This window comes from Copadichromis virginalis, linkage group LG15 (genome assembly GCF_057382275.1).
Source record: "Copadichromis virginalis isolate Kocher_CV1m ecotype Utaka linkage group LG15, C_Virginalis_male_GT1.1, whole genome shotgun sequence".
NCBI classification, from domain to species: Eukaryota; Metazoa; Chordata; class Actinopteri; order Cichliformes; family Cichlidae; genus Copadichromis; species Copadichromis virginalis.
The window spans coordinates 10,267,916-10,555,406 of NC_140632.1; the positions used below are offsets into that span (position 1 = coordinate 10,267,916).

At 39.9% G+C, this 287,491-nt stretch overlaps 12 protein-coding genes and 3 long non-coding RNA genes across 27 annotated transcripts in view; 10 read left to right on the forward strand and 5 right to left on the reverse strand.

Annotated features, from left to right (window-relative positions):
• Nucleotides 1-705: 705 nt before the first annotated feature.
• LOC146691842 (protein EFR3 homolog B) lies at nucleotides 706-30,924 on the reverse strand. Of its 2 annotated transcripts, none has more exons than XM_085431833.1 (23): nucleotides 30,483-30,924; nucleotides 20,729-20,805; nucleotides 17,701-17,828; nucleotides 16,891-17,041; nucleotides 13,577-13,698; nucleotides 13,068-13,217; nucleotides 10,136-10,270; nucleotides 9,031-9,109; nucleotides 8,427-8,562; nucleotides 8,175-8,336; nucleotides 6,954-7,065; nucleotides 6,823-6,874; nucleotides 6,318-6,490; nucleotides 6,131-6,203; nucleotides 5,783-5,944; nucleotides 5,369-5,500; nucleotides 5,219-5,286; nucleotides 4,990-5,117; nucleotides 4,280-4,371; nucleotides 4,139-4,187; nucleotides 3,829-3,935; nucleotides 3,640-3,689; nucleotides 706-3,508 (listed from the first exon to the last, which is right to left on the reverse strand). In XM_085431833.1, exons 1-23 carry the CDS (start codon nucleotides 30,565-30,567, stop codon nucleotides 3,403-3,405), a joined length of 2,529 nt encoding a protein of 842 aa, XP_085287959.1. In that variant the 5' UTR covers nucleotides 30,568-30,924; the 3' UTR covers nucleotides 706-3,402. The 2 variants fall into 2 exon arrangements, with proteins under 2 accessions (XP_085287959.1, XP_085287958.1); XM_085431832.1 differs by having other exon boundaries at nucleotides 6,131-6,206; nucleotides 30,483-30,923.
• A 5,640-nt stretch (nucleotides 30,925-36,564) lies between these two features.
• On the forward strand, nucleotides 36,565-47,731 carry LOC146691843 (adenylate cyclase type 8). Its single transcript, XM_085433547.1, has 21 exons — nucleotides 36,565-36,616; nucleotides 37,694-37,905; nucleotides 39,009-39,737; nucleotides 40,085-40,234; nucleotides 40,355-40,485; nucleotides 40,665-40,776; nucleotides 40,860-40,987; nucleotides 41,440-41,598; nucleotides 41,857-42,091; nucleotides 42,245-42,415; nucleotides 42,507-42,607; nucleotides 42,972-43,173; nucleotides 43,665-43,757; nucleotides 43,933-44,093; nucleotides 44,378-44,459; nucleotides 44,620-44,778; nucleotides 45,584-45,730; nucleotides 45,946-46,038; nucleotides 46,163-46,277; nucleotides 46,379-46,581; nucleotides 47,041-47,731. The coding sequence occupies exons 1-21, from the start codon at nucleotides 36,565-36,567 to the stop codon at nucleotides 47,254-47,256; spliced, it is 3,651 nt and encodes a 1,216-aa protein (XP_085289673.1). The 3' UTR covers nucleotides 47,257-47,731.
• A 4,066-nt stretch (nucleotides 47,732-51,797) lies between these two features.
• Nucleotides 51,798-64,661, forward strand: parp1 (poly (ADP-ribose) polymerase 1). Its single transcript, XM_085431836.1, has 23 exons — nucleotides 51,798-52,055; nucleotides 53,151-53,313; nucleotides 53,865-53,980; nucleotides 54,094-54,308; nucleotides 56,112-56,202; nucleotides 56,300-56,416; nucleotides 56,568-56,744; nucleotides 57,212-57,374; nucleotides 57,515-57,655; nucleotides 57,748-57,987; nucleotides 58,093-58,158; nucleotides 58,248-58,380; nucleotides 58,510-58,705; nucleotides 58,792-58,920; nucleotides 59,586-59,669; nucleotides 61,539-61,661; nucleotides 61,773-61,901; nucleotides 62,045-62,143; nucleotides 62,291-62,443; nucleotides 62,584-62,711; nucleotides 62,810-62,871; nucleotides 63,142-63,256; nucleotides 63,825-64,661. Exons 1-23 carry the CDS (start codon nucleotides 51,933-51,935, stop codon nucleotides 63,904-63,906), a joined length of 3,045 nt encoding a protein of 1,014 aa, XP_085287962.1. The 5' UTR covers nucleotides 51,798-51,932; the 3' UTR covers nucleotides 63,907-64,661.
• adorb1a (adenosine receptor B1a) lies at nucleotides 54,364-55,567 on the reverse strand. The gene is made up of 2 exons (XM_085431839.1): nucleotides 55,548-55,567; nucleotides 54,364-55,474 (listed from the first exon to the last, which is right to left on the reverse strand). Exons 1-2 carry the CDS (start codon nucleotides 55,565-55,567, stop codon nucleotides 54,364-54,366), a joined length of 1,131 nt encoding a protein of 376 aa, XP_085287965.1.
• A 501-nt stretch (nucleotides 64,662-65,162) lies between the features above and the next one.
• On the forward strand, nucleotides 65,163-74,955 carry lin9 (lin-9 DREAM MuvB core complex component). Of its 2 annotated transcripts, none has more exons than XM_085431837.1 (15): nucleotides 65,163-65,480; nucleotides 66,616-66,648; nucleotides 66,928-67,019; nucleotides 68,005-68,118; nucleotides 69,135-69,265; nucleotides 69,440-69,565; nucleotides 69,674-69,831; nucleotides 71,026-71,159; nucleotides 71,306-71,434; nucleotides 71,797-71,898; nucleotides 71,989-72,069; nucleotides 72,167-72,292; nucleotides 72,451-72,636; nucleotides 72,900-72,997; nucleotides 73,971-74,955. In XM_085431837.1, exons 1-15 carry the CDS (start codon nucleotides 65,450-65,452, stop codon nucleotides 74,074-74,076), a joined length of 1,647 nt encoding a protein of 548 aa, XP_085287963.1. In that variant the 5' UTR covers nucleotides 65,163-65,449; the 3' UTR covers nucleotides 74,077-74,955. The 2 variants fall into 2 exon arrangements, with proteins under 2 accessions (XP_085287963.1, XP_085287964.1); XM_085431838.1 differs by lacking the exon at nucleotides 65,163-65,480 and adding an exon at nucleotides 66,165-66,231.
• A 132-nt stretch (nucleotides 74,956-75,087) lies between these two features.
• mixl1 (Mix paired-like homeobox) lies at nucleotides 75,088-76,604 on the reverse strand. Its single transcript, XM_085433548.1, has 4 exons — nucleotides 76,479-76,604; nucleotides 76,137-76,357; nucleotides 75,838-75,964; nucleotides 75,088-75,668 (listed from the first exon to the last, which is right to left on the reverse strand). Exons 1-4 carry the CDS (start codon nucleotides 76,573-76,575, stop codon nucleotides 75,088-75,090), a joined length of 1,026 nt encoding a protein of 341 aa, XP_085289674.1. The 5' UTR covers nucleotides 76,576-76,604.
• Nucleotides 76,605-80,010: 3,406 nt separating this feature from the next.
• acbd3 (acyl-Coenzyme A binding domain containing 3) lies at nucleotides 80,011-89,516 on the forward strand. 2 transcript variants are annotated; one of them, XM_085431840.1, is made up of 8 exons: nucleotides 80,011-80,414; nucleotides 81,799-81,940; nucleotides 82,162-82,302; nucleotides 82,563-82,721; nucleotides 82,969-83,143; nucleotides 83,883-84,126; nucleotides 84,698-84,985; nucleotides 87,033-89,516. In XM_085431840.1, exons 1-8 carry the CDS (start codon nucleotides 80,147-80,149, stop codon nucleotides 87,245-87,247), a joined length of 1,632 nt encoding a protein of 543 aa, XP_085287966.1. In that variant the 5' UTR covers nucleotides 80,011-80,146; the 3' UTR covers nucleotides 87,248-89,516. The 2 variants fall into 2 exon arrangements, with proteins under 2 accessions (XP_085287966.1, XP_085287967.1); XM_085431841.1 differs by having other exon boundaries at nucleotides 84,701-84,985.
• A 1,623-nt stretch (nucleotides 89,517-91,139) lies between these two features.
• Nucleotides 91,140-192,562, forward strand: nhsl1b (NHS-like 1b). Of its 5 annotated transcripts, none has more exons than XM_085431842.1 (9): nucleotides 91,140-91,795; nucleotides 172,469-172,621; nucleotides 176,373-176,500; nucleotides 178,768-178,972; nucleotides 181,466-181,597; nucleotides 183,309-186,611; nucleotides 187,631-187,763; nucleotides 189,225-189,254; nucleotides 190,084-192,562. In XM_085431842.1, exons 1-9 carry the CDS (start codon nucleotides 91,474-91,476, stop codon nucleotides 190,757-190,759), a joined length of 5,082 nt encoding a protein of 1,693 aa, XP_085287968.1. In that variant the 5' UTR covers nucleotides 91,140-91,473; the 3' UTR covers nucleotides 190,760-192,562. The 5 variants fall into 5 exon arrangements, with proteins under 5 accessions (XP_085287968.1, XP_085287969.1, XP_085287972.1 ...); XM_085431844.1 differs by lacking the exon at nucleotides 91,140-91,795 and adding an exon at nucleotides 168,386-168,612; XM_085431843.1 differs by lacking the exon at nucleotides 189,225-189,254.
• A 2,016-nt stretch (nucleotides 192,563-194,578) lies between these two features.
• On the reverse strand, nucleotides 194,579-198,809 carry hebp2 (heme binding protein 2). Of its 2 annotated transcripts, none has more exons than XM_085431849.1 (5): nucleotides 198,692-198,809; nucleotides 198,377-198,513; nucleotides 197,634-197,763; nucleotides 196,847-197,027; nucleotides 194,579-196,692 (listed from the first exon to the last, which is right to left on the reverse strand). In XM_085431849.1, the coding sequence occupies exons 1-5, from the start codon at nucleotides 198,792-198,794 to the stop codon at nucleotides 196,506-196,508; spliced, it is 738 nt and encodes a 245-aa protein (XP_085287975.1). In that variant the 5' UTR covers nucleotides 198,795-198,809; the 3' UTR covers nucleotides 194,579-196,505. The 2 variants fall into 2 exon arrangements, with proteins under 2 accessions (XP_085287975.1, XP_085287973.1); XM_085431847.1 differs by having other exon boundaries at nucleotides 197,634-197,769.
• Nucleotides 198,810-198,951: 142 nt separating this feature from the next.
• Nucleotides 198,952-200,572, forward strand: LOC146691851 (uncharacterized). 2 transcript variants are annotated; one of them, XR_014915098.1, is made up of 4 exons: nucleotides 198,952-199,144; nucleotides 199,792-199,817; nucleotides 200,120-200,386; nucleotides 200,483-200,572. It is a non-coding gene; the product is annotated as an uncharacterized LOC146691851 (long non-coding RNA). The 2 variants fall into 2 exon arrangements; XR_014915097.1 differs by lacking the exons at nucleotides 198,952-199,144; nucleotides 199,792-199,817 and having other exon boundaries at nucleotides 199,824-200,386.
• A 1,160-nt stretch (nucleotides 200,573-201,732) lies between these two features.
• LOC146691852 (uncharacterized) lies at nucleotides 201,733-203,929 on the forward strand. Its single transcript, XM_085431850.1, has 6 exons — nucleotides 201,733-201,829; nucleotides 201,909-201,961; nucleotides 202,070-202,148; nucleotides 202,370-202,842; nucleotides 203,042-203,235; nucleotides 203,344-203,929. Exons 3-6 carry the CDS (start codon nucleotides 202,103-202,105, stop codon nucleotides 203,486-203,488), a joined length of 858 nt encoding a protein of 285 aa, XP_085287976.1. The 5' UTR covers nucleotides 201,733-201,829; nucleotides 201,909-201,961; nucleotides 202,070-202,102; the 3' UTR covers nucleotides 203,489-203,929.
• Nucleotides 203,930-214,882: 10,953 nt separating this feature from the next.
• LOC146691853 (uncharacterized) lies at nucleotides 214,883-216,846 on the reverse strand. Its single transcript, XR_014915099.1, has 2 exons — nucleotides 216,338-216,846; nucleotides 214,883-215,449 (listed from the first exon to the last, which is right to left on the reverse strand). It is a non-coding gene; the product is annotated as an uncharacterized LOC146691853 (long non-coding RNA).
• Nucleotides 216,847-270,742: 53,896 nt separating this feature from the next.
• LOC146691854 (uncharacterized) lies at nucleotides 270,743-278,997 on the forward strand. The gene is made up of 6 exons (XR_014915100.1): nucleotides 270,743-271,007; nucleotides 272,611-272,641; nucleotides 273,590-273,621; nucleotides 274,747-274,773; nucleotides 277,770-278,691; nucleotides 278,912-278,997. It is a non-coding gene; the product is annotated as an uncharacterized LOC146691854 (long non-coding RNA).
• A 2,173-nt stretch (nucleotides 278,998-281,170) lies between these two features.
• On the forward strand, nucleotides 281,171-286,074 carry LOC146691855 (uncharacterized). 4 transcript variants are annotated; one of them, XM_085431853.1, is made up of 3 exons: nucleotides 281,171-285,635; nucleotides 285,796-285,926; nucleotides 286,019-286,074. In XM_085431853.1, exons 1-2 carry the CDS (start codon nucleotides 281,301-281,303, stop codon nucleotides 285,904-285,906), a joined length of 4,446 nt encoding a protein of 1,481 aa, XP_085287979.1. In that variant the 5' UTR covers nucleotides 281,171-281,300; the 3' UTR covers nucleotides 285,907-285,926; nucleotides 286,019-286,074. The 4 variants fall into 4 exon arrangements, with proteins under 4 accessions (XP_085287979.1, XP_085287980.1, XP_085287977.1 ...); XM_085431854.1 differs by having other exon boundaries at nucleotides 285,796-285,882; nucleotides 285,970-286,031; XM_085431851.1 differs by having other exon boundaries at nucleotides 281,171-285,926.
• A 1,359-nt stretch (nucleotides 286,075-287,433) lies between these two features.
• Nucleotides 287,434-287,491, forward strand: part of LOC146691856 (uncharacterized) — a 3,720-nt gene continuing 3,662 nt past the window's right edge. The window contains exon 1 of the mRNA XM_085433156.1: nucleotides 287,434-287,491. This exon is cut by the window's right edge and continues 67 nt beyond it. Coding sequence (XP_085289282.1) covers nucleotides 287,434-287,491 — 58 coding nt within the window.

Here is a 287,491-nt window from a genome sequence, read left to right on the forward strand (position 1 = left end):
AAGAAAAAGGATTTAAACGTTTTTAACAACAAGGTGAGTTTGAGTTTCTTTTAAACTTGTGGGTATGGTGGAGTATCCTTTATTCAGAGGTAATGATTTGAGTATCTTTTACTGGACAGCAGTGGAGCACCTTCTCTACCAGACTCATTCAGCTCCACTGTCACCAGTATGGATGCATGAAATCCTTCATACCATTTTCATTAAACCATTATAATAGAATGAGATAAATAATTTCTTATTTTTTTAGGACTTACAGAGTCCATGAATGATTGTGCATAAGTTTAATGAAAATGCAGCCAGACTTAGACTGCCACCCACTGGACCTGAAGCATAACCACAGAAAATCAGCACTACTCTGAGCTTCAGCTGCTTAATTAATTCTTAATTCTCAGATTGTTTAATTTCATAGCCGACTGTGACACCAGGCTCAGAATACATAATAGTGTGACGTGAATTTGAGCTTGTGAGTTCAGATCCTTGAAAATGCTACACTATAGGAAAAATGTGCTACTCATGTGCTGGGAGATGGATCACGTACTCAGATGACCTCAACAGGAGGTAATTGAATTAAACATTACTTTGAACACTGCGACTACCGAACAGTGGTGCCGGATTTAATGAGTCGACGTGGTTTTTACCAAACGATGATCCCCTTCTTCGTCTCAGAGAGTTTCCATTAGCAGGCAAATTAAAACGAAGACAGACTTTTCATGGTTAGAGATAAATTTATTCTACAACACGGTAACATCCACTAGCATGCAAAGTCAGGTATGACACGCATAAGGCATTTTCTCCATGTAAAAGCTGCCTTTCTCACTAGGTATTCCAGTTTTTAAAGTGCAAAGTTCACAGAACAGATTTGACCTACAGCACTAAATTGTAAAACAGAGCTATTAACCAGACATGTAATGACAAAAAGTAAGTTTGGATTACCGTCAGTTAATATTACATTACGTGATGCAATGACGACACGCGGACTGATAGATTTACAGGTCTTCACTGCCAAGTTCAAGATGCTGAAAACACAATTTTACAAGGTGTAACTGGAAGGTTTAGACAGCTGCACACGGCTCTTAAGTAGCTTTTTCTGCATTAACGTGGTGGAAAGAGTCACTGGACAGAACTGTAAACTACGTCTGGAGAGCTTGGTCTTCGGTAATGATGACACAGACACGCACACACCTGTACGAGCATTAGCACAGACACATAAATACGCTCACTCGCGCACTGATCAAAAAGAGGTAAACGTGAACAGACGATCACATACACTGGCATGTGCTGACACGGATATACACAGGACATGACATTCAAAAACAGAAAAAACAAAAGAAGAGCCAGTGGAAATGCTCATGACAGGGATGAACTAGACACCGTCTTCTGTTCTGAACAAGATGGTTGCAAAACGGCTGGAACGGGTGCGGTTCACTCACAGAAGCAGCACAGAGGGAGAGAGAGTGAGGGGTGGTCTCTTAAAAATGTCACAAAACTGAACCATCACAGCACCACAACAACAGCAGGCACAATTTAGAAACGCACAAACATGATCTGCTACCTACAGTTGGACCGTGTTAGCCAGACTCTTGACAAATTATTGCCATCATACTTGTTGTTATACCTGTGTGTGTGTTTGTGCACACACTGGGCTTTTAGATGTTTTTGAATCTTGCTGAGACATGCAGCTGATAAAGCTGCGGTATAGTAAAAAAATCATAGTGCAAACTCATTCCAGCAGGACTGAGAATGTAAATGGAAACAATGCAGGTCAGGGTTATGGTAATGAAACCTGTTTGAGTAAAGCTGAAAATGATCTTTTTCCAGCATTGCCTCGGTAACCCTTTATTAGTCGCTGTGACATACTGGCCTTGAGATGATGCAAATTTCTCCTGTGGGCTGCTCAGATGTTAGGATTTCATGTGCTGCTGGTTACTTATTGGAGATTTTAACATTGTCTATCTGAATACTAAGTGGATTTCTCTTTTATCTATGAACACAACCAGTGCAGAGGCAGTCTAAAATTAGAATATACAGTATATATACACACGCACATTAACATCCTTATGCTGTACATCAGCTTAAAGATTTATATATTCCTCTGTATGTACACATTTATATGGAAAGGGGAGAAAAATAAATGGTTTTTTAGCATTTGATCTGGTAAACATTGCTGTAAATCCTTTAGTGTGGTCATGACTGGTGCAATGTGTTTTAACTAAATAGATTAATATTTAGGTAAAAGAAACAGAAAGAGGTGAAAAAGCACTTCTGGGTAACACTAAGAAGGCAAAACCAAGCTACAATAAAGCCTAAAAGATGGATGCTCAGCAGCTAAGTGGCATGGGAGATGAGGATAATTACCTTTATGTCTATACAACAATCAGACATACACACAAATACAATCAAGTAAATTAAAATGTTTCAGTTTCCACAAACACTCTTTCTGGTCATCAAAACAATTAAAAAAAATAAAAAATAATAATAATATTAATAAGCAGTCTAGCAATCTAATTTTGTGATCAAAGGTAGTATGGCACCCTGGAAGGGACAAACAAGTTTAAAAAAATGCACAAGAATAATAGTGCTATCAAAAAGTTTCCAGTCGCAGGCATGCGACTACTCAACTCATTCTCAAGACAATAAATAACATCCAGTCGGTCAAGTTTTCCCCTCACAGTTCTTGACAATTTCTAATTTGAAAATCCAACCAGTGGAGTTTCTACAGACATCCCAGTCCCCAGTCACACAGGCCTAGAGACTGGTTGGAGACCACCTGGAGACCATCTTGAGACCACCTGGAGACATGAATATGCCAGCAAACTGCCAGCAAGTAGTTGGTGGCAGATGCAGGAGGTTGTCTTTAGTTTGCACAGAAGACACCAGCTTATCTGCAAACACTCACCAACTACTTACTGAGCAGCTATGAAATTGTCTTCAAAGTAAAAGCTGCACCTTTTGAGACATGTTGGCTTCAGCAATTAGGCACAACTTTTATTTGAAGGTGAACTTTGCAACCAATTTCACCAGGCAAGTGCCATCAATTTCCAGCAACCACTCGCCAACTGATCGGGGATTGCATATCATTCCCAATAGGCCGCTGGCTGCCAGGGGTCCCTAACCAGTCTCTAGGGATGAGTAACTGATGCAGTAGAAGTGAGTGAAATACGTTTGTTTTCCTGCTCAATATAGACACTGGTGAGCTTGTTTTTGTTGCAATCAGAGGCTAAAATAAAATCTCAGACAGCTAAGAGGTGTTCTTTAGTTACAGCTGAGTTTGTCCCACGTGCACTGTGGCTGTTTGATTCCACGGTCAAGACGATTTTACAGTGAGGATCGGTTGCCCTTTCAAATCTTTTCTCTGTCCTTGAAGGCTCTACTGTACGCTTACGTTGCTGAAGACTTTGTGGTTTAGTAAACACATAGGTCAGGAAACTTCATCTCGTAAATGGGTACAGATCGACTCTGGCTTTGGCCGTAACCTGATGAAATGGTTCCAGATGGGCTGGGAGGGGGTCTGAACAGAAAGAGGAAGAAAATAAAGCTGTTAGTTCCAAAACATAAAAATGCAGGTATTCTCCTGTTAGTCAGAATGACTGCCATCCATATTATTATTGACTACTCCCATCCCAAAGCTCTGTCCCTTACCTGATTGTGATCTCAAAGATTTGATTTAGTTTGCTCTGCAGTTGTGTGGCCTATAAGGGACAGAAGACATCAAAAACAATACATTTAAGACCTTCTTTTAAAAAAAAAACTAAAAAACACCCCACACACACACACACACACACATAAGCAGTTTTTTTTTTATTTTTCAACAGGGTAGGGGGTCTATACCCTGGCACCACAGTGGGCAGCTATCTCCTCAAAGGGGGCCTTCTGGAACTTCTCCACCACTTGTCTCCTCCGCTCCCTCTCTTGCTCCTCCATACCCACACTGTCCACTAGAGGGAGACAAAAAGCAATATAATGTAGCGTGTGCCTCAAAGTGAAAACATCAAGACAAAGTTCACGGACACTTTATACAAAAGTAGTTTGTATTTGTTCCCTGCTGTCATGCTTTGGTAAATTACGTCAACATTTAGAACATCAATCCATCATTGTAAACTAATAAAAAGGGCTTTGCAAATGAAGAGAGTGGATTTACCAATGGCATTTTTCAGGGTTTCAAATGTGATCTCCTCTGCTGGAGTCCTCTGCAGACCAGAACAAGAATCTATGTTAAATATCTTTGTACAGGGTACATTTGAGGGTACAGGGTACAAGGTTGTGAAGTCTTTTTTTTCACCTCTTCCTTCTCTGGGCTATTTCGGGACTCAACCTCCACCTGAAGTGAGATGGTCTCACCGATGCTCTTTCTCTTGGACAGACGGTCCTCATCTGGAAGCAGAGTGCAGAAAATTTATTGAGTTTTTTCAATAACTTTTTTCACCACATGTTCATATGCCTCTGCAAACCGCCTGAGTCATGCTGTCCATACTCTGCACAGTGTTAATACAGCTTCAAGGTGGGTACAAAGGATTGATGGCACCAACTCAGACCATCTGACCAAATATGAAATATGGTAACAATCTCCCCTTTTCTTAAATAATAGAAGAGTATTATATTATAGTAAGGCTGACCTTTAGAATAAAAAATGTCACTTTTCCTACAAGACATCTTTGTGAATGTTTCTAATAATTGTTATATGAATTCATGAGTTATGGCTAAAAACCTCTTTTTGTGAGGTCACAGTGATCCTCAGGAACCACCAGAATGTATTGGGTCCATCTTCAACTCCAAGCGGATAACTTTGACAACCAAATTTTAAAGCAATTTTCTCAAGAATAGAAGGGATGAACAAATGGAAAGATAATTCATCATCAACCTGAAAACAAAATGCTCACAATCTCAGCTGCTGCTGGCACAGTGACATGAAAAAAAGAGGAAATATAAACAAAAAAACCCCCAGAGAAATTAAGACCTTTGCATCCGAACGACTAGTTTTAGACTCCTTACCAGTATACTGAGGGACATAAGGTGTGGCGAGTCTCTCTGTATTATAACCACTTCCTCCAAGGCTCTCTGTGATCTTTGACTGGAGGAACAAAACACTTCCTTCTACTTTGTCCAGTGAAGAATGCAATCTAGGAAGAAAAATAAACTGCATTCAAAAGCAGGAATTTAAAATTATTACTGTGTATCTGAATATCAAATTAAACACTTGTGGGTTGCAGCTGGTACATACTTTGGACTGTCAACAAAGACGGCCTCGGGCAAAAGGTAAGGACTCTCTTTCTGTCTCACCTCAATTACCTGAAAGGCAGAGAGTCAGGGGATAAACAAACAGTTACAGTAGCATTAAAACACAGACACGCAAAGAGGCTCAGACACACACCTCGTGAATGTGCTGGCAGAAGGCTGGGACGGTGGTGAGCTGGCAAATGAGGTTGAGGTAGGCGGCGACAAGGGCATGAACAGCACAGCGGTTATAAACAGGCAGAGCCTCGTCGGTGGACAGAGCCAGATCCTGGAAAGGAAACAGAGACACCGCACTGTGAAACACCCTACCTCAGAAGGATTTGTTCTCATCTTGTAATGTTTGGTCATTTTATTTGTTTTTGATTTTAAACCATCAGCTATGACACTGTCCCAGTGTTACAGCTGATGGTCAGTGTCATTTGTGAAATGATACATGTGAAACTGACGCTTTCTAAGCTGCGATTAGGATATTTTTCATCTTGTAGTACAAATGTAGTAGATAAATGCACCTCGGGGAATAAACAGGCTACTTAAAACTCTACATTTATACCTGCAAGGCAAGTGCGAGGCGAATCAGGTCCACCACCACCTCTTCATTGGCCAGCTCTACACTGAGAAGACCTAACAGGGCAAAGAGGGTCTCGTAGTGCTCCCGGCCACTGCTCTCCTCCTTGCAGCCCAGGTAGATGTGGCGATATAGCTGCTGGGCATGCTGTGAATGGATGAAGCGCAGGGTAAATGGAACTTGAAATGTCTAGTGCAGATACATTGGTGTAAAGATTTATTGTCAAAATTATTTTAAAATAAATATTTAATGTTTATGTGAATTTACATAATTCACAGGGATGTTGTTCAGCAGGCGGAACAGGTTGTCAACTAAATAAATTTAAAAAATTACCTTCTTCATGAATAAATTGTCCTGCCTGGAGCACTTGTCAACTTTGAGCTTCAGCACAGAGATGTCCGAGATGCTGCTACACAGAAAGAAGACCAAAGAGACACAAACTGTAACTGAAGTATGGGTTTATAAGGGAAGTATAAAAACACTTCAGCCCTTCAATCTTCCTGCAAAAACAATCACACACCTCATATTGGCAAACTTGGGCCTGTTTTCATGCCTGTCAATGAGACTGAGGAGGATTTGCAGCACCAACAGACGGACTTCTGGATCCTCGGTTAGAGAGAAGGACAGCAGGGGCTCCAAGAAAGAGCTGGGCAGCGCTGTCAGCATGTTGGTAGTCTGGAAACCTGCAGTTACCTACGAGGGGGATGATCAAATCCCACACATAGTTTACAAAACTGAACATGCACTGGAACATCAAGGTAACTGCAGTGTGGTTATAATTTCCCAAGTTAGCAATAACTTGAGAGACTCTTATGCTGCGACAGTGTCGCAAACTATCTTAGTTTAAGTGACACTTCTGAGACTTTCATTAGCAAAGATCAAGAACTTGCCCATAAAGCCTAACAAGGCCACTGATTTTACAATCATGCGGTTTGATAGGAATACGCATTTCGTGTCAGTCTTTATAAATTCATGAAGATCCACAAGTTTCTTAAAAATTAAATCATTGAGAAATGACAACTTACCTGGACCAAGGACTTGAGTAACATAACCTGAATCATCCTGGTACCCTCAGGCCTGGAATTACAAACAGCAAATAAAGACTGTGCCCTTAAGTTTACCAACATACAGGTGAATACTGTTTGAGTCAACTTACCCAGAGTCCGAGGAGGGCAAAGTAAGGTGAATTCCAGGAACAGGGATCTTTCCCATAATGAAGAGCATGACCTCTGATCTCTGGTAAGTTGGTAGAGTGTTGGCAAATGAACCTGAAAGGGACAGAACCAGACAGTTTGTACCAAATGAAATAAAATGTTCAACAAAAGAAAAAAGAAAAGAAAAAAAATCTATATTAGTAATTAGGAATCCTCCAAGGGACTCATTTACTATTTGTTTAAACAGGAGAAAAAGAACAAGACTAGTGGAGTAGCCTGGATATAGGAAAACACTCAGAAGAGATCAAAGTGAGTTTAATTAAATAGGCGACATTAAACACTGCCTACACAAATATTACGTAGGTAATTTAAACACCATTTGAAACTGTTAGTCACTCCAATAATTGAGAAGCACTCTACATGTCACTGAAATGGGTAGCCAACCAGAACAATCCATGCACACAATATCAGATTATTTGAAACTCAGTGAGCATGCATCAACCAGCCTGTTTCAGTTGCTCCTGTTTGTTCTCTTTACTTTCATTTTTTTCTTACTTATTTCTTTGTCCTTTACTTTGTACTTAAGAGTGTTCGCCTGTTTTAATAGCTTTCTTTTCAATCATGTGGATATCTTTACATACTTTTCTTAGGGATTATTAAAGTATTTTGATTGTTGATTGATTGTTTGCTAATGTCAGCAGTGCTAGGGTCAGCTTACAGATATATTTCAGGCCCCTGAAGGTTCTTATGTGTACCAGATATTTTCTACCTACCAACCAACCACCTACCAATTCTTAGCATTTATGCTCCTGTAACAACTTTTAAAAGTATTACATCATTTTTATTTTACAGCAGTAACATGTAGTTTATATCCAGAAACTATGCGTGATATATTATGACGCTATAAGGTTGCCTGGCAACCATGCAACCACAGGCTAAAATGAGCTGTGATTTTTTTGTTTTTTTGCTTTAATGCACCTACACACAACGCATTATAAAAGCATCCTATCATTTACTAACAGCAAAAACAGGCCAAACCATGCTGGAGCATGGGAACATACTAGTTGAATAATAATATAACCAACTAATATTCTGTTGCCAAATAGCATCTGCAGCAATCCACACACATATAGTCACACACATACCTAGTAATAACAATTACTACTTGCACATACATCTACTAAACACTCCCTCACTAACAAATACAAAGCACTCAGACTCACCAATGGTCCTGATTACAGCCTCCTGCAGCTGCCTCTCCTCATGAGCTTTGATGATCTTAGTGCCGATGTTGGTGCTGCCGTCATATGAGCCGGTTAGCTCGTAGTCTACACTCAGACGAAGTTGCCGCAGCAGGGTGTTGAACACCTCTAGCACTGTGGGACCTGCAAATACACAGTTTATAGTTAAAAAAAAAAACATTCACATCTCTATGTGTTTATGACTTTACATGACCTTGGAGGATTGCAACTTACCTACAGAACCACTGGCTGCAATGGCAGCTGCTTCCAGCAAGACTTCCACTATCCCAGCTCGCACCGTGGCTGAATTCTTGCTGTTCGCATCCAGGTGACCGAGAAGTTGCTGGATTACCAAGTGTGAGTGCTGGGACTGAAAGAAAAACAACAAAAAACCGAGGAAATTATTGACCTGTCTTGAAAAAAAGAAAAATACAGAAAAGAAAAAAAGAGTGAGAGAGAAAGTGACAGAAAACTGTTGTATTGAAGTAATACGCTTAATTAAATGGCAAACTAAAAACTGGATATTGGTGATAAAGTGCATTACTCCTTTTGCATTTTTCATTCAGGCCCAAAATGAACCACAGCTGTGAGCAAATAGGCTGAAGCCCAAATTGAAATCAGTGAGAACTTCATGAATATTGAAGCACATTTCTTCTTTGCACCACTAAAATGTGCAATAACCACTTGCAAAGATAAAAAAAAAAACATGGTGGTCAAAAATTCATACAAAAGTTTTCCATATTCCATTTCAACCTAGTAATGAAGTCAGCAGAGTGTGAGACAGAGAAAAGAGGCAAGGGTAAGGCTGTGAAGGATATCATGGCAGTGTATCACTCACCTGAATGGAGTACATTATGATCTTGAAGCAACGCACTGCAAAGGTCTTTCCCTCCCATAGAGAGTGGTTATCTAAGTGCCTGTGGGGTTATGAACAGAGGAAGAGAAACAGGTTGGATACACAGGATGTAATAACACAGCAGTAGGGATGATGGAGAGCAGTAAGGCATAAAGACCGCATTTAGTCCAGACAGCATACATCATGTCTGGGTTTAAGAATGAATGTAAAACTGAAAATAGGAGTTAGTAGTGCACAGATAAATACTTACTATGACATACGGTTTGCTTTACAGTAAGTAATTAAATACTTAAAAACATTCTCTCAATCTGACATTGATAGAACGTGGAAAATGTGCAATTAAGCTGAGCACACGACTGCTGAGACTAAAATTGACAGATAATTTAAAACGGATTTGCTTAACAATATAAATGTAAAATATAAGTGTGCAAGGAAAATGTGTGTAGGACATGGGAACAGAAATGAAGAAAAAGGCATTGAGGCACTACAAAGTACCTAAAACTGGGCATTTTTAAAACCCATAATGTAGTCAACATTTACCTCTATTTGCAAGGGCCTGAAATATTCATACTGTTATATCCAATCTATTAACTTATGTACCTGCCAACTAAAAGGTCAGCCACAACTTCCAAAACACCCCTGCACAGCCCCCGCACATGGGCAAATGTGGGGACAGGAAAAGGCTAAGACAGATAAAATACTTAATTTCAGGAGGAACAACCAAGATGGATAAATTCAAATACAAAAAAAAAAAAAATCAGAAATGTATTGGTAGAACAAAAAAGAAAAACTTAAATAAGATCACGTCTTGCAAAAATAAATGCAGTAATATAGAATTTAAATGTCCCATCTGCAAACCATGCAGTCACAATTCAAGAACAACTCCATAACCTTGCATTGACCTTGTCACAGCCCCACGTGCCCATTAGTGTAAAGATTAAGATGCGCCTGACATGCAGCGTTGTCTTCAAGTTTACTCACTATGTTTAAAAAAAAACAAAAAAACAAACAAACCACACGACCGCATGCAGGAACACATCACAAACAGAGGCTATTTCTTATGAATACGACTGTTTGGTTGTCTCACATCAGCACGGGCGTGACGGCATTCTTGATGTTGCCATAGGCGGCTCGTCCAAGCAGCTCCCTGAAGCAGCGCTCCGTCAGCTCCACCGGGCTTTCCTTCTCCTTCTCTGATGCCTGCAGCGGAGAGGGAGAGCGGCTGGCAGGGAGCGATGAGGGTGAGGAAGCAGAAAAGGAGAGGAGTGGGGGGGGGGGGGGGGGGGGAGGAGACGAGCAGAGAGAGGCAGAGGAAGGCAAATTGGGAGGGTGCAGACAGAGAGAGAGAGAACAGAGAACAGGCAAGGCACTGAAATTAACTTAATATAATGACATTTCAACAAATGCTCTATTTCTTACACAAACACAGTCTGTACGGCTGAATCTCTGCAGCTGTGCTTCTGAGCTGACTTTACCCTCTGCAGTTTGTCTGCAGTTTGTCTGCAGTTTGACGCATTTACGTACTGTGTCCAAATTTGTACACGCAAACGTTTCATGTCAATCGTGTGGTCTCTCGCTCTCGTGTCCAGCCCTTTTTCATTCTCATGTATAGTTAAAAACATCCGCCATAGCTCCATCTTGGTCTTGACTAGCCTCGGGTAGTCCACCAATGATGACATTATTTATTCAAAGCCTAACTCTTTCATCTTGCCTGCTGTTTCCGTGGAGCAAATGTGAGTTCCTGCCCCATCTTTTGTATTCAAAACTAAAATACGCAAAAATTAAAAAAAATTAAATAAAGTAAAACACACTAAACTAGCAAGAGCACACAAGCTGATGTCAGTGAGGTTTTTCAGTGATATTTTCTGTCAGCTGCAGAAAAAAAAATATCATGCTGTTTAAAGTTTCTTTATTTGTTCAGTGGTTACAAAGCATTGTGGCAGAAAAAGGTTGTTTCATCCCGCGCAATCTCTCTCAAGTAAACATCTGCTGTGAGGACAAATTTGCATCACCAGTATTTGAAAAAGCGAACTTAGCTATAGCTACCTGATCTCAGATGTGCTGTTTATGAGTCTATGTGAAAAATACCTCAGATGAACAACAAGCTTCTGTTTTTTTTAGGCAACTACATACATTACAAACAATCCTCATGTGTTCTTGAAGTTTAAACACAAAACAAAGTCCAGAGAGCTTCTGTCATCTGCATCAATAAACTTTCCCAGTCCCAGCTGTCAGAAGGTTGACTAAAGCTGATCTTTACGTGATTTGAAAATCCACCATCTGTAAGGTAATTAGGCTCTGTACTGATTGCTGTGGGTAATGACAAGCTAGACCCAGTGTGAGAGGAAATGAGGATGCACAGCAGGGGGATAACACACAGAGCAGAGAGAAGCTGAGAATGAAATGTGACTCCCTGTTGCAATAAATCTGTCTGTCTCCGTCTTTGAATAACTCTCCCATTTCTATCACTCTAATTTCCATTATCTATCCTTCACCAGATCTCCCAATGTTCTTTTTGCTGCCCTCCCTCTTTGCTTTCCTAACTTTCAGATCTCGGCATTGACGTCAAAGTGAATTTGAGTATGTGTAATACAGCCAAGAGAGAGAAACTCCAGACTGCTGCTGGCATCCTCTACCTCTGTGTTTGTGAGCTATAATTCTTCACCCATTGCAATATTTCTGTGCATGCTTTTTCCTCCTTTCACATTCACTCCTTTTCTCTTTGGAATCTGAACCACGTGTCTTGGTTTCCTTGTTCTTGGCTGCTCTGGGTGGGTTACCAGATGTCCAAAAGGGGAAACAGAGCTGTCGGTGATGACAGTGATGATGAATGACATGGGTGATCGCTGGCTAGACAGCCAGGACAAATATGGCCTAATGTGAGACAAACAACACCAGTTGGCTATCGTGTATCTGGATTGTGTTATCTAAGGCAGGCAGGTCAACACTAGCTGCTGTTAACTCAACAAATTTCTCTCCACACGTTAAATGGTGTGTTTAAGCTCCTTTGTGAGCAACTTAGACAGAAAAGACTTTCTCCTGGTAACCCTTGCACTGTCATAAACTTCAACATTTAAGCTTTAGGTTTTTTTGCAGATTTTCTGAGCTTGGCTGAATAAATTGGTGGGAGGTCCACTGCTGGGACGATTGGCCACTGTCCTCAATGTTTTCCACTTGTGAATAATCTTTCTCACTGTGGAAGGATGGACTTCAAATTGATTGGATATGGCCTTATTGATGGGTGGCAGCAATTACTTACCTAAGATCACTGCTAAAAACTTCCCCTCTCAGCCAAACGCTTCAGTCCTGCAGACTGCCAAAACCACTGCCTTTATAGAGGTTCTCAAATTCACTGATGAGCAAATAATCAAATTTATTAGCAGGAGCTAGTTGCTACTTACCCTCTTAACTGTTATGAAAGCAATAAGGGTGCTTTTCACACAATGCTTCTGCATTTTGGCTTAATTTGTATTAAATAAACAATAGCACACTGTAATATGTCATATATTATTGTTCATCTGAGGTTGCATATACTCAATTTTCAGAAGTGGTATGGACCAGATGATTTTTATGAAACGCTTACACTGAAGTTCACATGTCCAGTTAAGCACTATGAAAAGCCTCATCTTAGTTATTATACCACAGCATGTATTTTTAATTTCTCTTTGATATTTGGGCTGATTGTTTTTACATTCATCAGGACCCAAAGAATTACAAGATTTTTTTTTTTACCTAATTTTTGTTTCTAAGAAAAATGAGAGCCACATATTCGTTTAAAATTTTGATAGAACAATAGCAGTATAATGTCGTCGTAAGTGGATATCAGGCCCTTGTAGAGCAAAATTGAGTATTTTGGTCTAAATAACCCAAAATGTGATGTCCACATGTGTGGACGCCAGGTACTAGGAGGTTAATGGTTAATGTTTAATATAATACGTTACACTGAAAAGCTAATGGAGCACATCTACTCTGCTGCATATGTAATCCACATTTGCATTTTATTGTTTGCACTCACTCACCTCTCGGTACGCTCTCCACTCTGCAGGTTGAAAAGCAGAGAGGGGACAATCTTGTCCATGTGCTGAGGGTCCCAGATATTGGCCTGCAGTTCATCATTGACTGTCTTTCTCACCACACCCTGAAGACCCTTGATACCTGCCATGCGGATCCTTACAGCAACAATCACACACGCACACAGAAACCATCTGACTGGTTACTCGGCCTATAAATAGGTAACCATATTTAGGAAATTATATTTGCACCTAGCTTTGTTGTTTGAATTGCTGTTTTTTATTCTTTTCTTTTTTTTCCATGTCAAAGCTATATTTGATTTGTCAAACGATTTTACAGTCTATTTTCAGCAATAGAAAGCAATGACTTAACATTTCTTTTCTTTTTTTTTAAGTGTACAAAAGAAAATGTCCAAAAAAGGAATAAAAACTAAAAATAAACACTACCCATGTAGACTCAGAATAGCACTTATTTAACAACTCCATCTCTACTGCAGTCGAGCGTCTCTGTTACGTACTTGGTGCGGATGTCTGGGTCCTCATAGCCTGAATGGCACATCTCACTGAAGCGGGACACGAAAAAGTCATAACTGCGGTGGTACGATGGCGTATCTTCTTCTATGTTGGCAAATTTTACAAACTAACGACAGAAGAAGGTAAGACAGGGGAAAAAAAGACATCCAGTTTTAATAGCATACAGATACACTTCAGCCTAAAAGATTTACAATAATATGCCCATTCCTTAAAAAGCCCAAGCCCAATAACCTGAGATCTGAGTGGTGCATATCTGCTAAATTAAAGCCAAACTAGAGCTCTCTTAACACAGGATTAAAAGTGAAAAACACAGGGCAGAGGGAGGCTATCCCACTGGGCAAGAAAATGTCACCAAGTAAACAGGCTGACATTTAGCTTCACACGACTCTCCAATTAATAGATTATGAAGTGAATTTCTTTAGAATCAAGCCAGATCATGATACTATGTGAATCAAGAATTACACCATAAAAAGTCAATACAGAAAATCATAATTATGCCATGCAAAGTAACACAGAAGTGTAGAAAATTAGCATCTAATGACGTCCTTGCTGAATCATTTCCTGTGTAGAGAATGAGTGCATGGAGTGGTTTTTGAAATTTAATGAAGTATCCTTGAAGTATCCTCGCTTCAAATTAAATGAAGCGAGCCGATAACAGTTCCTGTGAAGCCGCTCAGCTGCTGCAGCAATTTACTGCCACAGTTGATTCCTGGAAGCTGCCCAGTGTTACTGGCAGTAATGATGGGCAGCTTCCAGGTATTAATGTATCAACTATGCTGAAACTCTTCTTATTGCTTTCAGTTTGTTATAGAATTTTAGCATAGTGTCCAAAACCAGAGGCAATAGAAAACAGAGAAAACCTCCATCATCTCAATCACAGATTCCAAAGAAATAAAAGCAGGCTGACACAATCAATAGGTCTGGTGCTCAGGGCTGTGTTAGAGATTTCTCAGGAGTACAAGGTTTAGTGAAGGTTTTAGTCAGAGAAACAGAGTGCAACAATATCTGGCCAAGTTTGAGTCCTGTTGTAATAACCTCTTTAATCTTCCTTTTAATTCATTTCTCTCTGACTCTGACCTGCTTCTGATGAGCTACACTGTGCACACAAAGACAGTCAGAAGCTGTATGGCAGCTGCTCATGGTTTTGGCTGGTCTTAATATTTGTGTAATTTATGTCAATTCAATGTAGTTTACAGTTTGTACACATGGTGTCACTTCTGTGTGATTCACACAGAACTAGGGCAGGAACTTTTACATGCTCGGGGCCCTCATGCTTAGTATACCATGCAGAGGTATAGCGTCATTTATGTACTGAAATATAGTCTTGAATGAACAACTGAAGATCTCAAGCAATGTCCACACTGGAGGCGTCACAGAAAGCCAAGGGCATTTGGCGACTTCAAGCAACTACAGGAAAAACAACCTCTGGAGATGCAAAGCGTGTGTGTGTGTGTGTGTGTGTGTGTGTGTGTGTGTGTGTGTGTGTGTGTGTGAGAAAAGAAGGGGGCACAGAGATAAACATTTTTATTCCCAGAGGAGTGACTGAAGCAGCTACCAATGAGTGACATATGACCTCGTAGTAAATAAATTATAGTTACCTAGGCAACCAGAACCAGGAATGTCCACAATTGACCAGCCTTTAGTCACAAAGCCTTGTGTGATGAGTGTGCACGTAGCTTTATGGCTCTATAAGAACGGTACAATACAGCCAACTAACAACAACCTGTTTCACAAGCCTGAATTTGACACCTACTGGCAGTACTGAGCACATTTAATACAACAAAATACATCCTGATGCAATAAAACTTTAATTTTGTTTTTGCACATATGTCGGGAAGTCTTACCTAGCCTAGTTCACAGGTCTGAACACCACAGCTTGACAGGTGGATAGGAAGTTTAATTAAAATAACAAAGAAAAGATCTTTGTTGCACAGTTTACCTGCACCATACAGTTTAGACTTCCCTTTCAAGCCTCATCACTTTGAGATTGCACTCAAAACATATCATGGAGGAGTTTCAAAGCACTTTTCAGTTCAGTGACTTTTTGAAGGTTCTGTTCTGTGTCTTCATGTCTTTGCTGGTGTGTGAATTCAAACATAAAATAACATTGCAAATTATATTATTTGGTAACAGAAATTGTCTCACGGTAAATTAATACACGGGCCTTTTTAAACTCAGTAAAGAGGTAAGCTACTCAGTCTCTGGCCTCACTTGAAACTGTCTTTAGATTCAATTTTCCATTTCATTAAGCATTCTATCATATGCAGCTTTTTAACTTGCGGGTGCGGAGGAGGTCTGTTTAGTTTGTCATGTGCACAAGGCTATGCAGGTCACAGCTACAACCTGGCAGCCAGATTAAATTTTAAGAAGGGCCTGATTTTGTCCCATAGGCATGTGCTCTACATACACACACACACATTATATAATTTTATTTTGTGTGTATATATAAATTTCTTCTACTTGCTGAGTGTGTCAGGCTTTGTATTTGTGTTTTGGGTTTATAAAAGTGTGCAAGACAGAATGACAGCGACAAGCTAGCATGTCTCATCAGCCTGCACAGATGACTGCAGAGCATCGGCTGTATAGTCTAAAGCGAATCTGATTTCCTTTACGTGTCCTCTCCTGACCCAGCAGACAGTGCTGATAGCTGCTTCCCACATCAGAAGATACTCATCACTTCTCTCTGCCTACCACTCCGTCCCTGAGCTCTGATCTTTCTCAACACAGTATTCTCTCAAGGTTAACATCTCTCGCCTTTTACCATCACGTCAGGAAAGTAAATGCACCCTGTCAATTTCAGATAATACCTCTAAATCCACTCAAATGGGCAGTATTTGCTGCAGCAGGAAAGCTTAGAAACTAAGACACATTAACATCCAACAGCTTGGGTGTGAGAGCATTTCTGTAAATTTATATCACTAAAACAGCTGACTTGTGTCTGAAAAGATAGAACACATTATAGCTAGGCAAGTTTTCTTGATTATTAAATTGTAAATCAACTAAAGAAGTGTCTATGTTTAAAATCCAATAATATAATCTGAATGAAAGGACTAACATCCAGCAACATTGCACCCCTTGATTTGTTTTCCATACTTTTACTATTTTATACTACAGGCACTTAATTCTGTTGTAGATATAAGACAAGTATGCAAACCTATTTTTCCACAAAGCAAAATTGACAGAGAAATGCAGCTACCAGTCTTCTTTTTTTGATTGTTTGTTTGTTTTTGGTGGTTCATTATAAACAATGGGAGTCATCAAACTGATATAATGCAATAGTGAAATCCTGGAAACTCACTGAGTTGGTTCCTAGGATCTGCAGGCTGGGTTTGTCTGACTCCAGAAGCTTGCGCACCATCTTCAGAAAGCTCTCCACAAACAGGTTGATGCTTTGGCAGTGACATGCCATCAGCAGCTGGTCCAGGGCTTCCATGGCTATGCACACATACCTGGAATGGCAAAAGAGAGAATAGAGAGTCACTTTAACCCTGAAGATAAATGTAGTCTGTGCCTGCAAGAAATCAAAATAAGATAAGCTTTCCCAGACAAACTCTGGAGACTGAGCATATTCAGCTGGACTCTGCCAAGTGTAAATATAATCTGTACAGGCTGTTTGCATTTGTGAGAATCATTGCAGGGTGCTCAGAGAAAAACAACTTCACTGGAATATAAAGTAAGTGCAGACTGAACAAACACATCACAACGCATAACCCAAACCAATCGTGTTCTTTTTTATTAAAAACAGACCCATTTTCCTCCATGTCTTGTTGGTTATATTGCGAAGATAGTGACAGTGAGTTTCGAATGTAACGAGGAAACAGGGTCAAGAACACGCACGCAGAATACAAAGAAGGATTTTTACAGCACAGTCTTAAGCGCTTTGATAAGCTCAGATCTTATGCAGAGATCAGAACAAATCTCTTTGATGAAAGGATATTACAAGCACCACTTTTCCTATTACCAACAGCCAAGCCACCTCAAAATCTTCCCAGAATTTTTATGTTACAGCTTCAGTTGTGCTAGATTTAAATAAACTGATATGTGGCAAAGAATAAACACAAAAGACGCACAAACACCAAATGTTTAAGAGACTACAGTTGAAGCTCACCCGTATCTATGCCGAGCCACATCCCTTGACAGCCTCTCAGACAGGTAGGCTCCGATACGGTCCAGCTTCTCTGGAGCTGACAAGGCGTAGAATGTCAGCTTTTCCATGTTGGCCTTGACCAGACCATCCTAGGTGGGTGACAGAGGGAGACGGCAAAAGTGGGACACTTTGCAATAATCCAAAGGATCAGTTAACCCAGAATTTAAAAAAAAAAAAAAAAAAAAAAAAAAAATTGTCCGATGGGATTTACATACATGGGTTAATGTTCACTAACAGGCTTTGGCTCGGTTTACTTTTACAGCTTTTTTTGTGTCAATGGGGATAATAATTTATAAAATTGTTGTTCCAGAAATGTTTCTCTAATGCAACTGTGTGTGTTTAGTGACAAATATAAATCTATTCAATTCTAAAAACCCCAAATCAATGAGTATAACTAGATCATCAGGTTTTAACTCCTACTTTTCCCCTTGACCTACTTTACTGCTCTTCAGTTTGGTCTGGGGGAAGAGAGAGCTAAAAACACCAACAGTCCTCTGAGATCTCACTTACATTCGGACAAGACCAAAGGAAAAAAAAAAGAAAAAGAAGAAAGGAGTGAATGAAATAAAATTTGAAGGTTTTACACATCCGGACAAGACATGAGCGGTGTGTTACAAAAAAGAAAGAGTACACCTCATATTTCTGTAGCTTTTAAAAGTCACAACTGTTTTTAGTCTCTGACAACCTTTGGCCCACTTGTCTTTATAAAAGCGCAGATCTGTTATGGTCCCATCAAAACATTTCAATCAGGTTGAGCTTTGAACTTATACTGGGCTACTGCAACACCTTGATTCTTTTCCTTTTCCTCCATTCTGCTGCAGATTTGCTGCTGTGCTTGAGAGTATTGTCCTGATGAACGACCCAGTTTTATTCAAGCTTTAGCTGTCAGACATATGGCCTCATATTCGACTCTAGAATACTTAGTTGCTATACTATAGTTCATGGTTGACTCAATGACTGCTGCAGAGGTCCTTTGGCCGCAAAACAAGCCAAAATCTTCACCCCTCCACCACTGCACTTGATAGTTGGTATGAGGTGTTTGAGCTTGATTTTGGTCTTGTCTGTCCAAAGGTCATGTCCCAGAAGTCGCATGGTTTGTTCAGATTCAGTTCCGCAAACATAAGCTGTTCTGTCATGTCCTTTTTAGAGAGGGTTACCAAGCGTTTTTCTGGTAACCCTGCCAAACAAGCCATACTTGTTCAACCTTTTACTAATTGTGCTGTCATGAACTTTAACATTTAAATTTGCTAGAGTCTGAGATGGCGGGGGGGGGTTGCAGGAGGGGTGTCTGACAGTCTGACTTTGAGATGATACGATATCCACTGCTGAGAAGTTTGGAAACCACCCTGAAAGCTTTCCACTTGCGAATAATCTTTCTTCCTGTACAATGATGAAGTTCCAACTGTTGGCAAATGGCTTCATTCTCATTACTTCTCCAAGGTAATTGCTGGTGTCTTTCTTTCTTTGCTTTGTGTTAGCAAATTTCCACAACTTAAGACAACATGATTTTTATTGTCTTGATACATAAAACCTTAGAACTGGAAGAAGGTGTAATTTGTTTTTCTCAATATTGTACCCACATTAACAGAAAAAAAAAGTTACTTTCATAGACACTGTATAAATGAAAATGGGTAACTCTCTGTAAAATGATAAATCTTGTGATGAAGACATGAGCACCAGTGGAACTACTTATACAACCCAAGCATCCTGTACATAATTGTTCCTTTTATTGTTATAAGTTATGCATATAATTTGCCATTTACACGCACAAAAAAATAGCACATCACAATATGTTCAAAACAACTCACTCATGTTAGCTGGGGATGTGTCTCTAACCAAGGGACACATTTTAGCAGGATGAACAATAACAATGCCCCTTTTAATGTAAGTGCCTAAGTGGTAATGTCACAGCATGCACAAAAACAGGATGCAGTCATTGTTTTTATATATCTGAATTCAATCTAAGAGAGCACATCTGCTGTCATACCTGCGTACGAAGAATGCGCTACCAACTACCATCTTCTTGAAATTAGTTTAATGAGCAATAACCAGTTTGACTGTTAAGTTTACCTACAAACATGGCTTCTCATCCAAACCATCAACACAATTTTTAAGAGAAGACAGAAAAAGCACCAGTGAAATTAGTAGCTTTTTTTGGTCGCTACATTTCAGAATTTTCCAGTTTCACTACCCAGCCACTGCACATTTACAAATTAAATAGGACCTCAATTCTTTTCCAAATTTATTTTTTAGCAAAGACAAGTAAAAAAGAAAACAAATACATACAAACCTAAGAATACATTGCTATATTTAACTTCTTTACCATCAAGTATTTCAATAAATGCATATATACACACATTCACATGCTCACACGATGTGACACAATTTCGAGTCAACATTATCAGACTCCTTAATTATGCCTAATCTGCTGGAGCACCATTAGTTACAGACTCAGCCACTGCAGGTTTCATTTTGGAGCACAATAAGCAGGTGCACAGAGACAAAAAGCAGGGGGGAAAAAAGAGTTAAGTATAACTATGCCGCTGTACTGCAGACCATAGATCTAAAAGGTAAAGTGGGTTACTGCAGCAGCATTGAGGCAGTAATGAAGAGCAAATCAGCTTCTTCGTCTCAGCCCAGATTAATTCCCTTTATGAGTCATCTGCATCAGATCTCAGTAAATCAGAAAAATGGTAGGAAAGATGAGCTTTGAAGAAGGCAGTTATGTAGCTCAATATAAATCCTCCTAAATATAAATTGCCATAACTATTTATATTTGCAAGCAAAGCGACCACAGATGGATCCTACCAGCTAAACCTGGCAAAGCTCAATTTTTATCCTTAACGTACAATGACCCCAGTTATTTTTTATCCACAGATACGAAAGCACCAAATGATTTCTATATGTAACTCTACACTATGTAGACGAATGGTATTTGACTTTGACAACATGAGGTATTAATAAAAAAACAGAAAGAGTCACTTCTCACCTCTGGATCTTCTGGGAAGATGTTGTCTACCAGTCTCTTGTACCGAGGCCTGAGTGCCCCGCAACAGCCACAAACCCCTGAGGAAGGAGAAAATGGAGAGGAAAAACAAAAACAAGAGAGAAGTGCTCAATTAGGCTTGTGCAGCGTGACTGATAGAAATACAATAAATCAGGTCTTTTTCCTCTTTTCTTTTTCTGGTAGTAGTATTAGTCTGCACTCTGTCAGCCAAAGTAATGAGGTAGTCTCAAATCAGCCACATTTCGGTACCGATTCAATGAACACTGCAACAAATGGGCAATAAAAAAGTCATTCCAGTTCAGCAACTAATGACTTCACATTATTGCTCTCACAACAGAAGTAATGGTTGAAAGCTGGAGAAAAATAAGTTACAGAAAATAAACATTAACTTTAACAGAAGTCATACTGACCTGTCGGCAAGAAAAAAAAAAAAAACACAACTGCAGCCAGGAAAATGGACAAAATGGATTTGTTCATATTTGTCAACTGACAATAGTCAGGCCGTAATATCATTAATTTAGCAGCATACATAAATATAAACGCATGAACTTACAAATACATATAGCCTGAGACAAATAAAAAAAAATGTGTACAGTAGAAGGTGACTTCATGTCAGCTTTTAAAGAAATTCCTATACACACAATACGCCTACTTCATGTGGTACGGGTATGACATAATCACTCAAACTTTTGTTTTTAGCGTTAAAAAGATTTATCAAACCGAAACTTTATGTCACAAAACACATGTCAAATCAAGGCGATTCTGTGGAAAGACACTTCAGGACACCAACATATGGAAGGAATGTGGTCACCAGACAATTACAGTGACAGCAATGCCACTGAGATGAAACAGGCACACACACGCACACACACACACACCTCGCTTTCTCTCAGTCAAGACAGCCTTAAAGAGAATGATGCAGCACAAAGTACGAACTGTGAACAGTGATTTTTTTCTGACTTTGCACTGAGGAGAAAGCAAGCCAGGCAGAGAGGCAGAGAGCTGACATGATTGGTTGAGGGAATTCAGCAGTGATGAGTCATAAGGGAGACCCTGTGAAAATGAAAAAGGGACACCCTCCAAAATTCCCAAATTACGCTTTTACCTTTGAAGCATACGTGCATTTTTCCCCCCATCTTACTTCCTTTAAACTCACCGTGTGAGTTTTAGAGTCATAAAGCTAGACGAAAAAAGTAGGTCATAATGCAGTCAGCATTGCAGGCAAGTAATGAATGGTTCTCTGACACAAATAGAGACAGGAGGTATTTAACGTTTATTAAAAGAAAAGAAAATCAGTGCACTAAGAAAGATTTTCATCTGCCCTTCCTTTCTCCCAACGTCATCTTCTTCCCTTTTCTTAACTTAAATTAAAAAGTGGTTTATTAATCATTATTGTTGCTGCTGTTACACAGACTGAGCAACGTCTCATGAAATGGCAGTAAAAAAAAACAAAAACATTCTGAGCACAAAGACAACATTATTAGCGGTCTATTTGCTACACCTTTGCAATAATGGCTTCCATTCCATTTATAGACCATCTCCCAACTCAACACCAAGGTAATACATTTTTTTTTAAACTACTACCAAAAAAGCTATTTTCTGTTCTTCAAACAACACCATCAACAACACTGCTCACGCTATGCCAGAACTGACAAATATGACTTGCAAAATACTTTGTGAAATCCAATAAATAAGAAAAGCCTATTTATTTGGACGTGACAACATTTCCCCTTGTTAAATAAATATAAGTGATTATAATCACCATGCCTTGGTGTTAGCAATGTATCTATTAAGACAAAGACGGGAAATGTAAAGATTTTATGCACTCTTCAATATTTGTTCATAACGAGTCATATCTGTATAATAACGTATTAAAATATTACTTGGTAAATATCAAACACTGATATCAAACCATGAGTGTGTAACACCCACGATATAACCACACAAGATATCGCAATACCATGTTGCATCAATTCTTTCCCTCATCCCTAGTGTCTTTGTTAGTACAATCATGACAGGAAATTATACCTAATTGTGTAAGCAATCATCTTCATTGGGACATGTGTTGCTGCTTGAAAAACTTCCCATCACAAGACGTTGTTGGAAGTCAAATATGTGTGAGAAGAGGTCATGCATTACCAAAGTTAATTATAAATGGACACTTTTCAAGCCTGAAATGTGAGACACCTGTACTCCCAAAGAAACAGGACTATCCAATCTAGAACTTAATTGGCACAATCAAACTGTAAAAATCAAGGAAACAAACATCAGCCAGTGCACCTGAGTCACTGATGCTATCCCTAACGCTGAGTCCCTTCTCAAGACAAAAGCAAAGCTTTGGGTGGAAAATGATTTATTCCCAAGAGATGTGCATGCATGAGGGGTTTTTTTTTTCTCAAAGCACAAACATATCAAAGTCACATAGTATAACAACAGAAAAATTAAAAACAAAATATTTTCACACACTTTGTCTTATCTTGCATTTTTGGCCAACCAACTTTTGAAAACAAACACATTTAACATTTTATATTAATTTCCAGTATTTAAAAAAAAAAAAAAAGAAAGAAAGAAAGAAAATGAGTGTTGAGACTATTTAGACTTCTGAGCACTGCTGCTATAGAGATCGTCATTTAGACCGAGCAACAAGGCTGTGTATCAACATTTAGTAGCCTTCTGCTACATTATCAGTGACCCACGCCTGGCAAGGCAGCTGCAAGAACAGATAAGATGTCCCTAATAGACCTTTTAATAAAGTTATCACTTTGAGTACTAAAAGCGCGTTTTTCAAGACTCATGTCTGCTCTCTAAGTTGTGTTGAACTCGGTAGGAGTTGTCATCCATGTGCTCATCTCAGGGAAGTGTGAGTCTACTCGTAGCACTTCTTCTCTTTCCTCTATCACTTCAAACACTAATGAGGCCTCTGCAACTCTCCCTCCCTTCCTGCACCCACCTAAACTCCATCCACCTCCTGTTCACATCCTTGCTGTATTGGCTCAGGGCATGAGTGTAGGAGTCAACACTGAATTAATAAAAAAAAATACAGTGGGTCCCTAGTCTCCAGAAGAAAGGGTACCGGACAGACAGAGAATGGGCAGGAGAATGAGAGAAAGACATATACAGAGATGGGAGTGTGATGGGGGAGGTGAAATGAGATGTGCTGAATGAGTCACAGATTAGTGCTACTTATTGCATCTGCTCTGTCCAGGACAAATCTGTCCTGTCCTCTCTGTCAGCTGCACATAAAATTTTTTGGGGAAAGTCATTTCTAAATAAACTAAATTATGTAATATATTGGCATTTTATTTCACACACCTGTGGTGCAGCATTTGGATATATTCTGCCTTTTCCCTCCTTTTTAAAAAATTGTAACCAGTTCTCTTTACTTCAGTGTTAGATAGGGCTGCCACGATTAGTCGACTAGTCACGATTATGTCGACTATTAAAATCGTCGACGACTAATTTAATAGTCGACGCATCGTTTGAAGCTTTGTAAGATCACAAAGGACGCAGGAATGAGTAGTAGGATTTAAGAGTGTAATAACGGACTGAAACAGAAGATGGCAGCACTGCATGTACAAGGATGCCAGCTGCCGTTAAACCCCGAAGAAGAAGAAGCTGTGTCCCAGAATTCATAGCGCAGCCCAGCGCAGTTGTCAACAATGGCGGCAGCTAGTTAGTTTTAACTTTAGGCAAGGCAAGGCAAGGCAAGTTTATTTGTATAGCACAATTCAACAACAAGGTGATTTACTCTTATTATTCTTTCTGGGTCACAAAATAAACGTTTAACATATTTTCAGGCAAGAATGTAGCTGTGTAAACCTCAAATATCTGCTCAGTTTATCAAGACACCACATATTTTCAAAAGCGCTCCGACGTTTTCGGAGACGTCTGTTACCCACTAGCTCGTTAGCTAGGCGGGGGCAAGGCTAACTAGAGCCGTGAGAACACCGGACTCCCGGCAAATCGTTTTCAAACCCACCGCCGTCTTTTGCTAGTCAGGTTAAACATATATATAAGTCACTTAGATAACTTAAAAATGTTATTGTTTGGCTTTCTTTAGTATTTTATTTGTTCCTGAGTAAATCGGTTTGGCTGAGATTAAAGTTATAGTTTTTGCACAGCTAAAACTGTCAAGCAGACAGCTGATTATCAGAAGTGTGAGACGCTGGAGAATATACTCCGGTGTCCTGTTATATTTTAGAAAGCAAGGAGTTTATTAAACTTCACCGAAACAATCTGCAAATTTCATTAAAAATTAATAAACTACCATCTTGTCTTTATTTTTAGTTAGCACAAACACTTCAAGCTGTAAGCTAATGATAGTTATATAAGACCAGATGCTGCTGGTGCAATAAGCTGTACGCTGTACGTCCAATGGATGATGATCTGATTAGTCGACTAATCGCAAAAATAATCGGTGACTAGTCGACTATCAAAATAATCGTTTGTGGCAGCCCTAGTGTTAGATCAACTGACAGCTGAACAGTTTTTTGTAACGACACCAAACAGCATATTTGTTTCTACAACTCAACAAACTTGATGAAAGTGGCTCAAAGGGGCCGATTACACCCACAGGTCTTTATAACATAAAATTAAACTACCGCCATTTAAAACATTTACATATTCTGCTTGCACTCTAATTGTAATGTGCAATGCCGCTTCTCTGAGGAAATTTCTCCAGCTGATTTGCTGGCACAGAAATTCCTGTGATGTTTCAAAGTTGTGTTCAGTTTCTGTTATAAGGAATGAGGGCTGTTTTGTGCTTCTGCTAATGATGGGTTAGTTAGGGAGAAAAAAAAACTTAGAAGGCAAAACAAAGTGGGTGCACAATGATTTGGTCGACAGTGGTGAAAAGCACAAAGCAGGGGGTCTCACGACATCCACCCACTCTGCGCTGCAAGGTGACAACACATTTATGGGCTGGACACCGAGCTCCTCCACACAGACTCAAATAAGGAATAAAACCTACACAGCAAACACTGTGAGCAACACACTGACGAGCTTGAAACACAGGAACAATAAATCACTTGTAGCTCTAACACTAATACAACGACAAGGTGAACATCTATCGCTACTAATTGGATGTTAAGCTACACAATCTTCCAGCATGAAGTTATGAGTGGATATATACACACATGTAAGGGTGGGGGGGTCACCATCCTTCAAATCGCCACAGGAAGAAGCCAGCCAATCACAATCTATTTTTATCCTCCTAACAATGGGCCGGTACATTAACAGATTACACTCTCCATTTCCCCCAGGATATCAGCTTAACATTTCCACATTAGGGTGAGAGAGAAATGGAGAGAAGGGAGGACAAAACTGCACGTGGAAGTAAGAAAAATAAAGGCAAGCAAAAATACATAGCTACAGAAGACATGTTTTTGCATGATAATAACAATTTTTGAAAAAAAAAAAAAAACAGAAAAAAGGAAAAAATCCTCCACCCACTTACACAAACACCATGAGGTGTTAATAACTGCACTGTGGGTTCCCACATATCAGCTGTAGACACTAGTGCTAAATAAAAAAATAAAAAAATAACAGAAATTATCTCAAAGGATGCTACAAAAACATACATGTGAATGCACAAGGTGGTGCATGACGCTTTACGCATCTTGCAGTGTCATCTGCACCTGCTGTCCCAAATCTGCTCTGTTGTGCCTGAAGTCACATGGCGGATAAGAGAGAATAAATACAGTCCTGACACCCAGCAACAACAATATTTAACACACTTAATATCTGCCTGTGTGTATGGAGGTGTGCGTATACTTGGGAAACAGAACTGCAGGTGCACATTCAGACCTCACCTTCACCTAGGGTCATGCAAAGCGGTGGTTTTGAAGGCCAACGCTGACACACAGGCATACAGTGACCTTGCTGTAAATATACATACTTCCCCAAGAAACACATCACTTCTCATGAGGGTTACAAAGCAAGCTGCCCTTCAGGGGTGTCATTACATAAGAGGGAGGGGGGAGAGAGACAAAGTCCTGCTATTTTTACATCAGCAAACATCTTCAAACGTTGTACTCACACAAAGAAATGCAAGCACACAGCAGAATCTGGCAATACGGAGAGCAAACGAGAAACGAGGAGCGCGTAAGCAAATAACAAATAATGAGCAAGCCCATTTCAACAGCTAACCAGTATGCACAGACGCTGTCACTGAGTTTGGGAATACTGTACAGCAGATGAGGAGAGGAGCAGAGTACATATCATAGAGAAGAGGGTGACAGCCTTTTGGGAAGTGTGACAGGGAATAAAAATATTTGGGGATGACATAAAAACTACTCAAATGTCCTGCTTATATATAACCATAACACTCCACCATACCTGCCCACCATATCGCTTAGGTATGTTTGAGGTACTGGAAAATATGGAATTTCATAAGGAAAACATCATATACATCAGTTTTTCAGCCAATTAAGCCAAGAGCCAGATTCACAGCACACATTCGATCAGTGTGGGTGGAAGCAAACATGGCTGGTGTAATCCGACCAACACACTGATGGCCAGACCCCGCTGCCAACAAATCTATATAACACAAGCCTGGTCCAACACACTATGAATCCCTTAAACCTGCACAGACACTATAAGCTGAGCACACTGTACAGCCTTCAGTTTGAAGCGCCTGTGTTAAAAATCCACTCCAAACCAAAACCTTACTCCATCAACAGTCTGCAATTCAAAGCAAAGCTGGCTACATTTTTAATTAACACTAATCAATTAACCATATATCAACATGCCTCAGTAACATCAGAGCCAAAATAAATGTCAAAAACCATCTGGGGGATTTCATCAAATCTAAAAATGATCTTACCAGAGCTTTTCTGTTTTTAAAGAAACATAATTTAACACATAGTATCTAAAATACTGAAGAATCATACATATATGAACACAAGGTTATAACGCAAACACCCAAAGTTAACCAGAGTTAGCAAATACTTAATACACTGACAGGGAACACACCCTGTTAACACCAACTATAACAGAAAGAAACATTATCAGTGATAGTTAGGAGTAAATAAGTGTCTATTACCAAACATAAACATCTTCAAAGCAGAGTCCCCGAGTAATCTATTACTGTAATGTAACAGTGAGTATCCTTTTAAGTGTCCAAGTTCTCATAAGGCGCTTTCAGGAGCTGCTACACTCTAGTCAGAACTGCTTTTTATCGCAAGAAAGCCGAGAAGGAAACATCTTTGTAGAATGTAGGAAAACAGGCTAAACGGCGGATGCCTGATATTACTCACATGTTTACACAGCCCAGAATGCACAGACCAATATGCAATGGAAAAAGGATTGTTAACCTTACCGTACATTAGTCGTGATGTGGAAGTCGCTCACTACGGCCGTTTATGTTTTCTTAATGCAGCTTCAGTTCCTCATGCAGACACACTGCTGTGCCTAGAGGCACTGAAAATGCACACAAACACACGCACCGCTCAGCCTGGGATAAATGCCTGCACGTGTGCTTGGAGCTAAAAGGCATATGAATGTGCACCGTGATTGGTGCAGAGGCTGGCTCGCTGCTATGAGTTACACACGCACAGTCTCCTTGCCATGCAGGCACACACACAGTCATTCACACACTTGCGCACAAAAAGGGGCTGAGAGGCAACGTCAGAGGAAAGCATGCCGTGATGACCTTGGATTTTCCCATTCTTCTGCAACAGTGCTCCTTCTTAACGGGGGCAGTGCAGATTTTGACATGCAAGCGTGCATACAAGCACACCAAACTCACTTATAATCTACCTTTCAATTACAGAGGGAAAAAAAGGCAAGGACTGACAGAATAAGAGCGAAATGTGCACCACAAAGATGAAAAGGGAGAATACCTCCTTCCCACACAACCCTCTCGTCTCCCTCTCCCCACCCCCTGCCAGCATCACTCTTGCCCTCCTCTCATCATTAATCTTCCCCTCTTTTCTGCTTTACTTAAATTCAGCTTTTCCTTCTGCACTTATGCAACCTTCTGCCACACTTCCTTACAGTAGGAAATGTGCGATTACATAACCATGTGTACTGATATTTGCATAAACAAAAGCAAATAACCATTCCTTTTAATGAAGTGACAGTTTACGTTTTCTCTTCCAGGTTTCATTTTCTAAAAAAAAAAAAAAACAGCAGATAAATTCAACAGTAGGGCTGGGCCATATCATACCATTTATGGTAATACATGCTGGGCAACGGTGAGAAAATGAAATATTGAATATGGGTAAAACACGCATGCGCAATGCCTTTGTTTTCATACGCACATGGCGGAAAAACCACGGCGGCGACAGAGAATGAGAAGGGCGAAAGCAGATCGTTGAATGAAACGGATGAACCAGAATTGGTTTGTAAAAATGCTGCAACTTCAGTGGTGTGGAACTGGTTTAGCTTTCATCCGTCAAATACACACCAAAGCACTATTTTTGGCAGAGCATGCTAGCGGGCCGTCGTTATTACCGTGTTTTTTGGAAACTGTGTGCCTTATGTATGAATTCTGGTTGTGTTTACTGACCTCAAAACAATTTTATGTGTTACACGGTGCTCGAAAATCTGTCAAATGTTTTAGTATGACTTTGCTAAGCTACGAACCTGCACCGCTTGATGGATTGTCGGAGCATTACAGCTATCGTAGGCAGGAGCCTCGTGCAGTGATGCGTACGGTGCTTTAACATAATATTACCGTATTGTGTGTGTATAACCTCTTTTTAATGTTTTGTGGATATTATACATGGTTATGCTGAGGATATGTCGGCCAATTTCCATTGGAAATGCCTTTTGATTAAACTGTCAGCAAGGAATTTGCATTTGCACTGTTACATTTTTTATATAACTTTAATGCACATAAAAAACAGCTGCTTGTTTATGTGAAAATACATAGATGGGGTTTTTTTGCACTAATAAAGTTGTGGAGTTGTAAAGTAATTTGTCTAGTGTCAATTATATCGTCAGTTATATCGTTATCGCAAATTTTCAAATGTATGTCGTGATAAATATTTTTGGTCATATCGCCCTGCTCTATGCAACAGCGCTTGCTTCCATCTCACGAATGGCAAAGCTCATCACCAGAGCAACATGAATGCGCCACAAAAGCAGAACTTTCAAATGAATCCTATCTTTTTATAACTATTACCACAAAGCCATTAAAAAGAGATACGATCATCACATTTGTTCTAATGCACAAATTTGCAGCGGTTTGATCAGAAACCTCACAATACTGCAGTGCACTCATAAAAACTCAAATGCACACTTATTATGTATTAAGTGCTCAGTCTCTCTGGTTCACAGTTTTCAGTCTTCTAAGACGATCTTATAATGAACTAAACATCTAAAATAACAACATGTTAGGTGTTTCTCTCTTATGTGAAATAGTAGCAGCTCACAGGGTTTTAGAATGCAAAGATCCATCAATCAAGCTCAGTTCTGCAATTCCCAAAAGTGCATTATTGATTGCCAATGAAATCAGCAGTTGTACAATTAATTGAGGTTGGCAATAAATTGATTGTAGTAATAAATAAAATCTGCCTTGGTAACTGGGCAACACTGTTTAGCAGCACCTTGTATTATTAACTGTGAACAATCTCAAGCAACTTTGAGAGAGGCAGACCCCAAATAATAGTTTCCATTTTCACAATGACTTATTTTTAAGTAATGTGAATTTGGGAAGTATGGTAAAAACCAGCTATTCAGTGACACTAAGCAGGGTCCCAAAGACCACAGGGGAGGTGATGTTGTCACTTACCCTTGCCAACGCGATGGTCCAGAAGGGTACGACAGTCCAGTGCCAGCCTCTGAGTGGCCGGGACATCAGGCGGAGGCAAAGGCATGGTAGGCAACAGACACACACACACACACACACACTCAGACAAACACTACTCCTTTCATAGATACAAAAACCTTTCTTCCTAAATCCAAACGTATATAATATAAACAAAACTTGGTTTCTTGTTTAACAGAACTTGGTTTCTGCACCTACACATAAAAGCTAAACTTCCATCCCAACACAAACACTCAAACCTAGAAACAAAACTTCTCCAAAAACTTTAAAATACAACTAAACTTCACCAAGACACCCCACTGAACACCAACTTGTATGTCCTTGTCACACAGCTTCCTTGTAATGTATGCCACTGCATACACAGGTTGTCCGCATTAACGAAGAGATTAGTGATTAGTCCTTCTATAGCAGCTCTGCTCCGTGTGCATCCCTCTCATTAATAAACATCTCACTGACACAATGGACCCCACTATCCAGCTGGGACTGCTCGCTGGGCGAGAGAGGGAGAAAGAAAGAGTAGGGTGGAGAGAAGCAGGGCAAAAGGGGCACTGTGGGATAGCCATTCAGTGAGTGGGCTTGAGATTCAAGGAATGCAGCCATGGATGTCAGCTAAGGATGCCAGCACAGGCAAAAGGTCTGCAGGGGATTTTTGGTGCAAGTTCACACACTTGGCTGCAGGACCAGATAGATCATCCAGCCGAGAAACAACAATGGGAAGCTTCTATAACAAAAACTTTCCTTCTATCTGATAGCAGTGGTTCATCGTGGAGTGTATGTTTATTGGTGTATGCATTTTGGGCTCCTTTTTTTGGTTCAACTTCATGTGGAGGACATGATTTATTACTCTAGGCAGTGATGGAGCAGGTGTAAAATAGCTTGCCGTTAACGCACCTGACATGCTGAATATCAGTCACAAGGAGGCGTTGCTTTTCCAGGATCCAAGAGAAGGGCAGATGGGTGGTACTTAAGTCCTGAGCTGAGTCTCCACCACTGCTTCGAAAATCAGGAAAGCTGCTGGATTGTCTTCGGCCTGCTGAAGTTGGAATGCCCAAATTAGCGGAAGCACTAATATATACTGCTAACACCGAGTATATCCGAACCGATCATTTTCCTTCATCGTTTTCCTAGCCAGTGACAAGAATATGGTGAAATTATCCTCCAGCATCTGGACAGAAATGCGAAATCAAGAGTTACCGGTTAAATAATAACACGTTAGCATTCCCATTCAACAACCATTTTCTTCTACAGCACTCCAGTACATTTCCTTGATTTCTTTTAAGTTTAGACACAAACTTGTCTCTACTAGGTGTAACAAGCCTAACTCCTACGATTCAAATGTAGGCATAGCTCCTAGCGAAGTATGCTAACGTTAACGTGGCTAACTATATCTATAGCCCCCCGTTATTTATTAATGTCGGAAAACATTTTTTGCTTACCATGAATTAAAAAACAGTTAAATCCCAAAAGTATGAGGCATGCGGACAGGTAACGGTGGACAACTTAACTAAAGTTTAGCTACGCCGGGACATCATTTACTTAGCCAGACGGCTAGCAGAGCAGTTGCTCCTGGCTAGCCGTAAATATGGTGACAGCCCACCACTCGATTGAGCCTTTAGTCATGTTAGAACATGTACAATTCACACAGGACCTGCCCCTGTCTTTGAATCACTGGATAAATACTGAGAGGGAAAAACATAAATTTAAACAAAGCTTTATTGGGTAAGATTCTGAAAACATAATAAGAAATAATACAGATTTATTGGAGTACAGAAAAAAAATACAGTACTAGGCGTAAAGTTACTTAATCTAATAACCTAATTTAATTTAGTCTAGTGGATGTTACTGATGTTGCAAAGCAGCTGGTAAGATTATAAAAGTCAAGAGGACACTGGTAGTCATTATACATGACAAATATTGGCTTTTTGTTTCCAGAGAAGATGCCAATACAAATCATCTGAATACAAATTCAAACGCCATACAGTGTTTAAATCAACTCCTCAAACGGTTTTCTATTCAGTGCTGGACTCCACTGGATGATACACTACCTTTCTTATTTCTTGTGCAATTCCCTTGTAAATTTCTGTCAATTTACAAACAGTGGGACTGATAAAGGCTCCATAATCTTACCTTTTTTCCGTTTACATATAGAAAAATCTTTTAAAGAAATGAAATGTGGATGCTATGTGTTTGATGCATTTTCCAGCTGCGGATGGGGCATCCTGCTTTCCAATAGTCTTTCATTCTACCAGTTGGTGGAAGCACTGAGTCAAGATCATTTTTTTAGACATTTTAAAGCTTGTTATCGTCCATAATCACTCTTTCACTTTAAGATTAACATTGCATGAAAAATATTAGGAAGTGAACATTTAACACATTACTTTATCTGGCACCTTGTCAAAACTTGGTGCTGCCATTCACTCCTCGGGATCTTTTAGCCCTACTGTGCCATCAGTGTTTTATGTGGTGTTAGTTTTGAATAACATTTAAATGAATTTAATTACATTTAATTATTCAAATGCTCGGCAAGATATGGCCATAGTGCAGGTTGTGAGTCCAAACAGTTTGATTAGGTGCTTGTACAGCTTTTGAAGCGAGCCTTGAGGTCTGAGCATGGAAGCCTCTGTAAACAGCATGGGAAATCGATGCAATTACTGGTGGCTTACCTGAAGCAGTGTGTGTGCTGAGGTCCTATGCTGCCTGCTGATGACAACTGTTTTCACCTTATAGGTGAAACATTCAGGTACTTGTAATAAGGAATTGGGTTCGCTATGCCATATGGGCCCTCAATCTTTGGGGGTGGGGAGATCCATTGAGAAAAGGGGCCGCCTTCTCAAAGTATTGCTAAACATCTGTTTGTTTTCAAGCTGCTGTTTGTGAGTGAGCAGTAGGTATACTTATCCTGATGCCAAAACGAAATGGGTTCATGAAGTTGCCGTTTCAGTAAGTACTTGTAACTGATAGTAATTAGTGTATTTTGATGCAAGAGTAGAGCAACATAGTTATCACATTAGTCTAATGCAGCCAGGCCTATTGGGTGAAGGATAGGTCTCAGCCTGCTGAGAAATAAAATATCTAATAAAATACTAAAACATTTGAACTTTTCACCACCATAGAAGGACTTGAGTTAAGGGCTTGGGATGATGATGCCTCAGTTTCTGGATATGAGGCGTCTTAGTTGGAGACAAACAGTACTCTGAGAAGCAGGCTACGTTCTCAACAGATTTCTGTGGTTGATGAAAATTGTAAAATGTCAGTGAAATGCTACTTTAGAGTACTCTCTGTAATGCTTTGACCCCTGCTGACCTGTACACTTCCTTACGTTAAAGAGGTTTGTACAACTGCCAGAACTTCACACACGTGTCAGAGCTACACTTCAACGGACAGAAATAGCTCAGTGTACAACATATGCGCGATCCTTGGCACAGTCAGGCTGTTAGGTCTGTTCTATTGCTGGTATGGCTTTAGTTATCTCATTAGTGTGTAGCCAGAAATGTTAGTCGTAATGCTAATTATATTCTGAGGTTTTGCCCATAGTGGACTAACTCCTAGTTAGGTGTAAACAAGTTTACAGTTCAATTCAATCAGAGTCACAAAAGAAAACCACAGACTGTCAGGTAAAGTAGATTAACAATCACAGACATTTGTATATACAGAATATCAAAAGCTGGGTCATTACAAGGTGATCTGCACTCATCTTTACTTTACTCCTTCCCCCTTGTTGTTTGTTGTGCCATTTGAGGAGTAAACATACTTAAAGGTGCCTTATTTCAAGTGTCAGAGAGCTTTGTTGAAAGCGCTATATAAATACAGGCCATTTACCATTTACCATTTGTTGATAAGGAAGCAGTTAAAGCAGTACTAATTGCCTTAGACCTGGCAGCTATTTTTAGTTGTACCGTAATCAGCAAGAAAGGTCTGAGCTACAGCGTCACAGTGGGACAGATGGAGACTCATTACATCAGTCTTAGGGGGTTTGCATATTGCCTGGAAACAATTAGCAAAGCAAGTCTGAAAAACTTTAACCAGCTTACAACAATAATGACCATAAGCCAGCTGGAGACATCAGCCCAGTAACGGATTCAATCATCGCAGATCTCGTGCTTTTCTTTGCTTCTTTAACCTATTGCACACTCAGTATTACCCTGTACAGTTTGTGTGGATGTTACCATGAAACCTGTTAAAAGCAATAAATACATCCATATTCATACGACTCTGCATTATTGTATCGACATTATAATCAATCCGGTCCTTTTGTGTTGTATATGTTGCAGTTTCTTCTGCCCTCTTGGGCATCTCTCTCTTAAAAAACACATGTTTAATGTCTTTTTAGCCAAGTAAATAAAGGATATTTACAACTGACTTTGCCAAAAACTGTTTGCAGCTTCTAATTTGCGATAGGGATGTTCTTTCTGACTCAAAATGTCTCGATATTATTCATAAGAGATACATTTGACATATGTTTGACAACTTATAAGCTAACAAGTATTTACAACAGTTTAAATACAGGCAATTTTTCAGAAATACCGGAAATTAGCTTATGACAGTTGATCACTTTTTGGCATAATGCTGACTCTGCTGAAGGTGTTTTTCCTTCCCTCTGTTGCCAAATGCTTTTTCATAGGTGGTTGTGTAATTGTTTCTTTTTTCTTTCTAATATTATAGGTTTTACAATATAAAGCACCTTGAGGCAACTGTTGCTGTGAATTGGTGCTATATAAATAAAACTGAATTGAATTGTGAAAAAACAAGTCTTTCTATTGTGTAACAATAACCAACCTCATATACTGTATGATAATATATAAGAAATCCAAGCAAAATATTATGTTGGTATTGCTCTTGGAGCAATGTGTTCATCCATCAGAATATAATTTAACAATTTACTTCATAAGAAAGAAAAACAACAGAAGATTTGCTGACTGAAGTCTTACCAGACGGAGTGTTTGTAAGAAATATTGTATTTATATAGAAGCATTGTCAGTAATTCAGGGTTAGAAGACAAACGGTAACTGGAGAGCTCTGTATTTCCAACACTGAGCTTCGGCATTAAATGTGGAAATGACTTCTCTTCACACAGACACACACATAGCAAGCAGAATTTGTGTTATCGTGGGAAACAGTATTTGATGATTTTGTATTAAAAGCTAGAACTTGTTCTTTAAGTTCAAATGGGTAACTTTGGTAATTCATAAGATAATAACATGAAATTTGTATGTTTGTGTTTTGTTATGAAAATCTGGACCTTACAAATAAAATGTTAAAAATAAAGAAGAGCCTTGAAATTTGTATTTAGACAGATGTGGAGTGACTTTGTACACCTACTCAGAAACACTTGGATTTTAAAATGTTTAGCAAAGGCAGCTTCGTTGCCTTTTGTTTGCTGAAGCACCTTGGGCTCCTGCTGCCAGGTGGGAGATGATTCAGTTTCCTTGCTCTCACATTCAACCTCGCTTTGCCTTTTAGGCATTGTTTTTGCCTGTGCACTGTATGAAAGGAATTTGTCACCCCTGTGTCTGTAATTTCACAGACAGGTAGTTTAGTAACCAGAAGCCCAAAGGCATGAGGCAGCACTGCTGTTTTATTATTATTTTTTTGCACATTACCAGAAGTAAAACAAAGAGTGTATTAAAGTGCTATGTATCAATGCATTAATGTTTCCCCTGCTTCAATAAGATTTGTTGACTTGACCAAATGAGAGCACACTGCCTTTACCTTGGTGTTATCCTGGTGCCAGTGACCTCGGTTTTACAGGCCAGTGAGAGTGGCCGCTGACTAATTAATCCTCTTTGCACTCTTCACTCCTGCAGCTCTGCTTTGTGGCAGTTCTTGACATCATTTCAAAACAGTCCAGATGGTGACCTGCAGTCCTGAAAGAACGACTCCAGGAGTCTCGCCAGGCCTGTATGTCGCTGTCCGCATCAGTGTTGGATACGGCATTGCAACGAGGGCTGCTTCAAGTTTCAGTTTTCCTTTTATAGGTTGTGTCTTAAATATCAAAGCCGATGAAATCAACAAAAATGGATTATGATGAGCTGGATGCACGTATACAATGGCAGAAACTAGGTATTGTCAGTGGATGCACTATACGGGAAACGTTACAGGTCAGTTGTGTGGTTTACAATCCTTTTGCTTCTTTTTTTTGGGGGGGGGGGGGGGGGGGGGGGGTCCTTTGACACATTGTAGGTTACGGGGAGCTTATTGTCCGCTTGGGACAGCTGAAACTGCTGAAAGAGGAATGACAAAGGGATTCTTCTACATCCGAGAAACTGTAATGTTTGTAATGTTCAAAAACAAATAAAGATGCACACTTAATACTATACCTAATTACTCATCTAATATGATGTGTTTTAGCATATCCAGTCTGTTCTGTGCAGATACATGATCTTGGTGAGAATCAGCCCGGTGGCAGTAGACTGTGAGTGGGTGGGACAACAGCATCCAGAGCCAGAAGGACCTGGAGGAGTTTAACTCTGAGCATTAACCAGCTCAGCTCTAAATCTGGCCAGATAATTCGTTGGAAAGCTGCCTTTCTTCTGGCACACACTGCGTAAACACGTGAAGCCGACCAGGTGGCCCTTTCTGGCATGGTTGAACGTGTGCAGCATAACAAATTTTATCTAAAAGAATAAGGAACTCAGACAGATTTGTTACTCAATTTATATAGTGCATAAAGACCTTTGATTATTAAATCCTTCACGCGGGGTATTCAGATGCATCAAACTGCAAAAATCCTTTATATTTAGCATTTTATGATAGTAGATGCATCAGTGGCTTTGGTACAGAAAGCCACCCAAAGTTCCTCTTTATAAAAGTCTATCAATCAAATTCCCTTTTCCTCATTTATTCAAACAAATACTCACACTGCAGGTCATTCATAATGAAATATTTCTGTAAGACAAATTCATATTAGGCAAAATTAGGTAGATGAAAGATGAAAGTTGAAATGAATTAAAGTGGGTTTACTTTACATGTTAATTACTGGCCATAATGTCCAGTTATCTCTTTGAATTTAGTATTCTACTTTGACTTGTCTGTCAAAACAGCTTCCAAATCTGTGATATAAATAAAGTTGTAATTATTATTATTATTATAAAACTTACTGATGAACTCTAATGTTTTTTTAAGCAATAACACCAAATCTGGTCCATACTGACTCCCCTTTTCCCTTCACGTTCCAGGCTCCTACCTGCTCCTGATCCAATACCAACAGCTGAGGTCAGCTGAGGTCGCCACCATGGTGACCTTCGCTAACACAACGCAGGTCTCCCCCATGGGGCTGCGTGAGCTGCCCTGTGTAACCCCCACCATGTCCCCTGGCCTGCGGCGGAAAAAGATGCTGTGGCAGAACGCAGTAAAACACATCATTATGCAGCAGGATCTCAGTACCCAGGTGATTGAGTTTTAGATTGTTGTAAATGTGTTCTGATTTTTTTTTTTGTGCACACTAGTATTGTGTACTGGAAGAGGCTGTGTCTGTCTGTGTGGAGCTCTGGCCTTATGACGCACTTTTTATACTGCATTCAAAAGTGTACCTCACTAATGGCTATCAAGCACACATGAAATTTTTGATTCTTTTCAAAATAAAGCTATTACTCTTACCATTACAATCTAATGCGCTCTTACCATTATGCATATCTAATGTGTGTTGAAATGGTTTTGGCATTTATATTTCAAAAATGATTCACATTTACAATAGACATGTGATAATAAAGCAAGCCTCACAAGATCCTTCTAGAAGCAAGTCTCAACATTCAGCATCCATAAAGGTAACCGGTAGCACACAGACTCATTCTATCCCCATGTGGCAAATAAGAGACGAAAGCAAAATAAAGAAAGTTACAAGTGAAAAGAGACAGGTGTGTAGCAGCTTTGTACACCTACTCAGAAACGATTGGATTTAGGTTTTTAGCATTTTTTGCCTTTTTTGTTTGCTGAAGCACCTCGGGGTCCTGCTGCCAGGTGGGGGATGATTCAGCTTCCTTGCTTTCAGACTCAACCTTGCTTTGCCTTTTAGGCCTTGTTTTTTTTTTTAACCTGTGCATGGTTTGAAAGGAGTGTCTCAACCCTGTGCCTCTTAATTTCACAGACAGATACTTTAGTAACCAGCGGCCCAAAGGCATGAAGCAGCACTGCTGTTTTATTATTATTTCTACATCATAATAGGGGTAAAAGTAAAAGAGTATTAGAAAGATATGCAACGATGAATTAATGTTCCTCCTGCTTCAAAAGGATTTGTTGACTTGGCTAAATAAGTGAGCGCTGCCTTTACCTTGGCATTGGCCTGATGCCAGTGACCTCGGTTTTAAAGGCCAGTAAAAGTGGCTGCTGACTAATTAATCCTCTTTGTGTGTGAATGTGGCTGTTTTTAGACTATCCATGTAAGTGTAATTGTTATTTTTGCATGCTGAATCTTGTCTACCCTGATTTGCCAAATAAGATATAATAGCCTTGTAACTTTTTTGAATGAAGGATCCTGTTTTTATCCTTTGACAGTTGGGTGTTGAACCAGCACGCAAAATCTTTGTGACAGATACCTACATAGAGGAGATCAACAGGCAAATCCGCAGCAAAGCCTCACGTGGGGTAACAAAGCGCCGTTCTTCCACGTTCAGAGTCCATCCCTTGGTTCGCGATTCCACCAGCACCGGGGGTGCTTTTAACGACTACTCCAGCGACGCTGACTTCTTCGTCCACTGGGGTCGAACTGTCTGTGGTGTCTACATACCCACGCTATTGCACACCTTCAAGTCCCACGACCTGGAGAAACTCTACCAGCAGCACTCTTCCACCCAAAGACGTAATTCTCTGGCCATCACCAATGTGATAGACGTGGTGGCCAAGCTGCACATGTTGGTTCTGTACCTGGCATTGGCGCCGGAAGCTTCCACAGACACTTTGCGTGGCTGCCTGACGGGCATGTTCATGGTGTTAGCAACAGTTCTGTGCGTCATAGTGTTAACCCACAAAGACTCCGTGTCCCCACAGTGGCTTCACTACGCCGGCCTCGCCAGCTGGTTGTCACAGACCACACAGGTGCTGGGGGGTCTGGTGTACGGACTAGAAAAAGACCCATCGTGGTACCTTTTGTTCACTTTGTTCGCAACATACACACTGCTGCCATTACCTCTGCTGTGGGCCATATGTGCGGGCACCCTGTCCTCAATGCTGCACATTCTGGTAGAGATAGTATGCTGCTACACTGATGCTTTGCTTCTGAGAAAGGTGAAAAAAAAAGTCCCCTTTGAATTTCCTTTCCTACTGTTACATTTTTTAAATGTGTATCATGCCGATAAATCAGTGATACACTGTTAAGGCTTATGGAAAGTTTGATTTCTTAGACTTTACAGCAGTGTTAGGCACAAATCTACAAAATTTGAGAAAAAAACTATTTCATTGTACTTGTTGAAAGCTCATGGGTCTCTATTGACATATTAATCAACAAATAATAAGGAATTAGAAACCCTCCCCCCAAGCTTCAGTCCAATACTCTTTCCCCAATTTCCCCTTCAAACTTTTTTTAAAGCTTTTTTTCCATGAATTAATGTAGTATTCACACTCTTTCGATGCAGGTGGTTGCCAAAGGCCTGCTGTACCTGGGGATGAACACAGCTGGCTTGTTCATCCACTACCTGACAGACCACGCTCAGCGCCAGGTTTTTCTGGAGACCCGTCGTTGCATTGAAGGACGCCTCAAATTAGAGCAAGAGAATCAAAGACAGGTACAATGAAGATGGGAGCTGTCCTGAAATTTAAAGCCAGAGAATTATCTGTGTTATGATGAAAGCTTTGGTTGCATTAACTCACTTCCATGACTCTCACATTGTTACACTTCTTCACAGGACCGCCTAGTTTTGTCGATCCTGCCTCGCTTTGTTGCCTTGGAGATGATTGCTGACATGAGTGCTATGGAAGATGATCTAAACCCTCAAGAGTTTCACAAGATCTATATCCACCAGTACAAAGATGTCAGGTATACATGCATGAGTTAGTATATTAGTAGTTAAATTTGTAACCTTGTAACCTTGACTCGTAAGATTTATAAGCCAAGTGGGTTTCACTCTGATTATCAAGTTGCAGGCCAACCTAATGCCAATAGTAAGTGTTTGCTATGTCATTTCAGACTTTTTAGTCCTTCTCTCCTTCTTGTAGCATCCTTTTTGCAGACATCAAGGGTTTCACTTTGTTGTCTATGAACCTGTCAGCCCAGGATCTGGTTCGAACCCTCAATGAGCTCTTTGGACGTTTTGACCGACTGGCAGAGGTGAGGGCCTGAGCGAGCCCTTTTTGGTTGATGTAAAACATCTTCCAGCTTCTAATGTCCTTCTTCTTCTTCTTTTATCACAGGAACACCACTGCTTGCGGATAAAGATACTGGGAGACTGTTACTACTGTGTGTCAGGGGTTCCCGAGCCCCAGCGTGCCCATGCCCGTTATTGTGTTGAGATGGGTCTGGCTATGATCAACACTATACGGTCAGTCATCATATTTAAAGACACAAACACAAGTTAATTAAAAAAAACCAAAATCACGTGGTTTTAAAATTATGTAAATATAACCTCAGCTAAGTAACAAAAGATTAACACAAAACAAAGCTGAAATGCAGAAGCACTGTGTGAAAATTTTAAGTACTCCTTTGCTGCTTCCACATGAATTAAGCAGGTAAGTAGCATCCAGATCCTGCTAATTAAGTGCACTTGATTAATTGATGATCAACAACTGTGAGCACCTAAGTAAAAGCAGAGGTCTGGGCAGTTTGCTGGTGTGCAGCATTCAGGTGTGTATCAATACATTGTGTAACACAATGCTTCTGCGTCAACCTTGAAAAAGGGTCCACCTTCTTATGGGTCTATAGGTATCCATATGAGAGTGTAAGATCCTATTTTTGTTTGTAAGACACGATCACTTTACCTCACAAAATCACCAGGTATGTACAGAAGCAGCTGAACTTCGACATGGACATGAGGATCGGCATCCACTCGGGCTCTGTCCTCTGTGGGGTATTGGGTCTGCAGAAATGGCACTTTGATGTCTGGTCCTGGGACGTGGGCATCGCCAACATGCTGGAAGCGGGGGGCATACCTGGGTGAGCACCAGCAACCATTAGAGAAACTCCTGTCAAGTATGTTACCTGACAAAGATGTGCCTGACAGGTTTCCAGGCTTTCTGTAAGATAATATTTAAGAAAAGAATAAAAAACGTGCTATTTAATTTCGTAATAGGTACATTTGGAGGGGGTATATATTTTCATCTGGTGATGCATTAATGATGACCTCTTGTCTTACATCATCCACAATATTTTTTAATTTCTTTCTGCATGAATTTTTCTTTCTCCCTGAAACAGACGCATCCACATCTCAAGGGCAACTCTCGATTGTCTAGAAGGCACTTACAAGACAGAAGAGGGCCATGGTCGTGATAGGAATGCTTTCCTACGAAAATACAATATTGACACCTTCCTCATCTGCCCTCAGCAGGACAGAGACAAAGTTAACCACATCAAGCCCCCCAAAGTTCAAAAACCAATTCAAACCTGGAGTCCGGACATACCTTTTAAGACTGTCGTTGACATGAACAGCGTAAGTGCGCAAATACCAAACAGAAAGGAAGGTGCTGAATTTGGTGCCTTTGGTCAGGTGGTGACGAATTTGAATTGAAGAATCTGAAGAGCTCGGCACATCTGAGACTCACCTGTACTCACCTAATCAGTCATTTCTATTCTTTTCTTTTAGATTCTAGCTGCTTTTACAAATGGCTCAATGCCCACCCTTTGGCAGTCCAACTCGAGAGAGATTAACAAACGCATCAAGCATGCCATCGAGCTTCGAAGTAGTGAGCGTATGCACAGAGAGCACATCACACCACTGACCCTTGTCTTCAAGGACACAAACATCGAGGACAAGGTAGACTGTGAAGAAAAGATAGAGATGCAAACTGTTTTTTAAAGACGCAGCTAAAAGTGACATTTATTTTTCTCGCTTTTGGCCCATCCAGTTCTCCCAGATGAGAGATGAAATGTTCAACTCCAATCTGGTCTGCTCCTTCATCCTGCTTCTGTTTCTCATGGCTGCCCAGGCCCTCATCCCTGCCCCCAGGTAGGAAACTCCAATATGTTACAACTGTTAATTCCACTTATTATGATTCCATTAAGTCATTTTGTACCTAAATCCAGCTTATAGCATTTTAAATAAATATCAATTCCACATCGGTATAACCAGTATTATAAAAAGAGCTCCCTGTAGTGTTTTGACCAGACTTTATTGCTACTGTGCTTAAGTTTTTGTTTTTCTTTACTTTGGTGCCACCTGCTGGTATTTAAAAGAATGCACTGACCCGTGCAGTCACACTGGACACCTGAACTTGTTTTTTTCTGTTCTACACTGTATTAATATTATTAACATTCATGACTTCACTCACTTTCTTCTTCTTCTTAACCCCCTCTTCCCTCCCCAATCGTAGACTGTTCCCTGCTGTCCTCCAGTTTTCAGTCTTTCTGCTTGCCCACGTGCTGCTGCTACTTGTTGCCCTTGCCGAAGAGTTCAAGTGGACTCCTTCATCACTGCAGCACTTCTGTTGCTGGATTCATGAAAACAACAGTGCCCGTAACCTGTTTACTCTCATAGCGATCTTCATCAACTTTGGGTTGGCCTCTACTGACATGGTGAGAGTCTGAATAACACAAGAGAAGAGTAATTTACATAAACTGCCATGTTCTTCAACACGACTTTTTCCTTTGTATGTCTGCAGTATTGCACCTGGTAACTGACCCTTGTAAACCAAATGCACATTAATTTGCATAATCCTCTCTGAAATGCATATGCAAAAAGAGGAAAGTTGCACTTCCCTGCTGATATTTATAGCACACTTGGCATGCAAACAGGACAGAGGAGTGCAAGAAGGTAAAAAATGAAGTAAGCACAGGGGTCTTTCGTGTGATGTAAAAAGCCCATTTAGATATAAGAAGGTAAAGGGGTTCTTTTGCAGTGATAAAATTATTTAGTAAACCTTCTTTTTATTAGAAAAAAGCACAAAATTAAGCAAAACCTCATTAAAGGTTTTAAATCACCAGTTTTAAGAAAGTTTGACTACCGGTTTATATTTGTTATGCTCTATGATGCAGAATCAGGTTGGAACATTTTGTGCTGTTTGCAGGTGTGGTGCATCCTCATGAACACAGGAGAGGCTGACATAACTGAGAAGACTGGCACAGGCTCACGTCCACTCACTGTCTGCTCTTACCCTGAGGCAAGCAAACAGTAGTTTAAATTTGGGACAATTATTATAGAGATTTTATGTGATTTCCTGTTGATTTATCCAAATGTCTGTCTTGTATTAAAAATACTAACAATAAATCACATTGGGTTTCAGTAAAATGAGGTTATTACTGCTTGTTTCATCTTTCCCAATTTGTTCCCTTTAGATTTTTGTGTTGAGCGGGGTGATTGCCATGGTGACGTGTGCGGTTTTTCTGCGTCTGAACTCTCTGCTGAAGCTGGCAACGCTGCTGCTAGCAGTGGCTGTCTACTCCTACCTCAGCCACCTCGCCTTTGTCTCACTCACGCGCCACGATACGCTGCACAGGTCAGTGTATGAGCAGCGAGCAGCATACAAACTGCACAGCTGCTGTAGTTTTACTACACAGTGCTATATTTAAATATTCGCCTCTATACACAATTTATGATCAAAAGTTTTGGGCCACACCAGTTAATTGAGCCAACCTCATCCTACATTAACATCAGCACAAAAACTGTGCACTGGGAGCTTCATGCCATGTGTTCCAAAGCTGAGCATCTCCTTTAAGTGTAATGTGTAGGTATATTTTTGCCCACAGAGTGTATCGATTTTCCTAATATACTTTGTTACAGGTCTCACTATGTCAGAAGAAATGGAATTTCCTTCCTTCTCATGGCCATGTTTATTGTTGCTGTCTTCTATAATGGACGTCAGGTGCTCATACACTTCATTTTCCCAGATTGAACTTATAGATGATCCTGTCACTATAGCAACACTTTCTGGTCTGTGTTATTGAAACTAAAACTGTTTTCTGTCACACAGGACTGTGTTGCAGGTAGATGATGTTCTATCTCGCTGTATCTTTTCTATCCAGTGGGAGGCTACTGCCAGACTGGACTTCCTGTGGCGTCTGCAGGCCCAGCAGGAGGTGGCAGACATGAGGGAGTTGCGGGAACACAATGAGTGTTTGCTATACAACATCCTACCAGTTCATGTAGCTCAACATTTCTTGGACCGGAGCAAGCATGACGAGGTAGCTGAAACACCCCAAAACCTTTAGCCTCACTTCTTTTGACTCATAGTCTGGTCCACAGCAGAATCAGTCTGAGTAACCATCAGTGCTTTGAAAATACTGATTGGACCAATGAATAGCAACCTCTGTCTACGGTTTAACCTATATTGAAATTGTACAATTAAAATTAACGTTATGTAGTACTTTTTAAAATCTGGCACTTTCCTTTATTTATAATCCGATCATTTTTTAAAAGATCTCCAACCCCACTGGGTGATATGCAGCCCCAAACCATGACAGAACCTCCACCATGTTTTACACATGGCTGTAGACACTCAATGTTATACTGCTTTACCTCCTCAGTACATAGCGACGGTGATTTTAACATAATTTCACATTTGGATTCACCACTTTATAAGACTCGTTGCCATGGATATTCAGTTACTTTCCTCCCTGTTTCCCTTACTTATTAATGGCTTCTTGACAGCCACCCTTCCACTGACACCATTTTTGATCAGGCTTCAGTGAACAGTAGATGGATCAACTGAGGGCCAGGTGCATCTCTCAGGTCCTGTTTCTTCTTTTGTCGTCCACTTGTCCAGTTTTAAGACACATCATGCACATGCATGCGCTCTTGGTGCAAAAATACTATTTTATGACTGTCAAACTGTGTTATACTTTGCATTTTTCATCAATTCAACTAAACAAATTGGAACAAATGATGTGGTTTTATAACGTTGGGCGGCTCAAGACTTTTGCACAGTACCTTACCTGACTCAAACAAAGAGGATTTTGAAGAAATCACCCATCATGACTCTTCTTTTAGGATCTTTACTCCCAATCCTATGATGAAGTGGGCGTCATGTTTGCCTCCATCGCTGGGTTCGATGAGTACTTCGAGGAGAAAGAGTTCAAGCATGAAGGAGTGGAATGCCTCCGGCTACTCAATGAGATAATTGCCGGCTTTGATGAGGTGAGTGTTGGACTCAAAATGATCATATGACAGTGGTTTATTTATGGATTATCCCTTTTGGTCCAATTATTTATCGGTTAAAATAAAACAGAGACAGTGTAGTTCAATCCAGGCTGTGGGTTGACACAAGTCCTGCTTTGATAAATAGGATAGCCTCTAATTGCATAAGTCAGCTGCTAAACTTGATGTGTAATTTAATCTTATCTTCTAACAAGCTGTTTGAGGAGCCGTATTTTCACCATGTGGAGAAGATTAAGACAATTGGGAGCTGCTACATGGCAGCATCAGGTTTAGCTCCAGATAAACAGGTGGGAGATTTTTCTGTATGTGGTCTTATTTCCTTTTGTCTTATTAGCTTTGCTTTGATTTGTGGTACTTGTTATGATATTATCTCCTTGCATGAAACTGTATGTTTATCTTTGTCTCCTCCAGAAATCAATGGATGAATGGAACCACCTGAGCGAGCTGGTTTTGTTTGCATTGGCGATGCAGGAGACCTTGAAAGAGATTATTAGGAACTCTACTCAACGCTTTCAGCTGCGTGTGGGTAAGAAGCTGCCCTGCCACAGCCCCACAAAAGCACACACGCACGATTTCTAGTGTTGTAGCAAATATCTGAAATTATTGTCTGGGTTTGGACTCATGCAGGCATTGCTCACGGGCCCGTGGTCGCTGGGGTGATCGGTGCCACCAAACCGCAGTACGATATCTGGGGCTCCACAGTGAACTTAGCCAGCCGCATGGACAGCACAGGTGTGAGCGGACGCATCCAAGTACCCGAAGCCACCCGAAGGATCCTGACAGATTGGGGCTTCGTCCTGGAGCTGCGTGGAGAAATATTTGTCAAAGGGGTGAGTGGAGACTGACTATGAAGAGTAGTTAAGCTTAAACAAGTGTTGTTTATTTTTAAAACGCCACAGCATTGTGGTCTATAAGGTAAGGTTCTTAAATCAATGAATGACATCTTCGGAATTAGGAACTTTATTCTGACTTCCAGAAGGGGGGGAATTATTTGATCTCCTTTGATTTTATTATGTTGCATTTTTTAAGGGTGGGAGAAACATTTTATACAAAAACCTCAGAGTTTAAGGTGATTCATAATGTGTTGCTATGGCTGGATCCTTGCTCTAGAGGTTTCTGTTCGATAAACCATCTCAGTTATCCAGCAAGCATAAAAACATCTTGCCAGCAGCAAATTTATGTTCAGAAAGTCTTCATTATCATACAAATTTTGTAGAATAACCTCTGTGTTTAGCCTAACTGTGACAATATACACATCTTCACTTTTTAATCTATGTTTTTCATTGTAGGTAAGTGAGCACCAGGGGAAAGTCCGCACCTATTTCATCAGGACCATGCGCAGTAAGATGGCCAACGATGGGACAGATGGCCGCCTGGCAGGGCAGACAGGAGGACGCATGACGCTGGCAGAGGTGGTGTTCAGTCTCGTCCAGGCCAGACACAAGGAGAAGATGAGAGAGGGCAACAGGAGGTTCAATCGGACTCCCTCCAGACTGCAGCGCTGAGGAGACTGTCAGGGTCAAATGGCTGCACGTAGGCCAGGACACACTGCAGCCATATTCCTTTAATGCTTTGCCATAACTGAATTAGCTTCACAGACAAAATACTGAGCTACCCGTGGCAGGAGCCCAAACCTGTTTAAGCCTTTATTCTTATTTCTTCCAATACTGCATCATACCCATCTTTTTTGGCATCTCAAGCAAAATGGACAAGTTAAGAGGAATTTATAGGAAATCATCCATGCTCATATTTCTTGACTTCTGGACCCAAACGTTCATCTTTGCATGACACACCGAGTGGTATGTGGTCTGAACTTTAGTTGGTTAGGAGTTAACTGTGCTATTTAATCAAAGTTCTGGCCTCTTACATTTCACAAGTATGTTGTAAGCAGTGCAAAGTGCTTTTTCATTACTATTATTGCCATATCTATACACTATAAGCACTGATTTTAAGGTTTTTTGTAAAAAAAAGAAAGAAAGAAAGAAATGGTAAATGGACTGGTTCTTATATAGCGCTTTTCTACTCATCTGAGCACTCAAAGCGCTTTACACAACTTGTGCATTCACCCATTCACACCCATTCGCACAAGCACATCTTTCTAAGTGCGCTATAGCTAACACTCACACACATTCATACTCCGATGGATGCATCGGAGAGCAATTTTGGGGTTAGTATCTTGCCCAAGGATATTTGGCATGTAGACTAGGGGAAGCCAGGAATCGAACCACCAACCTTCCGATCAGTGGATGACCTGCTCTACCACTTGAGCTACAGCCAAAGAAAGAAAGAAAGAAAGAAAGAAAGAAAGAAAGAAAGAGCCAACATGTCTTTATGTTTGCTGGGATAACACATCAGCAAGACTCCAGACCTCCAAGCAAAACACTACCTCTTAGTACAAATTCTCATAGACTACAAATGGCCAATATAGAATGTTGTTTGTTTGTTTGTTTGTATTATCTTAATTAGTACATTTATGTTGTGAAGTCAAGCATTATTTCTACTTTGTATCCAATAATTTCACATGTGTTAAAGAGATTTTGGTCAGTATATTTCACTCATGCAACATAATCCAAAAAGAAAGAAAATCCCTTTATTTATAAAGTGATTGCTGCTTGGTTTACTTTTGTAAATACTGTATTTGCATAGTTTCCACTGAGCCACTATTTCTTATTTTCTATCTTGTCAGAGTCAGTGTTGTTCTGAATTTATGAGATTCAGAAGAGGAACACTGAAACAGTTTTAATGCCAAAAACACCTCACATATCACTGTATTCCTCTTACTGTCATGGTAAAAAAGAAAGCAAAACCTCTGTCAGTACTAAGGTTCTTTGTGTTAGGACCTAAAAAAATCATTTCATCCTTACAAGATCTTAAATGCATTGAAATACAACCTCAGATGTAGAACACCACATGTAGAAGCAGTGTGTGAAAGTACACTAAGTCCACCTCCGTAACTTGTAGAACCACATTTAGCAACAATAACTTGATGTAAATGTTTTCTGTAAAACTTTATCTATGTGAAGGTCCTCAGTCATCCAGGTCATGGTAATCCAAGGGGCTGGGAAAGAAAAGCGAGTGGACTCCTCTAAGTTTCACCTGTCATCCGTGAAGCTTCTTCATTTCTAAGATCAAATGGTGGAGAGTCCCATGTTTAAGCCCTGATAAACGTTATCAGTATCTCACATCCCTGTGGAGGAATTTTGTAATATTGTTTGCAGCCAATCATTTATGAACAGCTCTCTTTCAGCATTTCAGTCAGTTAAGGTCTGGTCTTTGACCGAGCCATTGCAACTTCTTGATTCGTTTCTTTTTTCAACCATTCTGTTGCAGATTTGCTTCTGTGCTTGGGATCATTTTACTGTTCAATGAGTCAATTACAATTTTTCCCTGTCACAAAGGTGGCGGGGCGATCGTGGCTCAAGAGTTGGGAGTTCGCCTTGTAATCGGAAGGTTGCCGGTTCGAGCCCCGGCTCGGACAGTCTCGGTCGTTGTGTCCTTGGGCAAGACACTTCACCCGTTGCCTACTGGTGGTGGTCAGAGGGCCCGGTGGCGCCAGTGTCCGGCAGCCTCACCTCTGTCAGTGCGCCCCAGGGTGGCTGTGGCTACAATGTAGCTTGCCATCACCAGTGTGTGAATGTGTGTGTGAATGGGTGGATGGATGACTGGATATGTAAAGCGCTTTGGGGTCCTTAGGGACTAGTAAAAAGCGCTATATAAATACAGGCCATTTACCATACCAGGCCATTCACATGTGACTCTAGAATACTTTGGTATACAGAGGAATGACTGCAACTTCCTGTTGCTGCAAAACAAGCCCAGAGTATTACAATTCCACCACCGTGCTTGAGAGCTAGTACGAGGTGCATGTGCTGATATGATGCTGTGCATTATAGCAAAAGATATTATAATAGTGAGATATATAATATAATAGTGAGAATAAGGTTTTTCACTATAGAATGATGGACATCAAATTGTTTGGAAGTTTCTTTATAAACTTTTCCGGACTGATAGGCAGCCTTTGCTTTGCTCCTTGGCATTAACACACACCTGAATGCAGCAGACCATCAAACTGCCAAAAGTTCTACTTCTTTATAGGTGCTCATACTCACTGACAATCAATTAATTAAGTGCATTTAATTAGCAGGACCTGTCTGCTACTTCCTCTGTTAATTCCTATGGAAACAGTAAGAGTGCACTTAGTTTTTCACACTCTGCTTCTGCACTTTGGCTTAGTTTTTGTGGACGACACTGTGTAATATGTCATATGTTGATGTTATTTTGTTGTTCAGCTGAAGTTTTGGTCCTAACTAAGAACCAGAATGATTATGTCCAGATATGTAAAATGGTGTACTTTTTTTTCTTTTTTACCTTGATCATTTATTAAAATCAAAATCAAACAAAGATGCTTGGTTTCTCTTGATGTAGGAATGTTTTACATTGTAGGTCTGATTCAAACTGACACAAATTCACGCCAGTCTTTATTTTGTTTGTCTTTTAACTTTAAATATTAATGTTAAGCTCCTCTATGGGACTTTGTGCAGTTTTTAAATAGATACCAAAGACACGTTTAATTGTTGTTACAGTATAGAAATGTTCACGGCGAATAGTACGTCTGTATCAGCAAAACTTTTTACTTCATTTTTTAATATAATTTTTACAAAAACATTCAAACCAGTCCAGTTTCTATTAATAAAATCAATTGTTGCCATAAAGCTGGGTGCTTTTAATTTTTTAACTCTGTATTATTAATTGTTAATGACATGAGACTCTTATTAAACTCTTTTTTCAAGGTGTATTCTTCTTGGAGGTGTGTCTTCCTTTCTTTGATAGTCACGACGATTGCTCGTGACTCCATTAGTTTTGTCTGCAGCCAGCGCGGGTATTCTGCAGCCGGCTCACTGATGCTCTATTTTGAAAGATGGTTCACCCGGAAGGTTCACAGAAAAAAAACAAAAACATAATCTCTACAGAAGTTAGCTCATCTAGTATCTAACACTCCTTTCCTAGACATAAACAAAGGTTTCCTGACAAACATTGTAGACTGCAATCACATACTGGTTTTATTTTCCATTAAATTTTTCGATTAAGGTTCTGTAACATTATCTCACTGAATGCTGCTTCACTGTTGTCATAGGACAGAAATATATTTATTTTCACATTTTTTTCTAAAATTAATCAAATATAAATATATGGTCTATAAAAAGCCTTTATAAAAGCCTTAAGCATAACAGTAATATAATCATATAATAATAATATAATCATAATAATCATATAATAAACATAATAATACTATACATTAATCATAATAATGTTAATAGTCACAGTGTTTTTCATGTATCTGTTGGATTTTGTATAGTACTGAAGAGAATTTCTGTGTTTCTTAAGTCAAGATGCAAATTTAAGCAAAGCTGAATAGGGTTTGTTGTTGTTGTTTTTTGTTGTTGCTGTTGTTTTTTAGTTTTACACAATTCAGTTGCATATTTTAGTCATTTAATTTTTAAGGTATCTGTTAATGGATTTTGTGTCATTTTGATAAAGTTTTGAATTATTTTCCTTTAGATCTTAATTCAGTTCTGGTCTTTAGTGTAGGTAGGTACTTTATTAATGCCAAAAGGGACATTACTGCAGGATAAATGATTTAAAACATGTATGAAAACAATGAAAACATCATTGTACCACAGCACACAGGTCCGGTACCACGGGTCCGGAGTGAAGGCCTTAATGTGACACAGGGCAAACATTTTGTATGCATACACAGTGATTACAAAAATGATATAGCCTCTTTATTACCGATATTATCTGCAGCACATGTAGCACACCATGCATCACAGGCTCTACTTCAGAGGCTAAACTCCAAATTTCAATGTCTAAATCTTAAAAATCACACTTTAAGATGTATGCATGTGCAGCATACTGTCACCTTCACTCGCTCATATCTCACTCGGGAAGAATGGGATTGAGATTGCGAGTTTAGAGCTGTAGTTTTCCCAGATGAGAGAGCCGCTGGTGCGGTGGGAAACAGAGACGGAGTGAGAACTCTCCACGTGACTCTTCTCTGCAGGCACGCGGGCTTCTCTCCGCCAGTGCGTTGATTGTTGCGGTTCCTCGTCACCCGAAGAAAGTTGTTCGGCTCGTGGTGAATTTGTGTAGTTCTGTTTTATTTAAAAAAAAAAAATCAACTATGGCAGACTCACAAGAGGACAAGCTGTACAGGGTAGAATACGCCAAAAGTGGCCGCGCGTCGTGCAAAAAATGCAAAGAAAACATAGCTAAAGACTCGCTGAGGATGGCTATCATGGTGCAGGTAAGGTGGCGACGTGTGGAGGCAAAGCCGCTCCGTTAACTGGCTTGCTATCTGGGTGCTGCTATCTGAGTAAAGCATGCGGGCTGTTGTACGGGTGTAGTGGATGGGTAGGAGCAGACTGGAGAGTAGGAAAATACAGCTTATGGTGTGGTTTCAGTTGCGCCGAATCAGGCCCTCGTTAGCATTTAAATGGCTGACATTGTCTGTGCACTCCTGTCCATCACAAAGAGCCGCGGAGCCTTTTTGTCTCTGTCTGGCTATTATGCATCTTGCATTTCATGAGCTAATTTAATTTATGCTTGAAGGCTGCAGATATTCAGAGTTTGTCTACCCCAGAAGACAAATAATAGGGGGAAAAAAATCACAGCACACAGAAGCAGAAATACCACTGCGTGGTAACTGCTGCTGCCCCACAGAGAGGTAATCACTTAAAGAGTCGGAGAGCTGCTTATGTGGCTGCCTGTTTACTCATGGTTGATGGGAACAGCTCAGGATTCTCAGGTCACTCAACTTTTCTCTCTAAAGACCTGCCACATTCAGTCTGTGTAATTCATACAAATCCTCAAAGTGTAAAGTACTTTTTGTGCACTTCATGCACCTTTTTTATGAATGTAGGGGTCACACAGGGCTCTATTCTTGAGCCACTTTAGTTTACACATTGTATAAAGTATGCCTTAGTAAAATAAGAAAAATATGTTTTTGAATCTTTGTATATAAACCTTAAAAAATGTGTTATGTCCTAAATATACAATATTTATTCAATTTTCATAGCTATACATGCTAGAAAACGGCATGTTTACATCTTATTTTTTTATACTGATGTCCATAAAAATGTCTCAAAGCCATGGGCTGTTTGTCAAAATTTTGCACAACCTGGATTTAACTTAAGAGTAGTTCCAAAGTATCTTTGTGTCATGTAATAAATGGATTGAATGCCCTACACATAACATTGCATTGGTAAAGAAAAGAGATGATTAAATAAGTCTGGCAGGAAAATATTACCCTTCTGAGGCATCATATAACCATCGAGCTGGAAGAAGCAATTAGAGACGCTTTACACTGTAAAGTTAAACATCTGTGTTTTTTGTTCTCCAGTCTCCCATGTTTGATGGGAAGGTCCCCCACTGGCACCACTTTTCCTGCTTCTGGCAGCGAGCATCAGCTCAGTCCACCGCTGATATCGCTGGGTTTTCTGATCTCCGCTGGGATGACCAACAGAAGGTGAAAAAGGCCATAGAAAGCGGTGGCGCCGCAGGAGGTCAGTACTTCAGTTTTATTAGGCTGTGACCCCTCGTGGAAATGGTTGGACGACTTAATTAATGTTATCTTAAGCTTCTTTTAGTTATAATAGGCAATCGGAGGAGTAACAGTGTTACTAAGCAGCGGTTAAACATTGCTATATCAAAGAATCAATCAGTGCAACAGCAAAGACAAATCATAAAGTAATTTCACTCTTTAGTGTAAATGCCCTTATCATGAGAGGAGAACATAATTACCTGCTCAGTCACAAGGATTTATAGCAGTTGTTGACTTTGGAAAGAAAATCAAAGACTGTATTATATATTTTAAATGGTTTCCTGATGACTAGACTATAGGTGAAACTTTGGTAGGCTTATTTAGAGCTGAACACTGAGTCTGTCAGTCATTTGAATGAAAACAGACAGCTATTTCAATTGTAGTTGGTCTGACATAACTCAGATTTAACCTATACATATATCTATACATCTGTAGACTCATCATGATATGTTTTATTACTGATAACTGAACCAGCTATAAAAAGATATACATGTTCAATTTTTGATCTTGTAGGGAAAGGTGACCAGAAGGGTAGCGCTAAAGGCGAGAAGACGCTGAATGACTTTGCTGTGGAATACGCCAAGTCAAACCGCAGCACATGCAAAGGCTGTGAGCAGAAAATAGAAAAGGTTTGGGACTGCTTTTATTGTCTGAAAACTGTTGTTTAAATTTAATTATTTAATCATCTGGTGGGTTAACTTTGTCATTTTCCCATAAATATTTGATCCATTTGAACCTCCAGGATCAGATTCGTGTGTCCAAGAAAACTGTGGACCCCGAGAAGCCACAGCTGGGTCTTATTGACCGCTGGTACCACACGGCGTGTTTCGTGAGCCGCAGGGAGGAGCTGGTTTTCAAGCCCGAGTATAGCGCCGCTCAGCTGAAGGGATTCAATGCACTGCGGGCAGAGGACAAAGAAGAGCTCAAGAAGAGGCTCCCTGCTGTCAAATCTGAGGGGTGAGCCAAAATCATTTATTCGGTTTGAAGCCTGGGATTAAAGTTATGATCAGCTCTAGCGTTGATCCCTGCTGTTGGTCTCATTTAAAGCCTCTCTGTCCACCACTGTCCTGCAGCACATAAAAATAGCTTTAAATGTGTCCCTGAAAGCCGTCATGGTGTAGGCATAAAGGAAAGGGTTGACAGCAGAGTTTGCGTGTGACAAGATGATGGCTGTGAGCAGAAGCTCAAGAGGTACATAGCAGCGTGGACACAGAAGCAGGAAGCAGTTGATTATGTGAAGTGGGATCCAGCAGACCGTAAAGAGGAAAAGAACCAGAAAGAGAGAAGTAGCTGTCTTCATCTCTCGCCGCATGCTGGCCGCGGTCCTGATTTGTCCGTCACCTCTGCCGCTTTGCTCAGATGTGATGCGCCGCACTTGCTGCTTAACTGTGACAAAGATTTGGGCGTAGATGAGGAACATGATCACCAGAGGAGTGAGCACGCAAGCAAAGAAATTGAAATAGACCATGTAGGTCATGTCCACCACAAGGACGAAGAAACAGTAGCCCGTGTCAGGCGGCGTCTTGTGCCAGCCCATCAGAGGCACAAGTCCGATGAGAAACGCCAGAATCCATGTGGCGAGGATCACCAGCACAGCGTTGCGAGGCGTCATCAGGACCTGGTATCGGAAAGGCATGAAGATGGCGATGTAGCGCTCCACAGCCACTGCCAGCAAGCTGAAGATGGAGCTCTGGGTGAACATGATTAAAACGCTGAGCATGAGAAGACACAGGTAGAGATTGTGGTGCGGCATGCCAATGTCGGTCAGGATGGCACAGGGAATGGCGATTGCGCCCACACAAATGTCAGCAACTGCGAGCGAGACCAGGAAGTAGTTGGTGACGGTGCGCAATTTGCGGTTGAGGCCCACAGCGACACAGACCAGTAGATTTCCTGTAGTGGAGAAAAAGGCGATGACGAGCTCAGCCGCCATGTACGTCACGTTGGGGGAAATCACCAAGTCTTCAGGTGGAGGCGACGCTGAATAGGAGGCATTAGAAATGGAAGCAGATGAAAAGTTCTGGAAAGCTTTTAGAAAAGGGGGCAACAGATGGGAGGAGTTGCTTGTTGTTTTTTGGAAAGTGTAGAGTTGGAACAATGCTGTGGTGGCCTCCATGTTTGTCCTAAAAAGAGAAATAAGGTGCAAAACAAACTTGGAGTGGTAATAAAATGCATTAAAGAAGGAAAATTACTCACCCGTCTGCAGCAGCTCGCATCTGTTTACGATGATTTTAGCAGAGAATCTAAAAGCTTCTTCAGTATTATTCTTTCACTGGCCGTCTTCACTCAGAAAAAAAGCAAACAGACTTCTGCTGAAACGCATTACCACATTGATTTATGTGCAGCCCCACCCCCATCCTCCTCCTCCCCATAGATTCAGCTGTTGTCTGATGAGTGAGGTTTGTCTGAGACTTGGATGGTCATTAACTGAAACACGTGTGCATGTCTGGTCTCCCAGGATGCTAAAAGCATTTTCCTCGTCAGAGCAGAATGCACGATATCAACACTGACACCTGGGGCTGTGCAGACATGTACCAACTTGCGTTTGTGTGTGTCCATTAACTGATTAGGCCCAATTGGATCTGCTTAATGACTGAAGGTGTCAGAATCAGGCTTGTTGTTCCTCATCTTGACTGCTATCCTGTGATCCTCTGAGGCTCAGTTAGGAAGCTAATTTGGATGTTTTTTCACCTTCCTTTTGTCCTTGTTGAACTAACTGAAAAAAAAAGTTTTAAAGAAATGTTATGTTTGTCCTCACAGAAAGCGGAAAACTGATGATGTTGATGGAGCGTCAAAAAAACAGAAGAGAGAAGAAGACGACGAGAAGAAAAAGCTAGAAGAACAGTTAAAGGTACTTTTTAATGTTACTTCTCACGTGTTAAACTTTGATCTTTTCCGATGTTGCATTAATTTGTTTGTGCGTGTGTCTTGGCTGCACTTCTCTGCAGAATCAAAGCCAGCTTATTTGGGGAATTAAGGACAAGCTGCGAAAATATTGTTCAGCCAATGATATGAAGGAGCTGCTGATTGCAAATGGCCAGGAAGTTCCCTCTGGAGAGACCAATGTAAGAGAAGCTTGTTGTATTTTGTGTCTAACGTAGCATATTGGAAAGGAGATGATTCTATATTTACTGCTCATGAATACAGTTAAAGCTAAAATTTTCTGAGGAGTGCTGCTGTTCTTCTGTTTGATGACGAATGTTTTTGGACTTGCAGGTAGTTGACAGCCTGGCCGATGGTATGGCTTTTGGTGCTCTCGAGGCCTGTAAGGAGTGCCAGGGCCAGCTGGTGTTTAAGGGTGACGCCTATTACTGCACAGGAAACATTTCTGCCTGGACAAAGTGTGTGTTCAAAACCACAACACCCTTACGCAAAGACTGGGTCATTCCCAAGGTTGGTCACCTCATCTCACTCTAACTATATGTAGACGTCTTTTCCACAGTTGCAGAACAAGTTTGTCTTTGTTACCTTTTAACAACTAGTCCACATTCCTGTTAGCACAGCACAAGCTGGAGCAATTACTATGGCTGGATAGCTGCCCTGGACAAAATCTGTGGGCTGCATGTGTCAGTCTGTATTATATTTCTTGCAGTAGCCCCTCCCGTAGTCACTGAATCATCCTAAGTTTTCTGTGGTGGTACTGTCTTAGTTTTTTGACACCAACAACAGTCTTTCCTGGTGGAGCGTGTGAAACTTTCTAGAATACGTACTGTCACCAATGGGAAAATGAAAAGTAAATAAATGAGGTGGCCTTAGCCAATGAGCAGGACTGAGGAAGAAAAATTAAACTGCTATATAAAACTAATTTGTAGTTACCTGTTTGCTCTGTGTCTCTGAAATATTCTCTCTTTCCATTTTAGGAATTCCACGAAGTTTCTTTTCTGAAAAAATTCAAATTCAAGCGGCAGGACAGGGTTTACCCTAAAGAGGCTCCCACAAAAACCCTGACAGCGGCCAAATCAGAACCACTACCGAGTGCATCCAGCGCTCCGACCGAGCCACTGCCACAGGGAGCACCTTCAGGTGAGAAAAACTTAAAAGACTGTGTAAAACATTAAAAATCTTCCTTCCTCTTGGTACCACGGACAAAATGCAATGAAAAAATTCTTAACATTTTTCTTGTTATTAACAAAATGTTTTATTCTGTGTGTTTTGTCCCTTAGACAAGCCTCTTACTGGCATGAAGCTGCTGACTGTGGGCAAGCTGACTAAGAACAAGGATGATCTGAAAGCTGCTGTGGAAGAGCTCGGTGGAAAGATTACCGGCACAGTCAACAAGGCCTCATTGTGTATAAGCACCAAGAGTGAGTAACGATTTGTTAAAGAGAGAATTATCACAAGTACTCTCAGTAAGAAAAGGAATGATATAACATCAAACTTTGCCATGTATTGACAGAGGAGGTGGAGAAGATGAGTAAGAAGATGGAGGAAGTAAGGGACGCTGGCGTGCGTGTGGTCTCTGAGGATTTCCTCACTGACATCAAGTCATCGGGCAAAGCCCTCCAGGAGCTGGTCTCCCTGCACGCCATCTCCCCCTGGGGGGCAGAGGTTAAAGTCGAAGCTCAGGCTCCATCTGTGGCCTCCAAGTCTGGAACACAGGCTACTAAGAGCACAGGGAGGGTGAAAGAGGAGGAAGGTAAAGGGCACTTAATGTGGAAATACTGAATGAATGCATTAGAACAATTGCGGCGGTATACAATGTGACATTTAGTGCATACATTAAACAGTTGTGGCATTACAGGTGGTAGCAAATCCAAGAAGATGAAACTCACAGTCAAAGGTGGAGCTGCTGTGGATCCAGACTCAGGTAGTCATTAGTACCATGGACTGAAAATGCTTCATTTCTCTTTTTTTTTTTCCCCCCACAATTTTAATTAATTATTATTTTTTTCCCAGGTCTGGAGAACAGTGCCCATGTCTTGGAGCAGAATGGGAAGATGTACAGTGCTACACTCGGTCTTGTGGATATTGTCAGAGGAACTAACTCTTACTATAAACTGCAGCTGCTTGAGGATGATGTACAGAAACGGTAATCGGACCTCTTTGTGTTGGCTGCAGTTAGGCTTTGCCTATTGTTTACCATTTCCCCCCATTCGTGGAAATGTTATCTATCCAGACACTAACTCATGTATCTCTTCCCTCTGTGACATGCGTGTAGGTACTGGGTGTTCAGGTCATGGGGCAGAGTGGGTACAACTATCGGAGGAAACAAGTTGGACAAATTCCATGACAAGAACTCTGCTCTGGATAATTTCCTGGGTGTGTACAAGGAGAAGACGGGCAATGACTGGGGCTCGTCCAACTTCACCAAATATCCCAATAAGTTCTACCCGCTGGAGATTGACTACGGACAGGTACACATACACAGTAATAAGTCAACATCTCGTCTGACATGTTGTGGATTTTTAATTTCTTAGTGACCCCTTGTGTTTCTGTGCAGGATGAGGAGGCAGTGAAGAGGCTGACAGCCACGGCTGGCACCAAGTCAAAGCTGGCCAAACCTGTCCAGGAGCTAATCAAGATGATCTTTGATGTAGAAAGCATGAAGAAGGCCATGGTCGAGTTTGAGGTAAGACTTGCCTACCACACACTGAAATCAGGATCTTCCAGTTCTTTGGGTTATTTTTACCATTTCGCCCGATGTGGTATTTACTTCACATTTTCGCAAGTTCATTCATTCAAGTCAGATGGATAAAACATATGCAGTATACAGTAATATTTTGACTTAGAAGTACAACTTTAAGAAGTATATTAAAAAACCCAAAAAATCGTGTCTGATGCTGTAGATTGACGTCTGGATAAATGTAAATGTGCTTTAGTTTTTGACATTTTAGGCTGTTGTCACAGACATAAAAATAATTTACTGATGTTTAAGAGATTAAACAATTTAAGGAAAATACTCGTCTTCATTCACAAAGAACATTTTAAGTGCTTTTTATTTTAGCAGCAGATTAGATAACTCTTCTAATACAATAAGTTAATTTATAATGATGTAAAGTGCTCTGTGAGCATTACTACTTATTATTACCCCTCAGCTGTAAAAGGCTGACCCTGCTGGGCGTTGGGCAGCTGGCTTTGAAACGCAAGGTTGCGAATGTCATAACTTGAGAACAAGGCAACAGAGGATTTTGAAAATGATACCATACTGGAACTACTAGAATGCTGAGGGGTAGCACTGGCATCCACCAGTATTTTTGCACTTGACAGGCTGATTTATTCTTCTTCTGTCTGCAGATTGACCTCCAGAAGATGCCACTCGGTAAGCTGAGCAAGAGGCAAATCCAGAGTGCCTATGCGCTCCTCACTGAAGTACAGCAGGTCAGTGACAGTCAACAGCTCCTCTGAGAGTTGCATCGGTATTTATGTTGGATTCCTCTTTATATACCGTATTTTCACGACCATAAGACGCACTGCACTAAAAGGCGCAGTCTCAGTTATGTGTGCCATTACTGTATTTAACACACACATAAGGCGCACTGGATCATAGGGCGCATACAAGTACCGTATGCGTATTTAAAAATAAAGCGGGAGCAAACCTGAGTTCGGTACCTTACTCACATTTTTATTACCAGTAATCGTCATCATCAACAACACACAAGCATACAAGTGTGCGTATTTAAAAATAAAGCAGGAGCAAAACGAAGTTTGGTACTCACATTTTTATCATCAAACCCATCGAAGTCCTCATCCTCTGTGTCTGAACTGAACAGCTGCGCTAAATCTCCATCAAACATGCCAGGTTCACTTTCTTCACTGTCAGAGTCACTTTCCGTGCCGTGCGGCTCCTCGGAAATGATGCCGGCTTTTGCGAAAGCTCGAACAACAGTGCCAGCAGACATGTTAGCCCAAGCATCTACAATCCATTCGCAAATTGTGGCGTAACTCGCCAGGCGCTGCCTTCTACTCTTAGTGAAACTGTGGTCTCCATCGGTCATCCATCGCTCCCAGGCCGCTCGCAGCCTTACTTTGAACGGGCGGTTCACACCGATGTCCAGCGGTTGGAGTTCCTTTGTCAGGCCTCCCGGAATGACAGCAAGCTCACAGTTCATTTGTTTCACTAGTTTTTTCACATCGGCTGTGAGATGGGCACGCATAGAGTCACAGATTAAGAGCGATGGTGATGCGTGGAAAAAACCACCTGGTCTCCTTACATACACCTCCCTCAGCCACTCTTTCATCATTTCCTCATCCATCCAGCCCTTTTCATTTGCCTTAATGATGATTCCTGCTGGAAACTTCTCTTTAGGCAAAGTCTTTCTCTTAAAAATCACCATAGGCGGCAGTTTCTGTCCATTAGCATGGCAGCCAAGCACAACAGTAAAAGAAGACTTTTCGTGCCCCGTTGGGCATATCGCTACCGTGCTGGTCCCCTGCTTCTCCACAGTGTGACTCACCGGGATGTCAAAAGTGAGCGGGACCTCGTCCATGTTTGTGATGTGGCTGGGCTGGATGTTTTTGTCGCCGATGTGTTTGCTGCAGTAGGAGCGGAAGATGGCCAGCTTTTCCTTATAATCCGCTGGAAGTTGCTGCGCTACCGTAGTCCTGGTCCGGATGGAAAAATGGCACAGTTTCACAAAAAGTGAAAGTGAAACTGCTTTTAGCCGAATGGTGACCGTCGAAATGCTTCTCCCGCTCGTTCTTTGCTCGATGATCCACCGCTCGAGTCTTTCCTCCAACTCGGGCCACCTCGCCTTATGTCCACGGAAACTCAGCTGCGTTTTCTTGACCTGCCGGAGCTTGTTTTCTAGCTTCCTCCATTTGCGAACCATCGATTCGTTAATCTTAAATTCTCTCGCCGCTGCTCGATTTCCATGTTCCTCCGCGTAGCTGATGGCCTTCAGTTTAAACTGTGCTTCATAAGCGTGTCTCTTTGCCATTTTCAGGGTTGCGCCCACACTTCACCCTTTAGCGTTCTCATGGTGTTCTCTACTACGTCCTCCTTACAACACACAGGGCGCACTGCGCTATAGGGCGCGCCGTACTTTTTGAAGAAAATCTAAGACTTTTAAGTGCGCCTTATGGTCGTGAAAATACGGTAACTCTGTAATGCTTTGAAATCCATTTTAATACTATCGTTTGGAATGAATTTTGGACATAACAACTAGTCCTTCTGTACCAGTGGTTGGATGAGATCTGTGCAGCTCCTGATCATGCAACGTTTACATTTTTAACTTACTTTTGTTAAAGGCTGTGTCAGAGTGTGTGTCTGAGGCGCAGATACTGGATCTCTCCAATCGCTTTTATACCCTAATACCTCATGACTTTGGCATGAAGAAGCCTCCACTGCTCAACAACCTGGACTACATTCAAGTAAGGACTCATAAACTGCCCAATCTAGAGTTTGACCTTTCTTTGTCATGTCACCACTAAGCCTAATGCAGAGTTTAAAAAGGTTGATCTGTAAATGCATCACTGTTTTAGGCTAAAGTTCAGATGTTGGACAACCTGTTGGATATTGAAGTGGCTTACAGCTTACTGAGAGGAGGAGCCCAGGACAATGAGAAAGACCCCATCGACATAAACTATGAGAAACTCAAGACAAAGATTGAGGTAAGGAGCACAGCTCTTTAGAGAGTAAAGTTTTGTTCTTAATCATCAACGGTGGGCAAGATTTCATTTTTGCCCTGATGATCGATTTAAGTTTTGAAATGTAAAAACAAAAAAATGCATGTGACACATCTGTTGCTTTACAGGTTGTTGACAAGACCACAAGTGAAGCTGAGATCATCGTGCAATACGTTAAGAACACCCACGCTGCTACGCACAACACGTACACACTGGAAGTACAAGAGGCAAGTCTTTTTTTTTTTTTTTTTTTTTGAATTTATTGATTGATTAACTTGGTAAAAATGGGTTTAAGCAGGACAACCGCTTCATTTTAATGGCTTTAATAGATTTGGAATCTTAGTTTGTCTTCTGATTGTGTTTCTGTATTTTAGATATTTAAAATTGTCAGAGAGGGAGAGCACCAGCGATACCGTCCATTCGAGGAGCTGCACAATCGCCAGCTATTGTGGCACGGCTCTCGAACCACCAACTACGCCGGTATTCTGTCTCAGGGTCTCCGCATCGCCCCTCCAGAAGCCCCAGTGGTGAGTGTTGTTTTGAAACCAGGTTGATGATAAGATGTGAAGAATTAAAAACCTCTCCTTCTAATAAATACCCCAACTTTACCCATAGTTTCTAGTGTTTAGTCCTGCATAACATTACAGTCCTGCTTAATTTTCTCCAGACTGGTTACATGTTTGGCAAAGGTGTGTACTTTGCTGACATGGTGTCCAAGAGTGCGAACTACTGCCATACCTCCCAGTCAGATCCTGTGGGCCTCATTCTGCTCGGCGAGGTTGCTCTAGGAAACATGTAAGTGACGGTCTGAATGCAAAAAAATATATATTTCATCCTTTGAAATGTTGGCCTGACTGTGTAAATAAATGCAACCTCCTTTTTAACTAATGCAGGCATGAACTGAAGAAGGCTTCTCATATTACAAAATTACCTAAGGGCAAGCACAGTGTTAAAGGTGAGAGACATAATGGGTTGCAGCATTTTAATTGGTATTATTTTTCTAAGTGTTTGGTTCACATGGCAAACATTGTGCTTAAAGCTTTGTATTTCTGTTTAGTCTGTGTCCCTAACTGTAATTTAGATCCACGCTTTTCAGCGTAGTTCTTAACAACACGATGAAATTCATCCCAGCAGGAAATATTTACCTTTGTCTCTGTCAGTTTTTAAAACTGCGTGTATGTGCGTGCATTTAATAATATTCACTTTTGGGGGTTTTTTATTACAGGTTTGGGTAGAACAGCTCCCGATCCAAATGCCACTGTCACTTTAAATGGAGTGCAAGTGCCTCTGGGAAAAGGAGTCCACACTAATATTGATGACACAAGTCTGCTGTACAACGAGTATCCTCTAATATTAGTTTGTTTGGTTATATGTGTAATGATTTTTTTTTTTACCTGCTTGTCTGTACATAACCTGTGCAGTTAAAAAGGTGAGTAAAATTTGTTACATTTCTATCTTACAGTCACCGGCCATTTCATTAGGTGTATCTGTTCATTTGTCATTAATACAAAATCTAATGATCCAGTCACATAGCAGCAACTCGGTGCATTTACACATCAAAGATCAAAGAGAGGTTTACAATAGGGAAGGTAAGTTAAGTCACTTTCAACATGCAGTACAAGTAAGGTATAATAAATTAAAGACCAGTGAGTTCACCCATGGAAACAGTTTTATAGCTTTCTGTCTTTTAATACAGGACGACACTTTTCATTGTGTAGCTCACCCAGCTGTCATGCATAAATCGACTCATTTGCACTGCTTATAGCAGTGAAGACATGAAGATGAGACAGTTGAAGGGTTGTGTTTATGTCCTAACAGCAGTCACCACAAAATAAATTGTCAGGGTATTTGTGTTTTCAGCTTAATTTGTATCTGTACCACCTGTTTTCTTTAACCGTGCTCCCTCAGGTACATTGTGTATGATGTAGCACAGGTAAATCTGAAGTATCTTCTGAAGATCAAGTTTAACTACCAGACATCCCTGTGGTGAGAGGGGCTGCGCACGAAGCTTCTTCATAAAGAAAGAAAAAAAAGACCACTGTTGCCTCCAAAATGCTTGGGCTTCATTCTCTGCAACCGAAGATGTTTAAAAAAGGAGTGATACTAAACCGTCCTTCATGTTGGATCCTTGGAAATCTCTTGTCACTTTATTGTGTTTTCACCAGGTTTATTAAGTGGCAGGCTTCCTTAGTAATACATTAGGTACCTAAATACTGGCTTCTTCACATTGCGTACATCAGTACCTGGAGAGGTCTGGTGACAACTTCAGAAAGTGTTGGTAATCTGTCACTGCAGAAAGATCTTATTTTTCTGTAGTTCATAAGGTATAGTCCTGCAAGTTTAGGAGTGTTCAAGAGCCAGTCTGCAAACATACACAAACCAATAATTTGCTGTGAATCCACAGTAAAGTGAAGACTAAGATACTGTAAGCATTTTGACATGTATATACTTGTTTTGTTCGCATCTCTAGCTGTCTTCCTCACTAAAAAGAAAAAAAAATGTGATGAGTGTTTATGCAAGGTGCCCTGTAAAAGATAAAAAAGGCCATACTAAGTGTTTTTTTTAAATGTCTTTTTCTTGCTTCTCTCAAACCCAAATAAAACATTAGACATGAAGAAGGGTTTCTTTCAGTTTGTTGGAGAAGGCAAAAATCAAGGTCATTTGCTAAGGAGCATTCCTGGGAATGGTATAACCTTGATGAAAAATCATTGTCAAATACTTTCCTCTAGGGATCAATAAAAGTATTCTGATTCTGAAAAAGCAGGCTTTGGCTTCATTTTGGTAGGAGATTTAAGCAGTAGAAACTGTCTTGCCTCATTTCCCATTGGCACTGTAGGGTAACAAAATAAAGAGTTAATATGCAAAAAAAAAACCAGCAACAGGATTTTCTGTATTTAATGGTAACAATTTATGAGCTTACTAAAGTGAAAAAATTGGAAGAAGAAACTTACACTTTCTGTGAGATTAGAAACTCATATTTGCACAAATGATTTATTTATTTTTTTAGTTTTTCATCTGCTTTTTCCTCACAGCTAAGAAAAAAATCTCACGTATATTTGGTTATTTACTAATTAATAGATAAATGGTACCCCATATGCTGTGTTTTATGTTGCGTATAGTATAAACAAAATCTTTCTTGGTATAACTGCAGGTAAAAATAAATACATTTACTCAAGAGAGAACATTTCATTTCAAACACAACACTTTCCAAACAAAGACTAAAACGTAAAGGAGAAATGAACGATAACTGATGTGGCGTATGAAACAATGGCTGGTTGCTATGCTCCCATTCCGAGTCAAGTTTTTGATACGAAACGATTTCCCAAGGATTTAACTTCACATTTAACATGTAAAAGTTGGATGTGTAGAAAGTGGATGTATTTGTTTAGATAAACAAACTACTGGAAGCAGTTATTAAGCTACCATTTAAGCAAATTACGGGATTTTTATTTCTCAAATCGCCCTCCAGAGAGAGTCCCGACCCAGAATGCATTTTGACAAGGTCTTTGAAAAAGCGGCGCGGCTAATTCAAGATGGCGGAGATGGACCAGCTGTTAGACGAGAGTGAGTAACAACACAAATTCAAGGAGTTTTGCATTGTAAACAAGCAGCAGTCCCGCGGTGGTAAAATAAATAACTGGCCAAAACCCGATATCGCTGACCATGTAATGGCTATTATAGGTTCTGCGCGGACTTCATAAGCTCATTTTAGACGCAAACAGACACCGGGTCTAAGTCAGCTAACGCTTGTTAGCACGAGAGGCTAACCATGGCTAATGTTGGAGTTGAACAAGTTACTCTAGCCCAACTGGGTGAACAAATACCGTTAGCTTAGCCCCGAGCTAACGTCTGCTAACCTTAGATCGCGTATAGCAGGAACAAAAAGGCTGCCGCTACGCCACTAGCTGCTAACAAGCTATCTGTTTTGCTGGACTTATTTTCTATTTTATTGATTTATTTTAGTTTTCCATGACACTTTCATCATTTTTAGCGTTCCTTCACCCTGGTTATAGTTATGCGTTATGTATCATTATTGATCTTGTGAAGGGAAACTTGCCAGTTCATTTGTCTGTTTACACCTGAAACGGTCTCTGGGAACTTACCTAATGTAAATAACGTTATTTTACAGCTCATAGCTTAGCTTGTCCGGCTCATGTGTAGATACGAATTGCCCACAGCTGATGTTACACCCGTGTCTGACAGCTCCAGTTGGGGGTAAAGGCCTAACCGAGTCCGCTAGCTTTATTTTTAATTCCTGTTCACCTGCCTGGCTGCTGTCAGGGTTTAAAGCACCATCTTACTGATTCTGCGACAGGTGAAATGAGCATTTCGTAACTTAAAAAGGAGAACACTGGCAAATAATATTTATCAAAGTTGCACCGTTTTAGATTTCGTCTATGTGGTGTTGCTTTTTTATGCTTTTTAATGCTCTACAGCAGGGGTGCTCAATCCCAGTCCTCGAGAGCTACTGTCCTGCAGCTTTTAGATGCATCCCTACTCCAACACAGCTGAATCAAATGTTTGATTACCTCTTCAGCATGCCATCAAGTTTGGAAAAGGCCTGATAACAAGCCATTCATTTGATTCAGCTGTGTCGGAACAAGGATGCATCTAAAAGCTGCAGGACAGTAGCTCTCGAGGACTGGGATTGAGCACCCCTGCTCTACAGTAATGTAGCCTAAATTGTTCTCTTCCTCAGGTTCCTCAGCAGAGGCACTCGTCAGTCTTAAAGGTATGGATTCCCTTGTATTTATGCTTTTTACTGTTTACAAATATACTGGGTGCTTCTGAAACGTTGACTCGAATTCCTCACTATATCGATTAGACCTGTGTCAGATCACGTTGGTCAGAGCTCTGTAATAGTTTCTAATTGCAAGCTTACATGGCATAATGGTCCTGTTATTGTTTGCATGTGATTTTTGTCTGTTGGTATAGGGTTGTTAAGATATAATTACTGATTTAAAAACTGTTTTTGGTGTTCTTGTATATAAATATGTTGGTATTCTCACAGAGGGCAGTTTGTCCAACACTCTGAATGAGAAAAACAGCTTCCCTCGAGCTCACAACACCAGGGCACGGCATTCCTCTGTCACAATGGACACGGTAAGTTAATGCAATGAAAGCAATGAAAACTTCGAAAACAAAGAGAATCTGTTACACACGTTGCTTTAATTACTAATATGAAAAATATGGTATAGTGGTTAACATAGTCACCTTACTCCATAATTATGCTTCAGTGGGAAATTTGTGCCATAACTATGTCATAACAGGAAATCCCTCTAAAACCCTATGATGAAACCCTAAGGCATGACATGACGCACACCTCCACTGAAACGGAACTAAATGTGGTGTCAGTGTAAGCCGCAGCTATTGTAATTGGCCTGTTCAGTACCATTGATTCCTCCTGATGCATTTCCGGCTACTTTTTTGCCACGGTTTTGGAATTTTTCAGTGAAAGAATACCAATCATGTCAAAGCTGCACCAGATCAAGTACTATCCACTGTGGTGACCCGTTGGGAAATAAGGGAGCAGTTCAGTGTATCTTTTCTTTCCTTTTAGCAACCAAGAAGTTAATTATTACAATGCAGTAATACAGGGTTTGATATTTTTAAAAAAAATCACAATTATTTCTTCTTAAAATGAAAAGAAAGAAAGTCACTTCATCTTATGTGAGAGAGCTATGGCCGAAAATGGTAATGTATGGATATATCGTTAGTGTATGCATAGTTACTGCCCTTTGCTCATCTTAGCAGCATAGTTAAGTCTTTTGCAGTTCTGTTTACATCTCAGGAGTTGATTTTCTTACCTCCATTAAGTTGTTTCATGCCAGTGTAATGTGATGTGGAACTGGAAGGAAAATGCATTTCATCTCATTTTGCATGAATGGGGGTCTTTACATTTACTTAGATATTATTTCAGAACCTGTGTATTATACATGAGAGTTCCCAGAGTAACATTTGTGTTAGCCAGGCTATTTATAACGCAACATGCCAGAATTTCTACTGCTAATAGACGCCTAATATGGAGAATGCCACAATGTTATTTATAGATTGTTGGTAATATTTTGAATTTACATTGTTCTTGCAGCCTACACGGAGCTCGAAGCGGAGCCGTTTGTTTCGAGATGAAGATGAGCCACCGCAGCAGCGTCTTCCGTCCAGATCTCCACGGAGGAGCCAGAGAGTCACCACCACACCACAGGTAATGATTGCATTCTTCCTTACGATCACGTATATATTGCAGTTAATACATTTTCCTGGTAATGCTCCAGTTAGCACTGTTCATATTAAACTTTAAGATAATTGTGTCACCTGTACAGTTTACGAGGCCCAAGATTAAAAGTAAAGTAAATTGTGTGTGAAAATAGTGCACTATTTGCCTATTTGCACTACTCTGCCTGGTTTACACTCAATGTCATTTACCCTTACCTGTATATTGTATATTGCATAGCTTTCTTGTTAAATTGTATTGTATTTATTTAAATTTTTACTTTTTAATTATTTTATTTGCATTTTTTATTCACTCTCTTATATTTAAATGTTCATTTGCAATTTCATCTAGGGTTTGAGAGTAACGAAATTTCTATTCTCTGTATGTCCTGTACATGTGGCAGAATTGACAAATAAAGTTGACTTTGACTTTGACTTTTGACTTTGAAAAGTGCTCATCCACTTGGATTACTTGTGACGAGATATATTACACTTGGGTGTTTGAAAGTTTTCGTAGTATAAAAGTTCAACTTTGTTTGAGGTTTGTTTTGGTCCAAAAGCTATCTGTTTATACCTGACCTGTTTTTGGTACGAGTGTCTTCAAAGAGTTGAACATCATGTCAACATTAAAATAAGATAAAATGTGAGTCCAAATTATAGCTAATAACTTAAATTTAACATAAAAATCAATCAATAGCCAAAAGAATAAGATAGAGTTTAACTTTGGATATCCATATGTGTATATGAATAAACATACGCATATACACACACAAATATATAAAATCTAAACTAGAATTTTTTAAAAAGGCTCCTTGCGGGGTAATGTGAGTTTCAAAGGTTATGCTTTCTGACAAAGTTGGTGTGCCTGAGATTGAATAAGTTCATCATATCTCTACAGCATAACAGAATATGATTTGTCTAATGTAACCCTTTCCAAAGGAGTTCTTTAAAATGCCTACCATATTGTTGTTTATGAAATGACTGTTGTTTTAATGGTTTTCCTCACAGAAATTTTCTAACATCGTGACACCAGATAAGAAGGCTTCCCAGAAAATAGGGCTGAGATTAAGAAACCTGCTGAAACTGCCCAAAGCTCACAAATGGTGCATCTATGAATGGTTTTATTCCAATATTGACAGGTAAAGTCTGATTTTTATTTATTTATTTATTTTTGTTCCCTGATGAGTACACATAAATAAATGAGATAAAAAAATAAGTTACCCACGCATAACTGGTCTTAATTCAGCTTATCATGTTAGTCAAAAGCAAATTGGTAATTATAAAACTGTTACTGTTGCTTCTCTTTCTTCCAGGCCTCTTTTCGAGGGTGACAATGAGTTCTGCCTGTGTCTTAAGGAGACTTTCCCCAACCTGAAAACAAGAAAGCTAACCAGAGTTGAGTGGGGTACAATAAGGAGGTTGATGGGGAAACCTCGACGGTACGCTGTGATTTTTACATAAGTGTATGGAACAGTTTCCTTATGGACTTGATGTGTCAGGATAAAAAGAACTGGCATTACATTGCTGTGCTCTTTTGTCCCTTCAAGGTGTTCATCTGCATTCTTTGCTGAAGAGCGAACAGCATTGAGGCAGAAACGGCAGAAAATGCGGCTGCTGCAGCAAAGAAAACTAACTGACGTGTCAAACTGCAAAGATCTTCCTGATGAAATCCCTCTGCCTCTCATCATAGGAACCAAAGTCACCGGTAAGATGACTGAAGTGAGCGCAAGATTTTCAAATGAGCTGCAGTGTTGCATTTTACATTTTTCTGCTTTGCACTTTCAAAAGATATATTCACGGAATTGAACTTAAGAGATAGAGAAGTTATTTTATCTGTCCCCTGATCTATCAGCCATTTTTGGGGAGAACTTAAGGATGACCTAATTAGAGCAGTTTTACTGTGATTTACCTCACAAAACACAGGTTTGGTCATGATTTAAGAATTAATATGCTAATTATGGAACAAATGAAAACGGATCCCTCAAAGGTCAAGTTGAATGATTTTTGTATCCAAAAGATCAATGGTTAGCTCGACTGTGATGAGATGACGTTTCATAGAAACGTTATTTTCTATGAAACAAAACGTGTGTCCATATGCTAATTTGAGGTGCCCACCTTGAAATTGTGGTGATTGTACAGATCTTTTGTAGTATAGCAACGCATATTTGAAGGATTGTCTACACTCTGTTGCTTTATCAGTTGACTTTATTGGCGAGCATAAACAAGGAATTGCTAAATTCCTTCAAAGTTGAAGGACTGCAGTCTTTCCTAACAAATACTGTTTTTTTTTTCTCCATACAGGTGACCCCCCCCCTTCTCACCGTCTCTTCTCCCCTTTGGTTTTCTTTCTCTCCCTCTTTCTTTCATTCTTTCTCCCTGTCCTATCCCCCAGTCATGTCTGTCCCGTTTGTAGCAACTGAAAATAAAATAAATTCATAATTATAATAAAGGTCAATCAAATGGACCAATATGGCAAGGCCATGATGATCCACTTGGTAAAATAAATCCGCTTGGCATCTTTCTTGGCCTTAAAACAACAATTCTGATGGCTAAAGATCCAAACGGGACACAAAAAAAAAAAAAAAAAGAGAAAGTTGAACAATAAGAGCACAAGACAGTGAACAAATCAATCATTTTAAAATATGGTACTGGAGTTGAATTTGATCAAAACTATGGACAATTAAAGGACCAAGAAATCAAGCCAATAACATCTTTGGATGGACAAATAGCAAAGCGTCTACTTGGCTATTTCAGACACCAAATGAATCTGTACTCGTAAAAAGTCAGATCCTTTTAATGGTGTGGTGTAGGCTGTATCAGACTCCATATGTGAATAATTAATTTATTTGTTATTTATTTATTCAGGTTTAAATCAAGTGCATTTATCTTTGTTCTACAGCTCGTCTCCGAGGACTCCATGATGGGCTGTTCACAGGGCAGATTGATGCAGTAGACACCAGTGCCGCCACCTATCGTGTCACCTTTGACCGCACTGGCCTGGGAACTCACACTGTGCCTGATTATGAAGTCCTGGTAAACACTTTAACTTAACTCTCATAAAAGCTTCACTCTCAGTGTGATTTTGCCACACAGGAGAAGAAGAAGAAATGCCAATAGCTGTATCGTAGGAATTTCACAGGTCATATTATTAACCATCTTATTGTAATTTTCTTTTCCAGAGCAATGAACCTAATGAGACCATGCCCATTTCAGCCTTTGCCCAGAAGCATCGGTCAGCACGCTATATGCAAAGCCTCATGACTCCGCCTAGAGGGCCCTATCCCTCTGCTACCACTCCTGTCCATATGGTATTCTGAAACTACATTTACTACCATTTGTTGATTTGCTGACACGTTTGGCCATATTCGAGTTTTGTTTTTTCTTTTTTTTTTTCTTTTTTTTTTTTTGTTGTTTTCAAATAACTGCTTTGTTTGGCCTACTATACACTATACGTTTTATACATTAATGCTAATCAGTGGGTAGACTGAAGAATTCCAAGGTGGGCTAGTGGCGCAATCACTTAATTCCCCCTTAGAAGCTGATTCCTCTGTAAAAAAGCCAGTGAAACCTTTGCCGGACACCTTTTTCACAGCTGTGTATCTGTTTGCCCATCTAAAAACAGATTTCAAATGAAGATTGTTGATCTAACTGGCCTTTTTTTAAACAACAGGACAATGACCCTCTTATCACCCAGTCACCATGGAGGAACAAACTGCCCGGTGCTGAAGGAGATACACTGGGAGGATTTCCTGTCAATTTCCTGGTCCAAGTGGTAAGGAATTCCTGTCAAATTGAAAACTAAAAAGGTGACGTCCTTCAATGTAGTTCTAATGCTTTGTCTTGTTTTTCTGTCCATTATTAGACAAGACTGTCCAAAATCCTCATGATCAAGAAAGAGCACATCAAGCACTTGAAAGAAATGAATACAGAAGCTGAGAAGCTGGTAAAGTCATTATAGTTAAGTTACTTTAAAACATGTTAAATGCTTCTGAAATATCCACATCAAGCTTACCTCAGCTATGTTTTTGTTTTGTGTTCAGAAGTCATACTCGATGCCTATTGATCTGGACTTCCAGAAGCGATATGCTACCACCGTGCTTGAGCTGGAGCAGCTAAATAAAGATCTGAACAAGGTTCTTCATGAAGTTCAGCAGTACTGCTGTGAAGTAAGTGAAAAGGCACGCTTACACTTAAACTTGAAATATTTTATTGCAGTATCTGATAATTCTAGCATGTTTTTTTTTTTTTCTTGTTAGTCAGGAACGAGTAAGGAAACAAATGAGTAAGAGAGCCTTGTGTTAAACATCAGTGTACATCTTTCCAGCTCGCTCCTGATCAGGGCATGGTTCCAGCAGACCATCCCACAGAGCTGCGGAGGCGTAGTGAAGAAGAGGCCCAGCAGATGGTGCAAATGCGCATCAACGCCATGAAGGATGGGCAGCAGAGTGTGGCAAATCCCAGCCTCACACACCTCATCTCCCGTCTCACTGCTCTGCTCCTACAGATCAAGGTAGAAGATGTATTTTTATCACAAGTGTGTCAGGATGATAGGAGAGGATGTTAGGATGTCACACTCTGTGTGCAAGAAAACAATTTGTTTGAAATTCAATGCAAAAATTTAGAGCTTCGCAGCAGTAATTTGTTAAGAAATGTTGAACTTCAAGTATATAATACAATATATGTTTTATCAATTAATCAGTAAATATAATATAATACATCCATGACTTCTGATTTGATTACCTGTTAATCATTCATTCTCCTGGCTTGTCTCAGTGTTTGGCAGATGGTGGGGATCTGAATTCATTTGAGTTTAAATCTCTAACAGACTCTCTCAATGACATCAAAGCATCGATTGATCCCTCCAACCTCAGGTAAAGGACCAAATAGTGTTTCCATCCATTTCTAACAAAAGAGCAAGAATGACTGTTTTTAAGACAAAACTGAATATTTTTCTCCTTTATTATCTGTGAATCTCAAAACTCCCAAAATAGTGTAACTGTTAAAACAGTATAATCTCATATTTCATGGCTTTTCCTAAAATAGGATAGTGCAGCTATGTGGTATAAAAATAAATAACTTTCTCATTAGTTTTACTGGAGTCATTTTGATTCCCACTGAAGTCTATGCAAACTGCTGCATGTTGCTGAGCAACACACAACATTTACACACTTTGATGTGAATGATAATGTAAAATGAGCCAGAGCTAGCTGCATGTGATTGACAGATAACTATTTAGGGCATTTGGTTAGATCAAAATATTTACAGCAGAGCTGAACAGGGTGGGATGTTGAGTGTATGGCAGGACATGTGGAGAACCGGGCAGGTTGTTGGCTGTGCCGAGCAGCATGGGAACCCTAGCTGAACTGATCACAGAGTCTAGACTGTGGAGACTATTCAGAGCAATTACAAAGTAAAAGTCAGAGTAAGAGAGCAGAACTGAGGAGGGCTGCAGTTCTTTTACAATAATTAATTTACTAAAATTGGTTTGTTTTAGCTAGCTGCAAAGTTTGTTTATAATGTAGGCAGTGACCTGTCAATTTCAAAGCGAGGCTATTCTTTTTATACACACTTTATTTTAACTAATACAACATGTATTCTGAAATTTCCAAAATAATTTTGATGTGTTATGGTGTTGTTTGTTGTATCATTTGCTTATTGGTGGATGCTAAAATATTTTTTTCCTTTCTAAGATATATGATGAAATAACAAATTACAATTATCTGCAATCTGTTTAGTGGTTCATACATTTGCTGAACAAGCAAAAGTTGCTGATGTTGCAGGACCACCTGGTTGTTCCGTTGTTAACTGTTCTTCATAACTTTGGTTATTTTTCTGCATTTCCAGTTGCTTCCAGAATAACGTTGAGATCCATGTGGCACACATCCAGAGTGGCCTTAGTCAGCTGGGCAATTTGCATGCATTCGCTGCCAACAACACCAATGCAGTCTGAGTACCTGCATCGTCCCGCCCACGCACAGGTGCATGTACACACACGGAAGTGTGGTATATCCATGTTTGTCTTGTGAAATGGTGCTTTTACCTGGACTGTTAAAAGACTACAAAGAAGGCTCATGTCGATGCTGTGGATCTTCAATTTGAGTTCTTCCCAGATTTCCTCAAGTTTTGATCGGAATGGAGAGAAGAATGCTGAATATTTTACCCACAAGCTTTTGTTGTATCAAAATGTTTGTGCACCCAACTGAATGAACACAAACCCGAAAGAGTCTTAAAGCTTTTTGCCACGCTCCACATTTCCAAAATATTAAAACTGTTATTTATTTGGTTTCACGTGCCAAACATAAGGTTTTAACAGTTTTTATTGCCCGTATTTATTTATTTTTGAGTAGGTGTGTATGGTTATGCAACAATATTTTGCTATTTCTGATGTTTCCCTCTAAGTTGTGTGTTCTGTTGCTCCTTTAATGATAAGTACAGGGGAACGCGAAGGAATGTTTTATAATTAAAAAGTTATTGTAGATAATTGTACAATATCTGATTATTAGGAATATTGTCAGCCTTTCTGCTGTGTATTCTGAAATGGCTTTTGTAATTTTGTGCGCACTGAAGAGTTTTTTTTTTTTTTTTTTCAGTATTTTTTTATAAAGGAGAACTCTGGGGTTTTGATCTTAAGTGTTTCCATATTTTACATCGGCTGTTGCTGCAACACCCCCCACACTAAGTCTGCATCACTGACCTTTAAACCCCATCAACAGTTCTTTCCTAGAGATTCTCCTTTTTTTCAGTTTTTGTAAAGTTGTATATGAGAGTGCCCCCGGGCAGTTGTATATAAATGTTTGTCTTTTTATATTAAACATAATATTGAAAAGCAGGTTTTGGCTTTGTTTTATTTATTAACAAACAAACAAATTCATACAAAACAAATGTCTTTTTTTTTTTATATATAGTTTTAAAATAAATACACTCTCACACCTCTTATGATACATGTAGCTTTTGTAATGCATCACATAAAGCCACTGAAGTTTGCCATTGCTTCATTTTCCCAATCAGAATCCGAGTCGGAGAAGTCCTGCATCTTTCTGGCGGGGATCTGGGAAAAGTGATCGAACCTGTCCCCGCTGGCCCTCGCCTGCGGATACTGCATTTGGCATCTGTTGTCCTTAGATGATGATGGTGTGCTGAAGGGGTTCTGCATTGGGATGGGAGGAATCACAACTTTCATCTCTGGTCCAATGGTTTTGTTTGGTGGGAAATTGTCATACTCCACCAAAACTTTTGGAGCTTGGCTGTGGGTCATGTTGGCGTCCATGTTTGTCTGGTGCTCTCTCCTGGGATAGAGAGGGACGCTGCAGCTCGAAGTGCCAGCACTCTGCTTGTGTCGCTGCATGTGTTCTGGATTCATTCTGGCGCCCTCCTTGTCATAGATGCGGGAGGCAGATGCTTGGGCGTAGCTGCTGGGTTTGCTTGGAAGAGTGTTCCTGTGGGTGTCCTCGATGCCTTGTAGGTGCACTGTAGACCTGAAACTTTCCTCTAGTCCAAAACCACCCATCTGATGTACTTCAGCACTGTGAAGATTGTCACAAACTGCAATGGAGAGGGGAAAAAAAACAAAACTAAGCAACATGTTTTAGAATGTAGAAAAAAGAAGCCACAAACTTGAAGTTAAAACTACAATGAGTGACACTGAGCAGGCTTGACCTGATGTTAGAGTGAGGATGTGACCACAAAACTAGTGAGTAAAGCTAATAGCTACCTTTTTCCGGAGCCATCCTGTTCTGGACTTGGATAAAGGGACCAGCTGCTGGCGTGCTGCTGACCTTTGTGGACGTTGATGAGCTAACCTGGCGACGAGACTTGGCCCTTCTGTTCTGAAACCACACCTACAATTTTGGAAATCCGTTAATTCACATCTTACCACTCCATAAATCCAATTTTACCACAAGTGTGGAGTAGCGAGAGTTTCCTGTGATCTTAAGTGACTGTGTTTGCCCTTTGACCATGCAAAATAAATCAACCAATTCAACAAAGTGTGGCGTTTAAACCGGACTTCACCTGAATTCTGGACTCCGGCAGCCCAGTCAGAGCCTCCAGTCTCTCCCGTAGGAAGATGTCGGGATATTTAGTGTCGTTGTAAACTTTCTCCAGCACCTTGATTTGCTGTTGGGTGAAATTGGTCCTCTTTCTCCTGTGGGTCAGCATTGCCACGCATTTGTCCGCCCTGGGAACAGGATTTGCGGGGTTGAAGTAGTTTCCACCGTCCGGAGGTCCACATTCTGAAAAGAAGACGCAGGCGCAATTTAGTTATCATTGCGTAAGTTGAGCTCTGATGCAGCTGTTAGGCCGGTATTTGAAAATTAACTTTTTGTTGGGGTTAATGATCCCAGAGCCACCAACCTGGATTCACGGCGTTGTTCATCTGCAGAGGCCCTTCGTGATACATGTGGAACTGGTTCGCCTCCCCGACGCGCATATTCCCCTGAACTGCAGACATCCTTTCCGCTTTATCCCCGGTGACTGACTGACTGAGCTTGAGATCCGTGCGCTCGCCGGATTTAAATCCTCCTGTGATCAAAGGTAAAGCTGTCTAGATGTGTGAATGGGTCTGCCATCGGGGCCGACCGGCACTGCAGCGGCCGTGCAGCAACTTCAGACGTCTGCGGGCCAGCAGAGGTGTGAAGCAATCACACCTGGAACGATGGTCCGGCCGCAGGTCTGTTTAAAGGAGTTTTAATGGAATCTGCACGCTCAATACACATCGGCAGAGAAAACATTTATCCGCTTTGGCATGGATGAAGCAATAATGGACCCTCAGCCTTCAAAGGGAGAAAGACGGAAACGGCAATTTCCCAAAAAAGGTGGAGGAGTTCAAAGGACTATACCAGGACGCTGTGAGAAAACAGATATAAGCGCAAGCATTAGGTTTTTATTATTATTAATCTAACTCAAAACAGGGCATGATTTAATAATTATGTATACCCAACAAGACTGGCTCTTTATACAGGTTATTCTGCATCATGCCAGCATCCCAGAGTATCCCAAAGCCTAAAAACCAACAACAACAAAAACAAAACAAAGCTGTCAATAAAATCTGAAACTGCAGAAACGACTGTTAAAAGGATGACTTCTTACACCATATAAAAACCCTTTTGTTAGATGGCAAAACATTTATTGCCATCTATAACTGCTATTGAAGAATTTTCCTGGCAGTAAACTTCATTGAAGTGAATTTGCTGTTATATGTGGCATTAGTTTTGCTTCAGTGACAGTAAGAACAACCAGTTCTGCAACAGACCTTTAGTCCAAGTATAGAGCCCTGATCTCAACCTTAAGGAGTCCTTCTAGAATGTTGTGAACTCTCAAGTCATTAAGCCTTTGCATGTTATCAGATGATGTAACCACAGACTGTGGGGCTTTTTCAAGTTTGTTTGTTTTTTTTGTTTTTTTTAAAAACCTTTTAAACCCTAATAACTGACAAAATATTGAATTGTCCACATCTGTCAGGAAGGTTATAAGCTATGTTTGGAGGTAAAAGAAAGCATAGATTTTCCATGACTTGCCCCCTCACACAAGCCTTACTTTGTGGGAAATGATGCCTCCTGAGCCTTATCAGTGTCAACAAAGTGGATTTCAATACACAAACCACGGTTAAAAAGTACTTGGGAGCGGGCAGGTCTTATTGAATATGTCACCTCCGTTTGATTCAGAGGGGGGATTGGGTCAAGAGGTCAGGAAGCCCTCCCTCCCCAAAGACAGACTAAACAATTTTGTGCCTCATGCTCCACTTTTTTGCCTGCAGATTGAATTCTGCACTATGCTATGATCTGACAATGCAACAATTTCCAGATTCCTTGCAATATTTCCTCTCACAGATTTTACAGGATACAGAGCTTACTGGGTTAAGTCATCTGGGGAGTGTAGTGCAAATTTGGCAATGTGTTTGTCAGCGTTTAAAATAGAGCATGCATTGTTTACTCTTGGGGAGTACCTACAACACTCCTTGACAGGCCAAAATTTTAGGTGATTCTTCATATGTTAATCCGTACTCTTGATGGAGGTGCAGGGTCCTTTATTAATGAACATCTGCAACAATGACGGACCACCAGGGGACGCTGACATAACACATGCTCTGCTCCCTTTTTTAAATGTACTTTGATCATTTTAAGTCCATGTTTACTTGTGTGTGCATATTTAATGTGTGTCTTTTTTTGTTTCCGCGGCGTAACGGTAATCTTAACCTTTTTGATCTCTGTACTTCGACACTTACTTTTGTTCAAATAGGATTTGCTTGTTGGCTAAAGCATTCACAGTTCATAGGGTGCTTTGTCTGGGGGCCCTAATGGGGTATTGCCCCTTGTGCACAGACCAGATTGCTATGCTAAAAATCTGGGTCCTCAAGTTCTTGATGTTTTGTGACATTCTTCTGATGGACCTGGAGATCATAGCATGGACAATTTATTTATTTATTGTTATTGGTTTTTTGTTTGTTTGTTTGTTTGTTTGTTTTGCATTGATTTGTGATGACAAGCCATGGTAGATTAAAAATGCTAACCTAGTACAGCAACTGCATGAAAATTCCTTGCAGCTTTACCTTAGCTGTTGTGGTATGTTATATAGTTTGTTTAGTTTGGCAGCCTATGACAGACACTGGGCACTGTAATTAGATTAAAAAGCAGATCTAATTTGATTGATACTGATAAGATGTAGTTATCAGGCTGGACTACAAGCAAACACTGGACTAAATTCTTGTGGGGGATTAATACTGCTGCTCCTGTAGCCCCCAAACAAAAGCAAGTTCACACCTGGGCCAGGCCACTATACATTTACCCTGCAGACAGACAGGCAAAGTATTCTCACAGGTTTTCAGCAATGTGTTAAAATGTCACCTGTCTAATGGGCCCTTGTTATAATGTATTTCAGTACAATATTTGTGTATTTGAAGGATAATTTAAGGAGCTGGCGAGCATGTGCTCATTCAAAATGTGCATAAGTATTATCCAAAGCTTAGGCCAAGTCTTACTGTCAATGTACCTCACCTGGGCAAATGCAGCAACCATCATTAGCTAATTACAAATAAAACATCGGGGACATTAGTATAGCATAGTATATATAGTTCTCCAGGCTTTATGAAGGTTTTTTAAAGTTTTTCTTTGGACATTGCCTGCTTTTTCATTAATTTTCTGTCCAGTCCTTGTAACTGATCATTTTCAGGGGGATAGTTCTTTTTGTTTGTTTGTTAAGTCACTTTACACTGACCTGTGAATCATTCCAACATAATAAAAAGGCCCCTAAGTCAAGTATTATTGCACTATTCCCAAAGAACTATTAACCGAAAATATGGCATATTCCAGCATGGTGTGCAGTGTGTTTTGAAAACTAAAAAACAAAACAAAACTGGGAAGCATCCGATTGGCAATGGCTTTTTCAGCATGATGATCCCAAACACACTGCCAGTGCACTAAAAAGCATACCCGGATAGCTCCTCACATCCAAAGAAGAGATCTGAATGTTCCTCAAGAAGCCTGGAGAACTATTCCCAAAGACTTTTTAAAGACATTCCAAGAAAGCTTGACAAAGTGAGTTCAAAATGTGTTGAAGAATAGGGATGATCATACCGGTTATTGACATTGATAGATTGTATCTTTATTTTGAACATGTTGAAAAAGTACAACAACATAGAATTAAAAGAGACAAATAAACAAAGCAAAACAAAAGGAAAACGAGCAACCACAACTACAAATAACCTTCATGTTCAAAAAGGAGCAGGAAGAAGCATAAGCTTATAAAATCGTTATATGGAAAACATGGAAAATCGATTAAAAAAAAAGACAATTTATCCATTGCATATTTTAAAATACATGTTAATTTTTATATGTGTCCGTTAGTGTACGTGACGGTTAATAAAATGCTGGGGGGGGGGGGGGGTTGTTTGTTTTTGGGCAAGTCTTTTTATCTGTTGGTAAGACCTCGTCATTATTTACATCGGTGAGGGGAGAGAAAACAACCGGAACTTCCGCTAGATTAAAACGGAAGTAGGTACGTGGCTGCTTCAGCTGACAGTCTACATGATGGCGACAGAGGTTCAGAGCGGCGACCTCGACAGCGCTACTTCTAGCCGGCTCGAAGTTTCCATCGATGGCCTCACCCTCACTCCGGACCCGGAGGGCGAGCAGAGCCAGGCCGAAGAACCGGAGTCCATACCCACGGAACCCAGCACAGATAAGCCGGGCGGCGCTGAAGGCGAAGATGGAGAGACTGCCAAATGTGCGATAGAGAGGAAATGGGGCTTTCCTCTGCTGGAGCTGTACGGAATGGCCCTTAAATTTTTTAAAGGTACTTCATGTTTGTTTCAATCCCCAAGCGGTGAGAAAGCTGCTCGAACAGTTTAAAGTGTGGCGCTCGCTGGTTCAGGCTAGCAGGTTGCTAGCATTAGCTGCTAGCTGTCACCACCGGGACTGGTGCTACTGCTGTCAGCCTCGGTGTTACATTAGCTTCACGGCTAACTAGTATCTAACGCTGCTGGCCGTTAAAGGGTAAAACAACCACGGCACTTGTGAGTGGCCCCTTTGTGTCAGCTGATTTGCCACTGTTGTCTCCTTTCTGGGTTTTTGTCTTTGCACCAAAGAGGAGTGACTATACTTATTACCAGTTTGCATATTTCTATGCATGCTTCCTCCACCAAACGAGGAAGATTTCCATTCCAATTGAATGACAGCTTGTTCTGGGATGTGTTCAGGAGCTTTTAAACACGCTCTCCCTCTGCTGTGACTGAAGCGGGACTGCATCAGGTGGCAGCTGCCCTCAAAGATTTTTCCTCCCAAAGTACTCAATGACAAGTTCCTGCTGTGCTGGAGGAATTATTATTCTGAGGATACAACTGCTGCATAGTTTTAGCTCGCCGCCCCTAAAAGCAGTTAACCACGTTTTCAGTCTATGAGGGGGTTTATGTGACGGCTTGACTGTTTTTACACCTGCCCTTTCATATCACTCCTATGTTGCTACTACTTGTAGTACTACTTTTATGTGTGCTCTGGGAGCCATTTTTAGGCCTTCTGGACATGCTGGGGTGGATTTAAAGCATATTGAAATACCCTAAGTAGTTGAATAATTGGAAAAGAAATTGTGATATGTGTGGCTATATTCTGCAGCCTGACCATTCTAGCTAGTTCTATATGTCTGCTTTACAAAAAGCCACAAATCCTGCAAAATACTGTGTCCATACTTTCCAGTCATCGTACACAAGTGTAAGCTGCATTGAACACTGGGCATTTGTGCTGTTTGTATTATGGCAGAACACTTGTGATGACTGTGCAAACAGGTCGGGGCCTGGCTGCCACTCTGTGTGATAGTAATCTGGGCTTTGTATCCTTGTCAGTGTGTCAGACAGGGTTAGGTCTACTTGCTCAACTTGCTCAACTCAGCTGCCTAAATCTCCCTTTTGCCTCACCTTAAATCAAGCTTTAGGTATGACTAATGTCATCTCAGTGTTTCATTCTTAATGATTTTAACCACAAAGAAGCTTGAAAAGTTTAGAGTGGGAGAGCACAGTTAGGAGTAATTATCTGCGCTTTACAGTCTTGGCACAAGAACATAACACTCCTGTACGTGGGAGTTTTTACTACCTTGTTGTGCACACAAGCTGCACTGTAGTATTCACTGCAGGTGGACATTAACAGGATTGCCTGCAAACTCATTGCTTCCACTTTGCTGCCTTCAGATAAAGATGGAAAGGCCTTCCACCCGACCTATGAGGAGAAGCTTCGATTGGTGGCTCTGCACAAACAGGTGTTACTCGGTCCTTACAATCCCGATGCTTCACCAGAGGTCGGCTTCTTTGATGTCCTGGGCAACGACCGCAGGTAACACCAGCTTGTGTGTGTGTGTGTTCATGCATGTGACCTTTGGATTGTAGTGGACATCTCAGTGATTTTTGCTTTGTATCAGGAAATACACACTCGTGCATTTTTACTCATTAACAGTTTGAAATGGATTCAGACAATGGGTGAAAATCATCCTGTTCAGAATGAAATTTTAAAAAAATAATGCACCTATTATTGTCTACACCTTGACCTGTGTGCAGGAAAGAGTGGGCTTCACTGGGTAACATGGAGAAGGACGATGCCATGGTGGAGTTTGTCAAGCTACTTAACAAATGCTGTAACCTCTTTGCCCCATACGTCACATCACACAAGATCGAAAGGGAGGAGCAGGAGAGGAAAAGGTGGGAGGATCAGCTTCTTTGTCCAAGGGACATTAATCTGCTAGTGTGTCTTAAATTTAGTTTCTACCTCAATTTGCTCTCTATTTATCTAGAAAAGCTGGAAAGCTGTGGTTAGTTTGGGTGGATAGGTTATACAGTATTTGACCTTGTTAGAATGTCGTGATATTCATGTATATTTCACAGTTTGGGCTTTTGTTTGCATGTAAATTATGCATTTGTATCCATTTACATTATTTAAATCATTCAATTCTCTTCTTCAGGAGAGAAGAAGAAGAGCGTCTAAGGCGGGAAGAGGAAGAAAGGGAGCGACAGAGGCTGGAGGAAGAGAGACGGAGGCTTGAGGAGGAGGAAAGGCTTAGAAGAGAGGAAGAAGAAAGGAGGCAGGCAGAAGAGGAGAGGCTACGGATTGAGCAGCAGAAGTATGTGTGGTGTTTGTTGTTTCTTTTTTAATTTTATATATAAGCATTCCTCTCCTTTTGTATTTAAATCTGTATGCTTTTTTTTTTTTTTTTAAATCACTTTTTATTTCCACGTATTTTGTGAGACCGAAAACAAGGGTTAGTCCTGTGCTGACACTTGGCCCAAAGATGAAAATCTCACTACAAATCTGTCTGACTTCCTGTTGTTTTCCTGCATTTCCATTGTCATTCATTTTAATGTAACCAGACAACAGATAATGGCAGCATTAAATGCGCAGACAGCGGTGCAGTTCCAACAGTATGCTGCTCAGCAGTACCCAAACAGCCCTGAGCAGCAGATGAGCCTCATCCGTCAGCTGCAGGAGCAGCACTATCAGCAGTACATGCAGCAGCTCTACCAGGTCCAGCTGGCCCAGCAACAGGTAGGATGCAGAATCTCAACATAACATAGACTTTTCACTGATTGAGTTTTATTGTTCAATATATAGGATTTGCAGTTAATGTGGGAGTACTTAGAATAGATTAGAAGGATTGCCTGCAGGTCTTTCTTTGGCCCCAAATTCAATCTGATCAGTTGACCCCTGAGATTAGTCCCTTAATTAACTCTTCATTATCTGACTGAAAGGAATGTGTGTCAGAGCCTAGCAGCTGTATTATCTAGGATAGATTTAGTGTAGAAATCCCTTGCTAATAATTAGCCTTCCAAACTGGGTGGTATATGTCTTGACAGCACACACCTTTATTCATGTCCTCTTTAATATCCTGACTGATGCATAAAACCTTCCTGTAAGACATCGGCCTCCCTTTAGAGTCCTTCCAGCTCAAGTGAACTGTTAAATTGCAAAGGAGTTATTGAAAAATAGCCAAAAATGTTTTAAACCTTTTGACTTGAATTACTTTATTTTATACCATTTTTAACAGCCAGGTGTGGTAAACAAAAACCTCAAACAAAGACTAAGATGAAAAATCCCTGAGCAAATCAGTTGTTCAAAAGTCTAGCCCTAGGTCTACTCGTATGCAGCAAAGCTGAAAAACAGACCCTTCGGTTTTCGAGATGTATAGGATGTTGCCAGAAGATGGAAATTTAATTGTTAATAATCTTATCCAACCCTAACACAGCCCTGGTGAAACTAGATTGTTGGTTTCTCTTTCTCATCCTAGGCGGCCTTACAGAAGCAGCAGCAGTCTGATTCAATGGTGCAGGGCACCCTAGAATCTAGCAGCTTCCACACAGGTGAACCCATCCCCGCATCCTCAGCCGGACCATTGTGTGCTGCTTCACCACAGACTGGAGAAGAAGCTCCAACAATCAATGGAGGCCAGTCAGACTCTTACTCAGAAAGTATGGATCGGGAGCCAGAGCCTGAACCGGCAGAAGAGGTCTCAGAGAATGGACCTTTATTAGGTTGGTGGGCTGCTCTATATCCATCTCAAAATAAAAGCATGAAATATTGGAGCGGCTAATGACTAGGGGTCAGACAGGGTAAGCTCTCTGTCAGAGCAGTGAAGCGGTCTGCCAAGCTTGAAACCTGATGCTTATCTGCTGTGCCCTTGTTGATGTAACCTGGAGGGCAGAAGAGCTGGAACAAGTGATACACAATAATGTGTTGGTTTAGGTTTCCTCCAGTCACATATTCCGCTTACAGGAGTAAAAGACATCACAGTAGATATGCAAAAGTCCTTGGTGTGAATCCAAAACACATATCCCTTTCCAAATGACTTCCTTCTTCCTGTTCAGTGGAATGATAAATAAAGCTGGGGTAGCTGTGCCTGCAAAAACAAATCTTTGCTATTATGCACATGGATTCTGGTTTTCTCTGATCGTTCTGAGACACACAGGTTTCCTCCAAGTTGAGCTTGTTTGGGATTCGGTCTGTATATGCTGGAAGGGAATCGCTTATTAGGGAATGCACTGTTTGTTTTGTAAGAAATCTGGTAGAAAATAGATAATGTCTTCTCTTTCCTTTTGATTGCAGCAGAATCCCCACCAGTCATAGCTGCTCCTTCCATGTGGACACGGCCACAGATCAAGGACTTCAAGGAGAAAATCCGTCAGGACGCAGACAGCGTGATCACGGTGGGGCGCGGCGAGGTGGTGACGGTGCGTGTTCCCACTCATGAAGACGGCTCGTACCTGTTCTGGGAGTTTGCTACAGACTATTACGACATCGGCTTTGGGGTCTTCTTCGAGTGGACGGACGCAGCCTCTGCTTCAGTCAGCGTGCACGTGTCAGAGTCCAGTGAAGAGGATGAAGATGATGAAGGTGAGGGTAGTTTTTTTTTTTTTTTTTTTTTACTTGCTGTACTTAAACACATTCCTTATTATTATGTAAACAGCAGTTATGCATTACAGCCTTGAGGCTTCTCACTTAATCATACCATGATTGGTTTGGTTAATTATTCATGCTGGATGCCCCCATACAACCCCTACAATGATTTGTTCTCCCCCCAGGATCGAACCAGGGTTAGGCGGCTGTGTCAACCACTACTGTGACTGTTTCCTTTCACTGTTGGGTATAAGCCGTACAGCTGTTTTTGGTTTTTATATATAATATATAGGGAATTTAAATAGTGAATTATATTTATATAGTTTTACTAGTGGCAACACTTAAACTCTTATTTTGAAAGTTTAGTTGCCTCTAACCAGTTAGCCCTGACTGTTCCCCTCCTGTATTTTCCCTGCTGATTGGCTTGTTGGTCAGGTTGATCATCCCTCTCCAAAAAGCACTTTGTCCCACCGTTAATGGTGCTCCAGTTCCAGTATCTTGGACTGTAGCTGGCGATGGTGGTCATCCTTTTGCTTAAGAGAACTACCGTCAGTTCAAATGCTTGTCATATCAGAATAAGCTGAGAACTGGTTAACTGTGTGTGACACTACGGCTACGTTCACACTGCATGCGAAAGCGCATCAAATTGGACTTTTTTGACCCATATCCGATCATGGTATGACAGTGTGAACGGCACAAATCCAATATTTTCAAATCCGATCTGGGTCACTTTCGTATGTGGTACTGAATGCGAGACATATCTGATGTTTCAGAAAGCGACTGCTGTTTGAATGGTCATGTTGCATTAAATCCGTCTTTTACGTCACTGACACAAGACAGACGCCAAGTATCAGCGCTGGAGAAGCGCCCGATAAGACATCGCGAATGCTTCGTGGCCATCCCGTGTAGATGTTAGTGAAACTGTTGGGAAGACAGCATTGGAAAAACGTGAACATTTTATTCGTACTGTATAATCTGCAGATTCTGACAGAAATCTGTAACTATCCTTTGAAGCACCGCTCCTCTCTAAAACAGCAATAAGGATCATTATTAGGCCATATGTAAATAACAAAATAGCTTTATAACTTAAAGCAAAATTGGGAAACGTAAGACCCGAAACAAGTCTTTATATTAAGGGCCATCAGTCAAATAATACTGTTTGGTCTGGATCTAAACAGAGGGCGTTGTGTGTGACGTCTTCTTTTGCGCATGCGGGCCGCTTTGAGGGTTCACACTAGAGCGCGTTTGCGGTCACATTTTATTTGTAATGTGAACAAGCAGACAAAAAAAATTGGATTTGATCAAAAAATCGGAATTGAGCATTAAGACCTGCAGTGTGAACGTAGCCTACTGCTGCCCTCTGCACAACAGAACGGTGGAGTCGGTCCACAGAACGAGAGACATGCGATTATATCACTTAGTGCCAAGTTATTTGTTATAAAACTACTGGGAAAATAAAATATTTGCTAAGAAATTAAAAAAAAAAAGTGTCTGTCATGATGCTCATGCACTTCTGTACATGTACACACAAAGTCTGCATGAAGGCTGTCAATGCTCTAATTAGTGTTGTCTTGTGCTTTATTTCTGTGGCTTCAGTTATAAGCCCGTTTGAGAGATTAGTAACTAGTTTTCCATTAATATTTTATTCTTATCCTACACTTATAATTAATTATCCACTGACTCTTGCCATTGTAACAAAAGTCCTGCCTATCTTTTGTCATATAAAGGAAAGCATATGACTGAATACTGGCAGTCAAATTATTGAACAACATTCACTTTTTTAAATAATATTGATATTGTGCTGTTCTCACAGTCCAATTAAATGTTTGGATGCTTTGTCACCTTTAAGTTCTAGTGTTTTCTTTACCTCTCACACTAACCTGTAAGGAATACCCACTGTTGGGCTCATTTCTTGGAATGTAATGCAAAAATCATACAGCACAAAATGTATTTTTGTTTGCGCAAATAATGCATTGGTGGTTTTTTTTTGTTTTTGTTTTGTTTTTGTGTTTTTGTTTATGTTTTGTTTTTTTTTTACCTGCAGGCGAGCCAACCAGTGAGGAAGAGAAGGCCAAGAAGGAGGCAGGGAAGCCTCAGGTGGATGAGATTGTACCGGTTTACCGGAGGGACTGTCATGAGGAGGTGTACGCCGGCAGCCACCAGTACCCAGGTCGCGGAGTCTACCTGCTCAAGTTCGACAACTCCTATTCACTCTGGCGCTCCAAGAGTGTTTACTACAGAGTCTACTACACCAGATAAGCCTGAATACAGACACAAGGGGAGCCAAGGAGTGTGTATGTTCGTATATATAAATATATGTATGTACGCGTGTGTGTGTTTGTGAGGGGGGGGAGGGTGAAGATTTGTGTGAAGGCAGCCTGTATTTGTGTGTATGTGTGCGTGTGTGTGAAGGAGGAAACTACCAGATTAATTCTGGATTAAACCACCAGAGGGAGACAAAGAGACACATCTGGAGTCGTAGTCTGGAGACTCGACTAATATGTATTTACTGTATGTGTACGCGTGACCCAAGATGCACCCATGCTAGATCCCGTTATCGAGCCCTTGGAAGAGGAGTGCGTATACCCGTTGTATATTCACCACCTGTCCTTGCTGCATTCACACCAAGCTGTAGGACTTTGCTCTCATGATATATTTCACCAGTTTCCTCCCCTGGGCTCCACTTAAGTCACCAAAGCCCGGCCCAGCACTGTCCAACACGGTGGCGTTGTGGCTGCTTGTGCTCCAAGTGATGCTATCATAACCACAAATGGAAACTTGGCGGCTCCACGAGCCTGTTTCCCTTTCTTTCTTTTCTTTTTCTGTTTGTTTGTTTGTTTGCTTTTGAGTGGAAAAGGTGGTTGTTTATCCCAAAAGTACACAGAGGACAATGTTAGAAATCAATTTATTATTAAAGATGTGCTTCATAACACTATGCCTTTTACTCAGAGATCGTCTGGTCTTTGCCAATTGTGTTCTCACTCATTTAAACAGCCCGGGTTCTCAAACCTGCTCATCCTTTTTGTTGTCACAAAGCCACCGTACCTGTATGAAGATCTGAGAGGATTGTGAAGTGGAACGAGTGGTCTTTTTCATCTTCTTCTCGCAAACGTTCTGTTTCTTATACTTATTTCGAGAGTCAGGTTACAACAGCAGTGTGTGTCTTTTTAAACTTGCATCATTTATGAAGGACCGGCAAGAAGTCATTCAGTAACATGGGTGTTGAAGGAGGGTGTGCAAAACATCATTCACATGGTAATTTATGGCTGTGAGCCTTATCGGCTGCAGAAGCGTCACAGTGTAAGAAGTGTAAAAGTCAAATCGGTGTAGGAGTAATTTCCGTTCTCCCACAAATGTTTTTCCGTTTGAGTTTTTACAAAAGAAAAAAGTTGCTTGTTGACAGTCCCTTATCATATGTGTTGTTCACCACTTGTTAATTAAAGACTCACAAAAAAGAAAGAGCTTGTGTTGTCAATGTTAGCAGGGGGATTTGTTTTATCATTCCTGTTTTCCTGTTCAGAGCTCTGACACGCACGTGACAATAAACTCAACTAACCATCCTTTTTTTTTTTTTTTTTTTTTTAGGTCATAACACACTGTTACATCTGTGTAGAAAATTCATAACACAAAACTCTGTTTTGTCTACTTTTTTCCTTTCTTCCTCTTTGAGTTGTCATCTCAAACATTATGAATTAAAAAAATAAAAAGGAAAAAAGAGCTGATTAGAATTGTGTTCTGCGTGACACTGTTGCTTACTAACATTTAAATGTTTTTTTTATTATTATTGAAAATGTAATTTAGATTCATTCTGTTCTTCAGCTACGCATGACATATGTACCCAACATCTGAGTGCGTTGTGAGAATTGCTGTATGAACTGTGCTCTCTGAATCAAAGTGATTGTCGAATATGGCAAGTGGGCATCGAGGACATTTGATTTCACTTTATCACACTTTAGTTTTTTTTTTTGTGTGTGTGTGTGGGTGTGTGTAAATGCAAAGCAACTTTAAAGACAGAGGCGGAGTATCTTGCAAGCCAGTTAACCCTCCAGTGTTTGCAGAGCATCATTATTTAATGACTCCTGCCTCCAAATCCATTCAATGATTTGTGCAACAGAATGTCACTACTTGCGGCTCACACAAGCCGTAAACGTCAAGAAAGTCCCCGTAACCTCAAATGTGATGTGTTTTTTTTTTTTTTTTTTTTGTTTGTTTTTTTTTTGTTCGTGGCTCATCAAAGGGTTTGATTTGAGATGTTTAAGCCTTGTATGTAAATAATTCTATAAATGATGTTTATGTATGGGTTTTTAAATGTGGAAGAAGGCTGTGGGTTTTTTGCGAATGAATGCACTGTAGTATGACACGTGCATTTTACCCCGAATGAAAGTCCAAAACTTGTAGAAAGTACGAGACTCCCTTAACATAAAATTTCATTTTTTTTGTATGGTTTTAATGTTTGGATCTCTTATGATTTGCAAGATCTTTTTGGGCATATATTTAATCTTGATTAAACGTATCTTCATCTCTATAATTGTCTGCTTATTGCTGCTTGCTCTGGTTTCTATAGCACCAAGGCGTCAGCAGAAAAAGCACAAGTGGATGTAACTCATTTAATAAGAAGACAGTGCTGGTTCACTCACAGTTGATTACCCATGTGCTTGATTTGCAGCGACACAAGCTCATGGGTCTTGCCTCCCAGTAGTTAAGTGGCGAGAAGATTTGTATTTTAAACAAACAGAGGATACGGGAAATGTGAGGACACCAAAAAATGGCCTTGGAACAACACGCCACTGTCAGGCTTGTTCCTTTTTCCACCAGTAGTAAATGTGTCATCCTCACGCTGCTTTCCTGTCAAACACAATTTGTGCTGAGGGAAGGACAAATGCGGATATTGCTCATGCCTGAGAGAACAATCCACTTAACTTTGTGTTTTCTGTGTATGTGGGGTGTCTCAATATTCAGAGCGGTGGGGGCATAAATCCAACATTTCACATGCAAATATTGAGCAACGTGCTACTAAACTATTGCCACATAGAACATATTGAGTAATGAGAAAACGGTGAAAGTGACAGGAATGCTTGCAACTATGCTGGGAGTTGCAGTATTCACTAAAAGACACCAGGGGGCGCATTAATAGCTACGGAGCAGAGACAGGACTTCATCCACTGAACTTGTGGCCTGTTAATTTTAAAAGTGAGTTGAGGGGATGGTGTGCCCTTGAAAAGCGCTGTGAGGAATTTAAAGAGCAGATATGGGAATGTCAGATGGTGAACAGAGGAGCTGGACAAACATGCCATGTGCACACACTGAGGTCATAAATTACAGACAAGTGTTCAGAGAATGTGTTACCATGAGGTTATTTTAAATGGTATGAAAAAAACTTATGTCTGTTTGCTCTGTAATAACTGTGGGCAAATTCCCCTTTAAAAATAAATGTGCAACAGACAAGAGAAACATTAGCGAAATAGCAAGAAAATAACATGACTACCTCAAAGTATCCAGACTACGCTACCTACATATCATTTTGTTAACGCTATGATTTTTGACTTGATGACTTTCATGAATATGAGAAACTGAGAAACGATCCGAGACTTACTAACTCAAAATAGCTAAAAATGTAAGAAATTGAAATAAACTCTAGAAATTATAAAATACATATAATTACATTTGTGTCTGACAATCTCGACATATTCAAAATTAGTGTGACAGGTACTAGCTTAAAATGCTAAGACCATTTAAGCTGACTCAAATTTTGAATTTATGGATGGCATTTTTTTTCAGTTGCAGAAAAACGAAAATAATAAATTAATAAAATGAATGTTTGTGTTCGACAGTTATTTATTTATTTATTGGGGGGGGGGGGGGGGTTAATGTACTTATGTAAAGTCAGGGTTAGGGTTGATGAGAGATTTACTAACTCTATATAAATATATATATATATAATTAAAAAAAAAAACTAAGTATAAGACTTATTAAGTCAAACCATTTGAGAAAGATTTTAATTTTGATTTCAGATAATAAATAAATAAATAAAAAATACGATCCAGGATCTACAGCTTCCAGGTTTCCTGCTCGTTTCCTTCCTTGTTCCGTTTTCTGAAGAGCTCCGGTCCTTGTTTTGTGACAGGCCGCTCTCTCCGGAGGGAGGCAGGTAAACTCTGCGCTTCTTTCTGGCTCCGGCTCCACTCGCTACAGGTGGTTGTAGTATTTTCCGGGTTTTTATTTGTACTTTTCCCTACTTTTCCTTGTGATTTTTTTTTCTTTCCAGCCTGCACTGTGTCTGGTTGAATTTGAATAGACTTTAGGAGGCAACGTCTGCAGTGTACAGCAGCACAAAGTCCCCATGCTTTGAAAATCAGAATATGGCGGGATTCAAGGATTATTCCTCAACCGCGGGGAGGGAGTTCGTGTTGGGTTTGTTTTAAAGCTTTGTTTTTCTCGGCGTGAACACTTTTCGGTCCCGCTGGAGTTATTGGTATGAAATAAATATGCCCTTTCACCAGAGGAATATCGAGCCCCGCCGTGTGAGCAGGCTATCGGCGAAGAAGGATGGCTGGAAACCCAGGGAAGAAGCCGGCAAACGCAAACTGCGAAAACCCGTTTTGTTCTCATCGCTGGATGAGGTTGGCTGTCATACGCTGACTAACGTAATACATCAACTTTCCGACCTTTCCCGACATGCCAGCGACATCTTCCTGGGCATCGAGATGGAGGCGGGGATGGTGTTTAGAAGATCCTGCAGGATCGAGGAGCGCCTGCAAATTCTGCAGGATGAAGTCCACAAGCTTGATCCCAAGAAAGTGAAAATCCGTGAGTCTGCACTGTTGGCCACTTGTTTTTGTCCCTCTTACTCTACTGATCTTTCGGCTCCAATCACTTTAGCTTTCTATGAAATGCTTACAAGCCACTATAGAGCACTAAATGAGATCCAGAGACATGCAAAAATGCATGCAGTGAGTTCATATTTGTAGATATGATGTGCATGTTATGTATGATTCGAGAGTTTAAATATGTCTGTGTGAGAGAGGTGCGTCTACCTTCTGGCTTTTCCTGTTATGATAACATGCGCAGTAGTGTGGAGAGGTCCAAGGTGACTGTCATGATTTGTCTTTTTAAAAGAGTCAAAGAGGAGTGACCACTGACTCCTGCCCACATGGCTTTATTTGCCTGATTGGGACTTATGTTAACAGGGGCATTGTGTCAGAAATGATGGATATCCTCTCAACATACTGGCCATCTGTATCCAGGTCCTCAAAGGGCACTGAGATCCCAGGAGACCCTTCACCTTCCTCATCTCTCCTTAATGTCCATAAAGCTGATAAACACACAGACAAATGGAAAATCAATTTCTTTACTTTTAAAGTTTTGTGATTTGTTTAGCCTGCTTTTATTAAAGCTCCCTCCTTTAGGAGGGTTAAATATTAACTGAGACTGACTCATGCTCTGGTGACTGTGCAAGCAAGACTGAGAGATAGGCCTGCTGAGCTGCATACCTGAGGCAGAGCCTTTGAATGACTGCATATCTGCCTCTCGACACCTATTTAAGACTCTGTTATGTGGTAATGTGTGTAAACCCAGCAGTTAAGGGATCATGTTTTCTATTGAGTCCCTGCCTCTTTTTCTTATCTAACTTGCTTCCGAAATGTATTGCAAAGTAGTGCTGGGAAGATTGGTGCAAATTCCTCTAAACCCAAGTGAAAGAGGAGGATTTCATCTCTGACTCACTCACTTTTGTTTCCTTTTTACTGTCCTTCCTCCTGCATTTGATCTGCGTCTGTCCATCCTGCCTTGTGTCTAAATATGACTCACCCTTTGTCACACAAACACACACAGGTTCAAAAGTGACTGCAGAGAAATGATAAGCCGAACAGGCAGACAGATCCCAGACGGAGGTGAAGGGGTGTAGGGGTGCCCACTACATGACAGCAACCAGTCCCAGTCATGACTCGACTGCTCCCATTTTCTGTACCTGTTGGAAGTTTTGATGCGGTTTTAGGCGGGACTGGGAGCTCTTTCTGAAAGGGTTTGTCTCATTTAAAGACCTGATTCATCAGAAGCCGAAGACGAGGTGTGAGAGAGTAGGCTGGAATGCGGTGTGTTACGTCGCGATCTGCAGTTCCCACACGCCCTCAAAGCCGTGTGTTAGGTTTACAGAAGCGCTGAGTCTAGATTTATTACAACGCAGACACTGAAGCTCAACGCCAGCTTTTTCCACACATGGAAACACCTGTATTTTTTTTTTTTTGAAGTGCCCTCCAGCGTTAATCCATGAAAAGAGTCCTGGATCTGAATATGCCAGAACACCTGGCAGAGTTACTTTGAATTTGGTATTTGAATAAAAGTTACTGTGTCATGCGCATGACTCCAGGAAACAAAGCATTCTTTGCCATGTTGTGCTATTTTACAGCTGTTTCTCACTGGTTTACAAAGTGAGGAGCGGCTGTTAAATGACAGTGTTTAGAGTTGGTGTTTACCTCAAATCCTTGATGAGACATAATGATATGTTGCTTGTTGGGTAGTGCTGACTACCCAACCCTGAGGAATGCACTGTATTACATAAATTTACCAGCCTGCTTGTAAATATCTGCGGCTGGTCACCCTGTTGTCTTCTGCTCCTGTGGCTCAGGGTTCCTACGCTAACCTCAGAGCTCTGAGCCAGATCATGTTACTGGTGAGGGGCATGAAGAGGGGCTCTTGTGCACTGAAAAACTGACATTGAAGGAAGGGCGAAGTAAGAGTGTGTGTGTTTGCGCACTCCTACCTCTACACTCAGTGTAATCAGTGGCAGTTTGAACAGAGACATGATAGGAAAATGGGATTTCCTCATTGTGTGTATTTTGTCTGCTTTATTCCACTGTTGATCCATGTGTTCTGAAGGAGCGGACCCCAGAGCAAAGGTCACAGGTCATCCTCTCATGCCTCAGCGGGGAACACCTGACACTCAGAGTCAAGAGTTTAAACAAAGTCTAGTTTGGTTAGCTTGGATTTCTGCTGGCTGCCAACAACAGCCACTCCTGCTAAGTTTGGCACATGGATCTCGTTTGCTCCACCCTGGTGTATTACTTGTATTAAGTGCAATTGTATTAATAATATTAATAAGGCTAATGCCATGGATAGTAGAAATAAAAACAGTTTCAAGTCCCTTAACCATGCTGTTTGTTCCAGATGAAGATGTATTATTATGCCTTAACTAATCCAAACATCTATCTCTCTAGCTTTCTCATCAATACTTGATTGTTTTGGAGCTCATACTGATACACAGACTCATAAATACAGTTCAAGTCAGACACCGTTCATTGACAGTATCCCTCCACTACCTATTTCCTGTCATTTCTCCCCCTTCATCTCTACAACCCATCTTTTGTTCCTCATGAGAAAAGTTCGACCTTGAGAACCACGCCAGACTCTGCTTCCCCCAGAGGTCTGTGCACTTCTGTACACCAAGTAGCCATCGCTGTGATGTCACAAGCTTGACTTTTACTTGAAGTATGAATTTAGCTACATATTAGAAACGTATTCTTTTCTGCCAAATATAACTCTGGGTAGATTTGGGAGTATGCTATTTTAATGTTAAAAGTAGGTCATACTAGTGAAGGTTAATTGGAGAAAGGAGAAACTTGGGGCCTTCTTTTGTCAGTTAACTTGATGCCCACTAAAACACACACACACACACACACACACACACACACACACACACACACACACACACACACACACACACACACACACACACAGAATAAAAAAAAAAAAAGCATGTTTCCAGCTGACCTGCTAATGTCTACAGTCCATCTTGTCTCCCATACACACACTGATATACATGTTAAGTGCTTGGACATTCCTCCTCCTATCCCTCAGATATTTATAGGCATAGTCTTTGCCCGATGCTCTTTCATGAGTAGCAATGTATGCTATCATGTTTAGGGTGTGTTGCTATGTTCAAGTGGTTCTTCTTGTGTTGGGAGGGGGAGTTCATCCTCAGAGTGGGACTGCAATCAGTTATTCAGATAATAACAGTGGAACTGCTTGACTGACATCAAAGTTGCATCCATGTCAAAAGCCAACGAACAACAAATTAGTCGTGCCTGGATAAACTAATTGGTGTTTGTGGCTTTTTTTCTAACCCTCTTTTCCTGTTTGCCACACAAATGCACACTCACATGCACAGCCCTGTTTATCCTACCTCAGTTCTCCCTAGTCACTATTCACTCTGGCCCACTGTGGTCCCCTTCATTCATCGATAGAGAGCAGTCATTACGCAGCCAGAATCCACAAGTCGGTTCCCACGGCGCTCGTTCCAACGCCGGCAGCCTGGCCTGGTTCTAGAGGTCGACCTTCTCCCATCAGGAACAAAAGAGATGGGTCGAAGAAATGAAGGGAAAAAGTGAGAGAAAATGAGTGGGAAGGGGCTGTGGAAGTGGAGGGATATTGCCAGTGAACTGTGTCTGACTTGGACTGTGTGTATGAGATTGTGTGTTTGAATCTACAGGCAGTGCTCTCTCACGGCTCCAATACATCCCTGGATTTAGATACATCCCATCGACTCAGTGCTGTCTTGCAGTTTCTTAAAACATAATCTGTCAGAGACAGATTTGCTGTTGATGGTGGGAGACAGTCGAGTTAATAAGGAAACAGCTAAATTTAGATTTGTGTATATGCGAGCGCTGCCCTGACTGTGTTTAACCCCCGATTCGAGCCACAAGATCATTCTTACAGTATACAGTAGTGTATTTTATCACTTATTTTACACCAGTAGAAGATGATAGGCCTAAGCTGTGGTAATCTGGTTGGTTAATGGCTCCGTTTCCTGGCCGCTTCTCCTCCTCACTTGTGTCACTCAACTGCAGCTGTAATAGATCTAGTTATTTCCTGAGCAAACCACATGTCATGAGAGACCTTACTTATATAAAGTAATAAAAATATCACATCGGTGTTGGAATGGCAACAGATGAAAGCCCTTATAATCTTGGTTGATTTGTATCTCCACTTGTGAAAGTCCAAAAATATCCTTGAACTGGTGGATATGTTTGCGATTACAGTTTTGCTAATAGCAGATGCTGCTTATAGCACCTTTTTTCTTTTTCTTTTTTTTTGTTTAAAGGTTTTTTGTTTCCGTTTCTGTCTCTAAATATAAACTTGACTAAACAAACTGATAAGCTGGATCCCAAATATTCACTAGATGTACCTTTTCAACTTTTTGTTAACACAAAAAAAGAGAAAATATTCAATGGTTGTCAATTTTCTGGGTGGCAATGCCTTGTTAATGTCGGGAGAACGTCCAGACTGCTTCAAGCTGATAGGAAGACAACAGTAAGTCAAATAACCACTTGTTGAAGAAGTTATGCAGAAGAGCATCTCTGAACGCACAAAGCAGATGGGCTACAGTAGCAGAAGACCACACTGGGTGCCACTCCAGTGTCAATGCCACATCCTACCAGAGTATTGTTGCTGGTCACATCCATCTCTCTATGACACAGTGTGCTGATTGGATAACTTGTAACTTGTTTGGTGAACATGACAATGATGTCACTGTCCTTGAATGATCTCCACAGTCACCAGATCTCAGTCCAGTAGAGCAGCGGTCCCCAACCCCCGGGCCACAGACCCTAACTGGTCTGTGAGTCATATGGTACTGGGCCGTGAGAGCTGAGGCATGGGTGTGAAATTTATGGTTTTCAGGGTTTTTTCTTTTTGTTGTTATTTTTTTAAATCGTTTTTATTGTTAACTCGGTTTCCCTGGGTCTTTTCCCGTGTCTTATGAATAAATCTTTTTTTTTTTTGTACTGGTACTGGTTTTCTTATTTATCCGCGACACCTTAAAGGCCGGTCCGTGAAAATATTGTCGGACATAAACCGGTCTTTGGCGCAAAAAAGGTTGGGGACTTATGCTGACGGCAGTAAACTTAATTAGATAAATCTGTCTCCCTACTGTTGAGATTTCATTGTTGCTGTCGACACACAAACATGCGAACATCTCCGCAATCAGAGAGCACCACATGATGGACTTATAGGTTAGTAAGTCGGCAATTGAGGGTGCTGTGGGGTAATCCAGGGTTTAACCAGCATGCAGGGAGATGAGCAAGATTTAATCCCCACTGTCGTGACCTCTGCCTGACAGGATGCAGTGGGACATCCTCAGGGTTGTGTGTGTTTTTGTGGTATTTTTATTTTCATATATCTGTTTTGATGTGTGTATTTGTACACTCAAAGGCCTTTACACAGATGCATTACATTTGGACCGCTGCTGGAAAATTCAAGTCGAGGTCACGGTCGGGTTTTTACACAGCTATTGTTTTTAGAGGAAAAGTGTCACAAATAGCCTGATGTTTGTTCCCAAATGTATTTCCTACGGAGAGACAAACAAAAGCTGAACCGTCAGCAGATCTCAAGTGAAATCCTGTGTTTGCCTCTAGACCACAGAAACTAAATATATGCAAATATACCTTCTTTTTTTTTTTTACATGAAATATTGCAAAACATTTTCACAGCTTCTGTGTGAGTGTAAAATGACATTTCAGCAAATTTTCAGCGGCTCTCCTTTTTGCCTCAGCTTTCCCTTCCTCTGTTTTAAAGTCTCTTCCTCGCTCACTCCCTTGCTCTCGCTCTCTTTTCCTGTTGTTTCATATGGTTTCCAGACCTTTCCTCTCTCATCTCTGTCCGTCCTCTACTCTTTGATGTCAACCCTTATACTGCCATGCTGACCACAACAAAGACAAGGACCACGCTCACACTCTCGACTTTCTCTTTTTATAATCAGTTTTTGTCACGATCTTTTCTCTCTTCTTATCTTTTGTTTTTCCTCCAGCTATCCTTTTTTCCCCTTTAAAGCATGTGTTCCTTTTTAAATGTGTTTAATGCTCATTCTTGCCTTTATTTAAAATTTATTGTTGTAATTTTATATTATATAGTGGTTAAACAGCTGTTATTACATGCCTCATGACTGACTAGCTGACTTACTGATCTTCAGATAATCATTGTTTACAGTAGCTTGAGTTTTCAAGATTTATGAATACCCGGAAGAATGTGTGTATATGATGTGTCCATATATATATGGTTAGAGCTTTCACAGTGAGTAAAATAAACTCTAATAATGTTGTCCTACACGTTTTTGTCTGGCGTCCAGGGAAGCCTTTTGTAGATATAGCAGAACAGTGAGAGTAAGAGAGAAGCAATATAGTTTATTGCTGTGCATGAGTGAGATTAGTTATTCTTAATTCAGAAAAACCTACAAGATATCCAAAGATGAAGGCGTGAATTTCCTACTAAAAGTTGCGTCTTTAAATTTCATCTTTTTTAAAATCTTTTATCTTGACTCGTACATTTATGTAATACCGTGCACTGCTATCTACTGTATCCTGCATGTGTTATTAGACATTATATACTGTAAAGCAACCTGTAGAGAAAAACATGTTTGCAGTTGGTATAAAGTGATCCACAACAGGGCATATTATGAGGGTATCAACCTTGCTTTGACTTTTTTCTTTTTTTGCGAAAGGGACAACAGCTGCACAGTGGTGGCAAACCTGGTGCAGCATTTCATGTTTATTTTATGACGTTAAAGAGTAAAAAAAAGTGTCACGTAAAGCTACACAAACATCTGTTGGGAGCAAAATAAAGGATGGATTTTTATCAAGTATTAGATTGTGGTTTATCAGTGATGTGTACAAGAGGCAGACGGAAGGAAGAAGATGGGCCGACAGGGAGGCACATCCATTCCATCCAGTACATAATGACATACTGCAGCAGGTGGGAGCTCATCTAGCAGGAATATAAAGGCTATTGTTATCCTGGATCTGCACTAAAACTGCACTCAAGGCCTGGAAACGCACCATACACACATGTCTGAATGGCTGCCTGAGGAAAAATAAACAAGGATTTTCTGCCACATCTGTCACTTGTGCCACTTAACCAAAGCTCACACAGGAACACACAGGCAGAAGCATGCAGGTCGTGCACTCAAACTCTCTTAGTGGTATGTAGTGTCTATCATTAAAAGAAATAAAATGTAATGGGCCACTTGGCAGCAAATAACACTGTCTGCAGAATATAGATCACATGAAGCCAAGGCTTCAGATTAGATGCAACAGATGACTTTGGGGTAAATTGAAATATTTGCACTTTAAACCTTGCAACGGCAGAGGCTGGTGTGAACCTCCTGCTATATTTGGACTGAATGATAAGTCTTCAGAAACAGCTGTCGGCTGGCTTTTTTCAGGCACATTTTTAGTCCCGTAAACACTGGCGACATTAGCCAACTTGAATATCCTCAGCTGAATAAACAAGTTGCGGGACAAGAGGGTCATCAAGAGGGTTGTTTTTTTTTTTTTTTTTTTTTTTTTTTTTTTTTTGTTTTTTTTTGTAGACTAGCTGATGTAATGTTTAATACTTGATGAACATCTCAGGATTTGTTTATTCAGACATGTGCATTGTGCAACTGACACTTCTGGTTGAACCCGTTGCTTGTAATTCATAGACCGACAATAGCGAAATCAGTTGATAGTCTTAATAATATAAGGCTAGGTTTCACCAGCTGTGTGATGGAAAAGTTCCAGACGTGCATCAAGTGTCAGCTATGTTGGTTTGAGGTGATGACGGTCTGAGGGAAGTTGTTGGGTAAGCTTTGTAGTTTCACCCTCAGTTTTATTTGTCATATGCAAGCTCGGACAGGGTTCTTGTGTTTACTGATGCTGCTGGGAAGATTGTTAGAATGGTAAAATCACTATGTATCCTGAAGGAGCCATAGTTTTTTTAAAAACTGGATCAGGTAACCCTGAACTCTCTCTTAGTTGTGCTGAAATAGGCCTAGGCTACTGGGGGTTTCCCATGATGCACTGAGTGTTTCATCTTCATGCACCTCTTTTCACCCACTATGTCAGCAGTTCCCAACCTTTTTTGCGCCACAGACCAGTTTAATGTCTGACAATATTTTCACGGACCAGCCTTTAAGGTGTCACGGATAAATATAACAAAATAAAATGATACGACCAAGACAAAAACTGTGGTATTTTGTAAATATAATAATAAACGCGAATTCACTGTGTAATTGTGTAACTTTATTAGCAGCGTCCTCCTGAAATGCACCAACAACACTGAGAGTAACATCCTCCTCTCTGCCCCTTAACGCTCTCTGGTTGATATGGTAACACTTAAATATTTCTTTCAAAATAAGACACAACTATAACACAGGAAAAGACACAGGGGAACCGAGTTAACGGTAAAAACCCCGAAAACCATTAATTTCACCCGAGCCTCAACTCTTGCGGCCCGGAAACAAACAGCTCACGAACCAGTACCGGTCCGTGGCCCGGTGGTTGTGTTTATGCACCACTTTGAATTTAATCATTAGTTATTATTAATCTCGGTCTCTTCCAAGGTGTCTATCCCCCCTTGACTCTCACCCCTAACCTGTCACGGCAGATGGCTTGCCCTCTCTGAGTCGGAGGTTACTTGATACTTGCTCACAGGAGGTTGTGTGATCGTTGGGATTTTCTCTGTACTGTTGCACGATCTTTACCATACAAAATAAAGTGCCTTGAAGCAGCTGTTGTGATTTGGCGTTACATAAGTACATTCAATTATACATTACATTAGTCTGCCTTGGGAATCATTCCATATAATGGCCTTCAGTTTCATTATGCCTGCAATCTCTAATTATTTGTATAAAAAAAGTCTTAATTATGTATTATATCAGGAACTTTTCTCTTGATTGTTTTTTTTTTCTAATGTTTATTTTTCTTTTCTTTTTGTCAGAGCTGTAAGATAATGTGCCACCTTCCTGGCAGTGGTCAGGAGGTTCATTGTACATACCCCACTCCCTACTTTATGGCTCCCTTTAGTGATTACATTATGCGGCTTTGGTTATTGCATGTTTGTCTGGTGATTGTATGGTAAACAATGGCCTGTGCCACCTTACTCGTCACTGTTTCCATTAGACCTATATTGACAACAGAGCACAATAAAGCGAAGAGGCTTGCTGAACTGCAGAGTTTAGTAGAATCTGCTGATCACTTTGACTTGTTGTTTTTTTTCCTTATTTTTTGGCTTTAAACTCTTTAACGCTTGACTTTCCTGATGCCTTTGCCGCCACCTTAAAGAGAAGTTGAAGTAAACAAAATTCAAGACGTAACGTGCAGCCATTACCTGGTGGATACCAGCATACTTTAGGTTTACCCATATTCCTTTGAGTAAACCTAAAGTATGTCAGCTTAATGTTGGTAAAGATCATAAAAAATCTTCACCTTGTCCTGTTAGACTGAACAGTTATGACTGTCTTGACTCATCACCATAAATATCTAAGCTCACCCTGACCAATTTTACTGGCTCATTTTCACCACCCACAAAATCGCCAGAATTGTTTATCTTTCTGTCTGATTAGTCACTGAGATGTATGTGACTTAACATGAGACTGTTCTCTCTCTCTGTATGGTGTTTTTTTGTTTTTTCACCTTGTGTGTGTCATCGTAGTAAAATGTTTTCCCAGGGATGCCTACTGTAGTGGAAATTGCCACAAATGTAGGACTGAGAACTTTGACAGGTGTTTACACTGGAAGTCTGGACTGATTTTGTCGATATGATAACATCACAACTTTGGCAGCTGCAGGACTACTGAATTTTTTTCAGTGAAGTTTCCTATTCCCTCTCAGATAATTAAGTATTTGGTTTGGAAGTCCTCTCAGACTGCAAGCTCAAACTCTCAAACAGTTAGAAGAAAAATTCCTGCGAGTGCAACAGGCGTAAAGATGCATAGTGAGAGTTTTGAGTTGTTTTGTTTACTTCGGTAATTTCTTTTCAATTAATTACTCAAATGGGCATCGGTATGAAGCCTTTGTTTTTCCTTCTTTTGCCTGAAGCACTTTCTCGGCTCATCATTAATCACCGTCTCGCTGCAGAAGGCTCCATGGTGTTTGCATGTGTGTCTGAGAAAGTGTGTGTCACTGTGAAATATGACATACTCCATAAAGGAATCCCCATTGACTACTGAATCTTCCTCTGTAGCAGCTTTAGCTGTCTGCCTCATCCACAGAGACCTCATTGTGCATATATGTGTGTGTGCCTTCACTTAAACTTATTTGTGCTCTTCCAGTCTTCCATTCATCAGTATTAGCGCAGCCTGGTGATGGAGTGGTTAACACTGTCACTTCACAACAAGAAGTGACAACAAGAAGGCTGGCTGGGGGCTTTCTGCTTTGAGTACATCCTCTGGGTACTTTTTCCCAGAGCTCTTTCCATGCATTTTAGGCTAATATTGTTCTAAACTGGCTATGGATGTGCAGTAGGTATACGTTTGAACAGAACAAAATAAAGTGTTGTATGAGTGTATGGATAAAATGTGACTTTTTATGTGAAGTGCTTTGTCAGTAAAAATAGAGAAGCACTATATAAATTTGAGTACATTTACACTAAATTCTCTGTTTTACCAAGGCTACTACATGCACACCATTGTTTTTCTTGTGACATTACCAATAAGTTTGATGTGTCACATGGCCCTCTTCCTATTGTATCCAAGATGGCCGACATCTAAATGGCCACCATGGTCACCACCCGTCTTGAGGAGTTTGCCCCCTCACATATACTAATGTGCCACAAACAGGACTTTAATATCACCAACCATTCCCATGTTATTAAGATGTATCCATATAAATGGCCCACCCTGTACTATGGATGTTTTCTTTTTAGCACTGTGTACCTCCTTGCAACCAATTTCCTTACAACTTGTGGTTGCCAAGCAGTCGGTGACGAATCTCTAAGCCTCGTCTTTGACAAACAACTTCATAATGACTGCTAACAACCTCCACCAACCACTTGCCAACCTGTCAGGCTTTTTTTCTTCTTCTTGCAGCTGATGGTTTGCAGGGGTTGCCGATCAGTGTCTCGGGCTGAATAACTGTGGCCCAACAAACAGCAACAGAAATTTGTTTATTGTTGTGATTTTGTCTGTTAAACATGAAACTTGCCTAAGGAGGGAAAATGAGGTTCAGGGACTGGTTGCAACATGTGCTGACGTCTATCAACACTCAGAAAAGAATAATAACTTGGATAAACACATGTAAACAATAAGGCACTGGCCTTGAAGTGGTAATGTGGGCTCTCAATTGTGCTTTTCAGTGCATGGTTTGTGGATCATAACTCACACAAAGAGGAAATAAAACTAGTGCTAGACATGCACAGTGATCGTCCTTGGGCATAGGGATTCACTGTTCCTCAGTAAACCTCAGCATGTCAGAACACTCAGCGTTATTAATGTTAATACTTGATGATTATGAGATGGTGTATTTATTCTGGTTTTTGTTGATACTGTTCTGTTTGACTCGATCACACCTTTACGAGTTTGTTGATAAGTTGCTTGGAGACAAAACAAGGCTCTAATTGTGATTAACCAGTGCACAGATTTGGTCTTAGCGTGGTTGGCCACACACAGCAGCAGAACGTCCTCGAGTCAGAACATCTGTTAAGTGAAAGTGGATAGAGTAAAGGACACGGCTTGCTTCCACGGTCCGATTAAATGTTTCAGGATTGTTGAATTATTGACAGAGAGAGCCACTGAGAGAGCAAGGGACCGAATTTATTGATTGACTTTACAAAAAAACTGTTGAACAGTGTACATATTCACATTCAAACACACACAACAATAGTTTTGTCCAGGTGTGTGTGTGTTTGTGTGTGTTCAAAAGAACAAGAGAGGACATTAATCGAGGCCCTCCCTTGCCACACAGTGAGAAGGGATTTTTTTGGAGTCGGTGACGGGGATTATGGGGAATATTATTTCATATGGCTACAGAATGGTTAATCTCCTTAAGCTCTGCTGGAGTCTGCACACCCATTTCAGTTACTGCCCATTAACGGAGGCTCCATGTGAAGCTGAAAAGACCAGGAAACAAGGGTGTGTGTGTGTGTGTGTGTGTGTGTCCATACAATACCTGTTGGTTTATAAATGTTGAAAGACGGTTAGAAACATGAAATTACGGATAACATTAATTAAAGGATCCTTTTAATTATGTTGATATTTGAGCTTGTTTTTAATGCAATAGTAGTTATGTTAAAGTTCTTGTGAGGTCATGTGAATGGCTTTCTCTCATGTATTTCAACCACATTGTCATTCAGGTGCTGTTGCTGTTGGCTCAAGCTTTTCTCTGTCCCACACTCTGAGGTTTACGCTGGCTTCAGAAGGGGGCAGATTATAAATACAAACCTGCTTTTTTTTTGCTTTCTAATGAGATTCTTAGACTCAAATTTGCCTCCTAATCCAAAAGTGCCCTGCTCAAACAGCCTTTGCAATGAAGTGAAAGCCTCTTGGACTTGAATGGTCAAACCTTTTAGGCACTGATATGTGTTTTGAAGGCTGCTGCCAGCTAATGTCCTGGTATATTGACTCAGCTGTGTTTTTGACCTTCTGTCTCTGTGTGTGTGAAAGGAGTGTGTGTGTTTGTGCGTGTGCTTCAGTGAGACAGGCTGTCATCGTCATAGCTGTTTGATTTGGTGTGTTCCCTAGTGTCAGGTAGGTTTTTTTTTTTTTTTTGTTTTTTTTTTTGGAGTTATTATTATACACAGGTTGCCAAATAGATACAGACGCAGCTTCCAGAGAGTGGACACCACTCACACACTTCACTTTAGTTAATTCAGCTGTATCCCTGATCTGCCTGCAGGAGAAGTGTCTGTGGAAAACGACTGTAAACATGTGAACTGTTACAATAGCAAATAGTAAGTTAATTATGGTAAAAACATAGACGGTATAAAATATGCCAATTAACAGACTAATATTTCTGCCAAATAACAGACTAATAAAAAAACTAGAATTTCAACATCAAAAGTGAAAAACTAATTTTTTGTTCTATACTTAATGTGACCAGATGTCCCTCTTTATGTGGGAGTGAACTGGATTTTATTCCTTTCCCTCTTGTCCTACATCTTGAGATAATGTCCCACATTTTCAATTCAATTCAATAAAACTTTATTGATCCTGAAGGTTGGCCCCGAAGGAAATTGGGTAATTGACCGGTTCTCCACTTTTCTAAAGTCTGGCTTTTACTCGATATATATGAAGGGAAGTCTTTTAATTACAGTCAGAAGATCATGTACTCATCAGGGAAAGTTACAATTTAAAAAAAAAAATCCAAAATTTGCAGATGTTGGTGAGTATGATGACAACTAGCACAAAGCAAATTATATAATCAATATAATCTGAGAAATCTGAGTTCTTTGTCTTTTTCTGTTCCTGAAGACAGGAAGTATGTAATTGGTTCTTTTAATTGCCATAAATTTATTTTAAATTAGTTCAAATTCAAATTCAAATTTTATTTGTCACGTACACAGTCATACACAGTACGATATGTAGTGAAATGCTTGGACAACTGCTCGTGACCTAAAGAAAACAAAAAAAGGAAAAGGCTATGAATAAGATAGGAAATAAATATGAAAAATTAAAAAGGGTAAATTTAACTAGGAAGGAATAGAATATAAATTAAGGTTAAAAATGAAATAACTGTACAACACAAATTAGAATGAAGGGTAAATTTAACTGGGAAGAATAAGATAAAGATAAATATATAAATTAAAGTTGAAAATAAAATAACTGTACAACAAAATACACAATACACAATATAGAACTATATAAGAATGTATGAAGAAATCTAAATATAAATAAATATATACACAATAACAGCAGCTGTACAAGTATTAACCGGAAATGAAGAATATAGTGACCAGTGTTGTGCAAAACCAAAGTCCAGAAAGTCCAGTGTGTGTGTAAGAACTGTATGTGTGGGTCAGTACTGTGTGGTGGTGTGATTGAGAGACCGTATCGCCTGCGGGAAGAAGCTCCTCCTCAGTCTCTCTGTGTTGGTCTTCAGGGAGCGGAATCGCTTTCCTGACCTCAACAGAGAGAACAGTCTGTTGTTGGGATGGCTGAGGTCCTTCACGATCTTCCTGGCCTTGGTCCAGCACCGCCTGCTGTAGATTGAGTGCAGGTCAGGGAGCTCGGAGCGGATGGTGCGCTCAGCTGACCGCACAACCCTCTGTAGAGCTCGTCTGTCCTGCATGGTGCTGTTCCCGAACCAGGTTAAGATGTTTCCCGCCAGGATGCTCTCTATGGTGCACGAGTAAAAGTTCCTGAGCACCTTGGAGGGCAGTTGGAAGTCTCTCAAGCGTCTGAGGTGGTAGAGACGCTGTCGGGCCTTTTTCACCACGGTGTTGATGTGACAGGACCATGACAGGTCCTGCGTGATGTGAACTCCGAGGTATTTGAAGCTGTCCACTCTCTCCACTGGGCACTCGTTGATGACAGGGGTCTGGTAGTTCCTCTCCTGCTTAGTGCTGAAGTCCACTATCAGCTCCTTTGTCTTACTGACGTTTAGAAGGAGGTTGTTCCTCTGGCACCAGTTCTCCAGATTCCTAATCTCCTTCAGGTAGGCCGTCTCGTTGTTATCAGAGATCAGGCCCACCACGACGGTGTCGTCAGCAAACTTGATGATGGTGGTGGAGCTGGTAGTGGCCACACTACCAGCTAGTTTATGTTCAAAACATGTCAGCCAGTAATGGAAAATGCTTGGTGCAACTTTAAAATTCCTACAAAAAGTAATACCAATAAAATGAAAGTTGGTGGTGCTGCATCCCGTTTCTTTACAACAGAGATCTGGTAAGTTGCCTGTCAGGCGTGTTTTCGTACAGAATCCTGCAGAGTAACAAATGTTTTCATACTGAAAGAGTCTGGAGGCACCGTGGTCCCAGCTGTAGGTTATGAAGCAGACTTGTGGTACCGGTGTATCAGGTAACTGTTATTGTGCGCCTGTCAGTGGTATCATAAGGGCTGAAGTCACCGTAGCCCAGTTTCACTCGTGTTGAGTTCATTGGTGATCGAGAGGGATCTGGTTCCTACCTCAGAGCGCTTTTGTTTGTTCAGTGTGTGCATGTTTCAGGTTGTGCTGTAAGTGTACACAGACGCGGTGTTTTTGTGTCATTTTAACCCCCTCCTCTTGTTTTCTTTAACTTGATCACGTATGGTTCCAGTGCAGGTTGTATTGTGTTTTTGATAGCTAAAACAGTAAACTTTTTGACTGCCTGTGAGAAAATGCATCAGCATATAACAAGACCGAGAAGAGAGAGAGGATGTTTCACCTTTTTAATTACTTTCTGTGCTTATTTGTGTGCAAATGTCTAATTTCTTTTTCCTCACTTGCGTCTCTTTCTCGGTTCTTAGTGAGAATGTGAGGGGTTGGGCAAATGAGTACTCCTTAGGTTTTAAGCAGCATCACTTGCTTGTAACAAAGAAGTAGTTTCCATGATGCATTTATGGAACTGGAAAATCCCGAATGATGGCAGAGTGGGAAAGATTTCCGGGTCACAGGTGGAGAGAGCACTCAAAGAAGAATAAGTTTGCATAATGAAAAGCACCCACAGTCTGCCTGTTTGCCTCCTGTGATCCTTAGATCTCTCCATCTATTGCACTCTAACACACGCACACACAAACCCACACATTCCTTCTTCGTTTGATCCGTTAGCCTCGGTGGGGCCCACAGTAGCTAAAAGGGCGGCACCACATAAAAGAAAACCCCCTCCTCTCTTCAGTTAAGTACCCTCAACCCCAACAGTGTGCTTCTACTCTCTGCTGGGATTGAGATGATTTCACCCAATCGGCTGCCTCTCCTACTGTCAGGGCCTCTTCTCCACCCCACCCCCAACCTCTTGGAAAAACTTGGGTCTAGAGGCCCAAAGGTCCTGAATGAAGCTGGAGCAGCGAGGCAGGTTAATGGGGCCGGTAAGGACTGTTGCCCTTGAGGGACCAGACCCTGAGTCCCTGAGCCCCCTGGATGTTTGGAGATGAGAGATGAGGATCTTTGTTGTGGGAAGACTGAGGCAGTGATGAGTGGTCTCGATGGAAATTGCAGATCCCCTAGGGCTGGAAGAAAAAAAAACAGGGAAATCCCTCAATCTCTCTCTCTCTCTCTTTTTTCTTTTTTAAATCATTCATGAAGAATCTGGTCTTTGTTCGGCATTCTATCACCCTGTTTGCTGCCTTGTCTTTCGCTTTAATATCTGCTCCTGTCAGTGTTTCTGTCTTCATTTCTCGCTTTGTCTTTCAAGTTGGAGAAACATTTATTTCTGATCGCTCTCCTGGACAAAACCTGAGTGCAGATGCAAACAAGCTTGTACTCATACTGTAATCGTGGGGTGTGTGCAGACGCTCAGTGTGTACTGTATTGCATTGTAATGTCACTGTTATGTCCTCTTCTTTGTCCACTGCTCATTCCCTTTGACTGAACTTTCCAAACCAGTCAGTCAGGCTCACGGTATTTAGCACATCTCCTCATTCTCCTCCTTGTCCTCTCATCATCCTCCCTCTTCCTTCTTCTCTTGTTTTGTGCATCTTTTCTTAAAGTGTTTTTTTCTGGACTGATCTGCGTGCCGTTGAGGCTGACAAGTCAGACAGGGCTATACACAACAGCGAGGGGAAAGAAAAAGAGGCTAATTCCCCCTGGCAAGACCAGTGAAGTTGCACACAAACACAGGCATTCTTGGCCAGTCTCGATCTCTCCCAGCATGCTGACCATTCGACAACAGTTCCAACTCAGTGGCTCCATAGACGGAGGGGGAGCTGTGACAGGGAGCGAGCGGAAACGAGAGGGTAAAAGAGAGGAGTTGAAAAGGCGAGAGGAGGGTGAAATGCAAGAGGATTAAAAAAGGAAGAAATGAGCAAAAATGGGGGAATTGGAGGCTTTTAACACACACATGACAACACAGACACACAAAAAGGAACTAATGAAGGCATTTTATTTGACTTTTTTGGACACATTTGGAAACTTGGAAAACATTTACACGCTATTTATAAAACTGCTATCGTTGCAGCCATGCTACACTTCATAACTATACACCGCAGCTATGAGCCCCTTGTTTTTTGGATTTATGAGCACAATTTTAGCTGCCTTGTTTCTTTTTTCACATTGTTTTACTTGTGGGATTAAACTATGTAGGAATTTCGGATTTTAAACAATTTTTGTTGATGGAAGCAAGAAGGAGAGGGGGGAAAGTGGGAAGGGTGAAAGGGAGGGACTAGCAGGGAGTTTATGGTAAACAGGCCTAATAGCATAACTGGGTGTCCTAATTGGTCAGGGATGAGTGTGCATTGTTCATGTATGTGTGTGTTGGGGAGAGAGAGTGAGGCTCTTCAGGAAAACAGCTGTCTGAGTGGCTTCTTAAGGCTGGGGGCATTAGGTCGGACGGAGCCCCCTTAACTGGCTAAACCGTCTAAACACACACACCCCTGTCTCTTCACCAGATGGGAACCCAGCCCAGTAGGCTTTTCATGTGGTTGCGGGCTCAGGGAGTGGATGGGAAGGGAAGCGGTTTCAGGAGCAGGGAGGTGACACACGAGGTCTGAGCAGTTCTCCTCCTCCTCTCCTCTCCTCCTTGTTTCATCTCTTTGTTTCAACCAAACACTTTGAGAAGTCGGGGTTCATATTTTTCAGGGGCTTGCAGTGACACAGCGGTTCGCGGTTTGGACTCGACCCCAACAGTTTTCCTGTTGCTGCCAGAGTTTGGGCGGAGTGCTTTGGGTGTAGTTGACTAAGTTTTGCCACATGTGTGGTTAGGCAATTAAAGGTCGCACCCCAATACTCTGAGAAAGTCTTTCTTTTTTTTTTTCTTGCACACTTCGTCTAAACACTGATGTGATGCATGCGCGTAGAGATTGAGTAATGCTGGAATTAATCATCTGACTTATAAATATCCCATAACTACATCTACAGCATGACAAATATACCCTTAAAAAAGCTGTTTTTGCAAAGAATAATCCTTCTGCACTGACAGATTAACCCACTGAATTTTGAATTGTGTGGAGCTACTAAAGTCTGCCAAGCTCAGCCTCTCTCACATATTACTTAATCTCTTCCCCCCATCACCCAATCCCACAAAGAAGCCCATTGTATGAGCTCACATCTACTACCGACCAGCGTAGACAGCTTGAAATGCAGTAACACCATAAGTCACATGGACACATGCGTGCACCCACACACACTAATGCACTACTTTTCTCTGGCTGGCTTTCTTTTGTGGGTCATTGGGACACTGTACATGGAAAGTGGTGACATTTGTATGTGTTTTAGATTTCCAAACTGGAAACACCTTGATGGGAATTTCATAACTGGTCTCTGGGCAACACAGAGACAGACGAGTGGAGTCTTTTGCACCTCCATATCTCTTGCAGCACAACTGGAATTAATTTGTTCTTCTTGTCTCTTTATTAATTTAGTTTCTTATCAATATGACTGATAATGATAGCAAACATTTGTAAATTTATGGTCAGCATTATTAAAACACAGTTATTAGTATCATAGTCACACCCAATCCGCTGCTTTTGCACTGTCTGCAGTTTGCGTCAGCGTTGTGAAGACACTGTATGGAGCTGACTCGTAATCACTGAGCCGTAATGGTGATGTTTTTCATTAGTTAGGCTAATGGCTATGATCTCATCGGTGGAAATGATTGCTTTGTGATGGCATCCAACACAGAGATTGCTGTTTACCTCCAGCACAGCTTAGTTTAGGCTGACAATGTAATTTTTCCAGGTATTTTGTTATATTTTTAAAGAAAAGGAAAGAGGGAAAAACAAATCCATCGGAAACTAATCGGGTGATATGGAGGTGTCTTTCTCTTTATAAATGTCTGTGATCAGCTTAAAAGAAACTTTTATTTACAGGAAATCCTGCTATTGCAATTAAGTTGCCAATGATACATTGACGTTTAAACCCCGGTCTTAATCTTATAATAGGAGACGATTTGAGGTAGAAAATCACCGGTGTTGCTGGTAACTTTAAAGATGGCTTTGTTCTATTCAGTAACCAACGACAGTTCGACAACACTCTGCACCACCCACCCTGCGGTTCAAATGCTCCCTGTCCTCTGCCTGTTGATACATTTCTAGCTATGGTTCAGCCTAAATATGGAGATTTTTCGAAACATGGACTCTTGCAAACATGATCTTTTGGGTCAGGCTGTGTGTGGCTTGTGTGTGGCTTGTAAAGCCACACACAGCCTAAACTTTGGTTTTCATAAACAGTTTTAAAAGCTGGTTTCTCTATCCAACTAAACGTAAACACAGAAATTAGTCCCCTGGGCTCTAATTATAGGACTCCTCAGTGGCTGTAGTGTTTTAGTGGGGCACTTAGGAGACTGCTCATTTTCCAGAAATCAGCTTTCCCAGATCTCAATGATGTTTGTACTGAGTACATAATTAGCCTGGCCTAATTTGGGTATCTGTGAGAATAAGACCCAAGGTGGAAAGTCCAGTTTGTGTCCTTACAGGATGCATTGATGATTTTAGGGGATAATGTTTACTTCATTCATGGACACAGTCTCACATGCACTCACTGCTACTGGTTATTGTGTTTCCAAGACTGTAGCTCTGAACTGCGGTCGGTGTGCCCCGCTACTGTGTGGTGGTGACATGTAGTGATAGGCCTTCTGTTGCTGTCTTTCCTCTGCTGCAGCCCTCCACTGATGCTGTCCAGACACACACACTCTCAGACACACGCATTGCTGCCTCATGATAGCTCAGCTGTCTCAAAGCTAGTGCCCAGTATTAAAGAAGTCTGTACTTCCTTTAACATCTTCATATTTTTTCCTTCTGTCTGCTTATTCCTTCACCTGTCTTTTTATTTCGCTAAGCTGTAGCAGTGATGGGATACAGCATGACCAAATGTTTTTAAGCTCAATCAGTGGAAAGACAGCGCAGCTTGATTTATGGTAAATACATGTGTGTGTCTGTTTGATTGTGGTTGTGTCCATAATTGAAACCCTTGTCGATTTGTTCCCATGCTGATAATAAGTGTGAATTAAGCATCAAATGATGAGGAGTGTGAGAAAAAGTCTGGTCTCACGGACACTTGTGACACACACACACACACACACACACACACACACACACACACACACACACACACACACACACACACACTCTGAGTGTTAAGATAAGAGTTAAAGCCCTCGGCGGCTCATGTGGCAGTGTTTTCAGTCCTGCGTGTCGACTCAGACCAAAGCCGCTGAAGCACAATATGAATCTGCACGTTTGTACCTGTGTGCTCTTTTATATTTAAAACACATCCCTAACATCAGTGAGTCTGTTCAGAATTTCTGAAGGTACTGAGGTGTTTGTGTTGTTACTGTTTCACACACTGAGTTTATTGCCTTTGTGTCTTTTCCTTCTCAGTATTTGTTGTCATATTTGTCTTCTGCCATTTTTCCAAATTCTGGATGTTTTAGAGACAGGAAGAAGAAGAAAAAGAGGAGGAAGAGGAAATGCAGGGCGCTTGGAAATAGAAATCCTTGCTTTATGGAAACGTGCATGTTTACATGCTTTTGTGTTTCTCCGAATGCTCAGTTGTTCACAGTTGTGGCAACAGCTCTCCGGCTTTTTGCACGTACCAGATTGTTGATACGTACACTCTGCCAGGCAGAAGAAGTTAGAGTGATGTGTGGGAGGAAGAAGAATGATAAATTCAGCGATGAACAGAGATAGAAAAAGTGTGGAGTGAAGGGAGTCAGACAACGGATGCTGTGAATATGCAGATAGTCTGCACGTGACTCCGTTGCTCAGATTTATTCAACTCTCCCTGCTACCTTGCTTTGGCATTTAGGTTAACCATCTCTTCCCTGATCACATTTCAGACCATGAACCATGAGCTAACCATTTGATAGCCATACATTTCTCAGCATCCTGTGGGAGATGCCACTGTCAACTACATCCTGTTCCATTTCCTGACCCCGTCACCATTTTCCCTAAACCCCAGACCCTCGACAGCACACTCAGAACGCAGAGGAAAAATGCTCTTATTAGGACAACCGTCTCATCCAGTCGCCTGCCTTAGCATGTTCTTTGCGATTGTTTTCCAGTCCAGCCACAGGATGTGACACGTCTCTCGCCGTTGTTTCCTGCTGCATTGGAAAAGTAGAGCAGCAGTGATGAATTTGTCTGCGGAAAGGGTTAGCCAAAAAGGTTTCCGCATGCTCTGCAGGTTATGATTAAAGCAAACAATGTAAGCACCGGTGCGGAAAGTTGTTCACACACATAATTACCTCTTTTTTTTCTTTTTTTTTTTGAGTTTATTTTATATGGAGACCAACCTAAAATTTTGTGCATAGAACAGACAAAGGAAAAACATAATAGGTGCAAAAAGTAACCACATTTAAGTCTGTCTCAATAATCAAAATTGGTTTGGTAGAGTCCCGGCCTTTTCTCTTCTTAATTGTAAGTGGTGTCTGTAATTGCATCAGGTTTAGAGGACCTCTTTGTGTACCAGTGGAGGGGATGAGGAAACGGGCCAGGAGGCAGAGAAGGAAAATGGTGACAGGATGATGGGACACTTGGGAGCAGAGGGTAAAAGTCAAGATGCTGCTGAAGAGGTGAAGAAGTGTAGAGGTGGGGAGACCTGAACCGAGCATTGAGGATGGGGGATGTAAGAGTTATTTTACATTGTCGCTGGACCAATGAAACAACATGATAAATGTGTAAAATTACAGAAAAGGAACTTCCTGTTATTTAATTGTTTATAATTACTTTGGTGTACTGTGAATAGGAGTAGGGGTGTACAGTTAAAAGTTCAAACTCTATGCACTCCTTCACATTTTCTAAAGCACATTTTCAATTCTTCGTTGGGCTGATTTTGGACCCCGGGCCTTATGTTTGACACCCCTCATTTAAAACATAAAAGTTCGGAAGGTGAGACAGGTAGTTGGGAACTTGGAGTCCCGTACAAGCTCGCTTTCTCATTGGTGGCTCAGATCAAATGCAACCTGCCCATTCTTCAAGCTTGATTGCTCAGCAGCTTAAACGCACAAAGAACCTATTTCACAAGTGTGTGTTCTTCACGGCGTATGTACCACTGACCCCCAACTTGATACTCAAAGAGGCCCGAGGACCCGCTAGAAGAGAGTGTGGACCATGCCTCATTGCCCTGGTAACAGCAGCCTCTGGCAGATAACAACTGCATCACCGTAGCAACCTTGGGGTTCAGGGGGGGTCACCACTTAGGAGCTCCTTTGAATACATCACTCCCCTCACACACCCCTTTTTCTTCATGACAGGTTTTTGATTGGCCATCGCGTGTGTGTGCGCTCCACGCGTGCAGCGAGGCGGTACAGACACCGGAGTATGTGATTTGAGCATGTGAGTGTATACAAGTCTTTGAATTGATGTTAGAAGTGAAATTGGACTTTTTGATGCTTTTTGATGGAGCATGTTAGCTGTGTAGTTATTAGATAGCATCATGCCTGTTAAAGGGATTAGGATTTGGGCCCGGAAGCAAAGGAGGAACCCCTATGCAGGTTTGTGTGTTTGATAGTTTTGGAGTGTATGTGTAGAGACAAATTGTTTGTACACACATAGGAACAAATTCAAGAACCGCGGTTGTGTTTAAAAACTCAGCAGACTTTTAATGGAATTGTCTTCAAAAATTTGCAAGAAGATGGTGTGAAGTCAGAGGCAGAATTAAAGGAGTCGAGGGAGAGACTGGGAGCTAAGATAGGAAAATAAAGGTGTGAAGAGTGTGAATTGGAAAAAGAAAGGTGGGGGAGAGATACAAAGCTGGTGGTAATCAGCAAACAGTGCAGTGTAGGCTGAGAGCTTCCTTTGTTCAGACTGTTGGTTTTCTGGGATGGGTAAAGAGAAGCTGGATTCTGAGACTAAGTTGAATAGTGGACAGAAGAGTGAATGGAAAAAGACGGAGATACAGATGCACTTGTCATTGCAGGTGAATTTGATCTATTTTCTTTCTATTTACACAGTATTTAGGTTATGTTATCGGTCACTACTGCTGTGAACTTGAATGATTAGTTAAACTGGGGATGATTGTAAGAGATTATTGAGCGAGACAGCTAAGCAGGTTGCTTCTTTTTAGAGGTCAGAGGTTGCAGCCTTTGATGCAGCTTTAACAATAGCGGCGTTACTCGGTAATAGTGTTGCATATAATTTGATATATTTTTTTAATTTACCCTTTTTTACTGTGTTATTAATCAGGATTTTCATCAGCATATGACACCTTTGAGCACTGATGATGAAACACTTGCTCTGTGTGGCTAAAAATTCACATAATTGTCATGATTTAGATACTGCGGCAATAAACTGAGTCCTGTTAAAGCCTATGTTAACACTGTCTGTATCTGCAAATGTTTTGAAGGCTATAGTTCAATTTGATATCAAACACCTTTTAATATAATTCCATAAAAGTTGATTTTTTATTAAATTTACTCAGATTGTGTACCTAATGATGTGGGAACTCCGGATGTTTTAATTAAATTTCTTCATTGTACTGTGTACAATAGAAAAAGTAGACCCTGTACATTGTATACATATCCTTTGACATGCAAAAATCTTGAGTCACGCTTCATTTCTTTATGTTTTGCTTGGAAAAAAAGAAATAGGTGCGGTGATTTATTGAAGGGTGTGCACACATGAATGGACATTCAACGCTCTTCTTTGGATGTTTCTGCCTTTTGTGTTTTTTCTCTGCTTTAGTAATGTTGAGGTCCGGGTCTGAGGAAGCCAGTCTATAACTTATTGTTACTTTTCTGTGTTCATAATTGCATCGATTTTGGTAAGATCTCCAACACCACTGGCTGAAATTCAGCCCCAAACTACAACAGAGCCTCCACCGTGTTTTAAAGATGGCTGTAAACACTTATTGCTGTACCTCTCTTCTGACCTCCTCTGTAAATATTGATGACAGTTAAGCCAAAAATGTCAAATTAGGTTCAGTGTGTTCCTTTTTCTTAAGTATATGACATTCAGATAATATGAAATGATAGTTTTTAGGCCTGTAACTTAATCCTTTTGTGCGCCACTTGTCCAGTTTCCGCAATTTTAAGGACACACTGCACACCATGTAGGTATGGCAAGTTTTTTTTGACTAATAGCTCTTTGGGAATCACCTTAAAGGTGCAAAAAATGCTCCTTTTATACCAACACAAATATTGAGCCGCTCACCGAACCATGCCGGTTTCTCAGCGATAGCGTTAGCCAATGCATAACTAATATGACATGACAGATAAATGTTAGCCACTGATAGACTGATGACAATCAAGAAGATTTTTATTGGCCGATATTAATGTTTGGCAGTGTTGTGCTTAGTTGCCAGCTAGTTAGGTACAACAGGCCAGCACTAATGCAGTCTAAGCAGTCCTGCAATAGGTCCAGCATTAAGGTAAGTAATAACAAATATTTATTAATTAGAGTTCAGTTCAACAGCATTTCAGATTAATCTCCAAAATGACCAGTTCTTCTTTAGTATATAGCATATAAAATGTTTTCAGAAATAATAATTTGTATTTAATTAAATGTGAAAAAATAAAGTAATTTGCAGAGACAGCTTCACTGGGCGATAGTGATTGTCTGGTCATTTTTTGCTTAGCAGCAGGAGAGATTTTATTGATCTGTATCACACAGCAGGACAGTTTCTTACTCCTTCTGCCAGCCTCCCACCACACATGTATACGTACACCCTTACCATGCAACACTACCTTCAACCCCTCCAGTAATCACTGATCCAAGGCGTGACATTGCTCATTAGCTGAATGAAACCGTCTTGTATTTGCTTTTTCTGACACAGAACTGGACTCATAGGAGTGGCTCAAGAAGAAAAATCTGAAGTCATGTCCTCCTTTTGAATCTCTATCTTTGTTATGTTAAAGGAGGGGGGAACAACTAAGCTGTAGTGCCTCTTCACCTCACTGTACAATACCTTGTGCAATACTTTTTGTAAATAGTCAACAGTGCAATAGACTCAATACTTGAAATGTGCAATTCACTTGTATTTTTATTTTTTATTCCTATTTATTCTATTTATCCCCTTTGTATATTTTATTTATATTTGTCTCTGTATTTATATATGTGTGTGTGTGTGTGTGTGTGTGTGTGTGTGTGTGTGTGTGTGTGTGTGTGTGTGTGTGTGTGTGTGTGTATATATATATATATAACAGTTCTGTAACTGTAACTTTGGTCGTTGCTGTGCTTTTTTTGGAAGTCGAATTTCCCAGAGGAACCCACCCGAGGGATTAATAAAGTTCTATCTTATCTTATCTTATCTTATCTTATCTTATCTTATCTTATCTTATCTTATCTTATCTTATCTTATCTTATCTTATCTTATCTTATCTTATCTTATCTTATCTTATCTTATCTTATCTTATCTTATCTTATCTTATCTTATCTTAGCTTCAGCTCCCGCACCTCCCACCCTCTTGCCCCTTCATGCCGTCCCTCCTCCTCTGTCTCTTCCACCTCCTCACATCAGCCTTAGTGGCCTTGATGAGCACTGAGTCATATAGAGCGATTGTGAACATAAGGTTCCTTCTAAGACACGCACAGACTCGAGTACACTGTGTGTTTCTTGTTCACTTTTCAAACCTTTAAATATTTTTCTGTGTTGCTTCTGGAAAAGCATCTGAAATGAATGCAGGTTAGGTCAGACGGACAGCATGGAAGCTTAAACATTGAAAGGAACAAACGGTCACGAATAACGTCTAATATGACTTCGAGGAACCATGTTGGGTCTCTGTGCCAGTAAACAAACATTTCCTCTTTCTCTCAGGCATTAATCACGGGGTAATTGAGTGCCTGTCAGTTGTTGTTGCGTCTTTATTTTGCTGTGTCTTTGCAGCTCCATTATCTATGTTCATTCATTCTGAATCACATCTCAAACGTGTCGTGACACAGCTTTCGGGGTCGTCCTCAGTTCACAGAAGAACTGAGCAGCATGAATGAAACTCTCGTGGGGGGATTTTTTTGTTATTAGGCGTTTATCGTTGCACAGCTTGCGACTTGCACATAATAATTAAGAGAACTCCAGATAGGAGCAGAAGCCTATTAGTAGCGTACCACTGTGGTGAATAAATTCCCATTTTTATTTTGTCTTACTGGTTCTACAACTAACTGGGATGTGCTCAAAGCACTAGGAGGGATTTGGTTTTGTCAGTGGGAAATGGGAAGTGAAAAGAATTGCAGACATATTCAAAACCTGCATGGATGTACAGGAGCGAGTCACTGCTGCAATTTCCCAGTCTCAGTGGGCCCAGATCGGGAATGCAATGATTCAGCTGTTTTGACAGTCAAATGTAAATCTGAGCCAGTTTTCTCAAACACCATGATTTTGAGCTCATTTTGCATCATGGGTAACATACAGCCCACTTTGATCTGAATAGGGCCGAACTTACTTACTAAGGCCGAAGAAGGTTAACTGCACATTTAATTCCATTTAATATAAGAATAAAAGTGCAAATTCAGCAGCACGTCTCGGTTTTTCTCCGTGATAAAGAAATGCTGCTGAAGTAAATGAACGACATCTATGTCAGCATGTGTAAAATTACTGAAAAACCGCAAATTTGTTTTATAGCTGATGGTGAAATGCTGATATTAAGTCAAGAGGTTAATGTTTACCTCTTGACTTAATTAATTAATTTATTAATTTAGTGTAGTATGAATTACAATGGCAAAGTCCCGTATTGGTAAAATTGTAAAGCTTGTGAAAATACAGTTTAAAGTCCAAAATCTATGCAACTATTCACAGTTTCATCCAGATTGTTGGATTAGAGTCTTTTCCAGGCCAATTCTGGCTCTGGGACCTTATGTTTGACATCACTTATTTAGACACACCAGCTCTCTTTCTTTTCTTGGTCAAGTCTAATCTCACTTCATGTTTGACAGTGCTGCATTGTACGACTCACTCAGTTGAGGTCAACACAATTGCTATCATTCTCCTCTGAAGGCTAAAAATCTCCTCTTTCATACTCTGATTAGGAATGGTGAAAAGACCTTTCGCACCTGCATGTATCACTGAGCATGCCTTTAATTTTTATTGAACATGGAGGCACATCATTTCTCGAGGTCTGAGTTTGAGTGCATTAATGGTACGTTTGTACGGACAAAAGCATCTGCCGAATGAATCTAATGTCATGTTTCTCTTCTCTCCACATGTTTTGCGATCACCCCTCAACATCTATCCAACCACTTTACCACTCAACGTGCAACTCCACAGGTAAGTGGGGTTTTTTTTTTTGCCATTTTTTAAATGATGTTTTGTAATACTAGAAATTCCCCTGACACACACATAGTCACTGATGAACCAGAATATAGGCCTGATTTCTTAAAATAAACGTCAGAAATGTGTGAAGCTCTGTACATTATGAATGCACTCGGATTCAAATAATGGTGTTGTGTGTTTAGAGTGGGTAAAACACAACAGTCGAAAAGCCCTCAAACTGTCTCCTCCTCCCTGACGTGGGAACAGAAAGTGAAATAATGCCTCTGAGATCATTAACCTCAGTGTTTTGTCAATGCTATACCATGCAGAGCCCGCAGGCGCCGTTCTGTTTTCCCCTCTGCATAATTCACACACACGCATGAATCCATAGTCGTGCAGGCTCACAAGCAGCGCTTTTGGTAACCGTCCACACAAACTCCACTTCTTCTGCCCAGCCGTGAAATGTTTTCTCTCACTGTAGTGCTCTGACCTGCTCTCACACTCTGCTGACCCGTATCACTTCTTTTCCCACTGGTCGTCTTTCTGTCCTGCCAACAGCCTGTAGCTACAGCTGGCTTGTCAGCCACTTAGAGCTGATGATTTAAAAGCATTTGTATTGTTTTAACATGGGGGGAAAAAAGTTTTTTGTAAAGAACTGGAACTGCCCTTTCTGGGACACAGAAGGTTACAAAGGTGCCACAGGGGATTTCACCCAGTTCGTGGTTGTTGAAGTTGTGTACTTAGGTAGTCTTGTCAGTTGACTTTTTACAGGTATAATCAACATGGCTTTTGAAGCAACTATTAAAATATTGACTATTATCCAGAAAAAAAGTATATTTGGAGATCATGGACTATGTTATATAGCTTGTTGTCTCTCGTTAAAGTCTTTAAAGGTACAGTGTGGAAATTCTCATCACTAGGTGTCAGTAGATTGCAGATTACAGTCAATTCTGTCTGTTCGTAAACCTAGCTACGGTGGCTGCTGTAGGACAAACACAAAAAAAAAGGAAGACAAACTTTTTACTTTTTTCAAACTCTTATTTGCCAAAATTACATCCGGTTGTACTTTTCGAATTTACTTACTTTATATTTATGCAGGTGCAGGCACAAATTTAAATTTAAATTTGTTCTCTTCTTCTCCGCGTTTGATGTACTATGTGGTAAGGTTGGGCGATATGTAAAAATTTTCCAACCGATAACCCTCAGTCCAATACGCGATGATAGGTGATATATTCGTGCAGGCACAGACTTTTCGATGGGCAGAGCAATGTAATCATGCACAGACTGATTTGCACATTAAGAATTTAGAAGTTTTGTTTGGAGGGAATATTTTACCTTCTTTTCTTGTTTGCTTCAGTATTAATATAGCTACTTTTTGGATTATTCATTTATTTATTTATTTGAGATGCACCAAATTGCACCAAAGAATAGATAGATATATATGTAGATAGATAGATATTTTTTTTATGTTCGCTGGAAGAGACATTTTCATTTTTAACTTGCTTTCTGTTTAATTTTGTATTTGTTGTTTGGCCGAGTGTGTAAGACAGATAAACGCTGGAATGACCTGCAAACACAGTTATAGTGGAAAAAAGAAGCCATTTTATCTTTGTTTCCCTCCCCACCATTGTGTTTTTTTTATTTAAATGCTTTTTTTCTTTTCTGAACATTGGCTACTGCCTTTCTTTCTTTCTTTCTTTCTGTTATGAGTTTGAGGAAATGAATCGCTGCATTTGGGCGCACTCTGGGGAGGATGCTTTTAAAACAGAGCTATTATTTTTTTCGTTGACTGCTTCTCTTAGCTTCAACCAACATTATTAGCAAACTTACTCTTGAGCGAATAAATAAATCGCCCTTGTAAAAACAATTGGTGAAATACTTCGTACAATCGCCAAACCAAGGAATTTGGCTGTTCTCTAGCCACATATATAAATTGCAATTACGGTACGCGACACACCAATGTCCATGTTGGCCACTTTATTCGAAACGGGGCGGGAACATGGCGCCTTTTACGACCTGACGCATTTTTAATACAGTAAAACTAAGTTTATGAGAATGCATCACTTTTAATACTCTAATAATTCATTAGTAGTAAAATATTCTTTTTTTCCATTAAGTAACATCAAACGACTGATTGCACCTTTAAATTGTGGAAACATTAAATGTGGGAAAAGATGGCCTTTAGAACAAAGAGTGGCTGCTGTTTAAAAACCTCTGTGTTGACATCTTGATAGGACTAAATTAGTTTTCAGTCAATGGAACATGAATTGCATGCCATTTCAAGTTTCTAATGATCCATTACAGTTTGCTTTAGCTCAGTTTAAAGTATCGCTCCCTTTCTTTGCCTTTGGCTTGGTTAATCAGTTGGTAAACATGCATGGAAATGGCTAAAGTTTATTGCCTGTTATAAAGGTACATTATGTTAGAGATTCTTTTGAAGATATCTGACTGTGTCCAGATGTAGATAACATTTATGCGTTGGACTGTATGGTGTCTCCCGAGCTTGCTTCTCCTGAAATGAGGTTACGTGTACATGTAGGTGCATGTGTTATGAAGAGCTGTAGGCGACACTGGAGCTTGTGTGTCTCTAAAGGTTATTAACTCTGCTATTCTCAACTCATTATCTGAGCCTTTGGGCAAAAAAATAGATGAACTATCTGTTCTCTACAACCCTCCTATCTTCTCTTGCAGGAGTATAAAATATTTGACTCTGCAGTGGAGAGAATATCTTTGTGCTGTTAGTATGTCTCACATCACAATTTTTCAATCAGTGAATCTTAAAGCCCTGAAAACTTACATTTAAATCTTTAAAGCGTTGTGAAAGATTTATCTATACGATGCATATCATGTTTTTGGGGCTTTTTTAAATTAAATCTTTTGATAAGATTGGATAGATTTTGTTTTCAAATATTCCTGGATTCTGATTAATACATATAAAGAGGGGGGGATATTTTTTTAATATAGTTTTGCAAAGCTGTTGTAGTTTTGCCACTATAATCTTGCCTGAGCTGTTCCTCCGAGGGTCATATCGCTTTAGACCCCCCCCCCAAAACAACTTTCAGATCGCAGTGTCGGACCATTTTTGTGAAAAAGCATTACCAATCCAACACCTGCTTAACAGCATGTTTAGCCAGCTGTGCAGGGTGAGAGGGTAAGCTGGGTGTTACTGAAAGTAAATGTGCGGTTATCCCCTTGCTTGACCACATTATGACTCCCTCCTTACGGATGGATGGATTTTTACGCCACCTTACAGTTCGGTCATTTAGAGTGTCTTTAAATATGTTGGATTTCTGATGTTTTGAGGCAGCTCAGCTCATCTTATAAAATGTAACCCTCTCTTAGTGCTTAGAAAAAGCTAAAGATCGGTCAGGATTACTACATTCAACGCATGATTGTTATTCCCATCTGCGGTACTTGAGAGTGTATATTTGGGAGTGTGGCTCTGTTATGGCACCTGATTCTCTGTTTGTCTGAGGAAAGGTGGAGGCAGGGAGAGGAGCACCATGCCCCTAGCATAGAACAGAACAGGCACCAGTAAGGACATATGCTCACCACCCACTTAATTAATTAATTGAGAATACAATTATCTAATCCATCCAAACATATTCAGCTTGGCTACGGCCTCCCCAAAGACCTCCTTAATCTCCATTAACAATAAACCAAAATAATTAAATGATACATTGCCTTACTTCATAGAATTTAAGCCTAAAGAATCATGCTGACAGATGTCTTTAATTTACTACACCAGGATATCTTTTATAACTTCTTTACACTGACAGAAAGGGGAGTTTCACCGGTCTGTTCAACATAAAATCTTGGTGGGCTATATGTGGGCTGCGATGCAGAATGAGTTTGACATCTGTGATCTAATCTGTCAGTCACATGACAATAACTCAGGACATTCATTGAGAAATGTTTCCAGCACTTTGTTGAATCTGTGCCACAAAGAATTAAGGTAGCTCTGAATCCAAAAGGGGGTCCAACGCCATATTAGCAAGGTGTGACTAATGAAGTGGCTGTTGAGTGGACGTGACATTGATTAATGGGTGAAAGGTGCTACTGCGATGGTCTTTACGCCCAGCCTACAGACAGCTATGCAGACCCTCGTCTGCATGTTGTAACGGTGTCACTAAAGCGTCACAAACGACCGGTCTGTGGTTGAAAAACCCTCTTGGTAACCTCTACACAAAAGGACACAATTGCAGTACCATATATAGAGCATGAAAATGAGTAGGCATGGACAAGTGTTTCAAAGCGGCTTGGGAATGTCCCGCCACTTTAGGTTGGTTTCTGTAGCTTAAATAAACAGCTGTATAAAGGGCAATAAGCTGAGCTGTCAGCTGATGTGGGCTGGCACTGACATCAGCTGAGATTGGCCAGGATCGCAGCTGACTTTTTTTTTTGTCTTGACCAACACTACACTTCATTAGTCAGAAAAGTGCAAAGCAAATGAGGGTGACTGTTGTCTAGACAAGTGGGAGGTAGAGAGATCAGCCACAATAATGGAGTATAGCATCAGTGGATAACTTGGCTGAAGAAAGGCCACCTTATGGTCTGCTGACTTTACGGCTCTGTTTTATTGAGGCTGTGGAGGCTACTGGATGCTGTAAGGAGTTTGTAAAAACATCAGCTGTCTGACTCCTTCTGTCGTGTTAAAAAAGATCCTTTGGAGTCTCCCCACACTTTCCAGAAAACTATAAACAGTACTTTATTCCAATCTAGTTCTTTTCCTGCTTTTTTTTAAATTTTTTTTTATTGTCAGCTTTGAAGAATTTGTGTGTTTGTATGTGTTGCCAGTGGACACATTCACTTCGCTCTGCCTCCTACAGAAAACCAGCAGTTCATCTTCTGCTCTCCAAGTTGTTTTTGGCTGCAGCAGTGTGTCACTTGTAGCCAGAAACTAAGGCTGAAGACTTTTCCCTGGCTTTCAGAGCGCCACAACTCTTACCTTAAGATTCAGTATTTTAGGAATTTGACCCATATCAAATACTTACAGTTGGGATTCCTTAGCTTTGATTTTTTTCTTTTTCTGTTTTTTGCCATTTTTTTAAAGACGGATTTTTTTTCTTATGGGTTATTCAACTTAACTGTGTAGTAAACATACGACCCGAGGGCCAGAATCGGACCATCAAAGGTCCATGTGCGAAATGATGGGACATGCCTGCTATATACTTCATTTATAGTTTATTAATGGGTAATTGCAACAATTTTCTGTCTTTTGAGTAAAATAAAGCAAACACACAAGTTGACCAGAAAGATCCGAATATGTCAAAATAACATAATGTGATTTTCAGCAGTTTTTTTAAGTTTTGGACATGGTTAGCTTTGTTTTAGCCTTTTTTCAAAATCATTACATTTGTTGACTATCCTTTAAGTTGTAAGATGAATGATACTGTAAAGCAAAACACACACAGAAATAAAAAATATCACAGAGCCCAGCTGCACTGGAGTTTTTCTTCCCAGGAATATAAGCCGGTTTGAAAATATTTTGGAGCCCTGCAGGAAGAGAACGATCAGGTGAAACCTGAGATGCAGTGGAAAAATACAAACAGTACCTGTCCTGAACGGGGCTGTAATTCCAGTTTTTAATCTTCTTTTATTTATCTTATTTTCTGGAAACACAACCTTCTCAGAGCCTGTGGCAGCACTTACAAGTACATGTGCGCTATCACAGTCGGCGTGAAGTGTTAGCCAAGCGTATGCAAACAAATAAACAGAGAAGACACCGGCAAACACATACCCAGACTTATGGACGTCTGGATGCAGATGCATATTTTCACCGGTAAGACATGCTCACAGCTGCACACAGACGCACACACATAGAGGGAAAGTCCCTGCTGCAGCGGTGTGCTACGGGTGGGTGGCCGCGACCAGCAGTGGCCTTTGGCTTTGAGTCCAAGGTGGGCTGAGAGTTTGTGTTCCACCCAACCCCCTTGGTGGAGAAACACAAAGAGCCACTGTGTTTAAGAAAAGAGTGAAGGTATGATAAGGTGGAGAGAGGTCTAGAGAAATGGGGTGGTGGGGGTGCTGGAAAAATGTTGAGTGATTTCTGGAATGCTTCAGAGAGATTTGAGATGGACAAACAAAGAAAAGCAAGCTGAGGAGGGAAGATGAGCCTGAGACAGAGGAAGATGACACAAAAGGGATGAGGAGAGCCAGAGAAAGACAGATGGAGAAGAAGGAAGGAAGGAGGGAGAAGTAGAGGGTAGCCAGATGGGACTCCGCTCTGAAACTTGTGACAGCCCGTGGGAGGAATATCTTTGCGAAACTCTTTTTCTGATTGGTGTGTTTGTTTTTGACAGCCGTACTGTGTTGGATGGTTAATCATAGCACAGCAAAAATGAACTCTCTCTTTGTTTATATTACTCTGTGTGGGTGTATTCAACTCGGACGCTCTATTTTTGAATCGATCTATTGTGTGACTGCGTGTGTGTCCTCCCCATTTCCTCCATGGCTTGTCTCTAAATTGCCTTGAGACGGCGGCGTGTAACGGCTGGAAGGCAGAGCAGCAAGCAGTTCTGGCCGGCAACTGCTGATCTGGATTCTGCTCTTAAATCCATGTCTAACAGGATGGCTTGCTTAGGGAGCTGTACTTGGATCAGGAGTAAGGAAAGTAAAGCCAGCGTGAAAAGAGGTTGCAGACTAGAATCTGTGCAAATGTGTGCGTGTGTGTTGTCGCTAAATTAAAGCTGGTCCCAGTCCAGCGTTTAGAGGAGGTTTGCGTCGGGTTGATGTATTGCTACGAGCCTGGATAAGAGGGATGAGCTCAGAATAACGAACATTTTTGCCTCCCTCTGTGGGTGTGGGTGTGTGTGTGTGTGTGTGTGTGTCAGACAGCTCACAGCTGTAGAGGGCAAAAAGCCAGACCCAGAGTCAGCCTCTATTGTCATGATAACGGTCGGCCTACCGTCTGCTTAATCAGCATAATTCTGCCTCTCAGTCTTTCTGTCTTTCATCCTCTGTCTAAATCTCATACTCTCTCTCTGTCTGTTTATCTTTCCATCTCTTTTCTTTATCATCTAACCCTCATCTGTCTTTCTTTTCTACTTTTATGTCTTCTTTTATCCCTCCACATCGCCCTCCCCTCTAAATCAGCGTTAATGCCACCGCTGAGTGTCTCTGGAAGAGCTGCAGCTCATATGCGTTTCTGTACACACACACACACACACACACACACACACACACACACTCACACACGTACACGTCTTGTTGTGGGTGAGGGCCACACACGCGCTTGAATGGCTGAGCTGCGAGTCTGCTGCTACTGCTATTTCACACATCCTGGCTTTTATTAGAGTTTTCCTCTCACGGTGTTCCACTTGTGTGCTTGTTAAAAAGGCTTTATATATGTAAACACATGGCGTAATTATCTGCTGTGTTGTTTTTAACTCACACCTTCTCCCTCTCGCGCACACACACACACGCACACACACACACACAAAGACAGCAGTTTCAGCAGTGGTCTGCGTCACCTGTAGTGAGCAGGTCCCAGTGGGGTTTGATGGGCGTCTTGCCAGACTGGAATCCTGGTGGGTTGCCAGATTGGCTGTCAGCAGATGAGCTGAACTTTGCCTCTGACTAAATATCCAGCTCTGACCCTTTTATTTTTGACATTCCTCTTTTGGGAGGACAGCTCAAAATCGTTGTACTTTAATACTACTGAAGTCTAGAGTAAATGATTTGTTGCACTAGTTAATATTCAAATGTGATGAACATTAGAATATTTTCGTCATTGTCCCTACCCAGTTTTTTTCCATTTCAAGATCACTACAAATGACAAAAGGAATCACTGAGATTGGCACTAAAACAAAGTGTCTAATAAAGAAACTGCATTTATTTTAAAAGTGACATTCATATGGTTCATATTTCCTTAATTAATAGCCCAGCTAGACAGATCAACTTTGAAATTAAAATTAAATATACAGGAGATTCAGACGTAGCAACACCCTTAGACAAAAACTGGTTCATCCCAAAGACAAAATACCCCAAAACAAACTAAACAACATGGTGTATTAGGTGCAGTGCACAGAAGAAACCAAATGGCGACTCCTCAAGTGCATAGCACAACACAGGAAAGCCACCTCAACGGGACAAGACTCAGCAGTACATCTGGAACTGTGGGAACATCTGCTCACATTTTGGACCAAGGAGACAGACGGTTTGTAAGGACTAAAGGAGGTTGTCTACCTTAGTTATGAATGATGAGTGTTGAACAGAGTTTGTTGCTTACGACGCCAGCTACCGGCCACCTACAGTCTACAGTCCACCTACAGTCTTGAGATTCCTTCCCAGGCATTTCAACCCCTACTCACACCTTGCCTCAGGTGACCTCAATATCTCACCTGATAGTGGGGTGGTCCTGTGTCTCATAGAGGTTTTACCTGGTGGTCTCAGTTGTAGTAATGACCCACACCTTTTTTTCACACCTTGGCTTATGTGATGACAAGTAGTGGATTAGCGAACCTCAAGACCATCTGCACCAAGGGTTCATTACCTGGGACTTCCAGTGGTTTAAGAACCGAAGAACCCTCTTGGACGAGGGGCAAAAAGTCTCCACAAACTGAAAGAAGTCCAGCTGTCGTCAATTTCAAACTCCTAAGGCAATTGGAGAATATTTAAAAGTGCAGCAGGTCTTGTGAAGTCGCGGGAGATGCACTGCTGACACTGCTGTTATTCTTTTCTATCAAACATACGGATAGAAAAGAGTAATATTTCCATACAGGATTGGTTGGTCTTGGTTAATGATTGCCTACAGTGCTGTTGATCAATGGGGTGCCAGTGGAAACTGTGCTACTGTTGTTTAAAAGGAACAGGAAAGGGGGAAGGCATGTTAGGAGGCAGTGAGGGAGAAGGAAAGGTAGGAGAGTAGAGATGAGAGTAGGGGCTTTAAATGTAGGATGGATTTGAAGCTGCCAGGCAGGAGGAAAAGAGAAAGATGACAGGATAGTCAATTTTCAATTCATTTTTATTTTTAGCACAACAAAAAATTGCAACAACACTCTCCTCATGGCGCATGAGAAGATAGCGACCCCTAAATAGCGATGGGGTTGTGGTGACGGCACATTTGGTAACCCCTATACGATCAGTTGAGCAACTATATGGTCGCCTTAAGCAGTCGTTTCGGGAACTGCTATTTTGACGGTTCATGATGGCATTGTTTTCTCCCCTGTATGTTTCGCTCTTACTTTCCTATATGCGTATATACATGTTGGCATACTTACAGTATTTAAGTTTCATTTAAGATTCATGTATCAGCTTGTGGTAATAAACTGAACATTGTTCTGTCGTGACGGGTGCTTCCCTTTTAAACAGCTGTTGTGAAATTGCTGTCACCACTTGAGTTTAAGGGGAAAAAAACATGAGCCCAAACACACGCTCTCTCCAACGAGCACAGTCCTACCTGTTACGTTTCAAATCTGGTTCAACCACATTTCAACTTTACCCAAGCTGATTTTAATTACTGTAGCAATGACAAACATGCTGCCCTGCGGTTCAGGAGTGCGTCAGGTAACAGTTTTTGGACTAGAAACGTGCTTCGTGCCAGATTTTCGATGTCACAGTGTACTAGAGAAAGACATATCTTTAAGGTATTCAGATTTCAGCTGGAGTTGTTCAGATATCACTAACACACCAGTTCTTCTCCTTTGGAATTCACCATCTGTGCACAGTTTTGCAAATTCCATATTCTGCATGAAAAATACAATGCATATGCAAACCACATCTGGCCCCAGGTCTGCTGGACTCACTTCTCTGCTCAGGCATGACTGATCAGGAATGCACAGTCGACCGCACCCTTTCTCCCTTTCAACCACTGGACGCAGTGTGTGTGTGTCTGTCTGTGCTTGAGTGTGTGAATGCCCTACTCAGATTACCGGAGTTCATTTGTCTTGTAAGCTCTGGTGCCACTCCTTTTTATTCTTTTCATGCTAAAGTATCACCTCGTCGGCCCCCTCTCCTTTCCTGTTTGCTCTTTTGCCTTTCTTTGTTCGCTTCAGACTGTTCGGTCAGAAAGATGAACAGAAACAAAGCCTTTCACCTCGTAAATCTGCGGCATGAGCACAGGGAGCCTGTAGACATATCGTTGAACTCGATGCAGCCTCTCATGCTGAATTTATCTGCTTCACAGATGTGGCTCGGATGCACACCCAGTCTGAGCTTCCTTGTTCTTTGTCCCAGTGATGGTGTATTTGCTCACACGGTGCGTGTGTGCATATGCTAGAGCGCACAGGCAGACTTACAAGCACACTTTTAAGAGTGTTGAGTCAGCAGCTGCTGCTTCGGGTTCAGGGGTGAGAGGTCAGAGGTCATTACCTGCTTTGCGCTTTTGCCTTTATCTCTATGGATAATCTGCACTCGCACATGAGTCTTAGACACGGTGATGGGCCGACACGGGAGGGCCGCAGAAGAATGGTGCTCCTAGTTAAGCCTGCAACTTTTTTACCAAGAAGTAAGAGAATTCAGGAGCACAGTATAACACACAGACACACACAACAATGACAGTATACAAGTACTTTCAGCTGGAAAATTGGACTGTGGAATGATGGAGCACGTGGGCAGCGGGATGTGGGATTTGTCTTCTTCCAGGGGGAAGTGACAAAAGTTGACTCCAAAGGTTTGAGAGAGTTTAATCTTGGAAAAACTCAACAAAAACTTGAGTGTGTGTATGTAGGGCTTTTTTGTGTGTGTGTGTCATCAAAGACTTATTCCATAGAGACCAAAAACTGTATAATGTTTGAAAAAACTGTTGAAATAGCTGTGTTATCCTTGATTAAAGATCGCTATCTTTAAAGGCACGCGCAACCATAAATACACAAACATGCTTTATTCCCTCCAGGCCTTGTGATAGTGTTGTTTACTGACTGTCATCTGATTGTAAATTGTTAGGCACGTACAAAAATGAACTGACACATAAACATACAACATTTTCTGGACGATTTAACCTTTGGATGAAGTGCCAAGGCTCCTCTGACCTGCAGCTAAACGTTTGTTTTAGGGGTTAAAGTAATTTCAGTCTGATGGCCTCCTCCTGTGGCCTGAAGTGGTAATTGCACACAATATAGGCTGCAGAAAAGAAAGCAAGCTTTGTTTCACGTGATTAAATGTGTGAGGCGGCAGGCTTTCCCCCCCCCAATTTGTGGGAAACCATAAGTTTCACAGTTTCTAATAGATTTAAACAAGTTCTGCAGTAAGTTATGCCTGTGTAAAAGTGTCCAGATGCAGTGTGAAGTGTGACAAATAGGGTGTCAAATAAAATGTTTTCAAAAAGACAGACATACTATTGAGAGTGCAACAGCTGATCATCTTTACGACTGATTAATCTCCTCTTTTCTCAGATAATAGATGATTATTTTTATCTGCTAGAAGATCCAAAAATGATGTCTCAAAAAATCCTTTTTCCTCCATCCTCTCCAGAGCGAAACCTACTGTTATTTAGCACAAAGTAACTGGATTCCCACCGAAAGCACACACGATGTTTGTCGTTTTTCATAAAAAAAATCAAAAAAATTATTTTCCAAATGATTTAAGCCAGTTCATTCTGAAGGAATCAACTACTTAATTTTAAAAAAGAAAACAAAAAACTGCACCATATTTCATGGAAACTGATGAATATTGTGATGCAGATTATATGAAACAACAACAAAAAAAGCATGGTAGTGGACTTCAATGCTCCAGAGGTCCAGCAGCCCACCACTAGAGGGCTGTTGCTAGGCCTGGGCCAGGTCTGGAAGCCCAGCAGCAGCCCTCTAGTGGTGGGCTGCTGCTGGGCGTCCAGGCCTGGCCTACCTCTCCCCCTGGAGGTCTGAAGTTGCTCAGCAGCTAACCTGAGAGGACACTTTATACTGTGTGACTCACATTTTCCTTCCCTAGTAGTCTATTATCACATGAGTTAATCACTTTACTCCCTGTCCCGTGTTCCCTGTGTGCCTGCGGTTTGTTTGTGGTTGCCTTTATCAGTCGTGATTTCTTAATATGCAGTTTTTGCCAGAAGGAGCAAAGCACGAACATTGAGTATGACTTATCTGTGTAGGTGTTGCGTAGGTGTCGTATCGGGGTGGCCAACGTTTATGATTAATGTCTTTCTCACACACCAGCCTTTCAACCTCCCATAACTCTTAACAGTATTATTGTGTAAATCCAAAATGATGTAATAACACCTGTTTACAAAGAAGACAATCAACAGATAAGTAATGACGTCTCTTTAGGTAGAAATTTTTGAAAAGTGGGCGGATCTTCCTGTAAGTTGCAGGTGTAAATATATTCTTGCTGTAATTGAGTTTCATCAGGTGTAAATCTGACACTTGTGTGTGCAAGATTCCAACACCTCCAGGAGGAACTTTTTATATAGAACATACAGTATATAACACACGCATGCACATAGAAGTCAAGCATGCTTTCCTTTACTTACATTACCGTCCTGTGGATGTACCATAATGTAAAGCAGATTTCCTAAACACTGAATGTGACTGCAGTCGAACCAAATTGGGGAAACAAATGCCTTCCAGAAATACGACTTTAATCAGCTGGTGTCAAACCGTACAGTTTAGAATTTGTTGCCCAAAAGTGGTCTTTTACAAACAAACACACACATGCGCAAAGGCACCAACTGTCCCAGTAAATGTGGGGTGCTCTGGTGTAATAAAAGCCTTCCTCTGTGGTGGAGCTGAACCCCTGTGTTTAACTGCCTGTGTGAATGTGTTACCGCTGAGAAGCACACACTGTGAAACTGCACATACTGGGATTTGAAACTTGGCAGAAACACTGAGTGAGGCTTTTAAAAGATAGTTGTGCACTGCTGGATGCGCTAAATGCTACTTTTTTCCAGCTCGGCTTCTTTATCTGCTGTATTTACCTTTTGTTTGGTGAGTGTGTATCAATGTCAGGTATACCCAGGCACTAATGTGTGATTGGGTTACCTGACAAACAGGTTGGCCCTCATGTCCCAGCTTTATGTCTGTGGGACACAAGCAGTGGCAGCGTGTGTTTATATTTAGAATCTATACATTTAAAATCTTATCAGAGTACATAGTTATATCCATTCAGTCTCTTTCTTTTTGTTCCTTTTCCCACCTGGTCAGCTCTAACTGTACCGCTTGTCTTTTTGATGCAGGAATGTGTGAATCCAGTCAATACTCTGATAAGATTTAGAGTAATTTAGCCTTAATTGCCCTGTACTTCTTCACTGTCTGGATTTTTGTTTGCTTTTCCTCTTGTCCTCTCTTGTCACGTCTGATAGGAGTGTCCCAACATGACATTAGTGACCCATGGTTTCCTGTTTAAACACCAGTGTGTTTAGAGTCTGCATCGTTTTCAAAGCTAATCACTGACACACGGCTCTGATGGTATAATCGTGTTTACATTCTGAGGTAACGTGACACTCTTTTTGGAGCCTTTAATGTCTCTGATGAAAGATTAAAGCCTGCTTAAAATGTGTTTTGTATTTAATGCCAACAACAGGGAAGAAAATGGTCTGTATTTGATTTATAGTTAAGCAAAATATGTTTTCACATCCAGTTTTAGTTAACTATAATAACCTTGATCATAGCTGGAAAAAACATCTTCTCTATGTCACTCTATTCAAATTTAATTGTGTACATTATCAAGGTTTTAATGGATTAGACACGAGAAAGCTGTGCTTCTGCTTCTACGCAGTCAGAGATGTTTACGCTCTTCTTTTGGTGACACGCCACCAAGCTGAAGATGCTGAATGTCCACTTGTCTATAATCTGCAGTTTAATATACTGATTATCGTCAGTGCTTTATCTCCTTCATGTGCACTTCATTAAATATAAATGAGGGGGGTTTGAATCACAACGGTGACCTGTGATGAAATTTTGACTCCATTTATGGGTCATGTTATTAAGCTTCACTTCCTCAAAAAAGAAAATAAATTAATCCTGAATGCAGCCAGATGCTCTGTGTTTGAGTTGTCCGTTAATCGTGTTCTTGTGACTGTAATGTCTCTTGACAACCTTAAAGAAATTCCTTCAAATTTTCCACCAAAGTTTAGATTTTGGTGGTGAAATGTTCACTTGCTGTGACCACACGTTGGTTTCTTTTCTTGTGATTTCTTAGGGAAGGAAAGAAAAAATCTTTTTACACGTCGGGCTGAAACTTTTACTTCAACTCAAGGATTGAGTGATTATAATTTGCTGCTGTTTTACAGGTCAAGGTCACAAAGCACCAGGTTAACTATTAGTTATGTCCTTATCCCCCTACATCATTCCCTCTGTTGTAATAAAACCTACTTTGTTGTCCCACTTTATTGACGTCTTACTGATCGCTGCTGCACAGTAGAGTAATGCTGGTTAAATATTAAAGGGTTTATGGCTTTATGTCTCACCACTGTGACCGAAGGTCTTCAAAAATATATCTGTAGTGTGTACTTGATTGCCTATATTTGTATATTCCAAGCTAGGCTTGGAAATGAGCTTTGGGCTTTGTGCACAAACAAGTGCCGACGTAGTAGATTTTCTCTCTAAGGGGAACCTCAAATGAGGTCGGGGACCTGAGAGAGCAATAAGGGTTTAAGTCTAAGCTTGCACCACATCGCAGTCACAGATCTGGAATCGTCTTTCAGTAGCGTAATGGATCCATAAAAAAAAACCTTACGGTGCCAGATCTTTGTCTTGACGATCTGACGATCCTCTAATTTACCACCTTTTCTGGGGTAAACAAGAAGGTGAGAATGGTTGATGAGGTTTCTCAGCCAGGCCTACGTGTGTTTGTGTACTCACTCATTCAGTTTTTTGTCACACCTTAGTGGTATTGTGCTCCCTATGCTTTTACACTCAGGTGGGAAGGCTCCACCCCCCCTACATACATGTTTTTATCCCTGAGGGCCTTTGTGTTCCTCACACACTGCATGTTTCCCAACAGTAGTTAAGGGTTAGTACTGCTGAGGCTGGGGTTAAAGCTGTTTTGTGTTCAAAATGAAAGAACCTGTGGGATATTGATAACAGGGAATGTAAATAGAAGCGTATGTGGGGTGGAAAAAAGGTGTTTAGGAGGTAGGAAAGGACATAAGGAGGGTGTGATGAGTGGTTGCCATGCCAGTAAATGAATGGCGGGGCGGAGCAGCGATCAGGGAGCGCAGAAAACTGAAAGAAGAGAGGCAGGGAATAAGGAAGAAGGGACGGGCTGACTCGTATTTCAGCTTCATGTGTGAAGGGTTGGGTGTAACCTTAACCCTATACTCACAGCACAACTCTAGTTGTGTCAACTCTAGTAGTCACGCACTTGCAGGACTTCAGGAGTCCCGAAGAGCGGAGTCTGGGCAATCCTCACCAGCATACCCTTTCTTTTTAACTCACCTGGGTGCGATAAGCAGGTGTGGGCTTGCCTTCCCAATTCTTGCTTTATCACTGGTGTAGATCAGCTGATTGGAGAGCCAGAGCTTGGTCAACACTGGGACCTTTTATCACAGCCTTTGCTTAGCACGCCTTTTCCTCAACCACTAGTGACGGTAATATTTGCGGAAAAGGGATCAAAACAGGACTGAGAGGAAAACGAATGAGGATTCGCAAGAAGTTGGTTGTAAATTCTCTGGAAAAACTTGACAGGCATCCTCATTTCTGCTGCACACCCAGCAAAGGGAGTATCACATGTGAGTGTGCCTATGCCAGCGCGTGAGCATGCAAGTAACTTCATCAGGACAGCAACAAACCCGGGAACCTCTTAACCCCTTGGTCAGGCCCTGGCTCTAAGATGGTGCGACTCAGCTGGCGCGTGCTAACAACTGGAGATAACAACACTCAGGGGCACACATGGTCGTGAACAACAACCGCTGATTTGCTGAGACTGAAAAGAATCGTAGGGTAATTTGGAAACCTCTCTCCACCCTGTCATGCACCACTGAGGAACATAACAGAAAAAGGGGACTGTGCACAGAGAAGTGTGCGCCGCGGAAGGGCGGTGATTTTCCTGATTGCTGGATTGCTTAAATACCCCTTTGGGTTTGGGAATCACGCCTGGAGTTTTAAGGCACAAAGGAGGACAAGAAAGGAGAAGATGATTTAAGTTTTTGCGGCAGAGAGATGAAGTGAAGGAGGAGGCTGTGTGGGTCAGAGTCATGATGTGGAAGTGCGCTAAGCAAATGGAAAGCAAAGCGGGATATGGCTGAATGTCCTGCTGGAACTAATTCAGTGCTTATTGTTGAATCTGAAGAGTCTGAAACAGTTTAGTAAGTGTGAATATCTGGACAACCCACCGACCTAAAGATTTACGGCTGGGGATTTATTTATTTTTTTGCTCAGTTTTAAAGAAGACCTCTCTGAGGGACAATGAGAGGAGACAGGAGATCCGCATCATTCCGAAAGGAGAAACCGGCGGGCCTTTCCCGGGCTCTCAGCTGGCTCAACGTGTCCAACCTCTCCCGCCAGAGCAGACGCGTCTTCCAGAGCCAAAACGAGCTCAACGTGGTTCACAGCCGCCACCCGTACTCTCAGTCTCACAGTCACCTTCACACCTCAGACGGAGACGAGCGTGAGGACGACGATAACTGGGTGTACCGGCCTCAACACAAAATAGGTGAGAGTGGGGAAACAAAAAGAAAAGCAGTGATTATTTTATTTTTATACTGGACACACACCTACTTAACCATATGTGTTGGCTACGTCTCTTTGAGCTTGTTAGAATGGTTCTTTGTTCTCGAGCTCAGTTAGAGAGACGGTGTTTACACGCACAAGCAAAACGAGTACTGTTTCATTCTCTTTCTTATGGCACCCTATTCTCGATCTCCACAACCCTCACACTTCCTGGTTCCCTTAGAGACTAAGTTGGATGTGTGTGTTTGTGGTCAGCAGGACTTGTGGCTGGTCAAAGGGCACTTTGTCCCTGTGTGATAAGTCAGCAACGATACATCAGCGCGGTGATGTCACAGGCTGGTACCAATGTGAGTGTAGGATTTGGTGCCAGGGAGAGGGCGTGTTTGTGTTTGTCTAGACCTGGATAGCTCATCAGTGAGACCAAGAAACTAAATAATAGTTTCTTTTAGCTCTTTAGTTTAGAATTTTAATATTGGACATCTTTCTGTCTGAGGTAAGAATGAAATTTAAACCTGGCAGTATTTTAGGGGTATTAAGTTTCCAGTTTCTCATTATTTATTGATTGGTTCATTAGTTGTGTGCCGGGGTACATGCATCTGTGCATACTCGGTCAGAGGTGTCAGTTAGACTTTAGGGAGAGTGGTTGTAACTGTAGCCTAACCTTTACCTGAGAATGGAAAAAGACACCCAGTGGTAGTCGCATTAACTCTCACACTTGCTGCCATTGGTAGTTTCACTCACACTGTACATTAACATTAAAATTATTGCCAATACTTTAGATACACTTGGAGCGGGATAGGTTATACATGCATACATGCTTGGACACAAAGATTTTGGTGAGGCAGGTGGGACAAAAATACAAACCAAATAAAAAGCAGATATTGTAGCCTAAGTTTCAGACATTCAGGATCAGTATCTGCCCATGTTTCACTCGCTATTACACTAATGGTAACATAACAAGTTGTTATCAGTTTCAATAGGCAAATTACATGTGTTGTCTCTCTGCCTGGCTCTGCGTTTTATTTTTAAAGCAGTTCAGCAACATGACGACTGGTTGCTTCCAAATCTGAACTTTCTTTATCTTAATGTGGCCAACAAATCGGTGCAAAGCTTCCTGGGGTAAGATTGTCACAATAGCATGGAGACTTACATGGAGCAATAACAATGATTTAGCAGCATAGGCGCCACATGTAGCCTCAGTCTGCTGTCGATGCTAAGAACATATTTTGAATCTGTGTCCCTATTGGTGGTCAGGGCTGGAGTAGTGTCACCTGACAGTATATGATGACATTTTGTTGCTCCAGAAAAGTGAGCTTGTTGCTGCTCTTGTCAAGTTTTTACAAGTTTCAGCCCTTCCTTCCTTCTCACTCTACCACCTCTGAACCTGCCCCTTCCTAAAACAGCTCAGAGACGCACATAGCTGAAGGGCCTGACATTTTTCTCATAGTTAAAAGGTTAAAGCAGAAGCCGGTCAAAGTTTATATGGTAACTGTATTGGTATGTAGTGTTTTGTTTTTAGTTTTAACTGAAGGATTTTTTTTTTCTGGTTATAATCTTGAACTTGAGATTACATATAATATTATTTGTGTCCTTTAACTCTAGAGATAAGCGTTGCAGCGCTGTGGTGCAGCCTAAACCTTTATGGATTTTATATCTGCAAACCAAGCACGCGCCCTTTTATTGCCCGCATGTGGTTCAGTGGCAGAAAATGTCTTTGTATTCAAGCCAAATCTTTATCTGAATGTACTACACCGCATGTGATTCCACTGTTTGATCTGTCTTACGTAAGAAGATCATCCTACCTTATTTGCTGTCTGCCTATCTCATCCGTGGTTGCCCCTCACGCTGGCGACAGGAAAGCTCTTTGCTGTCATGATTTCTTCACAGATCTCTTTCAGTCCTTTCTTGGAATAATTACAAAATCTTAAATCTAAAATTTTCACTCACATTTTAAAGAAACAAATCATTTTCCCATTAAATATTCAGAAAAAAAAGGGGGGACTAATTTATTTACCAAGGGATATATTTTCCAACTACAAAGCTTGGAGATGGAGATGATGCATTCAAGTGTGAATAAGTGATTTTAAACAATAACAAGACAGGAACCGATCAGACTTATTGCATTAGACTTTTGTTTTTCACAAGCTAATGCTCTTTCTCCTGCTGTTTCTTTTTACAGCCTCTTTCTTTCAGTCTTTCTCTCTTTCTCTCTGTTGTAGACAGACTGTATCTTTTTATAGCTAATTCCAGGCCAGAGAGAGTGTCATAGACAGGTCAATATAACACACACACACACACACACACACACACACACACACACACACACACACACACACACACATATACGTAGTGTACAGATGCACACTGCACACAGAGGAAATGTCTCGGGAATAAGTCTCCAGTTTGAACCTTAAGTATTTTTAACATCTGGATCTTGCTTCCACACGCCTGCCAAGACCCATTACAAGGCATATGGGCAGCCACACACTGTGCCTCTGTGTAAATATAGCCCGAAAATGAGTGCCTGGGGATGCAAAACCTACAATTTTGATGTAGCCTCCAGCTCGGCTGGTTGGGTGTTTGTCTCGGTTGTTGAGGTAACGGGTGTGTGAGTGAGTGAGTGCTTCCTGGGCCAGTTGCAGCCCCGACAAAACGTTGCAAAAGTTGTTTTATTTATTGGTTTGATTGATAGATATATATATATATATATATATATATATATATATATATATATATATATATATATATATATAATTTTTTTTTTTTTTCCAGACGGAAATGGTGACTCGTCAGACACCCAGCCTATTCATTGTCTGCAATGCCTTTATAGTTATGGGTTATATACAGATCACTGCTGATTGGTTAAAACCTCCAACACACCCACTAAATGAGAGGAAATGTGGCCCAAAAAGCATGTTACCAAAAACCTGCAGGTTTCAGTAAAAAAACAAAACAAAAACAAGGCAGAAAATGGCAAAAGTGCTCCTGGTGTGGCTCAATTTGACATTTATTAACTTTATTAAGATTCTTAAAAAAACTTTGAGCAAGTGTAACATATAGCTATATTTTGTAACAGCTATTCCTTCCTGTTTTAGGAATTGAAATACAGGTGATAGGGTCCCAGTTCTTTTGTATATCAAATTAATTTAAACAAATGTAAATAAATATATCATTACCAAGAATTCTAAGGGAATAAAAGTAAAACAAAAACAATCAGTTCATTCAATAAATTTCCTCCTGTAGCTGGCACCTGATGTGTGCTGAAGGATCCAGTAAGGATCCAACGGCTTATGCTGTGTCCCAATTCTAGGCTGCATACGACCGCTGTATTTATTATCTAACTGTTTTTTTTTTTTTCCATATAATGTCATTGTTTGATTTATTAGCTCCGTACCAGACAGTATCATTTTAAGTTCCAACAAACCATCTTGCAAAAAACAAACTGTGGATTTGGAGCAACTGCAAAATCAGTCTGACCCCTGATCTCCAAAACGTCACAAAATATCACAATGCCAATTAAACTTTATAAAGGGATAGTTAAATGTTTTCCAGGAGCTTTCCTATTCTGTGTGTGAGCTGTTTTACCACCATTTGTTTTGGTTTTTTTTGTTGGTTTTTTCCCTTTTTGATAAGGGGCACTTGGAAGCACCCATGTCAGAGAAGCATCGCAAAATTTAGATATTTAATTTACTGTCATAGAAAAGCATAAAAGGCAACATTTCGAATAAGGAACCAACCTGCAGCTGGTGGGACCCCATCAGACAGTGGAATCTAGGTCTCAGTTGTTAACTGTACTCCTTATTGGTTGTTATTTATAGATCATCAAGCCACCAGATGAAGGTGCACTCAATGTCTTCTTGTTTATCCAGATGTTTTCCTTTGGCAAGTGTACCTGCACCGTGTTAACATGGAAGTTTGGAGATTTGGGGATTAGTCTTCAGCAGAGTTTTACGTGTGATGTAGTTTTTGGTATCTACAGTGTGTCACTGTGTCACATATTTGGAGCAGGAGCACAGTGACCTAAATATTAACCATACCTTGGCACGCCACAGCTGTGGCAGAACCAGAATTAGGTTCCACATTATTGAAGATGTGTTTATTAAGGCAGGCTTTAAGAAAAGGGTATTTGAGGACACATTTCTCTTTGTGGGATGCTTGGTGAAATTTTTGAGAGGCTTCACAGACCAAACTCTTGCATAACTGTCTTTTTTTTTTTTTTGGAGGGTTTTATACAGGCACACACAGAAACACACTCATCATTACCGTGTAGTCGTTGTGTAAATCCAGATTAGCAGATGATAATTTGCTGTAGGGAGAGGAGATGTATAAACCAGGAAGGCCTCATTAAAAGACAGACACAGAAATCTGGTGATGTGGCCCACAGCCCAGGGCTAAACACACCAGTGCTGTACATAGAAACACGCGAAGCATTCATTAAAAAAAGCATATCTATAACAAGTGTTATACACTTCTAAACTGCTTCTAATCATTTTTCTCTTTTCTCCTATGTGCTGCTGTCGGTGATGATCCACAGGTAAGTCCGAACTTTTTCTTCCTCTCTGATCCTCCTTTGTATCTCTTTGCCAGCTGACCCCAGATCAGTCTTATTGTGTGCTGAAATGCTCCTAATCCCGGTACACACAAGAGTTCAGCTTTAGCTCAAATTAAGTCACCCCCTCACCAATCCCTTAATCTCTGATTTTTTTTTTCACCCACCCTTTTGAATCATATTGTATGTATTCTATTACCTCTGTGTTGTGGCCTCTAATCCACAAAAGGCCTGATTCACTGGTGAAAAAAGGGCAAGCAGAGGAAAAACAAGTGATTACGTTGCTGAACATGGTTTTAGCAGCTTGTGAGGGGATAGAGGTCTCGGGGTTTAGTTTGATAGGATGAACTGATATTGTCCCAGTGGCGAGGTAAAAAAAAAAAAGACCTCTTCACGACAAATGCGTGAGTTATAATGACGTAATACGAACAGAAATAATCTTTTTCCGTCATTTTAGAGCCAATATGTTCATGTTTATCCTTACATGTGTTCTTTTTTTGTTCATTTTCTATCTTTGTGTTTTGCTACTAATCACTTCTTCTTCTTCTTCTTCTTTTTTTTAAATGGCAGAGTCAGATTTTTTTCAGATTCCTTCTCGTCGCGTGTCTAAATATATAAATACAAACAAGCTTAGTTGCTTAATTTTTATCTGCCTTTGCTATTTAGTCTTATCTCTAATGCAAAGTGTGCCGCAGTTAAAACATGGCATACTTGCACAGCAGTGGATGTGACAGAGGATGTCCTGGACACTTAGATAAGATGCTGTCTGTGTTTCTGATACGGGCCCTTTGACGTGATTCAAGTCCTAAAACGGTGTTTAATCTGAAGGCGGTCTGCATTGTAGAAGCTGAAATCTCCCTGTATGTTTGCATCCTGCACCCACAGAAGGAGGTTGTCACTGTGTGCTGCCATGTAGTCCATGTGCAGAAATATACTTGAAGAAGATAATCTTTAATGAAACAATTCAATTGAAGCATGTTATGGGCTGAATTTTTCAAAATTGCAATAGTAAATATATAATTCATAAACGTGAGAAAAGAAGACTGAGTAAATATTTGAAATTAAGTTTATTCCTTTTTTTGTAGATCATTTAAACAAGAACGCTGTAAAATTTTGCTATACTGACCATTGGCTCGCACTGACTTCGGAAACTAATCTTAACAAGACTGTGTTTGTGTGTAAAAGCGAAGGAAATCCACATCTCTGCTTTGACAGTTTCAGCTTTGCGAGAGCGGTGATTACGCAGGCCTCAAAATGCTGCTTGTAAGCCAAAGGTTTTATAGGAGAAGGTTAAAGTTAAAGCCATTCTGGCCAATTAAGGTGAAGGTTTGATGAAGTGAGATTTTACTGTTTGGTTAGATGGGTTTATTCAAGCATTTTTCTTCCAAGGCTGCGTTTTTGTGGCTTTCTCATTTCAGTCAATCATGCTTTCCTTGAGGCTCCACGTCACACGAGGTCACACTTACACATTTGCACACTAGTCAGCCTCTAATTGGCCACATCTGGTTGAGACAGATGTGTTATAGCCTGCAAGCAACAATCACGCTTGGACGTCATAGTTTTATTACGATTGTGCCAATTTAATCCTCTTTTGGAACATCTGCACAGAGCGTACACTCTGCCAAGTAAGTAGGGAATAGTTATAAATATCAGCATTAATTATATGCAAGGTTAATCACCGTTGCTGTAATTATGTAGTGGAACCATAACATCTTAAAGACACGAAGTAAGCCTTTGTCTGTTTTGTGTCTGCTAAACATCTGTTTATACAGTATACAACAGAAGTGAGCACACACCTATACAATATCACTGTCATATTATTCAAAACTGCATCAGCTTACAGTGCACCAATTCTAGGTTGTCTACTTGGGTATTTTTTCTTGATGTAAAATGAAAAGCTAACAGTTAAAGTTTCCATCCATCCATCCATCCATCCATCCATCCATCCATCCATCCATCCATCCATCCATCCATCCTCTTACATTTAACAGACAGATAAATAATGTCTTTATTGAGTTCTTGGTCTTTAGTTGCCTGAACCAACCTAACTGTTTTTTACAGTATAAAGTACCAGCGTCTGTGTTCCAAGCTATCACTCTTTCCAAGTCTAACAATAACCCTAACTATAGATGAGGGTTGGTAGATCACCTCCTGAATTACGGGTTTTGCCTCTTGGATCAGCTAACACAGCGCCATTCTGTTTTGGACGGCTATATTCCTCTTCTGATAAAGTTCAGTAGTCACCAGTAGCCCTGGGCAGATTCATAGCAAACAGGGTTTAGCCATCACGCATTGTTATGTACTGTATGTGTGGGCTTTGGAATATAAATGAATGCTAAGGGTTCTGGGTTTTACATAACTTACCACAGATCACTTAAGATCAAAGGCTGCCACACCAAATGTGTTTTTGCAGAGGAAGAGAAAGCCATTACAGCGCATCATTGGTTATCAATCAGAATCAGAATACTTTATTGATCCCTGGGGGAAATTATTTGATGCCATTTTGCATTCTGCTATCCAGTCTGGACTAAGCCAAACTTTATGTTGACTCTTTATTTTACTCTTGTCAATGTGCACTGTGTTGTCTAGCTGCATATATTGATTTACTGGGTTTGTAGAGAGTATGATTTTCCCCTCTTTTTTTTAGATTTGAAAGCACAGTCAAAGTCTTTGATTACTATCATTTCAGCAAACCTAAAACTAATCTTCCTTTTGTGAAAAGCGTACCTCATGTGAGCTTTACAAAGCACTTTAAGTCATAGAGGAATGGCCCAGAATCAGATCCATAAGCTATTCTCGCTGCACATCTGAACAAGGTGGTAAAAAAACATCAGTTTAACACCCATAAACCAGATGTATTTTCATGTGTATTTCCAAAACCTTGTAAGTGAGCCTGTATTTCTGTCTGCGACTGGCACGACGCTGAGGGCGATTGGGATCGGCCTGCCTGGAGAGTTTGTGATGCACCACGCTTGTAACTGCGTCTGATAACAAGCAGTTGAATTGTGGGGATTAAAGCGATTATATTTGATCAGCGCACAATGGATCGGCCTCAAGCCGGGGCCCCCTGTCTCACTCTGAACTGCTGACTGCCCAGATTCTCTGCCATCATTATCCAGTAAAAGCTTCACACTGTGCATATTTGTGTGTGTGTGTATATATTATTGTTTTTATTTTTGCCTCCTCCCAAGCAACAAATGTATTCTTTAAAACCATGTATTTGACTAAATGCCACATATGTATACATATATGTGTGTACTTGGGTATCTGTGAAGGTGACCAATCAGGGGGCTTGTGGGTGACAGTGGAGTTTTAGATCGAGGCTGAGCTTCTCGCTCTGATGGGCGGGGAGATGGGGTGGGGTTGAGGGTAGGGGGGTGTCAGTGCGGTAGAGAGATATCCAGGGATGTAGGGAGAGAGGGAGGGGAAGCAAAGTGAGGGGGGGTCGCAAGGCAGTTTCCTGCAGTGTAGAAGTTGGCTTGCTGCCACTCGGAGCGTGTGCATGTATGTGTGAGAGGGGAAAGAAGGGGAGGGAGATGGAGAGTGGAGTGTATGTGTCAGGATCAGTGTGTTTGCGTTTGATCGGCTTGAGCGAGCGGTGTGGAGAAACCGGGAGAGAGGACGAGAAAAGGAGGACAAGCAGAATGGTTATGAGGAAATGGTGAACCGCAAGAAAAAAGGAGGAAACTGCAGTTTTGTTTGGGGGAAATAAGTGAAGAATCATGTTCTGTCTGAAAGGTGAGTGTAGCCGCTCATTGCATGAAAGCTCTGGCACTGACTCGGTGTGAGTGTGGAGTTTTCCCCAGGACTTTTGTGAGACAAAGAAAAGTTAAACTCCATCCCTCCCCTGTTTGGAAAGTAATCTCTCCCACAGCAGCCTCCTCTGCACAATATCCTTCCTTGTGTCTTTTTTTTCTTCAGTGAAGGAAACACTCCTGTTAATCATCTCTTCCTTTGTTCTTTCGTTCCGTCTCTGATTAATTAAGGGTCTTTGAATTCAAGCATACTGTATTTCCTGACTGCGGTTTGATTCCCCTCCCTTTCATTTTACTCGTATTATTCTCGACTAAGCAGAGTGTCTCTGCACGCTGCTGGCTGTGATCCTGTTTGCATTCTCCTAACTTTGGTGTGGGTTTCAGGGGCGATGAGCGATGTGTAGAGCTGCTTACACCCGTACGTATCGCTGTGTATTCAGTGTGCACGTTGTTCACAGTAACAGCTGGCAGAGCAGCAGTTGCTGGTCTGCTGTCCTGCAGAGTTGGGGGCCATGTGTTGGCTATTACTTCGCTGACAAGCTGAAATGAGATAAAGGGGAAACTCGCTCGTCTTTTACTGCATTTGACATTGTTTTCTGTTATTAAACACTCATGGAAACTATGCTACAAAGAATAGACACATAATGCTGTTTGGGAGACAACACAATGCTGCTGATAAAGAGGGAAAACCCGCTTCCCTGCCCGCTCCTGTCCTTCCGTAACTTTTAGTCCTGCTGCTTGAGTCATATTCCAGAACATCATGGTGGTGATTTCACCTGTCATGGTTACAGGGATCACATGCAGCTAATGCTGACAACACATGAGCTGTTTTATTATGAAGAATAACATTTTATTGTCTCATTTGACCTAGTTTTAGGTTGCAGTGCCGAACGATACTCAGTCAAAAGCAAGAAAGTTAAGATGTTAAATATATATTTAAAAAAAAAGAAGAAACCTTTAGTTTTTTCTTGGTAAATGATCCAATCAGCTGTTATTTCAGAAATGAGGAAATGATCCGTCTTGTTAAACCAGGGTTGTTTGTTCTCTTTCTGTAGCCTGCAGATTAATGGCTTCCAGAAATGAGGTAATATAAAGTGAACACATCAACTATACGTGGCAGTCTCCCAGTTCATCAGCTGTATGCAGTAATTTATGTTGTCAGTTACACTGTGAGATTCGAGTCCGGCTTGGAAAATGGAGAGAAACAGATGTTGGGGGAGTTGAGCCGGAGAAGGAATTCAGTTTTTTTTTTCTTTTTTAGATGAAGCCATTTTTTATACACGAGATTGGCAGTTTTTCTCATGTTTTTCTGTGGTCAGCAGTAACTAACCGTACAGCAAGAGGAGGATTAATATTTAATGTTCAGATTGCTGAGTGTTTAAAAGTTGTCACACCAGGATCAGGTTATTGACATGTAGATGCTGCTTCACTTTAATCAGCTACAAGCACGATTCCCAGTTTGGGTTTCTAGCTTCACAAGTGATGACAAACTGACCCAAATACTCAGTATTACATTAAATACCATGATCCGACCAGTAGATTACTCTACATTGGCTGCCAGTTACAGAATGTCCACTAATGTTATGATATTAACCCCCCCTCGCTCAGTCGAGGTTGCCAGCTCTGAGACAGATGTGACATATTTCAGCCCATGTTCTTCCACAGCCAGCTGTGCTGTGTGGCCAGGGTGAATCACCACCACCACCCCTGCAGTAAACCTTAGTGTTGCAGTGCAAGCCATTTGCAGGGCCAGAATTAGGCTCTGTGACTTGGTGTGCATTTTGGTATGTTGCATAAGTTATTTATGCACTTGAGCCCCAGTCAGTAGATGTGGCATGAGCAGGGATTAGTTTGAGCTGGAAATGTCATTCTCACTTAAATTGGAAGTTTCCTGCAGCCTTCCGGGGGTTGGGGATATAGAAAGTTACATGTTGATGAATGTAAGCCTTGATTAGCACTAGCATTAGTTGTGGGCATCTCAGGCTATATCTACTTTTTGATCCTGACTTTTCTGGGGTTTATTTTGCTCTCCTGTGTGCAGTTCACTCATTACAGATGCTTCATATGTTTTTCTTTTATAGTGGGCAGCAGTTGTGACATATTCTGATGCTTATTTAACGACCAAATATTCCGTCATCATAGACCGTATGACTCTGCAGTGTTACTCAGATACTTTCAAGCTTTTAACCAAAACTTCATTGAAGTTAGTCATCAGAAAATTCAGCTTTTAAACTGCAATGACTTTATTCTTAATTCCACAGAGGATTTTTTTCAGCCTCAAAAATAAAGTATATTTTGCAAGTGGTCTTTTTTCAGTCTGGGTTTTGAGCTGTTGGCACATGCATGGGTGATGAGCGGAAGGTGGCATTTAATTTAAAAAAAATTTTTTTTTGGTGTAGAATCTGTGTAAACTGAGTTCCAGGTTTCCCACATGCCCCACATGTCAAAGGCATTCAAGCACTTTACTGTAGATTATCACCATTAAAAACTACAAACATGTCAGCAAACATTGATCTCTAGCAGAAAAATAGAGTAATGACCTATTTAAGCTCCTGCACTGTAGTTGTATGTTACTATTTTCATGTTGAAACACATGAAGGTATCATGTGCACTTGTGTTTTCAGTAACAGATTCTTGTCCACTACCTTTATTTCCCAGAATCATTAAACAGCCTACCTTGTGAACTTGCTTGAACTTGTAAGAGGACAGTCCTCCAGTAACATCTCCACCAGTGCTGTGTTTCTTGAGACATTGTGACCTCTTCACCGGAGGCTGACCCACTACCTGTCCCCTGGCCTTCTGGTTAGGAGTGTTGATGGATGTTCTCACACTCAGTGTGGCAGGTGAAGGGGAAAAAGAGGCGGACAGGAGAGAGGTGTTAACATGTAGGCAACAGTTTGTTTGTATTCCTTGAGGGTTAGTTGGCTTGTAAAACATGGCTTGTGAAAGACTTTAGGATATCTGACCTACCTTTTTTAAAGCCAGTTTGGTGACATAGCACTTAACCTAATGTGAAAAACGACAACATGTTGTAACCATGAAGATATTTCTGCTTGTTCCCATCTGCATTTTAATCTAAGTAGATAGAAAAGGATCGTGTGTCAAGAGCTACAATGCAAAGTCAGATTTTAAATGTTATCTAAAACCAACGTCTAGCTGTTTGTTGAGTCACACTTTAAGAAAATGTAGTCAGACCACTCGTGCTGCCTGCTAGACTTTAGCTAGAATTTTTTTAGTTAAAAAGAAAACAGATGTAGCTTGGAGATCAATGGCCTCGTGGGTAGATGGCTTATTGCAGGTTTTGTCAGTGATCGATACATGACTTGGTCGTAAATCAATCATTTTAATATGTAAATGAGCATGGGAGTTTGAGAGGAAGTTCACAATGGGATGTTGTTGACCTCTGTAAACAAGTCGTAGCAGAAGAGATCTTGGGCTTGATAAGTAAACAATAGAGCGTTAAGTTCCAGTGGCCTGTGAATGGGATCTGCCAGGAACCCAGTGAGCTTTCTGTCTTCTGAAAAGAGTTTTCAAAACAATAGCTTTTTGGGGGCAAAGTTTAGAGGTTTGGAAAAATGTAGGACTCAGTAACGGGGTCTTATTGTGTCTTTTTTCTAGTTTGAGACAATAGTAATGCAAAAAAAACTTTCTTAGCAAGCGAGTGTTAATGGGAAGTTGTTTTTTTCTTCTTCTTGGGACAATGCTGGAAGTGTTTTGTTGTCCGCAGGGAGTCGGTCATTGTCTTTTCAAACTTCACCCGCAAGTGGATGACTTCCCCAGACAGAAGACTAACTCAGCATGCAGGTGCTCCTCTCACTCCATTCAGACCTTTTGCGTCTCCATGGCTACCATTGTCCCCTTCCCAAAGCCTTCCTCTTGTCCAACCCCCCCCCCCGGCTACAAACACACACATAGAATCGATGTGCAAAAGTTAGTGTACATACACACTTGTGTAATTTATCTGTTATTACACACAAACCCTTCCAGTGTGACTTTTACATTATTCACTAACTAGGTGCGCACACACACACACACACACACGCTAATAATCAGTGGAATGTGACACACTCACCGCAACTACACACATATATTCGCAAACATCTCTTCTCACGCACATACATGTGCTGTACCTGTTTGTAAAAGGGTTGTAATGATTCTTTGTCACAACTGAAACATCCCCTGTTGTGATGACGGTCCCATTCACTGTGTTGCTTGTGTTGGCCTGCATGACTTCACACCCCCTGATGTTGTTCTCTCAATGGGCCTGGTGACACACTCTGTCTCCATGCATGTATGGATTCAGGGCAACAACGGCGCTAAGTGCAGTTTAAGTGCAGCCACAGCCAGAATCTTTTGGCTTGCCCATTGGGCTACGTGTGTCTACAAACTGTTTTATGCGAGCGGCTTTGTGGCTGCGCGCACGCATTCTGTGGTTTGTTCATTATGTTGTGTGTGTGTGTGTGTGTGTGTGTGTGTGTGTGTGTGTGTGTGTGTGTGTGTGTGTGTGTTCACAGTGGTTTTGGTTTTTGTAATCAGCTTGCGTGTTGGCTGCCTCATCATGTGCTGGAAATGATAACCATCAGTAATGGCTGTTCTAGCCTCTAGCTATCTGCTGTGGCTTTGGCAGGATCACAGCTACAGTTCCACCAAAGTTGCATAAGATTTGTGCACTGACAGAACTCTCATGAATCAGTCTGCACGTTATTTTTCAGGTTATCTATTAAAAACATGAAAATAGTAAAAGGTGTCTAATCCAATTTCTGAGATTCAAGTCTTCAAACCACAAATATGTTCAGCAGGTTCTCGCAGAGGGAGAGGCTTCAACCACAGAGTTTGTTTTGTTTTTTTTCTGGAAAAAAAAGGTTTAATGGTTTTGATGATTATAGCTTAGATGTGTTGTGCAGCACAGGTGTAAGCCACCACCAGAGGGAGGCATTTACCTTTGGTGCTATCAATGAATTTCTCCCTTTTTATTTGCGTTACTCTTTTCCATTTAACCCCATTTTTATTCAGTTTACTAGCCCAGATTGTGTTTGAGCTCTCATTCACTTTTGTTACACTTGTTCATTACCCACTCTTCAGTTCAGTGTCACTCCATCTTCCTGTTAATTAATCTGAGCGTCTCAAATAATTTTAACCTACCTCACACTCACAGCCAAGCAGATTAAAGATTATACACACCCTCACCTGGCAGGCAAGTGGCTCGCCGTGTTTATTAATCTGCGATCTGTTTCTTTGTTTTTTATCTTTTAATCTTGTCGCTGCCGTCTTTACAGTGAACTGTTTTTCACCGCTATCTAAAAATCCCCAACCTGTGGTCATCTGTAGCTTCCTCTTGAGTTTAAATCCTTTTGCATTTACCAGTTGTCGCCTTCCTCGTGTGTGCATGCTTCATGATGGTTTCAGGTGAATATCTGCTTAGTAACGGCAGTCATGTGGGGCTAAATCTGAGGCAGCAGTTTAAGTGGCCTACATGCATGCGTCTTACGTCTGAGTTTGCGTCATCCGAGTTTAACCTACTGACACGCCAGCACGTCAGGTCTTCCTGAACTTCCACACATTTGTGAAGTTGAGGTGATGTACTTTATTATCTGCAACCTGGTGTCCATCTGTGGTTTGTGTCTGTCACAATCAGAGGCCTGGAGGCTGGATAATCTGGGTTTACAGATTAGAACAGAAATGCCGAGGAAAGAGGAGGGAGGAGGAGGAGTCCAGAGGACATACCGTGTGGATGCCACTGGACAGTCCTGATGCTCTATCTCCTGTAGATCGAAGAAAGAAGGAGGATGCTCTTCGATGCTGAAAGCTTGGCTGAATACCCTTTTGGATGGACTGATTTTTTTTTCTAGTCTTTGGACCTCAAATAGTTTCTTGACAATTGGCAGATTTTTTTGCACAATTTGTGGTGATGCTTCTGGGTTTCTGCAAAGGACATATATTGTAGAAGAAAACACGATTTAACCACAGACATTTTCAGTTTCTAAACCTTAGTTTTTGCGTCTTTGGATTATTTAGAAATGTTATTGTGGTCTTATTTTAGGGTCAGAATTGTTTTGTTTTTTTTTAAGTTGCCAGCATTTCTTCAAGACAGCCAACCAACAGTCATGTTTTTCAATAGTTTTATTCTGCAATGCTTCTGTGAAATATTTGTTTTGGAGATAAATCTTGTAATCGAACACGGAGCGCAGCTTTCTTTGTCAGGCAAATCAATGTAAGTCAATAGGATCCCCTGAGAGAAAGAGAGGAAAGACAAAAACAGTAGGAGGAGACAGAGGGAGCACTGGCTCCCTTGTGGGATGCAAAAACGTCCATCCTGTCTTTCCAGAAAGAGAGGAGGGGGCCTATTGAGAGTTTGGAATTGAAGGTGGGGGCTCCACACACATACACCCTTCACCCGTCCATCCCAACACTACAAGTGGAGGCTTCAGAGAAGGAGGGTTGTGTAAGACGAAGGAGGAGTAGTTGGGGGGGGGGTTTGGGTCCTGGATAGAGCAGGGGAGGGCAGGTGGTGGGGGGTTTTAGGTCTTAGCAGGGGATGATCACATACGTGCACTGCCTCTCCTCGGAGCCGGTGGTCAACTGCTTGCACAGGGGCTGCTATGAGGACTCCCCTGGCCAGAAACGAACTCTGTGCTCCTTCCAGCCCACCAGCAAGATGGGGAACAGCCTCCAGCATTCGGCCGTCCCCAGCCCCAGGCCCGCCAGGCCAGAGGGCTGCCTGCACAAACGTCTGCTCTCCGTGTCAAAAGTCCACCAGAAACAGGACTCGCTCTGGACACCAAAACCGTTGCTTGGATCTGTGGCTAAGGGCTCGCCAGGGAAAAAGCATCCCTCCTCTGATGGCAAAGGTACAGATTAAAGAGAGTCTGCAGTTTTTTTGTTTTGTTTTGTTTTGTTTTTTTAGAGAAAAGAAAAAACAAAAACAACAAATGACTGTTGGTTTGTACTAGAAAGCTGTTCATTTTGTAGTTTCTAAACAAATACTAAATAGATATTTTTAATTATCTAAAAGATATTTGGGTGTATTTCCAAGATGATATGAGTCTTAAATTGAAATCCACTGTGATTACAGTGTCCAGGTAGTAGTTGCTGTTGGCACTACAATGCTGTTTTGCTACTGTAATGATTGTGGTGTTTGACTTGGCTGCAGAACAGGCTCCTGCTTCAGAGTTTAAGTCACCTGAAGTGTTTTTAGGAGATAATGATACGCTGTATGTAACAGTGCCAGGATCACAGCAGATGCAATAGAAGCTTTTTTCACAAAGCCAGGCTTTGTCGCGTCTTGTTAGGGTATTTCCATCCTGCTGTATCTGAGAGATCTGTGCCATCTGGTTTTGCATGTGCATCTCTGTGTGTTTGTGACCTAAAAGACCTTTGACCTTTCATGTATGAGACAGGTTCTCCAGGAAGTAAAATGCTTTGAGTTATCTCTAGTTGCTTGTGTGCATACTTTAAGACTCTCCTACTAACCTTGGGCATGAGTTTGAGCCTGTACTTACTCATTCACACATATATTTGCATGGATCATTTGGTCCCATGTGCATGGTTGCATCTAGACTATGCTTCACTGTCATTTGGGACAGACATAACTGAAGATGCTCCTCTGGGTGGCCACCCCTGGGAACAAGACATAATAGCTAGCAGCTGGAGGTGATGGGCTAGGCCTTCAGGGAAATGTAAGAGAGCTGACAGTATGAGGGGGTGATGGAAGTGAAACTGACGGGGTTATGAAGGTGACCCACTTTCACCTCAGAACTACATAAAGGAGCCATCAGGGCGGCAGGAAAGAGTGTTAAAAGATAACAAAAAGACTGACCTGTGTCCACATTTCCTAAACTGCAGCTCAGTGGCATCTAATGGATCTATGAATATAAAACAGAAGAGGCCATTAGGGAAGTAGGCAAGGCAGAGACTTCCTGAGAATCCAACTTTGATAACTTTTATTGTTTTTATTGGCCCATTTTGAGTCTTTCTGTCCATCCACTGGTCTTCCAATTACTCTTTTAAAGTTTTTCTCCATGTATGCACAGCTAAAACTAAACCATTTATTCCAATATGTGTGCATAACAATATGCTTCCACAGGACTGTGGCCCTTCCTCACGCCTGCTTTGACTAACACGCCGTGACAGCTCAAGATGTTGCTGCCGTCGGTACAGTATTGTCCGGGCTCTGTAGGTTGAATCAGCCTGCCCGTCTGTGTTTATGCACGGCTGAACGGATAACCCTCTTACTCACAAATTGGAACTTGGCTAATATGCCTTTTGTGTGTGTGTTTGTGTCTTTGTCCCTATGTTCTGTGTTGTTGTTCTGAGATATTTTTTTTATTGTTTCCTTTGTTAACACATGATTCTCCAGTTCTTTTTATAAATATAAAGTTTTTTGTGTATATGGCAATCAAAGGGTGATTCCAGCATTTTTTCCCTGCATATGTTTTATAAGGCTTCTCCTCCAACCCTCCCTTTATTTATTTTTTAATTTTTATCAGTTCAGAAGTGGAGCAGGTGTTCAACCGGATGCCCCATAATCCCTTGGTGGGAAGTCAGATTCAACTATCGACCAGTCACTGCCAATGGCTCCCGAGGGAAGTGCACCTGAGGGAAACCATGCTTGTAGAGTAACTGAATGAGGCCAAATGAAATGGATTGACTGCGTTTATAGGGGAAGCTCTGCTGAGAATCAGTTAGGTTAAATATCTTTTTGGCAGTGGGAACTGGAGGGTTGGGTTCAGCCTCAGCTCTTTATCCTCGTCTTCCTTTATGTGGTACGTTCACACGCATTTCCCATCTTTTAGACGAAGATGAAACCCGTGAGTTTGGAGACACATCTGAATCAAAACATCAAGGAGTTGAGATGAGAAACAGCCCACCCCCCACCTTCACTGCTCTCTGTGCTCAGTGAACCAAAAGACAAAAGCAAAAGAGTGTTTCTCTTCTTGTCATTATTCTCCCCCAATTTTCTAAAACTACCCAGAATGCACCTACCGGTAATTAGTTCCTAAACTTTAACTGAACCTCAAAAACTCCTGGGTGTGAAGACGACTCTCAGCTTGCAATTTCTAAAAATCTACATGTTTAAGTGTTTCAAATGCTCATTACTATTATCTTCCTGCTTCAACCATTAATCTTTCTTTAACTCTCGACCCCTTGAAAGCCTGCTAAGAGTAACCCTTTAAGCTTTTTTCCCTAAAATAAGCAGCTTCTGTCATGTTTCAGGCCAGCTTGTAGAACAAACTTCCTGATGGTGGTTGTCTCTGCCTATACAGCTACCCGTGGAAAAAACAGTAAACTGTTCACATGGTTGTCAAACCACATGTTTATTGATATACACTGAGTTGTCAAAAACTTATCATTAAGGGAACAGGAAAGCTCATCAGATTTCACCTATCCATTAATTATGTGTCACTATCACCTGTTTAATACCATTATTTTGCTCACCCTAATGTTAACCTGTAGTGTTAGGTACTTCTAGCACCTCACTTAAAACTTTTTATTTATACCTTTAGGTCACTACTTAGTCTATCCAGTATTAATCCTACTGGTAGTTTTTTCCAGGCTTGTAGGTAATGAAATGAACTAAATATACTTGAATAACAAACAAATTGGGATTTATAATAAATCTTATTAAAAGAAGATGGTTTAAAAGCACCTTCTGGATTTCTTGTACTCTTGAGTAGGAATCACTACTTTACTCTTACGCCCCAATGTGGTCTTGTTTGATTCTGGGATTTTTTTGTATTTTGTGACAAAACACAAGTGGTATTTTTTTTTTTTTTTTTTTTTTTGTGGCTATTTCAAAACATACACACACACACACACACACACACACTAGCAGTTAGGGGGTAGCAGAACAATGGAGTAGAGAGCATGACACACACAGCCTAATGAGATAAAGAAAAGAGGGGGATTTTTTTCTCACTCACTCACTTATGCACACACACACACACACACACACACACACACTTTTGGGAATTGAGGGTCAGGGGTTGCTTTGGGTCATTCAACTGTAAAAATGGGTTAAGGCTCTGTTTTTCTTTGCAACCCTGTCTATCTCAATCTTCTTCACCTCCACTTTCCTCTCTTTCATTAATGAAGCCTTTAATGCTGTTTACTGTCTGTGCACAGGGTTGTGTATCTGCATGTTTTCTTTTCCATTTATCCACTTAGAAAATAAATGCTAGAGCATCCCAGCACACATATTTCCTGTTCACATCCCTGGATATGTTTATGCGAGTATGGCATAAAGTAGGTTTAAGTTAATGCAGTGAATCTAACAGATGGAGACCTCTCAGCTTGTTAAAGGCCTAATAGGTAATGGTTTTCCAATGACTGGTTAAACAGGTGCTCTTCCATCATGTGTGACCGAGGGCTCATGAACTAATCACTGACATATATTGAGAGGTGATTCAGTTGTGTGGAAGTTTGTCTGCGTCTTTATCCACAGACTCCTCCCTGCCCAGTTCTTTTTACTCATCCTTTTGTATTTGACGCTTATTTGACACTGGCGGTGGTCTCCAGATGTTACTGTCTCAATTAAGTGTATTTGGATTAGCACTGTTCTTTATTTGCTCGAGCATGGTGGTTGTGTCTGCTCAAATTAACCTCCAAAATCTTTCTTTTATTCACCACACGACCGCTGAGGAAACATAGAAAATGACTCGGAGCGCAATATAGTTTACAGCAGCCTGGTAACTCTCACAAGAAGACATTTATTATTATCACAGCTGTGTTTTACTTTATTATGTTCCATTAATTATTATTATGTTCCATATTTATTAATGTATTTGTTGACATATACATTAAAAAAAACCTTAAATATAAAGATGCACCATTGACCAGCCGGGGGCCAGAATCAGATGATTTCCAGTGCGCTCAGTCCAAACCGGTGACTGGCCTCTTAGCCTCACGTGTGTCCGATTACACGTCGGTCCGTTTCATGCATATGTGACGTGCGTATTCATAGACACAGTAACCTGTTGTTAGGAGGACCACTACAAACATTTTCATAGCAACCAAACTAATTAGCAGCTGAAGATGGGCATTTTAAAGAGGCTAACAAAGGGCTCCGAGTCAACCACCAACCAGCAGCCTCGGTATTAGCAAAGAATCAGCAATTAGAGGGAACAAGACAAGTGAAAAAGAGAAAGCTTACTATAAAATCTGTCAGGTAAAGGTGAGTGTATAGCAACTCATTTTCAGTCATTTAAGTGAGAGAAAATCTGCTTACTTATTGCAGTTCAATAATTTTTTTTATTATGAAAACAATATTTTGCTTTGAAGAAATTCTGATTTGCTGTCAGTTTAAGCTCTTAGAAGGAAAAGTGGGAAAGGAAAAATTACAGTTTGTGCATCTCTACTTAAATAAACATAAAATTTAAATGAAGGAATTAAAATGGATGTGTTTTTAAGTCATTCATTGCATTTTATTTTTGTTTGTTTTTTTGACGAAAACAAGGTGTGGGAGAGTTGGTTTTATGCTACAGAACATCATAATTTGTCAAATAAAGCTCACACATGCAAATCACCAAAACTAGAGATCAGTAGTAAACTAGCATGCCTTTTGTGGTCTTCCACACACTCAGGGCTGAGATTAATAGTGCGGCAGGACTTGAAAGCGATGCAGGAGAAGAGAGAGAGAGAAAGAGAGGAGAGGACTGAGTCATGGAGAAGGAGGGATCAGGTGGAAGTGGGCCTCAGAGCCCCATATGTGTAACAACTGAGTTTTACTTAATGGCTTGATTATTACATCAGGACATATTGGCTGGATAATCACTGGGGTCTGTGGGGACATTTATCCTTTCATTGACTAAATGTGTCAAAGCAGAGAAACTGTGGGAGCTGTGACACAGCAGAGGGCTTGGTTAGCTTTAATAGAAAATGTTAAATCTTACTATCATTTACAGGGAATTTAATTTACTTTCAGGACTTTCTTCTTGCTTTTCTTCCTTCCCTTATTCTGTGAACCTACACTTACTGTAGTGGGTTCACTGAAGAAGACAAGACGGCAAGAAGTCTTGTTTCCCTGTTGACGTATGGAGCCTCCTGGTGGTTGTGTCATCTTCTGCACCTGCCCTTGTTGAGATGATACATGCAGATCTTTAGCACTTTGCTTTGTCTTTCTGTCTCTCTCTTCTTCTTCTTTCCTCCTTTTTGCTTCTGCAGTTTAATCGTACACTGACACACTCTCCATATCCATCCTCCTTACAGACAAATGAGTGTTTAGCTGTTTGTGTATATGTTTCTCTCCAGGTTTTAATAAATCTAGTGAGGCAGTCTATGTAAGTCATTGGCAGGCCTTTGATTATTCATGGTGATAAGTTTAAGTTCATTTCAGTCGGGCTTGTGCGTGCGGTAAAACGAAACACATGCTCACTGGCAAATAAATAAGAATCTATTTACAAAACGGCTAAAACTCAATTTGATAGTGAACGCAGAAGTTTTTCTTAACATTCTAAAAATGCCCGCAGGTCTTAGAAACAAATGCGATTTGAAGACTTTAATCTGGGCCGTTTGCTTCGGCAACAGCTTTTGCCCTCGTCTTTCTACTCGTGCAGTTCTACAGCGGGCTTGTTGTTAGTAATTGAAAAATCTAATTGAGCCGTAGTGCAGGATAAGTGCGTTTAAGCACCGCTTGGCCGTACAGACCTCGGTCACAGCTCATTTCTTTAATGAGAGCTGCTATTAGCAGGAGCTTTTTTCCACCTCATGCTGATTCGAGTCTGGCTCTCTGAGGTTTCTGGCCCCATTTGCCCTACTGACCAGTCTGCTCCCCCTTCTGTACATGCAGTTACATTCCTGACTACTCTGTTTTTAAAATGCAGCTTGTGTAAAACACAAAAAAGGGCGTATTTGGTTACTATTTACTTCAATATTGCTACCACAAAGCGGGACGTAGACTTTTAGTTGTTACCTGTAAGATTTTCCTGCAGCTTGCAGTTGCATTTAAAAACCAATTTAAATGAAAATTTCAGCCTCATGGAAAGATACCAGTGAGCAAAACAAAAGAGAAATCTGGTGACAATAGTCTAACCAGCCTCACGGACCCCTCGCTTCCCCGCTGTTCACCCCCAACTCCAATCTTCCTTCTTCCTACCTTCTCCACAGCACCAGAACTTATTTGTGTCCCAGTCAGCTGGAGGTTCAATTAAGCCTCTGAGAGCAAAGCCGAGCCTCTGAAAAGCTCATGTCCCCCCAAAGAGACTGATTATAAAAGGAGAGGGAAGAGAGAAAGTGATTTTTAAGAGCCTCTTTAAATCTGTCTTGTTAATGAGTTGTCCTCACCATGGCAACGTCTCCTTTTCAGGGTTTTTTTTCCCCTCCATGCCTCATGCATAGAAGGATTAGAGTTGAGACAAAAAAGAGAGAAGAATGTAGGGAACGGGAAGCTACAGCTATTTTCCTTGTTTGTGAAAATACAGGGGAGCTTTTGGCGTTAATGTTGTTTGTTTGTAGCAGAAGTTAAATTCCTCTATTGTGGTTACTTTTCCAGAGAAGCGTGCAGTTGCTGCTTTCATTCACCACAAGGTGGCATGATAACACAGCTGCACTAAAGATAAAACAGGCAGCATTTACAGCGATTTCCTCGTTTTCCTAGTTGCTCATCTGCACAGCGTCACTTATACCCAATATAATTGTTAATTTATGAGACTAAATTAAAATATTTGAAGGTTTTATTGCAATTGCCTGAAAGACTTTGGATTCAATTATCTGCCTATTAGCCACTGTGCATGTGTTTATCTACAACAAAAAGAGACACATGAGGTGTCACAAGGAATCTAATTTGGAATAATAGCGGTTTTAAATTTTGGGATTATTTGATCAGGGAGCTACACTAGTTTCCCTTGTGGGCCATTAGGAGGGCGCACTCCCTGCAAGAGAGGTCTGCTCTTTCTATTAAAGGCCCCATCCCTCTTTCCATTATTGCTCAGATGGGACAGAAGGGGGAGGGACGGGGAGAGATGGAGGAAAGGAGGGGTTAAATGGATTTGGGGTTGTGCTTTTTCCCAGACTAGGTCTCAGCATAGGATTATCAGTGGAGGAACACAGGCTTAATGCACGCATGTGCGCTCACATATAAACTCCTACATAATTCATGCCCATATATGATCGATAAGTCACATGAAAGCACCAATCGCAGCTTCTCGGTGTGTACAAGTGTTTTACAGATACTGACACACGTCAGTCAGTGAACTCTGAGCTTATCCTAATGCACGTATAACCCTCCCTGGGTTAGTGCAGTCTTACACCACTGTGTTACAAAAATTACATGCATATGTACAACACAAAAATTATGGTTTTGGCCTAAGCGTTGTGTGACTTCAGACCTTCTAGTCAGCTAAGAACATTTTGTGTTTGTAGTGCGCTTTTAATGATTAGCTTGCAGACAGTTGCTGATGTCATACCACAATACTGAGTTTTACAGAAGACATTTGGACATGTCAAGTGGGTGGGACAGAGGTGCGAAAAATGCAATTAATGTTGGCTGGGATCTAGTCAGCTGCTTCAGTTTCAGGGTCCTGGTATTGCGCGTGGTGTAACCTGACTTAAATGCTGGCAGAGGAATTAATGCTGATTGAGAGGTGAAGAAGAGAAACGGTTACAGGTAAAGTCAATTATGTCCCTAACATGTCCCCAATATCTGTTTTGTCAAATAAGATAAAATTATGTCACTTTATTTTTTAATTTTGTTGCAAAATTAGATTTTCAAACATGTCAACTCTATCACTAAAACCTTTCAAAATGTTGCCATGAGACAGAGTCAGTCTGTGATCGGTTTGGGACTGAATGGTGTCATGCTGGCAATGACGTGCAATCTTTTTCTGATAGCACAGCAGTTAACTGTGGTAAGTTATTGAAAATCACACATGTTGCTGTCTACATAGACAGAAATTCATAGTATATATGTACATATGTAACCAAATTACAACCAGCATGCAGCCTGTTCATTCAAGACTCATTCAGACTGATGGCAACATGTTGGTAATCTCACTGCATTTATGAATTAGACAGGAACTGTTTGTTTGAAGAGTGATTGCAATCAGCCTAAATATTCTTGTACTATTTTTATTTGTGTGACTGAGCCATTAGCTTGCTCTGAATCAGGTGGTAGCTTTGTCAAGCTAAGTGTGTCCAGTAGATTTGCAAGTGGTTTTTCAGAAACCACTTGCAAAAGTTAAAGTTACCTCAGGATGAAGGTGCATGCAATGAGCTCTCTCTTTATTTATTTAAAACATAGATATTTGGTGTCCCTGGAATGATGCAGTATCACCACACAAAATATCACAATACTATACTATATCTACCTGTCACACCGCTACCGTCTATCCAGTCCATCCTTATTCTGCTTATCCATGCCATTATAATTCCACTCATGTAGGAAACAGAATTTTATTTCTAAATTTGAAATCATCTCATTCTCCAGAATTTAAATACACTTGATTTGACTTTCTCTCTGAGGGAACTAACTTTAGTCTGTAGACAGATTTTACTCAACTAAAAGCAATCTGGAGTCTGTAAAACATCCTGGAACAATCCTGCAAAGGCAGATGTTAATTGGATCGATGTTATAGGCCGGATGAGCAGAGCCAAAAGCAGTCATGCGTTTTAAATGTATCTGTTATTAACAGTAATCAATGTCGGCCACCAGAACTTGCATCCGACTTTATAACTAACCCCCCACTTGTGCTAAATCCTCGAGGATGATTGTCTTGCTCACTTCCTTAATTTGTTAGTCAATTGGCTGTGTTTCTAATAGTTGATTGGATGCTTTTGTGTCGCACCCCCCCATTCCCACTACTTACCCAGACTGACCTAGTCTTACTGTTGATGAGAAATGAGGTGCAATGTGGGAAATGGGTCAAACACCACAGCGTCAATTACTGCTCCAGTTGTGGAGGTGCTGCAGACGAACACATGCAAACATTGTGGCTGATATGGCTTTAGCCCACTTCCCACTGGTCTCCCTGTGTTTTTGCTGATATAACACATGCACACTCTTGATTTTTTTTTTTTTCCTCCCTGCAAAACAAGCTAGCCCCAGGTGGCTTGTTGTTTTGTGCCCTTGAGCTACTGGAGGCACTTAACCTAAATTAGCTCAGTCTGTCTCTGTGCCTCTGCGCCTAAATCAGACAAGACCCTCGCCTCAGCAGCATGAGCTGAGTGTGGAGGTCATGATAACAGCCAAAAAAAAGATGTGTGACCAAAGCTCTGAGCCGTATTTTTGCTATTGTGTTGTCTTTGGCTGAATATATTTTAAGAGTGTTGGCTTAATATCTTAAACCAGTGAAATACTGATGCTAATGAATCATACTGTTAATGCAAATGATGTCATATTCCAGCTGTGACCTATTGATTGTTAGCAGTTATCCCAGCCTGGCCATCATTCACTCCAGACTTTTTATTGAGTGAGTCATGAAGTAGAAAGTCTGCTATTGTAAAGACAGCCGCACACACTCCCACTTACACACACACAGATTTATATAGATATATAGGACACAGTGGACCCCTACAGCTGCTGCTCCCCACAGTGCACTATATCTGTATTTAATGCCAGATTTATGGCATTTTCTGCGTCAAGTTAATTATGAAATTGGATTAATGATTGTGTGCTGCTATGAAGGTGGAACAACACACACTGACACACACACAGACCATTAAGAGAGACGAGCAGACAGCTCTGGTGTTGAAATGTAGGTCAGGAAACCAGTGCAGCAGCCAACATATTCTCTTCTTTCTGTGCAGGCATCTTTACATGCATGCATGTGTGTATGCTGACATGCTTGAGTGCATATAGCATTCAGGCACATGTATTGTCTTATGGCTTGTATCTGTAAGAGCAGATGCTTGATTAAAAACAGAAGAAAACCAAACAGTTGAAGGTTATATAGTGATTCAGTGCAGTAAGAGTGATGTCCAGAATGTTAGCTGTCTCAGTTCAGTGGTGTGGACCTGCTGTGGGTACACATACCATCCAGCATACTTTAAACCATTATAATAAAAGCAGTTAGACAGACATCTAATACCTCAAACAGACAAAAACCTTACCCACGCTCCTCAAAGACACACCTAGGTTTTGCGGTTATTGATATGGCAGATCCTCAGAGGGCAGTGAAAAGGGCCAGGAGTCAATATGAGTGGCGACAGCATGGCTGGATGGTAATGGGTCCTAATGTAATCGGTGGGCTGTCTTTATGTTACACTACCAATGACTAGAAAGGGAATTCCACTGGGAAATTATTCTTCAATAGCATGTCAGGCGTGTAATACACACCCATGGTCACGATTCTCAGAAGTAACACACATTAAGTTGAATTCTTGAAGGAACAGTATGTATAATTTCGTGGCATCAACCTACTGAACATCTGCCGTCCACCATGGCTTGCTCCACGGAAAAGAACTGATCCTTGTGTTAACATAAACTGTCCAATTCTATATTAAATCTCTGCTCATGGATCCCTCTAAATCCTAAGCACTGGTCCTTTAAGTCAAGGTTATTACTGGTCATCTACCAACTTTTATTCCAGCTCCAAAGCACGAACAATCACAGCGTATCACATGCAAAGCTAGATAGTTGTGAGAAATATAGCCACAGCTTTGTGGACATGCTGACAGTTCTACATGTCTGCAATTCATTTAGTTCACTTCAATTTAATTTTATATATGTAGGTCCAAATCACAACATAAGTCACCTAAAGGCGCTTTTTTAGAGGTTCAATAGTCATCTTCTGGATCTGGGTGACCTTTACCTGGTTAAAGGAGTCTATCCTTTTCATGGCTGTAGTTAAAGCCTGGTCCTGTTCACACTAGGGCTGCCACGATTTGTCGACTAGTCACGATTACGTCGACTATCAAAATCGTCGACGACTGATTTAATAGTCGACGTGTCGTTTGAAGCTTTGTAAGATCGCAAAAGACGCAGGAATAATAGCAGGATTTAAGAGTGTAATAACGGACTGAAACAGAAGATGGCAGCACTGCATGTACAAGGATTCCAGCTGCCGTTAAACCCCGAAGAAGAAGAAGTAGCTGTGTCCCAGAATTCATAGCGCGGCCCAGCTTAGTTTCCAACAATGGCGGTAGCTAGTTAGTTTTAATATTACTCTTATTATTCTTTCTGGGTCACAAAATAAACGTTTAACATATTTTCAGGCGAGAATGTAGCTGTGTAAACCTCAAATATCGGCTCAGTTTATCAGGACACCACCACATATTTTCAAAAGCGCTCCGACGTTTTCGGAGACGTCTGTTACCCACTAGCTCGATAGCTAGCCGGGGGCTAGGTCACTAGCGCCGTGAGAACACCGGACTCCCGGCAAATTGTTTTCAAACCCACCGCCGTCTTTCGCGACTCAGGTTAAATATATATGAGTCACTTAGATAAATTAAAAATGTTGTTGTTTGGCTTTTTTTTTTTTTTTTTAGTATTTTATTTCTTCCTGAGTAAATCGGTTTGGCTGAGATTAAAGTTATAGTTTTTACACAGCTGAATAAACGTCAAGCAGACAGCTGATTATCAGAAGTGTGAGATGCTGGAGAATATACTCCGGTGTCCTGTTATATTTTAGATAGCAAGGAGTTTATTAAACTTTACCGAAACAATCTGCAAATTTCATTAAAATTGAATAAACTATCATCTTGTCTTTATTTTTAGTTAGCACCTTAAAAGCTTAAAGCTGTAAGCTAATGATAGTTATATAAGCTGTAGTTTTACGTCCAGTGGATGATGATCTGATTAGTCGACTAATCGCAAAAATAATCGGTGACTAGTCGACTATCAAAATAATCGTTTGTGGCAGCCCTAGTTCACACAACAGGTTTTTGGAGACAATCCGTTTTTTATTTGTTTGGGTATTTCTACAATTATCACTCCTTTCCACTTCTCAGCTGCGGAGCTCTAAACACCAAGTCCAAAGCTTAGGCCTTCACAGTGGTGCGATGAGTTTTTTATTTGCAGTTTTCTATGTTGCGACTTCCTAATGTATTCATCTAACAAGTAAGACTTTAAATAACCCAAATAAATAAATAAATAAATAAATATATATATATGTTTGACTAAAATGACCTTCTTGAGTCAAACTAACCACCAGGAAACACATCAACATGCACGATTTCCATCATGTCACGGGCCTGTTTTAGCTTTAGTTTATTGTCCCGCTAACTTAAGATTGGGGGGGGGGGATTTCATTAGATTTAAAACTCTGTTGCCAGGGAGGAAACACACGGTTAGCTACAAATTCGCTCTGGCGGTGGACATAAAAGTCTCAAATCAACAACAAAACTGCCACCTTCTCAAAAGACCCCAAAGGCGTAGGGGTACAAATCAGCCTGCATGTAATACAACAATGTTTTAACTCTATTTAAGAGTGAGCTGCTTTTTTGTGTCCAAGCTTGTGTAAAAGTTTCCCTGTTAAAGGAATGTACCGGTATAAGATTTTTTTTAATGGCTGCACACTTCCTTCATTTTGGATTTCTCATTTTGCTGCTATGTCAAAGGTTTCAGAGACTAGATACAAATGCACTTTGCCTGTCCACAAGCTCAAGCAGAGGTATATTTGTGTATCCTCTATCTGTTTTCTCTGTCTTTCTCTTTTATCCTGGCTTGAATTTCAAAGTGGGGGGGTCAGTAGAGAGCGCCGGGTCAGACGCCAAGGGAGAGAAAATTAGACTTGACTGCCAAAAACTGCTGGGCTCTGGTGTATGTTTGTCTGTTTCTTTTCCTTACCGGTCTTCATCTGTTCTCCTGGATTCCACCTGTAGCTTTTCCCTCGGCTCTTATTTTTTTGTTCTTTTTCCCCCTGTAACTGCTTCCTTTTCTCTCTCCCCTTGCATCGTTTCCCATCAAATAGCTCCGCTTCTGCCACATCAAAGCACGCTTCAGCTTTTTGCAGATTCAACTTTGCTTTCCACCTCATTCTCTTTCTTCTCAAAGTCTACATGCCTTTTATGCCATCTCCATCAGTATTACAAAGGCATATTTCTGATTGATGCACGTTCCCACACGACTCTGTGTGAGAACAGCTTCATGATGTTTGAACATAAAACAGAAACATGCGTGTGTCACCACATCAATGCTGGCATACGCACACATGAAACAGAAAACGCCCTTAGACACAAAGGACAAGGTTTTGCATGTGTTTTGGGACGATGTGTGCGAGCTCAGGGCGTTGTTTTGCAGGGTGTCATGAATCACAAAGAAGGAGAAGCCTATAGAAGGAGGCCCCCTCTGCTTTTCATTCAGGAGAATAATCAAACACTCGCACAGATACACACTGCTAACCTGTGCTCACAACGAAGAGAAAAACCCCCACACAATTTATGTTGCAAGAACCTTGATTTAGAGTAAAATGTCATCCCAGATGCGCTCAGTGAACTTTAAATTCAAACTGCACGCTCTCCTATTTGCATGCTTTAATTGCACCTGTCTAAATCCCCACTTAACAAATGCACTAACATTTTTTTGAGTACATTTGTCCCAAATATTTGCAGGATGCCTCTTAAGTGGGTTTATACCCAGCCATCCTGAACAAACACCGCTAATGGGCCAATTGAAAACCTCCAGAAAGAAAAGCCTTGCAGGCACTGACTTTCTCCTGATGGGCCAGGCTGAGTGGCAGTGATTTGAACATTTTGATGGTGATCTTCAGTCGTTTTACTTATTTTGACAACAGCTGTGGGCTGAAGAGAGTTTAAATGTTAAAGAGAGAGATGGAAAACCTTCTGTCAGAGGAGTTGGTCAGATGGGAAGACTAGAAGAGGGATGGCTGGGGGAAAGGACTGTATAGGGAAAGCATGAAGGAGAGGAAGACCGCGGGAGTTTTCGTGTGTACCCCCAGTGTCATAAAACTGCTACGCGAGAATTTATTGAACTGTGTTTGTGTGGGTGAGCGTGCATGCGAACTTTACCCCGTGCCAGAATCATTAGTGGAAGAAAAAACTGTTACTAACTTGTTTACACAGCCTAGTCTGTCCGTCACTTTCGGTGTCTGTATGTGTGTGATGCTTGAGCTGAGAGCTGGTGTTTGTTCAGGAGAAAGTTTGAAGTTTAACATCATTTAACTGCCTTTTTACGAGTGCTGTAGAAGCAGATCTACAGCTAAGCATCAACTCAGTGTATTCCTTGTTTAGGAAACTCGTGAAGTAAAGATTTATGAGGGTGATAAATCAGCTAAAGCGGCACATTTTGTACACAAATATCTCCAGTGCAGCGATAACAGGTATCAAACCCCCCCCCCGGCCTTCCCACTTGCTCAATCTAAGTCTTTGTTGCTGCAAGATTATTCATGTCTACTTCCGTGTTGGGAAGACCAAAGTAATCAGATTCCCTTTGACCCCCGATTTTATGCTTTCATTCAGAGAGGTGTAAAGATAAAAGTAATGGGGGAGGATGAGAGCAAGCAATGTGTTCCTCTACATGATATAAATTATAGATTTTCATTCACAAAAAAGTAAATGGGTGTGAAAGAGGAGAATTCGTCTTTTAGGGGTTTTGGTATATTTTCTTGTTTGAGTGATTTAAATTTTCCACTGCTGCTAGCAGGTTTGCAAATTGTGCATTTTCAGATTATTATAAGCAAAAATGTAACATTTTATTTAACATTTTAAAATACTTCCTGTCTAACTTTAGCACAAATCTGGAAAGAAATAAGGAGAGTTTAGTTAGGATGGCACTGATCCAGTGAAGGAGTCGGGATTTAGTGCTACACTTCATTGTTTAAGGCGATATGAGCACTTCGGTCGTCTCTGGGAAATCCTGCTGCCTGTCAAAACGATACGTTGTGCACTTCATCAATGCAAAATGTGCTAAATGTGTTGTTTTCGTATGTTAAAAATTCATATTTCCTGTTTATTTCCACCTTACAGTTCTTCTCATTATTAAGCAAAAGGTGCTCAAGGCTACAGCTCGAACACAGTAGCACAAGATATGAAAGAGGGGAGGAAGAGGGTGGTGTAAAATCAATACAGACTTGATTATATTAGCCACTTTAAAAGCGCTGTTGCCTAAATTAAAAAGGAGGAAAGAAGGGAAAAGAAAATTGGGGAAACTGGGGGCGAGAGAAATGTGACATCAGCAGATCAAGCAGAGTGGAGGGGTTTTAGGTGGTTTGCTTAGCTCTGTCTTCATAGGGCCAATTAGAAAAATAAAAGCTGGGTACTCTCAGATGAAGCTGTGTGTACGTAGATGCTGTTTGATTTTGGGGTTATTTGATCTTTTATATTAAAAAAAGAAGGTGAAGGTGGGTTTGTCTTTTGGGGATTGATCAAATGATTGAATTGGATCTGGAGGGAAATGGGGCTAAGCTCAGAAGTCTGGAATAAAAAAAAAAAAGTATAATGATCGTGAGAGGGAATGTGCAGCTGCCTCTGCCAGGTTGACGGGGAGCTCCAAATGGGGTGTGAAAACAGGACAAAGAAAACAGGAGTGCGGTGACAAGAGGAAGAGCAGGAGTCCCTCATCAATCTCTCTGTTCAACCTGCCACATTCATCACTGTGTGTGTTAATTAGAACATCTAGCTCTCATCTTCCCCTTTCCAATTTATCCTTTTACTTCCTATCATTAGCTTTTGACATGAGTCATCTGGTTGTATTACAAGAGGAAGTAATTGTTGTCTGTCCGCCGGGAATAATACTAATGAAACACGGGTTTTGATTTTGTATTCAGTGCAAGTAATTGTTGGATGTTGTCGTCAGTTTTTGCATAAATTGGAATAAGTAGGTTAATAATCTCACATTTGTAAATTGGGGTTTTGGCTGGTTCTCAAAGCAAGAAATACCAACAGTTAAATAATGTGAGGATTGCAATTGCAAAGCTACTTTATTAGCTAATTAGGTTTTGATTTGAAATATACTTTTACTTTGGCCTCACGTTTTATCCACCGACTCTGTGTGCTTCCTTTATGTGCTGCTTAGAGTATGAATGGATGAAAGATTAATATTGTTTGGGCTGGGGTGTTGCAGGGGCTTCAGTGGGAAGGAGTGGACAGACGTATGGCTGAATTGATATCCCTAATCCTGGAGGTGGCCTAGATTTGAAGACCTCCTTCGGCGGATATAGAGATGGTGACCTATCCGTTATACTGTGCGCGCGCATGTGGGCGTTTGTGTGAGTGACAACAATAGGCTTTTTAATGAGAGATGCTGTGTAGTCTTGTGCATAAATTATCCTAATACTGTACACGTGGCAAGCTGTATGTTTGACACATGGAGAAGAACTTTTAAGATGACACGGTCACCTGTCCTGACACCTTTACTGTGCCAGGATTTTTCCAGTTTTTAAAGTAGGTCAATAATAATGTCTTTAAAGAAGGTGATTTTCATGAGCAGGTCAAACACATGTTAAACTCGTTATATGATATTTAGAGACCTATTGCATGCTTTCAGTTCAGAAGAAATTGTGTGCATATATGCTTCATGCATGCAGAGGAGTGCAGCAACAGTGGATGTTAACAAGCATGAACAAATATGGAGGTTTGGATTAAAGAGGGATGCGACAGCGAGGAGGGAAAAACCTTTTTATCCATAAATTCAAGGATCATTTGCAGTGCCATTCAAGCTCTTGTTGGAGCCCCCTACACGCACCCTCCCTCGCTCTGCTCTTCAGCCATTTGGGCTGAAATTAAATACGGTCGCGAAAGGCGGGGCTGTCCTTCCCATATGGGTTTGTGCATGGGTGTGTGTTTGAATGGCTGGGTGCTGGAGTGTGTGCATGATAGATTGCGAGCAGATTGGACAATGGGGGGATTGTATGAAGTCTGTATTCATGTAGCACTGATTCACTGCCATACACAGCAGGTTGGGAATGATCAGAGGAGGAAATGTTGATTTAAAGAAAGGCAAAATTGACTTATTAGTAGATGATCACATTTTTGGATTATTGTTTTACAAAGAGATGCAAAATGAGACCAGATGAGCTAAATGTCAGTGCATGAGTGTAATTTACCGTAGGCAATTATATTTTCTGTTTGCATTGCACTTTGCTTGAAGCACCATCCACCTGAAAAGCTCAACATGTTTTTTTCCCCCTCATGATGATGTGCAAGGTTGTTCTGTGGGGTAACTCGAAGTTTAATTACATGCATAAATATTCTTCTGCAGATGAGTCCCTCACTGAGAGGCTGCGCACCCGTGGAAAGTGTGAAAAAAGAGCTGCGCGAAGAACGATATGAGTATTGATGCACAAACCGAAAAAGCAACACAGTGACTGTACACGCTAATAAAAACTTCTATATTTTGAGCAAAGTAGAATGAAAGTGTAGAGCGATAATAAAGAGAGCACTGGAGAATGACTGATAATGAAAAATAAAGGGAAAGGCAGCCAGAACTCCTTGGTAACCAAAGCACAGAGGAACAGAGGGGCCGGTCCTACACCCCTCCTGCTGTGTGTGTGTGTGTTTGTCTCCGAGGACTGAACTGCCTGAGGGGGGGAGTGGCGGACGATTTGTGTGTGTGTGTGTGTGTGTGTGTGTGTGTGTGTGTGTGTGTGTGTGTGTGTGTGTGTGTGTGTGTGTGTTCAGAGAGACAGATAGGGGTAGAGACTTATTGTCAGCCTAGTAGACGCTCACGTACACTCGCAGCCAAGCCGTGAGAATGTGAGCGGAAGAGCACCAGCACGCCTTCATCCCGTCTTCTCTGTTATTCCTTGGATTTTTTTAGTTGTTTTTTAAGCCTCAACAAAGGCACTTATTATTATTATTATTTTTTTTCTAAGAGGGAGACATATACGCTGATCTGGAAAAATGGTGTTTATCGGGACCTCGTTAAAATCTGTAATTAAGTACTTCAAAAGGAAGGGTAAGACATTTTTTGTTCCATACTGATCATTAATGTGCATTTGAATAATCTCCCTATCAATACTGCATGTGGTTGGTTAGAGATTTTGACTGTTTTAATCATTTTTGACAGGATATGCATTTGTGTCTGAAAATTCCCACGGCTTTCCATTTATTGAAGCGGATTTAGATTTAACAGCTTCATTAAGGATTCTCTGTGTCAAAACCGTAATGATCTTTCTGATTTGATCGGAACTAATGGTGTCCTGTGGTCAAACTGCTTCCCTGCTGCCTCAGCTAAGCACAAACAAAACCCTCTGTTGCACCCCGTTACCAGGTAACCGCTGGGCCAGGACTTCACAACTGTAGCACCAAATGACCCAACAGCTTGTTTAAAGGTGACAGTGAGAGTTGCCGTTAGTGGATGATGGTAGAATCTCCCCTGCACGTGTGCATTGTCATTTTTTTTCCCACCTCGATTGTCTGTCAGACTTGTATCACATGAGGTTTTGTTGATACTTAGGGTCAGTGGAACTAGCAGTAATTGTGTATTACCTGGAAACTGTTGTAGTTTCTTATTATTGTACTTTGAAAAGCCTGCTGCAACCCTAGTGACACCTGCAGGAAGTTAAACCCACAGCAACCTCATGAGAAGTACTTTTTAAAGTGCCTCTTGTGTACACTAGATTTTGTTTAAGGCGATTAGCTATTATTTTATCAATGGTTTGGTATTAAGCAGATGAGGCTGTAACAAAGACATGATTGATGCAAAGCAAGCTGCTTGTGAAGACTGCGATTTGTGGTTTATTTATAGCCTGTGTGTGTGTGTGCTGAGTTAAAGCTGGAGTGATGCGCTTAATCATTAGCTCAGCATTTCTGTAGTCAACAAGTCCTGTGCTACTGTCTTGCACATGCCTGCACTTTGCACCTTAACTGCGCATCATGACAATCCCAATGCTTTTATATGCAGATCAGTGTAGACCTCCTCAGATGGTTGCAGTTATCAGTGTAAACTTTGGATTAAATGTTGTCCACAAAAACTTGTTTGCTGTAGACACACAAACAAAAGATGCTAGTTGCCTTTTTTAATTTTAATTTTATTATTTATTATTCTAGATATCAACAGTCACCTCTCTTTCCTTTTTTCTGACAAATTAAAAATAAAAGTGTTTACAAATTAAAAGTCATGTTTGAAAGTCGATCCATGTGTTTGGAGGTGATCAAGGACTTAGTTTAGGATTAACATAGATCTCTCCAATGGAATTTTATTGCTGTTATTGATCACACAGTTAATTCCACAGCGTGCATGTATGTGCATGCTCGCGACTGCTAATGTATCTCAAAAGGATTGCTTTATGCAGCCTTTGCATTTTTAGTATTTGCATCGTTTTGCTTTCTGTGTTTGTTAAAGAGCATAGGCAGGGCTGGGATGTCGATGGACAGAGGGATTAGGGGACTTCTGAAAGACTTTCGCGCCACAGTCCACTATGTATGAGACTGTGTGTGTGTGTGTGTGTGCGTGTGTGAGTGTGTGTGTTGAGGAGCTTGGGGTCATTGTGGTATTGAAAGGCCTGATGTGGAGACTGATGCAGAGGGACAATAAATGCTTTGTGTCCTTAGTCCCCATCGCCTTGGTTTGCCTATAGCCTCACTGAGGTCTATTCAAACCCCATGGTCTAAAAGGAGGGTGGGGGAGGGGCTACCTGTGCTTAGTGTGTGTGAGAGATCAAGGAAATTTCAAATTGTATTTAGAAAAAAAAAAAAAGCAAGCTTGATAAAGCAAGCTGATGTGAGAACAGCTCCCGTTCACGTGCAGCCTGGGGCGTCAGTGACTTGCTCGAAGGCATGTTATAACTTTGAACTGTTGGTGTGACCTTGACTTTTCAATCTGCACTGCCACTCCCTGGTGTGTAAGTATCTGCATGTGGTATCTGCGCGTTTTTGTGCGTCTGGGCCTTGGAGCAGCATGGGACCGTCTTGTGGTCAGCAGCTTTGCCTCGTGATGCATTTGACTGTCTGACCAGTGCAAGCACGCTGCAAAACAGCATGACTACAGATAGGCAGATATGCAGTGATTACCAACACATGTATACACCACATCCTTTCCCCCCCCCTCTCATTAACTTCCATTAAAATTGATCAATCTGACTGAGATAAAACACTTTTATGCACGGGCGGGTATTCTGACAATCCTGTATGGTGGACTACTTTTCAGATGAATTGCAAAGATTACGTCATTAAAACTTTCCCACCCCACATGAAGCCTATTCAGCAAAGGCAGAAGGATGACCGTCATGGAAAGTGCAACTTATTTTGTAAACAGATGACAGCATAGTGGATGAAAAACAGCTGAGAAGAACTACATCTGGCATTGATATCAAGTGTCAATTCAGCCTAAACCTGATCGTAACTTTCAAAATAAAATCAAAGTGGAACTTCCTGCTTAAATAAAAGCAAAAAACATGATTTAGAGATTTGTTAGTTGGGCCTTTTGCACTTGAGTTAAAATGACAGCCTTTGTGTGAACCAGAGCATCAGAAGCATTCAGTAGAGATATTAAGGTGGAATTGGTCACAACCTGAAGTTGTATGCACTTGGCTTATTTCAACAGTGGAAATAATCCACTTACACCCACTCTGTACTTTTTAGGTGATTAACAGAACAGTGCTTTTGACGTGGTCATTATTGGCATGTATTAGCAGTTATGTATATATAAAAGCAGTTGCAGTGTGTCACACTGTCATTAAGGGCCCATTTGCTGAAGTGTGTTGCCCCCCCAACACACTTCAGCTCATTTGCACCTGTGAAAGAAACCCTAAAGCAAAACACTCCCAGGCGTTGCCATGATCCGTCCCCTTCCTCCTGGTTCTCGCAAACTTAGCCGTTCTCTCAGGCAGCTGGACATGTTGTGTTTGCAAAGAAAGGGACAAACTCAGAGGTCTTTGCTTACATTTTGTCTCCGTCGATGGAGATAGTTTTACATCCGCGATCACCCACTTTGGCTTGGATACGCTCACTTGGTAAGCTTAAGAATTAGGAAGAGTGTGTGTTTGTTACATTTCGACAGCATTTTTATTCACACAGTGACTTGTGATGGCCTCATCGAGCTTCTGTTTCTGGGACTGGACTAGTGGGACAGAAAAGATGTGATCGCTTTATCAGCAGATATGACTGAGAGAAGGGTTTTGGATAATGAAAAGTGCCTCTCCCTGACCTTGTTAATTAATGTCCTTTCAATCTAAACAGTGGTGTATTTTGTGTAGCCTCAAAGCCTCTTTGTTAATAGTAAGCTTCCAAAGTGCCCAGCAATGTGGCCTGTTTGGTATCGGTGTCTTTGTCATATTTTATTTTTTTCGAGGAAGGATTTTTACAGTTAGGTAAGCGGTTTAATGGAATCAGTTGCCAGTAGTTACGAGTTTTTTGAGTTGGTATCGACTGATCAGCGATTCCCTCCAACTTGTCCCAGTAAGCTTCTCCCTCCCCCTCTTGACTCGTGAGGCCTACTGTATGTGTGTGATGTCACAGATAAGTGTCATGTTGATTGAAGGCTGTTAAGTCTGCCACCTTCATGCAAAACACTTAAGCCTCCTTCCCCTTCCTTTTCATCTGCAAATACAATGAAACACTTTGAATAGTCAGTACTTGGGGACATTTTTCCACCACTTCTTTATTACTTTATTCTTTATTTACTTTTTTTTTAAAGTTGGCCAACAATGCTGCTCTTTGGAAGACTTGCAGGGCCACACATGTTTCGGTTCTTAGTTCATTATTATTTTCGCTGTCCTTCATTTTTATGTCAGATTTCATGGAGAGGTTTTTTGTTATATCATGCAGAGGGAACTATATCGATCCTTAATCTGCTTTGTTTACCTCTGCAGCGGTGTCTAACCTGGATGAGGAGAGCAAGTGGACGGTTCACTACACAGCTCCGTGGCACCAGCAGGAGAACGTCTTCCTACCGGGAAGCAGGCCGCCCTGCGTAGAAGACCTCCACCGCCAGGCCAAAGTCAACCTCAAAACTGCCCTGCGAGGTAAAGACAAATCAAAATAGAGCACGTTATACACCACACACTGGAGCGACATATGAAGGAATTAGTTTTAGATGGGATGATAGATAAAATTGCCAAAATGTTAGATATGTAAATAAAATATCTTAGTAAGAAGAAATGTACATGGCATATATTTACACAAATAGCGAAGGGAAAATGCTGAATGTGAGCCAAACCAGTTACAAACTGTTGAATCTCACTCATGGGACTGTTGGTAGGTGGTGTCACTTTTATCGGAGTAAGCTCGTGACACTGGTACATTTGCCTGTAACTCAAAAAAAGATGTCCCGACTTGTGAGTTGTGTTCAACTGACATCGCAGACTTGTTTGTCCCGCTCAGTGGGGGAAGAGGCTCAGGCTTTGCTGACGAACAGAAACTCACAGCAGAGTGACAACTTGTTCAACTGGTCACAACTTTCCCAGGAACAGGAAGTGGGAATACCAGCACCTGTTCCTGGGAAAGCTGCCCCTCAACCATTTCACAGATAACAGTTTAGGGGAAAAAAATCACATATTTCCGAGTTTCTGTGTAGGACTGAGTGTATGACTGTACTACATTTGTTTGCATGCTCACCAGGGCCGGCCTTGTGTGTCAGCTGATTAGACACAGAGATAAAAGGCAGAAAGAGAGATAAACTGGAAAGTGTTTGAAAGCTGATGCTTACCGTTAGTGGGTTAATCACCGGTTCTAATGCACACACCCTGTTTTGTCTTCTGTCTTTTCCAATTTTCAAACCCCTGAACTGTTGCTGTTCTTAAAACACCACCTGGTAGGTGGGATTAATTCAGCCCCCCTCCCTCTCATCCTGTCACCAACCTATCAACCTGACAACACCACGTATCCCCGGGGGTCCTAACGACAAGACAACAGGTGTCCAGTGAGCGAGCACCTGTGGTGTCTGTTTAAGCCTCAGTGCGCTTTACAAGCAGAGAACATTTACGGTTTTAGATTTTATCCTTGTTGGAGAGCGGAGCTTACCCGACTTTCAGTGAGCTTTGACTTTTTTTTTCTTTTTTCTTTTAGTACTGTACTTTATATGTGATCTTTTTTTATTTAATGAGGCTTGTGCCATTATCTCACAGGGCAATAATCAATCAGTCTGTGATATAGATTATAGACGTCTAATTAGGGGAATGCAAATGTATATTGATAAGTCTTTACGGGCTGATCTTCGCGCTGTACATCTCAGCCAACAGAGGAAACGTATGTTAGTGCAGCCATGTTTCTAACCTGAAACTATTTATTTATATTTTACTGTAAACCCATATTCAGAAACATTTCTAAAGTCCATAGTGACAAAAACTTGCCGATAGGAACTTTCAGTCCATATGGCCATGGGGGACGTCTTCATCATGAGGACAAGCTGTAAAACAGCTAAAAGTCCAACATTTATTTACATTATTTTCCAAAGCCATCCAGTGGGCCAGACGGAGTCTTTGCCAGGCCGATTCAGGCCCCCTGACCTTATATTTGACACTCCTGGTGTAGTGTATATGGCATTCACTTTATAAAAGTTGTTGGGGTTTCATAAGGAATTATATATTATTTTTTCGTAAGGAAGGTAAGGTAGTGTAAAACTCAATAGCAAATAAATCACAAAAGTAAACGTTACGCTCACAACACTAACAGTTTAGAAGTTTTATGTGGAGGTGAAACGAGGATCAGTCCCTGGGTATTGTAATCATATATACTACACAGTGCCACGAGGCTGATTTATTCTTTGCAAAGCCTAATAATCGATATCCAGTCGGATAGAAATGTGCGTCCCCTCTTTGTCCTTCTAAAACTCTCACATGGGCTTCAGCGTGTGTTTAGTGGATTATTGAAAATGTGCCAGCAGGCTGAAATACATTTTTAAAGTTGCATAACACGGTATTGAGTGATAACTGCAGGATCCATTTTGTTTGCCAGTGTTTACGATGAAATGAAAGAAAAATAATGTTTAAATACTTTCCCCCTGCATCCAAAAAAGTCAGTCATATCATAGTCATGCACCATCATCAGTACCTACTCCAGAATCAACGTCATCAGTTCCCTGCAGCTGTCACAGCTTTACATGTAGCCCTGACAGTTGCACCTTTGTGTTTTTTATCCTCTATTTCAATTTATATCAGCTTCAGATTGGGACACATTAGTGGTGAAACCAGTGGGACGAATGCAGTCTTTAGGTTTTTTCTTTGTACATCTGTACCTGCATCTAGCCCATTCACATGAAAACAATATAACACCTTTACCTGGCACAAATTAAAGTCCGCAGGTCAAAGGTCAGGGTCACTAAGACCTAATGAAAAACACATTTTTAATAGAAGATTTCCTTCACTGTTAAAAGTATCTGAGAGACTCATCTAGTTTCTGCTTTTCTTTTCATATCACTTACTTATCCCACCCCCACCCCTATCAGTTCTGCCTAGCAACAAGCCACACTTAGCTCATCAGAGCTTATTTATTTCATTTACCGTCCCCAATCATGCAACACCAATCATCTGAGCAGTTCCACTTCCCGTCATCGTCCTCATTATCATTGCTTTCTGAGTCCCATCTTCCACCGTTTCACCGCATCAACTTGTTGTTACAGTATCCACGCACGCAAGCCCCATCAGGATCCATTTACTGACAGCATTATACATGCATCAGTGTGCCTCTGTGTGGAGATGGGCTGTAATTAGCAGTGGAAATAAAAAGGATGTAAAAAGGATCAGGAGCAGCATGTTTTAGGTGGCGGGCTAACAGTGATGTGAGCACGCACGCATGTTTAATTCACCAAAAGGGAGTTTGATCCTGCGAAACACACTGAATAAATATCCAAGATGAAAGATTAAAAAAATCAGTCATTTATAGAAGGGTTTTTACATTTGAATCGATCAGGATTACATCACAGAGAAAGATGAGATGTCAAAAAAGAAACACGCTTATTTTAAAGTGCCGTTAATTTTAGGGAGAAGCGTAGAAGTTGGATTTTGTGGTTATTTTAAATAAGGTCGCAACCTCATAGTGTGTTTGATCATTTCATCCTTCATCAGTAAAAGCATGAACAACTCTTGAGGCTTTTTTCTGAGGATGTTTAAGAAGTATGTGAATTTAATTGCCTCCTAAAGACCAAACAAAGGATGCATTAGTAGATATTTGCAGAGGGAGAGGAAGAGGGAGATGATGTGCTAGATTCCCCCCTGAGAGGAAAAGGGGGAGGATGAGAGAGCGAGAGAGAGGGACGCTTCTGCCATCTGTGTGTGACAGACTGAAGCTGATACCCCCCTCCTCTGGTTACACACACGCACACACTTGCCGTCTTATCTCACTTTGACGTACATACATCACAACCTCATCACGGCAGGTGGTGACGAGAAGAGGTGTGAGGCACGCTTGGCAGAGTCCAGCAGGGAACTTAGCGAAAACACACACACACAGACAGCAAATGGTTTATTCTACAGTACACATTTGATAATACAACACTATGTTTATGTCCCATAAATATTTCACACATTCTTCTTATCGTTGTGTTATGGGATGAAAGTTTGAATATTTAATAGCATCTGTTTGGATTATTTGGTAGTATATTCATGGAAATGAGTGAAGCAAAGCTTTGTATTGAGTGTATTTAAATAGTGCGAAATAAAATGTCGCTTTCATTATGTGAAAATTGCACCTTTCAGCAGGATCAGAAAGTTCTCATCAAAGGCCACCAAAGCAAATAAGTTTAAGACCTGTTTCTCTGTCTCTTTCTTTGTTCTTCAGAATGTGACAAGTTGAGGAAAGATGGTTTCCGGAGCTCCCAGTACTACTCTCAGGGTCCCACCTTCTCTGACCCCATTCAGTCCACCAGCAGCCTGCAGGATGACGGGGATGATGAAAATGATAAGAAGGTATACATAATCACAGTATGCATGTATACCCACCTAATTTAATGTATGCTTTCAAATGTAGCAGGTACAACAGGCTCTGCATTCTATTTGCATACAGGTGCAGAACACGTGCACAATAATTTAAATGGTGTTAGGCTCCCCTCTAGTGGCTGGAAAAAGAAGTGCTACCAAGTTTCAGTCTTGTCACATTGTGTAGCTTTCGGTCTTTCCATTTTTCTGTCTAATTTCTCAAATAAGGTGAGCGTGATCAGTACTGGGCAAAAGTCTTGAGCCATCCATCATTTCTTTATTTTTTTTCCTAAGGCGCCAGACTTTCTTGTAATTTTTTTGAAGTGGTCTTGAGCAATAGTTTCTGAAGGTTTTTCAAAAGTTTTCTCAGGAAATTGGCTGCTTTTTTACTTGTTTTCATTCCAGCCCAGTCACTCTGACCTGTGAATCATTCACGCATTTAAAAAGACACCAAGCCTGTGTTCACATAACAGAGAACTTTGCTAATACATAAATACATAATTATTTCCAAGTCGTTTGTTGAATCTATGAAAAATATGAAAGATAACACAGAGATAAAGTACTTGGCATATTTCACCATGGTGTGAGGATACTGGAGAAGTAGAAGTGGCAGAAAAAGAGAATTTACAGCAGATGAACAAAATCTGAAAGTCATGTCATGAGCCCAGACCTCAGTATTATTGAAACAGTGTGGGATCATCTTGATATTTTTCCCAGAAAAAATATAACTAAGCAAGGGGTTCCTCTAAACATTTGCAGAGCATTGTAGAAGAAATGCACACTTGTTGACCACAGTTGTGGGGCCTGTGATTTTTCTGATGTCTATAAACACTTCAAGAAAGAAACTAAAGAAGAGAAACAGAAATTTGAGGCAGAAATAAAGACGGGTAGAAAAAAATTAACAAGAAAATGAATCCGAGACAAAAACTATTATTTCTTGCTCTTTTCATCTGACAGACAATTTGTGTGAAGTGAAGCGTAAATGGTCAGAAAGCTGCATATTTCTCATCTTCTCGTTTTTATTTCGAACACACACACAGTGTGATGTGAAGGGCACTCAAAAGGGTTAGTGGGTCTTTCACTGTGTTGTCCCTTGGAGCCCCTCGGTTTCATCCTCGCTTTGACCCCTGACTTCCATGTTGTCTTTCTAAACTGTCGCCTCCCATCTCTTGTTTGTCCTCCTGTTTTCTGCACACTCACCCCATCTCTTCAGCTCAAGCCAATCCCCCTCTGCCCTGCCTTCCTTGCCCCTTCTTCCACTGTTCTGCTGTTTGTCCCCCTCCTGCTCTCTTCCCCATCACTTCCTGTTGTACTGAGACCGCTGAGCCTAACTTTGCCTGACAGCAGCTTCTAAAGAAGAAACAGGGCTCCCGCTTGAGCCACAGCTATGCAAAGTAATAAGCCATGCTTGGAACCAAACTATTGCTGAGATGTTTTTATATACATCCCCTCTCTTCACCTCCCCTTTTTGCTGCCCCCCATATTTACCCATCCATCCGTGCATTGTTTGTATGAATGCACTCTCAGTCAGGGGATAGGAAAAGTTTGAGTGATGCAGTAGTAATTGGTGGCAATCATCTGGATTTTGTAACTACCTATAATTACTACAATTTAGAATCATTTGGAAAAAGTGACACAAATGGCACTCACATCAACCTAAACAACATTGCTGCCATGCTCTGGACTAACTGCTCAACTTCAAGCCTGGACACTGGGGTAAAGCACCGCTGTCTGTTGCTTTCTGCCGTAAATTCACAATCCAGGGCCCTTAACGTGTCAGCACAGTTTACTGCATGAGTGATTCTCTCTCTGTGTCTCTCCCCACTGTTGCTCTGTAGCTTTTATCCTCCAATCTCCGACTGCTCTGTCAGTTCTCTGTGGCGGGTGTTTATTTGTGTGATTGTGTGTGCATGGTTGACCGTTTCCATTGGATAGGATGTTTACGGGGCCGCAAGCTTCTAAAGGTCACAGCAGTGTAATATATTAAAGTTTGTTCAGCTCATATTGGCACAATCTGTCATTTATGGTTCTGACTAGTAAATCCTATGATATTTATTTCCACTCACCTTTTATACCGTTATATAGACATTTATTCTTAGTAATAACTTTTATGCTTCGATCTGATGCTATTTTTATGTATTGCCTTTCATTGTGTCGCATCATGTTACCTCTTTCCTTGTTTCTTTCCTTTCCTCTCTTTCTAGTATTTCTTTCTTCAGCTTTACCCCTCATTAACATGTTATCTTTCTCTCAATCAGTCCACTGCTTCATCGCTGGAGGATGACAAATCTCAGCTCTCCATGAGGTCTCAGACGCCACAGGGCATGGGCGAAGGAGGGGAGGGGTCCGACCCTGACGGACAGGTGGTATGGAACAAGGCTGCCCTCCTCCCCACCCCAGAGGAGAAGATGAGGCGGGCAGCTCAGGCCGTACCCACAGACATAGTTGCCATCAATGTCACAGGTATGTCACACCTCATGACTTCATTCAGTCCGTCTCTCAACTGCTAGCAAGTAGCAACCATTCTTCATCGCCAGGTTGAGAACCAATGTCCCGATCCATCCGTAGCTCCATTTTTGTACAGTTTAATCGGCCTCATTCGTCCCTGGTGTCTTTTATTTTGCATTACCATCTCACTGACAGGCCTTTTGCTATTAAGGGAAATTTCTGACTTTTTTAGCAGTTTGATTGAGGTATCCGATGATAAAGAGAGTGTCAGCATGCTGACATGTCATGAGAAATTTGCATTTCAGTTTATTAGTTTAATTAGTTTTCACTGTTTCTGTTTACAAAAAAGAAAAAAAAGTCACATATTTCCTTTAATCAACCTTCTGTGAATGAGTGATTGCAGAATAATAGAGAACTGTATCCAGTCATCCACAGATGGGGTCAAACTTGCACGTGGCACTCAACCATGTCTTCCTCCTCTATGTTACCTTCACTCCTCTCATCATGCCTCTTGCAGACTGACCTTTGCCTTCCTTTATGCATGCGTGAGCGTGTGTTTATGCCTGAAAGTCCTTTGACAGCTTATGCCAGGGTCAAGGCTTTTCATCGTCTTTGTGTCAGATCACTGGCTGTTTGACAGATAAACACTCGTACACAGCAAATTTGTGTCAACTCAGTTCCCCTGTTAGCGCGCCACATCTTTCAAGGTTTTCCGCCACTCATAGGTACACTTATCTTAAGATTTGTTCATGAGATTCTTTTGGAAGGAGTCCAGCGGTGGGATGGACTCGCAGATAAGATAAGATAAGATAAGATAGAACTTTATTAATCCCTCGGGTGGGTTCCTCTGGGAAATTCGATTTCCAAAAAAGCACAGCACCGACAGAAGTTACAGAGTTACAGAATATTATATATAACTCTCAGTTCAGCATCAACATCTATATTTTATTGTTACAGTTAATATATATGCAATCTACAGCCTTTTGACACTAATTAGCATTTAACGTGGTCCCTCGCCACACAAATCAGTGTTGTCACTTCAAATTAGTGGGAAAAAAGGAGTAAAACACCCACCGAGAGATCAGGGGCTTTGCCACTTTGGGAGGAATTTGTGATCGCAGCTATCCGCCCTTATATCGGTTTCTATTTCCCTGACGCCTGCAGGCTGTCACCAGCTAGTGAGATAGCAGAAAGAGCAGCAGTTCATAGCGACATATCACTCTTCCTTCAGGGAAACCGGACTCAGAGCGAGGAGATTATTGAGAAGCAGTTCATGTTTGCATGAGTACGTGTGTGAGTTTGAAAGCACCTTTCATCCCATATCTGTCCTTTCGCATGTTGAGCTTTGTGGTAAGAGCATGTACTTCTCATCTCACACATCTTACATCAATGTATGTTTATACCCTGTAATGGAAGTTTGCATAAAGGCCAGCCAAGGTTTTCTTTGTCAGACCCCTTCCTTTTGTTTTTGATTGGCATCACAACCATTTTCTCTCCGTGGGTTGTAAAAGACACTTTGGCTGGTTGGTGAAAAAGTTCAGTTCACCCAAATAACACAATGCATTTTCTCAATTAGGCTAAACTTTCTCGTGTTGAAGAGGAAGATTCACATGCTTGCTGCACAACATGTTTTTGTGGATCACTCTTATCCCACCACTGAGCATAATCATACTTAACTAGAAAGTGTTAAACCTTTCTATTTGAATCCAGCTTTAGTTCAGAAAAATGCAGACTTTTTTTCAAGTCCAGTTAGTAGTTTGGATATGTTGGATATCCAGACATAAGAACGATTTTAGGTATTTAATATTTAGCATTTCTCAGGAATTGAATCAGAAGAATCAGAATCAAATAACTTGTTAATCCCAGAGGAAATTTTGTTCACATTTGCTACAAGACAGTAACTAACCAATTAAAGTACAAATTAAATGATATAATATTAATACAAAATATAACATAATGTCTCTAATAAATAAATATGAAAATAAATAAAGTTAAAATTCAGGTGCCTCTCTTATCATATTAACTTGATAAGGGGAATAGGTGTTGTAGTCTGTACTTACACTTGTGACGTCTCCTGTCATATTTTGCTATATTCTCATTTATTATTTGTTTAGAACAGTCTCCGGTTCCACACGAGGGGTTTCCAGTATGTGATTTTGCACCTTAATATAAATATAACAGAAATCCTCAAAGACACTCTTGAGTAATATCATCCTTTTAAAAAAAAAAAAAAGCAATGCATTCATCCTTAAAAATAAATAAAAACTAAAATCTTAAGTTTTTAGAAGCACAAATCAGTTTGAGACTTAAAATAAAAGCAAGGAAAGAAAATGCTGATTTGTAATTTGGTTGAACTGACCTTAATATTTCCTGCCCTGTTGACGTTGCATGTCCAACTTGGAAAAAACAAAAACCCTCCGCATGTCTGTTGAGTTTGTTCCTTCTGACTAACCGACTGCTGTTTGCCTGTTTGTCCGCCTGCCTTGCTCTCGCCCTCCCGGCTACCAGGGGCAGTGTTTGACCGACAGGCGAGCATCCGGCGCTCCCTCATTAACACTGACACCGTGTCCCGCCGGCCCAAGAAGGTCAAACGCAGAAAGACTATATCAGGGCTGCCTGACAACATCAACCTGGAGCTAGGTATGGATCACTGTGGAGCTACATGTTGCCCTCTGCTGTCCACAGACCTGTCCCAACACGCTAGACAAGCATCTCTTCTTCCTTTCTTTACTGCCAGCAACCTTGTTCTCTATAGGTTTATGCTTTTATCACACATAACTGTGTACAGTTAGAAACTTGGCGAGCCCAGGAGGGTCAGACTGACTCAAGTGAGCTCACAGTGTTGGATAAAGGATGTGCAGCTGCTACAGCTGATGTCTACATTATCATTTGTCCTCATTCACTCTCCTCCACCCGAGGATCTGCAGCCAAGAACAAGTTATGAAATCATTTTTTGTAGTTCTGTTGTTTTTCTTGTCTTTTTGTTATACTGCTTAAAAAACTTCTAACATAACAGCAGAGTTTGCCAGTTCTGTCATATGGTAGAAGGTAACGTCAGACTTTGCTTCTGATTGGTTGATCATTTGGATCAACTTTCTGAAGTCCTTTTGTCTGTGATGTGTGTATATCTCTGTGTATATCTGTATAGTGTATGCTGGTAGCATAAGATTATTAATAAACTATCTATGAGACAACAAGCCCTGATCTCAGGTCGATAAGCCACCTTCACATGCTCTTTCTGAGCATTATCATCCTGTCCTACATTAGAAATGTAAAGATGCTGAGGTCCCCTCAGAGTTACTCAGCTGAGCCCAGTGTTAAGCGAGTACTAAGCTCACTAATCTGACACAGTGTTCTGCTGACAGCACCGCATGGCTAATGTTTATTTACACGTCATTGAGCTTCGGGATGACAGCACCATTTAAGGGAAATGTCATTGCTCTGTGCGATAACATCGCCCAGGCTGATAGGAAAAGAGCTTTAAAGTCTGGTTAGTGCCCAGCTGACAACACCCTCTGAATGTCATGATTACTGGGCTGGGATAATTGTCCCAGTGCTCCATCCCTCCCCTCTCCTTGCACCAGAGCTGCCTGCAAAGTAGACCTGCAGCTTAATCTATCGCAGCAGCAACAGCCGAGCTGTCAGTCCAGCTTTTAGCAAAGGAGGAGGAGAGTGTATGTGTGGTTCAGAGCGAATGGAGAGAGAGAGAGAGAGAGAAGAAAGGACGCAAGAGTGTGTATGTTTTGGAAGACGAGCATCAACAGTAGAAGCCACCACAGATGGGAGACACAGTAGACATCCTCTCTCGTTTTACGACTCAATCTTCAAACTGTTTGTTTATTAGCTGGTATGTTCAGTGTGCATCTTTCTGTTATGTGCATTTTATGTTTGTCCTTGTGCATGACAGGGCTGGCTTGGCATGCACATGTGTCTTCTTGTATGTCTGTGTTCCTATTTGTGTTTTTTTTTGGGGGGGGGGGGGGGGGTTTCTCTGCCTAATGCTTAACCAGCTGCCTATCCTGGCACCCAAGGAGACTACTTCATTTTTCTATCTGATGTAGCCAGCGTAGGAGAAGCGTAGTAGCAGAGCCTCTATTCCTTCTCTCTGTCTCTCCTCATATCCTTTTCTCCATAATGAAGTAGACCAGAAGTTATTAACGTAAATCAGGTTACGCCAAATCAAATTAATTAGCTTCCATGTGACCAGTTTATCTGACATTCCAGCCAGAAGAGCAGAAAGGTTTGTGGCTGAAGAAGTTATAGCAAGGGGGGGGGTGAAGGTGGGGTAGCAGGAAGAGGAATCACATGTTGATATGTTTCTTTTTTCTTTTTCTTTTTTTTTTGACAACAGCAAAAGGACACGGCGGAGATCTCCGGCCACATTCTATGTTCCTCCCTGGACAGTACTCCACACTTGGCCGTACTGGGAGTGTCAACTCAACTCTCCGACGTTCGGTGACCAGAGACTCGAGCTGTCAGACAGAAGAAGTAAAGATCGTGCCCCCGTCCATGAGAAGAATTCGAGCACAGAGAGGACAGGGAATCGCTGCTCAGATGGCTGGCATATCCGCTTCCTCTTCAACAGGAAGTATATCCATCTCCAGCAGCAACAGCTCTGGAATAGTGATGCTGCCGCAGCATTTTAATGGAGACCCGTCGCGTTTTCACAGTCTGCCCCGACAGGGCGCAAGAGTGTCCCTCAGTGCCGATCCCATCTATAGCAGCACGCCCATCAAGTCAGAGGAACATCTGCAGAGGCAAATTGGAAAGCTTCAGGTCGACGATACTGTGGTACACATGAGAAACGCCCCGAGGACAGGAACTTTGCCCAGGCCCAAGTCCCAGGAGTTGAAGGGGACACTGTCCAGTGAGTGGGGCGGGGGTCCGGCATGTGTGGTTTCCCCTCATGCTGCTTATTCCACCTCGTTCATCCCCAATGCCACCATGTCCAGTTCTGCTGAGGTTATTACCCTTAACACCTCGAGCCAGCTCACCCAGTCCCCGGTCTCAGCTTACCCCGCAGCTCGAGCGCTCAGTCTGGCTTCCCCAACTAATGCTGACCCGCTGATCTCTAGTCCAGCAGCCTTCACCCACAGCTCCACCTGCCCTGCCTTGGCCACGTCTACTCCTACTCACACAGCACAGGATAGTGGCCTGAAAGTCAGAGCACCTGCCAGTGAGTCAGGTCACTCTGACAGTAGCACCCACAGCCACAGCACCTTGGCCCCCACTCCACCATCTTGTCTGCCGGAGGAGAACTGGATCTACGACACACCAGAAAACGTGGTGGCTCCACACCGCACTCTGACCTCCAGTTGCTCCACTCCAATCAACCAGCTCTATGGCAGCCTGGATCAGTCCTCTAGGACCACTACTGATTCCAGCTCTCTTTATTCCCAGGACAATGATGGATACTACACCTCTATGCACCTGGACTCAGGCCTGCGCTCGCGCAGTCACGGTAGCGGGCACGGGGTGGCAGCTGGCCGGGCCACCAGACACAGCATGTACGAGTGCCGCGAGATGGCCAATCAGGAGGACTCTGGAAGCCTGTACAGTGACCGCTCGCTGTCACGCAGCATCTCCCTACGCAAATCCAAGAAGCCTCCCCTGCCACCAGCTCGCACGGATTCTCTCAGACGCAAGCCAGCTGCAAAAATGCCCCCCGGAGGCGTTAGCGCCATCAACGGTGCTAATGGGGAAAGGGGTACGACACTTAATGAAACTCTAATTGCAAGCTTGCAGCAGAGCCTGCAGATGGGGTTGAGAGGAGGGAAGGGAAAGGGTGCGTCGCCATCATCAACCTCTCACAGCCCAAGCAGCGATTATGATGACCCTTGGGTCCTCAGGCCGCGCAGTCACAGCAGCATCAGTGCAGGCAGCTCCGCAGCATCACTAGCAGCTAACGCAAACTGCGGCGGCGTGTCTAGTGTGTACTCTCTATGCCATGTGACACCTGCCCACAGTGACACCAGCAGCCTGCGCTCTGACTACGCCGACTCTTGGGGCTACTACATGGACTACCCTCGTAACAACTCGGACCAGGGGGAGCAGACACCCCCAGCCCATGCCGCAGATAACATGTCAGCCGGCGTTCACCCAGGAGTCTTACAGAATGGAGGAGGGATTCACAAAAGTCAGATCCCTGGAGCTCCAGGTCAGGAGCGAGAGGTGTCGGCGAAGCCCAAAGCTTCCACCTCCTCCCCAGACCGGGTGCATAGACTCACCTCGCCATCTAGTGGCTACTCCAGCCAGTCCAACACTCCCACAGCTGGAACCCCAGTGCCCGCCTTCGCCAGGTCCATGTCTCCCTCGGGCGGCCGGCCAAAACCCAAAGTCCCCGAGAGGAAGTCCTCTCTCCTCTCATCAGTTTCCATGTCCTCCTCTTCTACCTCCCTTTCCTCCAACACTTCAGACTCACTTAAGAGCAACGGTCCTCCTCCTCCACCACCACCTCTCCTCTTCTCCTCCTCCTCAACTCCCAACACCCCTCTCAGCCCACCTCCACCCTTCCCTCCCCCTCTACCGCCAAGCTCTAGCACAGCTTCCCTGACTCCTCCACCAGCTCCCCCATTGCCAACCACTCCCCAGGGAGGTTCTCTAAGCCTGAACTCTACTTGCTCCACCTCCCCGGAATTCCCTCCACCTCCATCCCCCGAGATGCTGATTCACCCGAGTTCATCTCCCAATGGGAGCTTCAGTCCCCCTCCTCCTCCACCACCCCCACCTCCTCCTCCTCCTCTGCTGGCTACTGTTACAGCTTCCTCCTCCCCATCTTTTAAGAAGGCACTAAATGATGCTCCTAAAGAAGCTCCTTCTAACAGTCCCACAAACTCACCTAAGCCCCTCATCACACCATTTGCACTTCAGAGCGTTCAGCTTCGTTCAGTCAAGCGACCAGAGAAGGAGATCACAGATGACAACAAAGCTGAGAAAACAGGGATGGACCTCCTTCAGGGGCTAAAGCCTCTGAGCCTGGATAGCTGTTACTCTCAGGAGCATCCCACTGTCTTACCCCTTTTGAACAGCTCTCTGGAAGCGGATTCCCATTATTCCTCACCATCGCCTGTGTCAAAGCTCCTGGAAGAGTTGTCACTGGATGACAGCATCACAGAGGACTCACCGGACATTGCCATCGTAAATGGAAAAGCTGATGATGAGAGTTACACACTTGTGAATGGGAATGAAAAAGAGGAGGCACTAGCATTGCCCCGTCCCGCACAGAGCCACGAAAGCTCTCCCATCAAGCAGAAGGCCCCACCCCCAGCAGTCTCCAAGAAGCCCAAATTTTCCCTTGTCCCACCAGTAAGCCCCCAAACAATAAATAAACTGTTTCCATCTCAGCAGGAAGAGACTAACATCCCCCAAACAGAAGACCAAGTAGATTCTCCGCGAAGACAAACAAAAGAAGAGGTGAAAGAGGGGGACGGTGAGCATCAGGAGGAGAGAGAAGACACTTTAGAGCATTTAGCAGAGCGCAAAGGAGCATTCACTGAAACCCGATACGAGTCTTGTATCACTACATCTGTTAGCAAGGAGACGAGTAATGCCTCTGGGCTTTATACCAACGGAGAGGCTGATGAAGAAGAGGAAGAGGACTGTGATGGGGCGAGCAGCACCACAGGGTCCATCAGCTCCAAGGACGACGAGGCAGGTGAGTCTGACTCGTAGTTTACTGAATATGTTTCCACAAAACAAACGCAGAAATGCAGAAACGGAAGCAGAAAGCCTTAATGTACTTATTTGCCAAAATCCTAAGAGGTTAGAAGTGATCCAGCAGACTGAGGGTTGTGCAATGGGTTCCTTTGAGCTGCTGTAAAATTTATTTTGCCCCTAAGCAAGCGAGCTAAACTTGAAGGCAGAAGCTTTTAAAGGTTTGAAAAGTGTGAAAACGAAGCGGGAGCGACGGCTTATCACTGGGACAGCAGCTCTGCAGCCTCGTGCAATCATCCCGCTTACTCTTTATTCTACTCCTCCTTCTATATTTTGTATGCGGAGATCTCTTTTGGCTGCTGTCCCCCTTCTTTTTTTTGTCCCCCCTCCCGCATTGCTGCACACGTACACACACCTCAGCCTCCGCTGTCTACTCGAGTCCTCTCCACCATCCATCCTTCTCTTCTGTCCAAATATTCATTTTTGCCCCTCTGCCTTTTCTCTTGCTCTCTCTCTCTCTTTTTGTGTTAATCGCTCAGCCCGTGTTTTTCCTACTCAGCTGTCCTTCTGTCCCACTCCCGCTCTGAGTTAAGGGAAGGGGGGGTAAGTATCCCAAAGGAGATGCTTTATGTGGTTGGAGGGACAGGGGGGAGGGGCCCGGTCGTATCGGAGGGGAGGGGAACGGATCTGGTAAGGGGATGAAGGGGAGGATGGGGAGAGCGTAAAGTGAGACTGCCTGCAGCGGCTCAGGCAGTCGAAGCTCAGACGTGAGCGCGGAGGTTAAGAGGAAGAGGAGGAGGAGGAGGGGGGAAAAAGCTAAACTAGAGGAAATGAAAGAAGAGGAATATCTAGAGAGGGAAGAAAATGTAAGGAGACAGTTGGACATCTCCTCCGTACGACTTCAGATTTCATAGGCGGCCAGGTTAATGCGACAGGATGGATGTAGGAGTGTGTGCTCCCTAAAAGTCTGCTCTCTCCTGACTGTGTTGGATGTAAATTGTATATCCCCCCTGACCTCAGGTGACGTCTTTGAATCCAGTACGGCCGAGTCGTCTCCAGCCCCGTCAGCAAACGGGGCGTCCGAGAAGAGCATGGTAACCCCGACTCCCACGCGACCCCGAACCACAGAGGACCTCTTCGCCGCCATTCACAGGTACGACGATGCACTCGTCTAATGTCCTTGTTGCCCTGCTCATTTTTAGAGCACTACAGCAACTTATTTTCTCCTCACCCACCTCGGCTCTGGATACATAATTTATTTCCCCGATCTAGTCCTGCTTCCTATTATTCCTACTTTTCTTTCCTCTCCACCTGCCCTCTCTGTCATTCCTGCTTTTCCAACATCCTCATAAACCACAGTGTCACCCTTGATTTGTGTTTTTCAGTCATCCCCCACTCTCTGCCCTCCACCTCTCAGTCATAACTTTATCCAGCATTATCCCATACAGAAGAGTACACATCTGTCAGAAAGCCGATCTCTGGCCAGTGAAGGGCTGTGAAGCATGAAGGCAATGGTTAATTTGTATACTAAGCGTTTGTGAGTGTAGTTAGATTACAATTGCTCATTTTTAGCAAGAAAAAAGAAAGAAGGGGAAAAAAAGGCTGTTGCTTTATCCATAATTTACTACCCAGGATTTCATTTTGCTGTATTTATGGTCCCCACGTCACGTGTGCATGTATCATTTATTGCGCTGCCTAATTAAACGTGAATATTGTGTAAGCGTGTGTGCGTTTGTAGTCAAGGCAGCATTTGTTTACCACTCTCCTCCTCCTCCATCTATCGCACCCTCACAGCGTGGGAGATATAGAATAATTTTGCAGATTTGGGAAGTGATGACCGTTTCCCAGCGGTGCTGTTAAAACTAAAGAAGATCCCTCAAACAAAAGAATGAACTAGCACAAATTCAATCTGCAAAAAGTGCCCTAAACTGTAAATTCAATCGAGAACTGTTCAAGGGTGGAAGCACCGGGTATTAACTGTAACACCCCTGTAATACCACCTGCCCAGTTCTTTTTGTTTTTATTTTCGTTCACCTTCACGTTCCCCCGTCCTTTCTCTCTCACTGTCTGTGAAATCAGAGTAATAAAAGCCTCGAGTTGAAATTCCTTCACAGCAGCGGCCGAAAACACAAGTTCGTTGTGAGAGAAATCCTCCAAACCGAATGTAATCCAGCCAGCAGAAAGAAATCGATCCATTGCAGCCATGCTTATATTGCCTCCTTGTTTACCTCTATAACTGGGATTGGCACCTGCGCTCTCTGTTTGGATGTGCACGCACGTGGGATTGTGCGTGAGAAAAGTCTTATGTAATGCTGATGGGCTAATGTGGAAAGGGAGCTCACAGCGGATGACGCTAGATGGAGGTTGAATTTAGGGCACAGACATATTTTGCAGCGTTAGATTCTCACACAAACCATTTCCATCCCTTCAGTCCTCCCTCGCACTTTTTTGACCTTCACACAGCGCTGTACATCCCCACAGGTTATTTGCCCTTTAGGGAAGATTTCCCTCCAACGATCTAATCTGAGGATTAAAGAATTTTGTCTCCCTTATCACAGAATGTGTAGTTGTAATTCCGTTAATCATGTTTCTCCTCTCTTCTTTCACTGTGCAGAGAGGGAATGGGTGCAGTGTTTCTAGAGAGGTGCGTAGTGGCAAGTAGCCCCTTTCCTTTAATTAGCGAGCCTTGTTTTCACCACCGCCACGCTGATGCTGCCTTGGGATTAGCAGCAGTAATCCCTCGGTGCAACCCGCCACCCCCGGTATCACAGACACGGATTAATAAGGCTGTTTTCGCCTCAAGCCCTAACGCCTCCTAATTCTGCCAGTTGCAGCTTTTATTGCCATGCTTTGGTGCAGGAGTTATCAACACTCAAGGATGAGTGGTGCAGCAGACTATGCTGATACCGACCACAACAACCACCAACCGCCTCCTGCTGAGAGGAGGCCGCCTCGTCCTCATGTGATTAAAACAGCTCTGGGCGCTTTCCTCAGTTTGTTTTGTGCCGCGTCTGAGCTTTCATGCAGCGTTGCAGCTTCTGCAGCTTCTGCTGTAAAACCTCACCGAATTTCTTTTAACCTGAAATGTGTAACTCTTCTTCTTCTGCTCCTTAGCCCTGGTTTGTTTCCGAGATACGCCGCCATGTTTGTTTGCTGGGGGCAGTGCTGACATATGGCAAATTTGGGACAAAGATTTGTGGAACGTGGGCAGCAGAGTTTTAAATGTAATCTTTTTTTTTAAGCTGCAGCACAAACATCAAAAAGAGTGGGCTTACATGTGTGAAATCCCGTGGATGAATAGTTAAATCTGAGCTCATTGCTCCCTGACAACACTGCCCCAGTAACTTAGTCCTGTATTTTGCTCTGTCGAGTCAGCATTTATTTGCCCTAAAATAATTTGATCAGCCGTGCTTCCGCTCGCTCACTCAGCAGAATTCCTCAAGACTATTTTAAAATCATCTTTTCTTCCACAGGTCAAAGCGCAAGGTCCTGGGTCGCAAGGAGTCCGAGGAAGACAAGACCCGGCCTGGGAGCCACTCGCAATCTCCACCCACCACCCCGACGAGCCTGTCTCCAGGGATGACGTCGTCGTTGCCCCGTCAGTCGGGATCCATCCAGCGCAATCTCCGCAAGTCCTCAACCAGCAGCGACACCTTCAAGGCACTTCTCCTGAAAAAGGGAAGCCGCTCTGAGACCAGTTTCAGGATGTCTGCTGCCGAAATGCTTCGTTCCACTGACCCACGCTCCCAGCGAACGCGCTCCGAATCGGCACTGGACTCCCCCACTGCTTCTCCCTCCTCACCGATGGCCCTGCACAGCCCGGCCGGTTCCCCGGGCCGGGGTAAGAGGGCAGCTGACGAGCGGGGCCGTTATGATGTCTTTACCCTGTCCTCGCCGACTTCGTCGCCCTTTTCAATGGGCGGATTTAAGTACGGGCGCTCTCGGACGCCGCCCTCAGCTGCCAGCAGCAAGTACAACGCCCGCAGCCGAATCCTCAGCAGCCCGATGACAGTAATCTGCGAGCGGGACGGGGAACTGGCTGAGAGCGAGTACGGAGACACGGCAGAAAGTCTGTCTCAGTCAGCAGCTCAGGCTGTCCCTGTGCTCAAAGACTCCAATGGCACTTTATCCGAAGAAAGCAGAAGTTAAAAGAGCAGGAGCCGCCCCTTAGCTTTGGGGAGCTGAACTTATTCGTTGTAACCAGGCAGGGAGCTGGAAGAGGAGCCCAACACAAGGCCCTCTAGAGACACCTTCCTGAGCTCCACCCCCGCCCCTCTGAGGGAGTGGACATGTCTGGTCCTGATGCGGGACCTGGATGCAGCTCCATCACGGACCGGACAGAGCGCAGTCTGAAGCAGAGAAGTGGACCTGCTCCAGCTTTTTAAGACTGCCATGATTCTCATTCTTTCCTTCGTTTGGTGATTCACCTTTTTTTGTTCAAAGAATAGTGTTTCTTTTAGACCTGGTGTTCCTAGTTTTGTTTGCCTTTTTTTTTTTTTTGTTTTCTTTCTAACTTCATCCCGCAGGAGTCCTTTTAGTTTCACCAAAGGACTAAAAGTTAAGATGGCAAACTTAAGTGAATTGAAGGAATGGAGAAGTCACTGACTGTTCGCTTAACTTTGCTGCTGTGGTGCTACGTAGCTAGGAGAGAGTGGAATGTAAAAGTGTGCGGGAGGCTCGCCTGTTTTCAGTTTCTGCTTTTCCTCTGCTGGCTGTGGGAAGTGTTTGAGAGCACCGTGGCTTGCAAGTGTCGGCTTCAAACAGCCAATCAATATGTGGAACGGGCGCGAGGACGTGGTACAGCAGGTGGCTCCGCGGTACAACTTCACCTACGGTTACCACTCTTTGATCGGTGGTTTTAGTTTGCAGAGCTGGTGTGTTCAGGGGTCCATAGGAAGTGCAGAGGGCTCAGTGCTGCCACCTAGTGACAGGGAACAGTGTGGAAAAATTGTTGGGGGATACGAAGGTTCAACCAAAACATCAAAATTACTCTCTGCAAAGGCTCATAAAAGTTAGTTTGTAGAATTTGCACTGTGCACAGTTTTTTTTTCTTGGTGAATTAAAAAAAAATGTTTTATTAAACCAATTACATCATGTCATGTCACGTGTTTGGAAGTTAAGTAAGAAATGATAACATTAGAGTAAAAGAATATTTTATTATCTTTTAGTGATCGTGTGGGTTACCAAAGAGCTTGAAAAATGAAACGGAGTTGGACGTGACAGCAATCCGATAGTCTGACACCCCCGTGCATACGCTCCGAGAAGATCCACCAGACCCTGTGGGGGCAGATTTCTAAATAATTTCTATAATGCTGTTGACCTTTCTGTTTATCCTTTTGCAGTTTTATATGGTTCTATATGTAAATAAATAGAGAATTGAGTTTTAAGTCACACTTGACCTATTTTCAAAGACTTTGTACATTTTTTTTAGAACCCTCTGTTTGCTGAAAGGGAGTGGTTTCCTTTTTCGTAGATTATTTATTTTCACATAGGAGGGCGTCGGTATGGTTTAACTGGTCAGAGTCAGCTGACGGGTGGTTGAGGCACAGGAAAGAGAGGTTAGGGGTTAACCAGAGAAATCAAAAAGCCACATTTAGCTGGCTGACCCCAGCGAGCCGTTATTCTGTTAAAGACGCATCAAAAAGATAATATCAATTTTAACCAGCCTTTAATCTGAAGTCATGCCACACTGGTGCTCATGGCTGAATAAACGTGGTGACAGTCGTGAGACTTCATAACCTCCTAACAGCCATAACAGCCTGTGTGTTAATCACCTGTGACCAAATAATGTGTCTCCCAGAGCCCACCAGGCTGTGATTGAGCGCTCCTGAAAGCATCTGTGCTTGTGAAAAGACAGAGAGGACAGAAGAAGTAGTGGGAGTGGAGCTGAAGGCAGGCTGCTAACGCTCTCGTGTATGTCTGTGTAATAAAAACAAGGTGATATTTAAAGAACGCATCTCTGTGTCATTTCTCTCTCTCTGTGTGTGTGTGTCTGTGTGTGTGTGTGTGTGTGTGTGTGTGTGTGTGTGTGTGTGTGTGTGTGTGTGTGTGTGTGTGTGCGCGTGTGAGAGATTCACGGCCATCTGCCTGCTCAACACCCCAAATCACAGCCTCATTAGCGCCGTCGCCATGGCACCCACACTCGTCCGTCATCTGGAAAACTCCCATTATTCACCCTGCTCCTTCTGCAGGGGTCATCACTTATATTCCTTCTGGACATCCTATTAGGACACACTAGGTTAGAGCCTCTCGCGTGACTCCCAGTTAGCGCTGAGCCATCCAGACAGGACGCTGCAACTTCTCAATATTCCTGCATCAACGTCCTGCAGAGAGACACCTATAAATACCATTGCGCCACTGGCCCATCAGTCTTCTCAGGGGAACAGAAACGCAGACAGTGTCTTAGTATTTTAAATGAAGCCCCGTCACCTCTGATTCAGCAGCCACCTGCCCTCTGACGCAGTGTCCATCTGGCTGCGAGACAGGAATCAATACGAACTCCCCGCAGCTATAATCACACTATTGACACTTCACCGCTTCCCCTCGTCTTTTTACATTCAAGACCACTCAATGGAGAGTGTTTATAAGTCATGGCAAATAAAGCAGGGCTGATCGCAGGGAGGCCAGGAATAGTAACCACATGTGTTTAGGCTGGAGAACAGAGTGCTGCTTCACTTATTAAACATCTAGCTTTTTTGCACTTGATTCCACACAGAAAGACTCCGGTCAGATGGGGGAATCAAACCAGGACCTTCTTGCTGTGAGGCAATAGTGCTAACCACCGTTTTCATGCTAATAATTTTCACATGGATTCAAATCCAGGTTGGGACCTTTCTGTGTGGAGTTGTTGGAGCGTGTTCTCTCCGGTTACTCTGGCTTCATCACAATCCAAAGACGTGCATGTTGGGTAATTTGGTTAGTCTAAACTGACCATAGGTGTGACTGAATGTGTTAGACCTATGTGTGTACCCCCACCTTTCGTCATATGACAGCTGGGATAGACTCCAGCACCTTCTCAAATCTGGATAAGTGAAAGAAAGGTGGATGGACTGATTTGGAGGGCATAAAATTTTACAATGTGAAAGTATTTAAAGATTCCAACAAGAATGCTATTTAAAAAAAAAGCATAATAGTAGAAGAAAGTGTTTTAATCAAGCTAAATACTTAGTTTATCCACTTTAACTCATAAGGGCTTAAACCACAGAAGAAAACAGTTTTTGGGGACCCACTTACAGCAGCTATGTAAACTCCCTTCACCCAAACCTTTCCAATACTGGTGTTTAGGTGTTTCTGTCTGAACTGTGTTAAACTCTAGCATTCATTCACCAGTCAGCTGAGCCAAAGTACTATAGTTAATGAATGGCAGGAGTTATATTAATCTCAAAGACAAAGAGTTCTTACATGTGCATTATGAGATATGAATACTACATCCACACAGTTTCTGTTGCGTCCATACTGAACAGTAAATTTCTCCAGTTAATCTCACCAGAAAATGAAAGTACTTTCACATCATCAGCTCTAGTCTCCGCCAGGCTGGAGGGGAGGAGATAAAATTAAAATACAAAACTGTGGTGTTTAGATTAAAACAGTGAGCCTCATTATACCGATCCCCTCCACAGCATGTTTCGCTTTGCTGAGCACGGCCAACGAGATCAATATGCGTGTGTGTATGCATGAACAGAGGATAAAAAAAATACATAATTTCTGCTGAGTGTGTGAACATGATATTGGGAACAATTCTGCCACAAATAAAATGAGTGACTCAGCAGACATCGGGCTGAGAGCGACGAGGGCGCGAGAGGAGACGTGAGGTGAGGTGAGGAAGGGCGAAGTGAGCCGCGGCTGACAAACGATCGATACGAGCGCCGAGGACGATCCAGATTTTATCTGTTACTGAACACGTGAAACTGGAATCTGTGACTGAAAAAGCCCAGCAGGAAATACAAATGACAAATACTTAAACGCACATTTATGATCCGAATAATGGTTTAATCATGAGTTATTGATTAGATAAGACAATTTACATTATGTAAACTTTCAAATTTCCCAATATTCTTATCAGTGCATTGCTCGTGCCATCATTCTTCATCCGAGTACTACTATGAGTAATAAACACACACACACACACACACACACACACACACACACACACACACTTAATGATTATATGAAGATATAAAAGAAAAAAGGCACATTTTTATTAGCTCTCTGTCAATATTAAACCAAAAATGGTCAGTCTGAGCAATTGAGCACAAAGCTGGTTAAACACACATTTATATTCATTGACAAAAATGACAGCTTATGAGACGTGTTGCGACGGGCCCAGCCATTCATCACAATGGATGCATATGCGGTCGCAGTGGCAGTAAGTGAGGCCTGAGAGCAGATAAACTGAGATTTACCGACGCTCGGCCGCTTGCCAGGCAGAGTCACCTTCCCAGAGCTGACTGACAACACAAACCTTCTGCTAAACTGTGCAGCTGATCTACAAAGTCAAAATATGTTTAATGCTTAATCCCTTGCACTTGATCCCTCTGGTCATAATGGATTTGATGCGATCCCTTTCTTAATGCGACTCAAATCCAAGTACCAGGAGACACATTTTCACAGGCTGAACTCGTGGCGTGTGCAAATATTATACTCCAAAGTTCAGTGAAAACAAATATGAGGCTTCTGCACTTTTAGATGCACTGATAATTTTTGTGTAGATTTATTTATTTATTTTTTTTATGGACTGCGAGTCCTCACTAAACTGCAAAAAACTATTTTTCCCCCCATTTTGACTGCTGATTCACGTAACTCTAACTGACAAAGCCTCACAGTTGCATCTAATAGCCGTCAGACTGCACTTTTACACACAGCGATGACTGGATTTATCTGTGTTTTAATGTCCATAAAGGCACTAGTATTATTTTAGGACTGACTTAAAAACCCAACTACGAACATTTCCTTTGCTTTCTTTGTTTCCTACACACAGTCCTGTCACATCAATATGCGAGTGTAAACAAGTAGCAGTTAGTTGCCATGTTATTTGAACATTTTTCACAGCAAAGGCTTCGACTTGACGTTGCAGGAAAAAGCAGCTGAAACTGTTTGTTTGAAATTGTGTTTCATGATTATGGGTTAACTGTTTTCACTAAGTCTTCCAACAAGACCTGCAGGAAAGACTATATATATATATATTCTGGTTTACTTTTGAAAGTCTCACATATTCTGAGTGCAGCCAGTGATCCTAAAATAGATATATTTATGGTGTCAGCATGACTTAAACAGATCTTTGTTGATGGAAACATCTGATGACACGGCAAATCTAAGCAGCGTCGCCTGAGTGACACGTGGCTGCTCTCACCTGCTAGTGTGGGAGTGTAAATGAAAAGCAAGAAGCTTCGTGTCCGTCGCACACAGGAAAGGTACACAGTGTGCTCCCACAGTGAGCCAGCCTACACTGCCCTCCCTGGACCCGGCTCACACTGTGAATGTTATCAGTCACATGGGTGCTGTCCCTGCCCTGTCAGGCGCAAACATCTGCTGTGAAAAAGGAGGTTAGCAACATGCACAATCAAAAGCCTAAAATTAGTGTATTTTGAAAATATTCATTAAAAAAATATATATATTTTTTTAATTAAGACGTACTTGTGGGGTTTTCTGTTAACATAAGAAACATTTTCTTGACTACTTGGCTCCACCTGCTGGTTATATTGCTTCACATGGCCGACAGGATCTCTAGTTGTCGTGTAATTAGTCTCCTTATCAAGTTTTTCAGTGAGTAATCAGTAACTTTTAGTGTAAGTAACAAATCTAACTTTTGTTTCTGGTCAAACAGAAATGTATCAAATCATCACATTTAAATTCCCTTCACTAACATTTTGATAGGATAGAGTGACCCAGGAACGCTCTACTGCTCCTCTTCGTTCTTGAGGATCCAAACCTCATTCCTGCGGTTGGTCAGTTTGAAAGGGCTGTCGTACCCGGCTACGTAGTACGGTTTCTCGATGTATTGGATTCCATCCCTCTTCAGACTTTCCATAAGCTTCAGCAGCTCTTCACGCTTCATGTTATCATTGGAGAAACCACCGTATGTCCTGGAGGAATAGACAAAAGATTGATTTCTTTCTTCTTCTTTTTTTTTTAAAGAAAAAAAAACTAAACCACTCATGGCTGATCACTGTATTTGTTTTGGACTTTCACAAAATAAACAATCCAAAGTCTAACCTGGCGGCTCTGTTTGTACCCTACCTGACATACACCGTCAACTCCTTCCTGTGCTCTATAAACACCTCGGGCTCGTTGGGCTCGGGTGGAGTGGCCTGATGCTCCTCTGGGATGTAGAAGGATACGGTGAACTGAGATTCACATGCAGGGCCGGCCCCGGGTTTCACGTAGCACGTCACGGGGGCCGTCATCTCCACTTTGGCCTCTATAGAACCAGCAAGAAAGGAGGTTCTTTTGTTGAAAAGAAAGAGTAGCCGCACATGCCAAACATGATGATGATGATGATGATAATAGGGCTGAAATATAACCAGCTTGTGTAAGATTTACAGATGTTAAATTTCCTAAACGAACTATCAGTCACCAGCTGGTGAATCGAAACTTTGGTGAATGGTGACAGCTGTACAGATGGTTGGGCTGTAACCACGATGTGCGCCAGATGAATGGGATTAAACGCCATGTTTACAGATCACAATCTCCTTATGCTGCTGACCTCAGGAGCCAGCAACACAAACAATATATATTCTCATAAATATTGCTGCAAACTGCTGAGCAAGGCAAAAGTAAGACAGGAGGAACTGTTGCAAAGTGCTGAGCAGGAACGAAAGTGCACTTTCTCCGACTTTTCCATCCATTGATGCCTTGGAACCCCAGTTCTCTGTAAATTTATTGTGCAACATTAAAATACTGCCATTGTGACGTGTAGGTTTTGTAACAGATTTGCCACAGCGCCACAAAATAAAACTCGCACAGCCTCAGCAACACAGGCTCAGCTTACCTTGCGTGAAGGTGATAGCAGTAACATGAAACTCACTGTTTTTATTGTTGCCTTGGATGTAGTTGAAGAGTCTACGGAAGCCAGTAGACAAGGCTGCTTCCAGCTGCATCCCGCTCACAGAGGTGCTCACCCACTTAGTGGGCTGGTAGGTGCGGATTTCATAGTCCTGTCCCTACCACACACAGGCGCACAATGAGGATGACAATTGATTATTAATGAGCAATTTTAAAAAATATCCAAGATTATGTATACAAAATACCTCGAAACTGTGAAAAAGACAATCCCATTTTTTCTTCAAATGTGTGTTACAACAAAAATATGACTCATTTAGCCACAAATCTAGAAAACTGGAGTTGTGTGAAAAAAATTGCTGTGTGAAAATTTCACACATTTCACCACTTGAAAATATTTAGCTCGTTATGAAATTAATAATGCAACAAAAAAAGGGCCGTTAATCAGTTACAAATCTTATATCAGACAAGACTTTCTCGAATTGGTCTTTATTCTTGTTTATATTTAGCACAAACATCTGGATGATCTACTGGATAAATTCAGCATCACAAGAACTAAAAAATCAAAAAGTGGAAATATGCATAACGCAGTGCACACACGACACAGGGGTTAATAGTTTAACCAAGTTTACTGTGGTTTCTTCTGCTGTCAACTGAACATCAAGCACTCATTTAATGCACATCACCCTGTTGTCCCGTGACAGTGGGGACAAGCTCAGACCAAAGGTCCAATATTCTGTTTTATGAGCTAAACTGCAGAGCACTTACCTTTTTCTCCTCTGCAGTGAATTTCGGATTCTGCAGACCAGTTGAGAACAACACTTGTCCCACAGCTTTCAGCATGACTGATGATCCAAACCTCCTTTTCCAAGGATAAGACAGAAGCAAACTCAGCTTTCCAGCCGCTGCAAAGTTAAACAATAATGTAAAACCGCGCATCTTAGGTTATTCAACAACTTCCTACAAATGCAATCGCTTTTTTTTCTTATTTCGGTGGACGTGTAGCTTTTTATCAAAACACAGCAAAATTATTTTTTTTACAGTAAAATAATAACATATAAAGATAGAAAAAGACATAATTACCAGTCAACTCGAGTGTTTGGTAACCGATGTCTGGGCGAACAAGGTGTGTGCTGTTAGGAGCGCTTGTTTTCGTAACATCTCTTCCTGTTACATAAATGCGCATTTTGATTGGCGGACCGATTGTCTTGTCACAATAGGACACGCCCCGAGTAAATACAAGCCTTCTCTTGGAAAGTTCAACTTCAGCTTGAATTTAAACCGGTTTGGCATGAATGTGTACACCCTTTCGTGGACGATCTGATTTCCTCGTGTCAGCATTGTTCCCACATCATCATAATTAATGTTGTTCCAGGTTCAACATTGCAAGTGACCAATCACCTTCTTGTGACGTCATTCCTTTGCGACTTCGAAATACCCGCCTTCGAGTATTTCGAAATACAAGTGAAGAAGCGTGAAACCGCCGCCTGTCCGCCGAATTTGAAGTCAATTTAGGATACTTTCCTTTAATAAACGGTAAGCATTATACATATGTTCCTCACTTGGCTTGCTGTTTGTTTGCTAGCGATAGGCTACTTGACGACAGCATTAGCTAACCAGTGTTCCCCAACTTTTTGGGTGTTTCGTGGCCCGGGGGTTGGGTCAGGCAAAATTGCAGTAGCTTCCCTGATCATTTTACAAACATAAGTGAAGAGAATCTGGACTAAAAGGCCTAGACTTATGGTTGTGTGCTGAATCTATGAATCAAACTATCACCTGGAAACATAATTAACTGGTCCATAGCTGTGAAACTGGACATGAGTTCTTGATTCTATGGAGATTAACAGTAATCCAGAAATTTACAAATTTGTCCTGGTACATCGCGTAAATGTTGTCCCTGGGACATCATGTAGAAGTTGCCCTGGGACATCGTGTAGATGTTGTCCCTGGGACATCGTGTAATTGTTGTCCCTGGGACATCGTGTAGATGTTGTCCCTGGGACATCGTGTAATTGTTGTCCCTGGGACATCGTGTAAATGTTGTCCCAGGGACATCGTGTAAATGTTGTCCCAGGGACATCGTGTGATAGCTTGTAAATAATGGAATGAAAATTATTGATTGTTATTAACTTGTGAAAAAGAAGTGTAACAAATCCACATGTTATGTTCTTACACCCTTACAGAAACTGTGACTCCTTCACAATGTCAGGTAAATGTCAACTCATGTTGAATAATCAACCAATCAAGCCTTTTATTATCACATGCAATGTTACACGTACAACTGCAATGAAAATTTCACCCCCTTCTGACCATACATATATTGCTTAAACATCACATTGGGAAGACAGGTCGGAAACAGTTAGGAAGGTCAGAAAACAATTTAATTAATAGATGAGGAGGAGAAAAAAGAACTACAACCAGACAAAGCTCCTAGAAGACTGAAATGGATGATGGTTGCAGCATGCAAAAAGAAAATGATATCTGTTGACTACAGCATATGCTTTCTCACAGATTACCTTGTGGGAGTAGCTGGACCAAACTCTATTGGTATTTCAAGTTTGAAATCCCTGTTTGACCAGACTAACATTTCAGATGAGGTACCTCTTGACATAAAAATCCTTTTATGTTGTCATAAAACTAATGTTAAATTCTGCTTTAAATACACTTTATTGTACAATTTACTTAATGAATCGTGTTCCTTAGTTCTGTTTTTATTTATATGTATTTATTTATTTGTTTTATAAGGTAATAGATGGCCTAATCTATTTGCAGTGTGAGGTATGTTGAAAAGCTTGTTTGATCATAATGACATAGCATGTTTACGTTTTTTGTAATGTACTTGAAAACATAGGTGTATTTATGTTATTTTTATAGAATTTCCCTCACATTTATCCAATACCAAGCCAAATCACTGGAAAAATTTTGGATGGGTCCACAAGAGCACAAAGTGCATACTTTTTGAAGGTATGACTTGGACTGTGGTAACTATGTTCTTATTACAAAGGGTTTATAAGTTGCCACTATAAACAAACAGCATTTTCCAAAATTGAAGCCTTGTCAGAAGAACCTGAAAAATACCTTTCTGAAACCTTTTCTGTGTAAAGACTTGTTCAAAAGCAATGCACACAGATTAAAACATTTCTGTCTTGGCCAACTGATAAAGAACACCAAAAATTGAGTGGTGCGTGTTGAGTCTGTGGTCTTGATTTGTTTTGTACACACTATAGAAATTAATTAATGTAAACCAAAAATGACACTTTCTATATGTTTGTGTATCTGCAGAATTAATTACAAGTCTCACCTGACAAGCTTTTGCAGTTTTGCAGTGTCATTCTTGACAGAAAAACATACTTGTCACATTATTTTTATTTCCAGAAAAACATCTTTCAGATGTATGAGAAATTGATTGGAGCCTGTCTGGAAAACGGCAGCCACTGGACCTTGTTTGTAAGTTGCACAGATTTTGCACTCTCTCTAGTGCATGATACTTTTCAGTGTCCCTCATTAGGAAAGCTCAAGGCCCAAGCCTACCATATCCATCTTTTTACAAAACAGTTTTGTGACATACCCAAGAGGACCATAGTCTATATGAATTCATTTGGCGAGTCGGAGGTCAGAAAAAGTGCGGTGTTGAAAAACTGGAGGTAATTAATTAACATATTTAACATAACATATTTAATTTAATTGAAATCATTACCGAACGTGGTTATTGATTTCTCTATATGCTTTTTATTTGTAATAACTGCGATCTCTCAGCTCATTTGCTTCAGCAAGAGGCTGCGCTGGAGAGTGGACCTTGTCACATGTGAGCCACCCACATCAACAGGATGGGAACTCATGTGGAGTGCATGTCATAATGGTACTGAAAACTATAGCTTTAACCTATATAAGTAATGTTTACATTTTTGCCTATTCAGTTTTTAAAGCCTTAGAGGCAGGATGGTAAAATCTCAATTTTTTTTGTAGATTGAACCATTTCAGCAGTAATGCTTTGCTTTGGTTGCTCTGTTTTTTTTGTTTTTTTCTCGGGGGGGGGGTTAAAAACAAACAAACATTTCTTTGTTAATCTAATTCTTTTTGTTCTTTTTTTTTTTTTTTTTTTCTTCGTCAATTATTACTTTGCCCAATCTCTCATTGACGGTAAAACACAAGTGGAGGAGTACAACACTGAAATCACAAAGCTCAGGTCCCGACTTTGCCACTACTTATTTTCCTCAATAGGTAAAGATAAAATTAGCTGCCTTCTTTTTCTCTAACATTGGAAAATGTAACTTGTACTTAAACAAATTATATTTTGCAGATCGAACTAGGAAGTGCAGTCAGTGCTGGTGTGTGATTGCAGCCAAAGACCGGGTACACTATGACATGTCCTTAGCCATATAGATTGTTTATTTAATGGACTTTGTTCATTTGTTTTTTGTTTGTTTATTTCTTCTTCTTTTTTTTTTTTTTAATTCACAGGTGCAGTGCCAGAAATGTGGTGCATACAAGCACATGCGTTGTTCAAAGTCTGTTTGTGGCATCTGTATCTTCTGTGAGAGTAAGTCACAATATAACTAAACAATGTCCAAAAATGTTTAAAGTGAATTTTTTTTTCGTAATTTTGCCTTTGCACACCAGGACTGTGTAATTAAAGTGGACGTTTCAAGATCCATTTTTTACACAAAACTATTTTAGACATAACTGTGTCGTATTGTGGGGATTTCTCTTCACAATTAAATTGATATAGTGCTGTTTATATCATTCTTCTTTATGTAACAGCACAGTGCAGCACAGCAGAGGGAAAGGAGTTGTGCAGCATAGTGGGTGGCTATACAGGAGGAGCAATAGAAGTAGCCAGTGAAGAATGTCATCAGGGAAAGCATCAGGCAGCGAATGACAAAGGAAAAGTTCCTAAGGGAGAGAACATCTGCAGCAAATCGACAAGTAACAGTGAGATAGGAAGACTGACAGTCAGAGATGAAGGTACACAGACTGAAGACAACGAAAAAGAAACAGAAGTGTACGGCACAAGTCTGAGTACAGATAATGCTGCTGCTGATGATGTTGACAGGATCGATGCAGATACAGAATTCCAAACTGATTCAGAAGGAACTAGTACAGTTTACAGAGTGCATGGTCGCTTATCTGTACCAAGCTCAAAAAAGAAAACCTACACAATAACAGAAGACGAGATCAAGCGCAGAATCAATGCAGAGAACATGTCAGTTCATGTTTTCAGAGGTTTGATTGGGGTAGGTATACATTTCGTGATTTTGATGTCACCTGAAATAAATCCGGGTTACTCGTATCAATGAAGTGACAATGTGGCTGGAAATTGTGCATTTGCTGCAACATATACACAATTACACCATGTAAACAAAAGCATTTAACTTTGTGCGCGTGTGTGTGTCTCTCTCTGCTCTTTTGGTGTTTGCACTTTTTCTTTTTTAGGGCCGTAAAGCCAAACTGCCCGCAATGATTCTTGACAGGCCTAAGAAGGCCAAAACTAAAGTAACAGTGTTTAGTGTTCTGAGTGAAGAGGAGGCTGGGGAGCTAGCCCTCGGGTTTGCCGGAAGATTGGCCTGCGATGTCACAACAGACATGGTCTGTAAAGGCATCGACCATTCAAGTGCTGATATGACAAAGTAAGTTAGTAAAACAATATGAAAGTTGTATCTTTTTTGGTATTATTTGTCATTTCCCCGTATTTGGGTTATTGGTGTAACATTGTTAATCTTACTTTCTAATAACAGACAGACTCTTCTCAAAATCCAACACAATCTTAAACATGAGCTGACTGATTCCTCAACCTTCAGTTTGCTGACACACACCTTTGGCCCCGCTGCACTGGATTCTGTCATTTCATTCCTGTGTGAAAAACTTGATCTTGTCTCTTAAATAATGAAACCTTTTGAGACTTTTGTTTGTTCTGTAAATCAGAATCTTGAAAATTGTTCATTGTTGTTCTAAGTTTGTGTTAACTATTTGGCAAAAATGATTGGTTCCTAATCCAAACAGCATAATGACTGTTCTAACACATATCTTAAAAATGCTACAAAGAAAGAAAATTATCACATATGTTTCAATATGAATGTAATTGTGTCACACTCGGTTTGTAGTAGCTTTCCTGTTTTATTTTGAGTTTTGGTATGTTTACACTGTTATTTTTATTTCCCGTGTGTTCGTCTTCCCTTATTAGTTTTACTGTATTTAGTTAGTCTGATTTAATAACTTATAATTATTTACTTTCCAGTGTGTATATATGCTCCTCGTTTGGATTATTGTTTGTTTGAGTTCTGCCTGTCTTTTCTATTAAAGATTTGGACTTTTGGACTATTAGTGGACCTCGTAGGTTTTTATTCTGTTCAATTGGTAATTGACTGGGTTTAATTTAGTGGCCTGGAAAACAGGCCGGAGGGGTCTGGTCATTTTAACCCCCTAAGACCCGAAATCTTCCATGGCATGCATTTTTAATTTCTCTTTGATATTTGGGCCGATTGGAACCCGATGAATGTAAAAAGAAAGAATTACCAGGTTTTGTTTTTTTTATACCTAATTTTTGTTTCTGAGAAAAATGAGAGCCACATATGAGGACATTAATTTGAAATTTCGATAGAACAGTTGCAGTATAATGTCCTCATAACTGTATATCAGGCACTTGTTGATCAAGATTTAGTATTTTGGTCTAAATAACCCAAAATGTGATGTCCACATGTGTGGACGCCAGGCTGGAGTAAAGTGTTAGAGCTATTTATACCTATGTAAACTTTTATACACTGGTTTTTACCTGTCTTGTTTCAGAAAGGTTTAAAAGGGTAATGTCCACAGTTTGTTTATTTATTTGTTTGAATTCAACATATTTTATTAAAGTAATTGAGCTTGAACACAGAAAAAACTGAATCAAATAATCATAAAATCAAATCACTTGCACTATACTGAAGTCTAATCTACTCTGAGCTAATGCCGGTTTCCAACACTAATGATCGGGTGAAGGAGAGAGATGAGGGTGTGCACGGCCACTGGTGCTCTTATCCCTGTTCTTTGTGATACAATCCAACAGGAAAGCAGTCAAACCCTTGGACATTAGCCAAGTTAACGTTCACAAATATATACACACAGGAACTCTGAGCCCCAATGTCAGCATTAGCACAAACATGCCACTTCATACCAAATCTCAGTGTGAGGTCAGGTGTTAGTCTCATTCCATTATTCTGGCTATATTTTCTTACTCATTACTATTAAACTTATACTTAAGACTAACTATTAACAAAATCACACCCCAATAACTCTGTTATTACACTTTGTATTTAATCATAAAAAGGCTGGATGTTGAAACCTTTTACTTCTATTTTGTATGAGCCAGGATTCTCAACAGCTGATACTCTGTCCAAAAAGTGACAGGTATCGTTTTATGGAGCAAAAAACTTAAGAGCGCATATTTTATAAATAATACCAACAATTACAAATGCAGACCTTTAATTAGTGTGAATGCTTGAAAAGCATTCACAGTATTGTTCTTCTAATCTTTATTAGTGTGAATGCTTGAAAAGCATTCACAGTATTGTTCTTCTAATCTTTATTCTATTTTATTATTAGTGTGAATGCTTGAAAAGCATTCACAGTATTGTTCTTCTAATCTTTATTAGTGTGAATGCTTGAAAAGCATTCACAGTATTGTTCTTCTAATCTTTATTCTATTTTATTATTATTCTGTATTCCGTACGTTTTTTGTAATCTATCTCCTTCAAAACCGTTCAACTTAGAAAAACCATTCAAACACCGTTAGATTCCTATTCTTTTGGACAACATTGCTTCTATTTTTCTCATTTTTAACATTTATATTTTTAATTTTATTCAACTTTTTTCAACAAAAATTTATAATGTATTTCAATGGGGAGACCCTTCAAATTCTCATTCAACTTCCTCCTCTTTAAACTGTATCTACTTCCACATACATTGACATAGAGCCACCATTCAAACTTTAAAACGAAGACAAGACATTCAACTATTGAACTTGTATTTATCTTTTCAATATCTATTATACTTTTTCTTCAGTTCCAGTTTAAGTTTCATGATGTTTTTTCACCCGTTTCAAAGTTTATAATGGGTGTGTATGGGACGGAATGTTGGGGCTAGAGTGAGACAGCTCAACTGCTAGAGTGAGAGGAGCAAAAAAATTAATCTTAAAATCTTTTTTAAAACTGCTGCTGTGTCCGCAGCGTTTGCTCTACAGGTATGATTTTACCCTCAAAACGTAGCCATGGCTGTCCTCTTTCATCCAATGTGTTTACTATTGTCCTAGGTGTTATGGTTCTTTCGTAAATGTCACCAATGCACAGCCTCCTCCCTCCAACTCTTCCATAGACTCTAATGTTAAAATGGCTCAGAAGGTTCGTTTGAAAATCAGAAGAGCATGGTGTCTTTACACTGTCACCACGTCCATATAATAAACTCCACAGGCATGAAAACTGAGAATTCAGTAGACTAGACATTGCTGTCACTCACGGTGAAAGAATTTTGTCAATACGACTTTTACTTTTCATTTGGGAACGATTTGTTTCGGCCTGACTTTTCTGTTCATTTTAAGCAGCAAAAGTGAGGCGCATGTCTGTGTACGTGTGTATGGAGCCATTGGGTGCGGTCACTATAGCAACCAGGCTCACACCTGCCTGCTTAACGAGCTCTGCCTGCCACTGTACCAAGATTCAGCTTAAGCACTTCTCTTTCAACTGCTGCTGTGTCCACAGTGTTACAGCCATCATTTTACCCTCAAATTGTCGCCATTATTGTTCTCTTTCCAACACCGTATCTTTCAAAGCTCAGGCATTTAAACTTTTTAAACTGTGTGGATCAAAGTGGAGGGAACACATTTGAGTCATTCAGTGATTCAAAGAATATGACCTTTTAATATTCATTCAGATGTTTTCTGACTCTAAATGTTCTTTTCTCATTTCTTAGGGTTTTCTAATTTACATTTAAAACATTTTCAGTTTTTTTCCAACTCCTCCTTCTGTGTAACCTTCAGCTTTTAGCAGTTCAGCACCTTTGTTTTCAGGTTAAATTCGTTTTTTTTTTTGTTTTTTTTTATCTCATTCAATATTTTTAACTCAAAATTCAGCAATTAATTCATTTCAGTGCATACATTCAGATTCAAGCATTCACACTGCAGTTTCTTCAGAAAATGCACTTTCTAGTTATTATTATATTTTATTTTTCCGTACGTTTTTTGTAAGCCTACTCCTTCAAAACCGTTCAACTTAGAAAAACCATTCAAACACCGTTAGATTCCTATTCTTTTGGACAACACTGCTTCTAAATTTCATATTTTTAACATTTATATTTTTAATTTTATTCAACTTTATTCAACAAAAATTTATAATGTATTTCAATGGGGAGACCCTTCAAATCCTCATTCAACTTACTCATTTTTAAACTCTTACTACTTCCACATACATTGACATAGAGCCACCATTCAAACTTTAAAACGAAGACAAGACATTCAACTATTCAACTTGTATTTATCTTTTCAATATCTATTATACTTTTTCTTCAGTTCCAGTTTAAGTTTCATGATGTTTTTTCACCCGTTTCAGAGTTTATAATGGGTGTGTATGGGACGGAATGTTGGGGCTAGAGTGAGGCAGCTCAACTGCTAGAGTGAGAGGAGCAAAAAAATTAATCTTAAAATCTTTTTTAAAACTGCTGCTGTGTCCGCAGCGTTTGCTCTACAGGTATGATTTTACCCTCAAAACGTAGCCATGGCTGTCCTCTTTCATCCAATGTGTTTACTATTGTCCTAGGTGTTATGGTTCTTTCATAAATGTCACCAATGCACAGCCTCCTCCCTCCAACTCTTCCATAGACTCTAATGTTAAAATGGCTCAGAAGGTTCGTTTGAAAATCAGAAGAGCATGGTGTCTTTACACTGTCACCACGTCCATATAATAAGCTCCACAGGCATGAAAACTGAGAATTAGGTAGACTAGAGATGGCTGTCGCTCACGGTGAAAGAATTTTGTCAGTACGACATGTACTTTTCATTTGGGAACGATTTGTTTCGGCCTGACTTTTCTGTTCATTTTAAGCAGCAAAAGTGAGGCGCATGTCTGTGTCGTGTGTATGGAGCCATTGGGTGCGGTCACTATAGCAACCAGGCTCACACCTGCCTGCTTAACGAGCTCTGCCTGCCACTCTGCCAAGATTCATCTTAAACACTTCTCTTTCAACTGCTGCTGTGTCCACAGTGTTAAAGCCATCATTTTACCCTCAAAACGTCGCCATCGTTGTTCTCTTTCCAACATCTTGTCTTTCAAAGCTCAGAGATGTAAACTTTTTAAACTGTGTGGGTCCAAGTGGAGGGATCACATTTTAGTCATTCAGTGATTCAAAGAATATGACCTTTTAGTATTCTTTCAGATGTTTTCTGACTCTAAATGTTCTTTTCTCATTTCTTAGGTTTTTCTAATTTACAATTAAAACATTTTCAGCTTTTTTCCAACTTCTTCTTCTGTGTAACCTTCAGCTTTTAGCAGTTCAGCACCTTTGTTTTCAGGTTAAATTTGGTTTTTTTTGTTGTTTTTTTTAAATTTCATTTAATATTTTTAACTCAAAATTCAGCAATTAATTCATTTCAGTGCATACATTCAGATTCAAGCATTCACACTGCAGTTTCTTCAGAAAATGCACTTTCTAGTTATTAGTGTGAATGCTTGAAAAGCATTCACAGTATTGTTATTCGAATCTTTATTATTATTCTATTTTATTAGTGTGAATGCTTGAAAAGCATTCACAGTATTGTTCTTCTAATCTTTATTATTCTATTTTATCTATTCCGTACGTTTTTTGTACTCCTACTCCTTCAAAACCGTTCAACTTAGAAAAACCATTCAAACACCATTAGATTCCTATTCTTTTGGACATGACTGCTTCTACTTTTCTCATTTTTAACATTTATATTTTTAATTTTATTCAACTTTATTCAACAAAAATTTCCCATGTATTTCAATGGGGAGACCCTTCAAATTCTCATTCAATTTACTCATTTTTAAACTCTTACTACTTCCACATACATTGACATAGAGCCACCATTCAAACTTTAAAACGAAGACAAGACATTCAACTATTCAACTTGTATTTATCTTTTCAATATCTATTATACTTTTTCTTCAGTTCCAGTTTAAGTTTCATGATGTTTTTTCACCCGTTTCAGAGTTTATAATGGGTGTGTATGGGACGGAATGTTGGGGCTAGAGTGAGGCAGCTCAACTGCTAGAGTGAGAGGAGCAAAAAAATTAATCTTAAAATCTTTTTTAAAACTGCTGCTGTGTCCGCAGCGTTTGCTCTACAGCCACCATTTTACCCTCAAAACGTAGCCATCGCTGTCCTCTTTCATCCAATGTGTTTACTATTGTACTAGGTGTTATGGTTCTTTCATAAATGTCACCAATGCACAGCCTCCTCCCTCCAACTCTTCCATAGACTCTAATGTTAAAATGGCTCAGAAGGTTGGTTTGAAAATCAGAAGAGCATGGTGTCTTTCCACTGTCACCACGTCCATATAATAAACTCCACAGACATGAAAACTGAGAATTTGGTAGACTAGACATTGCTGTCACTCACAGTGAAAGAATTTTGTCAATACGACTTTTACTTTTCATTTGGGAACGATTTGTTTCGGCCTGACTTTTCTGTTCATTTTAAGCAGCAAAAGTGAGGTGCATGTCTGTGTACGTGTGTATGGAGCCATTGGGTGCGGTCACTATAGCAACCAGGCTCACACCTGCCTGCTTAACGAGCTCTGCCTGCCACTCTGCCAAAATTCATATTAAACACTTCTCTTTCAACTGCTGCTGTGTCCACAGTGTTAAAGCCATCATTTTACCCTCAAAACGTCGCCATCGTTGTTCTTTTTCCAACATCTTGTCTTTCAAAGCTCAGAGATGTAAACTTTTTAAACTGTGTGGGTCCAAGTGGAGGGATCACATTTTAGTCATTCAGTGATTCAAAGAATATGACCTTTTAATATTCTTTCAGATGTTTTCTGACTCTAAATGTTCTTTTCTCATTTCTTAGGTTTTTCTAATTTACAATTAAAACATTTTCAGCTTTTTTCCAACTTCTTCTTCTGTGTAACCTTCAGCTTTTAGCAGTTCAGCACTTTTGTTTTCAGGTTAAATTCGGGTTGTTTTTTTTTTATCTCATTCAAGATTTTCAACTTAAATTCAGTAATTAATTCATTTCAGTGCATACATTCAGATTCAAGCATTCACACTGCAGTTTCTTCAGAAAATGCACTTTCTAGTTATTATTATCTATTCCGTACGTTTTTTGAAAGCCTACTCCTTCAAAACCGTTCAACTTAGAAAAACCATTCAAACACCGTTAGATTCCTATTCTTTTGGACAACACTGCTTCTATTTTTCATATTTTTAACATTTATATTTTTAATTTTATTCAACTTTATTCAACAAAAATTTATAATGTATTTCAATGGGGAGACCCTTCAAATCCTCATTCAACTTACTCATTTTTAAACTCTTACTACTTCAACATACGTTCACATAGAGCCACCATTCAAACTTTAAAACGAAGACAAGACATTCAACTATTCAACTTGTATTTATCTTTTCAATATCTATTATACTTTTTCTTCAGTTCCAGTTTAAGTTTCATGATGTTTTTTCACCCGTTTCAGAGTTTATAATGGGTGTGTATGGGACGGAATGTTGGGGCTAGAGTGAGACAGCTCAACTGCTAGAGTGAGAGGAGCAAAAAAATTAATCTTAAAATCTTTTTTAAAACTGCTGCTGTGTCCGCAGCGTTTGCTCTACAGGTATGATTTTACCCTCAAAACGTAGCCATGGCTGTCCTCTTTCATCCAATGTGTTTACTATTGTACTAGGTGTTATGGTTCTTTCATAAATGTCACCAATGCACAGCCTCCTCCCTCCAACTCTTCCATAGACTCTAATGTTAAAATGGCTCAGAAGGTTCGTTTGAAAATCAGAAGAGCATGGTGTCTTTCCACTGTCACCACGTCCATATAATAAACTCCACAGGCATGAAAACTGAGAATTAGGTAGACTAGACATGGCTGTCGCTCACGGTGAAAGAATTTTGTCAATACGACATGTACTTTTCATTTGGGAAGAATTTGTTTGGGCCTGACTTTTCTGTTCATTTTAAGCAGCAAAAGTGAGGTGCATGTCTGTGTACGTGTGTATGGAGCCATTGGGTGCAGTCACTATAGCAACCAGGCTCACACCTGCCTGCTTAACGAGCTCTGCCTGCCACTGTGCCAAGATTCATCTTAAACACTTCTCTTTCAACTGCTGCTGTGTCCACAGTGTTACAGCCATCATTTTACCCTCAAATTGTCGCCATTATTGTTCTCTTTCCAACACCGTGTCTTTCAAAGCTCAGGCATTTAAACTTTTTAAACTGTGTGGATCAAAGTGGAGGGATCACATTTGAGTCATTCAGTGATTCAAAGAATATGACCTTTTAATATTCATTCAGATGTTTTCTGACTCTAAATGTTCTTTTCTCATTTCTTAGGGTTTTCTAATTTACATTTAAAACATTTTCAGCTTTTTTCCAACTTCTGCTTCTGTGTAACCTTCAGCTTTTAGCAGTTCAGCACCTTTGTTTTCAGGTTAAATTTGGTTGGTTTTTTTTTGTTTTTTTTTTTTAATTTCATTCAATATTTTTAACTCAAAATTCAGCAATTAATTCATTTCAGTGCATACATTCAGATTCAAGCATTCACACTGCAGTTTCTTCAGAAAATGCACTTTCTAGTTATATTTTATTTTTCCGTACGTTTTTTCAAAGCCTACTCCTTCAAAACCGTTCAACTTAGAAAAACCATTCAAACATCGTTAGATTCCTATTATTTTGGACATGACTGCTTCTAATTTTCTCATTTTTAACATTTATATTTTTAATTTTATTCAACTTTATTCAACAAAAATTTCCCATGTATTTCAATGGGGAGACCCTTCAAATTCTCATTCAACTTACTCATTTTTAAACTCTTACTACTTCCACATACATTGACATAGAGCCACCATTCAAACTTTAAAACGAAGACAAGACATTCAACTATTCAACTTGTATTTATCTTTTCAATATCTATTATACTTTTTCTTCAGTTCCAGTTTAAGTTTCATGATGTTTTTTCACCCGTTTCAGAGTTTATAATGGGTGTGTATGGGACGGAATGTTGGGGCTAGAGTGAGGCAGCTCAACTGCTAGAGTGAGAGGAGCAAAAAAATTAATCTTAAAATCTTTTTTAAAACTGCTGCTGTGTCCGCAGCGTTTGCTCTACAGGTATGATTTTACCCTCAAAACGTAGCCATGGCTGTCCTCTTTCATCCAATGTGTTTACTATTGTACTAGGTGTTATGGTTCTTTCATAAATGTCACCAATGCACAGCCTCCTCCCTCCAACTCTTCCATAGACTCTAATGTTAAAATGGCTCAGAAGGTTCGTTTGAAAATCAGAAGAGCATGGTGTCTTTCCACTGTCACCACGTCCATATAATAAGCTCCACAGGCATGAAAACTGAGAATTAGGTAGACTAGACATTGCTGTCGCTCACGGTGAAAGAATTTTGTCAATACGACTTTTACTTTTCATTTGGGAGCGATTTGTTTCGGCCTGACTTTTCTGTTCATTTTAAGCAGCAAAAGTAAGGCGCATGTCTGTGTACGTGTGTATGGAGCCATTGGGTGCGGTCACTATAGCAACCAGGCTCACACCTGCCTGCTTAACGAGCTCTGCCTGCCACTCTGCCAAGATTCATCTTAAGCACTTCTCTTTCAACTGCTGCTGTGTCCACAGTGTTACAGCCATCATTTTACCCTCAAATTGTCGCCATTATTGTTCTCTTTCCAACACCGTATCTTTCAAAGCTCAGGCATTTAAACTTTTTAAACTGTGTGGATCAAAGTGGAGGGATCACATTTTAGTCATTCAGTGATTCAAAGAATATGACCTTTTAATATTCATTCAGATGTTTTCTGACTCTAAATGTTCTTTTCTCATTTCTTAGGGTTTTCTAATTTACATTTAAAACATTTTCAGTTTTTTTCCAACTTCTTCTTCTGTGTAACCTTCAGCTTTTAGCAGTTCAGCACCTTTGTTTTCAGGTTAAATTCGGTTGTTTTTTTTGTTTTTGTTTTTATCTCATTCCATATTTTTAACTCAAAATTCAGCAATTAATTCATTTCAGTGCATACATTCAGATTCAAGCATTCACACTGCAGTTTCTTCAGAAAATGCACTTTCTAGTTAGTGTGAATGCTTGAAAAGCATTCACAGTATTGTTATTCGAATCTTTATTATTATTATATATTCCGTACGTTTTTTGGCATCTAACTCCTTCAAAACCGTTCAACTTAGAAAAACCATTCAAACACCGTTAGATTCCTATTCTTTTGGACATGACTGCTTCTATTTTTCATATTTTTAACATTTATATTTTTAATTTTATTCAACTTTATTCAACAAAAATTTCCCATGTATTTCAATGGGGAGACCCTTCAAATTCTCATTCAACTTACTCATTTTTAAACTCTTACGGTGTGTTCACACCGAACGCGATGGACGCGAATAGAGCGTCAGGTTTACATGTAAAGTCAATGGAAAGGCGCGATGACGCGCGATTGCGGGTCCCGCGAAAATTCGGAAGCAGATTTGCGTCGCGAAAACGCCAAAACGCGTGAAACGCGCGTCAGTGCAGCGCGTCTGGCGCGTTTGACTCGCGAATAAAACCACGCGCGTGAGTTTTTGTGTTGCATTTTGTGCATACGCGCGTTTCGCGTCTACCGCTCGAGTTGGAAAAATCTGAACTCCAGCGTCAAATCGCGCCGCGACAACCAATCAGGAGCCTGGTGACGTGGCTGTTACCTAGGTCAAAGGGGCAGATCCAGCCAAAGCCTTTCATACTTCAATGGAGGGGAAGGCTAATCAATGCGGTAGCAAACAACTCGGAGCTGTACAACACCAGCTGCTTTCAGTACCGAGACAGGAATAAAAAGGACCGAGCTTGGAGGAAGATATGTGAAGAGATCGGGCAACCTGGTAAGTTCATTCATTTCTCTTTTGAACGTTTTCACTGACCCGGGGAAGCCGCACAAAAGCTAGCAAGCCACCGCTATTTTCCCACTGACGTACAAATACCGTTCTGCTTTTATGCATGTTGTCATTTAGGAATATATTTTATTGTTTATTAATAAACAGCACACAGTGGTCCCGCTGTTCATCCGTCACTGCTTTGCTTTTTCGCTGATTTTTTATTGCACAGTACAGCATTGCATTCTGCAGCCTGATTGACAAATCTCCTCCGTGTCGTGTCTCCTGCGCTTGCCAAATTTATCACGTTTGGTTTTGATAACCATCGCGTCCAATAGAAAAAACAGCACAAAAACACCCATAACTATGAGCCTCATTCGGAAATAGACACCTGCACCGTGAGGGAAAAAGGCGCACGAAAGTGGCGGGCAGATGAAGACAAACCGCGGCATAATAATACTTTTACGTTTTGCAATCTACAAAGGTTTGCACTTTGAGAATCAATTGTGAGAACTGTGACCAATGTTCATGAGTGTGGGGAAAACAGTGTATAAAGTGCGTGGCCAGGGGCTAGTTATTCTGAGAACCCCTGCAATAAATGAGGGACCACTGTCTACTCTACGATTATTATATCCAACCTGTTAACATTTAATACTGTATTGATAGAACGAACTGATTCTGCAGCAGAGCATCCCCAGTCCCTGAGCTCCTGCTGCTGCACCCACAGATATGTACAGCAAGCACTGATACCTTTTTAGTCGGTGGGATTCCCTTGTGATCACCTTTACTAAATATCTACAACCAATCTGATTATATCCTGTTATTGTTTTTTTTTTTTTTTTCAATGTTGAAATTAAAATCTAGTAGCAGCCTTCTCATTTCTTTGTGTTTTGTGCTGTTTTACAGGCCCACAGAGGAGGACGGCTCCGAGGCAGATGAGGGACGGGTCCCAGGACGGTCCATCGGCGGTGGAGCTGGCCATCCTGGAGTCCCTGAAGAGGCCACACCAGTCTCCAATGGAGCATTTCCTCCTCAGCCTTGTTCCTGCTCTGGAGAGCAGCTGGTCCTTTTTATTCCTGTCTCTCTGTAAATTCTTATATTTTATATATTTATGTTTAATGTTTTTCTGTTTGAGACTTTTAATATTATTTCAAATAAATGTTTATAATGACTAATGTCTCAGTTCTACTACACAGCAAATGTTGGCACACGACTTGACACATGTAGAATTTATTTCATATTATACTAATGACAAAATATACTGATACAGTGGGATGCAGAAGTTTGGGCAACCTTGTTAATAGACATTATTTTCCTGTATAAATCGTTGGTTGTTACAATAAAAAATGTCAGTTAAATATCATACAGGAGACACACACAGTGATATTTGAGAAGTGAAAAGAAGTTTACTGGATTTACAGAAAGTGTGCAATAATTGTTTAAACAAAATCAAGCAGGTGCATCAATTTGGGCACCACAAAAAAGAAATGAAATGAATATTTAGTGTATATCAATGTGTGTGTCTCCTATATGATATATGGGGTGCCTTTGTCTGGATGTGCTTCCCATCCAGAGCTGCACAGCACAGAGGAAAGTTCCAGCGCTCCTGGAATCCCTCTGTGATGGACCGCCAGTCTCCAGGTGAAGGCACAGCCATGAAGTCGTCCACTAGACAGTCCCAGATGGACGTCGCTGCCTGGGGGGTGATCTGGCTCACCGTGGACACACCGACTCTGAAACTGAACGCGATGGTCCTGAAGGAGTCCCCGGTGACAAGGAACCTGGACAAAATTGTTCAAAATCAGTATTATGTGTACTGCAGTTACAAAATACATCATTCAAATTCCAAAATACTTTTGTGATGTCAGATATAAATCACAAAACTTAAATCTTACATAAAACATTTTGTAATTATAAGGATAATTACAAAATGTATATTAGATAATATCTAAAACAGTTGTGTTTTGTTTTAACTTTAACATATCATAATTTGATTGGTAGCAACTTTCACAACTACAGTGAGCCAATCACTCATAATTCCTAAACATGTCAATCAGGTAGGAATGAAGTAAGACATTAATAGAAATAAAGAGTTGTATGTTGACATGTAGCCCTTTCCTTGCTTAAATCATTAATATTTTTGAAAAATTAATCTGTGATAAGACAGCTTATCAAGATAGAACCATGTAACTAGAGATGAACCAAACTGTTCACAGTTTTATCTAACTCTGTTTTAATAAAGGCTGTGACCCCTGCTATAGAGTCTGACAGCTGCAGGGATTATATACAAATATTCAACTATCCCAGAATTAAACCAGGTCTAAATAAAAAGGAGTGAGTATCACTACAAAGGTTAACTCAGTGGTCCTAATGCTACAGTTTGATATCAGCAAACACCGAGCGCATACATTGATGTGACACCACAGCCATGCTATCATGCAAACACTGAGAACAGCATAAATCGAATTAAATCGGGGCTTGATGAGAGCTTCTGAGTATCACTAGAAATATTATAAAGAGTCGTCTCTGTACCACAGTTTGCTTTCAGTAAACACCGACAGCATTCACTGTTAGCATAGCACATCCATGTTAGCAGTGTATAACTGGATGGATTAGCATATTAGCACAGATATCAATAAAGGACTACCGTATTAAATAGTTTTACTAACCTCAGGCAGACGGACAGGCGCTCTGCAGGTGGGATTGAGCGTCTGTAGTTGGTGTCTAGGCGGGCGATGCTGGGACCGACGAGGGAAAGCAGGTCCTTAAACTGGCCGAGTGAATGACGGTGATAGCGCTGGAATCGGCCGTCATCCAGGCGCAGCTCCTGGAGCAAGTGGTGAAACTCACCAAACTGCTCATGCCTCTGGAGGACCTGATGGACCCGGGTACGGCGAGGATGTCCTTTACGCCGCTACTCTGCTCTTCACAGTACATAGAGAAGGGAGACTCTCTCTTCAAGCGCTAGCTCGATAGCTGCCATCTTGCAAAAATACCGGTCTGGCACAACTCCCTCCCACATTCCTCCCACATTTCCGGTTCACGCGCGTCAAAATATCATATTTTGACGCGCGATGGATTTTTCTTGGACACGCGTTGAGACGCGAATGTACACGCGTCAAATTAGGGGCGTTTGGGGCGTTTTATTCGCGTCCATCGCGTTCGGTGTGAACACACCGTTACTACTTCCACATACATTGACATAGAGCCACCATTCAAACTTTAAAACGAAGACAAGACATTCAACTATTCAACTTGTATTTATCTTTTCAATATCTATTATACTTTTTCTTCAGTTCCAGTTTAAGTTTCATGATGTTTTTTCACCCGTTTCAGAGTTTATAATGGGTGTGTATGGGACGGAATGTTGGGGCTAGAGTGAGGCAGCTCAACTGCTAGAGTGAGAGGAGCAAAAAAATTAATCTTAAAATCTTTTTTAAAACTGCTGCTGTGTCCGCAGCGTTTGCTCTACAGGTATGATTTTACCCTCAAAACGTAGCCATCGCTGTCCTCTTTCATCCAATGTGTTTACTATTGTACTAGGTGTTATGGTTCTTTCATAAATGTCACCAATGCACAGCCTCCTCCCTCCAACTCTTCCATAGACTCTAATGTTAAAATGGCTCAGAAGGTTCGTTTGAAAATCAGAAGAGCATGGTGTCTTTCCACTGTCACCACGTCCATATAATAAGCTCCACAGGCATGAAAACTGAGAATTAGGTAGACTAGACATTGCTGTCGCTCACGGTGAAAGAATTTTGTCAATACGACTTTTACTTTTCATTTGGGAACGATTTGTTTCGGCCTGACTTTTCTGTTCATTTTAAGCAGCAAAAGTGAGGTGCATGTCTGTGTACGTGTGTATGGAGCCATTGGGTGCAGTCACTATAGCAACCAGGCTCACACCTGCCTGCTTAACGAGCTCTGCCTGCCACTGTACCAAGATTCATCTTAAACACTTCTCTTTCAACTGCTGCTGTGTCCACAGTGTTACAGCCATCATTTTACCCTCAAAATGTCGCCATTATTGTTCTCTTTCCAAGACAGTGTCTTTCAAAGCTCAGGCATTTAAACTTTTTAAACTGTGTGGATCCAAGTGGAGGGATCACATTTTCTTCATTCAGTGATTCAAAGAATATGACCTTTTAATATTCATTCAGATGTTTTTTGACTCTAAATGTTCTTTTCTCATTTCTTAGGGTTTTCTAATTTACATTTAAAACATTTTCAGCTTTTTTCCAACTTCTTCTTCTTTGTAACCTTCAGCTTTTAGCAGTTCAGCACCTTTGTTTTCAGGTTAAATTTGGTTTTTTTTTTTTTTTTTTTATTTCATTCAATATTTTTAACTCAAAATTCAGCAATTAATTCATTTCAGTGCATACATTCAGATTCAAGCATTCACACTGCAGTTTCTTCAGAAAATGCACTTTCTAGTTAGTGTGAATGCTTGAAAAGCATTCACAGTATTGTTATTCTAATCTTTATTATTATTATTATTATTAGTGTGAATGCTTGAAAAGCATTCACAGTATTGTTCTTCTAATCTTTATTCTTATATTTTATTATCTATTCCGTACGTTTTTTGAAAGCCTACTCCTTCAAAACCATTCAACTTAGAAAAACCATTCAAACACCATTAGATTCCTATTCTTTTGGACATGATTGCTTGTATTTTTCTCATTTTTAACATTTATATTTTTAATTTTATTCAACTTTATTCAACAAAAATTTCCCATGTATTTCAATGGGGAGACCCTTCAAATTCTCATTCAACTTACTCATTTTTAAACTCTTACTACTTCAACATACGTTCACATAGAGCCACCATTCAAACTTTAAAACGAAGACAAGACATTCAACTATTCAACTTGTATTTATCTTTTCAATATCTATTATACTTTTTCTTCAGTTCCAGTTTAAGTTTCATGATGTTTTTTCACCCGTTTCAGAGTTTATAATGGGTGTGTATGGGACGGAATGTTGGGGCTAGAGTGAGGCAGCTCAACTGCTAGAGTGAGAGGAGCAAAAAAAATAATCTTAAAATCTTTTTTAAAACTGCTGCTGTGTCCGCAGCGTTTGCTCTACAGGTATGATTTTACCCTCAAAACGTAGCCATGGCTGTCCTCTTTCATCCAATGTGTTTACTATTGTACTAGGTGTTATGGTTCTTTCATAAATGTCACCAATGCACAGCCTCCTCCCTCCAACTCTTCCATAGACTCTAATGTTAAAATGGCTCAGAAGGTTCGTTTGAAAATCAGAAGAGCATGGTGTCTTTACACTGTCACCACGTCCATATAATAAACTCCACAGACATGAAAACTGAGAATTTGGTAGACTAGACATGGCTGTCGCTCACAGTGAAAGAATTTTGTCAATACGACTTTTACTTTTCATTTGGGAACGATTTGTTTCGGCCTGACTTTTCTGTTCATTTTAAGCAGCAAAAGTGAGGTGCATGTCTGTGTACGTGTGTATGGAGCCATTGGGTGCGGTCACTATAGCAACCAGGCTCACACCTGCCTGCTTAAGGAGCTCTGCCTGCCACTCTGCCAAAATTAATCTTAAACACTTCTCTTTCAACTGCTGCTGTGTCCACAGTGTTAAAGCCATCATTTTACCCTCAAAACGTCGCCATCGTTGTTCTTTTTCCAACATCTTGTCTTTCAAAGCTCAGAGATGTAAACTTTTTAAACTGTGTGGGTCCAAGTGGAGGGATCACATTTTAGTCATTCAGTGATTCAAAGAATATGACCTTTTAATATTCATTCAGATGTTTTCTGACTCTAAATGTTCTTTTCTCATTTCTTAGGTTTTTCTAATTTACAATTAAAACATTTTCAGCTTTTTTCCAACTTCTTCTTCTGTGTAACCTTCAGCTTTTAGCAGTTCAGCACTTTTGTTTTCAGGTTAAATTCGGGTTTTTTTTTTATCTCATTCAAAATTTTTAACTTAAATTCAGTAATTATTTCATTTCAATGCATACATTCAGATTCAAGCATTCACACTGCAGTTTCTTCAGAAAATGCACTTTCTAGTTAGTGTGAATGCTTGAAAAGCATTCACAGTATTGTTATTCTAATCTTTATTATTAGTGTGAATGCTTGAAAAGCATTCACAGTATTGTTCTTCTAATCTTTATTATTATTATTATTATTATTATTATATTTTATTTTTCCGTACGTTTTTTCAAAGCCTACTCCTTCAAAACCGTTCAACTTAGAAAAACCATTCAAACATCGTTAGATTCCTATTATTTTGGACATGACTGCTTCTAATTTTCTCATTTTTAACATTTATATTTTTAATTTTATTCAACTTTATTCAACAAAAATTTCCCATGTATTTCAATGGGGAGACCCTTCAAATTCTCATTCAACTTACTCATTTTTAAACTCTTACTACTTCCACATACATTGACATAGAGCCACCATTCAAACTTTAAAACGAAGACAAGACATTCAACTATTCAACTTGTATTTATCTTTTCAATATCTATTATACTTTTTCTTCAGTTCCAGTTTAAGTTTCATGATGTTTTTTCACCCGTTTCAGAGTTTATAATGGGTGTGTATGGGACGGAATGTTGGGGCTAGAGTGAGGCAGCTCAACTGCTAGAGTGAGAGGAGCAAAAAAATTAATCTTAAAATCTTTTTTAAAACTGCTGCTGTGTCCGCAGCGTTTGCTCTACAGGTATGATTTTACCCTCAAAACGTAGCCATCGCTGTCCTCTTTCATCCAATGTGTTTACTATTGTACTAGGTGTTATGGTTCTTTCATAAATGTCACCAATGCACAGCCTCCTCCCTCCAACTCTTCCATAGACTCTAATGTTAAAATGTCTCAGAAGGTTCGTTTGAAAATCAGAAGAGCATGGTGTCTTTACACTGTCACCACGTCCATATAATAAACTCCACAGACATGAAAACTGAGAATTTGGTAGACTAGACATTGCTGTCGCTCACGGTGAAAGAATTTTGTCAATACCACTTTTACTTTTCATTTGGGAACGATTTGTTTCGCCCTGACTTTTCTGTTCATTTTAAGCAGCAAAAGTGAGGCGCATGTCTGTGTACGTGTGTATGGAGCCATTGGGTGCAGTCACTATAGCAACCAGGCTCACACCTGCCTGCTTAACGAGCTCTGCCTGCCACTGTACCAAGATTCATCTTAAACACTTCTCTTTCAACTGCTGCTGTGTCCACAGTGTTACAGCCATCATTTTACCCTCAAAACGTCGCCATCGTTGTTCTTTTTCCAACATCTTGTCTTTCAAAGCTCAGACATTTAAACTTTTTAAACTGTGTGGATCAAAGTGGAGGGATATCATTTTCTTCATTCAGTGATTCAAAGAATATGACCTTTTAATATTCATTCAGATGTTTTCTGACTCTAAATGTTCTTTTCTCATTTCTTAGGGTTTTCTAATTTACAATTAAAACATTTTCAGCTTTTTTCCAACTTCTGCTTCTGTGTAACCTTCAGCTTTTTTGTTTTCAGGTTAAATTCGTTTTTTTTTTTTTTTTTTAATCTCATTCAATATTTTTAACTCAAAATTCAGCAATTAATTCATTTCAGTGCATACATTCAGATTCAAGCATTCACACTGCAGTTTCTTCAGAAAATGCACTTTCTAGTTATTATTATTATTATATTTTATTTTTCCGTACGTTTTTTGTAAGCCTACTCCTTCAAAACCGTTCAACTTAGAAAAACCATTCAAACACCGTTAGATTCCTATTCTTTTGGACAACACTGCTTCTAAATTTCATATTTTTAACATTTATATTTTTAATTTTATTCAACTTTATTCAACAAAAATTTATAATGTATTTCAATGGGGAGACCCTTCAAATCCTCATTCAACTTACTCATTTTTAAACTCTTACTACTTCCACATACATTGACATAGAGCCACCATTCAAACTTTAAAACGAAGACAAGACATTCAACTATTCAACTTGTATTTATCTTTTCAATATCTATTATACTTTTTCTTCAGTTCCAGTTTAAGTTTCATGATGTTTTTTCACCCGTTTCAGAGTTTATAATGGGTGTGTATGGGACGGAATGTTGGGGCTAGAGTGAGACAGCTCAACTGCTAGAGTGAGAGGAGCAAAAAAATTAATCTTAAAATCTTTTTTAAAACTGCTGCTGTGTCCACAGCGTTTGCTCTACAGGTATGATTTTACCCTCAAAACATAGCCATGGCTGTCCTCTTTCATCCAATGTGTTTACTATTGTACTAGGTGTTACGGTTCTTTCATAAATGTCACCAATGCACAGCCTCCTCCTTCCAACTCTTCCATAGACTCTAATGTTAAAATGGCTCAGAAGGTTTGTTTGAAAATCAGAAGAGCATGGTGTCTTTACACTGTCACCACGTCCATATAATAAGCTCCACAGGCATGAAAACTGAGAATTAGGTAGACTAGACATTGCTGTCGCTCACGGTGAAAGAATTTTGTCAATACGACTTTTACTTTTCATTTGGGAACGATTTGTTTCGGCCTGACTTTTCTGTTCATTTTAAGCAGCAAAAGTGAGGCGCATGTCTGTGTACGTGTGTATGGAGCCATTGGGTGCGGTCACTATAGCAACCAGGCTCACACCTGCCTGCTTAACGAGCTCTGCCTGCCACTGTGCCAAGATTCATATTAAACACTTCTCTTTCAACTGCTGCTGTGTCCACAGTGTCACAGCCATCATTTTACCCTCAAAACGTCGCCATCGTTGTTCTTTTTCCAACATCTTGTCTTTCAAAGCTCAGAGATGTAAACTTTTTAAACTGTGTGGGTCCAAGTGGAGGGATCACATTTTAGTCATTCAGTGATTCAAAGAATATGACCTTTTAATATTCATTCAGATGTTTTCTGACTCTAAATGTTCTTTTCTCATTTCTTAGGGTTTTCTAATTTACATTTAAAACATTTTCAGTTTTTTTCCAACTCCTTCTTCTGTGTAACCTTCAGCTTTTAGCAGTTCAGCACCTTTGTTTTCAGGTTAAATTCGTTTTTTTTATTTTTTTTATTTCATTCAAGATTTTTAACTCAAAATTCAGTAATTAATTCATTTCAGTGCATACATTCAGATTCAAGCATTCACACTGCAGTTTCTTCAGAAAATGCACTTTCTAGTTAGTGTGAATGCTTGAAAAGCATTCACAGTATTGTTCTTCTAATCTTTATTATTATATTTTCTTTTTCCGTACGTTTTTTGAAAGCCTACTCCTTCAAAACCGTTCAACTTAGAAAAACCATTCAAACATCGTTAGATTCCTATTATTTTGGACATGACTGCTTCTATTTTTCTCATTTTTAACATTTATATTTTTAATTTTATTCAACTTTATTCAACAAAAATTTCCCATGTATTTCAATGGGGAGACCCTTCAAATCCTCATTCAACTTACTCATTTTTAAACTCTTACTACTTCCACATACGTTGACATAGAGCCACCATTCAAACTTTAAAACGAAGACAAGACATTCAACTATTCAACTTGTATTTATCTTTTCAATATCTATTATACTTTTTCTTCAGTTCCAGTTTAAGTTTCATGATGTTTTTTCACCCGTTTCAGAGTTTATAATGGGTGTGTATGGGACGGAATGTTGGGGCTAGAGTGAGACAGCTCAACTGCTAGAGTGAGAGGAGCAAAAAAATTTATCTTAAAATATTTTTTAAAACTGCTGCTGTGTCCGCAGCGTTTGCTCTACAGGTATGATTTTACCCTCAAAACGTAGCCATCGCTGTCCTCTTTCATCCAATGTGTTTACTATTGTACTAGGTGTTATGGTTCTTTCATAAATGCCACCAATGCACAGCCTCCTCCCTCCAACTCTTCCATAGACTCTAATGTTAAAATGGCTCAGAAGGTTCGTTTGAAAATCAGAAGAGCATGGTGTCTTTCCACTGTCACCACGTCCATATAATAAGCTCCACAGGCATGAAAACTGAGAATTAGGTAGACTAGACATTGCTGCCGCTCACGGTGAAAGAATTTCGTCAATACGACCTATACTTTTCATTTGGGAGCGATTTGTTTCGGCCTGACTTTTCTGTTCATTTTAAGCAGCAAAAGTGAGGCGCATGTCTGTGTACGTGTGTATGGAGCCCTTGGGTGCGGTCACTATAGCAACCAGGCTCACACCTGCCTGCTTAACGAGCTCTCTCTCTCTCTCTCTGCCAAGATTCATCTTAAACACTTCTCTTTCAACTGCTGCTGTGTCCACAGTGTTAAAGCCATCATTTTACCCTCAAAACGTCGCCATCGTTGTTCTTTTTCCAACATCTTGTCTTTCAAAGCTCAGAGATGTAACCTTTTTAAACTGTGTGGGTCCAAGTGGAGGGATCACATTTTAGTCATTCAGTGATTCAAAGAATATGACCTTTTAATATTCATTCAGATGTTTTCTGACTCTAAATGTTCTTTTCTCATTTCTTAGGGTTTTCTAATTTACATTTAAAACATTTTCAGTTTTTTTCCAACTTCTTCTTCTGTGTAACCTTCAGCTTTTAGCAGTTCAGCACTGTTGTTTTCAGGTTAAATTCAGTTTTTTTTAGTTTTTTTTTTTATCTCATTCAAAATTTTTAACTCAAAATTCAGCAATTAATTCATTTCAGTCCATACATTCAGATTCAAGCATTCACACTGCAGTTTCTTCAGAAAATGCACTTTCTAGTTGTGTGGATGCTTTAAGCATCCACACTATTGTTTTCCTGTTTCTCTTTATTCTTTATTATTATTATTATTCCGGGTGTTTCCGTACACTTTTCGCCGTTTAACTACTTCCACAATTTTTGTGCTATTTTCACCGTTCAAACTTTAAACTATTCAGCTATTTTTGCTAATTCCTGCTACGATTTTTGCTATTTTTAACTATTATACTTTTTAAAATATTAAGCTTTTTTCCTTTAATTTGTCCCATTGAAATGAATGGGAAACTTCTGCAATTCTGCTAAATTTTGCCTGTTTTTGAAACTTAACTACTTCCTCATATTTTCACCTAGAACAACCATTCAAATTTTAAAATGTTCACAAATTATTTGGCTATTCAGGTATGATTCAGCTTTTTCAAATCTTCTACTGTTTTACTTTTATGCCTCTTAAAGTTTTGAGTTGCAAAATTGTGATTTTTCACAAAATACATGTGTTGTTATGGTTGCTATGCTCTTGGCTTCCAGTGTGCCACTGAAGGTTTTGCAATTTTCACTTCATGTCCGAACAACTTCCTGCTACTTGCTCAATTTTCACTCAACTTCCACAAATTATACATCAAAACGTAGGTATTTTTGCTGGCTTTCAGAAAATGTCACCATCATTGTTGTGGGATTTATAGAATTTTTGCAAATCTCCTCAGACTAACACAAGGTCAGAAAACTCTCCATATAAAGTGAATGGAGAGCTTGTTCAAAATCACCGCTGGATTTCTGTAATGAGAGGCATATTCGAATCGTCATATCTCCTTAACGAAGCAAAGTTAAGACATGAGGCTTGTCCCCGAATATCTTCAGACACCCCTGACGCTCACAATTCAAGAATTTCTTTCTCACCTATTACCGTTCTGAAATGAGTTGGACTTGTTTGAGGGTAGGAAATTCGTCCTTCGCTCAGATTTCTTCAGATTTCAAACTGTGGAAATGAACCACTTTTTTCTCTCGTCATAACTTTTTGTTGGATTTCCACAGAGACCTGAAAATTTCCATGATTGTTCACCAAAGCCTGCTGTCTCTTACGGTGAAAGAATGATATCGATACTCCAAATAGATTTCGAGTTAGAAAGCGTTGTTTGAGGGCAAGTCAAGGCAGTTTTTGCTTCGCTCTACTCAGTTATGGTGCATTACAAGTCAAATATCTTTAATAATTCATATTTTAATGATAAATTGTAAACACTGGAAGATTCCCCCATCTCTTCTGAACAAAACGGTGTAAGAATGACCGCTCTAGCCCCTACGGTTTGGAAATTATGGTCATTTGTTTGAGGGGAGTCGTCACTATGAGAAATAGGCTGCAATAATCCTGTGCCTCTCTGTGCTGCGTGTGTAAAAAGAGGCACATGTTTTGGCGGGAAAAAGTACACAGGCTCTCTGATTGGTGGATTCAAATTCAGCAGCTCCCAGGCTGACCTAGAAACTTACTTCTCTCTCCCTGTGCATTTTTTTGCTGATTTTTTCATTTAACAAGTATATTTGAGGGACCCTCAGCATGTTCAGCATTTTTTCAGCTGTCCATTTTGCTTTTCCAATTTTTCTGTTTAACTTATTACTATTGTGCTAAATAATACTATTTCTGCTATTTTATAAGATTTGTGCCTAATATAGTATTTCTGCTAAATTACAATATTTCTGCTTTTTATACTATTTGTGCTAAAACATAGTATTTCTACTAAATGTAGTATTTATGCTTAATCATACTATTTCTGCTTTTTATGGGATTTGTGCCTAATATAGTATTTCTGCTTTTTATAGGATTTTTGCTCAAACATAGTATTTCTACTAAATGTAGTGTTTATGCTTAATCATCCTATTTCTGCTTTTTATAGGATTTGTGCTTAATATAGTATTTCTGCTAAATTATAGTATTTCTGCTTTTTATAGTATTTGTGCTAAAACATAGTATTTCTACTAAATGTAGTATTTATGCTTAATCATAGTATTTCTATATATTTCTGCCAGGTCCCCAGGCAGCCAATCCTCTGTGAGGACTGAGAAATTCAAATTTTCAAATCAGGGCCTGCACGGCTTCCCAGCCAATCATATATGTGTCCTGAGGCATTCAAATTTGCATATTGGGGCCTTCATGGCTTCTAAGCCAGCCAATCATATCTGAGGGCTGAGGAATTCAAATCCACAAATCAGGGCCTGCACAGCTTCCCAGCCAGCCAATCATGTATGTGGGCTCCAGGTATTCAAATTTGCATATTGGGGAATTCGTGGCTTCTAAGTCAACAAGTCATCCATGTCATATATCTCTAAAAATTCATATTTTAATGATAAATTGTTAACACTGGAAGATTCCCCCATCTCTTCTGAACAAAACGGTGTAAGAATGACCGCTCTAGCCCCTATGGTTAGGAAATTATGGTCATTTGTTTGAGGGGAATCCTCACTAAGTGAAATAAACTGAAAGAAGCAGGTCTATGTCTCTGTGCTGCGTGTGTAAAAAGATGCACCTGTTTTGGCGGGAAAACGTAAACAGCCTCTCTGATTGGTGGATTCAAATTCAGCAGCTCCCAGGCTGACCTAGAAACTTAGTCCTCTCTCCCTGTGTGTGTGTGTGTGTGTGTGTGTGTGTGTGTGTTTAGTGGGAGAGAGAGGACCCTGCCCTTATTTGACAGCATGTCATTGTAGGATTTAAATTGAACATAGTTAGACTGGTTGACTGGATTAGAGCCTGTGTTTGTGTGTCCCTCTGTGCATTTGTGTTTCAATAAGTTATTACTATTCTGCTAAATCATAGTATTTCTGGTACTTTTCGGTACTTGTGCTAAATACAGTATTTCTGCTAAATCATACTATTTCTGCTTTTCATAGGATTTATGCCTAATATAGTATTTCTGCTAAATTATAGTATTTCTGCTTTTTATAGGATTTGTGCCTAACATAGTATTTCTGCTAAATTATAGTATTTCTGCTTTTTATAGGATTTGTGCCTAACATAGTATTTCTGCTAAATTATAGTATTTCTGCTTTTTATACTATTTGTTCTAAATTATAGTATTTCTGCTTTTTATAGGATTTGTGCTTAATATAGTATTTCTGCTAAATTATAGTTTTTCTTCTTTTTATAATATTTGTGCTAAAACATAGTATTTCTACTAAATGTAGTATTTATGCTTAATAATAGTATTTCTATATATTTCTGCCAGGTCCCCAGGCAGCCAATCCTCTGTGAGGACTGAGAAATTCAAATTTTCAAATCAGGGCCTGCACAGTTTCCCAGCCAATCAAATAAGTGTCCTGAGGCATTCAAATTTGCATATTGGGGCCTTCGTGGCTTCTAAGCCAGCCAATCATATCTGAGGGCTGAGGAATTCAAATCCACAAATCAGGGCCTGCACGGCTTCCCAGCCAGCCAATCACATATGTGGTCTCAGGCATTCAAATTTGCATATTGGGGAATTCGTGGCTTCTAAGTCAACAAGTCATCCATGTCATATATCTCTAAAAATTCATATTTTAATATTAAATTGTCATCACTTGAAGATTCCCCCATCTCTTCTGAACAAAACGGTGTAAGAATGACCGTTCTAGCCCCTACGGTTAGGAAATTACGGTCATTTGTTTGAGGGGAGTCGTCACTATGAGAAATAGACTGCAAAAATCCTGTGTCTCTCTGTGCTGCTGCGTGTGTAAAAAGATGCACCTGTTTTGGTGGGGAAAAGTGCACAGCCTCTCTGATTGGTGGATTCAAATTCACCAGCTCCCAGGCTGACCTAAAAACTTACTTCTCTCTCCCTGTGTGTGTGTGTGTGTGTGTGTGTGTGTGTGTGTGTGTGTGTGTGTGTGTGACAGAGAGAGAGAGAGAGAGAGAGAGAGAGAGAGAGAGAGAGAGAAAGGCTTTTAATGGGATGATCTCATTCTAAGATTTAAATTCAATATATTTAGACTGGTTGACTGAATTGGATCTTGTGTGTGGGTCTCTCTGTGCATGTGTGTTTCCTCATGTGTACATATTTGTGATTGTGTGGCTGTAATAAATTTTTTTGCAGATTTTTGTCATTTAACAAGTATATTTGAGGGACCCTCAGCATGTTCAGCATTTTTTCAGCTGTCCATTTTGCTTTTCCAATTTTTCTGTTTAACTTATTACTATTGTGCTAAATCATACTATTTCTGCTATTTTATAAGATTTGTGCTTAATATACTATTTCTGCTTTTATAGGATTTGTGCTTAATATAGTATTTCTGCTAAATGTAGTATTTATGCTTAATCATACTATTTCTGCTTTTCATAGTATTTGTGCTTAATATAGTATTTCTGCTAAATTTAGTATTTCTGATTAATTATAGTTTTTCTACTAAATCATAGTACAGTATTTCTGCTTTTTATGGGATTTGTGCTAAAACAAAGTATTTCTACTAAATGTAGTATTTGTGCTTAATCATACCATTTCTGCTTTTTATAGGATTTGTGCTTAATATAGTATTTCTGCTAAATTATAGTATTTCTGCCAAATTATAATATTTGTGCTAAAACATAGACTCAATTTAAAATTACAATATTCATAGTTCATCACAGTGTCTCTGGTAAATCACAATATTTCTGCTCTGTTGTACTATTTTTCTAAATCATAGTGTTTCTGTAATGTTTAAGTATTTTTGGCTAAATATATTCTTTCTGTTATCTTATACTATTTCTCCTAAATTCTTGTATTTTTGAGAAGTTATCATGTTTCTGGTAAGTTACAATATTTCTGCTAAATTCTGCTATGCTATTGTATTTCTGCCAAGTATTATGTTTCCTCTAAGATATTGCAGTTCTGCTAAGTTATTCCATTTTAGCAAACTTCTTTTGCTTCTGCAAAGTTTTTACAATTTCTACAACTTTTCAGCTTTTTCAGCTACTTTTTGCATACAGCTTCAGCTTTAAGCATCCACACTGCATTTTCGCAGGAAATGCAAATTTTTCTAGTTATTATTATTATCTATTCCGTACGTTTTTTGAAAGCCTACTCCTTCAAAACCGTTCAACTTAGAAAAACCATTCAAACACCGTTAGATTCCTATTCTTTTGGACAACACTGCTTCTATTTTTCATATTTTTAACATTTATATTTTTAATTTTATTCAACTTTATTCAACAAAAATTTATAATGTATTTCAATGGGGAGACCCTTCAAATCCTCATTCAACTTACTCATTTTTAAACTCTTACTACTTCCACATACATTGACATAGAGCCACCATTCAAACTTTAAAACGAAGACAAGACATTCAACTATTCAACTTGTATTTATCTTTTCAATATCTATTATACTTTTTCTTCAGTTCCAGTTTAAGTTTCATGATGTTTTTTCACCCGTTTCAGAGTTTATAATGGGTGTGTATGGGACGGAATGTTGGGGCTAGAGTGAGGCAGCTCAACTGCTAGAGTGAGAGGAGCAAAAAAATTAATCTTAAAATCTTTTTTAAAACTGCTGCTGTGTCCGCAGCGTTTGCTCTACAGGTATGATTTTACCCTCAAAACGTAGCCATCGCTGTCCTCTTTCATCCAATGTGTTTACTATTGTCCTAGGTGTTATGGTTCTTTCATAAATGTCACCAATGCACAGCCTCCTCCCTCCAACTCTTCCATAGACTCTAATGTTAAAATGGCTCAGAAGGTTCGTTTGAAAATCAGAAGAGCATGTTGTTTTTACACTGTCACCACGTCCATATAATAAGCTCCACAGGCATGAAAACTGAGAATTAGGTAGACTAGACATTGCTGTCGCTCACGGTGAAAGAATTTTGTCAATACGACTTTTACTTTTCATTTGGGAGCGATTTGTTTCGGCCTGACTTTTCTGTTCATTTTAAGCAGCAAAAGTGAGGTGCATGTCTGTGTGCGTGTGTATGGAGCCATTGGGTGCGGTCACTATAGCAACCAGGCTCACACCTGCCTGCTTAACGAGCTCTGCCTGCCACTCTGCCAAGATTCATCTTAAACACTTCTCTTTCAACTGCTGCTGTGTCCACAGTGTTAAAGCCATCATTTTACCCTCAAAACGTCGCCATCGTTGTTCTTTTTCCAACATCTTGTCTTTCAAAGCTCAGAGATGTAAACTTTTTAAACTGTGTGGGTCCAAGTGGAGGGATCACATTTTAGTCATTCAGTGATTCAAAGAATATGACCTTTTAATATTCTTTCAGATGTTTTCTGACTCTAAATGTTCTTTTCTCATTTCTTAGGTTTTTCTAATTTACAATTAAAACATTTTCAGCTTTTTTCCAACTTCTTCTTCTGTGTAACCTTCAGCTTTTAGCAGTTCAGCACTTTTGTTTTCAGGTTAAATTCGGGTTTTTTTTTTAATCTCATTAAAGATTTTTAACTTAAATTCAGTAATTAATTCATTTCAGTGCATACATTCAGATTCAAGCATTCACACTGCAGTTTCTTCAGAAAATGCACTTTCTAGTCTTTATTATTATTCTATTTTATTAGTGTGAATGCTTGAAAAGCATTCACAGTATTGTTCTTCTAATCTTTATTATTAGTGTGAATGCTTGAAAAGCATTCACAGTATTGTTATTCGAATCTTTATTATTAGTGTGAATGCTTGAAAAGCATTCACAGTATTGTTCTTCTAATCTTTATTATTATATTTTCTTATTCCGTACGTTTTTTGAAAGCCTACTCCTTCAAAACCGTTCAACTTAGAAAAACCATTCAAACATCGTTAGATTCCTATTATTTTTGACATGACTGCTTCTATTTTTCTCATTTTTAACATTTATATTTTTAATTTTATTCAACTTTATTCAACAAAAATTTCCCATGTATTTCAATGGGGAGACCCTTCAAATTCTCATTCAACTTACTCATTTTTAAACTCTTACTACTTCCACATACATTGACATAGAGCCACCATTCAAACTTTAAAACGAAGACAAGACATTCAACTATTCAACTTGTATTTATCTTTTCAATATCTATTATACTTTTTCTTCAGTTCCAGTTTAAGTTTCATGATGTTTTTTCACCCGTTTCAGAGTTTATAATGGGTGTGTATGGGACGGAATGTTGGGGCTAGAGTGAGGCAGCTCAACTGCTAGAGTGAGAGGAGCAAAAAAATTAATCTTAAAATCTTTTTTAAAACTGCTGCTGTGTCCGCAACGTTTGCTCTACAGGTATGATTTTACCCTCAAAACGTAGCCATGGCTGTCCTCTTTCATCCAATGTGTTTACTATTGTACTAGGTGTTATGGTTCTTTCATAAATGTCACCAATGCACAGCCTCCTCCCTCCAACTCTTCCATAGACTCTAATGTTAAAATGGCTCAGAAGGTTCGTTTGAAAATCAGAAGAGCATGGTGTCTTTCCACTGTCACCACGTCCATATAATAAACTCCACAGACATGAAAACTGAGAATTTGGTAGACTAGACATTGCTGTCGCTCACAGTGAAAGAATTTTGTCAATACGACTTTTACTTTTCATTTGGGAACGATTTGTTTCGGCCTGACTTTTCTGTTCATTTTAAGCAGCAAAAGTGAGGTGCATGTCTGTGTCCGTGTGTATGGAGCCATTGGGTGCGGTCACTATAGCAACCAGGCTCACACCTGCCTGCTTAACGAGCTCTCTCTGCCACTCTGCCAAAATTCATCTTAAACACTTCTCTTTCAACTGCTGCTGTGTCCACAGTGTTAAAGCCATCATTTTACCCTCAAAACGTCGCCATCGTTGTTCTTTTTCCAACATCTTGTCTTTCAAAGCTCAGAGATGTAAACTTTTTAAACTGTGTGGGTCCAAGTGGAGGGATCACATTTTAGTCATTCAGTGATTCAAAGAATATGACCTTTTAATATTCTTTCAGATGTTTTCTGACTCTAAATGTTCTTTTCTCATTTCTTAGGTTTTTCTAATTTACAATTAAAACATTTTCAGCTTTTTTCCAACTTCTTTTTCTGTGTAACCTTCAGCTTTTAGCAGTTCAGCACTTTTGTTTTCAGGTTAAATTCGGGTTTTTTTTTTTTTATCTCATTCAAGATTTTTAACTTAAATTGAGTAATTAATTCATTTCAGTGCATACATTCAGATTCAAGCATTCACACTGCAGTTTCTTCAGAAAATGCACTTTCTAGTTATTATTATATTTTATCTATTCCGTACGTTTTTTGTAATCCTACTCCTTCAAAACCGTTCAACTTAGAAAAACCATTCAAACACCGTTAGATTCCTATTCTTTTGGACAACACTGCTTCTATTTTTCATATTTTTAACATTTATATTTTTAATTTTATTCAACTTTATTCAACAAAAATTTATAATGTATTTCAATGGGGAGACCCTTCAAATCCTCATTCAACTTACTCATTTTTAAACTCTTACTACTTCCACATACATTGACATAGAGCCACCATTCAAACTTTAAAACGAAGACAAGACATTCAACTATTCAACTTGTATTTATCTTTTCAATATCTATTATACTTTTTCTTCAGTTCCAGTTTAAGTTTCATGATGTTTTTTCACCCGTTTCAGAGTTTATAATGGGTGTGTATGGGACGGAATGTTGGGGCTAGAGTGAGGCAGCTCAACTGCTAGAGTGAGAGGAGCAAAAAAATTAATCTTAAAATCTTTTTTAAAACTGCTGCTGTGTCCGCAGCGTTTGCTCTACAGGTATGATTTTACCCTCAAAACGTAGCCATGGCTGTCCTCTTTCATCCAATGTGTTTACTATTGTCCTAGGTGTTATGGTTCTTTCATAAATGTCACCAATGCACAGCCTCCTCCCTCCAACTCTTCCATAGACTCTAATGTTAAAACGGCTCAGAAGGTTGGTTTGAAAATCAGAAGAGCATGGTGTTTTTACACTGTCACCACGTCCATATAATAAACTCCACAGGCATGAAAACTGAGAATTAGGTAGACTAGACATTGCTGCCGCTCACGGTGAAAGAATTTCGTCAATACGACCTATACTTTTCATTTGGGAGCGATTTGTTTCGGCCTGACTTTTCTGTTCATTTTAAGCAGCAAAAGTGAGGCGCATGTCTGTGTACGTGTGTATGGAGCCATTGGGTGCAGTCACTATAGCAACCAGGCTCACACCTGCCTGCTTAACGAGCTCTGCCTGCCACTGTACCAAGATTCATCTTTAGCACTTCTCTTTCAACTGCTGCTGTGTCCACAGTGTTACAGCCATCATTTTACCCTCAAATTGTCGCCATTATTGTTCTCTTTCCAACACCGTGTCTTTCAAAGCTCAGGCATTTAAACTTTTTAAACTGTGTGGATCAAAGTGGAGGGATCACATTTGAGTCATTCAGTGATTCAAAGAATATGACCTTTTAATATTCATTCAGATGTTTTCTGACTCTAAATGTTCTTTTCTCATTTCTTAGGGTTTTCTAATTTACAATTAAAACATTTTCAGCTTTTTTCCAACTTCTTCTTCTGTGTAACCTTCAGCTTTTAGCAGTTCAGCACTTTTGTTTTCAGGTTAAATTCGGTTTTTTTTTTTTATCTCATTCAATATTTTTAACTCAAAATTCAGTAATTAATTCATTTCAGTGCATACATTCAGATTCAAGCATTCACACTGCAGTTTCTTCAGAAAATGCACTTTCTAGTTATTATTATCTATTCCGTACGTTTTTTGAAAGCCTACTCCTTCAAAACCGTTCAACTTAGAAAAACCATTCAAACACCGTTAGATTCCTATTCTTTTGGACAACACTGCTTCTATTTTTCATATTTTTAACATTTATATTTTTAATTTTATTCAACTTTATTCAACAAAAATTTATAATGTATTTCAATGGGGAGACCCTTCAAATCCTCATTCAACTTACTCATTTTTAAACTCTTACTACTTCCACATACATTGACATAGAGCCACCATTCAAACTTTAAAACGAAGACAAGACATTCAACTATTCAACTTGTATTTATCTTTTCAATATCTATTATACTTTTTCTTCAGTTCCAGTTTAAGTTTCATGATGTTTTTTCACCCGTTTCAGAGTTTATAATGGGTGTGTATGGGACGGAATGTTGGGGCTAGAGTGAGAGAGCTCAACTGCTAGAGTGAGAGGAGCAAAAAAATTAATCTTAAAATATTTTTTAAAACTGCTGCTGTGTCCACAGCGTTTGCTCTACAGCCACCATTTTACCCTCAAAACGTAGCCATCGCTGTCCTCTTTCATCCAATGTGTTTACTATTGTCCTAGGTGTTATGGTTCTTTCATAAATGTCACCAATGCACAGCCTCCTCCCTCCAACTCTTCCATAGACTCTAATGTTAAAATGGCTCAGAAGGTTCTTTTGAAAATCAGAAGAGCATGGTGTCTTTCCACTGTCACCACGTCCATATAATAAACTCCACAGGCATGAAAACTGAGAATTCAGTAGACTAGACATTGCTGTCGCTCACGGTGAAAGAATTTTGTCAATACGACTCGTACTTTTCATATGGGAACGATTTGTTTCGGCCTGACTTTTCTGTTCATTTTAAGCAGCAAAAGTGAGGTGCATGTCTGTGTCCGTGTGTATGGAGCCATTGGGTGCGGTCACTATAGCAACCAGGCTCACACCTGCCTGCTTAACGAGCTCTCTCTCTCTCTCTCTCTCTCTCTCTCTGCCAAGATTTATCTTAAACACTTCTCTTTCAACTGCTGCTGTGTCCACAGTGTCACAGCCATCATTTTACCCTCAAAACGTCGCCATCGTTGTTCTTTTTCCAACATCTTGTCTTTCAAAGCTCAGAGATGTAAACTTTTTAAACTGTGTGGGTCCAAGTGGAGGGATCACATTTTAGTCATTCAGTGATTCAAAGAATATGACCTTTTAATATTCTTTCAGATGTTTTCTGACTCTAAATGTTCTTTTCTCATTTCTTAGGTTTTTCTAATTTACAATTAAAACATTTTCAGCTTTTTTCCAACTTCTTCTTCTGTGTAACCTTCAGCTTTTAGCAGTTCAGCACTTTTGTTTTCAGGTTAAATTCGGGTTTTTTTTTTTATCTCATTCAATATTTTTAACTCAAAATTCAGTAATTAATTCATTTCAGTGCATACATTCAGATTCAAGCATTCACACTGCAGTTTCTTCAGAAAATGCACTTTCTAGTTATATTTTATTAGTGTGAATGCTTGAAAAGCATTCACAGTATTGTTATTCTAATCTTTATTATTATTATTATTATTATTATATTTTATTTTTCCGTACGTTTTTTGTAATCCTATAACTTCAAAACCGTTCAACTTAGAAAAACCATTCAAACACCGTTAGATTCCTATTCTTTTGAACAACACTGCTTCTATTTTTCATATTTTTAACATTTATATTTTTAATTTTATTCAACTTTTTTCAACAAAAATTTATAATGTATTTCAATGGGGAGACCCTTCAAATCCTCATTCAACTTACTCATTTTTAAACTCTTACTACTTCCACATACATTGACATAGAGCCACCATTCAAATTTTAAAACGAAGACAAGACATTCAACTATTCAACTTGTATTTATCTTTTCAATATCTATTATACTTTTTCTTCAGTTCCAGTTTAAGTTTCATGATGTTTTTTCACCCGTTTCAGAGTTTATAATGGGTGTGTATGGGACGGAATGTTGGGGCTAGAGTGAGACAGCTCAACTGCTAGAGTGAGAGGAGCAAAAAAATTAATCTTAAAATCTTTTTTAAAACTGCTGCTGTGTCCACAGCGTTTGCTCTACAGGTATGATTTTACCCTCAAAACGTAGCCATGGCTGTCCTCTTTCATCCAATGTGTTTACTATTGTACTAGGTGTTATGGTTCTTTCATAAATGTCACCAATGCACAGCCTCCTCCCTCCAACTCTTCCATAGACTCTAATGTTAAAATGGCTCAGAAGGTTCGTTTGAAAATCAGAAGAGCATGGTGTCTTTACACTGTCACCACGTCCATATAATAAACTCCACAGGCATGAAAACTGAGAATTAGGTAGACTAGACATGGCTGTCGCTCACGGTGAAAGAATTTTGTCAATACGACATGTACTTTTCATTTGGGAAGAATTTGTTTGGGCCTGACTTTTCTGTTCATTTTAAGCAGCAAAAGTGAGGTGCATGTCTGTGTACGTGTGTATGGAGCCATTGGGTGCAGTCACTATAGCAACCAGGCTCACACCTGCCTGCTTAACGAGCTCTGCCTGCCACTGTGCCAAGATTCATCTTAAGCACTTCTCTTTCAACTGCTGCTGTGTCCACAGTGTTACAGCCATCATTTTACCCTCAAATTGTCGCCATTATTGTTCTCTTTCCAACACAGTGTCTTTCAAAGCTCAGGCATTTAAACTTTTTAAACTGTGTGGATCAAAGTGGAGGGATCACATTTGAGTCATTCAGTGATTCAAAGAATATGACCTTTTGATATTCATTCAGATGTTTTCTGACTCTAAATGTTCTTTTCTCATTTCTTAGGGTTTTCTAATTTACATTTAAAACATTTTCAGTTTTTTTCCAACTCCTTCTTCTGTGTAACCTTCAGCTTTTAGCAGTTCAGCACCTTTGTTTTCAGGTTAAATTCGGTTTTTTTTTTGGTTTTTTTTAATCTCATTCAATATTTTTAACTCAAAATTCAGCAATTAATTCATTTCAGTGCATACATTCAGATTCAAGCATTCACACTGCAGTTTCTTCAGAAAATGCACTTTCTAGTTAGTGTGAATGCTTGAAAAGCATTCACAGTATTGTTATTCTAATCTTTCTTATTATCTATTATTCCATATTCCGTACGTTTTTTGGCATCTAACTCCTTCAAAACCGTTCAACTTAGAAAAACCATTCAAACACCTTCAGATTCCTCTTCTTTTGGACAAGACTGCTTCTATTTTTCTCATTTTTAACATTTATATTTTTAATTTTATTCAACTTTATTCAACAAAAATTTATAATGTATTTCAATGGGGAGACCCTTCAAATTCTCATTCAAATTCCTCCTCTTTAAACTGTATCTACTTCCACATACATTGACATAGAGCCACCATTCAAACTTTAAAACGAAGACAAGACATTCAACTATTCAACTTGTATTTATCTTTTCAATATCTATTATACTTTTTCTTCAGTTCCAGTTTAAGTTTCATGATGTTTTTTCACCCGTTTCAGAGTTTATAATGGGTGTGTATGGGACGGAATGTTGGGGCTAGAGTGAGGCAGCTCAACTGCTAGAGTGAGAGGAGCAAAAAAATTAATCTTAAAATCTTTTTTAAAACTGCTGCTGTGTCCGCAGCGTTTGCTCTACAGGTATGATTTTACCCTCAAAACGTAGCCATGGCTGTCCTCTTTCATCCAATGTGTTTACTATTGTCCTAGGTGTTATGGTTCTTTCGTAAATGTCACCAATGCACAGCCTCCTCCCTCCAACTCTTCCATAGACTCTAATGTTAAAATGGCTCAGAAGGTTCGTTTGAAAATCAGAAGAGCATGGTGTCTTTACACTGTCACCACGTCCATATAATAAACTCCACAGGCATGAAAACTGAGAATTCAGTAGACTAGACATTGCTGTCGCTCACGGTGAAAGAATTTTGTCAATACGACTTTTACTTTTCATTTGGGAACAATTTGTTTCGGCCTGACTTTTCTGTTCATTTTAAGCAGCAAAAGTGAGGCGCATGTCTGTGTACGTGTGTATGGAGCCATTGGGTGCGGTCACTATAGCAACCAGGCTCACACCTGCCTGCTTAACGAGCTCTGCCTGCCACTGTACCAAGATTCATCTTAAACACTTCTCTTTCAACTGCTGCTGTGTCCACAGTGTTACAGCCATCATTTTACCCTCAAATTGTCGCCATTATTGTTCTCTTTCCAACACCGTATCTTTCAAAGCTCAGGCATTTAAACTTTTTAAACTGTGTGGATCAAAGTGGAGGGATCACATTTGAGTCATTCAGTGATTCAAAGAATATGACCTTTTAATATTCATTCAGATGTTTTCTGACTCTAAATGTTCTTTTCTCATTTCTTAGGGTTTTCTAATTTACATTTAAAACATTTTCAGTTTTTTTCCAACTCCTCCTTCTGTGTAACCTTCAGCTTTTAGCAGTTCAGCACCTTTGTTTTCAGGTTAAATTCGGGGTTTTTTTTGTTTTTTTTTAATCTCATTCAATATTTGTAACTCAAAATTCAGCAATTAATTCAATTCAGTGCATACATTCAGATTCAAGCATTCACACTGCAGTTTCTTCAGAAAATGCACTTTCTAGTTATTATTATCTATTCCGTACGTTTTTTGAAAGCCAACTCCTTCAAAACCGTTCAACTTAGAAAAACCATTCAAACACCGTTAGATTCCTATTCTTTTGGACAACATTGCTTCTATTTTTCTCATTTTTAACATTTATATTTTTAATTTTATTCAACTTTTTTCAACAAAAATTTATAATGTATTTCAATGGGGAGACCCTTCAAATTCTCATTCAACTTCATCCTCTTTAAACTGTATCTACTTCCACATACATTGACATAGAGCCACCATTCAAACTTTAAAACGAAGACAAGACATTCAACTATTCAACTTGTATTTATCTTTTCAATATCTATTATACTTTTTCTTCAGTTCCAGTTTAAGTTTCATGATGTTTTTTCACCCGTTTCAGAGTTTATAATGGGTGTGTATGGGACGGAATGTTGGGGCTAGAGTGAGGCAGCTCAACTGCTAGAGTGAGAGGAGCAAAAAAATTAATCTTAAAATCTTTTTTAAAACTGCTGCTGTGTCCGCAGCGTTTGCTCTACAGGTATGATTTTACCCTCAAAATGTAGCCATCGCTGTCCTCTTTCATCCAATGTGTTTACTATTGTACTAGGTGTTATGGTTCTTTCATAAATGTCACCAATGCACAGCCTCCTCCCTCCAACTCTTCCATAGACTCTAATGTTAAAATCGCTCAGAAGGTTGGTTTGAAAATCAGAAGAGCATGGTGTCTTTCCACTGTCACCATGTCCATATAATAAACTCCACAGGCATGAAAACTGAGAATTCAGTAGACTAGAAGCTGCTGTCGCTCACGGTGAAAGAATTTTGTCAATACGACTTTTACTTTTCATTTGGGAACGATTTGTTTCGGCCTGACTTTTCTGTTCATTTTAAGCAGCAAAAGTGAGGCGCATGTCTGTGTACGTGTGTATGGAGCCATTGGGTGCGGTCACTATAGCAACCAGGCTCACACCTGCCTGCTTAACGAGCTCTGCCTGCCACTGTACCAAGATTCATCTTAAGCACTTCTCTTTCAACTGTTGCTGTGTCCACAGTGTTACAGCCATCATTTTACCCTCAAATTGTCGCCATTATTGTTCTCTTTCCAACACCGTGTCTTTCAAAGCTCAGGCATTTAAACTTTTTAAACCGTGTGGATCAAAGTGGAGGGATCACATTTTCTTCATTCAGTGATTCAAAGAATATGACCTTTTAATATTCATTCAGATGTTTTCTGACTCTAAATGTTCTTTTCTCATTTCTTAGGGTTTTCTAATTTACATTTAAAGCATTTTCAGCTTTTTTCCAACTTCTTCTTCTGTGTAACCTTCAGCTTTTAGCAGTTCAGCACCTTTGTTTTCAGGTTAAATTAGATTTTTTGATTTTTTTTTTAATTTCATTCAATATTTTTAACTCAAAATTCAGCAATTAATTCATTTCAGTGCATACATTCAGATTCAAGCATTCACACTGCAGTTTCTTCAGAAAATGCACTTTCTAGTATTTTATTATTATGGATTCCGTACGTTTTTTGTAATCTATCTCCTTCAAAACCGTTCAACTTAGAAAAACCATTCAAACACCGTTAGATTCCTATTCTTTTGGACAACACTGCTTCTATTTTTCTCATTTTTAACATTTATATTTTTTATTTTATTCAACTTTATTTAACAAAAATTTATAATGTATTTCAATGGGGAGACCCTTCAAATTCTCATTCAAATTCCTCCTCTTTAAACTGTATCTACTTCCACATACATTGACATAGAGCCACCATTCAAACTTTAAAACGAAGACAAGACATTCAACTATTCAACTTGTATTTATCTTTTCAATATCTATTATACTTTTTCTTCAGTTCCAGTTTAAGTTTCATGATGTTTTTTCAGCCGTTTCAGAGTTTATAATGGGTGTGTATGGGACGGAATGTTGGGGCTAGAGTGAGACAGCTCAACTGCTAGAGTGAGAGGAGCAAAAAAATTAATCTTAAAATATTTTTTAAAACTGCTGCTGTGTCCGCAGCGTTTGCTCTACAGGTATGATTTTACCCTCAAAACGTAGCCATCGCTGTCCTCTTTCATCCAATGTGTTTACTATTGTACTAGGTGTTATGGTTCTTTCGTAAATGTCACCAATGCACAGCCTCCTCCCTCCAACTCTTCCATAGACTCTAATGTTAAAATGGCTCAGAAGGTTCGTTTGAAAATCAGAAGAGCATGGTGTCTTTCCACTGTCACCACGTCCATATAATAAACTCCACAGGCATGAAAACTGAGAATTCAGTAGACTAGAAGCTGCTGTCGCTCACGGTGAAAGAATTTCGTCAATACGACCTATACTTTTCATTTGGGAACGATTTGTTTCGCCCTGACTTTTCTGTTCATTTTAAGGAGCAAAAGTGAGGCGCATGTCTGTGTACGTGTGTATGGAGCCATTGGGTGCAGTCACTATAGCAACCAGGCTCACACCTGCCTGCTTAACGAGCTCTGCCTGCCACTGTACCAAGATTCATCTTAAGCACTTCTCTTTCAACTGCTGCTGTGTCCACAGTGTTACAGCCATCATTTTACCCTCAAAATGTCGCCATTATTGTTCTCTTTCCAACACAGTGTCTTTCAAAGCTCAGACATTTAAACTTTTTAAACTGTGTGGATCAAAGTGGAGGGATCACATTTGAGTCATTCAGTGATTCAAAGAATATGACCTTTTAATATTCATTCAGATGTTTTCTGACTCTAAATGTTCTTTTCTCATTTCTTAGGGTTTTCTAATTTACATTTAAAACATTTTCAGTTTTTTTCCAACTCCTTCTTCTGTGTAACCTTCAGCTTTTAGCAGTTCAGCACCTTTGTTTTCAGGTTAAATTCGTTTTTTTTTTTTTGTTTTTTTTTTTTATCTCATTCAATATTTTTAACTCAAAATTCAGCAATTAATTCATTTCAGTGCATACATTCAGATTCAAGCATTCACACTGCAGTTTCTTCAGAAAATGCACTTTCTAGTTATTATTAGTGTGAATGCTTGAAAAGCATTCACAGTATTGTTCTTCTAATCTTTATTAGTGTGAATGCTTGAAAAGCATTCACAGTATTGTTATTCTAATCTTTATTATTATTAGTGTGAATGCTTGAAAAGCATTCACAGTATTGTTATTCTAATCTTTATTAGTGTGAATGCTTGAAAAGCATTCACAGTATTGTTATTCGAATCTTTATTATTATTATTATTATTATTATATTTTATTTTTCCGTACGTTTTTTCAAAGCCTACTCCTTCAAAACCGTTCAACTTAGAAAAACCATTCAAACACCGTTAGATTCCTATTCTTTTGGACAACACTGCTTCTATTTTTCATATTTTTAACATTTATATTTTTAATTTTATTCAACTTTATTCAACAAAAATTTATAATGTATTTCAATGGGGAGACCCTTCAAATTCTCATTCAACTTCCTCCTCTTTAAACTCTTACTACTTCCACATACATTGACATAGAGCCACCATTCAAACTTTAAAACGAAGACAAGACATTCAACTATTCAACTTGTATTTATCTTTTCAATATCTATTATACTTTTTCTTCAGTTCCAGTTTAAGTTTCATGATGTTTTTTCACCCGTTTCAGAGTTTATAATGGGTGTGTATGGGACGGAATGTTGGGGCTAGAGTGAGGCAGCTCAACTGCTAGAGTGAGAGGAGCAAAAAAATTAATCTTAAAATCTTTTTTAAAACTGCTGCTGTGTCTGCAGCGTTTGCTCTACAGGTATGATTTTACCCTCAAAACGTAGCCATCGCTGTCCTCTTTCATCCAATGTGTTTACTATTGTCCTAGGTGTTATGGTTCTTTCATAAATGTCACCAATGCACAGCCTCCTCCCTCCAACTCTTCCATAGACTCTAATGTTAAAATGGCTCAGAAGGTTCGTTTGAAAATCAGAAGAGCATGGTGTCTTTCCACTGTCACCACGTCCATATAATAAGCTCCACAGGCATGAAAACTGAGAATTAGGTAGACTAGACATTGCTGTCGCTCACGGTGAAAGAATTTCGTCAATACGACTTTTACTTTTCATTTGGGAACGATTTGTTTCGGCCTGACTTTTCTGTTCATTTTAAGCAGCAAAAGTGAGGCGCATGTCTGTGTACGTGTGTATGGAGCCATTGGGTGCGGTCACTATAGCAACCAGGCTCACACCTGCCTGCTGAACGAGCTCTGCCTGCCACTGTACCAAGATTCATCTTAAGCACTTCTCTTTCAACTGCTGCTGTGTCCACAGTGTTACAGCCATCATTTTACCCTCAAATTGTCGCCATTATTGTTCTCTTTCCAACACCGTATCTTTCAAAGCTCAGGCATTTAAACTTTTTAAACTGTGTGGATCAAAGTGGAGGGATCACATTTGAGTCATTCAGTGATTCAAAGAATATGACCTTTTAATATTCATTCAGATGTTTTCTGACTCTAAATGTTCTTTTCTCATTTCTTAGGGTTTTCTAATTTACATTTAAAACATTTTCAGTTTTTTTCCAACTCCTTCTTCTGTGTAACCTTCAGCTTTTAGCAGTTCAGCACCTTTGTTTTCAGGTTAAATTCGTTTTTTTTTTTTTTGTTTTTTTTTAATCTCATTCAATATTTTTAACTCAAAATTCAGCAATTAATTCATTTCAGTGCATACATTCAGATTCAAGCATTCACACTGCAGTTTCTTCAGAAAATGCACTTTCTAGTTATTATTGTGTGGATGCTTTAAGCATCCACACTATTGAGTTCCTGTTTCTCTTTATTCTTTATTATTGTGTGGATGCTTTAAGCATCCACACTATTGAGTTCCTGTTTCTCTTTATTCTTTATTATTATTATTATTCTAGTTGCTTCCGTACACTTTTCGCCGTTAAACTACTTCCACAATTTTCAGCCGATTTTCACCGTTCAAATTTTAAACTATTCAGCTATTTTTGCTAATTCCTGCTACGATTTTTGCTATTTTTAACTATTATACTTTTTAAAATATTAAGCTTTTTTCCTTTAATTTGTCCCATTGAAATGAATGGGAAACTTCAGCAATTCTGCTAAAATTTGCTTGTTTTTGAAACTTAACTACTTCCTCATATTTTCACCTAGAACAACCATTCAAACTTTAAAATGTTCACAAATTATTGGGCTATTCAGGTATGATTCAGCTTTTTCAAATCTTTTACTGTTTTACTTTTATGCCTCTTAAAGTTTTGAGTTGCAAAATTGTGATTTTTCACAAAATACATGTGTTGTTATGGTTGCTATGCTCTTGGCTTCCAGTGTGCCACTGAAGGTTTTGCAATTTTCACTTCATGTCCGAACAACTTCCTGCTACTTGCTCAATTTTCACTCAACTTCCACAAATTATACATCAAAACGTAGGTATTTTTGCTGGCTTTCAGAAAATGTCACCATCATTGTTGTGGGATTTATAGAATTTTTGCAAATCTCCTCAGACTAACACAAGGTCAGAAAACTCTCCATATAAAGTGAATGGAGAGCTTGTTCAAAATCACCGCTGGATTTCTGTAATGAGAGGCATATTCGAATCGTCATATCTCCTTAACGAAGCAAAGTTAAGACATGAGGCTTGTCCCCGAATATCTTCAGACACCCCTGACGCTCACAATTCAAGAATTTCTTTCTCACCTATTACCGTTCTGAAATGAGTTGGACTTGTTTGAGGGTAGGAAATTCGTCCTTCGCTCAGATTTCTTCAGATTTCAAACTGTGGAAATGAACCACTTTTTTCTCTCGTCATAACTTTTTGTTGGATTTCCACAGAGACCTGAAAATTTCCATGATTGTTCACCAAAGCCTGCTGTCTCTTACGGTGAAAGAATGATATCGATACTCCAAATAGATTTCGAGTTACAAAGCGTTGTTTGAGGGCAAGTCAAGGCAGTTTTTGCTTCGCTCTACTCAGTTATGGTGCATTAGAAGTCTAATATCTTTAATAATTCATATTTTAATGATAAATTGTTAACACTGGAAGATTCCCCCATCTCTTCTGAACAAAACGGTGTAAGAATGACCGCTCTAGCCCCTACGGTTAGGAAATTATGGTCATTTGTTTGAGGGGAGTCCTCACTATGAGAAATAGGCTGCAATAATCCTGTGCCTCTCTGTCCTGCGTGTGTAAAAAGATGCACCTGTTTTGGCGGGAAAACGTAAACAGCCACTCTGATTGGTGGATTTAAATTCGGCAGCTCTCTCCCTCTGTGTCTGTCTGTGTGTGTGTGTGTGTGTGTGTGTGTTTAGTGGGAGAGAGAGGACCCTGCCCTTATTCGGCAGCATGTCATTGTAGGATTTAAATTGAATATAGTTAGACTGGTTGACTGGATTAGAGCCTGTGTTTGTGTGTCCCTCTGTGCATTTGTGTTCCAATATGCCTCCATATTTGTAATTTTGTAAGTTATTACTATCCTGCTAAATATAGTATTTCTGCTTTTTATAGGATTTGTGCCTAATATAGTATTTCTGCTTTTTATAGGATTTGTGCCTAATATAGTATTTCTGCTTTTTATAGGATTTGTGCTTAATATAGTATTTCTACTAAATTATAGTATTTCTGCTTTTTATAGTATTTGTGCTAAAACATAGTATTTCTACTAAATGTAGTATTTCTGCTTTTTATACTATTTGTGCTAAATTATAATATTTCTGCTTTTTATACTATTTGTGCTAAATTATAATATTTCTGCTATTTTATAAGATTTGTGCCTAATATAGTATTTCTGCTAAATTACAATATTTCTGCTTTTTATACTATTTGTGCTAAAACATAGTATTTCTACTAAATGTAGTATTTATGCTTAATCATACTATTTCTGCTTTTTATGGGATTTGTGCCTAATATAGTATTTCTGCTTTTTATAGGATTTTTGCTCAAACATAGTAGTTCTACTAAATGTAGTGTTTATGCTTAATCATCCTATTTCTGCTTTTTATAGGATTTGTGCTTAATATAGTATTTCTGCTAAATTATAGTATTTCTGCTTTTTATAGTATTTGTGCTAAAACATAGTATTTCTACTAAATGTAGTATTTATGCTTAATCATAGTATTTCTATATATTTCTGCCAGGTCCCCAGGCAGCCAATCCTCTGTGAGGACTTAGACATTCAAATTTTCAAATCAGGGCCTGCACGGTTCCCCAGCCAATCATATATGTGTCCTGAGGCATTCAAATTTGCATATTGGGGCCTTCATGGCTTCTAAGCCAGCCAATCATATCTGAGGGCTGAGGAATTCAAATCCACAAATCAGGGCCTGCACGGCTTCCCAGGCAGCCAATCATATATGTGGCCTCAGGCATTCAAATTTGCATATTGGGGGAATTCGTGGCTTCTAAGTCAACAAGTCATCCATGTCATATATCTCTAAAAATTCACATTTTAATGATAAATTGTTAACACTGGAAGATTCCCCCATCTCTTCTGAACAAAACGGTGTAAGAATGACCGCTCTAGCCCCTACGGTTAGGAAATTATGGTCATTTGTTTGAGGGGAGTCGTCACTATGAGAAATAGACTGCAATAATCCTGTGCCTCTCTGTGCTGCGTGTGTAAAAAGGATGCACCTGTTTTGGCGGGAAAAAGTAAACAGCCACTCTGATTGGTGGCAGCTCTCTCCCTCTGTGTCTGTCTGTGTGTGTGTGTGTGTGTGTGTGTGTGTGTGTGTGTGTGTGTGTGTGTGAGAGAGAGAGAGAGAGAGAGAGAGAGAGAGAGAGAGGCTTTTAATGGGATGATCTCATTCTAAGATTCTAATTTAATATATTTAGACTGGGTGACTGAATCTCTCTGTGCATGTGTGTTTCCTTATGTGTACATATTTGTGATTTTGTGGCTGTTATAGATTTTTTTGCTGATTTTTTTCATTTAACAAGTATATTTGAGGGACCCTCAGCATGTTCAGCATTTTTTCAGCTGTCCATTTTGCTTTTCCAGTTTTTCTGTTTAAGTTATTACTATTGTGCTAAATCATACTGTTTCTGCTATTTCATAAGATTTGTGCAAAATATAGTATTTCTGCCAAATATAGTATTTCTGATTAATTATAGTTTTTCTACTAAATCATAGTACAGTATTTCTGCTTTCTATAGTATTTGTGCTAAAACATAGTATTTCTACTAAATGTAGTATTTATGCTTAATCATACTATTTTTGCTTTTTATAGGGTTTGTGCTTAATATAGTATTTCTGCTAAATTATAGTATTTCTGCTTTTTATAGTATTTGTGCTAAAACATAGTATTTCTACTAAATGTAGTATTTATGCTTAATCATACTATTTCTATATATTTCTGCCAAGTCCCCAGGCAGCCAATCCTCTGTGAGGACTTAGACATTCAAATTTTCAAATCAGGCCCTGCACGGTTTCCCAGCCAATCATATATGTGTCCTGAGGCATTCAAATTTGCATATTGGGGACTTCATGGCTTCTAAGCCAGCCAATCATATCTGAGGGCTGAGGAATTCAAATCCACAAATCAGGGCCTGCACAGCTTCCCAGCCAGCCAATCATGTATGTGGGCTCCAGGTATTCAAATTTGCATATTGGGGAATTCGTGGCTTCTAAGTCAACAAGTCATCCGTGTCATATATCTCTAAAAATTCATATTTTAATGATAAATTGTCAACACTTGAAGATTCCCCCATCTCTTCTGAACAAAACGGTGTAAGAATGACCGTTCTAGCTCCTACGGTTAGGAAATTATGGTCATTTGTTTGAGGGGAGTCGTCATTATGAGAAATAGACTGCAATGATCCTGTGTCTCTCTGTGCTGCGTGTGTAAAAAGGATGCACCTGTTTTGGAGGGAAAGAGTGCACAGGCTCTCTGATTGGTGGATTCAAATTCAGCAGCTCCCAGGCTGACCTAGAAACTCACTTTTCTCTCCCTGTGTGTGTGTGTGTGTGTGTGTGTGTGTGTGTGTGTGTGTGACAGAGAGAGAGAGAGAGAGAAAGGCTTTTAATGGGATGATCTCATTCTAAGATTCAAATTCAATATATTTAGACTGGTTGACTGAATTGGATCTTGTGTGTGTGTCTCTCTGTGCATGTGTGTTTCCTCATGTGTACATATTTGTGATTGTGTGGCTGTTATAGATTTTTTTGCTGATTTTTTTCATTTAACAAGCATAGTTGAGGGACCTTCAGCATGTTCATCATTTTTTCAGCTGTCCATTTTTGCTTTTCCAATTTTTCTGTTTAAGTTATTACTATTGTGCTAAATCATACTATTTCTGCTATTTTATAAGATTTGTGCCAAATACCGTATTTCTGCCAAATATAGTATTTCTGATTAATTATAGTTTTTTCTACCAAATCATAGTACAGTATTTCTGCTTTTTATAGGGTTTGTGTTTAATATAGTATTTCTGCTAAATTATAGTATTTCTGCTTTTTATAGTATTTGTGCTAAATTATAGTATTTCTGCCAAATTATAATATTTGTGCTAAAACATAGTCTTAATTTAAAATTACAATATTCATAGTTCATCACAGTGTCTCTGGTAAATCACAATATTTCTGCTCTTTTGTACTATTTTTCTAAATCATAGTGTTTCTGTAATGTTTAAGTATTTTTGGCTAAATATATTCTTTCTGTTATCTTATACTATTTCTCCTAAATTCTTGTATTTTTGAGAAGTTATCATGTTTCTGGTAAGTTACAATATTTCTGCTAAATTCTGCTATGCTATTGTATTTCTGCCAAGTATTATGTTTCCTCTAAGATATTGCAGTTCTGCTTAGTTATTCCATTTTAGCAAACTTCTTTTGCTTCTGCAAAGTTTTTACAATTTCTGCAACTTTTCAGCTTTTTCAGCTAGTTTTTGCATACAGCTTCAGCTTTAAGCATCCACACTGCATTTTCGCAGGAAATGCAAATTTTTCTAGTTATTATTCTAGTTGCTTCCGTACACTTTTCGCCGTTTAACTACTTCCACAATTTTCAGCCGATTTTCACCGTTCAAATTTTAAACTATTCTGCTATTTTTGCTAATTCCTGCTACGATTTTTGCTATTTTTAACTATTATACTTTTTAAAATATTAAGCTTTTTTCCTTTAATTTGTCCCATTGAAATGAATGGGAAACTTCTGCAATTCTGCTAAATTTTGCTTGTTTTTGAAACTTAACTACTTCCTCATACTTTCACCTAGAACAACCATTCAAATTTTAAAATGTTCACAAATTATTGGGCTATTCAGGTATGATTCAGCTTTTTCAAATGTTTTACTGTTTTACTTTTATGCCTCTTAAAGTTTTGAGTTGCAAAATTGTGATTTTTCACAAAATACATGTGTTGTTATGGTTGCTATGCTCTTGGCTTCCAGTGTGCCACTGAAGGTTTTGCAATTTTCACTTCATGTCCGAACAACTTCCTGCTACTTGCTCAATTTTCACTCAACTTCCACAAATTATACATCAAAACGTAGGTATTTTTGCTGGCTTTCAGAAAATGTCACCATCATTGTTGTGGGATTTATAGAATTTTGGCAAATCTCCTCAGACTAACACAAGGTCAGAAAACTCTCCATATAAAGTGAATGGAGAGCTTGTTCAAAATCATCGCTACATTTCTGTAATGAGAGGCATATTCGAATCGTCATATCTCCTTAACGAAGCAAAGTTAAGACATGAGGCTTGTCCCCGTATATCTTCAGACACTCCTGACGCTCACAATTCAAGAATTTCTTTCTCACCTATTACCGTTCTGAAATGAGTTGGACTTGTTTGAGGGTAGGAAATTTGTCCTTCGCTCAGATTTCTTCAGATTTCAAACTGTGGAAATGAACCACTTTTTTCTCTCGTCATAACTTTTTGTTGGATTTCCACAGAGACCTGAAAATTTCTATGACTGTTCACCAAAGCCTGCTGTCTCTTACGGTGAAAGAATGATATCGATACTCCAAATAGATTTAGAGTTAGAAAGCGTTGTTTGAGGGCAAGTCAAGGCAGTTTTTGCTTCGCTCTGCTCAGTTATGGTGCATTAGAAGTCTAATATCTTTAATAATTCATATTTTAATGATAAATTGTTAACACTGGAAGATTCCCCCATCTCTTCTGAACAAAACGGTGTAAGAATGACCGCTCTAGCCCCTACGGTTAGGAAATTATGGTCATTTGTTTGAGGGGAGTCCTCACTATGAGAAATAGGCTGCAATAATCCTGTGCCTCTCTGTCCTGTGTGTGTAAAAAGATGCACCTGTTTTGGCGGGAAAACGTAAACAGCCACTCTGATTGGTGGATTTAAATTCGGCAGCTCTCTCCCTCTGTGTCTGTCTGTGTGTGTGTGTGTGTGTGTGTGTGTGTGTGTGTTTAGTGGGAGAGAGAGGACCCTGCCCTTATTCGGCAGCATGTCATTGTAGGATTTAAATTGAATATAGTTAGACTGGTTGACTGGATTAGAGCCTGTGTTTGTGTGTCCCTCTGTGCATTTGTGTTCCAATATGCCTCCATATTTGTAATTTTGTAAGTTATTACTATTCTGCTAAATATAGTATTTCTGCTTTTTATAGGATTTGTGCCTAATATAGTATTTCTGCTTTTTATAGGATTTGTGCCTAATATAGTATTTCTGCTTTTTATAGGATTTGTGCTTAATATAGTATTTCTACTAAATTATAGTATTTCTGCTTTTTATAGTATTTGTGCTAAAACATAGTATTTCTACTAAATGTAGTATTTCTGCTTTTTATACTATTTGTGCTAAATTATAATATTTCTGCTTTTTATACTATTTGTGCTAAATTATAATATTTCTGCTATTTTATAAGATTTGTGCCTAATATAGTATTTCTGCTAAATTACAATATTTCTGCTTTTTATACTATTTGTGCTAAAACATAGTATTTCTACTAAATGTAGTATTTATGCTTAATCATACTATTTCTGCTTTTTATGGGATTTGTGCCTAATATAGTATTTCTGCTTTTTATAGGATTTTTGCTCAAACATAGTAGTTCTACTAAATGTAGTGTTTATGCTTAATCATCCTATTTCTGCTTTTTATAGGATTTGTGCTTAATATAGTATTTCTGCTAAATTATAGTATTTCTGCTTTTTATAGTATTTGTGCTAAAACATAGTATTTCTACTAAATGTAGTATTTATGCTTAATCATAGTATTTCTATATATTTCTGCCAGGTCCCCAGGCAGCCAATCCTCTGTGAGGACTTAGACATTCAAATTTTCAAATCAGGGCCTGCACGGTTTCCCAGCCAATCATATATGTGTCCTGAGGCATTCAAATTTGCATATTGGGGCCTTCATGGCTTCTAAGCCAGCCAATCATATCTGAGGGCTGAGGAATTCAAATCCACAAATCAGGGCCTGCACGGCTTCCCAGCCAGCCAATCATATATGTGGCCTCAGGCATTCAAATTTGCATATTGGGGGAATTCGTGGCTTCTAAGTCAACAAGTCATCCATGTCGTATATCTCTAAAAATTCACATTTTAATGATAAATTGTTAACACTGGAAGATTCCCCCATCTCTTCTGAACAAAACGGTGTAAGAATGACCGCTCTAGCCCCTACGGTTTAGAAATTATGGTCATTTGTTTGAGGGGAGTCCTCACTATGAGAAATAGGCTGCAATAATCCTGTGCCTCTCTCTGCTGCGTGTGTAAAAAGATGCACCTGTTTTGGCGGGAAAAAGTACACAGGCTCTCTGATTGGTGGATTCAAATTCAGCAGCTCCCAGGCTGACCTAGAAACTTACTTCTCTCTCCCTGTGCATTTTTTTGCTGATTTTTTCATTTAACAAGTATATTTGAGGGACCCTCAGCATGTTCAGCATTTTTTCAGCTGTCCATTTTGCTTTTCCAATTTTTCTGTTTAACTTATTACTATTGTGCTAAATCATACTGTTTCTGCTATTTTACAAGATTTGTGCTTAATATAGTATTTCTGCTTTTTATAGAATTTGTGCTTAATATAGTATTTCTGCTTTTTATAGAATTTGTGCTTAATATAGTATTTCTGCTTTTTATAGGATTTGTGCTTAATATAGTATTTCTGCTAAATTATAGTATTTCTGCTTTTTATAGTATTTGTGCTAAAACATAGTATTTCTACTAAATGTAGTATTTATGCTTAATCATAGTATTTCTATATATTTCTGCCAGGTCCCCAGGCAGCCAATCCTCTGTGAGGACTTAGACATTCAAATTTTCAAATCAGGGCCTGCACGGTTTCCCAGCCAATCATATATGTGTCCTGAGGCATTCAAATTTGCATATTGGGGCCTTCATGGCTTCTAAGCCAGCCAATCATATCTGAGGGCTGAGGAATTCAAATCCACAAATCAGGGCCTGCACGGCTTCCCAGGCAGCCAATCATATATGTGGCCTCAGGCATTCAAATTTGCATATTGGGGGAATTCGTGGCTTCTAAGTCAACAAGTCATCCATGTCATATATCTCTAAAAATTCACATTTTAATGATAAATTGTTAACACTGGAAGATTCCCCCATCTCTTCTGAACAAAACGGTGTAAGAATGACCGCTCTAGCCCCTACGGTTAGGAAATTATGGTCATTTGTTTGAGGGGAGTCGTCACTATGAGAAATAGACTGCAATAATCCTGTGCCTCTCTGTGCTGCGTGTGTAAAAAGGATGCACCTGTTTTGGCGGGAAAAAGTAAACAGCCACTCTGATTGGTGGCAGCTCTCTCCCTCTGTGTCTGTCTGTGTGTGTGTGTGTGTGTGTGTGTGTGTGTGTGTGTGTGTGTGTGTGTGTGAGAGAGAGAGAGAGAGAGAGAGAGAGAGAGAGAGAGAGAGGCTTTTAATGGGATGATCTCATTCTAAGATTCTAATTTAATATATTTAGACTGGGTGACTGAATCTCTCTGTGCATGTGTGTTTCCTTATGTGTACATATTTGTGATTTTGTGGCTGTTATAGATTTTTTTGCTGATTTTTTTCATTTAACAAGTATATTTGAGGGACCCTCAGCATGTTCAGCATTTTTTCAGCTGTCCATTTTGCTTTTCCAGTTTTTCTGTTTAAGTTATTACTATTGTGCTAAATCATACTGTTTCTGCTATTTCATAAGATTTGTGCAAAATATAGTATTTCTGCCAAATATAGTATTTCTGATTAATTATAGTTTTTCTACTAAATCATAGTACAGTATTTCTGCTTTTTATAGTATTTGTGCTAAAACATAGTATTTCTACTAAATGTAGTATTTATGCTTAATCATACTATTTTTGCTTTTTATAGGGTTTGTGCTTAATATAGTATTTCTGCTAAATTATAGTATTTCTGCTTTTTATAGTATTTGTGCTAAAACATAGTATTTCTACTAAATGTAGTATTTATGCTTAATCATACTATTTCTATATATTTCTGCCAAGTCCCCAGGCAGCCAATCCTCTGTGAGGACTTAGACATTCAAATTTTCAAATCGGGCCCTGCACGGTTTCCCAGCCAATCATATATGTGTCCTGAGGCATTCAAATTTGCATATTGGGGACTTCATGGCTTCTAAGCCAGCCAATCATATCTGAGGGCTGAGGAATTCAAATCCACAAATCAGGGCCTGCACAGCTTCCCAGCCAGCCAATCATGTATGTGGGCTCCAGGTATTCAAATTTGCATATTGGGGAATTCGTGGCTTCTAAGTCAACAAGTCATCCGTGTCATATATCTCTAAAAATTCATATTTTAATGATAAATTGTCAACACTTGAAGATTCCCCCATCTCTTCTGAACAAAACGGTGTAAGAATGACCGTTCTAGCTCCTACGGTTAGGAAATTATGGTCATTTGTTTGAGGGGAGTCGTCATTATGAGAAATAGACTGCAATGATCCTGTGTCTCTCTGTGCTGCGTGTGTAAAAAGGATGCACCTGTTTTGGAGGGAAAGAGTGCACAGGCTCTCTGATTGGTGGATTCAAATTCAGCAGCTCCCAGGCTGACCTAGAAACTCACTTTTCTCTCACTGTGTGTGTGTGTGTGTGTGTGTGTGACAGAGAGAGAGAGAGAGAGAAAGGCTTTTAATGGGATGATCTCATTCTAAGATTCAAATTCAATATATTTAGACTGGTTGACTGAATTGGATCTTGTGTGTGTGTCTCTCTGTGCATGTGTGTTTCCTCATGTGTACATATTTGTGATTGTGTGGCTGTTATAGATTTTTTTGCTGATTTTTTTCATTTAACAAGTATAGTTGAGGGACCTTCAGCATGTTCATCATTTTTTCAGCTGTCCATTTTTGCTTTTCCAATTTTTCTGTTTAAGTTATTACTATTGTGCTAAATCATACTATTTCTGCTATTTTATAAGATTTGTGCCAAATACCGTATTTCTGCCAAATATAGTATTTCTGATTAATTATAGTTTTTTCTACCAAATCATAGTACAGTATTTCTGCTTTTTATAGGGTTTGTGTTTAATATAGTATTTCTGCTAAATTATAGTATTTCTGCTTTTTAAAGTAGTTGTGTAAACATCAAATATCTGCTCGGTTTATCAAGATATCCCATATTTGTAAAAGTGCTTCGACGTTTTCAGAGGCGTCTGCTACCCACCAGCTCGACAGCTAGCCGGGAGCTCGAGGGTTGAGTTCCTGTTTCTCTTTATTCTTTATTATTGTGTGGATGCTTAAGCATCCACACTATTGAGTTCCTGTTTCTCTTTATTCTTTATTATTGTGTGGATGCTTTAAGCATCCACACTATTGAGTTCCTGTTTCTCTTTATTCTTTATTATTATTATTCTTAGGACTTCCGTACACTTTTCGCCGTTTAACTACTTCCACAATTTTTGTGCTATTTTCACCGTTCAAACTTTAAACTATTCAGCTATTTTTGCTAATTCCTGCTATATCTTTTGGTATTTTTAACTATTATACTTTTTAAAATATTCCACTTTTTTCCTTTAATTTGTCCCATTGAAATGAATGGGAAACTTCAGCAATTCTGCTAAAATTTGCTTGTTTTTGAAACTTAACTACTTCCTCATATTTTCACCTAGAACAACCATTCAAACTTTAAAATGTTCTCAAATTATTGGGCTATTCAGGTATAAATCAGCTTTTTCAAATCTTTTACCGTTTTACTTTTATGCCCCTTAAAGTTTTGAGTTGCAAAATTATGATTTTTCACAAAATACATGCGTTGTTATGGTTGCTATGCTCTTGGCTTCCAGTGTGTCACTGAAGGTTTTGCAATTTTCACTTCATGTCCGAACAACTTCTTGCTACTTGCTCAATTTTCACTCAACTTCCACAAATTATACATCAAAACGTAGGTATTTTTGCTGGCTTTCAGAAAATGTCACTATCATTGTTGTGGGATTTATAGAATTTTGGCAAATCTCCTCAGACCAACACAAGGTCTCAAAACTCTCCATATAAAGTCAATGGAGAGCTTGTTCAAAATCACCGCTGGATTTCTGTAATGAGAGGCATATTCGAATCGTCATATCTCCTTAACGAAGCGACTTTAAGACATGAGGCTTGTCCCCGAATATCTTCAGACACCCCTGACGCTCACAATTCAAGAATTTCTTTCTCACGTATTACCGTTCTGAAATGAGTTGGACTTGTTTGAGGGTAGGAAATTCGTCCTTCGCTCAGATTTCTTCAGATTTCAAAGTCTGGAAATGAACCACTTTTTTCTCTCGTCATAACTTTTTGTTGGATTTCCACAGAGACCTGAAAATTTCCATGATTGTTCACCAAAGCCTGCTGTCTCTTACGGTGAAAGAATGATATTGATACTCCAAACAGATTTCAAGTTACAAAGCGTTGTTTGAGGGCAAGTCAAGGCAGTTTTTGCTTCGCTCTACTCAGTTATGGTGCATTAGAAGTCAAATATCTTTAATAATTCATATTTTAATGATAAATTGTAAACACTGGAAGATTCCCCCATGTCTTCTGAACAAAACGGTGTAAGAATGACCGTTCTAGCCCCTACGGTTAGGAAATTATGGTCATTTGTTTGAGGGGAGTCGTCACTATGAGAAATAGACTGCAATAATCCTGTGCCTCTCTCTGCTGCGTGTGTAAAAAGATGCACCTTTTTTGGCGGGAAAACGTAAACAGCCACTCTGATTGGTGGATTTAAATTCGGCAGCTCTCTCCCTCTGTGTCTGTCTGTGTGTGTGTGTGTGTGTGTGTGTGTGTGTGTGTGTGTGTGTGTGTGTGTGTGTGTGTGTGTGTGTGTGTGTGTTTGTTTAGTGGGAGAGAGAGAACCCTACCCTTATTTGGCAGCATGTCATTGTAGGATTTAAATTGAATATAGTTAGACTGGTTGACTGGATTAGAGCCTGTGTTTGTGTGTCCCTCTCTGCATTTCTGTTTCAATATGCCTCCATATTTGTAATTTTGTAAGTTATTGCTATTCTGCTAAATCATAGTATTTCTGGTACTTTTCGGTACTTGTGCTAAATACAGTATTTCTGCTAAATTATAGTATTTCTGCTTTATTATACTATTTGTGCTAAAACATAGTATTTCTACTAAATGTAGTATTTCTGATTTTTATACTATTTGTGCTAAATTATAATATTTCTGCTTTTTATACTATTTGTGCTAAATTATAATATTTCTGCTTTTTATACTATTTGTGCTAAAACATAGTATTTCTACTAAATGTAGTATTTATGCTTAATCATACTATTTCTGCTTTTTATAGGATTTGTGCCTAATATAGTATTTCTGCTTTTTATAGGATTTGTGCTTAATATAGTATTTCTGCTAAATTATAGTATTTCTGCTTTTTATAGTATTTGTGCTAAAACATAGTATTTCTACTAAATGTAGTATTTATGCTTTTTATACTATTTGTGCTAAATTATAATATTTCTGCTTTTTATACTATTTGTGCTAAATTATAATATTTCTGCTTTTTATACTATTTGTGCTAAAACATAGTATTTCTACTAAATGTAGTATTTATGCTTAATCATACTATTTCTGCTTTTTATAGGATTTGTGCCTAATATAGTATTTCTGCTTTTTATAGGATTTGTGCTTAATATAGCATTTCTGCTAAATTATAGTATTTCTGCTTTTTATAGTATTTGTGCTAAAACATAGTATTTCTACTAAATGTAGTATTTATGCTTAATCATAGTATTTCTATATATTTCTGCCAGGTCCCCAGGCAGCCAATCCTCTGTGAGGACTTAGACATTCAAATTTTCAAATCAGGGCCTGCACGGTTTCCCAGCCAATCATATATGTGTCCTGAGGCATTCAAATTTGCATATTGGGGCCTTCATGGCTTCTAAGCCAGCCAATCATATCTGAGGGCTGAGGAATTCAAATCCACAAATCAGGGCCTGCACGGCTTCCCAGGCAGCCAATCATATATGTGGCCTCAGGCATTCAAATTTGCATATTGGGGGAATTCGTGGCTTCTAAGTCAACAAGTCATCCATGTCGTATATCTCTAAAAATTCACATTTTAATGATAAATTGTTAACACTGGAAGATTCCCCCATCTCTTCTGAACAAAACAGTGTAAGAATGACCGCTCTAGCCCCTACGGTTTGGAAATTATGGTCATTTGTTTGAGGGGAGTCCTCACTGTGAGAAATAGGCTGCAATAATCCTGTGCCTCTCTCTGCTGCGTGTGTAAAAAGATGCACCTGTTTTGGCGGGAAAAAGTACACAGGCTCTCTGATTGGTGGATTCAAATTCAGCAGCTCCCAGGCTGACCTAGAAACTTACTTCTCTCTCCCTGTGCATTTTTTTGCTGATTTTTTCATTTAACAAGTATATTTGAGGGACCCTCAGCATGTTCAGCATTTTTTCAGCTGTCCATTTTTCTTTTCCAATTTTTCTGTTTAACTTATTACTATTGTGCTAAATCATACTGTTTCTGCTATTTCATAAGATTTGTGCTTAATATAGTATTTCTGCTTTTAATAGGATTTGTGCTTAATATAGTATTTCTGCTTTTTATAGAATTTGTGCTTAATATAGTATTTCTGCTTTTTATAGGATTTGTGCTTAATATAGTATTTCTGCTAAATTATAGTATTTCTGCTTTTTATAGTATTTGTGCTAAAACATAGTATTTCTACTAAATGTAGTATTTATGCTTAATCATAGTATTTCTATATATTTCTGCCAGGTCCCCAGGCAGCCAATCCTCTGTGAGGACTTAGACATTCAAATTTTCAAATCAGGGCCTGCACGGTTTCCCAGCCAATCATATATGTGTCCTGAGGCATTCAAATTTGCATATTGGGGCCTTCATGGCTTCTAAGCCAGCCAATCATATCTGAGGGCTGAGGAATTCAAATCCACAAATCAGGGCCTGCACAGCTTCCCAGCCAGCCAATCATGTATGTGGGCTCCAGGTATTCAAATTTGCATATTGGGGAATTCGTGGCTTCTAAGTCAACAAGTCATCCATGTCATATATCTCTAAAAATTCACATTTTAATATTAAATTGTCAACACTTGAAGATTCCCCCATCTCTTCTGAACAAAACGGTGTAAGAATGACCGTTCTAGCCCCTACGGTTAGGAAATTACGGTCATTTGTTTGAGGGGAGTCGTCACTATGAGAAATAGACTGCAAAAATCCTGTGTCTCTCTGTGCTGCTGCGTGTGTAAACAGATGCACCTGTTTTGGTGGGGAAAAGTGCACAGCCTCTCTGATTGGTGGATTTAAATTCGGCAGCTCCCAGGCTGACCTAGAAACTTACTTCTCTCTCCCTGTGTGTGTGTGTGTGTGTGTGTGTGTGTGTGTGTGTGTGTGTGTGTGTGTGTGTGTGACAGAGAGAGAGAGAGAGAGAGGGAGGGAGAGAGAGAGAGAGAGAGAGAGAGAGAGAGGGAGGGAGGGAGGGAGGGAGAGAGAGAGAGAGAGGGAGGGAGAGAGGGAGAGAGAGAGAGAGAGAGAGAGAGAGGCTTTTAATGGGATGATCTCATTCTAAGATTTAAATTCAATATATTTAGACTGGTTGACTGAATTGGATCTTGTGTGTGGGTCTCTCTGTGCATGTGTGTTTCCTCATGTGTACATATTTGTGATTGTGTGGCTGTAATAAATTTTTTTCCAGATTTTTGTTATTTAACAAGTATATTTGAGGGACCCTCAGCATGTTCAGCATTTTTTCAGCAGTCCATTTTGCTTTTCCAATTTTTCTGTTTAACTTATTACTATTGTGCTAAATCATACTATTTCTGCTATTTTATAAGATTTGTGCTTAATATACTATTTCTGCTTTTATAGGATTTGTGCTTAATATAGTATTTCTGCTAAATGTAGTATTTATGCTTAATCATACTATTTCTGCTATTTTATAAGATTTGTGCTTAATATACTATTTCTGCTTTTCATAGTATTTGTGCTTAATATAGTATTTCTGCTAAATTTAGTATTTCTGATTAATTATAGTTTTTCTACTAAATCATAGTACAGTATTTCTGCTTTTTATGGGATTTGTGCTAAAACAAAGTATTTCTACTAAATGTAGTATTTGTGCTTAATCATACCATTTCTGCTTTTTATAGGATTTGTGCTTAATATAGTATTTCTGCTAAATTATAGTATTTCTGCCAAATTATAATATTTGTGCTAAAACATAGTCTCAATTTAAAATTACAATATTCATAGTTCATCACAGTGTCTCTGGTAAATCACAATATTTCTGCTCTGTTGTACTATTTTTCTAAATCATAGTGTTTCTGTAATGTTTAAGTATTTTTGGCTAAATATATTCTTTCTGTTATCTTATACTATTTCTCCTAAATTCTTGTATTTTTGAGAAGTTATCATGTTTCTGGTAAGTTACAATATTTCTGCTAAATTCTGCTATGCTATTGTATTTCTGCCAAGTATTATGTTTCCTCTAAGATATTGCAGTTCTGCTAAGTTATTCCATTTTAGCAAACTTCTTTTGCTTCTGCAAAGTTTTTACAATTTCTGCAACTTTTCAGCTTTTTCAGCTACTTTTTGCATACAGCTTCAGCTTTAAGCATCCACACTGCATTTTCGCAGGAAATGCAAATTTTTCTAGTTATTATTATATTTTATTTTTCCGTACGTTTTTTGTAAGCCTACTCCTTCACAACCGTTCAACTTAGAAAAACCATTCAAACACCGTTAGATTCCTATTCTTTTGGACAACACTGCTTCTATTTTTCATATTTTTAACATTTATATTTTTAATTTTATTCAACTTTATTCAACAAAAATTTATAATGTATTTCAATGGGGAGACCCTTCAAATCCTCATTCAACTTACTCATTTTTAAACTCTTACTACTTCCACATACATTGACATAGAGCCACCATTCAAACTTTAAAACGAAGACAAGACATTCAACTATTCAACTTGTATTTATCTTTTCAATATCTATTATACTTTTTCTTCAGTTCCAGTTTAAGTTTCATGATGTTTTTTCACCCGTTTCAGAGTTTATAATGGGTGTGTATGGGACGGAATGTTGGGGCTAGAGTGAGACAGCTCAACTGCTAGAGTGAGAGGAGCAAAAAAATTAATCTTAAAATCTTTTTTAAAACTGCTGCTGTGTCCGCAGCGTTTGCTCTACAGGTATGATTTTACCCTCAAAACGTAGCCATGGCTGTCCTCTTTCATCCAATGTGTTTACTATTGTACTAGGTGTTATGGTTCTTTCATAAATGTCACCAATGCACAGCCTCCTCCCTCCAACTCTTCCATAGACTCTAATGTTAAAATGGCTCAGAAGGTTCGTTTGAAAATCAGAAGAGCATGGTGTCTTTCTACTGTCACCACGTCCATATAATAAGCTCCACAGGCATGAAAACTGAGAATTAGGTAGACTAGACATTGCTGTCGCTCACGGTGAAAGAATTTTGTCAATACGACTTTTACTTTTCATTTGGGAGCGATTTGTTTCGGCCTGACTTTTCTGTTCATTTTAAGCAGCAAAAGTGAGGCGCATGTCTGTGTACGTGTGTATGGAGCCTTTGGGTGCGGTCACTATAGCAACCAGGCTCACACCTGCCTGCTTAACGAGCTCTGCCTGCCACTCTGCCAAAATTCATCTTAAACACTTCTCTTTCAACTGCTGCTGTGTCCACAGTGTTAAAGCCATCATTTTACCCTCAAAACGTCGCCATCGTTGTTCTCTTTCCAACACCGTGTCTTTTAAAGCTCACACTTTTAAATTTTTTAAACTGTGTGGATCAAAGTGGAGGGATCACATTTTAGTCATTCAGTGATTCAAAGAATATGAACTTTTAATATTCATTCAGATGTTTTCTGACTCTAAATGTTCTTTTCTCATTTCTTAGGTTTTTCTAATTTACAATTAAAACATTTTCAGCTTTTTTCCAACTTCTTCTTCTGTGTAACCTTCAGCTTTTAGCAGTTCAGCACTTTTGTTTTCAGGTTAAATTCGGGTTTTTTTTTTTTGTTTTTTTTAATCTCATTCAAAATTTTTAACTTAAATTCAGTAATTATTTCATTTCAATGCATACATTCAGATTCAAGCATTCACACTGCAGTTTCTTCAGAAAATGCACTTTCTAGTTGTGTGGATGCTTAAGCATCCACACTATTGAGTTCCTGTTTCTCTTTATTCTTTATTGTGTGGATGCTTTAAGCATCCACACTATTGAGTTCCTGTTTCTCTTTATTCTTTATTATTATTATTATTATTATTCTAGTTGCTTCCGTACACTTTTTGGCACTTAACTACTTCCACAATTTTCAGCCGATTTTCACCGTTCAAATTTTAAACTATTCTGCTATTTTTGCTCTTTCTTGCTACGATTTTTGCTATTTTTAACTATTATACTTTTTAAAATATTCCACTTTTTTCCTTTAATTTGTCCCATTGAAATGAATGGGAAACTTCTGCAATTCTGCTAAAATTTGCTTGTTTTTGAAACTTAACTACTTCCTCATATTTTCACCTAGAACAACCATTCAAACTTTAAAATGTTCATAAATTATTGGGCTATTCAGGTATGATTCAGCTTTTTGAAATCTTTTACTGTTTTACTTTTATGCCTCTTAAAGTTTTGAGTTGCAAAATTGTGATTTTTCACAAAATACATGCGTTGTTATGGTTGCTATGCTCTTGGCTTCCAGTGTGCCACTGAAGGTTTTGCAATTTTCACTTCATGTCCGAACAACTTCTTGCTACTTGCTCAATTTTCACTCAACTTCCACAAATTATACATCAAAACGTAGGTATTTTTGCTGGCTTTCAGAACATGTCACTATCATTGTTGTGTGATTTATAGAATTTTTGCAAATCTCCTCAGACCAACACAAGGTCTCAAAACTCTCCATATAAAGTCAATGGAGAGCTTGTTCAAAATCATCGCTGGATTTCTGTAATGAGAGGCATATTCGAATCGTCATATCTCCTTAACGAAGCGACTTTAAGACATGAGGCTTGTCCCCGAATATCTTCAGACACCCCTGACGCTCACAATTCAAGAATTTCTTTCTCACCTATTACCGTTCTGAAATGAGTTGGACTTGTTTGAGGGTAGGAAATTCGTCCTTCGCTCAGATTTCTTCAGATTTCAAACTGTGGAAATGAACCACTTTTTTCTCTCGTCATAACTTTTTGTTGGATTTCCACAGAGACCTGAAAATTTCCATGATTGTTCACCAAAGCCTGCTGTCTCTTACGGTGAAAGAATGATATCGATACTCCAAATAGATTTCGAGTTAGAAAGCGTTGTTTGAGGGCAAGTCAAGGCAGTTTTTGCTTCGCTCTACTCAGTTATGGTGCATTACAAGTCAAATATCTTTAATAATTCATATTTTAATGATAAATTGTAAACACTGGAAGATTCCCCCATCTCTTCTGAACAAAACGGTGTAAGAATGACCGCTCTAGCCCCTACGGTTTGGAAATTATGGTCATTTGTTTGAGGGGAGTCCTCACTATGAGAAATAGGCTGCAATAATCCTGTGCCTCTCTGTGCTGCGTGTGTAAAAAGAGGCACATGTTTTGGCGGGAAAAAGTACACAGGCTCTCTGATTGGTGGATTCAAATTCAGCAGCTCCCAGGCTGACCTAGAAACTTACTTCTCTCTCCCTGTGCATTTTTTTGCTGATTTTTTCATTTAACAAGTATATTTGAGGGACCCTCAGCATGTTCAGCATTTTTTCAGCTGTCCATTTTGCTTTTCCAATTTTTCTGTTTAACTTATTACTATTGTGCTAAATAATACTATTTCTGCTATTTTATAAGATTTGTGCCTAATATAGTATTTCTGCTAAATTACAATATTTCTGCTTTTTATACTATTTGTGCTAAAACATAGTATTTCTACTAAATGTAGTATTTATGCTTAATCATACTATTTCTGCTTTTTATGGGATTTGTGCCTAATATAGTATTTCTGCTTTTTATAGGATTTTTGCTCAAACATAATATTTCTACTAAATGTAGTGTTTATGCTTAATCATCCTATTTCTGCTTTTTATAGGATTTGTGCTTAATATAGTATTTCTGCTAAATTATAGTATTTCTGCTTTTTATAGTATTTGTGCTAAAACATAGTATTTCTACTAAATGTAGTATTTATGCTTAATCATAGTATTTCTATATATTTCTGCCAGGTCCCCAGGCAGCCAATCCTCTGTGAGGACTGAGACATTCAAATTTTCAAATCAGGGCCTGCACAGTTTCCCAGCCAATCAAACAAGTGTCCTGAGGCATTCAAATTTGCATATTGGGGCCTTCGTGGCTTCTAAGCCAGCCAATCATATCTGAGGGCTGAGGAATTCAAATCCACAAATCAGGGCCTGCACGGCTTCCCAGCCAGCCAATCACATATGTGGTCTCAGGCATTCAAATTTGCATATTGGGGAATTCGTGGCTTCTAAGTCAACAAGTCATCCATGTCATATATCTCTAAAAATTCATATTTTAATATTAAATTGTCAACACTTGAAGATTCCCCCATCTCTTCTGAACAAAACGGTGTAAGAATGACCGTTCTAGCCCCTACGGTTAGGAAATTACGGTCATTTGTTTGAGGGGAGTCGTCACTATGAGAAATAGACTGCAAAAATCCTGTGTCTCTCTGTGCTGCTGCGTGTGTAAACAGATGCACCTGTTTTGGTGGGGAAAAGTGCACAGCCTCTCTGATTGGTGGATTCAAATTCACCAGCTCCCAGGCTGACCTAGAAACTTACTTCTCTCTCCCTGTGTGTGTGTGTGTGTGTGTGTGTGTGTGTGTGTGTTTGTGTGTGACAGAGAGAGAGAGAGAGAGAGAGAAAGCCTTTTAATGGGATGATCCCATTGTAAGATTCAAATTCAATATATTTAGACTGGTTGACTGAATTGGATCTTGTGTGTGGGTCTCTCTGTGCATGTGTGTTTCCTCATGTGTACATATTTGTAATTGTGTGGCAGTCATAAATTTTTTTGCTGATTTTTGTCATTTAACAAGTATATTTGAGGGAACCTCAGCATGTTCAGCATTTTTTCAGCTGTCCATTTTGCTTTTCCAATTTTTCTGTTTAAGTTATTACTATTGTGCTAAATCACACTATTTCTGCTATTTTATAAGATTTGTGCTTAATATACTATTTCTGCTTTTATAGGATTTGTGCTTAATATAGTATTTCTGCTAAATGTAGTATTTATGCTTAATCATACTATTTCTGCTTTTCATAGGATTTGTGCTTAATATAGTATTTCTGCTAAATTTAGTATTTCTGATTAATTATAGTTTTTCTACTAAATCATAGTACAGTATTTCTGCTTTTTATGGGATTTGTGCTAAAACAAAGTATTTCTACTAAATGTAGTATTTGTGCTTAATCATGCCATTTCTGCTTTTTATAGGATTTGTGCTTAATATAGTATTTCTGCTAAATTATAGTATTTCTGCCAAATTATAATATTTGTGCTAAAACATAGTCTCAATTTAAAATTACAAGATTCATAGTTCATCACAGTGTCTCTGGTAAATCACAATATTTCTGCTCTGTTGTACTATTTTTCTAAATCATAGTGTTTCTGTAATGTTTAAGTGTTTTTGGCTAAATATATTCTTTCTGTTATCTTATACTATTTCTCCTAAATTCTTGTATTTTTGAGAAGTTATCATGTTTCTGGTAAGTTACAATATTTCTGCTAAATTCTGCTATGCTATTGTATTTCTGCCAAGTATTATGTTTCCTCTAAGATATTGCAGTTCTGCTAAGTTATTCCATTTTAGCAAAGTTCTTTTGCTTCTGCAAAGTTTTTACAATTTCTGCAACTTTTCAGCTTTTTCAGCTACTTTTTGCATACAGCTTCAGCTTTAAGCATCCACACTGCATTTTCGCAGGAAATGCAAATTTTTCTAGTTGTGTGGATGCTTTAAGCATCCACACTATTGAGTTCCTGTTTCTCTTTATTCTTTATTATTCTAGTTGCTTCCGTACACTTTTTGGCACTTAACTACTTCCACAATTTTCAGCCGATTTTCACCGTTCAAATTTTAAACTATTCTGCTATTTCTGCTAATGTGCGCTATGACTTTTGGTATTTTTTGCTATTATACTTTTTAAAATATTAAGCTTTTTTCCTTTAATTTGTCCCATTGAAATGAATGGAAAACTTCTGCAATTCTGCTAAAATTTGCTTGTTTTTGAAATTTAACTACTTCCTCATATTTTCACCTAGAACAACCATTCAAATTTTAAAATGTTCACAAATTATTGGGCTATTCAGGTATGATTCAGCTTTTTCAAATCTTCTACTGTTTTACTTTTATGCCTCTTAAAGTTTTGAGTTGCACAATTGTGATTTTTCACAAAATACATGCGTTGTTATGGTTGCTATGCTCTTGGCTTCCAGTGTGTCACTGAAGGTTTTGCAGTCTTCTCTTCATGTCCGAACAACTGTTTGCTACTTGCTCAATTTTCACTCAACTTCCACAAATTATACATCAAAACGTAGGTATTTTTGCTGGCTTTCAGGAAATGTCACTATCATTGTTGTGGGATTTATAGAATTTTCGCAAATCTCCTCAGACCAACACAATGTCAGAAAACTCTCCATATAAAGTCAATGGAGAGCTTGTTCAAAATCACTGCTGGATTTCTGTAATGAGAGGCATATTCGAATCGTCATATCTCCTTAACGAAGCAAAGTTAAGACATGAGGCTTGTCCCCGAATATCTTCAGACACCCCTGACGCTCACAATTCAAGAATTTCTTTCTCACCTATTACCGTTCTGAAATGAGTTGGACTTGTTTGAGGGTAGGAAATTCGTCCTTCGCTCAGATTTCTTCAGATTTCAAACTGTGGAAATGAACCACTTTTTTCTCTCGTCATAACTTTTTGTTGGATTTCCACAGAGACCTGAAAATTTCCATGACTGTTCACCAAAGCCTACTGTCTCTTACGGTGAAAGAATGATATCGATACTCCAAATAGATTTCGAGTTACAAAGCGTTGTTTGAGGGCAAGTCAAGGCAGTTTTTGCTTCGCTCTACTCAGTTATGGTGCATTAGAAGTCAAATATCTTTAATAATTCATATTTTAATGATAAATTGTAAACACTGGAAGATTCCCCCATCTCTTCTGAACAAAACGGTGTAAGAATGACCGCTCTAGCCCCTACGGTTTGGAAATTATGGTCATTTGTTTGAGGGGAGTCCTCACTATGAGAAATAGGCTGCAATAATCCTGTGCCTCTCTGTGCTGCGTGTGTAAAAAGAGGCACATGTTTTGGCGGGAAAAAGTACACAGGCTCTCTGATTGGTGGATTCAAATTCAGCAGCTCCCAGGCTGACCTAGAAACTTACTTCTCTCTCCCTGTGCATTTTTTTGCTGATTTTTTCATTTAACAAGTATATTTGAGGGACCCTCAGCATGTTCAGCATTTTTTCAGCTGTCCATTTTGCTTTTCCAATTTTTCTGTTTAACTTATTACTATTGTGCTAAATCATACTATTTCTGCTATTTTATAAGATTTGTGCCGAATATAGTATTTCTGCTAAATTACAGTATTTCTGCTTTTTATACTATTTGTGCTAAAACATAGTATTTCTACTAAATGTAGTATTTATGCTTAATCATACTATTTCTGCTTTTTATGGGATTTGTGCCTAATATAGTATTTCTGCTTTTTATAGGATTTTTGCTCAAACATAGTATTTCTACTAAATGTAGTGTTTATGCTTAATCATCCTATTTCTGCTTTTTATAGGATTTGTGCTTAATATAGTATTTCTGCTAAATTATAGTATTTCTGCTTTTTATAGTATTTGTGCTAAAACATAGTATTTCTACTAAATGTAGTATTTATGCTTAATCATAGTATTTCTATATATTTCTGCCAGGTCCCCAGGCAGCCAATCCTCTGTGAAGACTTAGACATTCAAATTTTCAAATCAGGGCCTGCACGGTTTCCCAGCCAATCATATATGTGTCCTGAGGCATTCAAATTTGCATATTGGGGCCTTCATGGCTTCTAAGCCAGCCAATCATATCTGAGGGCTGAGGAATTCAAATCCACAAATCAGGGCCTGCACGGCTTCCCAGCCAGCCAATCATATATGTGGCCTCAGGCATTCAAATTTGCATATTGGGGAATTCGTGGCTTCTAAGTCAACAAGTCATCCATGTCGTATATCTCTAAAAATTCACATTTTAATGATAAATTGTTAACACTGGAAGATTCCCCCATCTCTTCTGAACAAAACGGTTTAAGAATGACTGTTCTAGCCCCTACAGTTAGGAAATTATGGTCATTTGTTTGTGGGGAGTCCTCACTATGAGAAATAGGCTGCAATAATCCTGTGCCTCTCTGTGCTGCGTGTGTAAAAAGATGCACCTGTTTTGGCGGGAAAATGTAAACAGCCACTCTGATTGGTGGATTTAAATTCGGCAGCTCTCTCCCTCTGTGTGTGTCTGTGTGTGTGTGTGTGTGTGTGTGTGTGTGTGTGTGTGTGTGTGTTTAGTGGGAGAGAGAGGACCCTGCCCTTATTTGGCAGCATGTCATTGTAGGATTTAAATTGAATATAGTTAGACTGGTTGACTGGATTAGAGCCTGTGTTTGTGTGTCCTTCTGTGCATTTGTGTTTCAATATGCCTCCATATTTGTAATTTTGTAAGTTATTACTATTCGGCTAAATCATAGTATTTCTGGTACTTTTCGGTACTTGTGCTAAATATAGTATTTCTGCTAAATCATACTATTTCTGCTTTTCATAAGATTTGTGCCTAATATAGTATTTCTGCTAAATTATAGTATTTGTTCTTTTTATAGGATTTGTGCCTAACATAGTATTTCTGCTAAATTATAGTATTTCTGCTTTTTATACTATTTGTGCTAAATTATAATATTTCTGCTTTTTATAGGATTTGTGCCTAATATAGTATTTCTGCTTTTTATAGGATTTGTGCTTAATATAGTATTTCTGCTAAATTATAGTATTTCTGCTTTTTATAGTATTTGTGCTAAAACATAGTATTTCTACTAAATGTAGTATTTATGCTTAATCATAGTATTTCTATATATTTCTGCCAGGTCCCCAGGCAGCCAATCCTCTGTGAGGACTGAGAAATTCAAATTTTCAAATCAGGGCCTGCACGGCTTCCCAGCCAATCATATATGTGTCCTGAGGCATTCAAATTTGCATATTGGGGCCTTCATGGCTTCTAAGCCAGCCAATCATATCAGGGCTGAGGAATTCAAATTCACAAATCAGGGCCTGCACGGCTTCCCAGCCAGCCAATCATATATGTGGCCTCAGGCATTCAAATTTGCATATTGGGGAATTCGTGGCTTCTAAGTCAATAAGTCATCCATGTCATATATCTCTAAAAATTCACATTTTCATGATAAATTGTCAACACTTGAAGATTCCCCCATCTCTTCTGAACAAAACGGTGTAAGAATGACTGTTCTAGCCCCTACAGTTAGGAAATTATGGTCATTTGTTTGAGGGGAGTCCTCACTATGAGAAATAGACTGCAATAATCCTGTGCCTCTCTGTGCTGCGTGTGTAAATAGATGCACCTGTTTTGGAGGGAAAAAGTGCACAGGCTCTCTGATTGGTGGATTCAAATTCAGCAGCTCCCAGGCTGACCTAGAAACTTACTTCTCTCTCCGTGTGTGTGTGTGTGTGTGTGTGTGTGTGTGTGTGTGTGACAGAGAGAGAGAGAGAGAGAGAGAGAGAGAGCGAGCGAGCCTTTTAATGGGATGATCTCATTGTAAGATTCAAAATCAATATATTTAGACTGGTTGACTGAATTGGATCTTGTGTGTGTCTCTCTGTGCATGTGTGTTTCCTTATGTGTCCATATTTGTGATTGTGTGGCTGTTATATTTTTTTGCCGATTTTTTTCATTTAACAAGTATATTTGAGGGACCCTCAGCATGTTCAGCATTTTTTCAGCTGTCCATTTTGCTTTTCCAATTTTTCTGTTTAACTTATTACTATTGTGCTAAATCATACAATTTCTGCTATTTCATAAGATTTCTGCTTAATATACTAGTTCTGCTTTTTATAGGATTTGTGCTTAATATACTATTTCTGCTTTTTATAGGATTTGTGCTTAATATACTATTTCTGCTTTTTATAGAATTTATGCTTAATCATACTATTTCTATATATTTCTGCCAGGTCCCCAGGCAGCCAATCCTCTGTGAGGACTCAGACATTCAAGTATACAGATCACAGCCTGCACGGCCTCCCAGCCAGCCAATCATATCTGAGGTCTCCCGTTTCCTCTCTCGTCATATCTCAGCCACAGATGTACAGAGAGCAATGAAAATCGCAGTCAAAGTACACCAAAGTCCGCTGATTCAGCCAGTAGAAGAATTATGCTTCTAGTCCACCTAGTTTTTGAGTTACACAACGTTTTGTAACTCCAAAAAACGGTGTTTTTCGCCTCTCACCGCGATCTAATTCTGACTCCTCATCAGCCTGTTTTTCCAAAGCGGCCGCTCTCTTTCCCAGTGGCGCAGTTGGTAATGACACGGCTCTGCAAGCCAAAGATCGTGGGTTCGATTCCACCTTGGTCAACATGTTTTTTTTCCCTACAAATTAATACACTGTCACAGACCAGTAATTCATATTCATCATTTATTACAATTCTGCAAACTTTTATGATTTTACCAGCTTTTGATAATATGGACCTCACATTCTTGTTAACACTCCATGGCACAAATACTCTTCCCTTTAGGCTCTGTGTATGTGTGTGTGTGTATCAATATTTCTCCCATTTTAAAGTATTACTCCTCCATAATTGTATTTCTGTTCAATCAAAGTACTTTTACTACATCTTAGTACTTCTGCTCAATCATAGTATTTCTGCTAAATCATAGTATTTTTGCCAAATCATGATTTTTGTGCCAAATCATAACATTTGTGTTATGTTAAAGTATTACTACTAATTGGAGGAATTTCTGTCATGTTACATTATATGTGCTAAATATAGTATTTCTGCCAAATCATACTATTTCTACTATGTTATATTTTTCTTTCTAAATACAGCATTTCTGCTATATAATTGTATTTCTGCTTTTTATACTATTTGTGCCTAACATAGTATTTCTGCTAAATTATAGTATTTCTGCTTTTTATACTGTTTGTGCCTAATATAGTATTTCTGCTTTTTATAGGATTTGTGTTTAACCTTCAGAGGTCCTTAGGGACATTTATTGTCTTTTGCATTTTTAATTTTAATATAGTATTTCTGCTAAATTATAGTATTTCTGCTTTTTATAGGATTTGTGCTAAAACATAGTATTTCTACTAAATGTAGTATTTATGCTTAATCATACTATTTCTATATATTACTATTCTGCTAAATCATACTATTTCTGCTTTTCATAGAATTTGTGCCTAATATAGTATTTCTGCTAAATTACAGTATTTCTGCTTTTTATACTATTTGTGCTAAAACATAGTATTTCTACTAAATGTAGTATTTATGCTTAATCATACTATTTGCATATTGGGGAATTCGTGGCTTCTAAGTCAACAAGTCATCCATGTCATATATCTCTAAAAATTCACATTTTAATGATAAATTGTCAACACTTGAAGATTCCCCCATCTCTTCTGAACAAAACGGTGCAGTGACCGTTCTAGCCCTTACGGTTAGGAAATTATAGTCATTTGTTTTGAGGGGAATCCTTAATGGATAATGTTTATATATATATATTTGTCTTTAAAACATCTTTGCAGACTGACTGTCCTGGACTGGTTGTTGTTGTTTTTTTTTTTCAGGTCTGGTGAACTCAGCTCTTTGGTGTTGGTGTTCAGGAGTAGAGCCTTCTAATAATATTTATTCAAGTTATAGATTTAAAGTTCTGCGAGTTTTTTCTGTAGCAAATAAATATTGTATAGAATATTTAAAATCACCTACATTTTTGATGTTTACAATGCCCATTGTGTGTAATACTGGAATTTCCTATTACCCATGAACGCCTCATCTTTTACCTGACTGCCGGACATCCGCCTTTCCGCACACTTCGCTGAGTCCGCTCTGGGTGAGTGCTGCTGCTCTGCTTCTCCTCTTCTCTCCTAAATGTTTATAGTCTGTTTGTGCGATTTAACGAGTTCTTTTAGTGATTTATAAAGCCAACCGAGGTATAACTCATATTAGAGTAACACGGTGGTTGCTTTTTCTTAGTGAAACTTTGTCATTTTTGTATGTAAAAGGAGTGTTTGATGAGCTAACAACCCGATGCTAATGCCTAGCGCTCCTTTGAGCCCAGTGTGAAATGAAAATTTGACTGTGAACCACGGTTATTGTGTTGTTTTATTAATTACATTTGGTGTGTTTGTCAGTCTGTTACATAAGGTGCAGTTAGTTCTCTTCACAAATCAGTTGGTTAAAACGGCCTCATTCTTTATGCTGTAAAGTTTTTAACGAACCGCCATCTTAGATTCAGTGTCAGCTGTCGGCAAGATCAAAGGAGCCATTTTACCGCCTCTGACCGAACACGGGAGAAAAAGAGTCACGTGTGTGCAGGTCTTGTGGGTTAATTAAGACAAAGGAGGGGGGGAGAAACTGAGGATTAAACATAGGCTATGTCCCCACATACACGGGTATTTTTGAAAACGAAGATTTTCCGTTTCTGTTTTAAAAAACAATCCCGTCCACACATAAATGCAGAAATGAAGGAGAACGCTGCTAGGAACATGCCAAAGCAGCAGGTGGCGCTATATTCCTAACCGTGTAGAAATGTTGGCCAATCAGAAGTCTAGAAGCCTCGGTGGGAAATGGTAAACAAAGATGGGGCATAGAAGCAGAACCGAGTCATATCTGTGGGGGGACAGTAACTGTGTGCGCATATGTAAGCATTTAAACACTGCAGAGAGAACAATTAACAGTAACCGTATTGTATAAATGCATTTCACCGAAACAATAACGTGGCGCACAGTGTGACGTCAAAAAAGGCGCTGCGTTTTCTCCGTTTCCCTGTCCACACATAAATGCAAAAACGGAGTTTTCGAAAATATTCTGGCAAGCGTTTTTAGTTTTTCAGTGACCGAAAACGCCGTTTAAGTGTGGACGAAAGGTGCAAACGCATAGAAAAATCTCCATTTTCAAAAGTACCTGTGTACGTGTGGACATAGCCCAAGAATAATAAGAACTCCTAATATGTAGACTTTAATTTTTAAGAACTGTTTAACAAAGGCTTGTTTGTGCCAACCTAAATCTGCAGCACAGTTTAAATTCTCACTTTGTGGGAAATTAATGAAATAAACAACAGCCCACCTTCACATAAATAAAATATGGCAGTATATTATTATTAGTATGGTACATAGATATTTATTTTAAAACTACAGCATATTTACTATGATACTATGTGCAGTTGGTAATATTTTAGGAAGTAGAATTTGAATGCAGACCACCTCAAATATTAAAGCCTTAAAAATATGTCGTGCAGTTTTTCATGTATGAGTGTTTTGCAATCTTAAATGAGATGTAGACCAAAGAAAACAGAGGAGAGTTGTTGTTTGTATTCCAGCTGTAGTAAACAAAGAAGTTTAGTGAATCTTTTTGACAACAGAGAGTGATGCAGTATTGATGCTGATTTGAGTTTTCTGATCCTGTATTTTTGTTCTTTGTCTTTTGTTACAAAGAGTGAAATAAAGCTTGGTTTTGCCTTTGCTGGTAAGTAAACAGTGATTGTAACTGAAGCAATATGAAATTGGGATTGTGTAACATTTTTAGCAATTTACATACAATAGTTTGGCTTTTTGTGATATCTTGCCATTTGCTCATGGGCAAAAACACATTTAGGATTTATAAGCAGTAAAGCCCCCCCCACTAGATCTCTGAGTGTCCCTAAAAATGTCCCTGAAGTTTAATAGGCCATTTATGTCTAATTTTAAAGGCTTATCAAAGCATTTCTATAGTAATTATTGTTTTTATTACACATGTTAAGGCCATTTGAGACTCTGCAATTAAATTTTGCCCTCTTTAGACTAAAGTGAGTTCATTTATTCTGAGGTACAGTGCTGGGAAAAGTCTTTCTTCCTTGCAGATTTATTTTGTTCATGCTTTTTTGTCACATGTTTCAAATCATCTAACAGGGATGATATGAATAAATACAAAAAAGCATTTTAAAGTGATGATTTCACGTATGAAGCAGAGAAAACCAAACCAGAGCTATCTGTTCTAATTTGAGAACATGCTGGTCTCTAATACCCAGCTGTGGAAGCCCTGATACGAAGAACTACCATCAAGCATTTATAGTATCAAGTATTATTTGTGATTGTTGCACGCTTTGAAACTGTGATGTTATCATTTGATCAAGTGTGCAGTGCGAGCAAATCATTGCTTGTGGTATCTGCTGTGTTATGTAATAGCACCAAAGTATTAGAGCTTTACGTTCATGAGGAATTTCTGTGGAATTGCAGATGGATAAAACGACACATCACCTTAATAAAGACAGAAATCTTTAATAAGGTGCAGAAAGAGAAGATGGGGTGTTTATAGTAAAGCTGTTGTAAACAAAGAATTTAACAGATTTTTTTTCCCACTACAGATTGTGATGCAGTATTGACTCTGATGCTGATTTCAGTTGTCTGATTCTGTATTTTTGTTCTTTTGTTACAGAGTGAAACAGAACTTCGGTTTTGCCTTTGCTGGTAAGTAAGCAGCAATTGTAACTGCAGTAATATGACATTGTCACTGTGTAACATGTTTAGCAACTTACCTAACGTAGTTTGGTTTTTGTGACATTACCATTTACTGATGGGCAAAAACAAATGGTCAGAATTTATACCTTGTAGCAGCAAAGGCCCCACACATGACCTCTGACTGTCCCTGAAGTTTAACAGGCCATTTGTGTCTGATTTTTATGTTTGAACACAAACAACTGTTTTTATACAGTTGTTCATGTTCTCCGTTTGTTTATGGATTTACCTAGCAGACATAACTATGAACGCATTTTAGGTGAGTTAGTGTAAGTGGTAGCTTAAACACTTAAGAGCACCACAGTTGTTGATTTATATCTTCACTCATATTCTGCTTATGTATTACATTAAAGTCAGACCACTATAGAAGTATTTTTGCCTGAGTGAACAGACGTGGTACGTTAAACATTTAAGCAATAATAAAAGACTAAGAGAACCAGAGTTGTGAGTAGGCAATGTTGTGTATGTTAAAGCCTGTGTGTAATTTATGTACACTAAGTTTAAATCAGTTTCTTAATAAGTTGCTTGATACAATGTGTTTGAAAATTATATATAAAAGGGAAATATTGCAAAATACAAAAAGATTCCTGCCAACAGGTACAATGGAAGGACTTTTTATTATAATTTTTAAGAAATTAATTGCAAAAATGGCGTGCCACTGTTGTTACTATAACATGTCAGAATTTACATGTATTTTAGGATTTACATATTCAGATCAGAACTAAAACCTAATGAGGTTTTCCGTTGATTCTAACAGTTGTGGTTTTTCCACACTTTATTAAGCACTGACTTGTGATAGAAAATGATGGAGCTAAAAAGCCATAATCTGTACCAACAAATATTGGTGCCTCTTCTTTGCACTTCTGTAGTATGCATGCCTTTATTACACATGTTATCGTCATGTGAGACTCTGTAACTAAAGTTTGTCCTCTTTAGACTACAGTGAGTTCATAAAGGCTTGAAGAAATTGAGGATCTTACTAGTTATTTCATGTCACAGTAAATTGGATTGTGTGTGAAGAGGTTCAACAGTGTAAGTCATTAAACAGTGATCTGATGTGTTGTTTCCTTTCTCTAGGATACTGATCTGATCGTCGCAAGTCTGGTAAGTATAGGTTTTGTCTGCAGTACAGTGCTGAGAAAGGTCTTTCTTCCTTGCAGATTTATTTTGTTTATGCTTTTTTTCACATGTTTCAAATCATCTAACAAGGATGACCTGGATAAATACAAAAAGCAGTTTTAAAGTGATGATTTCATTTTTGAACCAGAACAACCTGGTCTAATGTAAAAACATATTGGTCTCTAATACCCAGCTGTGGATGCCCTGATAGCAACAATTACCATCAAGCATTTACAGTAACTGGTAATGACTGGTTTACATCACTGGTTGATTTTGGTCCACTATAATTTCAGAATTGTCTTAATTAGATCCAAACAGGACAGGCAAAAAAAGAAAAGAAAAAAGTCTTAATTAAAGCCCAATATAGGGTTTTCAAGTCATACCAAGTACCACGGTGGTTAGCACTGTTGCCGCACAGCAAGAAGGTCCTGAGTTTAATTCCAACATCAGGCCGGGGTCTTTCTGTGTGGAGTTTGCATGTTCTCCCGGTGTTTGCGTGGGTTCCCTCCGGGTACTCCGGCTTCCTCCCACCGTCCAAAGACATGCAGCTTGTGGGGATAGGTTAACTGAATAATCCAAATTGTCACTAGGTGTGTATCTGCGAATGAATGTGAGTGCGAATGATTGTCTGTCCCTGTGTGTTGGCCCTGCGACAGACTGGCGACCTGTCCAGGGTGTACCCTGCCTCTCGCCCTATGACAGGTGGGATAGGCTCCAGTGCCCCCTGAAAAGGATAAGCGGAAGCGAATGGATGGATGGATGGATGGATGGATAGGGTTTTCAAGTCATACCAAGTATCTTAATTTCATTAAAGTCCAGACTGATTCGTTTACACCAAGTGTTTTGTTTCATTCATTCAATTGGACTTGCTTGTGTGCTTCAGATCCTAAGTGTGATTAAACTTAAGCCCAGGACCTGATGAGTTGATGTAGGTCCTGAAGTAGTAAAGGAACTCTGGGACATCACAGTAACAGCACCATGTTTGACTTTAATGCTGGTGTTTTTCTCTCACTATAGATGATTCAGTTTAGTGCAGTTAGTCAGCACAGCTCTTGGTTATCATCGAGATATTATTAGGCAACTTGTTTTTGCCTGTTCAGCTACAATATCTGGGAGCGTTTTTGTTTTATGGGGTCTCCAGATCCTTAGAAATCTCTTTGTAAACCTTTACAGAACTATATGTGTTTGTTTCACATTAGAGCAGCTCACGACTAGCAGTTTAGGGACAATTAAATATTCACATAGGGCAGGGGTCTCAAACTCCACTCTTCAAGGGCCGGTGTCCTGAAGCTTTTTCACGTGTCCCTGTTACAAAACACCTGAATAACATTTGTAGGTCATTAGTGAGAGTATAGAATTTGACTGTGTTGAAGTGGCATCCCCGAAGACTGTTCAAATTTAAGTAATTTAAGTGTTTGGAAAAATGTACTGCTAAAAGTACTTTCATTGCATCATGTTCATTCACTCATGAGCTGCTATAACATGAATCAAATGGCTGAATTACCACCTCAGCATGCAGTCACGTTCTGTAGAGTTTTGCTAATGACCTACTAATGTTATTCAGGTGTGTTGCAACAGGGACACATAGAAAAGTTTCTGGACACCAGGCCTTAAGGACCAGAGTTTGAGACCACTGGTGGTAGGGCATTGTGGATTTCAAAAGCTTCTTCCCTTAAATCACTGCCTAAAAACTGCTTTTTGTAATTTGTCATAATGACTTGCAAAATATAGGTGGGATGAAAACATAAACATAAGACATTTTATAGTGGCCTGATATTTTTATCAAGGCTGTTTTTTGAAAATAATCCTGCCCTAATTTACAAAAGATGAACTGTGTCTGAAAGTCATGTTTGTTTGTTTGTTTGTTTAAGAAATGTGGGAATGTCCAGCAAAGATCTTACATGCAACAGCTCAGATACAGCACTCACTTCTGTTCTTTTTATCATGAAATGATCTACAAAGAAATGATCATCATACTAAATTTTGCTAATTAGGCCTTTATATCAGCTATGATAAGTTTATTATAGATTTAGTGTAGTGCTTATTGCTGTGTATCAAACATGCCCCAAATGTGACTGAAATATGTAGAAACTGCTGTGTAGAAACTAGCTGTCTCCAAATTTCTCATTTTGCCAAAATTCATACAGAGTGACCTGAAACTGTCTGCTGTAACCTCAGTGTGTTGGTTTTGTTGGACCATTTAATATTTACAGTAAGTTACTGTAGCAGCACGTCTTGGTTTGAGTTTATAGACTTAGTTTATTGTTTTAATAGAATGTAAAAATGTCCTTATAACAGTTCCACCATCATTTGTTAAACATTGTCATTCTGTTCAGTCCAATAATTTACTGTAGAAGTCTTTAGTATTTAAAGCCCTACATGTATTGTATTTTTGAGATTATAAGGCATAATGTCAATAAACAAGCCTGTTTTTAAGGCAGATTAAGCCAAACAAACAGTCAGATAAGTCAAACTTTATTCAAGTCATTCACAAACAACTCTCAACACTGTTCAGTTGTAACACATAAAATACAGAACAATACACTCACTTTTTCAGTTCATTCCTCATCCACAAATCCATCAAACTCTTCATGGGTTGATCAGTTTGAAATCTGCTTCTTAAGCATGTCTCTTAGCACGTGCCAGGTCCTTGTACACACACCATAATGTTATGTTGAAGCACCGTACGAATTACTCTGCGAGGGTCCTGACTATGGTAGCCATAATGCTCTGACAATACATCAAGCAGCGCAGCTTTGTAGCTTACGAAGTCTTACTAAAATATTTGACAGAATTTTGAGTGCTGTGTACCACAGAAATCCCGTTTGAGGTCAGTAAGCATAACCAGAATCGATACGCTAGGCACATTGTATGTTTTTGAGATAATGACAGGATTTTAGGTGTGCCATATAGTCTGAAGAATATGGTAAATCCAAGCATGTTGGAAATATGACTAATTCCATGCCTTTTGTGTCTTACAGGTGACCTGCTGCAGAAGATCCTCTCTCTCTCTATCATTATAAGCAATTCTGTCTATCCTATCACTCTCCCAACTCTATCTAATTTGAAAGCCATTCTATCTTGTATCCCTCTATCCCTACTGCTCTATCTAATTTGAAAGCCATTCTATCTTGTATCCCTCTATCCCTACTGCTCTATCTAATTTGAAAGCCATTCTATCTTGTATCCCTCTATCCCTACTGCTCTATCTAATTTGAAAGCCATTCTATCTTGTATCCCTCTATCTCTACCGCTCTATCTAATTTGAAAGCCATTCCATCTTGTATCCCTCTATCTCTACTGCTCTATCTAATTTGAGAATCCAAGTTTTGAGAATCCTTTCAGAATCCAATTTTCAGAAATCCAAGTTTCCAGAACTTGATCTATCTGTTACAGAATTCTGAGAGATCTCTGCTCTCACTGCTCTTTCTTTCCTGTCATTAAGCTCTCTCACATTCAGTCATTTTGCTTTAAATTACAAGTTGAATATACAGTAGTAGAATTACAGTACAGTAGAACTTATAGTAGAAACTACTTACACAGCCCTACATTTGTCATTTTAATTTTGCATTAGACTTTAGTTTGGACTGCTAGTTTGGGTTACTTTGATCAATTGTATAAAATATCACCTTTTTATAAGTTTATTTGTAATAAGATAATCTGGTTATTTTGTAATACATACATTCAGATAAATAATAAATCAGATCCAGTCTGTTAGTCTGTTTCATTGGCTATAACATTTGACTGCAAGTTTATAGTATTATTATTTAAGGACAAACCCATTTTGTCACTCAGTGTAAGTATTCAGTCAGTATTGTCATCGAGAAGTGCCTGAGGACCCAGACTTCCTGTTTCCTGACTGCTGCAGAACATCCAGCTGAAGAAACCCCGTTTCTAAAAGAGGTACAATAAAACGGACCAAATTGTTTCCAGAGAACTTTGAATTTCCTTTATTTTGAGTTTGGAGTACAAATCAGCTTTTTAACATCTATTCATATATTCATAAAAACATTTTATAGTATAATAGTACATTTCTCAGATTTAACAGTAACTTAAGGAGTTATAAGTTTTTCTGTGTTTCAAGGTTCAGTTTTGTTTATATTTGTGTATAACCACATATAAGTTCCAGATTGTACTTCAGCAAAATGCCAAGAAAAAGTCAAAGGTCGCAGTCCCAGAAGCTTAGATGGCAAAAGCAGAAAGAACAGGTGAATGTTTCTCAGAGCAGTGAGCAGGTAAAGGTGTGTGTTTCAGCTTTTCCCAGCACAGAAGTGCAGAGCAGTGTTCAGACAGCCACAGTGTCTTATGCAGATGTGGTAAAGAGAAGTGTTCCCTCAGTGTCTGTCCCAGAGCCTGAAGTTATGCAGGTAATCCAGACTAAACCCCAGCTAACTGTACAAACACAGCATGATGGAGAGACAGCCACAGTGTCTTATGCAGATGTGGTAAAAAGAAGTGTTCCCTCAGTGTCTGTCCCAGAGCCTGAAGTTATGCAGGTAATCCAGACTAAACCCCAGCTAACTGTACAAACACAGCATGATGGACAAGCTCCAGGACAGTCTCATGTACAGGTTACAAACAGTGAAAGTCCACGAGTGAGTAGCGTCTGTGCTTCCCGAAGCCAGGCCGCTCCTAGGTATGGAAAGTACCGGAATCAGCAATGCATGGCTAACAGCTTGGTTTTCCTGTCATTCTTACACGAGGATGAATTTATTACCAGAGCAGATCTAAACCGTGTGTTGGACAAAGGCCATGCCGTCTATTCAGATGCAAGACTGAGGTTTGTGAACAGTGTGTTTCTAGCCTGCGATGAACTTCCCTCAGTTGTTACCAGCCGCACACACGAGTATCAAGTCGACATGTCTCAGTTTGCTCATTACGGCACATTTGATGGTACAGATCACTTTCCGAGCCTTGAACAGGGATTACAGTGTTTGGCTTCAGACGTTCGCTATGCTTTGCTAGTCATGGGAGGAACAGTCATCGCTGTTAGCAGGCTGACTTCAGGTGAATATGCATATTTTGATCCTCACCCACGTAAGTCTACTGGTATGCCATTGTCGCTAAGTGTAAGTGGTGGAACTGCAGTTATGTTGAAATTCACACGTCTTAATGACATGATTGACAGGATCAAACGTTTGTACAGAATGTTCAGCATCGCACCAAGCTGCACTTATGAGCTACAGCCCATCGAGTTTCACAGTGAAAACGCTGCTGACCAAAGAGATGCTAATCAAACCACCGAATACAGACAAACAGCTACAACTGTTACAGCACCAGCTTTAAATGAAGCCGTTCATGAAATAAACTCCCAAAGATCTACTGACCAGACACGGAAGACTGTGAGAGACACTTTAACGACTGAAGTGACATCATCCAGAGTGGATTATTCAAATGAGACAGCTGCTACTGAAAACAACCATCTTCCTTCTGAGTATTTAGAAAAAGAAACATCTGCATCCTCTGTGAGAGAAACGCAGGTAACATCAGATTTTGTTCCTCAGAATGATTCAAACACTGCCTACTGTTTAACTAATATAACAGAGGAACTCTCAGATAAACTGCTGAAATATAATAAACAGCAAAGGAGAAAAATAAGGAGAAGATTATTAGCCCAAGAAAAAGTACCACAGAGAAAGGAAAATCAGAAGAAGAAAGAAAGGCAGATGTACAGGTTTGATGAAAGCTTCAAGACAAAGAAAAAAAACTCAACTAAGAAGTGTAATGATCCTGATCACAGACAGAAAAAGAGCATGTACAAAAATGAATTGTATAAATTAAATGCTACCTATAAGGAGAAACAGAGAGAACATTTAAGAAAGATGTATAGGGAAAGTGCTAAAATTAGAGAGAGAAAAAGAGAATGTGTCATAAGGACATATAAAGACAATCCCATATTCAGAGAAAAGCAGAAAGAGCGTATAAGAAGAATATACAGAACTTGTGCTGGATTCAGAGAGAAACATAAAGCTTACATGAGGTCATATGTATATAACCTATATAAAAAAAGCGAAGATTTTAAACAGAAAAAACGATCTTATATGACAAAGCGGTATGGAGAAGAAAAACAATTTCAGCAACAACACAAGGACAATATGAGAGAACGAATGAGAGTAAAATATTGGAACGGTTTTTCTTTCAGACAGATGCATAATATCAGATGTGCAATGAATATAAAACGGAAATATCGCCAGATGCATCGACCAGCTGAGAGTTTACAGTGTCATCCAGAGAACACTTTAATGAATGAGGCCATATCTCGTTTCAGATCAAACATTAAGTCAGCACCATCTTATGTTTGTACTGTTTGTCTAAAAGCTTCTTTTCCTAATCAGGTGAAAATCTGCAAAAGAGAAAATTACTCAAAACACCAAACTGTAGCTCATCAGTGCCTAACTGGTAAATTTGTTCATGTGTGTGATGAAGCATGTCATGATCACTGCAGCTTTCCTGTTGAGAGAAAAAAAGAGTATATCTGTCACACATGTCACAGTTCCCTCAAAAGTGGATGCATGCCCAGGCTTGCTGCTGTTAATGGTTTAGAACTGCAGGATATTCCAGCTGAACTTTGTGATCTCAACATTCTGGAGAGACATCTGATTGCCAAATGCATACCATTTGCTAAGATTATTCCTCTTCCAAAGGGGAGACAGAGACTCATACGTGGTAATGTGGTGTGTGTACCATCTGAGGTCCAACAAACAGTTGACAGTTTACCGAGGATCAGAAGCCAATCACAGATCATGAGGATAAAGCTGAAAAGACGACTGTGCTACAAAGGCCATCAGCTGTTCCAGACTGTCACCTGGTCTAAACTCATTCAAGCTCTGCGTAAACTGAAACAAATTCATCCACAGTACACAGATATTATTATCAGAGATGATGCATTGCTTTGTGATCCAACGTTACCTGATGATGACAGCAGTGATGAAGCCAGCATGGCAAGTGATGATTATAATGAAGCAGATTTAATGGAAATTGACAACTATGAAAAAGATGCCCTTTTGTGTGAAAGTGAGTCTCAAAGTGACCAAGATATTAATATGCAATCCTGTGATGAACAACCAGAGGAACAAAATCCAGATGAACCAGAAAGTGATTTGAACAATGGAGGTTTTGCTCTAGAAAGTTGTCTGCAGCCTGTAGACATTTCAGAAGAGATTCTCTGTTTCACTGATAACACATATTGTGTGGCTCCTGCAGAAAGAAACAATCCTGTTAGCTTCTTCAGAACTCCTCATTTGGAAGCCATGGCATTTCCTGTGCAGTTTCCTACTGGTCAGAATACACTGGATGAAAAGAGACTTCTTAAACTCACACCAAGTGCTTACTTCAAGTCAAGGCTTTTCAACATTGATGCAAGATTTGCTAAAGACACAAATTACCTGTTTTTCTCACAGTTTGTCACTGAAATACACTTGGCTAATTCCAGTATGACGATACAGCTAAGGAAAGGTAAAACTATGACCAAAGATGGACGCAAAATCACATCAGGAATGTTACAAAGTAAGACAGAAGTAGAGAAGCTGGTAAGAAATAAAGATGCAATCAGATTTATGCAGCCACTCAGAGGAACTCCAGCTTACTGGCAGAAAACTACCAGAGATCTATTCAGCATGGTTCGCCAAATAGGAACACCTCAGTTCTTTGTCACTTTCTCTGCTGCTGAGATGAGATGGCCTGAAGTGATTCAAGCAATAAAGAGACAGCAAGGTGAAGAGGTTGATTTTGAAGCCCTGGACTGGTCAGAAAAGTGTGAAATTCTAAGATCAAATCCAGTAACCACCATGCGAATGTTTGATAAACGTGTTGAGGCTTTGTTCAGAGATTTGCTTTTTTCTCCTGCACAGCCCCTTGGTGAGATAATTGATTACTTTTACAGAGTTGAGTTCCAGCACAGAGGTAGTCCACATATACACATGTTGCTGTGGATTCGAGAAAAGGTAGAAGCAGATGTGGATGACGACCAAACTGTCTGTGACTTTGTTGACAGATACATCTCAGCTCAACTCCCTGATCCAGACAAACAACCTGAACTGCACAAAAAAGTCACTGAGCTACAAAAGCACAGCAAAAACCACACAAAGACATGCTTTAAGAGTGTGAACTCTGGTTGTAGATTTGGGTTTCCCAAACCACCAGCCACAAGAACAATGATTGTGAGACAGGATGAGGATTCAGACACTGAAGCTGCAAAAGCCAAACTCAGACCTTTGTTGAACCTGCTGAAGGAACCTGAAGCTGCTTCCCTCACCATAGAGCAGATTCTGTCACGATGCAACTTAACAATGAATGAGTATGAACAATGCCTCCAAGACATAAACAAGAAAACAGCTCTGATTCTGAAACGTGACCCAAATGAGTGTTGGATCAACAATTACAACCCAGACCTGCTTGAAGCCTGGAACTCTAATTTAGATGTCTCATTCATTTTGAATGCCTATTCATGTATAGAATACCTCTGTAAATATATAACAAAGAAAGAATCTGGCCTCTCTGAATACCTGAAGACAGTTATTGACAACTCTGATAAGAACACCGTCAATGAGTGTGATGAAATGAGAGCTGTGATGCAGGCTTACTCAAAAAAGAGAGAAATCAGCGCACAGGAGTGTGTGACTCGAGTCTGTGGCCTAAAAATGAAAAAATGTTCCCGCAGTGTTGTATTTGTACCAACAGATGATAACCCAGTAAAAATGAGTCGGCCCATGAGCTTCCTGGAAAGCACAACACATGACAGTTGTAATATTTGGATGACAAGTTTGAGTGATAAATACAAATGCAGACCTGAGACCCCAGAATATGAGGAAATGTCACTGGCTGATTTTGCTGCCTTGTGCAGGTTGGTGAGTGGTCCAAATGAAGGAAAAGATGTGCTTCCTCTTCTAAACCAGCTTGGATTTGTACAAAGGCGAAAGAATGATAAACCAGCTATAATCAGATATTACCACTGTTCACAGGAAAAAGATCCTGAGCAATATTATGGTCGACTGTTGAGACTTTACCTTCCACACAGATCAGAGCAGGAACTGAAACCACAAGGGTTCCAAACCTATCAGTCCTTCTACAACTCAGGTTTTGTACGACTTCCATGTTCAGACCACAGTGAGTCTGTGAAAAGGGTTGTGAAAAGAAATAAAGACAAGTATGAGAAGAACTCTGAGGATATTGAGAGTGCACTGGAAGAGTTTGAACAAAATAGGGATGTTGTGATTGATGAATGGTGTAATCTTGCTCCTGAATCTGAAGTTGTGAGGCTGCAATGTGATGAGAATCTTCCTGAGAGACATTCTGATGATGAGAACGAACAGGAGAATGTCCCCGACTACAGTCGTCAGTCTGATGCTGTAACAGAGATCAGAGCCATCAGAGAACAACCTGCAGTAGATCCAGCCGTGGTACGTGTAATGTATCAGAATCTGAACCAGAAGCAGGCCTGCGTGTTCTATGCCATAAGAGACTGGTGTATTCAGCGAGTTTGTGGTTTGAACCCAGATCCATTTTTCTTCTATATCAATGGTGGTGCAGGAACTGGAAAGTCACATCTGATTAAGTGTATTCATTCTGAAGCATCAAAGATCCTGAGCAGACTGCCTGCTAATGCAGAAGAAGCTGACATATCAAATCCAACTGTTTTACTTACTTCATTTACCGGTACAGCAGCTTTTTCTATCAATGGCTCTACATTACATTCTCTACTGAAACTACCCAGGAGTCTGAAACCACCCATTCAAGGACTTGGTAACCAACTGGATGAAGTCAGATCTGAGCTGATGAATGCTGAAATTATTGTTATTGATGAGATTTCAATGGTTTCAAAACCCCTTTTTGCTTATGTGGATGCAAGACTGAAACAAATCAAAGGCACTCAGAGACCTTTTGGTGGAATGTCAGTTTTAGCTGTTGGAGATTTTTACCAGCTGCCACCAGTGCGACAGTCTAAACCTCTCTGTGTTTACGATCCAGAACAGATTGACCTATGGCAGGAACATTTTCAGATGATCACTCTAACCGAGATCATGCGTCAGAAAGATGATGTGGCCTTTGCAGAGATGCTGAACAGGATTAGAGTCAAAGAAAAGACAGATGAGCTTTCTCAGTGCGACAGAGATTTGTTGTCACAGGCTGTGACTGCACCAGAAGAATGTCCAACTGAGGTCTTACACATTTATGCCACCAACAAGAATGTGGAATCCCACAACACAGATACCCTGAAGAAGCTTCATTCAAACATCATAATCATCAATGCAGACGATTTCCAGAAGGATAAATGTACAGGCAGAATGGAACGAAGAGACAAACCATTTACAGGTGGGAGAAATGATTTACCTGACACTCTGAATGTTGCTGAAGGAGCTCGAGTCATGCTGACCAGAAACTTGGACACACTAAACGGTTTGGTCAACGGTGCTTTTGGTATACTGGTAAAGGTGGTGAGATCTGAAAATGATGGACACATAATTAAACTGGGGCTCAGGATGGACAACCGGCAGCCTATGAGACACAACCGCAGTGCTAATGCAGCTTCTGATGATCTGGTTTACATTGAGAGAGCAGAGGAGAGTCTGAAGTTTAAAGGAGCAGTACGCAGACAGTTTCCTGTAAAGCTAGCATTCGCTTGCACAATTCACAAAACTCAGGGTCTTACAACACAGACAGCTGTAGTTTCAATGAAGAACATTTTTGAACCAGGTATGGCTTACGTTGCTCTCAGCAGGGTGACATCTCTCAGTGGACTCTATTTGCAGGACTTGGATGAGAAAAAGATTTACGCCAATCCCGAGGTAACTGCAGCGCTCCAAACCATGAGACAAGCCAGTGTTGAGGAAATGATGCCTCTTCTTCAGGTCAGAGAAACAGCCAGCAGACTTGACACTCTTACACTGATCCATCACAATACAGAGGGTTTGCCATCTCACATCAGTGACATCAAGAGTCATCATGAAATGTGTTTAGCAGATGTTTTGTGTCTCACTGAGTCTCACCTTCAAGGCTCCTTTGTTGCAGACAGTCTTCATTTGGACGGCTACACCATGTTTAAACGCAACAGACATGTGTCCTACACAAACTTTCCTCACATGGCCAGCAGAAGTGGTGGGGGAGTTGTTGTGTATTTGAGGAATCATTTTCAGGTTCAGGTAAAACAGTATCTACATAATGTCACTGATCTTGAGTTTTTAGTGTTGAAGGTTCAGGCTCCATTCCCTGCACTCATTGCTGTTGTGTACAGACCCCCTGACTACAGTTTGACACCATTCATGCAAAACCTGGTAAGTCTTTTAGATTCCCTTGAAATAATGGACTGTCACCCAATCATTGTGTGTGGAGATTTTAATGAGAACCAGTTGCAGAGTGGAAGAAAACAGATTCTGGAGCAGTTTCAGTCGAGAGGGTATTCACAGCTGATCACTTCTGGCACTACAGACAAGAACACCCTGCTTGACCTCATTTTTATTTCTCAGCCACAGAAATGTCTATATTCAGGTGTTCTGAGATCATATTACAGTTACCACAACCCTGTGTTTTGTGTCCTGTCCTCGAGCCAATCATGAAGTCGTCTGGTGAGTTTTGAAACAATTACAGATCATGTTTGTTACAGAGTTTACTGATTGTAGAGCATGAAAAATATTTTTCATTGAAAAAATTGTCTTCCCTACTCTGTCTGTAAGAAGACCCTTTCTTATTGCAATGTTATTAATCATTTCACCAAATCATTGCTGAACTTCATGCAGAGCAGAGAACATCTGCTATCATGCACCTCTGATCTGAAATGTGCTGCAACATTTATTAAACCAACATCATTTCTTTTATTCTCATGTTTTAAATGACTAAATCTTTTTACTGTGACGTATGTAGCTCAACAAACGAGATCTTCCCCTCCAAGGGCTTGAAAATATGAAATAGTAAATAAATAAATCCCACATAAATGCAGGTATTTATTATGGGTCACATGAATAAATACAGACAATTATATTTTCTTGATTATAGTAGCTTTTGTAGAATCAAAAGTTTTTGTGATGAATGAGTTTTTGCTTATCATGTTTTACAGGTAAAAAATGTCAAAAGTTATAAACTATCTTTAGGCTACCAGAGATGTCTATAATGATACATTATGTAGAGAAAAACATTAGTACAGCTTACAGAATATGTATAAAAACTGATTTAGAAGTAAATGGATAGTTTTCTGAAAGTTCCCGACTACAGTTTAACACCACCCACCCAGATCAGCCCCCAAGTGTCTATGTAATGCTGGTATGGTGTGTGAGTTTGACTTGGCCTTTATCCGGGTGGGTTTGGGTTTGGGTGGATAAAGGCCAAGTCAGAATTCTCTGAGCAGCTGGAAAAAGCTGCTAATAAACAAAGACATCAAAAAGTGTGGGCTTTAGGTGTAGCCCCCGCTTTCTGATGCACTAATTAGACTTAGTAACCGACACCCCATACCAGCATTACATAGACACTTGGGGGCTGAGCTGGGTGGGTGGTGTTATAAGCACGTGTTTTGTTAGATATATTTTTTCAGACACCATCTTCATGAACTGCTGAGCCAAACCTGATCCATCAGTGCTGGACTGCACAGATAACTACATGCCACAAGGAGACTGCTGTGTTATGAATTGCCATACCAGTGTGTCTTCAATGGAGAAGATGACACACCCATCACCTGACCTGCCTGATCTGGAGACCATCATCATGCTACCACACT

What these genes read in the sequence shown, in the direction of transcription:
- LOC146691842 (XM_085431832.1), bottom strand. Translation starts at nt 30,567, where the DNA reads ATGCCTTTGCCTCCGCCTGATGTCCCGGCCACTCAGAGGCTGGCACTG. An exon ending in GGACCATCGCGTTGGCAAGG is followed by an intron (nt 20,806 to 30,482) that starts GTAAGTGACAAC and finishes CTCCTTCCTCAG; the next exon opens with GGGTTTGTGGCTGTTGCGGG. An exon ending in TACTCAAGTCCTTGGTCCAG is followed by an intron (nt 6,491 to 6,822) that starts GTAAGTTGTCAT and finishes TCCCCCTCGTAG; the next exon opens with GTAACTGCAGGTTTCCAGAC.
- LOC146691843 (XM_085433547.1), top strand. Translation starts at nt 36,565, where the DNA reads ATGGCAGAAACTAGGTATTGTCAGTGGATGCACTATACGGGAAACGTT. An exon ending in TCTTCTATAATGGACGTCAG is followed by an intron (nt 44,460 to 44,619) that starts GTGCTCATACAC and finishes TTTTCTATCCAG; the next exon opens with TGGGAGGCTACTGCCAGACT. An exon ending in ACGCTTTCAGCTGCGTGTGG is followed by an intron (nt 46,278 to 46,378) that starts GTAAGAAGCTGC and finishes GGACTCATGCAG; the next exon opens with GCATTGCTCACGGGCCCGTG.
- parp1 (XM_085431836.1), top strand. Translation starts at nt 51,933, where the DNA reads ATGGCAGACTCACAAGAGGACAAGCTGTACAGGGTAGAATACGCCAAA. An exon ending in AAGCGGTGGCGCCGCAGGAG is followed by an intron (nt 53,314 to 53,864) that starts GTCAGTACTTCA and finishes TTGATCTTGTAG; the next exon opens with GGAAAGGTGACCAGAAGGGT. An exon ending in GGGCAAGCACAGTGTTAAAG is followed by an intron (nt 62,872 to 63,141) that starts GTGAGAGACATA and finishes TTTTTATTACAG; the next exon opens with GTTTGGGTAGAACAGCTCCC.
- adorb1a (XM_085431839.1), bottom strand. Translation starts at nt 55,567, where the DNA reads ATGCGAGCTGCTGCAGACGG. An exon ending in ATGCGAGCTGCTGCAGACGG is followed by an intron (nt 55,475 to 55,547) that starts GTGAGTAATTTT and finishes TTCTCTTTTTAG; the next exon opens with GACAAACATGGAGGCCACCA.
- lin9 (XM_085431837.1), top strand. Translation starts at nt 65,450, where the DNA reads ATGGCGGAGATGGACCAGCTGTTAGACGAGA. An exon ending in TGCCTGATTATGAAGTCCTG is followed by an intron (nt 71,160 to 71,305) that starts GTAAACACTTTA and finishes TTTCTTTTCCAG; the next exon opens with AGCAATGAACCTAATGAGAC. An exon ending in ATTGATCCCTCCAACCTCAG is followed by an intron (nt 72,998 to 73,970) that starts GTAAAGGACCAA and finishes CTGCATTTCCAG; the next exon opens with TTGCTTCCAGAATAACGTTG.
- mixl1 (XM_085433548.1), bottom strand. Translation starts at nt 76,575, where the DNA reads ATGTCTGCAGTTCAGGGGAATATGCGCGTCGGGGAGGCGAACCAGTTC. An exon ending in GAACAACGCCGTGAATCCAG is followed by an intron (nt 76,358 to 76,478) that starts GTTGGTGGCTCT and finishes TCTTCTTTTCAG; the next exon opens with AATGTGGACCTCCGGACGGT. An exon ending in CAGGATGGCTCCGGAAAAAG is followed by an intron (nt 75,669 to 75,837) that starts GTAGCTATTAGC and finishes TCTCCATTGCAG; the next exon opens with TTTGTGACAATCTTCACAGT.
- acbd3 (XM_085431840.1), top strand. Translation starts at nt 80,147, where the DNA reads ATGATGGCGACAGAGGTTCAGAGCGGCGACCTCGACAGCGCTACTTCT. An exon ending in GGCCCTTAAATTTTTTAAAG is followed by an intron (nt 80,415 to 81,798) that starts GTACTTCATGTT and finishes TGCTGCCTTCAG; the next exon opens with ATAAAGATGGAAAGGCCTTC. An exon ending in AGAGGATGAAGATGATGAAG is followed by an intron (nt 84,986 to 87,032) that starts GTGAGGGTAGTT and finishes TTTTACCTGCAG; the next exon opens with GCGAGCCAACCAGTGAGGAA.
- nhsl1b (XM_085431842.1), top strand. Translation starts at nt 91,474, where the DNA reads ATGCCCTTTCACCAGAGGAATATCGAGCCCCGCCGTGTGAGCAGGCTA. An exon ending in CCTCAAAACTGCCCTGCGAG is followed by an intron (nt 172,622 to 176,372) that starts GTAAAGACAAAT and finishes TTTGTTCTTCAG; the next exon opens with AATGTGACAAGTTGAGGAAA. An exon ending in ATGATGAAAATGATAAGAAG is followed by an intron (nt 176,501 to 178,767) that starts GTATACATAATC and finishes TCTCTCAATCAG; the next exon opens with TCCACTGCTTCATCGCTGGA.
- hebp2 (XM_085431847.1), bottom strand. Translation starts at nt 198,794, where the DNA reads ATGCGCATTTATGTAACAGGAAGAGATGTTACGAAAACAAGCGCTCCT. An exon ending in TCACTGCAGAGGAGAAAAAG is followed by an intron (nt 197,770 to 198,376) that starts GTAAGTGCTCTG and finishes TGTGTGTGGTAG; the next exon opens with GGACAGGACTATGAAATCCG. An exon ending in GAGTTGACGGTGTATGTCAG is followed by an intron (nt 196,693 to 196,846) that starts GTAGGGTACAAA and finishes CTATTCCTCCAG; the next exon opens with GACATACGGTGGTTTCTCCA.
- LOC146691852 (XM_085431850.1), top strand. Translation starts at nt 202,103, where the DNA reads ATGCGTTGTTCAAAGTCTGTTTGTGGCATCTGTATCTTCTGTGAGA. An exon ending in CATCTGTATCTTCTGTGAGA is followed by an intron (nt 202,149 to 202,369) that starts GTAAGTCACAAT and finishes TTTATGTAACAG; the next exon opens with CACAGTGCAGCACAGCAGAG. An exon ending in TCAAGTGCTGATATGACAAA is followed by an intron (nt 203,236 to 203,343) that starts GTAAGTTAGTAA and finishes TTCTAATAACAG; the next exon opens with ACAGACTCTTCTCAAAATCC.
- LOC146691855 (XM_085431851.1), top strand. Translation starts at nt 281,301, where the DNA reads ATGCCCAGGCTTGCTGCTGTTAATGGTTTAGAACTGCAGGATATTCCA.